Source organism: Tachypleus tridentatus, chromosome 4, assembly GCF_004210375.1.
Source record: "Tachypleus tridentatus isolate NWPU-2018 chromosome 4, ASM421037v1, whole genome shotgun sequence".
Classification (NCBI taxonomy): Eukaryota; Metazoa; Arthropoda; class Merostomata; order Xiphosura; family Limulidae; genus Tachypleus; species Tachypleus tridentatus.
In genome coordinates, this window is record NC_134828.1 from 96401475 (window position 1) to 96689832 (window position 288358).

General features: G+C 32.2%; 1 protein-coding gene across 2 annotated transcripts; it reads right to left on the reverse strand.

Annotated features, from left to right (window-relative positions):
* Positions 1 to 21395: 21395 nt before the first annotated feature.
* Positions 21396 to 152488, reverse strand: LOC143249726 (neuronal acetylcholine receptor subunit alpha-7-like). 2 transcript variants are annotated; one of them, XM_076500044.1, is made up of 9 exons: positions 152035 to 152488; positions 77133 to 77272; positions 67229 to 67273; positions 53868 to 53977; positions 50661 to 50914; positions 45843 to 46037; positions 32634 to 32720; positions 29263 to 29372; positions 21396 to 24736 (listed from the first exon to the last, which is right to left on the reverse strand). In XM_076500044.1, the coding sequence occupies exons 1-9, from the start codon at positions 152090 to 152092 to the stop codon at positions 24284 to 24286; spliced, it is 1452 nt and encodes a 483-aa protein (XP_076356159.1). In that variant the 5' UTR covers positions 152093 to 152488; the 3' UTR covers positions 21396 to 24283. The 2 variants fall into 2 exon arrangements, with proteins under 2 accessions (XP_076356159.1, XP_076356160.1); XM_076500045.1 differs by lacking the exon at positions 32634 to 32720 and adding an exon at positions 32844 to 32930.
* Between the last annotated feature and the right edge of the window lie 135870 nt (positions 152489 to 288358).

Here is a 288358-nt window from a genome sequence, read left to right on the forward strand (position 1 = left end):
CTTGATGAAGTGAGAATTTTCGACTCATATTTAGATTCATGGATGAATCAAGAAGGGTTTCCTTTATGATTCACCTGAACTTTACATCATCCATTTTCTCCTAAATCCTAATAAGCTTCCTAGTCTCTGCTTATTGGAAACATCTTTATTAACATGATGCTGCCACCATCATGCTTGATAATGGGGATGGTTTTGAATGGTAATGTGTTATGTTAGCTTGCGCCAGATGTATCGCTTTAAATTTAGACCAAAGAGTTCAATGTTTGTCTTTTTCTGAACAGAAAATCTTCTGACATATGTCTGTAGTATTATTTATATGCTTTGTTGCAAGCTGAATACGAGATATAAGATGATTCTTTTTCAATAATGGCTTTCTTCTTGCTATACATGCCAGCTTTGTGTAGGGACCAGGATATTGTCGTTGTGTGAACACGGACTTATGTCAGATATGGAACTTTGCAAATCTCTCAAATTCAATTTTGGCTCCACGATGGCATTCCTAACCAATTTTCTGCTACTTCGGCTGCTTTGTTTGTAAAAGTGGCTTGATCTGGATAGTGAGTGGGTGACATGAACAACATTCCACTTTCTAATGATGGACTTCACAGTACTCAAAAAATTAATCAGAGACTTTGGAATTTTTTGCAACTTTCTTCTGATCTGTACTTCTCTACCACTTTATCTCGGTCTTGTTTAGAAAGATCTTTGGTTTCCATGGTTGGTTTGTTGTATAATTATGTGAGTTGTGGCTTGAAGAGATGAGTTTAATCTAAAGTCAAGTTAAGCCACTTTGATTACACACAGGTGTAGCGACCAGTAAATTAAATTTGTGACATTTTAAACTTATTTTTTGGACCTGAATTAATTTAGGGTTGATTAATCAAATAGAGAATATTCTAATTTTCTTTGAAAATTTAACTTATTTACATAATATGAGCGTTTTTTAGCTTTCTCAATTTGGAGTAGATTCTTACATTCTAAATATAAATTACCCTTTGAAAGCTTCATGATTGCAACAGACGGTAATAAAATGTAGAAAACTTGCAGGAAGGTAAATGCTTTTGCAAAGCACTCTGTGTGACAGCACTAATTAATCAGATTTTAGCAAAACTAAAAACCGAAGAAGTGGAGTAAATTAAACAGTTATTAATTATTAATTACCGGTAACAAATAATATTTTGTTCAAATTACCCTGTTAATAATTGTTTATTATGTTCATTTATAATACTTACATGTATTAGGTTGTCCACAAATACATGCCGTTTTTGAACTGCGAACTTTGGAAAAGTATAAACCAGTATTGTAAAACATGCTTTAATCAAGGTAAGCACCATTTGTTTCAACGTATTTTTACCAATGTGTAACGATAGTGTTTAAATTTCTGCTGTGGGAGTCAGAGTTTCTATGGTCAATGAACTCCCTGAAAGCTTCTTTTGCAACTACGTGGTTTAGAAAGCGTTTGTTGTTGTAAACGTTGTCAAAGTGTTTGAAAAAAACGAAAATCTGTAAGGTAAAGGTTTGGGGAATAAGGTGGATGAGGCAGAACCTCGATTTCCAATTCTTGTCAGGTCTCATAACGCCGATTTTATTGATCTTCAGTCAGCTCATGCGGAACCCACTTACCCAACTTTTTCGTCTTCTAATCGCACTCAGGTGGTCGGCAATGCTTAATTTGCTTGTGCCTAGCTTTTCTTCAAGCTCACGTACTGTTGTGCGAGAGAGTGTCTCAACTGCTTCCCTTTATGTGTTTTCATCTAAGAAGGCTTACTTCCACGACCTTCGTGATTTTCAAGACTTTCATCTCCATGTCGAAACCTGTACGTTCAGTAACAGATCCATGGCCGAATACCGGGTTGATGTTCCATGTAATTTTGGTAGCTTTTCGTCCAAGTTTGAAGTCGTAGAGGAAAATCAGACGAAAGTCCTTCTCGTCCATGCTGCTTTGGGGGTTGCAAAACTTACTCTGAATAGTGTTGGATCAGCAGACAATTAAGACACCTTGTAGGCAACAAAGGTTGGATTAAATCAACCAACCAACAATACGTTACTCAATATTCAGCTCTAAATGTCATCGTGAGAACTTCGACAATTATTTCTGCATAACTTAATAATTTTAACAGTTATGCCACTTATGAATATTATTCCGTAGCATCTTAGCTGCTGTTTTGCCGTTAATATATTACTCATATTATTAATTACTGATGTTCCATGGCGTGTTGCTCTTAGCATGTTTTTTATATGTTTTTACAATGCGAATACCAAATGTCAGCATTGTTCCATTCATATCCGTAATGAGAGTCAATATTCTACTGATGTCAGATTTGAATTTCAAGCTAGAACTTCCGATTATATGTGGGAGAGAGAGAGTGAAAGAAGCCGTTTGGTGTCCTCACTAGCTGGTTCTGGTTCTATTATTATATTCATTCATCTTTATATTTATTGACGATTACAATTCACATTCCAGTCATTATGCTACATAAGACTTAAATATGCATATTTATTGGCATTCTGCTTCTACATAAAACATGTATCAACTCACTAAATTTGTATACGGATCAATGCGTATTTATATAAACGATCTGACTGCAATTGTGGCCCGGCATGACCAACCGTGTTAAGGCGTGCGACTCATAATCTGAGGGTCGCGGGTTCGCATCCCGGTCGCGCCAAACATGCTCGCCCTTTCAGCCGTGGGGGCGTTATAATGTGACGGTCAACCCCACTATTCGTTGGTAAAAGAGTAGCCCAAGAGTTGGCGGTGGGTGGTGATGACTAGCTGCCTTCCCTCTAGTCTTACACTACTAAATTAGGGACGGCTAGCACAGATAGCCCTCGAGTACCTTTGTGCGAAATTCCAAAACAAAACAAACCTGACTGCAATTGCAATGCAAACATGACTATTCTAATCACCAACGTCATAGAACGTGTTTGTCCTTTAAAGCGTGTAGGTGTTATAATATTACAGCCAATCCACCTTTCATTAACAAAATAGCAACGCAATAGTTGGCTTTTCTCTAGTCTATTCCTGCTAAATTAGAGATTATTAGCATAAATAGCCCTCGAGGAGATTTGCACGAAATTAGAACAAAACAAGCAAAGCATGTGAATATCCAGAATTACAAATATGTATCCGGTGTTTTATTGTAAAATACCACTGCACAGAAATATATTGACTAATTTTAATAACGGTGTTGTTGTCGAACTTTCATCATTACCTGACTGTTTGCGTATTTTTTGAAAAATTAAAATCGCAGAAATAGAGCATTTTAGTCAATTTCAGAAAATATCACAAATAAAGTTGTCACTTTATATTACGAATAAAAAACTTGTTATTGAAGATGTAACCCTAACTTTTATTCTTTCCTGCTTCAGGGTTCTTTTAGTTTCTTTACAGTAACTGATTTAAACAGTTATTCTTTCACTAAAGAAAAAATCGATTGGTTGTCTTGATTTTGAAGTTACGTTTTGTAAGACTAACACATAAAAAATGAAGAGTTATCATTGTTAATGAGGTGTGAAACATTGTGAAAATTGGCCATATGATCATGTGCTCGCTTAACGTAAGCATATATATATATTTTATCTTGTTTTGTTGAATAGTTTAAAATAAATGTTCAAATTAAAACTTACTTAAAAAGGCAATAGATGACGCTAGGGTAAGTTTTTCCTGTAATTTACTTTGATACACTTTAATTAAATACGCTGTGAATATGGTGAAGGTTAATTGAATGTGTGATAAATGTAGTAAAAGCTACCGTTTAAGTTTTTTTTTTAGAAATTCGACAGCCTAAACGAAGCTGATATCTCCTGTAGGCAAAATATGCTTTAATGCAGACAGCATCTTCTAAATTAAGTATTTTTAACAACTAAATTTGATTAGACGTTCATCAGAATTTTCAGTTGATTGCAATTTCATCTTATAAGTTTAGATACAAAATGTTAAGTTATATTTTGAAAATTCTAATTGCAATTAATTCTAGATTTTACCATTGTTTGAAGAAACTTCGTAGACGTTTGAAGATAATATAAATATAAATAGAACGCGCAAGCCAATCTTGATTCAATTGTGGTGATCGCGAACAAATGATTTCAGATCACATCCTACACATTTGAATCATGAAAAACAGTATAAGTTCAAACTAACTTGAAACATTTGTCACAAAATCAAATTATTGTTTCACAAGTTATCTTTAGAAAATAGTTCTGCAGTTTTCTTTGTTTTATAAAGTTCCGTCAGAAGAAGTCATGTTGAGTAAACTTAATAAAACGGTTCATTTATGTTAGATTAAGTTAAAGCTCAGAACTTTTTGTTTCAACCAAAGCTTTAACTTAATCTAGCATACGTTAGACAAAAAAAATTTCCAGTTAGGTTTTGCCATCATACAATCAAATAGTAGAATGATTGGATGATCTGAGCGTTATACAATTTTTTACTGTTTTCAGTAACCTAAGCAAGTCACTCACTGGTAAGTGTGATTTTACCACAAAAACTAAAGCAACAGAGTAGTTTGTATGAATTTATGCTTATAGTAAGCAGTCTGTAATGCGTGAAATACTTTGAGTACTGAAAGTTCATGTAACATATACATCATATGGAATTGTATTTTATCTATATTTATAATAGATATTTTGATCTGGGAAATGGCTTACTTTATTAGGGAAGGGTAGTGTAGTAAACTTGTGTTTTAATAACAGGTATGAAACAATTTCGAAGTTAAAGAAGGCAAGAGATGAGGTTTTGAACTGATGTTTACACTAGTTGCTACAGAGTTATCAGCAAACGTTTTTAATAATGTCACTGAATTTAACGTATGTAAATTATTTAAAAGTATTCGTACTCGCAAACTTGGCTAGGTCACTGAGGATCCTCCGCAGGGCAAGCTGTAAAGCTACGGACTTATAAGTTTAAAGTCCGATCTTCGATTCCACGCGAAGGAACATTTGAAATCCTAATGCGGCTAAATTAAAAAAAAAAAAATGTTAGAAATTAAATTCGGGATTGATTACTGATATCAACATCTTAAATTGTTTTAATGTTACGAAACATAGCGACAAACTTTAAATTAGAAAATTAACCCAGATAGTATTTTTAATATCGATATACCATTAATTACGCGCACTTTTAAATGTCTTGTTGTAAAACTATAAGGTTACTTTTGCAGGATCTACACGTGCTATGGGGTCAGTAAATCAGTATTTAACTTCAATTGTACTTACATACTCATTTATATTTCCGTGTAGTGGCAATATTGTTTGCCAATGTTTGGCAAAGGTGATTATTAGCGCTGTTCAAATGTTGGATAATTGAGACACAAAGATAAACGTGATAGCTTATTTTGAGATATCCAGGCACTTTCATGACTGTGGACATACTGTGAGACGTGAATGTTTAAGAATCAAACATTTTAGACAAAGGAAATTGAACTGCACAACGTAATCGCAATAAACTACGAAACACAGTCTGTTGGAATCAGTAATACTTTGTCCATGTATGTAATGTAAACTCCATGGCAAAAGTAGTGTGAATTTTCAGAAATCGGATGTTAAGGAATAAATTTTTATGTGTGCAACTTAATGTATAAATTACATATTCTAGCTTTGCATAGAACTAGCTGCGCTATCATTTGGACTTTTGTTTGTTTGTTTTGAATTTGGCGCAAAGCAACACGAGGGTTCTCTGCGCAAGCCGTTCCTAATACAGCAGTGAAAGACTAGATGGAAGACAGCTAGTCATCACCACCGACTCCAACTTTTTGGCTACTCCTTTACCAAAGACTAGTGGGATTGACTGTTACATAATAACACCCACATGGCTAAAATGTTGAGCATTTTTGGTTGGCGGGGATTTGAGCCCTGGATCCTCATATTGCGAGTTGAGCATTCTAATCAAGTGGAAATTCTTGGCCACACTAGATTTGATAACAAAGTTATTGGACGATTGTACTCTTCACAAATGAGTTAAAGTTTCATGCTTCTATCAGTGAAATAATGGTTCAAGAGAGGAAGTTCAAAAATTAGCGATGTACTCAGGAAAACGATAACAATAAATCAGTTTAAAAGTGCACAAAGTATTGACATAATTAACAAAACGTAAAAGAAAATTAGTTTCGACAAACCAAGCGTCGTTTTCAGTTAAACACCATTTATCATAAACTTTTCGTGGTGAATTAGTTGCGCTGTAGAAAAGCTTCAGTGTAAATCTTTTACTTTCGAGAGCGAATTGTTCGCCAACAATATATAAAGGCAGTTCTCTGAGTTTTTTGCTTGACGTAATTGAAGAAACTTTATTTTGATGCAGGATAGCTCCCGCTGTCAGGGGCACTCGTTGTAAAAAAAAACAAACTCCAAAGATGACAATTTAAAAAAGAGGAACACGTATGATTTAAAGATTTAATTCACAATTGCACTAAACTTTGGATTCCATGTTATGACAAAAACTTTCAATTTTCTATATTTATAAAATATTCAGGAAAAAATGTTTTTAACACTCGAGGTGTTAAAAGAACTGACGCTCTTTTCTGGAGTCATTCCGATAAAATCATTATAGTAATTTGAATATATCATTGTATTGCTATGAAGACGTTCTCTTATAACTTCCACAGAATACTACAAAAAAATTTGTTAGAAGGAATATGGCATATCAATCATTCAAACAACTTTATATCATGAAACTTGGTCCCCAGCTGGGAGAGCGGTAAGTATACAGATTTACAACGCTAAAATCAGGGGTTCACTTCCCCTTGATTAGCACAGCAGATAGATAGCTCGATGTGACTTTGCTATAAGAAAACTGATTGAGAACTGACATAGTTATCAACTTCATTTGATGAAGACGTAGCAACTTTATCAGTAAAATAGATTATTTTCCGTTCAAAGAACTGTGTGTATAAAAGGTGAGTTTGAGAGTATTTAGGTTCAAAGAGTGTAATTATGGATATACTAACAATGAAACGGATTTAATTAAGTTCATTGAATATAAATGCTCTTAAAATATTTTATTTCTAATTTTATGCATTCTTGGTTATCTGGTTTAAGAAAAACACTTTAATTCCGAAACCATGATCACTTAATTTTTCAGAATACTTCAATTGATTGTGTATCTTGCATGGCCTGGTGGTTAAAACTGGACTCGCACTCTAGGCGATGCGAAATCGAATAAACACACTCATCCTTCAGCAGTTAAAGTGTAATAAAAGAATGTACATGGCGCTGGTGGATAGTGTTGAATAGTTGCCTTCTATTAAAAATTAGGGATGACTAGCGCAGATAGCCCCTAAGTAGCTTTGCGCGAAATTCAAACAGTTTTAATACTAGAAATAAACGATCTTATAATACTAAATATTAATTTTTTTATTTAATTAAAATCTCAGCTTTTCTCTTTATAAGTTTTTTTCAGGAGCGTCCCACTTAAACACAAACTGTAACTTTAAAAAGTTTAAATAATAAATTCAAATTCTAATCGAATCTATATAACACTGTAGATTGTAGTAAAAGTTAAGAAAGCCAACACATTAAATTAAAACAGCTTTACTGCACTTTAACGTAGAACTGTAGGGAAGTTAATAGCAAAAGAAGTCGTTACAAAAAAGCTTCATTAAAATATAAATACGGCTTGGGTTTAATGGGACCCTCCTGAAGAAGCTGTTAATCGAAACGTTGAGTGTCAAGTTAAATAAAGACAACAATTTTGATTTGATGTCAAGTTAAATAAAGACAACAATTTTGATATCATAAGGTGGTTTACATTTAGTATTAAAATGTCTTCTATACATCAATATGCACTTCAGAAATTTATGAGATAATGTATTAAATTATTGTATGAAAACAATGAAAAATATTTTATATTATCAACATTGTTTGAAATAATGTGTAAGTCTTGGCTATTGTTTATATCTCTTTTGTGGCATAATGCGAGTTCCAATGTTGTAATATAACTACTTCCGGACGTAACTTACGAATAAACAACGTTTCTTTGGTTTTTATCATTTTTAGATATTAAAATAGTTAATTTAAATAAATCATTTAAAAAAAATGTTATGATAAATCAACATTCACTTGTTTATATTTTCGCTTTGGTAGTTTCATACCTTTAAAGTTAAAGAATAACTTAATTGACATTTTAATACATCAGGCTTATAAGATAGTTAATTCTGGGATTCATGAAGACCTGAATATTATATAAAGGAATTTGTTTTTACAAAAATAGTTTACTTCCTTGTTTGATTGGTAATACCTTTAATAAGTCTTTAATGGCGTTATATACCTCTAAAATTAACAAATGTTCTATAAGTAAATGGATAATCTACTGTACTTTGCAGTACACACAGAGAAACAAACTTTAAATTTAAGAAAGATTAAATTATCCTTAATTTTAAAGTTTATCCTTAAATACATCTTTGAATTGTTTTCAATCCGATTTGTTCTCTAATTAGTTATTTTAATTTGAGATGGTGTTCTGTAAACGAATTTCTCCTATGTCCTCCATAAAAGTACATGTCCATGGTCTAGTCATGACCATCTATACTGTACGATTCGTTGTTTGAATTCAAGGGTTAAAGAACGCATACAAAATATTACATATAATTAGTAAGCCATAGTTCAACATGATTTAGAAGACAGTGACTTTCTACTTACTGATGAACATTTCAGTGTTCTGGAAAGCGCTTCACTTACTGATGAGCTTCTCCATACTTTTAGGGGCGTTTCAGATGGAAACAAATAATTACTTATAAAAAATGTGGGGTAAAAATCATTACAGATTTGTGTACACCTGCATTTATATTATTAATTTAATCCTCTTAGAATAATTCAATGTTCAAAAGATTATCAACTTGGAGCAGGATTTAGTGTATTTGGATTAGCAAAATTTCCTCTTATTCTATGAAGTAAAGAGTTAATTATCCTGAAATTCAGAATGTTTATTAAAAACATTTTCAAATGGATTCTTAAACAACTTGGCGAAACGTTTTATTGTAGCTACTGAATATTCAAACATCGCCTTTTTTTTCTATGTTGCTCGTGTTTATGGCTAAGGGAATCATATCATGCACTTACTGGATTATGCGTATTAGTTTTGAAATCCATTGATATATTTTTAGAGATACAAAAGTCTGTCCCTCTGTCGAAAATTTACGGACTTGCAACGCTAAAATCTGGGGCTCAGTTCCCGAAGATAGACACAACATATAACTACGTGTGGTTTGGTTTGTTTCGAATATTGCGCAAAGCTATACGATGGCTATCTGCGCTAGCCGATCCTAATTTAGCAGTGTAAGACAAGAGGGAAGGCAACTAGTCATTACCACCTACCGTCAACTCTTGGGCTACTCTTTGGTTTGACGAAGATTCTTCCCCGCGACCCTTAACCACCTGGCCATGCCGGGTCAGCTAAATGTGATTTATTTATAAAATATAAACAAACAATACAATAGTCTAAGTAATCTTTCCTTTGAAAGTTATAAAAGTATACTGAATGTAGCAATAACGGAAGTTTGCATGAAATTCACAACCAGAATAGAAACGACACAATATATTTCAAGAATAATTTATTGTTATTTTATTAAGTACATCATTACAATTTACATCTTATAAATTGACTCACAAAGTAAATCCAGAGTATACGTTTTGTTATCGAATTATATACTTGTTCTAATTGAAAACAGTTCACATTAACATTGAACTAAACAATTTTTTTAAATAATTCCAAGCAGTAATAAATGATACTTTAAAACAATTTCGTTTTGTGTCTGCTTAGTTTGTAAACCAAATTATAATGAAAAAGAACATGTAAACTTTTAGTTAGTTTGATCTTCTTGTCAAATTCTATGTTTTATTAAGGCCCGTTACAAAGATTAGACTCCCAGTATAGCGACATGCCAACTATATGTACCCAGTAATAATGTTTTTCATTTAGTATGTTGACACATATACTTTTTCACCAACTGTTCAAATAACATAGATCACGTCATTGTCTCATAAGCTTTGTGCTAAATTAGACTTTATTAATATGCTTCCATAATCCCTTAATTAATCTACGTAAATCATCACTGTTCCTTATAAACCAGTGGCATGTCTTCAAGGTTTAGATTTAAGCTGTAAAGGTGGTCGTTGGTGAAGTTCAATAAATGTTCACTATAAGGAAGGTTAGTTTATCAAGGCTGCAGTCCTAAAGGAAGTTGCCAATATTAAATATAGTATGTGATTATTTTTCAATTAGAAGACACCTTTTTCTCTCTTTCTTTTACTTTCTATCTTTGGTAAAATTACGGACTCACAATACTAAACTTCGGGACTCGAATTTTCGCGTGAACACATATCCCATTGGATAGTTTTGCGCTAAGAGTAACTAGTCTACAAATCTACCATCGGCAACTTAGTACACAAAACTTAGTACCAAAAGAAAACGACAACAACTAAAACAGATGAATCTTTCGAGTAAATTTATTTTTATTAGAAGAGTGATACCGTTAAAGTATTTAATTTGTAAAAGTAATAAAATGTTTGAAATTGCATTTAAACAATGATTTGTACTCGCCTACAATCTGCTGTTCTCTATTTATTTATAACATTTCCTACCTATTTTTTTTTGCTATCTCTATAGAAAGGATTCTATCAAAGTTTTCCATACAACTAAAACTTTAGAACAGTTTGAGATTGTTTGTATATATATATATAAATGTCGTTCGTTTCAAAAAATTCATAATAAGCTCTTCTTGAGTTGCAAATCTCTCTTCTCCATTGTTTTAGGTCAGATTTGTTTTTAACTATTATTACACAGTCTATACTTTTTCAGGTAGCTGGCTCGTATAATATTTCACCGATATAGTAATATAATCAATTTACATACGTCAAGGAAGACGAGAAAAATAATAAATAATAATATGCTTTCAGCTTTCAGTGAAAATAATTAATTTCTTAAGAAAAATATATAAATATTAGGCGGAAATTAATTATCACTAAACTTTGTGAACTGATTTATTTGTTTCTACTTACGATGTTTGTCTAATCGGTTTAAATAAAAATACGTTGATTACAGATAATAATAAGATAGTGGTGTTCCTGCACAGAAAAAGTTATATGTGCAGTTTCTAGTTACGTATTAAAAAGTTAAAATACAACAAGGATAGTTATATTTAAACAAAGATACAAACACGCTAACACCAGAAACTAAATAAAAGTAAAGCACTTTAAGAAACCTCAAACTTTGAAATAAAACAAAAGATACAAATGATTTTGAGAAAGGGTTTAACGTTACCAATAAGAAAACAAAGAAACAATTTAGCTGAACAAAAGACTCCTATAGACTTTCAAGTTTTTACCAGAATTTTCCAAGAGCTTTCAAGCTGTGATAACAATATGTGCGTGAGTTTTGTTTCTTTTTCTGTCACACATTTTTCCATTTGTTAAAATAGTATGAGAATAAACTGTACATTAAAGTTTTAGTTAGTTCGCAGAAAATAAACAATAGCAAAAAATATACCCGATAGAATGAATGTACGTGGTTACCCTTTAGCAAAAATAAACAAATGTGTACAAAAAAAAGTAATTTTCTTTAACCAGAAATATCGAATATCACAGTGGTTAGATGATTTTATAATTTGCTTTTAGAAATTTGAAAAGATAAAAAATACGAGTTAGCATAAGAGTCAATACATAGATCCATCTCGTAAAAAGAAGGCCAGTCCCAATGCAGTAGTATAAAATAGACAAAAATTGAAACAAGTCCACAGTTTTATTTCTGTTGTTAATGTATTGGGAACTGTTTCCATACCTATTTATTTTTGTAGTAAAAGACCATTAAAAGTTAGTTTAAAGTATGATATTGTTTTTAAAACATCTTTAAGAAATGAAGGCATTTGTTTCTTTGAACAGGAAGTCAATATTTGAAAGCTATAAAAGAGATCATTAAATGATAACTATGAATCATTTCTTTTAGCAAATTTAAACTGTAATTCTGCAAGATAAGGTAGCGCATATTGTCATATTCGGAAGCATTAAAAAAATTTAAACGGATATGAAATGTGACAGTTCACTACAAATATCAACTATCTATCTATTTATGCCATTCTATATGAGCTTGTTATAACTTACAAAAACCAGAAACAAAAATAAGTTAAACAGAAAACGCTGCACTAATTGAAAAGATCCTAGGGAACAAGCTACAATGTGGGAGTGTAAAATGTGTCCTATGTTTTGGAGGTGACTCGGGAAGAAGGATCCACATTGCGGTAAAGATACACAGTCTATCAGTTTTAACCTCCATTCGCCAGTCTCATATAAGTCGTAGTAGACTTGGGGAATGGGTGGTGGCTGGGAACTATGCTAGTTTGTTTGGATAGCTGGATGGGACGATTCATGCTGGTATGGTTCGTTTGCTGTGCTGTCAATTAGTGCCTTTCTACCATATTGGGGCTGGAATGCTAACTTCAAGAGGAAAATTTTCAACTTACTTACCCCCAAATGGTAGTACCTTATTTTCTTCTTCTTTACTTGGGAGAGCAGTCATCTTCTCACAACTGTCTGCAGGCAGTGACAGGTAATATAAATGTGGAACGTTGTGGGCTTGAGCACCCACGTCTCGCTCTCCTAATTTCCATTTCTTTATCTGTTGCTGCTCTTTTATTTCTTATGTGAAACTGGCGAATGGCAGTTAAGACTGATAGATGGTGTATCCCCACCACAATGTGGATATTACTTCCCGAGTCACCTCCGAAACCTAGGATACATTTTATAATCCCACATTATAGCTTATACCCTGGGAACTATTCAAATAGTTTAGTGTTTTTGTTTAATTTATTTTTGTTTCGGCTTGTTTCTAAGTTATAACAAACTAACATAATTAGTCAAAGGTTTGGATTTGTTGCTTTTCAACGCAGTCCTTCCTTGTGATTTTGCTTATTAACTTCATTGAAATGTATTCATTTTCACTAAAGTCTATCTATCTGTATACATGTATGAAGCCAAATCGTCAGTAAAATTCATTTGTGGATAAGAAGGCAGTTACCACTTTAATAGACGAAGGAAGGAAAGTGTTTTCTTATGTATACATATATATGTATATATAAAGGAAATGATATATATATGTATATCAAATAAAAAAATACAAAAAAGTACTTTGTTTTTGAAGTAGAACAGCTCCTAATGTAACAGATGTAGTGATATTAAAAAGTATTTTAAATAGCGCATTTGGAAGAAATTAGATATCAGTAGTAAAAATATAGCATGATAATATTAGCTCTAGCGTGAGATTTCTTGTAGGAATAAAATCTAATGTTATATTTAAATATGAATGAACGTATTCGTACCAACTATGAACTTAGTAGAGGTAAGAGTCTAACGTTTTTACGGTTCTGTGGAAAAATAGAAGAAATTAATTAAAGTACGTAAGTTCACAAACTTTGTGTTTGATTTTAGTTAATTGCAATGCTACACAATGGGCTATTTGAACTGTACCCACCATAAGTATCGAAACTCGATTTTTAACGTTATACATTTGCAGATTTACTGCTGAGTTAGTGGGAGGCAATTTTGCCAGCAAGTCAGCGTAAAGCAGGTTTTAGATACGACATTGTATGTTAAACAGTAACTACTGTTTGTATTAACAATTAACATGAATGGAAACGTTTTATTGTTATATCATTGTTCATTCCACATATTACACCAAGCAACAAATATCTTTTATTCTCCTAGATACTATTCATTTTCTTCGTTATTTGACAATACTGATTCTGAAAATCATCTTGAAAATTACTGGTCATCTTTAGTTTTTAAGGTATGATAAATTTATTTAAAATATATTGCAAAAATAATAAATGTTATTTAATAATTTTATTTATTCATTGTAAATTTCACTTAAAATGTGCAAGAAACAATACTTAACAACAACATCATTTTAAAACATAATGAGTGCAATAAGGTTATACAATTAAAATAACTGAGGCTGTGTTTAAAATGTTCATCATAATATTACAATTTAAAAAAATATCTACTAGACTTGTTGCTCCTTTTGTATACGTTCTCAATTTTACGCTTAAGAACCACGATCGTAGGATTCCATCGTCTGTGGTATTTGCTGCTCCACTGTTAATATATCTTGGTGGAGGAGCTTACCATGCTCACTTCTCACTGCATCTAAATCATTTGGAAGAAAGTCTAAGTGGGTGTGTAGGAAATGCATCTTTCGTGACATTCAATACTCCATTTTCTTGTAGTTCGAATATATCATTGCAACATAGTTTCATTTCTGTAATCTCTTAAGAAAAGTTTGACAACCAGTTTAAATGGTTTTCAGGTGGCAATTCCTTTCTGACTGAATAATCATCATCCACCAGCAGTTCCAAAATTTATGGCCCAACAAAGAAAATTTTCATTCTTCCTTCACTGAATTTTGACAACTTCTCAGACAAATATCTGAAACTATTATTGGTTTTGTTCATTCCTTTTACAAAGGTTATTACTCTGTATTCTGGTTCTATGGTATGTACTTCTCTTTCACTAGAATTCTTTTAAAAAATATTTATATTGTCTTGGTTATCTCTGTAGCACTAACAACAAGAATATTTGGTATACCTATTCTACAGGCCTAGAAGGAGTACAATAGCTTTAATTTTATTACATATATCCTACCTATGGTGATCCTATTTGATGTCTTCAAGTATAATATGCATACTCTGATAAGTTTCTTTCATGCTTACACCACGAGCAACAGGAATCAACAGCTTAGTGTTCCCATTGTATGAAACTACAGCTTTTAGACTGCCTTTAGATTAATTGATAAAAAATCTCCATTCTTAAGAACGATATTCAGTGCCTAATTTTTTCGATAGTGCATCAACATTTTTAGAGAAGCACAAAGTATCATGCATGCTGTAGTAAAAAGCAATACTTTGATGACAACTTTGGTTAAACCAAAAAGTTTCCCATGATGCCTTAATAGAGAGAAGTAACAAATAAGATGAATTATATCTTCTTGTGTGATCAGGTGAGGCAGTTTACGTTGATGTGTCATAGGAATAGAATTACTGGATGAAAATGATTCACTGTCTTCTTTTTTTTACAGGATAATTCTTTTGTTTCCAAATTTTGAAGATTGAATTTTGTTTTGACTGTATGTGAATCAAGGCGAAGTGACCAACTGAGTGAGTGAGAGGCAAATGAAAGAAAGAGGCGTCTGACTCTACTTCTTTTATGCTCAGTTGAAGAAATACTCGAATAATTTCGCAAACTGAGCACGTGAGGGTTTCGTGTTTCTCAAGCGGACCAGGTAAGTGTTGAAATAAAGCAAAATGAGTGCACTTCACTACTACTCTATCGAGAACAAATACACATATGAAAGATACATTTGAAATTTTACACTAATATGATGTAGCTAATGTTTAAAGTTATAAAAAAATATATACCTTTTATTTAAACTGTTTGAGTAAACTTAAGTTCATAACATAAATCTATTGTGCTGAGTTGATTGCATGGTATTTCACATAGTCCTAATAAAATAATGAAATATTACTATAGTTCAAAATCTAGAAGTTATGGAAAAATTCTGACTAAATTTTTGAATTCAGTACTATGAAATTACGTCGAATATTTTGAATTTTTTAGTAACAAATTTTCTGCTGTGTAATGTTATGTGTCACGTTTTTTGTTACCTAACTGGGCAAAATACCATTCTACTATATATTCTTATTTTTAATATCCGCTTTTAGTTTTATATCGTTGTTTAACCTATCATGTCTTTCGTTACTGTTTTGACCGTAATACCATTATTTTACACATGTCTTTCTTATCCGTTTTTACTTTCATTGTATCATTGTTCATTCCACACATTATCTGTCATATCTTTTGTTAAAACATGGAGTAATATAATTTTATTAAATACAATCATTTCTATATAAATTTGAATTATCTTAAGAATATTATAATTTCATAATGAATATCTGTTTAAACAGGTGAACAGATCTGTTGCTGACAGCAATGAAATTAAAACTTAGTTTCTAAACAAGAATTTTAATCAGTTGTTTTAAACATTCTTCAATTACAATGAACAAGTTAAAAAAATCTGTTTTACAGTGTATCAAATAATACACATGAAAAATGTTTGCCATTTGAAGCTTGCTTGATAAATACGGAAAACAAAAAACATAGGTTTCCTGTTTAGTCTGTATAATTTTGTTTTTCACAGCATGCCTTTTGTAAAAATAATATCATTAATTATTCATACTTTTGGATGAAGATGGTAACAGGTCCACACACAGTGAAAAGTTAAATCGTGTCGGTTTTAAAGTGTATTTCTATACTTTTATATTTCTAAAACGAATAAAATAATTGTAAATCACTTTTAATCTTAGATGTTTTTGACATAAATGCATGTCAATACAACATTCTTTCTGGCAAATAAGTAAGATAATTTTTTTAACTTATGGATAGATATAATAGTTTTGAGCTATAACATTGAAAGTAATTCAAAAAGCAAATCTTTGGATGCTGCGTCCCGAGGTTAAATGATATTGGAACAAAATCCTTCTTTAACCATATGATACCTTTTCAAAAAAGTTGAAGTATTTTATTATATGCAAATTAAACAAATTCTTGATGTGAAGAGGGGAAGTTTTAATCATCTACAAGGATATATTTATAATGTTGGCTGGGTTACCAATAAATGGTTTGTTAAATACATCATTAATTCTGCTGAAACCATAGTAGTTGGAACTGAGACTGGCCTTTATTAAATTTCATGGTAAATGGGCATACCTTTTAATTGCTGTATTAAGCACCTTAATAGTTCTTGTAATAACAAGTTTTGGACGATTTGTCTCTGTAATTGTTCAGTATAAGATAACATTGAAATTACAACAATCGCTAGCTGAATTACTTCTACTGATAAGCATTTCTCTATTGGTGTAGTATTTTAAATCACTAATCCTTTAGATCATATCATGTTCTTTAACGTTTCGCAGCTGATATATAGAAAATGAGAAATATTGAAAGTTCTACGTAGAAGCAACATGTTGTTCTATAAGGACTTCTAAATGTAAACATCAACAACAACAATAAAAAAGTTAAACTTGAATATGTTTTTATATGTGTTTTGTTGCTCTCTTCGAAAGGATAACAAATATTATGTTACTAGGTGGAGACAGAATGATATAATATGTTTAGATATGTAGCTTAATAGTAAATTATTAAACATAGAGAAAATCCACATTTTGTCCAAGTAACTCTAGAAATTGTTACGCAACATTTATTAAATCATATTTGATTAAGATTTAATTAATAAATAGCGATTAACATTTGCAGCTAAGGTCTGGAATGTATGTTATTCCTTAGTATTCTCGGACTTCAATATTATAACTAAATAAAATCAGTGGAGTATTAGCTGATAAGAATCCATATTTCATTTCACCTATAATTAGTTTGAAATTCTCGTTGTTTCATAAAACAACTTCATTTCTATTATTGTATTTAATTCCGCGTATACAATTAAAAGCTTATAACTGTAAGAGAAATCTGTGGCAAAAACAGATAATTATTTGCATAAATGTATATATGAAGAAAATAAATAATTAATAAACGATAAAATTATACACACAGATCAAAGACAATAGGCTATTAATATTGAGTTCTAACTGACTTTTGATAGCAAATAACACTTGTATTTATATTATCGCTACTTTTTACTTTGAGAACAGCATTGAGTTTTTTTCAGAAATTTCTGCTGCTTCCTTCATAAAATATAAGATATTATTGATCACTATAAAATTAGTTTTCTTCTTGAAATAAAGCTCGACATCAGAGATGTAAATTTATAAATCCATTAGTACTTTCTTTGGCCAGCATGAAAGAAAAAACTTCAACATTACAAAACCAATGTTTTGGCAAGTTCAGAACACCATACAGTTTATTGGCTGAAATTTCAAATTATGTCACTTCAAACACTATTTATCTTAACCCCAAATATTAGTGATATTTGTCTTTTAATCTAAAGTATTTTTGGAAAATCTTATATTCACTTTTCAAATGATTTCATTATTTATTGTATTAATATTTTAACTTGTATGACTTAAACTATTTTTATCTATGCATTATAGTCTTTAAATTATATTATTTTTTTATTTATCATAATTATGGCATTACTTACAGTAGAAATGGGCAATGTGTGTAATAGAGATTGAAATATCAAACACCATGCAAACAGAATGTAAACTAAACTTTATAAGCACTTTACGTGCATTGTTTAGAACTAAACAGACCAGACAATACAGAGTAACAAGCCACCAAAATCTCAAATTTGACTATTTGACTGACTGATAGGTTAATGCTGTTGAAACATCATAGTTCTCTCCATCCTTCATCTTATTAAAGTCTAAAAGCACATTACTGAATTACGCTACTTTAGCTAAGAATTTTTATTGGTTTTTCTTAAAATAATCAGTAATAGCAATAACAATTTTCCAACACTACTAACGACTCATCAATATGCTAGTAGCTATATTCTATGATAACGAGCACACTCTGTAATTTGCCAAGTAATAAACCGTCCTCATATCACGTGCACATGCACTACGCGATCAGTCTACAGCTGTATCAGCTGGATCAAAAATGTGAACTATGTAGATTTACTAGACTTAGGTTTAATTATGATCAAACTTTTAAAAGTGAAGTTTTCCGTTCTACACATCTGACTCGATTGTTCTGTATAGGACAAAGGAACTCTATCACGGTGATTAGTGCCTAAAATGTGAATCTCCTGCTAAGAGCGAAAGCTACCACTGCCGAAATCTTACACGGATTTGCTCGACTGCTTTGGACTGAAAACCAGAACAGTGGGTTGTATAATGTACCTTTGCAGTGTTTTCAAACTATGTGTGGCCTATTAATATGTAAGGTTGTACTTTAAACAGTGCAATTTTAAAACATGCCTTTCAATGAAAGAAAATTAGAGAAAAGAAGAAAGAATTATGTTGGTAACCTTAAAAAGTCTTATTCTCAGCAAATAGAGCTTCACTGTAAGAATAAAAATATGTTTATAAAAGGTAATGGTCAAAAAAAAAGGTTGTCACTTGGCTAGATAGGAGAGAAACAATATCAAAGGTATTAGAAAAAGCCAAGATATTTCGAGAGATAGTTCTAAGGAAGGTACAAGAAGGAGAGGCCTAGAACTCAGTCACTTTTGTGACATAAATGCAAAAAAACAAAGTTACGATACAAATGTAAAAGTAAAATAACAAAAAAATAAGAAGAAATAAGAGTACCAAAAAGTAAGGAAACAAGGTCGGGTTGGGTGGGTTAACTTTACAACACTTGACGGTTTTTGACAAAGTGCAACCTTAAAGGGGGTATGGACATCCTTCCGCCCATTTTTATTTCATGTTTTACTTGAACACTGATCCAGTTAAGTTATAGACTTGAATTAGTTTTATCAGTAGCTAATTTTTTCTAAACACGTAACAAATTTTAAAATTTCAAAAAATCAGCGGTTTTAATACTATTCTTTTGGTTCACTCCATTAGCAGTCAGATAGATATAATGTCTCACATAACCAGAGTATGACTATTGGAGCTTCTTGTCTCGCTTCCGATATGAAACACCCCTCTTATGATACCATGCATTTGGTAACGGTTACGTAATATGATTACACACATACATGTATCTTTACTTAGTTGCTGAAACAAAGGTTAAGAGAGAAAAATTTATCTGTATACATAATTCATTTAGTTTGAACAATCAATCACCAAGTTACAAAAAAACATATTGAGGTTGCACTGTGTCAAAAACCAAGTGTTGTAATATTATACCGTCTGTTGTTTCTAACTTCATTCCTTATTTCTTAATTTTTATTTAAAACTATTTCAAAATAGTTGTTAAATCTTATTTTTTTAAATACTTTATTTTTATTTCGCTTTTACAGTTCACTTGTCATTAAGTGTTTTGGTTGATAAATCTCAAAATTGTTTTACATATTATTACTTGTCGCACAAAAAATATAATTTTCTAAACTATTATTTATTCTAATTATACTTTTTCTTCGTCTCCTATCAGTTACACATAAACACCTTATAGTATTTCGTAATTTTTGGGATATTTTCGAAGGTGATACAATAACAGTATAACTGATTAACATGCTATAATAGTCAATTTTCATTTACCCTTGACGAAGGAGTATCGTTTTATGAAAGCGCTCAGGTTATTGAATTTCTTTTCTCGTACGTGCTTCTGAATAGCATGAGTGTAATGTAATACTCATATCTTAAACTTTATTTGCAAAGAAATCAGAACATCATTCTCTTCACAAGTAAGAAATACGAACAAAATAAATTAACTTTCATTGTGCCTCGCAATTAGTGACACAAAGAAGTTTATGCTTGGAATTCATAATTCCCTTAGACTTTATATATTAACCAACTATACTGTTACTTTTTTACCTAAACTGTTATTGGAAAGAAATAAAAATACCTCAGAAAATTAGTGTGATTAGAAAACTTTCGCTTTTCACATTTCAGTCAACCATTTCTGATTTTATAAGTTGCAGCATATTTGTTCTACTCGGACTTATTTCTCTTTAAACAACACGTAATAAATTAGATCACCATAGCCTAATTCTTATTGTTATCCGTTTATGTTTATCATAATACTTTATTGCTTTCATTCTTTTGAATTTCACGCAAAGCTGTATGAGGCTATCTGTGCTATCCGTCTACAATTTAACAGTATAAGGGTAGAAGACAGGCAGCTAGTCATCACCATCCAACGCCCATTCGTGGGTTACTCTTTTACCAACAAATAATGGGATTGACCGTAATGTTATAATACCCCACAGCTGAAAAGGCGAGCATGTTTTGTATGATGTGGATTCAAACCTGCGACCCTGAGATTACGAGTTGAGCTCCCGATTGTTTTTGATTTTGTCACATACACAACTTACATGCCTCTTGTCACATACACAACTTACATGCCTCTTGAGTTCTTTTGTTCTTGATAAAATTTATTTCTTCAAATTGAAAGACTTCGTCTTTTCTCTTCCTTTTAAAATGCCCCCCGCTAGTACAGCGGTATGTCCACGGGTTTACAACGTTAAAATCAGCGGTTCGAGTCCCTTCGGTGGGCTCAGCAGATAGCCCACTGTGGCTTTGCAATAAGAAAAACACATACACTTCTTTTAAAATTTAGCCATAGGAAAATGGTATGTACAATCCTATGTCTTTCAATCTATCAATAGATTAATAAAAGTGGGATACTTTGTTGAAATATGCAAATAATATTTTATTCGATCTTCTTTTTTTAGATGGAATGTTCTGAAACAAATGAAAGATTATTATTTTTTTAAATATCATGTCCTAGGTTCAACACAACCTTAATTACGTACCACTGGAAAAGCATCATTTGATATTCGTATTGATCGTTTTATTTAAAATTCGTAAACATTAAAGAAGACAGAATTACATCAGCATTTACACCAAAATTGACATTTGTCACGATATCTTAAATTTCTGAACGCATATATGTTTTTGAAACAGCGGAATACAGACTCTTAGGATATACAAAAAAAAAAAAAGAAAAATTATGTAACCAACAAATCCTATAATAACTGCATCAGATTATCACCATCAAGAAATACGGTTTTTATGAATATTTTGTCCAATAAGAAACTATTTCATGAACTTATGTTTGAGGATATATATAACAATATTTAACAGAAAGAAAAACAACATTAACATTAATCAGCCCATATAAAATGCTTCTTCATTGATTAAATAAAGAGTATTTAATTTTTTTATAAGCGCAATGTTAAAATATCTTTAAATGTAGCAACAAACGTACAGCTACATGGTGTAAACGTGGCTTAAGTAATAAATAGACAAAGTTCAATAAGCAAAATAATATATCTAAATAAACGATATAAAAAATAAAACATTAAACACAATTTTGAAACCAATACAACTCAAAGATATAGAGAATGAAAGGTCTTAAGTCTTCGAATGAAATAATGTTTTATTAAAAATTCTACGTTAAAGGACAATATTTTCATTGAAAAACACCTCGTGGTGATATTATTTTTGTAAATTTTAAATACAAAATTTACATTTCTGGTACTTATATTACATATCTATTTCATATATGTAATTAGTTAAATACTAGGATTAATTCTCAGACTTATTATTATTATTATGTGAAGTATCTTGTTTTTAAAAGAAGTCTCGCTGTGTCTAACGAATTTATCATAAACTACACAGCTTGTTATATAGCATCGGTAAGCACGTTATCATAAGTAGTCATAATTTACACTTTGTTAGTGACCGAAACCTTAAACAGTTCATCAAAAACAAAAGATAAAAGTTTTGATTCTATGTCACCACTTAGGCCTAAGGTAGTAATCTCACCCAATTATTTCAGTGGCTGTGACGAGTGAGATTATAATGTAAGTATGTTTAGTTTGTTATACCTCTCTCACAGAATTGTTATTATTGAATTAATAAACGAACAACCTATCAAACACAGTATCCTTTTATAATATGTATATATTCGTAAATATGTGATACAAAAGTACCATTTGCGCAAAAATAAGTCTTTCAGTGTTTTTACAGAATTGAATTAGATTGACAGAACATACCTCAACATAAAATGTAATTCTTAATCAAAAAGGCAAGAAAATATTCAGATAAGCTACTCTTTCTAATGCAATGGGAAGTAAGTGTTCCTTACGTACATTCAAAACACCATTTATTATTTTATAGAACTGTAGTCTATCTCAGGATAAGCTTAACAGTGTTTGAGTAATATTATGCATTGAATTTTGCATAACATTATTGTTTGTGTCAATTTTTTTATACCCTGTACTGCTTAAGTTCTGTGATAAACCAATCTGTTAATAATATTGCTTCTTTATAACTAAAATTGTCCCAAAACTGTAGTAAACATCTCAGCAATATTGCTTAATTTATTCCCACTCCACAACTTCTCTATGGTATTGCGTCAGAAGTTGTCTGCAACAGGTAACATTTAGACAAAATTCTAATGTAAGTAATTTTTCACACAAAATTTTTACTGGGTACGTTACTACTAAAATGTTTCGGAATATTGTCAGTGTCAGACATTCATTAAAATACTTAGTAGATATAGAAATACATACATCTGGGTTCTACTATATCGAATTATACAAATTATTACAGGATATAGTGTGTAATAGTAAGTTAACATTTGCTTTAACTACTGACACAGACTTGAAAAAAAAAATCGGTTAGAAAATTAATATTTGTGCAAAACTGATAAACATGTTGACCAGCAAGCTTATGTGATCACAATCTTACGATTTGTTTGTTTGTTTTTGTTTTATAGCAATCAGGTTCTATATCGGTTTCTAACCTAAAATCGGTTAGTAGTTCTTTATCTGCTGAACGTATTAAAACAAAATAGAAACGGTTTAAATACTGTAAAGTAAAGACAGCGAAAATATATGGTTTCAATTTATTAGGTAACTGAAGATAATGAAAGGAGAATTAAACCCACTAGTTTTTTTTTTTATAATCCGCCAATTTTAACTCCTATTTTTAGTTCTGTAACTGAGGCGAGAAAAGTATTTAGCATCGTGTAAACATATACTGATTGTAATTAAATCAATAACAATAAATGGTTTATAATACAACAGCACATGTATATAAGAATACAGAACCTCTGTAAACATGCTCTACTTACATGAGAACTTGCTCAGCATAAAACATTTCCTTGTTTCACGTTAAGTACTCGGGATGCACCATGGAACATAACACCTTACTATGTGTACCACATACATAAATACCTATAACGTTAACAACTTACTTAAGTTACACTAATTTACTTATGGAGTTACCTCTATAAAGTTTTACTTTTTTTTCTTTTGGAAGGAGAGTAAGAAACAGTACGCAAGCTGAATAATATTAACGATATATATTTTTGTTTGCCTACGTACTGATACGCTAAATTTCTATACCAAAAGCTTTGACACTCACTTCTCTATCTATGAAGCAGAAAGAAGGTAAATGTTTCATGCAAGTAGTTTCGTTTTATGAAATGTTATATTTCTTTTCCTTGCAACTACGATAAAGTTAGTGAAGAAACTTGTTGCCTTAGGCCTGTCTGGTCACGTACTTAATATTATTATTGACGCCTGCCTGTAGTTGATGATTATCTTTAGATGTTTAATTCCTTTCATAGCATGATTTATTTTTTTAGTTTCTATGAAAGATTACGTCCAACACTAGTATAATAGTGAATACATTTTCATGTTGTTTCTTTCTAATTTATATTACTTGTTTCAAGCTGCGAGATGAGGCGCCGAAAAAAGGCACAGAAAAGTTGAAACCATTGTAAAAATGGTAAACATAATCAAGCACACGCGGTCGATCACCATGGCAGCAAATTTCCACTCTGCTATGATTTCGTTTGCGTCATCTTCGTCCCGTAAATGATTTGTGATGAAGCGGAGTTCACGCGTGATCGAACTAAGTTCTCTTTGCGTAGTAATACAAGAATGTATAGCTGAGCTATCGTCACTTGAAGGAACGTGTAAGTAGCCAGGTGTAGAGTAAGCTGTCCGAAAGTCGTCGTCGATTTCCAAGACGTTGGCTAACAAGCTTCTGGAAGAACGTTCTTTTAGTTCCATTTCTTTAATTTTTTTGTTAAACATTACTCTTTTCTCTTTCATTTTTCGACCTGGTCTGCTCATACGTAATATCCATGGAAGCCAAACAAGGAATAAAGATTTTATCTAAAGATGAAATAAAAGTAAAATTCTAATAAGTCACACCATTACCAACTGAAGAAACTAACAAAGTTGATAGACAATTATATCACGTATAATATGCAAAAGGACAACATTTTTTTCTTCAAGGAAATAATAATATGATATGGAAAAGGTTGAGTGTATTACACAAACCTTTTGTACTCAAATATATTTTTAAATTAACATAAAACGCACATTAAAAGTCTTTATTCAGATGCATAATATACCTGCTAATATTCACTCTTAGTCACCCCAAATAAGATCTGCTCAGAAATTGTCACCAGACAAAATTCCAGGGAAAAATTTATTACTTATGTTCGTGCTTTCATACCCTGTTCCATTAATGCCTGGTTGTTTAGGCAAAATGTACCCCTTGTACTGAAAACGAATGCCTCTTTTATTTCCTGAATTGTTAATTTAATAATTCGATTTTTCTGTAATCGTTTCCATTCTGCTTATTATTATTTTTTGAGAAACAGTGCTTCTTGCTGGTCTTTGATAGAAGAACAGACTATCAGATGTATTCGAATATGCAAACCGATAAAAGAAGGAAGTAGCAATAAGTTTGGTATATAGAGATCTATAGGCTGTACAGAACTATCAAACGTTCGATAGGGCTGTACAGAACTATCAAACGTTCTTCCTAATTTTCTTTATTAGACGGTGTAGAAAATGTCCTGGAGGTTCAGTTACGTCCATATACTCACCACTCTTAATAGACATACTATGGACTTTTCATTCGTAAATGGAACAAAAATGAGCGTTCAACCGGTAACAAGCAGACCAGTTATATAGCTTAATATCCTAAATAGTTATTCAAGCCACGCAAATGACGGTAAAGCACAGTGAAAGTCGTTTTGATTTTTGCGGAGATTTCGCAGCACTGACATACGGCTTTAATTTATTTTATTAATAATTAATTAATAAACAAGATTTTATGTTTTACTTTAGTCATTGAATGGTTCGTGCCTGGATAGTTGTGAAGTTAAGGATGCGCAAATCATTGAAAATGATCTATAATCAATGAGAATATTGTATAATGTAAGTGTAAGCATTTATGTGAATGGACGAACAGACATTATATAGTGTTTTTGTGGAACACATTACTCGAAGCTGTATTGGAGTAGCATTAGAACCAGATATACGATCATTTGGGGATGTTCTAGCGTCACACTGTCAAGATTTTAACTATTCATCTCGAATAAGAAACCGTTAAAGTTACACACTAGTCAGCAAAAAGTCCGAATCTCATTTACCATAAAAAAATATTTTGCTATCCTTTATGCATCCTGTATTAAACAAATTAGACAGGATATTCCGTTGTTGATCAAACTATCCTGAATGCCGAGAATAATTGTTACTGAATATATCGTTTTGTCAAATGAGTTTGTTTTTTTGAAACAACTTCAATGAGATCCCTCTCATTTTTTAACCATTTTGAATATTGCTAATGAGAATACTACGTTAACAGCTTTTGTGAATAAATCTTTCTTTTAAAAATAAACAACAGTTCCACATCTGTCTGTTTTTATCAGACTGGAGAAAAATTGATTTACAGTCCTTCCCCTTTAATTGTTGGAGCAGCATGCTAGACAAATATATATAACACTGATTTTAATAACGTGGGTGCTTGATAAATCAAGCATGAATATCTGTATAATTATTAATATTTCTATATATTCATATATATATATTTAAAACTGTAGAATAAATATTTAATTTTTCTGGTTCAAATGAGTCTTTTAAAGCATCGATATGAAACCGATAAGGCGAATATAACATTTCATGTAACGTACAATAAATACTTCTATACGTGTTTATGTCTAAAAACAAATAGTTTTGAAGGTCTGATTCGATAACAGTGAAAAGTTACATACATCTGTAGAGGCTTAAAACCCATGTATAAATAATGTTCATACATACATAAATAGCAATGGGCAGATATTTATGTACAGTGCGTACATAACTTTAGATTAAAAAAATTTCGAATATCTAAATAAAACAGTCGCATGAAAACCATAGCCGATGAACAGTCACGGTGAGCTAGTATATATCAAAACTACAGAATGTCTCTTGCTTTTGAAAAAGGTATGAAAGAGCCTTTTCCAAAACTAAATATTCATACATTCAAACTATAAAGATGTGTTAAAATCGAGAAATTATAATACATAATATTATCATTTTTATTTAATTATATTCGAAAATAAGGGAATATGGATTAACTTGCAATACCAGAACCATCCAGAAGGAGACATGCAACTAACTGTACCTTAGCAGTTGTAAACAAATTGCAGTGTTTTGTAACAGGTGATAATCTACAAGCTAAAAGGTCGGTAACAAGACAAAGATTTTGAACATAATCAAGAAGGACCTTCGTCTGGAAACTAGGAAAGCAGATTATGGGTTAACCATACTAACGCTTCTATCCATATTTACGATCCACCGTTGTTTATTATAAGGAGCTAAAGAATAAAATGGGTATTCATGTTGTTACATACAAAAGCATAGCGATTAAGTCGCCAGATGCGACGTCTATAGATTTACATGTAAATCATACTATTGGAACTCATGATGGGAAAACGGCGTCGACGTGCATCAGACGGATCGTGGAAAATACCGCATTCTTTATACACAGCCACCTTAAAAGAGAACCGTTTCTGTTGTTTTTTATAATAGAAACTAAGTTGTAGGGCTACTATTAACACGTACAGTAATCAAATAGTGCATTACTGCACACGGCAACATGAACAATAACGGAGTGACGAGTCTTTATATTGTTTCAATAAACCCACTCAGCTTCTGTTTTACTTTCAGAGAATAACTCACTATTTTCCAGAAAGAACTGTCTATTATATTTTGTGTATTCAGTTTCCAAGTAAAGCGAATGTCAACACAAGTTATACACATTTACAAGAAAAATTAATATATGTAGCAGTATTAATCTGATTTTTGATTTTTAATTATAGGATTTTCACACCAACGTATAAAATACATTTCATCTTCAAAAGTATAAGTACTTAAAACAAAAGAACGTTTAACTTAATTTGTTTGTTTTCGTTAAACACAAAGCTATAAAATAAACTATCTGTTATGCCCACTGCGAAACCCGATAATTAGCGAAATGAGTCTTATGAATTACTGTTGAGCCATGGGGAGGGGTGTTTAGCTCAAACAAAGAATGAATCAGAATATATTTAATTCGGTTATGTTAATTTTGTATAAGTATTTTAGCATTTAAGGTCTTTCTGAGAACTGAATTTTTTGTTAAATTTTCCTCACATTTTCTTGTGATAAATATAACAATTTTTTATACTAATATTTTTATTTCATAATTTAAGTTTATAAATTTGTAAACGTTTTCATTAAAAGGGATAACGTACTTTTTTGCTCCATAATTGTAAAATATTTGATGAATGACACAAAAAAATTCTCTGGTATTTTCTAATGAAAAACAAAATCTCTTGTAAAACCTAACATAAAACCTGACCCATAATAAACTATTTTATAAGTGTTCCGATCACTAAGCTTTGAAAAATTTTTTGTTGTTATCCTAGCAAAATTTTGACTAAAAAATAAATGTTTCGTGAATGTTTAATATCCAAAGATTAATGTTTGATTCGTGAAGCATTTAGGAGAAAGTGAGAAAAGACTACGGCCACCATAACCTTAAATGCGGTTTTTACCATTTTATATAACTGTAATGAAAATGCGAAATATTTTAGAATGAACCCGTATATAATGTAGATGTATTTCTAGTTAAAACGAGTATTTAATATAGACCTTATTGTGTTTGGGTTGTTCACCTGTAAAGATGCATACAGTGGATCCATAACATAGAGTACAAGCCCTTCATTTAAATGATAGCAATTGTAATTGAAAATAAGTGTTAAGTTTAGGAACTTAATTAAGTAAGCAGGGTTTAAGAAATTTGTGCTCCATGCTTAAGTTGCGCATTATCTATGACGATAGCACCAAAGAACATAGATACTACCAGACACTCATCGTACTCCTGTGGCAGAAGTATATAAAAGCAGTAAACGTAAACTGTGTCCTTTCTACGCATACTACGTTAACTATAATTCTCCATTGCTTGATATCACTGATGTGAAGTTCCCTGATATATCTATTTTGTAGCTATAAAAACTTTAAAGGGATTATCATAGATTAAAATTGCTCTATTATGGGACAGGTTTTATGTTAGGTTTTACAAGAGATTTTGTTTTTCATTAGAAAATACCAGTGGATTTTTTTTGTCATCCATCAAATATTTTACAATTATGGAGTGAAAATATTTCTTCTTGTCTTAAAGGTAATCAGACGGAACTATGGCAAAACTGTGTAGATTCCAAGCCGACACAGTATACAGAGAAATCGACGTTATTTCAAGATCCATCCACATTCGTAATTACAAGGAAAAACAACACAACACATTTACACCAAACAGACACATTTAGCACCAAGAATACAAAATACAGGTTACTATGTTTAGAATACGACTTATTGACACCTACACACTGTGGCATTTCATGGGTGTCCGAGTTACGGTGATGGTAGTTCAGAACAACAACTGTCATGACCACTGAAAATGCAACCATTACCATGGTACAAGCAAAATATGTGCCTGTAAAGAAATATAATAATTCAAATCATTATTAGCAATGAAGATCAAGTTTTGTAAGCTAAATGTGAAAACATATCCACGCGAATACGAATAACATTTATTGTATTCATATCCTTGTATATATAAGATATTTTCACTAAATATAACTGTGAGTACGTTCATGCTATCTTCATACATGTTACAATCTATTTTTCATTGTAACAAAAATTGCTTCAATAAATAATTAAAATATTATCTTAATGGGAAGCCTAAAATAGCTTTAAGTTTTTTTTCTAACTGAAATTGAGCTAAACAGATTGTTTCATCAATTATGCAGCTGTAAAATTAATTCTTGAAAAACGAAAACAAATAGCTTATATCAAGAAGAAAATGCTTCGTCAAAATTAGTTTGTATTTTTAGTTTTCCACACATTGTTGAAAAAATACACCTTTATAAAATTAAAGCAAAATATATTTAAAAAAATTAGAACTAAGCTAAATTATCTGTGTAAAAATATTTTTCAGACCGACCCTTTACCATTCAGAACTTTTTCATATTTTCTCAGTTAATACCCACTTTGATTGTCCTCTTATTGGTTTAGAAGAAACAAACCTTTATCAATAGAATTATTCTCAACTGATATGGACTAATAATGAAATTCAATAAAATTAAACTAATAAGCAATTCAATTATCCCTCGAAAGAAACAGAAACGAGTTAAAATTAGTCACTTTCAACTCTTTGATGTGTCTTTGAAAACCTTTTTTTCTTCCAAACAATATATGGCTCACAACTGATATTATTAAAGAATTCTATGTAATTAAGCAGTTAAATTTAATAAAAACACTCCGTAAAAAGTGTCATTTTCAAGCTTCTAACAGAAAAATATATTACGCAAAAACATGTACAATACATCTCTAAATTACATAATAAAATACCTTCAATATCAATAATACATAAACAATCATAACACATAATCACACATATAAAACTCATCACATTAGAATTATGTGATGGTGGACAAGCTAGGAACCTGTTTACATGTATCATGCAAAACATGCACCAAAGGAAAACAGGGATCTAAAACAAATTATACAGGTAATAACATATCTTACGCAAGAAGAATGCTAATGAAATGTAAGAAGTGCTTATCTTATTAAAAGTTTATATACAAGGTTTACTCTGTTAGAGTGGAAAATATATAGGCTCAGTAACAGTGAAGTGTAGCCACGTAAAAAGAAAAACAGTATATTGATTCAAAGGTTGAAAACAAGCTGTATAAATATTTATCGATACATTTACTAAATAAAGTTCAAGCTTGGACTTTAAAAGGTCACTACTAATTTGAAACATCAAAAATATTTGGCACCATCCAGTCCTGAGGTTAAACTCGTGTTTTAATATACATTTCCAGTGGGCTTATAAATCCATGCACTAAGCTTAATTACTGGTAGGCATTCAGAAGTTACACACACTACCTTTTAATATATCAAGCTTACGAGGCTACATAATGACATCCAACTGATTAATCATACCTCGTATTATAGATAAAGCGCCCTAGATTTCTTGCTACCTAATTTCAGCTTTAATATTATACTTCAACTCATGTCTCACGTAGCTGGTCCGATAAGATATAAAATGAACGTCGGTGATTAGTTGATTATAATTTGGGCTTCTTACCTTTAAAAGCTAAAGAGATCTATCTGTGATAATGGCAGCTTCACCACGTATGGAACAATTCTTGAATTTTCAAAGAAGTTGACAAACAAATTCAAATAAATTTTTTTTATTCTACCAGATGTTTTGGCTTACACTTTTTTCAAAGGTCTATGAATGTCACAAGTTAAAAATCTGGGTTTAAATTAAAATATCTGAAAAGAATATAAAACTCTAACAATATAATGGGAGGGCGCACGGTGAAGAGCACTAAAAGTATTGTTGAACGGATTAGAGTCACAAATCATAAAATAAATGTTAAAATTAGTAAATAAAATGCAAAATAAATAAATAGATAAAAATCAATAACATTATAGGGGCCAGACGACTTATCTGTTAACGTAAGGCGTTTGGACTGAATGAAAAGGGTTTTATTAAATTTTCTGTCAAGAAATTTGTCACAAATCTCTTAACTATAGTCCAATTTAATTATGCATGTGTTCATGTAATGTTCAGTGGTGGCTTGTTTGTTTTCAATACTTGTAATAGCACAAATGTGTTCTTTGATTTTCAAAAGGTCATTCCATTAATATATTCAATGTGTGACCCCTATAATATTATTATTCTTTATTCCTTAACTTTAACATTTACTTTTATGATCTGTGATTCTAACCCATTCAACAATGCTTTAAGTACAATACAAAGTGCGCTGTTCGATTATATTGTTGTAGTGTTATATTCGTTTCTGATGCTTCAATTTAAGCTCAGTTTTGAAAACTGAAACGTTCATAGTTGAAACGAGGGTTAGAATAAATAAAAATTTGTCTGAATTTTTTATCATCTTATTTGAAAATGGTTTCCATTCTTCAGTCAGCACTGAAAGATTTCAAAATGATAAACAACTGTTTAATTGCTTAGTAGTTATAGCGAGGAAACCGTTGAAGCATAGTTGATTTCAATTAAGAAACAAATGGATCAATAATTCTACACTTGGTAGTCATATTTGTTACAAATATAAGTATACAACATTGTCTGTTATATGCGATATAAATTATATCACATATTTATTAGAAAATTCCGTTCTTTTCAAACACACATCGCCTGTTCTACAATAAATATTTTTAACATCGTGCAAAATGTGCACTATTTTTAGTGCTGCCAAACATCTCATTGATTTTTCACTGATTTTTTTTCCTCATTGCAATAACTCTGTTTCTTATAATTTTTACTGTCCAGAAGAAGAGAGTTTTTACATTTCAATGAACAACAATTATAAAATATGTTGTGTAAACAGGAATTAAATATTAATGGTTTACGTTTGGTAAGGTCAAGGATTTATATGCTTGTTTGTTGGTAAGCACGAAGTTACAAAATGGATTATCTTTGTTGTGTTTGCCATGAGTATCGAAACCAAAGTTTTAGTGTTATAAGTTATCACTGATCCAATTATTCCTTGAAACATTGTTCATACATAAAATATGAAGTATTTGCTTCGATTAAAATGCTATAACTTAAGCAGGTGAATTTCACACGTGGTAAAAGTAACTTAATAAATACAACACCAAACTAAGGACGTCACTAGACAAACACACATGACACACAGGTCGACAGACACAAACATCGCACCTATCAGAGGAACTGCATCTGAGGTCGGTGGCATACTTTCCGCCACGAGAAGCAGAAAAACCGTCAGGGAAAGTAGGATGGTGACCCCTGAAAATAACAACAAGCGAGCATGGGTAATTCATTCTGGGAACACGTTTAGACCTACTACCACTAGGTGATCTAGGATTGATATCCACGTGCAAGAAGGGAGACAAGTGGTGGGGACATCACCTATGATGGACACAGCGTCAGATGTCGGAGGCATGTTTTGAGCTAGCTGTAGCATGAAAACCGTCAAGGATAGTAGGATTGTCACACCTAGAAGAAAAGTTTCACATTACATAAAGTTATTAACCACGCATTCCTCCCGCATCCTCACGTTACTCATGGGATGAAATATTTAAACTTTAGTATATTAGTACTTTCTAACTTATTTGGTATAACGGCATGCCAGAAACAAGTTATTGAATATTCTGAAATATCAATGTATTACATGTGTTTTTTCAAAATAATAAGTGTGTTGTACATTAAGTCAAAAAATGACATTTTTTATGTTCCTGAGCAAATAATACCTCAGAGAAAAGTTTCTTGCACCTTTAGTTTTTCATTTTTCGAATTAATGAACACAAAAATGCCATCAAAAAATTAAAAAAACTATTAAATCGGCTTTGGTAGAACATGCAGCAAACTATTCCCATAACACTGAATGGAGTAAGGTTCAAATACTTAAGGAAGTTTAGTAAAAATGGATTTCTTAAGAGGATTTCTTAAAATTATTGAACATAAAATTTACGCACTGGTGTCACAGAAGTAAATTTTTGAAAATCTATTGTGTAGATGACGCTATATAATATTATACACGTGCACGTGGTGGTATAAAAATAATTTTCTCGCGTTTCTTTTGTTCACCTGAAGAAGAAGAAAGTTGCTCCACCGAGACGTGTAGATATTTCACCTGTGTATTTTACTTTTATCTTATCAACTAAATTATTGTAAGCTTTTAAACGTTAAATGTGTTTACTTTTTTTGTGAAATCTACTCACAAGAAGAATGGTCATAAAATATACTGATACGGATATGCTTTGATTTTCGTAAAAGCATTTTTTGGAGTCTTCAGAACAAAAGGAAAACAGTTGTATGTGCGTAATTAAACATCTTTAGTAAAATGGATACACATCACGCGCCATTAACAAAACTAAAAATAAATATTTAAATAAAACGTAGCTTCGTAATCATGGTTTTGTTCTATCACCGTCGATATTTAAAATACTATAAAATGAAGTTGTTTTAATCTGATACTTGTCGGAATGTCAGATACTACATTAGAAAAACTTCTGAAAACCATCGTTACATTGTGTCTCCCACCAGGTTAAATACTGTATTGCCTTCACCACAAGACTGGAAGACAAATGCACTTTAAACACGTTGTACATAGTCTATTCCGTAGATTATGTAAACAAAATCATATCAGAGAAGCATATGCGCGAAAAGTTTGCGTGACATGACAGAGGTACAAATCAGTGATGTCGAGAAACCCACTTGTTGAGAAATTTATATGCAAAAACGGCTCGTTTGGGTTGAGAAAATATTTTACATCGAAGAGCGAACAACGTTTCGACCTTCTTCGGTCATCGTCAGGTTCACAAAGAAAGAGGTAACTGACCGGAAGCTGACCACAATACACATTACACTTCTTACTCTTTACTACTTATATAGCTTCCAAAGCTTTTACCTTCATTGAGAGTAAAATTACTGTTTATTTGTAGTTTAGCACAAAGCTCCACAATGGACTACGCCCATCACGAGTGTGGGAATCTGGTTTCTTGAGTTGTAAGTCCCGCAAAGATACAGCTGTGCCAATGGAAGGTAGTAAAATAGTTTGAAGTATATTAACCGTGAACGAAAAACTGACTGTAACTAATATATTCACACGATTTCTTTTACACTAAAATCAAATCTTTCCGTCAATTAATATATACGCGTGTGAGAGGCTGACAGAAGTTACTAGAGGTGTTTATATATATATATATATATATATATATTAAGTACGCCATCTACAACAAACCATGATATTTCGTAATCTTATCTTTCGCGTGAACACCAGTATTGTTTGCCAAATTTTGTATGTCATTAAACGTGTTTGGATTTTTTTTTTCAACATTGAAAAACAATTAACTGAAACCTGATTTAGGTTTAATGTTGTAACTAATCGTGTTTTTCAAAATGTTTTATTTTCATGATAAAGTTTATTTACCTTACATAAAATGTTGTTGAAAATGTCTTTAAGTACTACGCTGGTTTAAAAATAACTTTGTAACTACGGAAGCAATGGGAAGTTATTACGATTACTGAAATAGTAAGAAAGCCAGAGAAAAAGTTTCTTTCATCATTGTAAAACTCCAAAACAGTTATAAGTGAACTGCTGTGAATATTAAAACTACGATATGTTTTCTAAAGCAGCTTTCTCATTTACGACAACAGCATGACTGCACAGTTATTAGGTTCTATTAGCCCTCCAGCAGCTCTTTGTTAAGTGATCTCATAGTGTGAATTTTTAATTGGTGTTAGCGTTCCTTGTTTGTTGAGAAAACCTGTATTATTCTAGTTTGCACTAGATTCTTCCATCTACCTCATGTAAGCTGCTACTGGTCAGTATTAAAAACTGCATGTGCGATATGTGATGTTTTTCAAACGAACTATTTTGGATTTATCACAGAAATAACTAATTTATGCTTAGAAACACATATATCAATGCACATAGTTTTCAAGTATCATTAGACATTCTAAATACTTTACGAAACGATAACATTGTGGCCACCACTAGAAATGTTGATAGACGATGTATCTATGCGTCCACAGAAACAATCTTTTGGAGAATCATCGGTCTAATTTTACTAACACAGAAAGTTACTGGATCACTGAAACAATAATATAGAAAAACTAAGATATAAAAGAATTGAGATAAGTGAAAATGGCATATAAATGAATATATAATAGAAACTGATTTCACTTCTGAGAAAATAATAGAAAACTATATTGCTAAAAAAAATTAAAGGAATAAGTATATTTTTTGTCATAAATAAATTTATGTCTGAAAAACATATCCTTTCGTCTACAAGTGTATTTTTTAAGCTTGCGAGTGAAGTTTGAAGCAACTCAAACGAAACTCATCTCACTCAAGGAGAATGCAACTCAAGATACCCTGTATTAGGCTGTTACATGAAACTATGCACTCCTCATTACTTCTTGAAACAAAGACCAACAGAGATCTTTTGCGACTCATTTTGTCAGTGGGTACCTTCATCTTGTGCACCCAAGCAGTCAGGCGCCATCTGAGAGAGAACGAGGTGGCTAGGGTGGTCCAGATGTTGGAGGATGGCCAGACCCAAAGTAGGGTGGAACAGCGCGTCGGTGTGTCATCAAGCATCATTAATCAACTTTGGTGACGCTACCAGGAGACAAACGCTTATGGCAGGATATCAGTTCAAGGCCGTCATCACTGCACAATAGCCAAAGAGGACCGCTACATCTTGACTACTGCTTTGCGGGACATGGTTTTGTCACTATGAAATGACCTTTATCATTCCTCTGGAAACCGTGTGTCGACCCAAACAGTCTGCACGAAAGGCACCTCATAACCAGACGGCCTGTAAGAGGCGTTATTCTGACAGTGTGAGAGCGTGCAGCCAGGTTGGAGTTTGCTCATCAGCACATGAACTAGGAACTTGGTCAACAGGCCACCGTGTTGTGGGCAGACGAGAGCATGTTCATTGTGTTTCGTGATGATGGACGTGCGAGAGTGTGGAGACGCCGAGGAGAGCGATTTTTCGCCTGTAACATCGTACAAGTCGACGCTAATGGAGGAGGTTCTGTAATGGTCTGGACAGGCATGTGCTGTAATGGTCTGGGCAGGCATGTGCTTTGGTGGCCGCACGAACTTACTCATACTCGACAGGGGTGCTTTGAACGTACGACGATATAAGGACAAAATTCTGGAACCCATTGTGAGGCCTTTTGCTGGTGCTGTCGGCGATGGATTCATACTATTGCAGATTAACGCGCGAGCCCACGTTGCCAAACTATGTATGGACTACCTTGACGAGGAAGGAAAAGAGACTTTTGAGTAGCTCACCAGATCTCCAGATTTAAATCTGATTGAACATTGTTGGGATATGTTGTCGAGGCGTGTTAGTGAACGCCAGCACCCTCCTCAGAATGTACAGGAACTCCGACAAGCCCTGGTAGACGACTGGACTGCCGTATCCCAAGATAACATTGATAGACTGATTCGAAGTGTGCCAAATCGGTGTCAGGAGTGTGGCACAGCCCATGGAGGTCACACTAGATATTGAATGTTTCAAACATTTCTTGAATAAACGCATACAAACTGTTTAAAGTATTGTTTCATATGAGATATCAGTTTTGGTGATATTGGTCATTTTTAAAAAAAATATTTCTCCATGTTTTACAGTTCATCAAACAATAAAAAATGTATACAGATGGAACTGAAATGGTGAAAATTACCTAAAAAAATAAAATATTATCACATTTGAAACACTGAAATAAATTATGTAACAAAACGTACTTGTTCCTTTAATTTTTTTAGCAGTTTATAATATGCAGTTGGGCAAACACTGAAATATTAATCCTAAAATGATTAGAGTAAAATACTCCTAGAAAACATGAACGTAATCCTTTGTAACAATAATACAACATTGCTGTTACAATGAAACATAAATTGTTTAAGGTATAGACCTGTTGTGAGACCCTGAAGAATAGTCTAAAGTGACTATGGAAAAAGCTACTTACTGTAGTCACCAAGCAAACAGTATTAGATGGCTATCGTAGTGACTAAAACAGTTAAAGAGAATAACTAACTTCATGCGATAGTTAAAACTTTTTTTATAGTAGAAAATTACTGTAGACATTGGGATAATAATATCACGTAGCAAGACTGTTACGATTATTGAATCGACAATGTACAGTAATTATATAAAAGTTATTATATTCGTGTTACAACACAATTAAAGTGAAATGATCAAAAAGCGTTGTGTAACAGACACTTACTATTCTATCTCACCAGTTATTCTAAAATATCTTTATGTTGTCAAAGTATTGGTTTAGGTACATATTGCATAGTATTTTGAAAAAAAAAACACATTTTGCAAACATTAAAATTATCTAGGCTTGTGTACTTGCTTTAATAGTTACCATTACAGAACTATTATTTTATTATATCAAAATCATGTTCTGACTTATAAACTATAAGTAAGTTGCATTTTTAAATGCAACATTTTGAAATGTTACATACCAAAGTTTGAAGATGTATTTTTAATTATTTTATAAAAGTTATAAAGTTATCCTGTGTTTGAATTTTATACAGAGGGTTGAGTACATTATATCAAAGTGAATTTGAATATACAGTTTAAAAGGTGAAGTGACAACCAGTCGATATAAAGTCGTAACGGAACGAAATGTATCAGAACTACATTTTGGTAGTGTTTGTCATTATGTATAGGTAATATGCAGGCACCGTAAATTCATCACTTTCTGGAAGGGTAAGTAACAGCTTTTCATGACGTAGGAAATTCATATTTTCAGATTATAAAGATGTGTTAAAATCAGGAATATCGCTTGTAATTAATGAAACTGAAAAAAAAAAGAATGTCCCTCGACTTGAGGTACCAATAACCATTCAGAAAGAAACCCAAAACAAGTCTTACCACAAGTCAAAGTAAACATTGTAGGGAGTCTTGTAACAAATAAAAGTCCAAGTAAATAAATTTCGGTAACAAAAGCTGTTTGCGTACACCCAAAAAACTATGGAAAATATTCAATAAAGGATCTCTGTCTGGAAAAGCTGTAAAAGTCACGTACTTCCATGACATATCCATTCAATCTCCGTATACCTTAAGCAACTGAGAAATTAAAAGGATGTAATCGTATTTATACATAAATATAAGGATGAAATCACTTGTGGATTTCTGCGCCATCAGATTGTTGAAAAAGCGCTGAGAAACAGTTATTCTGGCACACTAGATAGATTACAGAAACTAGTACGAAAAATTGGTGTGATTTGGATTTGATCTCTTTACAACAGCCTTTTTGGAATGGAAACTACGTCGCAAAGATTACATCAAGATACATACTCGTCAGAAAGAAAATAAATCTGATATGGTGACGTGGATTGCAATTATAACTACGTGTTTAGGCTCCAAAATAATTTTAATATAGCTTATGTAACCTCCTCATTTAATCTCACAGCTGATAATAGTTTTATTTTTTACATCCATAGGGTTAGCTATTAGAGAAAAATAACATTATTTCATAACATGTAAAAACTTTTGTTAAACCAAAATTTTACTTTTCCTTATCGAAATGTTAGCATTTAATTTATAGCTATATAGTAATGATATGCTAAAGGTAAAACATTAAAATTTTAGGAAAACCAACTCTGTTATTTAAACAAGAATCAGATATTATGTAGCTAGAATATAGCATTTCGAGTTTTCGTGCCAAAAACCAAAAGGAACTGAGAAAAATGTCGCTGCAATTTGTTTCTATCTTTATAAACCCCTCGTGGCTAAAATCGTAAACAGAAAGAATACAGTAAAATTGAAGAGCAGAGATTATAAGAAGATTAATTTGACGGTTACATTTTCAATCAATAATGTTAGAGATAGACTGGTAACTTTCTATTGGAAAAAAAATGTTTCTGGTTAAGAAATTCATTAAAAACGTAGATGAAACATAATTTACTTGCTGACCTATAGCAAAAACAGTACGTTACTAAATGTTAACTTATATTTTATATTTGTTGTTTCGTAACTATAAAACTGAAACTTCTTGAGTTTAATTATCTAGTTTTAAATTAATTCTTTATTTTACTATGGTTAGATATTTATATGAGATATAGCATGCTGAAAATTGATACACGTAAGTACTTTCAGCTAAAACAAAATATTTAAACAAGAATGCTTCTATTATTTTAGGCTCATTTTTCTTATACTGACGTGGAAATAACATTAGTTTTAGTAATAACACAGTTAGACAACGTAATAGTTACACAATATTAGGAAACAAGGAAAACTAATTTTTACGAATTACTAAAGTATTACTTTTACATTTATTTGGAACAATCTTTCATTTGAAAAAAAATGCATTATCTCTTATTAAAAATACTTGTAAAGTAAAAATAAGTTTAACATATGTGAGATAAAAAATTAACAAATTGCAATAAGTAAATGGATATTGTGAATAATTCACTCCGTTCGTATTTTATCATGATTAAACCTCTTGCTCTATTCTTTGATAGATTGTTTAGGCAGGGTATTCATGATGAAACTTTGTAAAATGGATGGCAATTGTCTTTTGTGGAGACCGAAATGTAGATGACGACGTTTCGAAAGTCTTCCTTTTTTCGTCTTCAGGTCAGTGTGTGTGCAAACGCAAACGAACTTGGCAGGGGTTTAGTTAAAAGAGCGAGAAGCCTGAAGAATTCTCTCCCCAACAGGGGTGGTCAGGAACGTTATGGTTCCTCTTCGTTCCCTCACATGAAATATTATTTAACTTTGTGTGAAAATTTACTTGTATTTTGCTTTGACTTGTTTAAGGTGATAAAGTGAGGTGGAACAGTATGAAAATGACGCGTGAGAAAGGCGGCATAAGGGAAGTAGGCCACACCAGAGTCTATGGTCAGAATAGCCTGACGGCCGACTGGTTATATATATTGTATTATAATAATAAAACAAAAGTATATTTCGAATATTTTTTTGTGTTTTCCATAGAGATCCGTTTGGCAAAAGTTAAATCAGAATATATTTTGATAGTTTTTTCAGATAACTGTGAAATAATTTCAAGTTATTTTTGTGTAGCCGATATAAACTATGATCAATGATTATAACAATAAAAGAAAACATATAGCGTGACTATAATGGTTTCATGCTTTGAATATATAAATAAAGTATCTTATGGATGTACCCATGAATAATACTTAATATTCATAAAATGTATCATGTTTATCATACGCAAATTAATACTTACAAGTATATCACTGAAGGATTTAGATTAAGTGTCTTAAATATTAAAGTTTTTCTCAACTTAATTAGTCATCAGTGATGCAAAATTACGAGAGAATAATATGGTTATTGGTGAGTATCGTAAGGAAGGAGACACTGAATTTTCAAATGATGTAAGAACACACAAACGTATATGAACTTTTTTGTTAATTTTTGTTATGGTTAAAATATATGCCTACTTATTTGTGAATTGTAATAGCTCATAAGATAGAAATATGAACAACTGCATTTATTTCCTTGGTAAAATGTGTTGATTGTCAATTTAGTGGCCCAGCATGGCTACGCGGTTAAGGCGCTTGACTCGTAATCCGAGGATCACGGGTTTGAATCCCTATCACACCACACAGAGTCACTCTTTCAGCCGTGGTCATGTTATAATGTGGTAAAAGAGTAGCCTAAGAGTTGGCGGTGGTTGATGATGACTAGCTCTATGTCCTCTAGTCTTACACTGCTAAATTAGGATCGGCACAATTCAAAACAAATCCAAACCTTTTTCTCTCTTGAGTGCAGTATCATAACTAAAGGTTGAACATTCAATGAAGTTCATTGATGAATTGGTTAATTTTATGTATACTAAAACCTTTTTTTTTACCTTGAGTGTAGACTGCAGATAATTAGGCATTATTAACTTTAACTACAAGATAATAAAACGTTATGCATTTTTGAATGTTCTGTTGTATTGCTAGCTTAATATATGTATTAAAGACTAATATAGATCTTGTAAGAGGGCCAAGCCTCGTGAGATATAATTATGTTTACGACTGAATATGTCGTATATAGCGAGGATCTTTATGAACAGAAACACAGAATGAATGAGCAATACTAATGACCAAGTTAATTTTTAGTTTAACCCTACATAGATTGTTTGCTCTGATTGTAAATAGGTATTAAAAATTGCATGCTGTAAACATACATAAATCCTTAACCATTATAGTGCTTGAATAGACTATTTTTTTGCGCATTGGTATTAAAATATAATATCTGTTTTACTCATCGTGAGTTATGAAGTGTAATTCAGCTGCTTCCCTGTCAAAGTGAATTTATAAATTTATCAGTTTAATTGTTCAGAAAAAGAAATAACTATATATAACTGTAAATTGTCCCAGATGCTTGTGACAACAAATAAGATAAGTAATTGTTAAGTCGTTAGACATTAAGGATAATTCATGAAAATAACTAATAAATGATTTCATTTTATAATAATGCGAGTTACGTTATATCTATAATGAGAAAGAAGTTATTGAGGCTTTAAGAGAAGATTTTCCTTTGATTATAGTTGAAAGAACAATTTACGACTTTGTAAATTAAATAAAACTTTAGTGTCTGTAATAAATATCAATTATTGTTTACGTAAACAATAAATGACTTTTGAATTCAAATAGAATCAATAGCAATAAAACAAAAACCATAATAATTTGAATTTTATACAAGAAACAATTGTATTCTGGCACCTAACTATTTTATGAATTTCAGCAAAAACACTATTTTTTCGCCACTCTAACAAATTGCATTATCCTCTGTTAGTATGATTTTATTTATTTCACAGCAGTATTAAAATAACCTTACTTAAGTTTCTTTATATGACATTTATTGCGTGACTATCGGTTATCTTTATTTCATTCATGTCAGAAAAATATTCCTTGTTATAACATACAAGGTGTAAAAACATTTGCAAATACTTTCGAAAACTGTTTAATATAAAGACACATAGTTTGTTTGTTGCATGTGCAAGAATGCGTTTTAAAATATTATTAAAAATATTTTATTGTGGAGATTAAACAACATACTCTACCACTGAGCACCGCGAATAACACGTAAAATTTCCAGTCTGCATCAAATCTTCTTTCAAATATTTTGCAACATTCCAGAAGTAACCTTTGTGAAGGTTTATTGAATAAGTTGACGCAATTTATCTTTACTTGCAACCGTACTAGCCTAAACTACGTATTTTACGCATGATCATAAAAAGTAATGCCCGTCGAATGCACGTGCTAGTTGATCGAGCCTTCCTACCCAATGGGCCCGGCATGACCAGGTGGTTAAGACACTCAACTCGTAATCTGAGGGTCGTGGGTTCCAATCCTTGTCACCCAAAACATGCTGGCCCTTTCAACCGTGGGGGTGTTAAAATGTGATGGTCAATCGTACTATTCGTTGGTAAAAAAAGTAACTCAAAAGTTGGCAGTGAGTGATAATGACTAGCTGCATTCCTTCTAGTCTTACACTGCTAAATTAGGAACGGCTAGCGCATATCGCCATTGTGTAGCTTTGCGCGAAATTAAAAACAAACAAACAAAACAAATCAAACCTTACCCAATACAAGAACTGGGAAATGATTCATAAAATGTATTGAGAATGCTTACTCTCAAGTTTGAAGAGATATCATCCTGCTGAAATAACTTATTAACAGCATTGCTTGAGACCACATAAAGTTTAAACATTATTCTTACAAGCGAGTCAAACCGCGTGTTTCAAAGTTAAACCGTTTGTCAGGTATGACTTTGAAAAGTATTAACAAAATTATCGGACACACTTTAAATCGATACAAATAAAGTAGCGCAATGTCTTTGATATTTAATGTTGTACATATAAGCGATCAAAATAATCAGTACTAAGTACTGTTATTAGAAAAATTATTAAATTGTTTCTTAGTGTAATATACAGTCACAATTTTTGGAAATCTTACAGCAAAATCACTGAATCATTTTGAACGCTCAAAAATAAATAAATAAATTTCAACTTTAATTGTTATCAATTTGTATACATAACGCAGCTGTGTGTCTCTTAAAAGGCATTTAAGTTTATTTTACTTAATGTGACAGCTGTAACGAATTTACTATTACATATTTATTTTAATATCAATTTTTGTTTCAGTTAAATACATATTTAGAAATGTATGTAACTTATACTGTAATATGTGTATTGCGAAATTCCAGCCTCTTCACTAAATTTGTAGAAGATTTTTGGATGTAAGAATTAACAACATATTATAATTGCTGTCGTAGCTGAAATTTATAAAAACTCTTCTCTCTAGCTTATAAAAGGTGACCATTTTTGTTTGTTTGTTTGTTTGTTTGGAATTTCGCGCAAAGCTACACGAGAGCTATCTGCGCTAGCCGTCTCTAATTTAGCAGTGTAGGACTAGAGGGAAGGCAGCTAGTCATCACCATCCACCGCCAACTCTTGGGCTACTCTTTTACCAACGAATAGTTGGATTGACCGTAACATTATAACGCACCCGCTGCTGAAAGGGTGAGCACGTTTTTGTGAAAAGATAACCAACGCAACGAGAAGAGACAATATATATATAGGTATTGTTGGTTTGCTACAGTTGTTATACTTCAAACCACTGAAGCTATAACTGTGATTAATACTTATTGATCGAGAAACTACAGATATTTGACCAGGAACTTCATAGATTTCGAATATTGCAAACCATTTAATTTCAGCGGATTAACATTCGACGTTAGTATTTCTACGAGAACGTTATATAACTTCAGAGGTAAAAAACTCACATGTGATCAATGAAAAGCTAAGTGAAGTGTATCGATATGAACTCGAAATGTATCGTCAGCCATCGATAAAATATTTAGTTCCAGCCTAAATAAAAGTCTCAGTATTGTTTGTAAGTTTGTAAAACTTTTGTTTATAAATCATTATTTGTAATAACCGTTATTATAAATGGTATTGTTATTTGTATATTAAAATACATTAATGTTAAAAAAGAAAATTGTGTGTTGATCAGTCTTGTTGGCAAACATCAGAAAGTTGATAAACATGTACATTTAATTTACTTCTACATTCAAATTAAATTTTAACACAGCTTCAGGTTATCTCAAATAGTAATACGTAAGAGTCAGTAATGTGATTTTGGATTTTTTTTTTAAGTCAGTTAACTTGGAGGTGCTTTGATACCTGGATATAAACCGAATGTTAAATAAGCGCTAGTGAATACTAGTCAAGCATTGGTTTGTTTATCTGTGATTTGTTGTAGTGTTTCTATTATACATTATCATATATCAAAACAAAACTCGTGACTCTCTCTATATAGATGTATGTAAAACCTTTTAATCTGAGTTTTGTTCGTGTTACAACAAAAGTTCATAAGTTGTTATAAGAATATTTTTAATATTTCTTCTGGAGCACATTGGTTAAATATTTCTTTTTGATGAGGTCGTTTACAGAGAGCATGAAGAAGATAATAATTTTAACCTTTCACAAAACTTTGACAATATTGGATTTCTCTGTGAGTAAGTTTGATAATTCTTAATAATTTATATTAGGTATATATTAAACAATTAATAATTCTAATAGATTGTTATTGCAGGTTTTGTAAATTCAAGTGTCAATAGATATTAAATTAATATTTCTCTAAACATGTCATTAGGTGTGCATGTAATAGCAGTGTAACAAAGTGTGAAATGTCAACGGAACTAATTAATTAATTTTTGAAGGACAAATTTGTCAAAGAAAAATATAATTTGACGTTTTCCATGCCAATAAAATGGTAAGTGAACATGACATCTGATGCTGTGTTTCGATAAAAAATTAAACGTTTTAGTACAAACCTGAATGGCAATTTTTTAACAATGTTTACAACAACTGAAAGAAAATACAAATATCCCTTAAGTGTCTTAATATAAATCAAATTAAAAATATTTTTTGTAAATAAAAGAACTGTGTGGGCAAGGAGAGAGCAAAATATATCCAAAAAAGAACAAACAAGATAAAAAATTCACTAATTATAAACAAGTTTATACGCGAGTTAAAAAAACTATATATATTTATAATATTGTTATATACGGTTAATCTTTTTAAGGGGCTGATTGTCCTTTGATGTTGACATTAAACAGCTTAATTTTTCTCTCTGATTTTATTTGAAAATTATTTATATGCAATTTTAAAAGAAAACTCTCACCATTTTACGAACCTTACTAACTAGATAGAAATCACAGTAAAATTGTACAAAGTGTGTTTACCTGCAGATGTTTTGTAGTTAGTATTTTGTTAGGGCAAGACGCTTTTTCAAATATATTTTATTGTCCAAAATGCACATTCTAAGATGCTTGCAAAAACGTTATTAAATATTAAAGCGTTAACCGCATTTATTATAGAGTTACTTTTACAAAACATTATTATAAGAGAAGCTTACCCAAAGTTAATTTTTCTCCCGAATCTGGCGGTAGAGCAAAACCAAGCAAAGCCATCGAAGAAATAAGAACACAAGGAATGATGAGATTGAAACCGTAGTAGAGAGTTCGTCGTCTGATGTGTAATGTGAATGTTATATCGACGTAAGGTTCGGGGCAGCAAGTGTAATATATTAGATTTCGGACTCCTGGAAAACCTAAAAAGAAGTTAAATGTATATACATGTGTGTTGCAGTGGTCATTTTTCTACTTAACTAGGAGATCTGATTGCACTAATAAAATTACCTTTCTGAGCTCCTGGTCTTCACTTCATGGCTTCAAAGGCTATGTTATAGTTTAAAAACTGTATTTTCAGATTAAACTTAACATCACATGTAATGGTGCTTAAATGGAATATCATTTGTTTCATTAAGTCCTTGCCGCTATTTCAAGACCTTAACCGTAATAATAATGTTAATTTATTTTACAATTATCTGAATAAAAAATACAAAACCTCCATAGCCTCTGCTTCAAGAATTATTTGTTTGTTTTTGAATTTCACACAAAGCTATTCGAGGGCTATCTGTGCTAGCCGTTCCTAATTTAGCAGTGTAAGACTAGAAGGAAGGCAGCTAGTCATCACCACCCACCGCCAACTCTTGGGCTACTCTTTTACCAATGAATAGTGGGATTGACCGTCACATTATTACGTCCCCACGGCTGAAAGGGCGAGCATGGTTGGCGCGACGGGGATGCAAACCTGCGACCCTCAGAGTAAGAGTCACACGCCTTAACTCGCTTGGCCATGCCAGGCCATCAAGAATAATAAAATGTATTTGATTAGGCATTATGAATACACCAAGTATTTTGAATAATATTATAAGAATTTTAATATTTAAATTATTCTATTTTCACTGTCTAAAAAAAAAATTAACACTTTCTGTTTTAAATTACTACAATTCTTGAAGCTGGCATTGTAAACATTGTATTTTTAGCTGGTAATGATTTGGATTTTCTTATGCTATAAATCTACATTAAATGGCGTTCCAGCTCACTATTATTATTTATTTGTAAAACTGGATAATCTCAAATTTGATTTGGGAATGAAATAGTGTGTACTAAAACCCACAGAATATATATGAACAGTGGTCAAAAGTTACAAGAAAAAGAACAGAAAAGCTTTATATCTTATCAGAAAGGTACAATAATAATGATTAGTAAACTACAAGATATATCATTATTATTACTAAGAAGCAGCTTCACATCATAGGTTTGTTGTTACTTCCTTTATTAATCTGCAAGCTAGTTATTTGCACCAATATTGTTCTAGTTTTTAAAATTTCTTGAGCTCGCGATCTGAAGGTCCAGGGCTCGAATTTTCATCACACCACAGTTGTTCACCCTTTCAGCCGTCGGGACGTTATAATGTGCGGTCAATCCCACTATTCGTTGTTAACAGAGTAGCCCAAGAGTTGGCGGTGGGTGGTGATGAATAGCTGCCTTCTCTATAGTTTTGCACTACTAAATTAGGGACAGCTTGCGGAAATGGCCCTCGTATAGCTTTGCGCGAAATTCAAATAAACAAACAAGCAATATTTCTTGAGAACAACAGAAAACAGCTTTTTTATAAGTGAGAAAACGGAGCAAACGAATGCTTATACCTTTATATTTTTGTATAATTTCTTATAAAAAAATCATGAAATAAAAGGTCAAGTTCGTGAAAGCAATTCTTGATTGGAGTTATCTCTAGCTCTTCAATGATAAAGCGATATGTCTTTGGACATATAACGCTAAACCCCGGTTTCTATACCCGTGGTGGGAAGAGCACTGATTGCCCATTGGGTACCTTTATATTTAATTTTAAACAAACGAAAGTTATTCTCTATAATGAGAAATGAAAGCTTTTAGTGTCATTTAGCAGTCTTGACTTTATAAATGAATACAACAGTGATGTTGAATGAAACGTTTTCGAACTATTAATGACCTATTTATGCTCGCTTGAAAAAGAAACAGGTAGTAAAGTTGCCATAAAACACAGTATGTGTTTATTTATATAAAAAACCAAATTTAATTGAAACATATTATGATTTTTTTACATTTATCGAGTTTCTTGGGATTAAATTTATCATACCTGTTTTTACAATGAAAATTATATCTGAATTTGTAAACGTCCACGTAATTTGCGTTTGTGAAAAGTGTCATACGCTAGAAATGGTAAAATAAAATTAATAAATATTAAAAATTACGTCATAGCAAGAAAGAAGCTTGTATGCTGAAATCTAATAAAACTACTGTTCTGGACAAAGGGCTGAGTGAGGCTTAGTGGTTAACTTTCAGGGCTTTAAAGAAAAGAAATAGTGTTGGCGTCATTATGCCGTTCAGTATGCTGAAGGTGTGTTTTAAAAATGGCATTCTATTCAATTATTTGGTTTAAGACCAGAATACACAGCTGTCTGTTTCTGGCTGGCTACCTTCTCTCTGGTCTGTAGTACAGAATTGGTGACTGTTACACCTGAAATTTAGGAGTTTCTGACCTTGCCGTTTAGCTCATATATATGACGACATACAGGTTGAGGTATCAATATACTATACTCAAAAGTTGTTAGTTTATTTATTTTATAACAAAGTCAGATTGGACTATATGCTACGTCTACCACGGGAAAGAGGACCCTGGAAATTAACGTTGTGAATCCCTAAACTTACCAGTGTTATATCTGGGAACTCTTAAATAAAAATGAATAGTTATAAGAACCATATTATAAAGCTGTTTTTTATTTATATAATCGTGTTTATGTTGAACTGTTTCTAAATAATATCGCATTTTGTAACGCTTGAAAAATGCGATATGAATTATTTATTGTTAAATCATGAAAATGGCTCCAAAATACAGATTGTAGCCCGCAGTTTCTTTGACTCCGATTTGAAGTAATGAAAATAACCCTTTTCATGATAACTATAACGCAAAAATCTATGGCACACATAGCCCATTGATTAGTTTTGTTTTTATAAACAAACATACAAGTAAAACACCCACGTGAATCTATTTATACATATACACATGTGCGTGGTTATATGTCCATTTATAATAACGCTTAGTAATGCTAGACTACATTTTAATAAAACATTTATAAAACCTTTTAAAATATTTTACGCGTTAATTTGCAACCTCTAGGAATATTACTATTTACATCTACGTTAAACATTAAAGTTGAATATATTTTTCCCCAGACCGAGAAGGCCACAGTCTGATACACAGTATCCTTTTGGATATGTTCTGTATTTCCAAACGTACCATGTTATAAATATAACTGACACTCATGCTATTCGATTAATAGTACAAATGAAGAAGGCAAGTGTTGTTTTATCTTAGTTACTAGTTCTAAATTAGGGGTGAATATGCCTGAATTTTTATGTCTCTAGCTGTCACTATGAAAGTTTATAAATGGAAATATTTGTAGTATTTTCAAGCTATTATTTCTACGGTCTTTAAAGTACGACAAAGTTGAAGAAGTTAATAATATTTTATATCCTTTTAAGTACTAGCTATAAGAAAAATGTGTTGACGCAATAGTAAGTACCAAATATTGTATTCTTCAATTTTAAGAGGTTTTCGTCAACACCCATAACTTAGTTGTTATCGTAGTATTCAATACGACACATTTCTCCGAACCAGCCTGACGCTAGGATAATTTTATATGTTGTGCCTTATATCTAGCACTGTAGTAACTATTGCCTTATATCTAGCACTGTAGTAACTATTGTTCCTTATATCTAGCACTGTAGTAACTATTAAAATAAAAATAACTCATGTTATACTTCTTCACAGCCATTAACAAACTCCACCATTTTATAGACTTTAAATTATTTTTATGTCACCTGTAAAGCAAGTATAGGCTTATGTGATAATTTGTTAGAAGAGAAAGAACAAAATAATAGAAAAGAGGTTAATAAATTTTCGCTTGAGCAGTATACGAAACGTCTGTTCTGCAGAACGATTTGCCCTTCAGATTGTGTTGAATAAAATACATGTAAAATAAAAGTCTGAAAGTTTTGTGAAAACAGAAGATTCCTGTTGATCGAAAGCTGTGTTTCGGCTTTGAAAATTTTAAAATCCAATTATATAGCTTAAAATCAACTTTACTCATATTATAAGATGTACTTTGTTCATTTTTGAAACAAATCAATAGTTGTAAGTTTAGTGGTAAAAATTTCCCTTCTTTCAGAACAATTACTCTAACGGTATGATATATGGAAACATTGCCAGCTAAGGGATTTTATTATGATATTCATGTTTTATTAATTTTGCAAAACAAATAACAAAAACGAACATTTATAATTAGAACTTAATTGTAGGTTTGAAGCAGTAATATTACCATTTCCTAGGTGTAATGAGTTAACAAAACCTAAGATGAGTTTCGTTTTATTAGTTCCAGCAGCATAGCTTGTGTTAAATGAAGTTTATTCAGCTGCATAGAGTAGGATTTTATGTCTTTTTACGGAAAGAAGCTGTCTCTTGTCATTACGTAATTCTCAATATACTGTTATTATGTTATTGCAGGCCGCAAATAGTTCTTGTAGTCTCTTGCCTTTTCCTCAGAATTATGCTTTATGTAAGATTTTGTTTTTCAAACAATAGAATAGAAAACCCATTGTACGAACGAGGCTTATAGTGAATGTCAAACAATGCGCACACTAATAGCTTCTGCCTTTTGTTTGACGTCATATTGAAGTTTTGATTCCACTCTTATGTTTAGTTGTTTCTTGATTATGAAACAATAGGTTCATCTCCCCCTTTCTCTTGCTAACAGGGATCTTTCATTAGATCATACTAAGAGAAATACCTATTAAATCCCACTCTCCATTATCTATATACGTTGAAAGATCTGCTTCTTCGTTGGGTAGTAGGAGGTCCAAAGCATTTCCGTCGTAGGTCCATGATCCGAATTTCATCACACATTTCTGGTCGTCAAAAGGAAACCAAGTGATGTCTATCTTGCACGTGCTTTTGAATATCCCTGGTGGAATGTATGAGCAGCTGCCGTTATGTTGCACCACGACGTTTGTAGGGAAGGTGCTGTCAATTCTTTCGTCTGCACTGAAATAATAATATAAAAAAAATTATAACTTAACCATTTTCATCTTTTGTCTGATCAAGTTATCGACAACAGTATTTTCACTAAAGTTGTACAAACTATCTTCTGTTAAAAAATTCGCAAAACCAATCGAATGCGCGATAGGAAAAGATAAAATGAAAACTTTCTTTTAGTAATTTTTAATGTTTTAATATCTAAACCTCTACAAGTATTTTATGAAAGCAAATAGATTTTTCTCATTAATTTATTAGATCGAATAAATTTAAAACTAGACTTACACCATGGTTGGTTTGCGAGCCAAACAATTTACTTGTAGTTTCAGTAAAAATAATCTGTAATTCATATGGAAATTATACCCGTAGCACAGAGATTACATAATTCCCTAGCTTGAAAACACAACAACAATCCTATAAAATGTTTTAACTATGGTCTTATAAAAAATACTATTTGTCTTGCACAAATTAATACATTAAAAAACTGCTGTAACCAAACAATTTACTTGTGTTCTTTAACTTTCGTCAGGACAAGATGAATTCACTATTTTTATCTTATTTTATCTTATATTTTTCTTATTATTTTCAATTCCTGCAAATGTATTTTAAACTCATTTATATATATGTCTTTATAAGAAAATTATGACGTTGTTAAATATGATATCAATAGAAATAAAACTGTGTGGTTATATGTAAATTTGCTCTGTGTGTTCAAAAAAAAAAAAAACATTTTTGTTTGAAATATTCTATTTCAAGTACTGTTAAACTAGGCTTTGGTTATTTACATAAAACTCTGAATGATCATTTTTTTCTATTACAATGAATATAACCTGCTTAATAATATATATTGTAAAACGAAACGACGCAACTTCCATTGTAATTGAAACTTTAGACAAGACAATTGGAAAGAAAAAAACTGTAACCGTACACAGGTCGAATTTGGAATTTGATAATTAGTTAATTAGTTAATAATACCTGGTTTAAGTGCACATATAAGTCGAGGTTGAAATCAGTGTTCTTTAATAGTGAATACTTCTGTATTATTCAACTAAATACACTATACAGTTGAAGTTAAAAATAAGCTTCGTATAACATGTATTGACAGTTTATACTTAAAGGGCATTACTTTGTCTGAATGATGGTTATAATATTGAACGGAATATCAATTGTTTTGACTTTATCATATAATTTATTGTGGTGTGAAGAGCTTTAAATTCAGTATACATTTGACTGTAAAACGTTTCGTTATTGCGCTGCAATAGTTGAGCATATTTTAAAAAAATCACGATTGTTAATGCCAATTTTATAATTTGTTTACATACCCCATAGAAAATAAAACATTTGAATTTCACACAAATGGTGATTAAGAATATTAGCCTAAATATGCAACTACGATTTTAAATATTATGTGAAAACCTAGAAAAAATTAAATACCACAAACAATCATTTTTCATTGCACAGTTCTTGTTTCATGATCTATTGTAAGGAATGTCAAAGTGGACTATTTATTACAGAATTTTTAACGCAATGAATTTTATAGTTTATTATTTAAATACTGTTTTCTCATTAGTAAATATGTAGTAAACTGTTTCTATCTAAAGACCAGTTCACATCATGTTTCACATTATAATTTTTGTAGGTCTTTGTTTTTCGATGCTTCATTAAAATATTTGACAATATTTGTACTTTTCAATATTTCAATTGTTATAAATTTTATTTCAAAACATACTGAATGAAATATCAGTTGTTATCAACGCATTTTCACGCATGTTAAAGATTAAGACGTATTACAATCACGAATTAGAAAATAAATTTACAAACAAAAAAAAGTATCCGTAATACACTGATAACTAATTGGTATCGTTGTAGGAGATAATTTATTGATTTTACGCTTTTATTGTTTATTATTTAGACGGAAATTTGAGGCGACAGGCGTTGCTAAATGACCACAGACTTCAGGAGAGTTTAGGAAATGATTTCACGTAAATAAATTACGAATTAGATTAATGTATGTGATTATAAGGTTACGAGTCTGTTATTTTGGTGAATTAATTATCAAATTAGTTAGTTTGTATGTTATTTTATTTATGTGAATTTCAAGTTTGTGTTTCAATAAAATGTTAGTGATGGTGCCATAAATAGAGCGATAATCATAAAATAGCAGAAATTAATATATTTTTATCCATCGTGAATATACATTACGCTCGAAGGCCCAGCATGGCCATGTGGCTAAGGGACCCAACTCGTAATCCGAAGGTCGCGTGCTCGAATCCCCTCGCTCCAAACATGCTCACCTTTCCGGCCTTGGGATCTATATAATGTGACGGACAATCCCACTATTCGTTGGTAAAAGAGTAGCCTAAGAGTTGGCCGTGGGTGGTGATGACTAATTGCCTTCTCTCTCGTCTTACACTGCTAAATTAGGGACGGATAGCGCAGATATCTCTTATGTAGCTTTGCGCGAAATTTAAAACAAACCAATAAGATTGAACGATTGTGAACTAAAGTTGTAGAGCTTGAATGTCAAGAAGTAGAATAATTTCGTTATCATTAAACGGACTGGAATTTGTATAAATATACTTTTACCAAACAATTCTAAAGAAAAAAAGTAACAAAAACTTGCCCTCAATAGAAACAATTAGCTAATAAAGGAAAAGTATCTTACAAAAGCATATTATTTTGAAAGGAAAAGTAGTTTAATATTTCCTGGATATTTCAATCTAGTGTTAACATGAAAGTTTTCAGAATAAATGTTAATATGAATATTATTTAGAACTAGTGTTAATACGAAAAGTTTTTAGATCTAGTGTTGATATGGAGAGTTTTAGAACAAGTGTTAAGATTGAGAGTATTTAGAGATAAAATTTTAGATGGAGAGTACTAGAGTTTTTAGAACTAGCACTAATATGATGACTGGTCACATGCAACAACAAAAATACCCAATTGAATTTCTATTGGTTACCTGTTATACATGAGAACGTCTGGTTTCCAAATGTATTTTGGTGCTATCCGTATATCTCTGATGCCTCCGTACTGAGACACGTTCCATCTCAAATTGACGTCTACCCATTCCTGAAGTAAATATAAAGTATAAATAAAAAATTCTGAAATAAAACGAAAGTTTATTTTATCGCAGTAAAAGCTATCTTATAACAATAATTACTTTTGTGATGATAAGTAAACACTGAATGAGAACAAAGTAAATACAATATTTACTAGTTTAATTTAACATGGCTGTTTTTGCACGCTTAAAGAAAGTCTAGTTATATAGTAAGCTAAACTTCCCAGGTGCAATTCTAATGTATATGTTTATACTGAGAAAGTATAACAGATTACTTCATAAAATAATTGTTAATTTAGGTTAGTAAACCTTAAATATATTACGTTTTTATTGAATAATTTACAGTGCGATTTATATGATACTTATTACTGATCAAACTGTGTTTGACTTTATCCAAACATGTTTAAAAGAAATAATAGAGTCACTTAATATAAGCTATTTTTATGTAGTCTAACAGCAATATTTAGCAGCTAGTAGTGACTTCAACCTATCCTTGAGCATTTGTTTCAGGGAATATTCATGTTACTTTTTGTTATTACCAACATTTATGAAAATACAGTCAACATATGTTTAAATTTGATTTTTATGTTTCCTGTTCACATTTTATCACGAAGAGAATAGAAGTGCATAGCGACGAAAGTGTTTTTTTTAGTGATAAGCATTAATTGTAGAAAACAAATATATATAAATATATGTGTACGTTATTAGCAAATTACAAAGTTAGTTCATTAACTTTTATTAAAGGTTTTCAAAGCGGACACATTTGCCATTGAATATAAACATTTTATGTGACGTATTCGATTTGTAAAAGTTATGATGTGTTGTGAAACACATATTTATTGATACACACATCACTCTTCTGGGTTTAAATAAAACATTAAAACATCTAAAAAAGATTAAATATGATATTGTCCCATCATAAGCATTATCAACAATATAACTTGGGTTTTCACTGAAGAATAGAGCGTCAAAGATTTTCAAGATGAATTTGATACCATTAACAAGCAAGACCAGTCTCAACTTCCCTAAGGAATATCAGAGCATAGAAATATTATGATAATTTTATACACTAAGATACAATGATTGGGTAGCTTAAGGTGACTGGCTTAAGATTCCTTATGAGAGGTCAAACGATTTCGAATAATCCCAGTTTTGTAGACAGTTAATAGTAAATAAACACAATGACTAAAATGTTAAAAACCGAAAGTGAATTTAGCACTTTGATTAAACCAATCTATACGGAAAAGCTGTGATCTATCCACGATGGAATCCATTAAACTGTTTACAGCAATAACACTGTGCAACACTCAAAAAAGTACAAGAGATGTGTGGCCATTTTTATATGCAAAATAACATGGGAAATCCATTTCTTGCTTTTTTTTTTGTTGAATTAGGCATGGGTTTTGCAGAATTGTCACTGTATACCCTTTTTGTCATTATTATTAAATAAAATTCTCTACCGCATTGTAAAATGGTTTTCAACCCAGGGCTAGAGACCAATCTTAGTAAGACCTACAATGTGATATGATAAATAGCACAGTACAGTTTAAAATCATATTTTCTGGTTTATTATTGTGTGCTTATATTTAATTGAGTTTATCACTTAATACTTTATACTTCAAAGCTTGTGTTTAATGTTATTTATTTTTTTCTTTCAGATCTTATTTGTTTTCAACAATGAGTGCAAGACAGTGCAAAAATGATCCAAACAGATTCTGTTACATATGTGAGGAATTAACTTTTGCTAAAGAAAAGCGTAGTATTACACACCATATCAAGAAAATGTACAAGACGTACTTCGTTTGTGACTTAGGAGACCAGGACAAGTCATGGGCTCCTCATGTGTGTTGCCTTACATGTGTGAAGACATTGAGTGCCTGGTATGCAGGAAAAAATGTTCACATGAAGTTTGGTGTGCCAATGATTTGGCGTGAGCAGAAAGATCACTCTAATGATTGCTATTTCTGTCCGCAAGACTTTGCAGGCTGTACTACAGCAAAGAAAAAGAAACACATTGTTTACCCAAATTTGCAATCAGCAATGCGCCCAGTAGAGCACTCAGAAAATTTACCTGTGCCCAAACCTCCAGATCAAGAAATGCAGAGTTCAAGCAGTGCAGATGAACATTCCAGTGGTGAATATGTGGAGCCCAATCATCCAGAAAGCGAGAATAAACCAATACCATTTTCTCAAGAGGCTCTAAATGACTTGTGCAGGGATCTCTATTTAACCAAAGACAAAAGTGAGTTTCTGGCATCAAGGCTTCAAGAACGTAATCTTCTTGAGAAAGGAGTGAAGATAACACTGTACAGGAAACGTACAGAGGATCTGCTTGCATTACTTACCATGAAGGATGACTTATGCTTTTGTAATGACATCACTGAACTTTTTGAGCAACTGGAAATACCATATGATAACACCAACTGGCGACTTTGCATACATGCATCCAAGGACAGCATCAAAGCTGTTCTGCTACACAATGGTAACACTCTGCCTTCTGTTCTCATAGCTTATAGCACAACCATGAAAGAATCATATGAAAATCTGAAAGCAATTCTAACAAGCATACAGTATGATGACCATAACTGGCATATTTGTGCATATTTCAAGGTTGTGGCCATGCTTACTGGCTTTCATCTTGGCTATACTAAATTTTGCTGCTTCCTGTGCTTATGGAACTCCAGAGCAAGAACTGAACATTATGTACGCAAGGATTGGCCGATCCAAGATGAAATTGAGCAAGGAAAACACAACATCATGCACAAACCACTTGTAAAAAGTGATAGAATTCTTTTACCACCTTTGCATATTAAAGTTGGTTTGTTTAAGCAATTTGTGAAAGCCTTGGACAAGGAATCCTTCACATTTGTATATCTTGCAGAGAAGTTCCCTTCCCTGAGTCAAGCTAAAATTAAAGAAGGTATCTTCATAGGTCCCCAAATTCGAAAAATTGTACTTGATGAAAACTTCATCACACATCTCAAGAGAAAAGAGAAGCTTGCCTTTGAGTCATTCAAGAAAGTTTGTGATAACTTCTTGGGGAACCATCGTTCAGAAGACTATGTGCAAGTTGTGAATGATCTGCTGAGTCATTATCATGATATTGGATGTAACATGTCTCTAAAAGTTCATGTGCTCCACTCTCATTTGGATTTTTTTGCGGAAAATCTTGGTGATGTGAGTGATGAACATGGCGAGAAATTCCATCAGGATATTTCAGTGATGGAGCGACGATTTAAAGGAAAATGGAACCCTGGCATGTTGGCAGACTACTGCTGGGGTATAGAAAAAAAAGATCACACTCCACACAAAAGGCTTAGAAGAAAAAAAGTTGTTTAAACTGTCAGGTGTGTGTTGTTATTTCATAACCAATAAATGTTTTGTTATACCAACTAAATTTTTGTTTTGTTTTTTGTAACTTTCAGTATTTGCAATGTTGTGTTCAATACGCGATATTTTGCAGTATATTATAAAACATATGGTTCATGGTACAGGAAAACGGTGCCCAATTTGGAGAAATAAAGGTCAGATTCAGATCAGGACGATTTTTTGACCCAGAAACAAGTCTTACTTAACTTGTACTTTTTTTGAACCTGAAATTTGTTGCACAGTGTAATTGACCTCTGTGGATTCACTTTTTTTTTGTTGCTTTAACGTATAATCAAGTCTATCTGATGGGAAATAAAGTCATGTTAATTGGCTCCTGTGATCATATTAATTTTTCTACTATACGGAAAGCCACAGTTTCTTGTGATCATGTTGTTTATGTAAACGTTATTTTCACGTGATGCTGCGTGGGCCAGTATACCACTACGTCATACATTTTTCTAAAGGTAGCTTTTGTTGTTGATATTTGAATATATCTAAATTGCTATTAGATTCTTGTTTTTCTTCACAACACGGTTCAATGTGCAGTAGTAAAAATCAAGCATAATGGTTTTATTTTCTTTGTTACTTTTTGTGTTTGCGGTTTTAGCATCGTATTAAAATATGTTGTCGTCGACACATCAGCAGTTTCAGACACAATTGCGTTTGATGCATACGCAATTATTGCTATTCTATTTGCACAGTCTGTTAGACTCTTCACAAAAGAAACAGTATCTAGTGTTGATGGTTAGCATGAGAGAAAAGTCCTTATATGTTTATATATACATATATATATTGCACACTTGAGAAAAAGGTTTCATGGTGTACCCACATGCACTCTTCACCAGGGATTTAGACTATCTTGTGATTCAATTTTTTTTAATCTAGCATTTGTACATTTTTGTTCTGGTTCTTTTGAGAAATTAATGAATACATGCTATAAAAACTACAAAAACAAATAAATATCGACGATGGTGTATTAGAGAACTCTATACCCATACAATCGCTTTTGAAACAAAACTATAAAGCAGCACAAGGTATATACACATGCTTCGACGGACGCACTAACTTAATTTTTAAAGTTTGACCTTCGCAAATACGTTTAGAAGTCAAAACCTGATAAAACCGTTTTAAGGGATTATAAGCAGGTATTTAGCCTAGATGTTTTACCTGCTTACTGAGTGTCACAATAATTGTTATTGTGCTACAACTTAGACGTTCACAAAGAGATAAGGCTTAACTGAAAATAACGTGTTCATCCAAAATAATTTTTTAACAGAAGTTTGCTTTTAGAAAATGCACAAAAGTATACTAGACATTCTATTATTTGTAGTTTAAGATACTAGTTTTGAAGATATAATACCGTCACCTACCTACTAGTTACTAAGTCTTACCTTTTCCAGTGGGTCAGCGGAAAGTTTACGGATTTACAACACTAACATCTGTGATTCGATTGCAACTGTCGATACTTCGGTTTATTTCGAATTTCTCGCAAAGCAACGCGACTGCTCTCTGCTCTACCCAGCCTTAGTTTAGCAGTGAAAGGCTAGAGAGAAGTCATTACCACCCACCGCTAACTCTTGGGCTAATATTTTACTAACGAATAATGGGATTGTTCATCACGTTGTAATGCTTACACGGTCGAAAGGGTGGGCATGTGTGCGGTGAGCGGGATTTCTAACTAGCGATCCTCAGATGGTGAATCGAGTCCCCTTACCAGTTGGCCATGACTGTCGACAAACGAAGAGAAAAGTAGGCCTTACGGTCAAATAAATAAAGATGTGGTAAAAAACAGTGAGAGAAAAATAAAGCCAATAAGCATATTAAACGTAATAATATGAAATTGTATGCTTTTGTATATTAAAGAATAGAATTATTCCTCTAAAATTTAATCACGGACTTTAAAATAAACTTTATAGAGAGAAACAATAGCTCAAACTTACGTGGTTTGCTAAATTTCACTATTGATCGGTTTCGAAGAGTAGAGTATGGGTTAAAATGTTTAATTATTTTTGAAAATTTTCCTAATTATTTATCTTCGAAGAAAATTTTGTCTATAATTGGCTCAAGATTTTACCGAAATTAAAATATTGTGTTTTTTTTTTGTAATTGAAAATAGTTATTGAGTAGAAAACCCAAGCTGTTCTCATTTGTTTATTACGATCACGAAGATTTAGTGAATAACTATCTTCAAAAAAGAGAAATATATTAAAGAAATTGTGATTAAAAGACATGAATATAAGCTCTGTATCTTGAAGATGATGAGACTTTCGAGTTTTATGGGAAAAAAGAAGATTTTTTCTCTTAATTTAGGCTTGAAGGCTACTTTATCAGATTTACCAGGAATTTCCAACTTGTGTAATGTATTTTAATTTAAAAAATTAGCTTTGAATATTAATTGGAAAAAAATTCTTGGCGAAATGCTTTGTTTTCTTAAATTAAGATACAACTTGCAGTGTGGATAAGTAGATTATTTTTGTTCTATGCAGAAAAATAACTAATCCATCTCTAACTATTTCAAACCCTCTTTACATTGGATAAAAAATTATTAAACAGTATTTTGTAATTTTATATAAGATGGTATACAAGACAAAATTGCAAGAAAAACGATAAAAGACGATTAAATTAGACTCGTATGAATATAAGTAATACTCTTTTAACTCAAACTCAGCTTAGAGCATCAAAAAATTGTAAAAAAAGCGCAAACTGAGATATAATTGGACCTGTTGTGATGTTATAAGAGTTCTTACGATTTTATTTTTATTTTAGACCAAGTATTTTTGTTGAATTTATAATATAGACTGTATAATATACTCGAGACAAACTCATTCTTGGTAGAGATATATAGTGACATAATTGTTCTGAAAAAGAAAAACATAAGTATTTTAGCTTATTTTTATCTAGGATGGCTGAGTTTTGAAATTTGAATTTTATAAAAAACTGAGATTTGATTTGTCTGCTGCCTCATAACAAGTGAAAACGATATTAGAAAGTGATGAAAAATTGTAGAGTAATAAATATATCCTATCTTACAACAGAAAAGACACCAAAACAACAAACCGTTGACTAACCTCATAATTAACAGATCCGACCGACAATTAAACACAGACGAGATACATCTACTTAACAAAGGACTCAACTTCACAATAGCACCTAGGTACATTCCAACCATAGAAATCAAAACATGTTTAGAAGACCTAGCCAGGAGACTTGTGATACTTTCTACAGAGAAGAAAAACAAGGAAACAACCAAACACAACCAACAGAAAGAAGACAACTTAGATAATTTTATTGACGTCCAACAGCCAAACTTCCCAGGTAAAATTACAAATTTATATTTTCCAGAAACACCTAAAAACAACATCTTAAACGATTTTTTCAAATAATTTTCTCACAAAACCATCAACATAATTTCACAAAACAGAAAACTAAAAAACAACCTTACAAAAAGAGACATTAATTCTATTTAAAACCTAAAACAAGACAAAAACATAAAAATTCTAAAAGCAGATAAAGGTAACGCTATAGTCATAATGAACATGAATGAATACATCCAAAAAATGAATAACATCTTATCAGACACGAACAAATTTAAACCAATACACACAAATCCAACAAAGACACACGAGACGCAACTGAACAAATTACTACTACAAATGAAAAAAGCCAACACAATTTCACAAACACTTTATTCCTACCTACGTAAAACCGACTCACGCACACCGCAAATATACGGCATCCCCAAACCTCATAAACCAGATTGTCCATTACGACCAATAATGTCCACATATGAATCGTTTAATTACAATCTTGGTAAATACATAGCATGGGCATTCTCTAAATATGTAACATCAGCCAGCTCATTCATCAAAGACTCTTTTAATTTCAAGTCTAATCTAAATCGACTTAATCATAAAGCCTTAATGGCCAGTTTCGATGTTATATCCCTCTGTACAGAAGTTCCAACCACTGAAGCCTGCAAGATAGCCTTAGAACTCTATATCCGAGACCCTAACCCAACTATAGAAATTCCCAGTAACCAGTTAGCAACCCTCATAGAATTCACCACGATAAAGACAAACTTCATGTTCAACAACCAAAACTATATACAAACAAATGGCCTAAGTATGGGCAACCCAGTATCACCAGTTCTAGCCAATATTTTTATGACACAAGTTGAAACACAAGCAATTAACACAGCATTACATCCACCACTATACTGGTACAGATATGTAGATGACACGGTGCGGGATTCAAATCTACATACTTAATTTTTCAATCACATTAACTCTATACATCAACATTAACTTCACATGTGAACAGGAAGAAAGCAATCAAATATCATTTCTTAACCTCAAAATTACAAGAACCGACACACAATTCAAAACAGAAATCCACCGAAAAATCACCCATACTGGACTATACATTCCTTGGGACTCAGCACATGAAACAAAACAAAAACTCAACATACTAAGAAACCAAATAAACACAACCATAAAACTATGATCACCAGATAAAATTAACGATGAATTAGACAAAATAAAACAATACTTCATCAACATCAATAAGTTTCCTCCACAAACCGTAGAAAACATTATACGCAAACACCTAGACAAAAAGCAAAATCAACCACCAAATACAGCTCACGAATCAAAAAACCACGAAACCATATACTGCTGTATACCATATATTCCTGACATCAGCAAACAAATAACCAACATTTGGCAAAAATTAGTAACAAAATATGACATTCCAGTTAATACCAAATTTATTTAAAAACCAGGCACAAAACTGAGGTCTATACTATGTAAAAACTACACTGACAAACACCACACCAACATTATTTATAAAATACAATGTGATAACTGCCACGACTTCTATATTGGAGAAACAAGTAGAAAAATGGAAACCAGATTCAAAGAACATAAAAAGTCACCTTCACACGTTTTCGAACACTGCAAGTCAAATGAACACAACATAACCATAGAAAACACTCAAATACTAAATAAAGAAATAAACATAAACAAACGCAAAATTAAAGAAGTCTTACTTATACAACAACTTAAACCCAAAATTAACCAATATAAAGGAACGCCTTTATACCTATATTAATATAATAAAATAAATAAAATTATATATTCAAACATCTAATACCGCCCTTTACATTTCGACACAGTTACACAACCCCTTTCAAACATGTGGTCAGCTTCCGGTCAGTTACCTCTTTCTTTGTGAACCTGACGATGACCGAAGAAGGTCGAAACGTTGTTCGCTCTTCTATGTAAAATATATTCTCAACCCAAACGAGCCGTTTTTGCATATAAATATAAGTATTATGTTATGCAACAATATCTTAAAAGGGAGTACATAATTATGCATGAGATTATTCCATTTGTATAATGTTGATAAACAATTAGCTAAACGAAATCATGTTTGAAGATTTTTAAAAGATATAGTAAATGTTGGGGTATATTTTCAACAGTCTGCGAGAAATAAACAATTCAAGGGTTTTGATAGTTTTTGTTAATGAATATTATTAATATTGGTTATATAGATTGTATTATAATAATAAAACAAAAGTATATTTCGAATATTTTTTTGTGTTTTCCATAGAGATCCGTTTGGCAAAAGTTAAATCAGAATATATTTTGATAGTTTTTTCAGATAACTGTGAAATAATTTCAAGTTATTTTTGTGTAGCCGATATAAACTATGAACAATGATTATAACAATAAAAGAAAACATATAGCGTGACTATAATTGTTTCATGCTTTGAATATATAAATAAAGTATCTTATGGATGTACGTATGAATAATACTTAATATTCATAAAATCTATCGTGTTTATCATACGCAAATTAATACTTACAAGTATATCACTGAAGGATTTAGATTAAGTGTCTTAAATATTAAAGTTTTCTTCAACTTAATTAGTCATCAGTGATGAAAAAATTACGGGGGATAATATGGTTATTGGTGAGTATCGTAAGGAAGGAGACACAGAATTTTCAAATGATGAAAGAACACACAAACGTATATGAGATTTTTTGTTAATTTTTGTTATGGTTAAAATATATGCCTACTTATTTGTAAGTTGTAATAGCTCATAAGATAGAAATATGAACAACTGCATTTATTTCCTTGCTAAAATGTGTTGATTATCAATTTAGTGGAACATCATGGCTACGTGGTTAAGGCGCTTGACTCGTAATCCGAGGATAGCGGGTTTGAATCCCTATCACACCAAACAGAGTTGCTCTTTCAGCCGTGGTCACGTTATAATGTGGTAAAATAGTAGCCTAAGAGTTGGCGGTGGTGATGATGACTAGCTGTTTTCCTTCTAGTCTTACACTGTTAAATTAAGGACGGCTAGCGCAGATAGCTCTCATGTAGCTTTGCGCGAACTTCAAACACTTTCTGGTAATTTTAAATAGTTGTATTCTATGTATTCAGTGATTAAGTGGAATTCGAAATCAAAAGTGCAAATGAACTCTTTTATAATTTTGATATATAATCTCTCTGCATGGTAGTGTACCAAATGTTGTACAGGTAACAAATGAGATATAAAGAAGTTGTCTTAAATATTCTTTTTCTTTAAGCAGTATCTGCTCTTCTATTCCCAGAATAAGGCAGTAGAAAATGAAATGATTAAGTTTAGTTAGTGTTAATTTTGAGAAGCGTCCTAAATATAATTTTGAATGCTGGTTTCCAGTGCTAATGGACAACTTCAAATGATAGATGTTGAAACCATTTACAGTTTTTAGTTCAGCTATCTGAGCGGAACCTAGGATTTCTAGGCTGTGCTCCATAGTATTTTTATGCGTATTTACTGGGATAAAGAAACGGAGAAATTACCAGTACATAAAGATTCTTGAAATAATAACATGACGTATAATATTTCAACATGACACGGAGCTCTAAGAGTTCAATTATATGAGAGTTATATAAAGCATCAGTAAACAACACAAAGTCATGTAACTGATTTCTGTCGTTTGAATACTTGTGAGAATATTAGGGTGCTTGACACCACATAGTATTGTAACTGATGCCTGTCCTCTGAATACTTGTGAGAATATTAGGGTGCTTGACACCACATAGTAATGTAACTGATGCCTGTCCTCTGAATACTTGTGAGAATATTAGGGTGCTTGACACCACATAGTAATGTAACTGATGCCTGTCCTCTGAATACTTGTGAGAATATTAGGGTGATTGACACCACAAAGTAATGTAACTGATGCTTGTTCTTTGAATACTTGTGAGAATATTAGGGTGCTTTACACCACATAGTAATGTAACCGATGCTTGTCCTCTGAATATTTTTGACAACATTATGGTGCCTGAAAACGAGAAAACAAAGCTCTCTTATATGTTCCAAACCTAAATAACATTGTATTATTTTACGAAATATTTTCGTACATATACATATAGGTCACAGTTTTTTGATATTAATTTTAAAACGTCTTATTGGTACATAAAAGTATTACGTCTTGTTGTTTATAGGAAAGTATTATGAAAATAAATATCATTACACATAATAGAATATATATTATCAAGAATCTGCTACGCTCTTAATTCGTACCTATTACTACAATTACAATTACCTGGCTTTATATTTTAAATTTTAACTAATTTACGGTGATGGAAATATTTATTCCATCTCTCAGTTTTTTACACTTTTCTTCGCAATGATTGTCTGTTTTGAGGCCCTAATGTATGTAAGTGCAAATGTTTCTCTTTAATAATGTAATTCTGTTTAATTATTACATCAGTAGGTTTATGGGCTGTGTGGGTGTTACATCAATCACATTTTGTGCTATAAATGGGGTTCTAACTGAGAATTAAATTAGAAGTCTGTCTGCTACAACGTGCGTGTAATGCTACCAGGGCCAAAGGTTGCGAGTTAAGTTTACAGAAAATAAAACAGTTATTGTTTCTATGAGCAAAGAGGGTCCTTCCACGAGGCAGATTTCTAAAATAATTTAATTTAAAAACTCTACTGTAAGTCCTGGGTGCAGCGAATTAAATACACTAATTGTGTAAGGGAGAGGAATAGAGGGTATACAAAGAAAGATCCTATAGCAAGTGTTGATCGTGTTCTAAAATGCATGAGCCCACAACTTGTAGAATCTTCGACTTTCATGCATAGATTTCAAAAGAGGATGGCAGGAAACTTATTGGGCTATTGTCACCGCGCATATTGTCAATTTCATCAAAGGGCATGCTGGCTGGAGTGATGCCATGTTGAACAAAGTGATTTTAGAAGAATCAAAGTTTAACCTCCGGTAACCTGATGAAATGCATTTGTATGGCTCGACGTAGAGAAAAGTTTCATCTAACACATTTGAATGAAACAGTGAAGCATCCATAAGGTCAGGTGATAGATCGGGGATGCGTTTTTGAGAAGGAATATTGAGACGACTGAATTTTGTGAAAGACATTGTCAGTGCTGACAAGTTCATCGATGTCCTTGAGTCCCAGTTAAAGCCATTAATTCGAGATATTTCCATTGTCTGTTTTGACGCCGAAATGCATATATATATACAAATATTTCTCACTTCAGAGTAAGAGATGATCAGTGTACATTCCATGATGGCTACTCTGTGCCATAGGGCGAAAAACACTGAATATTATTAACTGCACTCTATGTAGTAGATGATATATTTCACTCTACGTGCCTTGAAAATAGATCATAGGTCTTTTCATTGCTTTAGATTGAGGACTATCTTTGATAAAGATGATCAAGACACTAGTGTGGCCAGGTAACAGCCCATATTTCAACCCTTTAGAAAACTACTGGAAAGTAATGGGTAACAAGGTACAACAGGAAAACTAGAGAAATACCTTGGAACTGCAGGAAGCCCTAATCCACGAGTGACATCAATAACTCATCTGCCTATATTCATCTCTCCTGTACTCTATGTTACAGAAATTGCAAGCAGTTATTAAGACCAGAGGAAATGCAATTAATATTAAAATAAATCAACAGACTCTGTGATAACTTTTGTCAATTTCATTAGTGACGTTACTTTAAAACCTAGGTTTTCTCACACATCGTACATTTTTATATTTCACGGGTACCTCTTAACAAATTAATATATGGATTTGAATAACAGAAATACAAGTCAGCTGACACCACACAATGTCCATAACCATTTTCAAACAATTTCTGACACTTTCACAATCCACAGTCTTGAAAAAAATGCCATGAACCAAGACAAAGTGTAAAGAAAATGGTTTATGCAATAATTTTTTTCCACTGTAATTGTCTTCTTTGTTCATGGCTTAATATACTAGCTGTCATATGAAACTAAAAGGTTAATTTTTCTTTTAGGTCATGATTTTAATGTGTTTTAAATGTCGCATGAAACTTAAAACTTGTTTATTTTCGGATATACAGAGTATAATATTTATGGTAACAAGATTTCACAAGGTTAACTTGCCATCATCAGGTACAACACCTGCATAACGTTACAGCGTTTCACCAGGCTGTTTTGGTATCATTACGTACCAGGCTAACCTAACGAAACGTTGTAACTATATGTAACTGTTCTAACAAAGGATGGAAGATTAGCCTTGTGAACGCTGTTATCTTATGTAATTGTTGTACCTATTAATGGTAGGTTAGCCTAGTGAAATGCTGTTACCGTATGTAGTTGTTGTATCTAATAACGGCAGGTTAATCTAATGAAACGTTGTAAATATATACACGTGCTGTACCTAATGACGACAGATTAACCCGAGGACACTTTGTAACCATAATATTGTACTCTGTATATCTGACAATAAATTAGATTTAAGTTTTATATAACAAGGTATATCCTTTGATTATTTAGTTTCGCGTTTATTTTTTTATTATCCTCAGTTTAAAATGTTTATGTTAGCTTGACACTTACCAAAGTTAACCAGAGATTTGTTACAAGTTGTTCATTCTTTTCATCCTAAAGAGAAAAGAAAACATTAAGATGACACCAAAAGTACTTTAAAGTAATTTCCATAACACAACTGTGTGTTTAATACAAAATAACTTACCAAATTTAACCACAAGTTTGAGGTAACTATCTGATTCTTTTCATCCTACAAAAAGAAACTCAAATTCACTCATTTAGTTTGATAATTAAAACGATGCTGGAAATTCAAAGTCATATTCTAAATACATGGTTTTGACTTCTAACATGACTGCAGCTTAAGAATTTAAAGGTCAAGCAAAATAAGTAAAGCTGTAACTGTAAGCGTACAAGATTTTTGAAACATATCTGAGTGAAGGAAGATAATAAAAATTAAAAACTGCATAACACTTATATACCTCTACAGATTAATTGTATTAAAACGCTAACTTGTTACGTTATTGTAGATAATCAGACCAATGGTGACTTATTACCTCTTCAAAAAAGTTTTATTGTTTTTTGCGCGCTTTTATTACTGTTTTGTTTAATAGTTATTAACATATTAGATATATATTTTGTTACATAGAGAATTTCAAAAAAAAAATTCGTTTCAATAATAGATTGCGACCCCTATAGTGTAAAAGTAAATTTTCTTTTGTTACGATCAAAAGCTAGGTGATTTTATGTTTCACAAAACTGATTAAATAATATCTTAAGAAAAATTTTATGACTCAATGAAAAGTAAAAATTTAATTAGCGGTTTTTTCAGTCTAATTTTTTTGATTTAATAAATTGAGTCATGTTAGATTTTTTCTATTGTTTCTCGTAATTCAAGGTCATTTGTTTATTTATTTGTAATTAAACACAAGGACACACAATGGACTATCCTTACTCCATTTATTTGTTTGTTTATTTGTTTTTTGAATTTTGCAAAAAGCTACCCGAGGGCTATCTGTACAAGCCGTCCCTACTTTAGCAGTGTAAGACTAGAGGGATGGCAGCTAGTCATCACCACCCACCGCCAACTCTTGGGCTACTCTTTTACCAACGAAATAGTGGGATTGACCGTAACTGTATAACGCCCCCACGGCTGAAAGGGCGAGCATGTTTGGCGCGACTGGGATGCGAACCCGCGACCCTCAGATTACGAGCCGCACGCCTTACCATGCTTGGCCATGTCAAGTCCTACTCCATTTATAAGGAATAAAATTCATTTTGTAAAAACGTATATAAACGTAACCTAACAATATATAGTAATATAGAAACGTTTAATGTCACAAAATGTATTTAAACAAGAAAGCCAAACTACGAAAAGTGAACTATTTAAAATGTAAACATGTTTATTCCTACTATAGTTATGGTAGCATTAGGAAAGGTATAAATTTTCCTTTTCGTTTTTTTTAATTTCAAGTGACTCAGTTTTGTAGTTTTGACGTTCTTTTCTCAATATGTTTTGTAGCATTACAACTTTCTATATTACTATAGCTAGACAGGTTACGTATATATTGTGTTTTGTGTTGTTTTCTTATTGCAAAGCCACATCGGGCTATCTGCTCAGCCCACCGAGGGGAATCGAACCCCTGATTTTAGGGTTGTAAAACTGGAGACATACCGCTGTACTAGCGGGGTGCTACGTATATATATATTGATCCATACTCGTTTTTATAAAATAAAAAAATATATTATGCTTGTTTGTTTCGTTTCTATTTGCTGTATTTTACCGATACCAAGCACGGCGCATGCGTATACCTGATTCGATTTTATTATTCATCCGGATATCTACCAACCTACCCTCAAATCTAATTGTATGTCCTAGGTAACACACACACCTATATATGCGTCAGTATTCTTTTCGCTTCAAGAAAGGATGTATTGGGACCATAAACGATATAGTTCTGTGAAAGAATTAGAACAATAACGTTCTCATTTTTGATTACGCTTGTCTGGAAAAGTTCTTACTTACAACGATGAAAATAAGTTGAAATTGTGAAATTTTGATTCACTCTATAAACACGTATATAGAGATTTAGGTGGTCTTTTAAATACAATAAGCTTTAGTTTTACGTAGCAAATACTGTAAATTAATCATTTTTAAGATTCAGAAACTTGAAAGGTGGTTTTAAACAGGCGAGTTTTATGGTTGCCATTTTGTGTCGTCACGATCCTAATTATTATGTTCCACAGTACTTTATGATAACAATAACATTAAGGGTAACGTTTGTTTGTTTTTTGAATTTTACGTAATGTCACACGAGGGCTATCTGCGCTAATCGTCCTTAACTTAGCTGTGTAAATCAAGCGGGAAGGTAGCTAGTCATCACTACCCGCCACCAACTCTTGGGCTACTCTTTTAGAAACGAATAAAGGTATGGATAGTAACATTATAATTACCGCACGGCTGAAAGAGCAAGCATGTTTGGTGTGACGGGGACTTGAACCTGCAACCTTCACATTACGAGTCAAGAGTCCTAACCACCTGGTTATGCTAGGCCTAAAGGCAACATACCCTTTTCCCAAGGAATATATTTTTAAATAGCGAACAAAGATTAATTTTTAATTTTTTATGCTTACACTATTGCTGTTTTTTTCTATGAAAATGTCTCATTTCTAGTTTTATGATTTACAAGATTTAAACAAACTACTAAAAACTGAGATAACTCAGCAACAATCATCAGATGATTAAGAATAATCTTCAAACAGTGTAATAATTTTTAAATAGCTTATTTATAGTAGATTAATGTAAGAATACTTTATTATGTCTTACACAATAAATCTCATAGGAAACTGTAAGACTTATTACGAAATACTGAGTGGTCTATAGAGCTTCATTAATATTTCTGTTACTGCACTACCTCACGTCTTGTTTTAATGCTCCCAGATAACTGGAGGTTACTGAATGCGGTAGAACTATTCAATATCGTATAATAATTGATATACAGTACAGCCTACAGCGACTAAGAATTTGAATAACACAATAGCTGGAAAAGGATAAGTGCTTTCAATTTTTTTTAATCTCACGTCCTACTTGATTAATTTAACAATATATATATATATGCACATATATTTAAAGAGTTATTAAATGGGAATCTAAATAAATGAACGTCAATATGTATGTGTCTCTGTTTCTTATAAATTTCTACATTTCTTGATCAATCAGCGCCCAACTTTGACACAGTGATATGGGAAGACTCGAGAAATGTCAGGGGGGTTTGAACATCCATCTAATATAATTTCTCTTTCTTTTGGGCATTGTTATCTTTATGTATATTTATTACACTTTTAATGTTTATTGTGTTAAGAAGAAAAAATAAAAGCATAATTTCTCATCCTTTGTCAAAAAACAAGTTTTGTTTATTGCAATATTCCATCGACGCCCGGCATAACCAGGTGATTAGGACGTTCGTCTCCTAATCTGAGAGTCGCGGTTTCAAATTCCCGTCACACCAAACATTCTTGCCCTTTCAGCCGTGGGGGCGTTATAAAATGACGGACAATTTCATTATTCGTCGGTAAAACAGTGGCCCATGAGTTGGCGGTGGGTGGTAATGATTAGTCTCCTATCTTTCAGTTTTACACTGCTAAATTAGAGAAGACTAGCGCACATAGCCCTTGTGTAGGTTTGCGCGAAAATAAAAAACGAACAAAACAAGCCAGCCCATCGAACGGACACTCCAGCTAGTATAATATAAATGATACAGGCTAAACACATCTTTTTTCAACACGGAGGTATTAGATTATCGAAACAAAAATCAAACTTTTTGACTTCATAACTTATACAATTTCCTATCAAGATGAAATATGAATATTCTAAATATATTGTAAAAATGTGTAAAAGCTTAAATTAGATTACAATCTCTTACTACAGTCAAGCTTCCAACAGCTCAGTTAGGTCGATTGTGCCAAGTGTTATTCAGTAGAGCTTTATATTTCCTAAGGCGTAGACGTCAAGTTCATAAAGATTATGTTTACACACGCATTTGTAACTTCTTCTGAAGTGAAAACATGTTTGAAGATCTAACTTTAGAAACAGATCTAGCACTCAGATTTTCGTCACCTTGCGGTTATATATAAATTTGTGAACTATTGTCTTGTACTTACTAGTTATATTGTATTCTTGCATTTAAATAAAAATACAATATGACGGTGTTTTCATTCCACTTTCCCAAGTAAACAAGTGCAAAATATAAAAAGGAAGTAATATACTAGCGATAGTAAATACAGTAAATTATAATATCTTCAGTTACCAACAACATATATTAGAGATGCAAAGTTGCTTAATAACATAACTGCAAATTGTATGAACTGTCAATACGCATCTAAAATAAAATATGGCACTCTTCAAAATTTCTGATAAAAAGCCATTTCACTAATTTGAGTGACTTTAAACTTGACATCTCTAAAATAAAATTTTTAACCAGAAGAAAGTATAATAATACAGTATTTTAACGGTCTAATCATGAAGGCCCAAAGCTTTCTGTGAGTGTTCGTATAATTTTACAATAGTAAACATTGTACATTTCTAGAAGTTGTTATTATTAAGCACAGAGCTACACAAAGATCTGTCTGTGTTCTGGCCACCATGGGTATCAAAACCCAGTTTATAGAAATATAATCCCGCAGACATACCACTATTCCACAAGGGGGCGTAGACTTGTAATCAATAAGCTACAAAAATAGAAAATAAATAAATGTACATATTTATGCAGCATATGTTTGGCTTTATCGAAAATATTCACAATGACTTTAAAATAGCACGACCGAAGTGCAAATCTACCAAATTTATTGCCCTGAAGCTTATAGAAAATTTATTTTCGTCAAATACATTTGAACAGCAGTGACACATTAAAGTCTAAAGGAAAAATAAGGAAGGCAACTTTGAATTTCAATATTACAACGTTATTCTTTGAAGCAATTACAAAGCAAAGGTACAAGCGAAAGAAAAAGCGAAAATTTCGTGACAAGAATTTAGTTTAAGGTGGAGTGCTCAGAGATATTAGTACATCCTTTGATCCTGGGCCTGGCATGGCCAAGCGCGTAAGACGTGTGACTCGTAATCCGAGGATCGCGGGTTCGCACCCGCGACGCGCTAAACATGCTCGCCCTCCCAGCCGTGGGGGTGTATAATGTGACGGTCAATCCCACTATTCGTTGGTAAAAGAGTAGCCCAAGAGTTGGCGGTGGGTGGTGATGACTAGCTGCCTTCCCTCTAGTCTTACACTGCTAAATTAGGGACGGCTAGCACAGATAGCCCTCGAGTAGCTTTGTGCGAAATTCCAAAACAAACAAACCTTTTGATCCGCTTGCGATAATTTATTTCTTACATTCGTGAGTTCTTTTATTGTAACTAGAGAGGGTGGTCGTATAATGTATTCTGGTGATTTTGATCTTGAGGTTGGAGAATGGAAAGTTGAGAGAGATATTTGCACATTTTTAACCGTTTTTAAAATATTTATTTAACTTTGTTTAAAATTTGCGAGCTCCACAAACCTCTAATTAAACAATAATTATGAAAACTCAAGTGCAAAAGTTAATTTCATCAATTGCTCAAAGGAGCTTTACTGTTATAACAAACGAGCTAAACTGTTATTTAAGTAATTAGCTAAAGTCAATACTTTTATTTTACTTGACATCTGATTACCTTTACCGTTGCTTAATTTGTCATTATTTTTATATTAAAATAAAATATAGAGTAAAATACAAACTAAAATTATATTTTATCTCATCAGAAGACATGTGGTGTAATTTGTTCGTTGATGCACTTTTCAATGTTGCGAGATATTAAAAAAAACTTTTCTAAAAGCGGAATAAAGTTGGTAGTTAGTCATTGCCTGTGAAATGAGTGATATATATGCAGCCAAATCTGATATTGTATTTAGATATACAGCTCAGAATCAGACAGCTTTTTCAGGATTAACAAGTTGTATGGATTTCACACATACTTTTCTAAACAAATAACTTCTCTTGAGCGAAAAATGAGAGTTGCAAAATTAGCTTATGAAATGTTTTGTAGAGCCGTGTGTGAAATAAACAGCTGAAATAGCCATCCTTTTCAGGGCGTGTATTTTGACTACTCTAAGGATTATATAAGATTGATGGAATGAGGAAATGAGACGTTGGTTAAGAAAACTGTTTCGTCAATCGTAAAATATATGCGCTTAAGTGCTATAAACCTCCAAAGGATATGATTTCCTCCTTTGTTGTGTATGTACAGATAAAATGAATTCACTGCCGGTGGCTGAGATAATTTCTCCACGGATTGAAACACCTGGTCACTCTCGTGTAACCCACTATTTTCGAGAAGCCATCGATTGAGTGTTAGAAAATTCATTATTAGTGTGCAAAAGAAACAACTACAAACAAACGACAATGCTAACAATAAAACTTCCTGCTATGCTCCGTATGCGAAGTATAATGTTATACAAAATATTCAGGCTAAACTTTTAATCAAAAGCCTTTCTCATCAATCCAAGTTCATAAAGATGGTTAAGGTCTTCACTTTCTTTTTAATTACCTATGATTACTTTATTACGTTTTGAATAATCTATATATTTTACTTTTTAAAGAAAGTTAAAGTGATAAATGCATTTTGTTCAAAGGTGTCTCTTTTCCCATAAAATCATTTATGTAACGACCTCATCTGTCAATTTTCATATTATTTTTGACGTATGATCAATATTGCGAGTTTTTAATTTTTTCAACTCAAAGTTGCTCAGAATTACCAACGGTATGTACACCAACAATTTCCCCATTTTTCTAGAAACATTTTTAGTCTAGGCAATTGTATCGGTAGATACAAATAGGACGATCATGTACGTGTTATAAAATGATTAAATGAAGTTGGTATACACTTATTTTTAATAAAATATGTTAATTATTTAATAGTCATCACGATGATCTTTACTTTTATAATATTGGTAATTACACTTCTAATATTTGAATTTTAGTACAAGTGATATATGTATAATCAGTGACCGAAACAGAATAAATCGCTACTAATCTGTGATAAAGTAGAGCTTACATAAATAATGTGACATTTATTTCAATGAGTATAACAATGTTTAAATAATGGAGAAGCAAAATCACCATGAAATTGCTTTTTTACATAAAATTTTAATTTGTTTCTCTATGCCTAGAGAAATTTGGATGTGAATGTTAAAGGTAATTTATGTTTATTCTTTGTGTCTTTATGGCGACGTTCATGAAGAGTTATTGTACGGTATGTTCCCACAATCCCAAAGGGATGAAAATGGGTAAGCTGTAATCCGCTGCGCTCAACTTTTTGTTTAAATATTATATGTGAGCTGTATCACTTTAATAAAAAATATTTCCTTGCAGTATATTGAAGTACTAAAATTACCATAATATTCTCATATGAACGTTCAAATTATATTACTATCTTTATTAACAGCGAGAAAAACGTTCACGGTAAACTTGGTAATCGAACTGGATAGAAACTTGGTATAGTTTCTCTTAAAGAAAAAATATTATATTTTAAAATTGTGAATGCTTTGTTTGCGAAACATATTCCAATAAGCTTGAAATTTTATCATTGTAAGTTACATAAGCACAATGAAACATTTTAAAGTTTTGAATGATGCATTTCATCAAAAAACATTCAACTGTATACTGTTAGTAAACTTACAAGTGTTTTAACAACATTGTATTTCATAGGAGTTTGTTTTTCAGGAAGTAAAATTGTTTTATACATTACTATATATTTGTGTTTGTTTGTTGTCAACTAAAAAGCTGCATAATGGGTTATCTGTGTCCTGCCCAACACGGATATCGAAGCTGATTTTAACGTTATAAGCCTTCAGACTTACTGCTGATCTGCCAGAGGGCTTTACTATATATCTAATTTTAACACCACAACAGATACTATTGATATAACTCGCAAAATTATTGTTTCGAAATATTTTGATTAGTAACAAATATCCTGTTTCTATTTTCGAAACGTCATACTAACAAAAACATGCTTTTATGACGTATAGATATTATGGGATATCAAATATCGGTATAGCTATTATAGAATGACAAATATCGGCATGGATATTATAGAATGACAAATATCGGTATGGATATTATGGCATGTCATATATCAATAATTATGTCGACTTTCTTTGTTAGTAGATTTGCTAACTCAACAATCAACAAGATGTGTGTTATTTATGTTGAAATATTAAACATTTATTTTTAAATAAAAGAAACGTAGGTATTTATGTTTCAGTTTGTTTGATTGTTAGCAATAAACAGTTTCTTTGCTATTTTCTGAAGACAAGTTCATAGCTTTTTCTGTCTAAGCTTCAAAAAATGCAATGCATTTATATTTTGAAGTGTGTTTGTTATTAAACACAAAACTACACTGTGGGCTAACCATTTTATACCCACCACAGGTATGAAAGTCTGAATATTTAGTGTTGTTTGCTCTCACCTACATTCTTTTTATCGAAGGTGTCGACTTTATGGTTAAGAGTAAATCAAATTTATTATTTGTTTACTTAGAACCATCAGAAACTATGAGAACGTTTAATAATTTCAAAATGATCATCAAACAGTTTCATCAATATTTTTGAAGAAAAATAATTCGAAATATTAAAGTTATCTAGAGATAAAAAAATTGAACAACAGTAAATGTTTCATAGCTATGGTAAGTATAGTTTTGTAATTGAACTAAATAGTTTTAGATCATAGCAGATTAAGCTTAATAAGCATGTTAAAAACTGTACTAAATTATCAGCTTACTTGTTTCAGTCATTTTACAAATTTAAATAGCAGTCGCATTAAAGGTTTATAGCTGTCTTAAGTGTAATTTGGTAACTGTAGTGAATAGTTTTAAATCATAGCACGTTAAGCTTTAGGAGCATACGTGTTTCAGTCACTTAGAATTTAACCTATTAAACTTAAGCTTTTACCTGACAAAACACTAGATAAAAACTAAGAAACCGCTACAGTTACATTTAAATGACCAGAAAAGAACTCATAGATTAATCTTTCCATTCAATGTTGCAGCGTCAAACTCAGAATATACCAAATGCAGTTCTTTAGCCTAAAAATTTACATTTAGTTTCATAAGTCATTTTTCTAGCCATATTCGTTTTCGAATTTTGACCCTTTTTCAAACTCCAATTTTGCTTAATTATAGATAAAGTGTTTGACCTCCAGTATGACTTTGAATTTTCAGCTACACTAATTAATTAAAAGATAATCATTCAGTTCTGGGGGACACTCAAACGTTATACCATATTTGATCAAATATAGATAAAAATTGTTAAAGTTACACAAACACACAATAACCGGTCGTTGTCCGGAGGTAATAATTATATAAGATAGATTTAAGGCCTAATAATGTTCAACGTAATCATAATGATCAGTAAAACCAACATCTTCAAAAATACTTCCCAGTAAAAATCTCAAAAGCGTAGAAAACTAAAAATAAATAAACAAAAAAACATTATTTTTTATTGTAATTAGATTTAATAAGAGAAAGTTGTAGCAAATTAATTATATTGTTGCTTTCGTCATTTCCAGTTCGTGAAATCATTAACTGAAAATTAATCAGTTAATGAAAATATCCGCCAAAATAGGATTTAGTTTCCTGTTTATAAAGACTTATTTTAAGTCTTAAGTTTGTGTTTATAAATATATATATATATATATGTTTAATCATGATGCATTTTAACACTAAAAAGCATTAAAGCTTTTACTCAGTCCGCGAGCAAATCAATAGAGAATATGTATTGATCAAAGTTGTTTAATTCTAATCTTATTATTTACTTTGTGCAATTTTATTTATTTCAAAGTCAAATAATTTTGAAATTAACTCTTCACAGATTTGACATATTTGTATTTTATAAACAAAGTTATGTACTATTTGTAATTTATGTATCGTATAATTGATATAACATCATCATACCACATCAATTAGCTGCTGCAGAGTTAAACCGAAACTGAGCAAAAGTGGTTCTGATTCGTTAGCTACTGGCCTTTCCATAACGTTGTAGTCACGTAAAAGGTCATTGATTAGTTTTCGTTCATGAGGGCCTTGTTCTGAACCTGGAAATATATAATAAAGAAAAATAATTAAAATTAACTGAAATGATAACAATATACCTTTGTTAGCAGTGCATAACGTTATTGAAATTAATGTTCATTTATCACATGTGCCTTAAACTACAGAAAATACCACTGAAAGTATATACAACTAGTTATTGTTTGTTATACTGTGATGTTACCAAGATCTTATCATTTTTGGAAAGGATGTCTAACAGTTCTTTATTGATGAAATATTTCTTGTGTTTGAAACATTGGAAAACAAACGAATGTGAAGCACAACACCATCTAGAAAGTGACCTACAATAAATCATATCTCAGCAATTGCAAGCGAAGTGTGGAATCTTATAAATTATTACAAAGATCACTGAAAACGTCATACATGAACCCAGTACACATCATAATCTGGCTAGGTGTTTAAAGCGCTTGACTTGCAACCTGCTAGTCAAGGGTTTGAATCTCCGTTCCGTCACACATGCTCGCCTTTTCAGCCGTGGGTCCTTTATAATATGACAGTCAATCCGGCTTTTCGTTAGTAAAAAAGCAGATCAAGAGTTGGCAGTGGGTGGTGATGACTAACTGCCTTTCCTTTCGTCTTTCACTTCTAAATTAAGGACGGCTAACGCAGATAACCTTTGTGTAGCTTTACAACAAATTTAAATAAGAACCTTTTTTTTTGTTATAAACCACGTTCGTGCAACTACAAACAGAAAAGTGTTGCAGTAGGTATAGGAATTTACAGTTTCAACAAACAAAACCATACAAAAACAACTGTATAGATAAGGTAAAGTTTAAAGAAAAGTTAAAACAGTAGGAAAATATTTATTGTAGCACTCCAGCTTTTACGATTTAATTTAGGTGCTAGAGATATTTAAAAGTTTTCAATATCACTTAACATTTGAAATATTTACCCTTTGAAAATATCAGTGATTCTTTAAAACAAAAAGTAGCTGCGATTTAGTATTTAACCACAGGAAAACGCATCAAAATAGTATAATGAAAAAAAGGATTTGCAATAGCGTAAGTAATTTAAGATACAGCATCCAAAGAATTTGTTATTCACATAAAGGAAGCATTCACTGCAGATTACAAGAGTAAGAGGTTAATAAAACACATGTATTATTTGCTAATAATAACTTTCAATCTGAGCAAAATAATTAATTAGACCAAAAATTAAAAATCAACTTGAAAACAAGTATAGCATACTAACTATGCTTTTTTTTACATTCTGAAACTTTTAACAATATAGTCAGCGGTTAATCTGATGATATCATTTATTGTGTTTTGTTTTCGTATAGCAAAGCCACATTAGGCTATCTGCTGAGTCCATTGAGTGGATTTGAACCCCTAGTTTTAGCATTGTAAATCCGTAGACTTGTCGCTGTAACAGCGGGGAACTTGAGGTTTGGACAGCTTCGGAAATTTAGGCCATTCCGATATCCTCATACTGAACTGAAAATGCTGCAAAATTACTATAAAAATTATTATAACAAAATAGTAATAAAACCGTACATTTTAAACATTGTAACAAATATTGTCAAAGAAAGTAACATTAAAGAAAAAAACACTTTAATCACTTCCTAGTAATACAGTGCTATTGTTTTCGGACTTATAACGCTAGAAACCGGTTTTCGATACCCTTTGTGAGAAGAGCGCACATCTCAATGTGTGGTTTCGTGCATAATTACAAAAAAAAATCGATCAAACTGAAATAGCTGCATATAAATATATAATATATATACACGTATAAGCGTAAAAATTGCTTTCGTATATAAGCTTGAAATAAACTCATTTCTGTTTAGATACAAATGTTAAGACATCATCAATTCTTATCTTTGAATTCTTCTGAAAAGTGCATTTTTCGTCGGTTAAATCCAACACCGAAATTTTCAGCCTATCGTATATGCAAGCTACAGTCAGGTATCCTACAGTTGACCAAATAGAATAGGACATTATTACCAAATATCTGATTAAGCCTAATTATTTCTAGGAGATACATGGAAAAGAAGTTTCTCCTCCATGACGATTATTTTATGATTATTGTAGACTGGAGCAGCAGGAATGAGTTAGCACGTATAAGGACTTCTTGAGCTATTGTAGCAGAAGTAACACTGCTCGTTAGCAGATTTCAGGTAAACTAAATCATTTACTTGCTATCCATTTATTCACCTGACAGTTTTTGACTTTTATGTTGAAAAACTTGTTGTCATACTTATAATTATATACCTCATGGACTAACAGAATATTTATTGCTTTAAATATATCTTTTTGTGGCTTGATTTTGAGATTGTATCAAATATGTAAAACTCGAAATTAAACACAATAGTGTCAAAATTGCTATAAAAGAAGAATTTGTATTTTTGTTTTTAAAATACTGAGAAGTTTGTATAAGATATGAAGTTAATGAGATAATTTTAATAGTTGTGTATGAGTATTGTTGGTGAGCGGAAGTATTTACAAAATTTATTTATCATGTTTATAAAATCTCTAATATAATATTAAAACCTTCGTAATAGCAAATTACTTTCCAATATTTTCTCATTTATCAGTATGCACAAATATAGAAATAAATTAAAATTATAAATGAAAGTTGGGATAGTTGGTTATTCGTAGAATTGTTGTAAGAAGTATCCAAAATAAAATAAATGTTGCAATAAAAATTACACAAATCAGTAAAGTGATACCAGTTGGACAGATTTTAAAACGACTTTAAATCCTTATTTAGGTTGGCCTTGTGATTCGTATAGTTAAATGAAACAGTTTAGTTTTAATTTTTGTAAATTTTTGTATGCCCATGGAATGGGCAGAAAGTCTACAAACTTTTGGTACAACTATCTCTATAGTTATAACTTTTACACGGATTTAAACCACAATCACGAGTTTATAAAATTTAATCCTTACATTAGCAGCTTTATACACTTGTCTTTAGGCCAAAGTAAATTTATAAAATTTAAGATTTTGGTTTTAATTCTTATTTCACTACTTTCATGAGCACCACTTCATTTTAAACTTTATAATTGTTAATGTTTTTGTTTGTTTATTTTTTATTTTATACCTGCATGTAATATATGTTCTTTACCTTTACAAACTGTCGCGTGTTTATTCATCGATATGTAGCGTCATTTGAGGGGTTGAAAAGATATTTAGGTATGTGCATGATATGTTTACCATTTATATTATACCTGTATATATATATATATTTATCGGAATATCAAAAGAGATAGTTGCAGACAAGGCAGATAAGCTGGAGAAGTCTTGTTGCAATAGCCTAAACCGTCCAGGCGCTACCTCCAGTGACGTGGTCAGGTAGGTTGGTAGACGAAAGCAGTTGCTGTTTTAGAAATGTTTTAATGTTATATTGGAAAGTTAGTGAACTTTCGAGCGTATTAACAGCATATAATGGTCGGTGTTTCGATTAGGAATTCAACAGGGTAGTTTTTTGGTGCATAAATTATTTTGAATATTTGTCGATTTCTAGTATTAAGTACTACAGCACTTAAAATACATACGTCAAATTACATATAGACGTTTGCTTTTATTTTGGTAGACATTTTTTAAAATAGTACAAAATATTTACTAACTTAAAAAACAATAAAGTACATTTAAGCCTAACTGTATATGTTAAAGCAACTATTTAGATTTCTGAATTTTGACTGAAAGTTAACACGCCTCATTCAACAAAAAGACGACTAGTTTATCCGAACACTTTAATATCAATAGTTACCAAGGCCGTGAACTACATAAACATCTCCATTTAATTGACTCAGAAAGCGTTATAGAAAAAACATTTAAAATTGAGGGTCCATATTTCGTGTCACATTTTCACCAGAACGTGCGCTTCACTTTGTGGCAATGAGTACTTTATAAGTGTCGCGACTAAATTTTGTCAACCACGTAACTGGTATAATACAATGGTTTAAATCTAAATGGGGCATTAGAAAGCTGTTTCTCATGAAAGCATAAGAATTACTTATCCAGGTTAGGGCTTGAATTAAAATCACAATAACATTAATCTGTTTAAATATATCGTTATTAAAAATGAAAGTGAATCATATCTACTAACGGTCTTCTTGACAAAATGTTAAAATCCTTATCTATCCAGAGTCAAGATTTGTAGCCAAATAAATAGTTTCAGTGGAATATTAAATGATCAATTCCCAACCGTCTTCACACTGAAACTATTAAGCATAGAATGCTGAACACATTTTTAAGCAGAAAAAAAACAACAAACTCCAGTAATATTCTTATGGTTTGAAATGCATATTCTAATTTAGAATTTTCCATGCGTTGGTGATGAGTCAGTTGTTATAAGAGAAATATTGTTTTAAAAATTAGTTATGATTAAAGTATACTTATTGAGTACTTGTAGTCAAGTCTGTAAAATTCCCTTCAAACTGTTTAACATTTTGATTACATAAAAAGATTCACTATTTTTTAATAAACATACACTTTCTCATTGTACAGAATACTTTAATATTCTAATATAATAAGCAGAACAGTAAATATCAAGAATTCACATCCTGAGTTGGTTAAATATTGGGCGAAGAAAAAGATTTTTCTGGACGTTCCCGGTGATATTTGCCCTAAGTCTCGGTTTGGGTCATTTATAATTCGAAATACCTACCAAGATTTTTGCTTTGCCTTAGCTATTTGATCAAACCATTTCTTGAGATGTCAGTAGGTGCTGTTGTCTGGTTACTTTCCCTCTTTTCCTTCCAAGAAAAGTGAAACATTATCACACAAACTACGTTCCTTTTCTAATTCGAAAGTTGCATTCATTTTGTGCGTGAGAAGAGTCTCGTAGGCCGTTACAAGATGAGAATGCTACATCTATACTAATTCTTTTTCAATCATGTATATCTATAGGGCCTTCTGAATATTAGGTACATGTACATGTATTACAAATATAGTGGAACTTTTGTAGGAAAAAACATGTTAAGAAGTTTATAAGAAATTATATTAGTGAAAATACTTTTCTCATAATTAATTTTTAAAACAATGTTCCTCTTATAACAATTGGCTCATGACCAACGCATGGAAGATCTAAACTAGAATATGTATTTCAAAACATGAGAACATTAATAGGGTTTATCCGTTTAGAAATGTGTTCACCATTCTATGATTAATAGTTTTAATGTGAAGTCTGTTGGGAATTGAGGATTTAATATTTCACTGAAACTATTTATTTGGCTACAAATCTTGACTGTGGATAGATAAGGATTTTAACATTTTATTAAGAAGACCGTTAGTAGATATGATTCACTTTCATTTTTAATAAGGATATCTCTAAACAGGTTAATGTTGTTGTTATTACTCTCCTTCAAGCCCTTACCTGAATAAGTAATTATTATGCTTCCTTGAAAACAAACGGCTTTCTAATGCTCCATTTAAATTTAAACCATTGTTTTATACCAGCGACAAAGATAACAATTCTTCGCTCTTAAAAATCAAAATTAAATTACTTTGTAAAGTTACCCAGTATAGATATTAACTCATGTTATAATGTAGAAATTTAAAATTATCTCATAGTTCCTATTTTGGACAGATTCGCACAACACAATAAGCCTGGATGTATTTTTCATAAGAAGAACTATACTAGACAGCATGGTAGATTTGCAAGCTTTATTTTTAAATTATTCGAGCGCAATCTAATTCAAACGCTAACTTCCAGAATCTTTCATCTTACCATCTCATCATTTTCTCAACAGGAACATTTCGACATCAAACAAGCACTCCAAAAATGAATACCCATTGGCTGTAGGCAACAAGAACGTTCAGAGGACTCTTAACAAACTTTTCAACAAGGAAAACATTGACAATATTTTTACGGTTTATAAACACGGTGTAAACTATAAATAGTAGACACTGTGATTTCGTTTCCATCATACGTCCTGGATATCCATCTCTCAGAAGAAAAAAAAAAAAGACATTAGTTCTACTTCTATAAAAGTTTTTCCACAGGCTGAATTCAGAAGAATTTTCCAAAGAAATTCAAATTTCATATTACATTTCTCTATACAGACAAAGTTCCTACACTATTGATGTCATTAATTGCTCATAAAAGTACCGTTCCTTCTGTTCCAAAAGTTACACAGGTTATATCACCACGTGTGTTCAACAAATAATTTATAATCTTATGGCAACTCACGAGTTTTTGTACATGAATAAAACGAACGTGACTGATTCTTAAATGACGGTATTTTGGCTTTCATTAGGCTACGTATTGAAACTATACTCTTCAAAACAAGAAACGCAAAATGTATATTTTTTTATTTTAAAGAGAAATATATGTAATAACGTTACAAGCTCAGAGTATGTGATGTTACACGTGTTAAGGCACTGATTGTCAGACCAAAATGACAATAAAAGTTGTGCACTTTGAAAACGGAGGAAAACATCGGATTTTTCGCCAAAACGGATTTGTGTCCAATAAATATGTTTGAGAGATTTTCTGCAAGTGCAACATGTGCGAAATCCCTATAAAAGTGACGGATTCTCGGTTTCCATAGCTCAGTGTTAAGCCACCGACACGCAACACAGTTACGCCAAGACTGACTGAAGCACAACGCAACAACGCCATTGGTTGCTTAGAAGCAGGCGAATCTTGATCAGATGTTGCCAGAGCTGTGAATGTCTACCCAAGCACCATCACAAGACTATGGAATCGTCACCAACAACATGGATCAACTCGTGACCATCCACGATCTGGAAGACCTCGTGTGACTACGCCAGCACAAGATCGCTACATCCGGTTACGCCACCTTCGGGATAGAACCACCACTGCAACGTATACTGCCTCAACCATACCAGGCCTGCGTAGGATTTCCGATCAGACCGTACACAACCGTCTACGAGATGCAGGAATCCGACCTCGACGTCCAGTCAGAGGCGTCATCCTCACCCAGCAACATCGTCAAGCACGGCTGCAGTGGACTCGGGCACATCGGGTGTGGCCTCATCGACGATAGAGGCATGTTTGGTTCAGCGATGAATCACGTTTTATGCTTCGTAGGCAGGATGGAAGGACCCGTGTTTACCGTCGCCGAGGTGAACGTTTTGCAGCAAACTGTGTGCGGGAAGTTGACAGATTTGGTGGTGGCAGCGTCATGATGTGGACTGCCATCGCCTATAATGCCAGAACAGACCTTTTGCACATTCGAGGGAATCTTACGGCTCAACGATACGTCGACGAGATTCTTAGGCCCCATGTGCAACCCATCATGGTGAACGTCAACGACGTTTTTCAACATGACAACGCCCGTCCTCACACAGCTCGACTCACCACTGTCTTCTTAACACACCACAACATCAACGTTCTTCCCTGGCCCTCCAGATCACCAGATTAAAACCCCATCGAACATCTTTGGGACAAGTTGGACCGACGTCTGCGACGGCGACAACCTCAACCGCAGACTCTACCTCAGCTTGCAGCAGCTTTACAGGCTGAGTGGACAGCCATTCCACAGGATGTGATTCGTCATCTCATCGCTTCCATGGGCAGGAGATGCCAAGCAGTTAATGATGCTCACTGGGGACATACTCGTTGTTGACGTTGAATGACGTTAAACTTCAACTAGTGAGCGTAGACTTCGCCTTTGCAGACTTTGGATGTTCAGCAGTGAATGTGCATATAAAAGTTTTATAAAAGTGTTCTAGATAAGAATGTTAAAGATAGAGTGTCAGATAAACATTATGGAACAAAGATTAGCGTTATCACAAATGCCGAGGGAGATTCCGTAGCAACGTTATATTCCACTAATAATTCCAGAACACATGACCAGTTAATGCAGTGCGCAGTGACACTAATAGAATGATATACTAATTTTATATTCTTAATTAGATACAATCACAAGTTTTATTTGAATCAATTAGTTAGAAATTATTTCTTGAATAAAATATAAATTGTTCTTATAAAACATTTAAATTGAGAAGTTGGTCATTTAAACTATATGTACAGTCAATGACAGGAAATGAATGTCAGTAAAAAGTTCCGATTTGAATAGTTTTGTTTTTCAGTTTTTGCTAAATGACCTTTAGATCATAAGGAATTATAAAAGTAAAATCTGTGGTTCTATTCCGTCTTGGTGGATAGAGCGTGTAAAATCTATCGTACAGTTTAACCCTCAACTAAGCAAACAAAGTTCATAGGAAACTTTTCCCGTATGTTTATCTACATTTTTACTTAGTTTATAGAACAATGTACAATAAATAAACCTAAGATATAGCACTAAGAAAGATATAAAACGATAAAAAAGCTGGAGTTAAAAATGACTAAACGGAAAGCAAAAGGAAGTGAAAACATAACCCAAAACATATGCAAGTGATAAACAACTCTTCTAGACACTTCGTGCCAAAAGTTTTGTAAAATAAAATAAAAAAACATAAAATAAAATTTCTTGGATTTCTTGGCTTTCCTTGTGATTCAAACTGTGGTTCAGATGTTTGTCTAACGCTCATATTAGTTCAGAAAGCTGTATTTTTCTAACTGTGAAGAAATAAATTAAATTCTTAGTAACCCGACAAATTATTTGGCATCACATATAACATGAGGATAAACTTACAAGTATTGGCGACCAATAATGTAATTGATTTCCTGGTCTCAGGGGATCTGCACTTACCATTACCTGATGCAAAATATTGAAAACTGTTAATCGAACTTTAACGTGTTTTGATTGCGTAAAAGTCAGTTTTATAGATGTCTTTTCAACCACCCAAATATAAACAGATTGAAATATTTCCATCTCTTAAATAACTTGTAAATTTGAACGTAAATCGCATTTTTGAAAGATAAATGCATTTCAGATTTCTTGATGTTGTGGCGGTTTATTAAATAAAAAAGTGTTCGTTAAGGATCAATAGCATATTTTCAGAACAGAATATTCGACAATAGATTATATACAAGTAATACGACAAATAATAGAAAGGACAAGTGTACATAATATCTCCCTTTGCAATGGCTTTGGCAATTACAATAAAGTGTTTGACACTATAGAATATTCAGCAATGTTAAGTGCACTACGAAACATTGGAACAAATTAATCATGCATTAGTATATTGGAAAACACGTATACTCACGCAATGGCACGAATATACCTTAATAATGACGCATCATCAGAAATTAAGGTAAGGTGATGTAATGGAGACTAAGTATCACTCAAGCTATTCATTGTTATATACGAAGAAATATTAAAAAAAATACAGAATTGTAAGTTGACAGAACATTAACGGAAACATGTTATCCAGCCTAAGGTTTACTGATGAAATTCCTATTTTTTAATGGCCTGGCATGGCCAGGTGGTTAAGGCACTCAAATCGTAATCTGAAGATCGCGGGTTCAAATTCCCGTCGCACCAAATATGCTCACCCTTTCAGCCGTTGGGGCGTTATAACGTCACGATCATTCACACTATTACTTGGTAAAAGAGTAGCCCAGGAGTTGGCGGTAGGTGGTGTGGACTAGTTGTCTTCCCTCTTGTCTTACACTACTAAATGAGGAATGGCTAGCGCAGAGAGTCTTCGTGTAGCTTTGCGTAAAATTAAAAAAAAAACAATCAAACAATGCAACAAACTACACAACCTTACATTGTTGCATACTATATATTCCCATCAGCAGAAAAAATAACCATTTGAAAAAAGTATAACAAAACTCAACATTTCAGTAAACACCAAATTTATTCAAAAACCAGGTGCAAAACGGAAGTCCATACTATGTAAAAACTACACTATCAAACCCAACACCAACATTATTTGTACAATGCAACAACTGCCACAACTTTTATATTGGAAAAAAAGCTGTAAAATGGAAACCAGATTCAAAGAACATTAAAACAAACACCTTCACACGTTTTTGAACACTCCAAATCAAATAAACACAACATAACCATAGAAAGCACTCATACACTAAATAGGGAAACAAACATAAACAAAAGCAAAAGCAAAGAAGCCCTACTACAACAGCTAAAACCGAGATTAAACCAATATTAAGGAACACCTTTATACCTATACTAATTAACAACCCAATATTTAACTGCGACGCCCCCTACAATTCAGTACTCGTTTACACTCTGGTCTCTAAGACATGTGCTCGGCAACGTTCAGTTGCAAACTCTCTCTTTGTTAATCTGAAGTTCTAATACCCATACCAGTAGTCTTGAGAATACATTTTTTGAAGTGGGTTTTTCGTCATCACGAAATCAACCATAAATTCAAAATTCAGGTTTAATGATACAGATGAACACTTCCAAAAAAGAAAATGTAATAAAATTAATGTACCAAAAACACAGTTTTTTATGTACCAAAAACACAGTTCTTTATGTACCAAAAACACAGTTCTTTATGTACCAAAAACACAGTTTTTTATGTACCAAAAACACAGTTCTTTATGTACCAAAAACACAGTTTTTTATGTTCTCAAAGTTCAATAAAGGTAGTAAAAATAATTCCGTGATTTATCGAGAGAGAACACTTCACCATATTTCTGAAAAAATAAAACTTGTTGTTCAGCCTTTCAATGGATAACTTAAGAGTTTAGCAGTAATTATTAGATTATGGCTTAAGAATTTAAATTATTTTTTAAATGAATATGATCCAAAACTTACTTCAGTTGAAATTTTCGAATAAATTGATAAAGTTTTAAAATTGTTAAGTGAATTAGGAATCACTGATGCTGAATATACTTCATGAAATAATGTTAAGATTAATGTACGTGGATGTTACTTCTCTGTACTGGAGATATTGGCCTCAAGTGACTTAGCATGCAAGAGGTTTATTGGTGTATGCTCAATTCTGTTGTTTTTTCAGATTCAGAGCACTGATGTATTATAAGTACAGTACAGGAAAATCCTTCACCAAAGAGACTAATTAATTTAAAAAAATCATTACAACGGTCCAACTATTTCTGTAATGTCAGTATTTAACTTTCAGGGTTGAATTGGACTACATAACTTTTCGCGATCTTGTTTAGTTTAATTTTATAAAAAGGTAAATTACAGTATCTTAATGTGCAGGTATATAAAATTTGTAATTATCAAGCTGTGATATAGAAAATATTTAATGTTTAGTTGCTGTTTTTTTCATTGTAAAATTACACAGTTGTGATAGACCGATCATTGCTAAGTTTTAGCAGCAGTTGTCAATAAAGACAAATCAGTAGGATGATGGAATAGAAGATAGTGTAATTTACCTGAGGCCACGAAGTTAAAATATTTTGCTGAATGTACTAAAACGTAAACTTGTTAATATAGGTAGATTTAGCCTTAGAATGTTTATTTGTTAGAAGTTAAGCACAAAGCAACAGAATGGACTACTGTGCTTTGCCCATCCCGTGTATCTATACCCGAATTTTAGCGTTGTAAGACGGCAGACATACCGCTATGCCACTAGGGACTTATAATGCTTAATATAACGCATTAACTCTCTCTCTGTCTCTCTCTGGTGTTTGAGTATACATATTTGTACACCCAGGAGAGTCAGGTACACTAGACCTCTTCCTCCTGCATCAACTATCTTTACAAAACAATATTAGTTTTAAAGAGGTATTTCTTTTTGATGCACTGATAGCGAATCGACAAAGTTTGCTTTATTATTTGAAAGAGCTAAACATTATGTGTGCTGATATTCAACTAAAAAGAAAAAATTTAAGTCTCCAGTCTAAACGCGTGTTTATTATCTGAGTGCCTTAATCTTTTGCATTGGAATTAGCAGTTAAATGTCCTTCTTTAAAGTAATCGATTTTCTGTAGCATAACACTACCATCGTAACGCCAAACTTATAGTTCTGATACAGTTCATACTTTTACGTCTTTACTTCGGTTGTCGTTGTCATCACGACTTGCTAAGTTCCATATTCAAAACTATTTTGACATTATGTGCTGACCTTACATAACAATACTGTTTCAACTATGTACGTTATTTAGAATGTCTATTCAAGTAAATCCAGACTATACACCGAAATTCAGATAATTGGAAAGAAATAATCTTAGTTATAATTTTAAATGAAATTAGTCTTGAAAAAAACAAACATATATTTCATGTGTTGAAAAATGCTTTAAGTGCAAGTTACATATGAATAAGGTTTTATGAAAACAAAACTACGGAAGGTAGAAAATTGTAAACTTAAACAAATTAAAATCTAATCATCACTTTTTTCTCAAGTTTTCTCAAGGCAGGCTTTTAGAAGAAAATCTAACTAGATCTCTATTAAAAAGTCAAAAACTTCATTAATATTTTAATTTGGAGCTACGACTGTATTTGAGAAATGCATAATTATGTGACAAAAGAATATCCTTCAAACAAACCCTTTTTACAATAACATTCTACAAAACGTTACAACAGATTAAACTAAAATTGTAGTCAAATCAGTAACTGTAATTATATTTCAAGAAACTGTTTTAAAAACAGTTTATATTCAACATTACCAGCCATGATTAATTATTTTAAAAACAGTTTATATTCAACATTACCAGCCATGATTAATTATTTTAAAACACGTTTTACTTCACATATTATAACTAACTCATCGATGGATATGAGCTTTGGGTAATTCTTAATAGTCAAGACAGCAGTTAATGATTCTACCAAGGCTTTTAAATGGTAATAAAAAGCAAGTTATTAATTAGAAAAAATAGTGTAATTTTGTGACAGTTTATACTAAGAGACCGAAAGTGAAAGACAGCTAATACTTATTTGAAAGGGCAAATATTTAATGTATCTTAAACGAGGAAAATAAGAATATGAGAATCTTTTTGAATTAGATAATTTATTTTAATTACCATTTTTATTGTGATTTAAGTTATTTTGTTATGAAATTGTATGAAAAATGAAAATTATTTTCAAACATTGATTTTAAGTTTTATATTGTGTGTCTGTGAGTTTATGGTGCTATAGATTACTTTATATTTATTAGTTATTGCTTGTATGTGTAAATGTAATAATTCCTAAGGGTTTTTGTTGTCATTATTTTTATTAGTGGTTACAAGTCACAGTTTTTACTTACGTTATGACATCCGATGTTTGGCCAAGCTGTCACTATTTTAGAGGTCAAGTGCTAACAACTGTAATAGATCAAGAATGTATTGCTGAACTGTGCCTATAACTAACAATAGGAAGAAAAATTAGTGCATGTATCAAAAAAAGAAAAAAATGAAACGTTCGGTAAAGTTTCGAGAGAAAAATGTAACAGTGAAATCGCTTTAGAATAAATCTGCACAAGAAGAAAAACTGGTCAAGAGATTACAAAGGCATCGCAGGTATATTCAACTACTCAGTGAACACCCGATGTGCCTGAACACCGGTGGAACGACAGTCTTTCCAATCGCTAGTGTCACACACTCATTCCAGGTGTAGATGGGTAAAAAAACCAAAAAAACCATCTAACTTCCAACGAGGCCCGGCATGACAAGGTGGTTAAGGCACTCGACTCGTAATCCGAGGGTTGTGGGTTCGAAGCCCTGTCCCACAAAACATGCTCGCCCTTTCAGCCGTGGGTGTGTTATAATGTAACGGTCAATCCCGTTATTTGTTGGTAAAAAAATAGCTCAAGAGCTGGCGGTGGGTGGTAATGACTAGTTGCCTTCGCTCTAGTGTTACACTGCTATATTAGAAACGATTAGCGCAAATAGCCCTCGTGTAGCTTAGCGCGAAATTCAAAACAAACCATATCAGATTTCCAATAATCGAATTGTTCTGTCCATTTATGTAAGTTTTTATGATTTACCTACATCTACAAGTTGTTTTTCTGTAATTTGTTTATACGTTTTTAAATTTAAACGTACATAAACGTAGAACAATTTTTGGTAAAGTTAGGCATTTTAAATTTAAAGATATCGTTTCATTTACTGGGTAATCGGGGTTGTTAAGGATATTTTATTTATTAAAGATGAAGAATAAGGAATAGGTAATGTAACGTGTAGGATAAATTTATAATTGACCTGACAGTGAAGTGAAATACACCATTAAAAATACTGGGTTTTATACAGAGTTTAATAGGTGTGTGGTCCTATAAGCAACTTTTATCTTAAAATATTTATTTGCAAATCTTAAGCTCAAGCTAGACACTAGCAAAGAATCAATGACATACCACCATAGAAGGTTTGAAATATTTTCCTGTCGAAGCTTTACATCTGCCGCAGATGAGATATTTAGTTTGCTTTCCTTCATATAATCCAACAATGGGAACTCTATAAGAACGTACCTTGGGAACGGCATCTGTCTTGTTATGACAGCCACAAACCACACAAGTGTGAACAATGATTTATCTAATGGGATTATTTTACTGAGTGACCGCTTACCAAACAATCTTTGACCCACAAGATGTTTGAAGTAGAAGGTTAAATAATAATTTGGGTTTGTTGTTTGACTCACAAGATGGTGTATAAACGGCATGATACAAATATGTAACGTCATATGAAAGCTATTAATAACAACTTAATATATTTCTTGCTGTTCTTATTTTCATAGAGATATTTTTCAAGCTATTTAATTTCAGTTTTGTTTTTAATGTAGTCTAAAGTAATTCTGCAAACATAGGTTTTATCTATAAAATAATAATAAAATCCAATCAGCAACACATATATTCAAAGGTAGCTTCATCAAATCAAAGTACGTTTTCAAATATATTACGACTAGCTTGACAGTCCTACTGAAATAGCATATGCAACAATATCTACTAAACCTAAAGTAAGCTTGAATCACTATTAAAATTCTCCTATGCTCCTAGAAAAATTATAATTAATTCCTACCTATTTACCCTATAAAAATGATAATATTAAATAGGTATACTAACGTATAAAGATTTTGAGTGAAAACGTAAAAGGAACAAACCGTAAAATGAAAACAATAAAGTCAGTCAGCTAAGTCTCATGAATCTCTTTCTGTGAAACTATGTTGTATTAGTATTATGATAAAATGTAATAATTATGTCAAATGCACTTCATCTATTCAGTGTTTAAATAAAAAATACCAGGTCCATAAAATTTGATATCGTATTTGCATGCTTTATATTTCCCCACAAAAGCTTTTGAAAGTGCTTGCTGTATATTTGCATACACAAATAATATGGTCAGTTTTGTTTTCTAAACTGATATTAAGCCTAACGACAAAGAAGAAACATGTATTTTGTTCGATAATATTGCACAAACTAAACAGGTCACATCAAAAATTCATTAACTTTCAGATTTAGCCGTAAAATCTTTATACATTACGCGATTTAATGACGCGAGAAGTATACGAAAGACCACTTTTAGTGAAACAACGTAACTCGAGACTGATTCTCTGCTGCTAATGCCTAAACATGACCCATAATATCGTAGTTTGCTTGCGGATTAGCCAAGTCCATAAATCGAAAATTTCGCTAGATGTGCTCTCGCAAACCTTTCTTGATCGTCTCAAATCTCATGTGTTCTCATAAAATGATTTATTTTTAACAACATGAATTATTTTTTAGTAACAGTAAAGCAAAAGAAAAACATTGTAATATTATTCTCGTGATATTTTAATCTTAAAAATGTAAAAAAAAAAACAGTTATATGTACACTTTCTAGGTTCGTTTTAATAGTTTGCTTTGGGACCGAATATGTTGCGGTTTGTATAAAAAGGGGTGTAGCTATCAAAGTACCTGGAAATACGAGGTCTGTTCAAAAAATACTCGGACTGACGTCATAAAACAAAATGTACTTTATTTAGAAGTTACAGGTCTGGGACCCCTTCAAAGTACTCTCCTCCCCAACGCACACACTTATCCCAACGGTGTTTCCACTTGTTGAAACAGTCCTGGTACGCTTCTTTTGTAATGTCCTCCAGCTCCTTCGTCGCATTTGCCTTAATCTCTGGAATCGTCTCAAATCTTTTTCCTTTCAAGGGTCTTTTGATCCTTGACAAGTTTTGATCTTCTTCTGAACGATCAAGCAGTTCCTGACAAACCTGGACGCGATGGGCTTTTTGTTCGTCCGTCATCAAGCGTGGCACAAATTTCGCAGCAACGCGGTGCATCTTCAATTTTTCGGTCAAAAAAAATAACAAGATCCAACTGATATCCCACACTCTTCAGCAAGCTCCCTGACAGTCAGACGTCGATTTGCTCGCACCAGGGTGTTGATTTTGTCGACGTGTGGGTCGTCAGTTGACGTGGAAGGACGTCTAGGACGCTCATCATCTTCAATGGACTGTCGACCATCCTTAAAACGTTCATGCCACTTGAAACATGTCGTACGCTTCATAGCAACATCACCGCAAGCCGTGTTAAGCATAGCAAAAGTTTCAGTCGCAGATTTTCCAAGTTTAACACAAAATTTCACAGCAAGTCTTTGCTCCTTCAGGTCATTCATTCTGAAATCCGCCAAACGAAAAAATCGCACTTCACTTACAACCGCGTAGCTAATACACAAATGAATATATCTGCAATCGGGAAATGACGTCGTAATCAGCTGATCTGTGCAAACCTAGCGACACTAAGCGGATTCCCCTGGAACCAACTGGAGCCGCGCAATTCAAACAGTCCGCGTATTTTTTGAACAGACCTCGTATGGCTTTGAGTAGAACAAAGGATAACGATATAAGCCTTCATCCTAAGCGATAGGCTAACCTGTACGGCTAAATGAAATTATTTCCCTTACAGTGATGTAAAATGTAAAAACAGAGATATGTCGTTTTGGTTTCAAAAAGATATATTGTCCGAATAATTAGGACAATAAAATTGGTCCAGACTCTCACATATGAGTTTATTATATTACTTTTTTTAGTTAGAAGCAAATTTAGAGTGAATACAGCATAACATATATTTTTTAAAAAACTCAAGTTTCTTCCTCGTCTAAGAACAAACCTCAGAGTCCAGTAATTGTTGAGGTTCATTGTAGTTCAGTGTCTCATCATTGTCATCTAGTAAAATGATTGTCATTTTTGTCAAGAAAAGATAACGTAAAAACCTAATCCATATTTTGATCCGATAGAAAATACTAGTGTTACTAAATCTACAGCTAATCAGTGCTGCTTGGATGAGCTAAGCAACAAAATGTGGAAAGACTCATACAGTGGCATAAAGTACCCAGTTTACTTGGTTTTTATGTATAATTCTTTCTCAGCACTCTTAACTTTTGTAACGAATCAGAGGATACTTTAAGCGCCTATATCATCCTTTCTTCATGAAATTTACGTTTTGGCGAGGAAAAGAAATTATCAGCTAAATAAACATCCACTGAATAATAATAGTAAATGAATTTTGTCAAAATGTCTAAAGCATAAGGTTATTAGTGGTGAATAAAATACTATATAGGAAAAAAAAATTATTTAGACCAAGTTGCTGTTCCATAGGATTTTACACACACAGACATGCACAAAATAAAACTTACGGAATACGTATAAGGAAAACTTATTTTTTTTATTGGTATTTTAGGAGTCCACGACAGCTGAAGTCCCTGGTATCGAAAATGATGACTAAAAATGACTTATAAGGTTGTTGAGCACCATGTTGACATTACACTAAATTGTAAACTCGGCTATGATTAATAATATCGAGTTTGTAATTTCTAACCATATGTCAGCTTTTAACGTATATTTCAATTATGTATCGTTACACACGCAATCAGATATTAAAGGTAATCAGAAATCCTCATGGAAAGAAACAAACAATTTAAATCAAAATAACACATCATTGGGAGAAGGCTTTAACATATATATATGTTCTTTATCTTACAACTCATACTCCACACTTTATAGGATGATCGTTTGAAACAAAAGACATATTAATGGAGGTTCGCAACCCCTTCAACCAACTATCGAACATTTATTATCTTTGACGTGGTAATTAAGCACAAAACTACACAAAGGGTTATCTGTGCTTTGCTCACCACAAGTATCGAAACCCAGTTCATAGAGTCATAAAAACACAGACATGATACTTGCTACTGGGATGGGGGTAAAATATTATTAAACATTCTACAAAAAAGGCACACACACAGGGGCTGTCAGTATTGGAATATTACATAAACTGTCAATATTGGAATATTACATAAAATGTCAGTATTGGAATATTACATAAACTGTCAGTATTGGAATATTACATAAACTGTCAGTATTGGAATATTACATAAACTCAGCGAAAGTTTTTATTCTAACAGCCACTATAACGTTGACCATGACCTTTAAACTTCAGCCCGTAACAAAGGTCTGAGGTCAATTAACTAATCATCTGAAACACTGTGGAAGGAAATTGAGAACTTGGTGTTTAAAGCACGCCTATGCCTCTACTTTTGTCACTACCTTTTTTTACAAAGTCATCCTGACCATCACAGAGTGTATACTATGCTCCAAATATATACATATTGAGTTATTTAAACTTACACACAACTTTTGGTAAGGTAATTATGAATAATGTAATAATATGTTATGCTATAAATAAATTATGTAAGAATTTAGATTTTGTTGGTGGTGGGGGTAATTATCATAGCATCCACCCTCACTTTGTATAGGTTCATAATCCGAACAAAGGATGGGAACCTCATCTTGTATATGATGAACATAAATCAATGACATATATCTTATATAAGTAGTTTTGTGAATATTATTTGTATATACTACCATGCTTACACAATCAAACAAAAATATATATACTATTCTGTAAATTATGAAATGGCTGTGGAAAAAACATTAAAGAGGACATAATTCAAAGTACCCTGCAAAAGACGAGATGTTAACAAAAAACAAAATAATAATCCTAGTCAAAAGGGTCAAAATTATTATATTTATTTTTGTAACATAATTACTTCTTTAGTTTGCAATTTATTTGGGATAGTTAAATTATATATGTGTCTTGACAAACAATAATTACAGTCTCCTTACCTAATCTGGGAATAATTTCCTGATTGAGTGATCATTTATATGTTGATTGTTACCCACAAATCTCTCATTTTGTGCCGCTAAACACTGTTTAACTTATTTTTGTCTTTTAAATAAAATGTTAACATTTATTTTTCTCAAACTATAAACATTATACACAAATTGATTCTCAGTAGAAACTTAACAAATTAACTGAAGTCGTAGTAGGTACTTACTTTAATAAAATAAAGATGTAATTACGAGTTATTTTTATCATTTTGAAAACAAGCTGCAATATAAACTTATTTGCATTATTTAGATATATGTACTTCAACTTAAAATATTAGTAGTTTTGGGGCTACTTTGCTAAAGGTGACAAACAATAGATAACTAGAGTGTAACTGTTAACACAATTTTGATTTGTTCAAATTGAATACAATAAAATGTTAATATCCCAACTTCATGACAATCAGTTGAGAAATCTTGGATAGCTTTATCATTATTAAATATTTGCTAAATAATCAACTTGTCAAATTTGGACCAATTGTGTCAAGAAAAATCGGCAAAAATTACATCATTTCATTTTTGTAAAGTTGGGAGAAACCTATACAAAAAGACTCACAGCAGTAATTGCTACCAAAGTTGCTTCCACCAATGACTGAATTCAGGGGCTGAATACTTGAACTGTCATCAAATTTTAGTTGATATATTTTCTTTGTAAGTATTGATGACATACTAAATTCCTCACACATAACAGTGTTAAGTTTGATCATTAGAGTTTTAAATAATAAGTTCTTTAAAAAAAAATGTTTAGATTGTTTGTATGTCATCAACCTGTGACGGCCAGGTCGTTAGGGAGTTCCATTCGTAATCTGAGGGTTGTGGGATCGAATCTCCATCACACCAAACATGCTTGCCCTTTCAGCTGTTGGGGCATTTTATAATGACAGTCACTTTATAGTGACAGTCAACACATTATTCGTTGGTAAAAGAGTAGCACAAGAGTTGGCGGTGGGTGGTGATGACTAGCTGACTTCCCTTTAGTCCTACACTGCTAAATTATGGACAGCTAACACAGATGGTCTGCATGTAGCTTTGCGAGAAAATTAAAAAAAAAGAAACAAAATGTGACATTATTTGTAGGAGGGTGAATCATTTTGCACGGCACTGTATTCTTATTCATCTGTTCTCGTTTTTGTTTTTTTTTACTTTTGCTTCAGATTCTCAAATACTAAATAGACCTAAATAAATGCAAAGCTAATCCTTATAAGCTATTTTAACTTATACACCAGAACCACAGGTCGGTTTTGTATGTTTTGTTTCTGAATTTCGCGCAAAGCTACACGAGGAATATCTGCGCTAGCTGTCACTAATTTAGCAATGTAAGACTAGAGGGAAGGCAGCTAGTTATCACTACCTACCGTTAACTCGTGCGCTACTCTTTTACCAACGATTAATGGGATTCATCGTAACATCATAACGCCACCACGGCTGATAAGCCGAGTATATTAAGTGTGACGGGGATTTGAACTCGCAACCCTCAGATTACGAGTCGAGTGTCTTAATCACCTGGCCTCAGGTTTGATACTACATAGTATCAAAGTACCACGTTTCTATAACTTGTTAAAACAATAACTTACGTGAATCAACCTAAATCCTAAATTATAACACCAACTGTTAGAAGTCATGACACTTTTTTTACTATACTATCCGAGGCTATATTTTACCATTTCTTTAAAACTACTAGTGATGTTTTGTTAAGTATCATAAATCTTTTATTCAACGTTGTTGAAATTGTGATAAAATAACCATTCGCTAAGTGTTATTGTATTCCTATCATTTATGAGGATTGCTAAAGATCTATTATATTAACTGGCTTTTGGTCGATGCTAAAGCAAAGTCACATCAAAGATAAATCTAAAGATAGGAAGGAGAGTTGTATGATTGTATATTAAGAAAGTTGCTAAGGGCTAAGACACGTAACTATTCTTATTATAGCTTAGGCGTGGGTGAGAAAGGAAACCTTTCCCTTTTGCCCAATGTTTATTTTACTCCACGTGAAACAGGTAGGTCTGAAAAGAAACCAATTTCACGGCGTTCTGGTTTTCTTTGAAATAATCCTTAAACGTTAGTTGTAAGAGAAATAGTCACACATCTGATTGATTACTGTTCCTGAGAATATTTCATTGTCAGAAATAGTTACCACGCTGAGCTGATGAGTATTCAAGCAAAAGTGAAATGCAATTTCAGTTTTATATACAGGAGCTTTTCAAATAACTTTCGAACGTTTATTTCGAAAGACGTTTTCAAAATATTATACTTATATATATAACATTTCTAAATTTCAATTGTTTCGTTAGGTTATTATTTGTATTTGGAAAAAAAAAGAAAATTTGAAATTATAAACATATGAATTTAATAACAACTGAAATGTTGTTCCTCAGTTAATAATTCAAGGAATTATGTAAAAGAAATTTCAGGTTATCTGCAAACTGTGTGTTAGTTATTTGTGTCACTTAGAGTCGAGTTTAGTTATCTGTGTCATTTATAGTCGAGTAACTTACATTAATTAAAGATTTAAAAGTTTTAATTTTTTAATGTTTATTACGAAACCTTGACGCGTATATAATATCTGCATAAGGGTATTTTTAATGCTGTATCCAATTGTTTTATACTAATTTGTAATTAATTAACATACTAGAATTGCTCATTTAGAAATTCTATCTAGGAACATATGATTTAATTTTGAAAAAAAATGTTGTATCTTACAAACGTTAAAGTGTCCAGCAAACCTTCATAATAAGCATCAACTTCATAAGTGCATCATTTACTAGAGATATGTATTATTATTGATCAGTAGCTAAGTAATTATAATTACCAATGGGGAAAAATGCATTTTACATACTTTGCTTTTTTAATACCCCTGTTCTATTTGAAATAAAATTAGGTGCTGACTTGTGGGCCCTAGAAACCATGTTCAGAGTAATAAAATCTCACACTACACTTATACTCATCATATTTATCTCATACTCATGTCCATAAACTTTCCAATCCACAAAATTATACTGTTGAAAACCGTGTGTCGATATCTGTGGTGGGCACATTACAGATAGCCCTTGTGTAGCTCTGTTTTTAATAACAAACAAACAACAAAATATCCGTAAATTATCGACAGTAAGCGAAATAGTAATATTACAGTTGGGTCTCATAAGCTGTAATATAATAAATACTTAACTATGATAAAGGTATATTTTTATTGTAATCTTCCAACTGACTAAATTATATTTAAAATTTAAAATAATTTTGCAAACTACACACTAGATAAATGTCATAAGTCCATATGTTAAAAATAACATTTTATTTTAAAACGTTTCTCGTTCGACTCGTAATCTGAGGGTCGCGGGTTTGAATCCCTGTCATACCAAATATGCTCGCCCTTTTAGCCGTTAGGGTGTTATAATATGACGGTCAATCCTACTATTCGTTGGTAAAAGAATAATCCACGAGTTGGCGGTGGGTGGTGATGACTAGCTGCCTTCCCTCTTGTCTTACACTGCTAAATTAGGAACGGCTAGCGCAAATAGCCCTCGAGTAGTTTTGCGAGGAATTCAAAAACAAACTCAAAATTGTGAAAAATAACATAATAAGGTTTAAAATTTAATGTATATATACATATATATATCAGTCAGATAAATTATATTTTTAATTCTCCAAAATAAATTCAAATTTTCAACTATGAACGAACCACAATTGTCAGACCCTTCAATAAGGTTTAGGTAACATCTTACCAATTTATTACCTATTTTTGAGCTTTTCAGCAGAAAATAAGCAGTCAGCTAGTAGCAACAGCCACGACAAGGGCTTTACAGCCTCCTTAAACCGAATGCTAGGATTATGTCAGTGTTCTACAGTAGAAAATGCGAATCGCGTTTAGCTGCATCATTTATCGAACTACGGATACTCCTTTCTGCAGCCCGACATGCTAACTTACTAGGCTGATCTCGCTAATAGACATTTGTAATTTTCTTTGGTTTGTTTTACATTTTGCGCAAAGTTACACAAGGGCTATCTACGCAAACCGTCCTTAATTTAGGAGTGTAAGACTAGAAGGAAGGCACCTGGTCATCACCACCCACTGCCAATTCTTGAGCTACTTTTTACTAAAGAATGGTTGGATTGACCATAACGTCCCCACGGCTAAAAGGGCGAACATGTTTGGTGTGACGGGGATTCGAACCCGCTCCCTTCGGAATACGAGTCGAGTGCCTCAGCCACCTTGCCAAGCCGGGCCAAGTTCCTTGGGTTACGCCGTTACAATCATATGAAATACCATATATTGATTTACAGTAATATACATTACAGTTGTAAATATTACTCCACTATTTGTTGTAAATATTAATAAACTATTTATTTAAATGTTTTTCCTTTATTCTTTGTTTTAATTGACACTATCTTCTGGTTAGAGCAAGCTACCTAGTATCTGTGTTATTTGAAACTTTATCAAAATATTGTGTTAGAGCTAACTTAAATGTAATTTATAATTATCTACAATTTGATATTCCTTTAGAAATTAATGCTTGTACTCGGAAATAAAAGTACCTAATAACAAGAAACTACAATACAGAAAGTTAACGATGGTAGAGACTGAAGAGTTAAAAAACGTTGTTTTTAGCCCTCTTACAATTTTAAATTGTACTTTATGGATCTCGAGTTCTTTAGATCGATGAGTTACAACTGGATTTTTTTACAAAGTCGAATAAATAAAAGAAAAATCGTTCAATCAAAAAAACTTTGGAACTACGATACGTTACCTGCTGCAATCGTTTTGGTCGAAAACGCTTCTCAAATGAAAAATATAAAGGAAAACTCTTGAAAATGCTTCCAAATCTCAGAATGTTGTATCTTGAAAACGTTTTATTGCATTTATTTCTCTATACATGCGTGACCTATAGACGAAAATATTTTTTAAATATATCCAGAATAACATTAACATATGTTATTCAGTTTGTAGTACTTATTGATGTTTTATATAATAATCTGACACTGCTCCACAATAGAGACCCTTAAGTGAATGAGAGATTTATGAGTGAAAACGTCAACATTTTTCTGATTATACTTACACATACACACTTATGTATACGACTTCGAGTAACAGTTGTAATTATCATTAATTATATAAGCATTAACCGTCTTCTAGCAATTAATTTTGTAGATACGGATGTTCAAAGGAGTTTAATTTATATCATCAAGCTTGGCTTTTATTGTGTTCTTTTAAGCGCTAGGATTTAGAGACAGGCTTTTAGAAGAAATAAAATTGTGCGGTTAATCATAATTAATTGTTATAGGTATACTATATGCAGTTTCGTGCACTATACTCTTTAGCTATTACATTTAATTTGTGTTAAACCGTCACATTATATTAAATAATGTTGAATGACGACGACTATACGTCAAAATCAATAATCGTAATTACAAACAAATTCTTTCAATATTTCATTATCTTTTGTGTAAGATACTGAATGCAGTTCACATCATAAAACACACATTATAATTGGTATAAGATGCTGAATGAAAGAATGAAATAAAATAAAATACCTCGATTAATAATTTGAAATTCTTAAAACTTGGGTTCAACTTTGTTTGAGGACTTCCAGGGGTGGATTAAAGGGTTCAAAAGAAAACTATGATGGATTTGTAACAAACCATTTGAAATAAGTATCCACGTGTATATTTTCAAAATATCCATAATGGATAGCAGAAGAGTTTTAGAGCTTGAAAATCTCTAAAACATGTATGGTTGTTCCAAATAAAGAGTTCTCCACTTTATCTAATTTGGCTATTTCAAAACTTCCTGAACTTCTGTTAGTTCAGGAGCTAAGTGAATTATTATAATATAAAGATGAAATAACAAATTTGTCCATCACTTTTTGTCTCTTATTCTTAGCTATATATCTGGGCTGTGAGCGTGCTATGAGAGTAGGGGTCATGTCTCATTATTTGGTCAGACAAGAGTATTACAAGACATCTCAGTGAATACTTTTAATTAACTAACTTTTCTCCAGTCTATCAGCTGGAAAATTGTTGATGCTATAGGGATATACTTGTGTAACTTTGCGCGAAAATTCTAAATAAACAATTAAATAAACTATTTTTTCAGCGACTGAAAGAAACAAGATGTGATAAATAAATTATGAAGTGTCATAAAAATGACTAAAAACAACTAAATCAAGTGAAACGTATTGCCAAAAAAAACATCTTAATCCATTATGATACTTTAGAAAAAAAAAGACTTAAGTCTTAACAATTTGTGTATATGTTTTATACCTGTTTCATCCTAGTAGCTGAGAGCTAATAACACTAAGAATCGACTACGATATCCCCGACTGACGGGACACAGATAGTCAATTTTGTGGTTTTGGACTTAACTACAATCATTCATTTTATACCTTAAAGGTTCAGGGTGAAGAAATAAAAGGTATTATATAGAAAAAATATAAAAAATAAATAAATACCTTCATGGATCATCTTCACTGGTCAAGCGGTAACTATGATGACTCACATCACTAAAAACCAAGTTTCGATAGTACTGGTGGGCACGGCACAGGCCTATAGTGCAGCCTTGTGCTTAACTTTAAACAACCAAATAAAAAAATGTTTAAGCAGTACTCTAATATTAGCATATATTGGACGATTTAAAATTCCCTTTTGGGACAAAACGAACTAAAAAAGTAATTTTTCTATGAATTGTGTTATTGGTATATCGGTTAATGGAGTTTGTAACTGCTTAAACCCCTCAATATTATTATAATTAAAAAATAATTATTTAAATATTTATACACATCATTATAGTTTATAAATAATTTTTATACTTGTAAACTCATTATATATTTTTAAACAGATTTATAAATATTTGTATTTGTTATGATTTTTCCCACTGATTTATTATATATTGTAGCTCGATCTACCTGTTTAACAACACAGTTTCTATTTTGTCATTTAACCATGCTCGGCATGATCAGGTGGTTAGGGCACTCGACTCATAATCTGAGGGTCGCGGGTTCGAAACCCCGTCACATCAAACATGCTCTCCCTTTCAGTCGTGGGAGTGTTATAATGTCGCGGTCAATCCAACTATTCTTCAGTAAAAAGTAGCTCAAGAGTTGGCGGTGGGTGGTGATGACTAGCTGCATTTTCTTTAGTATAGCACTACTAAATTAGGGACAGCTAACGCAGATAGCCTTCATATAGCTTTGCGCGAAATTCGAAAACAAATAATCAAACATTTAACTTTAAAATATAAGAGACATATGAATTTTAAAATATCGTTTATTTTTAGTTTTTGTCTAAATATTCTTTAAATGGAAAATACCAACAACACTAGGAAGTAAAGGTTTTGTTACAATGTTTCGTAATAAAGAAGATAGATAAAGATTGGTAGTTTATTATGACGATGTTGACATGGGTAGGCGTCACCATCTTATTCTTATGTGTACTTAGTAGGAACACAATAGAAAGGTTGTTCCAAGAACGATAACTCTAAACATGTATGGAAAACTAACATGATCATAATCCTTCAAATTTAGGTGACTTTCAAAACAGATATTTACACAACCAACATTCTTGAAACAATTGATTAAGGAATGAACGTATCTTCCATGAGAACAACCTCAACACATGAAATATTATTTTTAATGTGATTGTAAAATATCTTTAAAATGTGTTATATACAACCTAGATATTTTAATCTGTTAAAAAATAAATTGAGTAAAATTCTTTACTGCTACTTTCTTAAAGGATAATACAAAATAAGCCTGATTCATTTTGCTGGTTTTTTTTCTAATCCTTTAGATTTTTTAGGAAAAATTATGTGTGTCTACACACACACTTGTATATATACCTGTGAGGACGCTTTAGGGAAATACTTATATACATTTTTATACAGCAATGAAGCAATAACAGCGTCTCATACGGGATATTTAGTAATGTATTTTTCAGAAAAAATAAAATATTACTGTTAGATCGGTGAACGAAGAGATTTATTGTTATCTTCCGACAGAAAATTCTAATTAAAAATTGCCAGAAAAACAATAACAAACTTAAATATAGATTGTCTTAACAGTTATATTGTTAAATGGAAAATATATATTAAATTACCAAAGTTCATTATTTATCCTCTAAAATAAAAAGTGACTTGAAACCACTCTTAAGCAAACATAAACCATAAAGTTGTGGATAATAAGCGGATAAGAAAAAATACCGGACAGAAAATTCAATCAACTAAATGAAAAATTATAGTCCAAACTACCTGCAGGTAAAAGGCAAGCATCAGATCTACTACGACATTATCTCAGAATACAATACCTGATAATTTTCAGAATATTGTGGTTTTTGTATAGATTTAGTTGAAGTGAAATTACAGTGATAATTTTAATATTCAGTATTTATATAATAATTAAAAAGTTATGCTGTAATATTAATTTCTTTATGAATATGTTAACACTGTAAATATCTCGGAATATATATATATATATATGTACATATTTCAAATTTCCAAATCAGTTTTTATTCATATGAGATATTGAAGATAGAGTAACTGCGAATATTTTTTATCTGCCTTAATACTACATAGCATTTAAAGAAAACAGTTATATAAGTACATTGTTGAAATATCGAGGAAAAACAGAAATGTCACAGAATTAGTATGTGAAAATGAACTGCTCCAGATTATAGTTATGTGTTGATAGTTTGAATTCTTATTGGTTGTCATCCAACCAACCATAAAGTGACTTGGTAGCGTAAAGTTGGAAATCGAGTTTTGGCTGATAAAGAATATTCCATACTGAAAATAACAAGAAGGTTGTGTGTATCAATAGGAATTGTATAGAAGACCCTTAAGAGGGTATGTGAAACTTAGTGTAATAGGATTTGTTGAGGTAAAAAGTCCAGATTCTTCAAACTTTTAAAAATTTTTTCAGGGTATGTTCCATACAAGATATATTACAGTCGAATACAGATCTTGACAACACCCATGATCTGAATATAAGTGTGGATATTATAACGAAAACAGTATAATAGATATGAGGACGAAGTGTTATGAGCGAAAGTGTTGCAGCTAGAAAACCAATGTTGCAAAGAGGCATCTAAAGATAAAAGATGAAATGAATATCGGATCGCAAACAATGAGATCAGCAAAACTGGAGATTTGTGCTCTTCAAACTTGAAATCTAGTTTGAAATGTTGAGAAAAATTGACGACAGTTTGTCTGATGGTAGACAGAAGAATTGTATCATATTTGCATATAGCAAGCACAGTGAAGCATGGTAGGGAATCAGTGCATTCTAGCCAATAGTTTGAGTGATCTGCACAAAATCGATGCCATCTTGACTGCTGACAAGTACATGCAGATTGAGATCCATTAAGCTACTCTCTCACAAATATTGTTTATCAGACAGGTATTTGTCATCCAGCAAGATAATTGTTTAAAAAATACAGCAATTGTAGCGAAACATCTTACGGGAAATGAGTTGATGGAACATTTGTAACCATTGCTTGTCACGCACGAAGTTTACAAGTGAAACATTTTGACGATATACAGGTTATCTAAAAACAGAAGTTCAAAAAGCAACCAAACAACGTGACTGACTTCTGAGAAGTAATACATGAAATCGAATATATTGATAACCTGTATACGACAGAAGAGATCGTTGTTTGCAATGTCTTGCTGTTTATCGCTTGTGGGTTTCCATAATTCTTTTCATTATTGTATTTCACATTAATATGTTTTCAGAAATGTGTACTCCTTACTTATGATAAAGAAATAATACATTTATGTTAGCAAGATAACGTATAATATACACCTTTAAATGGAGTGAAGTATGTTGTGATCTATAGATGTAAGTTATTATATTTGCTTTTTATTCAAAGTAAGAATTTAATAAAACAATATTAGATGGTTAGACCTTAAATCTGACAATATAATAATTATAGCAAATAATGGAAGGCATGCAGAAGTTTGTTAATTATCGTTTATTTGTTTTGTATTTATTCATAAAGCTATGCAATGGGCTACCTGTGCTCTGCCCGCCACAGATATCGAAGTTCGGTTTCTAGCAGAATAAGTCCGAAGATATACCGCTGTGTCACTTGGGGACTCATTAATTATTAAAACTAGATCTAACAAGTTCAGTACTTCATTTTTTATGCATTCAGTTTTTGTTGTTATCTCAAATAACAATAAAAATATTAAACTTTATTTTTGATATATCCATTTTCGGGCATCCTGTACACAATTTAACATGGACATATTTTCGGGAATGAAAAGAATATCTAAGAACACCCCCCCCCCCACAAAACATTAACCTCTGTGGTTTATTTTTGTGTCTTAAAATTTACCATTGGGTTCATTTGGAAGTTCCTCGCTGAAACAGCAGTAAGTCTGCGGATAGTTATAAGAGGTTAACAAAGCACTGTGCACTATTTATTTTAATAACTATACCTCTCTGGGTGTCTTAGAAAGTTTACAGATTTACAACGCTAAAATAAGTAGTCGCATTCCCAAAATTATATTGGGGTAAATATTTTATACTCTGATCTGTTAAATCGCATCAATGTAGCTGTTTTTAAAGCTGTGCTTCATTAGTAGTTGTTCTTATGACATGTTGTGATATCGTAACAGAATGAAAACAAAATAAATTAATACTGTATAAAAAAAGACACAGGTACATTTGTACGGGATTCTAATTTCTTTGAAAATATAAATCTATTATTTCAGATGATTGAAAAAAAACAACTAAGAAATAATTTTTTTTTTTAAACTGCAGAGAAGCAGAAGTTTCACTTAAACTAAATTATTGGCACATGATTACAAAATATTAAATGTTATATGTTTCAAGTTAAAAACTGTAGAAATAGTGTTACAATTACGATATTATTTTTACTTATATTTTCAAGCTTCACATGCGCGTGTGCACTCATCAACTTAAAAGTGCTCTCCTGATTAGGGTATGTTCAGAGAGTGTGCTGTAATTAACTTTCGGTTCTTTTAACATTCAAGAAACTCTTCAGTCAGGCATGATGAATCTTTCCCCGAGGACGAAAATGCCATATTGTGTTAAACAAACTAAAGAAAGTAAACCTATAGTCGTTATTCCTATCATTAAAAAAGTTTAGAGTTGAAAATTAGTAAATTGAAAAGTTTTTATTTATTTATTCGTATGCGTTAAACATAAAAACAAGAATAATAAATTATGATGCTGGGTTTATTTCAGTACATTATGAAAGGTAATATCAGTGTTTGTAAATTTCCTGATATTTTCTCTAAGCACAATACACCACTCATAATCCTCTAGAAGAGAAGAAATATATTTTATCAAATTAGTGCTCGTTTAGTAAACATAACTTTAGAACAACTGTAGTATTATCGATAACTACTAATATCTGTTTTTCAATGTTGGTTGTTATAATGTGGTTTTATTGTTCATACGGCAGCTTTGAGAAACCATAGGCTAGTGATCTGAACTCTAATTAACTCTCCTTATTGGTTATTTTCAACAATATAAAGCAATATGGCTTTCTCTGATACGGATATTCGCATAGAGAAAGAAACTACTTGATAAAACCCTAGATTGATGTTTTGTTGCTAGTTGAAAATATGTTAATGAAAACATTCCTTTATAACTGCAGTTTTGTTGTTTTTTAAACCTTTATCAGTTTGTACTTCACTTGAAGTATAATCTTGCAATGTGATAGGAAAAATAAGAATAGGTTTAATTAGAAAATTACCACAAATCTACATTAATGAGTTTGAAACTCATTACATATACTGAATGGCATGTGTGATATTCTTAAGTAGAGAGGCACACACACAAACCACAACTGCACTGACCAGAGAAATGCTGAGATCCGGTTGGAAGGAAGTTAATGATACTTAAATAAGGAAGGGTGGATTGTGTTTTAACTTATGAGTGTTGGAGATGAATGGTACCACACAAAAACAAAATGTTATATGGTACAATACAAGGAAGAAAATCTAAACACTTTACACAGTTAAGCTTGAAATAATGCTGCTTATTTGGTTAAGTACTAAGTGTCACAGGTACAACGAGACTGTTTCAACTACGTATAACCAAAAGACATACATATCCAATCAGAGAACAAAAAAGAAACGCTCATTTATAGCTTTAACCACTCCATGTTTATGAGCAACTTGGGTTATCAACAAGTTAAGGTCACTTTTCACTAATGTTTATTTCAACAATATCTCAGAACAAAGAGACAAATTAAGTCCCGTGTCTTTTGGAGAAATGTTGCAATCTCAAGACATCTATTTACAGTGGTCAAAGATGAACACATACAGCAAAAACCAGTTTTCTAAAATATAAAGTAAAATTTAAATACTATAGAAATAGATCTATAGAATGATTAGCAGTGATAATAACCATGGATACCAGTAATCTTTGTGTACAATTATAGCACTGAAATTCCAAATAGTTCGACATGTTGATTTTTGCCATTGATTTAACTAATTTAACCAACAAAGCTAAACAATTCGAAACAAAATACTCTTCGGTTATGAATTATATACTTTTGTAAGTATGGTTTTTAATACTATAGCTGTAGAAGTGTGTTTTTTCCGATACCAAATGGTTATTTTAATAATATAACTTAAACTTGATAAACCAATATGCATTAATAAATTGCAAGAAAGCTGTTTTAATAAAAAGTTTCAAGGGATTGTATTTAAAACGACTAAGGTTAAATATAGAACATGTGTTGCACCAACCACCTATAAAACTAAGATTTGAATTTCCTAAAGACGTCTGGTTATATATTTACATCTGATAATTTTAGATCGGTTATGAATGCATATTATATATTATGTATATATGTTTAACACCTTGTACACACTACAGTTTGTAGACAGACATATTCTGTTAAAAATAATTTGGTTCTGCCGTCGTAAGTCTATGTATGTGTTTTCCTTATAACAAAGCCACATCGGGCTATCTGTTGAGTTCACCGAGGGGAATCGAATCCCTGATATGAGCGTTGTAAATCCATAGATTTACCGCTGTACCAGCGGGGGATCGTCAATATTCATTTCTTTTATCAACAGTTTGAAAACACATTACCTGAGAACTGCAGCAATAACCTTTTAAAATATTAATTAGTTTACTTTTTTTTAAAAAAAAGTTCTATAAAATGAGTTAATGTTTAATGGGATAAACTGAACAAACGATGGAATTCCTTAAACGTAATTTCCCTCTTTGGACTCAGGAGATTGCCACATGTGGACTTGTTATAAGAAAACACACCTTTAAAGCGTAGGTAAAACAAACTATTTCGTACCATTATCAAAAGCAACATCGGTGTTGTTTGCTTGTATTTTCTTTTGAGATACAAATTATCTGTTAATTTAACGTATGAGCCCTTCTCACATTTTAGGACTTACGAAATTTACTGATATTAATTGATTATAGGAATCGGCGGTCAGAATCATACGTTGACAAAAAGCCTCAGAAACTAATATTATTACAATATATTTAAACAAAAAAATATCACTGTGATTCTAAACATTGTTACTGTAAATTTCTATCAAGCTTACCATCAATTAAACTGAAGCATGTTACAGTTGTTCTAAATTGACAAAAAAAAACAACATTTACTTCTAGGAATATTTAAAATAAAAACTACCTCATGTTATTAGTTGATACAAATCTGATAATTATCATTTTCTATAATTAGTAACTTGATTAATTTTACAGAAACTGCTTCAAATAGCATTTGTTATCAGAATCAATGTCTATAGTCTTTGCTATTGCTAGTCGTTTCCTGTTAACTAAATAGACTATATCTCAACCTAATCCTATTTTGAGCTTTAGTTCTTAGTGTATTTGAAATAAAGTTTGATAAAGATCGTATCGCAAGATGGAGTATAGATGATGAGAATGTCCAGACAGCCATAATACATGATTAAAGAATTAAACTCTTATACCTTTAGTGACACGGAAAAACGAACATAAAAAAAGATTATGTTATGGATCTGCAGAAAAGCAATACCAAACCAACGCCCCACAATTTCGCAATATTTGCTACCAAAAGATCGATTAGCCCACCAATATATTCATTTTGATATTAATCATCAGTTACTTGAATTATTTGTTGGAGTTCATTTCTTGTGTTGTTAGCTCCACCACACTTCAGATTGAAATGCATGCCGCATTTTACTGACAAGCTAGTGGTCTGTTTTATTGTAATTGTTCATGATTTGTTTTATCTTTTCCCTTGGTTACATTTTTGATCAGACTCTTGTATACTTAAGCTGTAACATCATCAACTAGTTTCAGGACAAATATAATAAGCATCAGAACACTAAATGTTATCACCATGCAAGAATTTTCTTTTATGTTAGCACATCAATCATAAAAGAAAATATGAAGATAGTAGCGCCAATAAGATTCATGTGAAAGTCTGCTGACTTATTCTGCACCAACAGCAGTGAGAAGCTTAATGTCCTATAATGTCACCAACTTACTTTTGTGTAAGTAACTCAGCTTCAACTTGTTACTCTCTGACCATCTCAGGTAACTCTAATAAGTTTATTTTATACTTCCAGAAAACACAAGTTTATCAAATTTATCTGTGGGGAAGATTTTTTTAAATCAGCTCCCTGTAAGAAATATTTGTTTGTTTTTGGAATTTCGAGCAAAACTACACGAGGGCTATCTGCATTAGCCATCCCTTATTTTGCAGTGTAAGACTAGAGGGAACACAGCTAGTCATCACCAACCACCGCCATCTCTTGCACTACTCTTTTACCACCGAACAGTGGATTGACCGTCACATTATAACGCCCCCACGTCTGAAATGACGAGCATGTTTATTGTGACGGGGATTCGAACCCGTGACTCTCAGATTACGAGTCAAGTGCCTTAACCACCTGGCCTTGCCTGGTGTATAAGAAAATGGAAAAATTGTCTAGTACACAGAAAAAATATAACTATTAACTCTTTTGTTATTTTTTGAAAATGCTGCACAATCGTAGAAAATTCCAGTGATTATAGATTGTTGACATTGATAAAATTGTGAATTTTAAAATAAAAGTACATTTCAAACTAATTAAAATATTTATTAAAAAAGAGTCCTTGTTTCATGTAGATTACTCAATAAACTTAAACAATTTATATATTGTTCCACGTAAAAATATAATTAATATCAAATGAATTCTCTTTCGCCGCGAGTTTAGTTTAACGAATTGAGCACAACTCGTTTAAAGAAAGAAACTGTCTTAAATTCTTATTTATTATAATATTGTTGTTACTGTTATTTTTGTGTGTGGGGAAGTAAAGGGATGGCTTGGCCGTAACGTTTCGGAATAATCATATCTAATGTTAAATCTTCCAAAAACTTTTATTTATAAACCTAACTTCGTTCTTTACTGGTCTCTAGTTAGACAACTTCCTTTAAAGCAGAGATGAATGTCATAGAGTGAATTAACGTAACGGCCGATAGATAATTCAAGTTTAGTCAGAAAAAAAAAACTGACTACCTAAGTTACAAAAAACACATGCATTCGTTGACTGTAAATATTCTGAAAGAGCATCTTATCAAATCATCCGAACTGAATGTGCAGTCGATTTAGTTGGACGCGGTACGTATTTGAATACCTTCAGTATTTTATGAACGTTTCGACAAATAACCCAGAAGGTAAAAATGAGGAGGCTCCAAATTCTACAGGATATATTTTGATAAAGTACGAATTTTCTCATGTGACTGTGTTATTAACCAGTACCATATATTGAACCAAAACAGCTGATACGTATTGCAAAAGTTGGTCTTAATAGTATAGAAGTGAAATGCAGTCTCTGTACATAGAAAATTATTTGTATAGGCCCTGAAAAATGTTCTAACTTGTTGCCTATGTGTGTGTAGCTAGTCTAAATGTTACTCACTTAACTATCATAGTATCAGTATCTAGTCAATATTAACTTTCAAAGAGAGTAAACTACTTGTTTAGATCAGAATTCTACCATAGCACATGTAATGTGTACAGTTAAGTAAATATATTCTTATTGATGTATTATTTATAAAGAATGAAAGCCGTCCTTTCATCAATTCAGACTTCGATTTTAACGATATTTTCGTCCATAATCCCAATAATATATCACGACGTTCGGCCAGTTTAGGCGATTTAGATCAAACCTAAATACTTAACGGACTAAATTAAAAATGTAGTGCTTAGAAGTGTGATAGGCCTAATGCTAATATCTGATTAGTGACGAAATTTAGTCTTTCTTCTCCGGCTTGTAAAAAAAATGTAAACACCGTAAATATAATTTTTAGTTGTCTGTTGGGTTTCATACAAAGTCAGTGAAGGGCTATCTGCGGAAGCCGTTCCTAATTAAGAAGTGAAATAACAGTTTATTTGTTTGTTTTGAATATCGCGAAAAGCTACACCAGAGCTATCTGTCCCTAATCTAGAAGGGTAAGAGTCGAGGAAAAAGCCACTCTTTTACCAGCGAATAGTTGAATTGACCTTCACATTATAACGCCACCACGGCTGAAAGGGTGAACAATGTCTGGTGTGACTTGGATTCGAACCTGCGACTCTTGGATTACGAGTCGAGTACCTTAACCACCTAGATACGCCGAGCCATGCGAAATAACAGAAGGAAGGCAGGTAGTGAACATCACCAATCGGCAATTTTTAGGATACCTTTTACCAACGAAAGGTAGAACTGACTATAACATAATAGCGCTAAAAGAACGAGTATGTTTTAAACAAACGTTGCACAATAGTCTGTTGTAGCAAAGAAGGATATGGTTAAAATTTAACTGAAATTACTGACTTCTTTCAGGAATAATTATTTGGGGGTGGAGTGAGAAAAACAAGTGACAGACTTAAAACAATGGAATTCAAGGCTCGGTTTCATTTGATGGTCATAATGATAATACCTCTTTTTGCATCTGTGAAATAAAAAATAACAACAAACTTTTATAAGTAATATTTTTCACTGCCCTGGTTGGAGCTATAATATCCATATGTATTTTCTTGTCAAATTGAAACGTTGAAACAGCTACAGCAAGATATGAAGTTCTTTCTTGTTTTTCAGTTACTTTACATTTCGAATATTAAGATTTACAAAGCGAGTTTTCGTCATGCTTTGCATACAAAACTTGGTTAAATCTAATTTATCCCATGTTATATTTGCTGAAAGTAATATAAAGTCTACTACTGAAAAAAACAACTTTATATTGATTTCTTTATTTTTCTCACAAGAAAGAAGTTGACTTGTACTTTAGAGATTGTAACTGTCATTGTCAATGAATACAGTGAGCCATAGCAGTTGGAAGTTAAACATTTGACTTTATATTTATGATGATGTTCTGAAATACCCTTTGAGAAACTAATGTTTGAAAGTTTTATTGCTATCTTAGAAAGGATTCTGAAAACAAGATGATCTAATAATCCTGCTAACTGCTCTTGTCGATCAGTTATTAAAGCCTTCTTTGAAAATATAATAAGATAGCATTCACATACCACAATAAAAGTTGATTTTCAAATTATACTTTTCAGCTGGAAGTTAATAAATGCATGAGAAACCGTTTCATACAATAAAAATGACAAAAAAACAAAAAAATGTATATAGTTATTGCCTTTCCGTTTATGAGAATGATTATTTTATATTTTAAATGAATCTTGTAGTAAGTTGTGTGGGTTTTGCAGTTTTTATATTACGAAATGATCTTACTACTGCTATTTTCTGTTGTTTATGAGTGTTTTGTGGTTTTTATATTGAGAAGTAATCTTACTACTGCTATTTTCTGTTGTTTATGAGTGTTTTGTGGTTTTTATATTGAGAAGTAATTTTACTACTATTATTTTCTGTTGTAATGATGGCATCATTTATTTTGACATACTAGACAAATGAACAGAAGTTATCAAAAATTTAATTATAACTTATTTAGGTTTCCTACTAACTTATTTAATAGCCACACTAAATCTTTAAATGTCTTACAAAATATATTATACATAAGCAGTATAAAAATTCCCGCATATAATCTAATATTATATAACGTCAATTTGGAATTTCAACTATTTTTAATGACCCACAAAAGTATAAAGAACATTTACTGTGTTTATACTTTAGAACAAAAATCAACAAATGTATACTAGCTAGCTACTTTCTATAGTGAATTGTTCATTAATTAAAGTTTGTCCTGATGTATTGTGGAAATTGCTTTGATTCATTATAAATGGTTTATCACGTCAATGTTCTTTCATTTCTTCAGGACCGTTTGTTTGTCTGTTTTTTGAATTTCGCGCGAAACTTCTCGAGGTCTATCTGCGGTAACCGTCCCTAATTTAGCAGTGTAAGACTAGAGGGAAGGCAGCTAGTCTCAACCACCCTCCGCCAACTTTTGGGCTACTCTTTTACAAACTAATAGTGGGATGAACCGTCACATTATAACGCCCCACGGCTGAAAAGGCGAGTATGTTTGTTGCGACCAAGTTGCGAACCCGTGACCCTCAGATTACGAGTAGTGGGATGAACCGTCACATCATAACGCCCCACGGCTGAAAGGGCGAGTATGTTTGTTGCGACCAAGTTGCGAACCCGTGACCCTCAGATTACGGGTCGCACGCCTTAACACGCTTGGCCATGCCGGGCTCTCCTCAGAACCGAAGTGATTGTAATAAGTACAATTTATTGTGTACTAAGTTTTCTTTTAATTAATACTGTTATCTTTTTATGTTATGTACTATGTGTGTCTATATGAATAATTTCGAAAAAAAAAGTGAACTTTAAAAATAATTGAATCAAAACTGTGTTAAAACCCATCTTCACGCCCAATACAGATGTAACAGTAATCATCATTTTTGGACAAATATAGGATAACTGAGTATTTTCAGTACATAAACTGAACAGACCTTTGGAGGTTCAATGTGACAGGAGTAAGTTTGGCCTATGACCTTGTGACTAAATGGCTTTGTATCTTATCGTTTCATAGATTGTAAACTAGCTAATTTTCATCTCATTTTTGCTTCAAGAGTGATAAACACTTACCTGTGGATATTTCTAGAAAGTAGTAAAATACTCGATTTATTTATTATGAATAACCGTTTTATAAAGATGTGATATCCATGTGCAATAATTTTAAAAAAGGGAAATCAAAATGTTATATAAAATTAACAGTGAAAATTAGTACGTGAAAAGCTCAACAGTATTTAATTTTCTAATATCAATGTCAATGTACAGAAAAATGAAATAATCAGTTTACTAATAAATACGTAATAAGAATTACAGTTTTTCGCCTATTTTAATAAATCATAAAGGGTAAGTAATTACTCCGAATAAAGGTCATATTTTTGATAAAAAAAATATTAGTATTAATTAAAAGAACAATAGCAACTAGTGTAACGTCGTGAGGGGAAACTTACAGTAAAAATATATATGTTGGTTTTAAATTTAAATGTGTGATTAATAAAACAAGAAATTATATTTACAAAAAGGTCAATTACACCTTAAACGTAAATTATAAGACAAATATGTAATATTTTTAAAATAAAATCTTTCTTGACCTCAAGATTTTTATTCCATAATTAGCTCTAATTTACCCCGAAATACGTTGAAAAGTAAAGATTGAAAATTGGATACCTTGAAGTATTGATTTTTGTATTAAAAGGTTGTACATATAAGCCTTGAAAAATCTGTTTTTATTTTTCAGACTTATTTCTTGGGAGAATTTTTTTTTTTAAATCTGGGAATATAAAACGTGTTGACAGAGCGGTAAAACAGAATACAAAATTATAGCTATAATGGACTACTTTCTTATATTTTCTGGAAAAAGAATCCTGGAGCTTGCATAACATGAAAAAACAACAAAAAGTGAGAACAATAGAATGAAAATCTGTTTTTCATTAGATAACAGTATTATAGAAGTAAAACTAGAAAGTTACTTAAAGAGCTGTGCGATAAAATAAAAATTACACGGTAATTAGATTGTGCTATTTACTGAAAGGTAATATTATGTTCTGACTAATATTACGCAGTTTAATAAACACCTTCTAAATGTCATTATTTCACAATACACGAGACAATCTCTACTACTCTAGGAAGAACATCATCATAAAATCTCAGATAGTTCTTGATGTTTCACAAAAATGATCGTAAAGTAGTTCATTTGAGAATATCATTTTTGTTTGTTTATAGTTAAACACAAAGCTACACAATGGACTATCTACGCACTTCTCAATACAGGTATCAAAACGAAATTTCTGATGATATAAGTCTGCGGACATACCGTTGTGCCACTGAACAAGGCAGTTTGTAAATTAAGTTACGAAATAATGTTAAGTGCTTAAGTTCTAAAAGTATTAACACATTCTCTTAAAGGTCTATTTATAATTGAAATTTATATCTTGGTTTGTGCACACAAACACTTTCCTCATCAACTAAATTCTTATAGCTCTCCAAATTGTTGTAGTCTGTATTACTAGATTAAATGGTCCATTGTCACCATTCTATGATGTTGTCATCTGATGGCATCTAGGTTGGTTCACTTTTATCTGTAGTTTATGATATGCAGGAAGTTTTTCTCCCTAGTGAATATATCTGAATACGAATTGCTTCCTACGGATAACTTCTGAACTTATTATTTCTTTTTTCCGCATTGGAATTGCTAATTCGATCATCACAGGTCAATGATTCGTTTTTATATGTATATGAAGCACAGCTTTCCGTCTGTTTGGTGTCTTGATGTCATATGCTCTTATGAGGAACTGGCTGAGCAAAATGCGATAAAATATTGCTTAGAAATCGAAGTGGACTAAAAAGGATAACGTTTAATTGTAAAACCAAGTGGTTCGAGTTTGGAAGACATTTCAGTTTTGACTACGTGAAGTCGACACCAAAGTAAAGTGACTTTTAATCCTACTTATATCACCAGTGATTTGGACTAACATTCGTGTAATACACCGCAAATAGTGAAAGCTGATGTCTTTCGCCCCCGTTTATAACGTTGTTTATCAAGATCACCTGTGCTACTTGTCTATACCGATTATTATACAATACTGTGTAAAGCACCTGATATTGGTAGTTACAGCCTTTAATTCAAATTATACCATTTTTTATAGTTTCTAAATGTCTTTAATTTTTCATTACCACACAATGATATTTGACATTCTCAAGTTTGCTAAAGGTGGTTTAAAAATGGATAATGAGAGCAATATGAAATTCGAATGAAAGAAAAACTTATATCGATAAAAATATGGACATTCGAGTTTGCAAGCTGTGTTTGATCCATTCAATATACCAAACTTTTTCCGCACTTTAGCCATAGACGCTTTATAAGAGTGGTGGTCAGTTTGTTGGTGTGGATAATGTCCACTAGTTCAATATTAGGGATGGCAATCATAGCCTTAGAAGCTTTGATTTAAATTTAAATACAATAGACAAAACGAAAGTTTTATTTTGTTTCCTTATAACAAATAATACCTCAGTGAGCTATCTGGTGTGTTCACTGAGGGAAATTGTTCCTCTGATTTTAGCAATGTAAATCCAATGAATTATCGTCTTGCCACTATAGGACTACTATTTGTTTTTGTTGGTTCATTTTACTTAAGCATAAAACTACACGAGATATGCCATCTATGATGCTCCCACCACGGGTATCGAAACCTGGTCTTTAGAGTTATAAGCCTTCAGACTTGCTACTGAGACACTGGAGGCAACACTTTTTACATTATAACAGTTATTAATATGTAAACTTCCAAACAAGGAACTGTTTCTGAAATTTAACTTTTACATATTATGCTTGAAATGTTTTATGAAATATTCATGTTTTAAAATTATCTATCTTTTCAACCTTAAAGTGTAAAACATATTAATAGCATGAATTTTTTTATTCAACATAATGCATTTCTATAAACCTTTTTAACGTTTCGATTTGTTTTGAATTTCGTGCAAAGATACACGAAGGCTTTTTAATTTAGCAATGTAAGATTACAGGGAAGGCAGCTAGTCATTACCACCCACTGCCAACTCTTGGGCTACTCTTTGACCAACGAACAGTGAAATTGACTGTCACATTATAACATTCCCACGACTTTTTTTTAATGACTAGAATGGTTATGTTACCAGATTTTACTATTGATTAAAAGTAATATCATCTAATTATAGTTTATGAATTACGACATTTATTTTAGAAGCTCTCAGTGGTTGAGAAATTCGACTGAAAGTTTATAACATTAAAAGTTGAGATTCGATTCTCGCTGGCGGCACCTCATACATAGCCCTTTATGTATCTCTTGTTTAATAACAAACAAAATATGTTTATGAATAACTCGAATTATAACACCTCCACAGCTGAAAGTGCGAGAATGTTTGGTGCGACCACGATTCAAACCCGTGACTATCAGATTACCGGTAAAGTGCCTCAGCCACCTGGCCATTGTAAATACGTTATGAAATGCATGAAAGAAAGTAGTTTCGGTTTAAGTTCCCCAAAACATCGTATCAAACTACTTCGTAATAAAATAATAAACAACATAAATTTAGCTTAAATATTGATTTTAGCGAATTGGGAAAAAAAAAAAAAGACAATCACAAAGTTATACAGTGAACGCGACTGATTTTTCGACAACTTTAAATTAGATTGTGTGAAGATTTAATGTTGTTAAAAGGTTATAAATCCAAACGTACGTAAAGGCTATGAAAGGTAATCTAATAATTTGGAAGAAATATGAAATTAAAATCTAGGAAATTCAGAAAATTCTCGACCTTCATTCAGTTTGATAACATACTAGTAAATATATTTATAGCAGCAAAAATAACCAAGTAAACGCATTTTGTTGTAAAAGAAAGTCTATTTTAAAAGACCTTTGTTTCAACAGTGATTAGGGTTATGGTGTTTTGTTGATGAGCAGTGATTGGCTTATAAATGTTAAATCTGCGTAGGCAGTGATTTGGTTTATAACTTCAGATTTTTTTTCTCATCAATGATACCAGCAAACATTGAATCTCTCATCGCTTGACAAAAAAGTTTTAAAGAAGCAAACCTGGGAAAAGCTATTTGATTATGACATTCAGATTAATAATCACATTTTGTTTCTGTAAAATCAATACACTGTTTATGAAGCTTTAAGATAAAGGCAATAATTACCTGCGTGTTAAATTTTTCAGTATCCCTAACTGATTGACATAATTATGTTTAACGCTGAATTTTCAATTCTCCACTTGAGCTAATTCTTCATACTTTAAAATTAATTCAGAAATATTATTTCATCTCTACTTCGTTTAATGAAAAAAATCACGCAGCTTCATAAGAGATAATTTATTTTTCATTTGTTTCAAAAACGAAAATAATTAGAGCTAAATCACTGATTATGGTGTATTAAAATAGTGAAAGGTATACAAATAAACGAATAATGAATGTCATATTAAAGTGGTGAATGGAAACATTTCATATATAAGCTCATCAGCTTAGTAGTTTTGTGTTTAAATTCAACCTATTATAAGATGTATCATTTTTCTATTTTTCTCTGCGTCCAATTTTATGTATGAATAAGTAAATTATCATAAATTTATCGTGAAAGCTATATTATAAAATGCACATAAATCAATTGTAATTGTATTACTGGGTTATCATACTTCCAAAACTTATGTCTAATAGCTGCTTGTGAAATCAGTGAATGTATTTGCTTAATGTGCTTACGAAAGCTAGTTTATTTTGAGAGGTGTAATAACTTAACTGAAGTACAAGAAATAATAATAGTCAGATGATGCAGACTTTGTTTTGTAAATAAGTAATTAAGTTAGTAGATTCTCTGAATAAATTAGAATGTTACATTTCACAAACTTAAAGTTATATATATATATGTATACTATTTAAAATGCATGAGAATGAGAAATTTGTACCCCAAAAATTATTATCGGATAATTTAAGATTAAGGATAATTATACATAGATCCCGCGTTAGATTTCCCTAATAAAGCCAACTATGTGCCAAGAAATATTTTAATGAATGTATTTTGAGAAATCTTAAGATTCCAAAAGAAATGTATTTCCATGTGTTCCCTTTATGGGCGTGTAATGTAAAACACAAAAAAATTATATTTTGAAAATATTTTATAAATGTTTGAAGTCACTTTAAACAGGTAGAGGTAAGAATAGTGAAGTAGCAGTTGCTATGTAAAAATAGTTTAATTTGTTTGTTTATTTTTGAATTTCGCGCAAAGCTACACGAGGGCTATCTGCATAGCCGTCCCAAATTTAGCTGTGCAAAACTAGAGGGAAGGCAGCTAGTCATCACAACCCACTCTTGGCTACTCTTTTACCAACAAATGGTTGGCTTGACCGTCGCTTATAACGCACTCATGGCTGAAAGGGCGAGTGTATTTGGTGTGAGAGAGATTTGAACCCGTGACCTTGGATTACGAGTCGAATGCCTTAACCACCTGGCCATGCCGAGCCAACTGGTTGGAATGGTGAAACTTTTATTAAATCATTAATGATTAGGGATATAAACTTAAACTACTTTTATATATTGACAAGAGAAAATATAATTTATATAATTTTTAATCAAAATTAAAATATAAAATGATATAAAAATATGTAATTGATAAGTTTTAACCAATTCAATATATTTTTTTACTTTTATCTGGTATTTTTACTTTATAAAATGATTGTATTTTATGTTTGGATAATTTGAAAAATACCTATTTAACTTATACTATTTGAGTTGAAAAATGGTATTTGAACGATTCCATTATAGATTATGTGTAAAATCTAAACTGGTAAAAGAAATTAATAAGAAAAAGAGAAAAACAGAAGTGTATGAAGTATTGTAGTTTCATCATTTTTATCCACAAGTGGGAAATTATATATGCGTTGATTATATATATTTGGGGGGTGATTGTGATGCCTTAACGCAATTCACGAATTTTGCTTAGTCACAAAATACCATTATTTTGACCCAAAATAACGAATGAATCACAGCACAAACGAAGCTTATAAAATTTTATGTCTTGATTGATTATTGCATTCTGCATTGGTTTTCACACAAAAAATAACATGTCACGTGCATAATTGTTTCTTAATATAAGATATTTTCATATACATCATTATATGTTAAATTTTACTCGAAATTCACTGATTATGGGAATATAAATAAAATATGAAATTGACGAATGTTTTAGTACCACTCAACTTCTTTTATAAAATATTTTTTTTTTAAGTTCGGTGCCATAACGAGATGAATATTCTTTGTATCCAAAGTAAAGAAGTAATTTTTTATTCCATCAGGTATTTAGGCATAATGTAGTATTAGTCTTTTCATGAAGTTACTTTTTAAGTTTATTTGAGCATCGTAATATGTAAATTATTCAAACATTGCATTACTATTGAGAAGAAAGTTTTACGTAAAAATATTAAATTATAGATTTGAGGCTTAGTAACAATCTCAGATGAAAGGTTCATTATTATTTTCACCTTAAAGACGTGTTTCGATTACAGATTCTTTTCAGCAGTTTAGATGAATTTATTTATTTTTAACTTCAAACTGTACTTTGCTAACTGCTATTAGGACGGGAAAAGACAAACGTTTGCAGTGTAAAAATAAACTTTCACCTTAGCATGAAAATGAAGGACATTTTAAATTTTAATTTTTTGTGTGTGTTTGCATACTATAATGACCCAACGTGGCTAGGTGGTTAAGGCACTCAGCTCGTAATCCGAGGGTCGAGGGGAGGTTCGAATCCCCCGTCACACCAAATATGCTCGCAATTTCAGCCGTGAAGGCGTCATAATGTGATTCTCAATCTAATTATTCGTTGTTAAAATAGTCCAAAATTGGCGGTGGATGGTGATGACTAGCTGCCTTTCTTCTAGTTCTACACTGCTAAATTAGGGACAGCTAGCGCAGATAACTCTCGTATAGCATTGCGCGAAATTATAAAACAAACATACTGTAATATATTTGAAAATATTGAATCCCAAAACAACAAAGTAGGACATCATTTATTTTCTTTAATCTGTTTTTCACACCTATGGAAAGATACTTGTGCTATTTACAGTCAAGTTAATTTACCGTGGTATTATCTAACACCCCTCTTCCAGTGGCATAGAGGTATATCTGCTGACTTATACCGCTGGGACCCATGTTTTGATACCCGTGATGAGCAGTGCACAGATAACAATTAACAACGACATTAGTACTTATCAAACACAGTATGTCTCCTTCAAGCAGACAAGTAGACACGTCTCGATGGTAGATACCGAACGTAAAAAAAATCCAGGATGTTGGCGAAACTTATAAAAGATGTAACATACGATGGAACATGATGATTGCAGTTTAGAATTTTCAACTTGGGCAAAAGTTGGCCGAGTTATGAATGGTCATATTATCAGCAGATACTCTACGATTAATGACAGTATTTCTTGTTATGTGATCGACGGGTGCGTTGCACGAGCCTATTCCTTTTTCACGAGTCGTTGAATCTGTTTTTCAGACCAGAGTCCAATAGATCTTCAGAAAACAGCTTCAGGCTTCGCTGACCGTAACTGGAACTTTGCTACTCTTCACAATGTCATAATATATCACCATTATTTTCTCGATTATCTAGATGTGCAAGGCTCCGAGATATTTGCTGTGCATGCGATCACTATGTATTTCTGTCAGCCCTTGTTGAGGCAAATTCATCTGTCACGCCAAAAGATGATGTGGTTACACTCAAAAATACGTTTGATGCTGACGAGAACAATAATGGTGGAAGTAATAGCTTTCCGCCAGATCATAAGATTAAGTACAGAGTCTTTAACCTCAAACAGATAATGAAAGAAAGCCAAAAATCAAATAAGAGATAATCGTGTATGTGACCGTTGCTGACAAAGTGGTGTGGCCACTTCAAATTATTTTGTCTGTTTGACTACTTTTATCTCTCAACTGAAATAGGTAACCATCATACAAGCTGCATAGTTGCCGGAGCTTCCTGTTCTTTGTTGTGACGGATTTACTATTGCATATTTATTTTAATATTGGTGTTGTTTTAGTTAAATATATATTTAGAAATGCATGTAATTGTTAATCTGTATGACGAAATTCCCTCCTAGTCAATAAAGTTGTAGGGCATTTTAGAGTGTAGGAATCAACAATGTACTATGTGTATGTAAATACTGGTGGTCATCGGCATTGTTGTCAACTGAAATTTCAAGAAACGTGCCTAACGTTTATATACCGACGTGCCAAAGGACAGTATATGTTGTTGGTTTGTTACAGCTGGTATGCTACAAGCCTCGAGGCTATAACAGTGAGTAACGCTTATTAATCGGGAAACTGCAGATATAAATCAGAAACGTTTATAGATTTTGAACATTAAAAATTGTTTAACTTTAGTGAATTAACATCAGACGTCAATATTTTTACGAATACACTATATAACTTCACCGTGAAAAACTCATGTGCAAAGTTATAGCACCCCGCTAAGTAAATTATACCAATATTAACTTGAAATTAATTCGCTCATTGTGAAACCTCGATAGGATATTAAAAGAAGTTTCGGATGAGATATAAGACACAATATTGTTCGTAATTTTTTTAAAACTTCTATATATAAATCATTTTTGTAATAACCGTTTTTATAAATTGTATTAATGTTTGTATTTAAAAATACATTTGTATTAAAAAAGAAACTGTATATATCAATTCTATAAATTCAAGTTAAATGTTAACTCAGTTTCAGGATATTTCAAACCATAATACGTAACATAATATGTGGGAAACTCTTCCTAAATAGAGTATAATACGTAACACGCGTTCTGCTAATGCAAAACATTATTTCACCTCTGATTGAGTGAGAAGTTCTGTCTTAGTCTAAATAAATACTATATCGTCCATAGTCGAACGAAACTAAACGAACTGAAAAACAATCTGAAGGAAGTTGCAATCTAAAGTCTCTTTGAGCATATATAATTAGTTTTAATATCAAACTTTAATTACCACTTTCGCTTTGTTCTAATTGAATGTAATCAGGGGAATGAAAATTCTGCAAAAAATTAAGTTTTGACTCATATAAAAGAAAATTAATTTTCATTCTTACAAAACAGAAAACAAAGAAAAATAAAATCGTTGATCAGAAATTCTAAGAAACAACTTAAATCGTATATATACACGTGTGTACTTATGTATTTTTAAATAAATAAATGAAAACTATCCGATGTTAACTTTTATAAACACTATAATATACGCTATAAGTTTAATACACTCGACTTACTTAACAAGACCAGCGCTGGGAACTTTGATGATGTTGATGATATGTGATAACCGTCTAATAAATGGTTGGTATGAAATATGCTTAATTTGACAGAGCTATTTCATCACGATGGTAGAAAGCAGATTTTTCGCATTACGAGCCGGAAGTAGCGTTTATTAGAACCAGGAATGATCAAAATTTGGCAAAGTTATATCATAGGTTATTAAAATTATAAACATAAAAAGTGCGAAAAAGTTCTATGGTCAGTAGCAGAGTATACGTCAATATAATACATAGTATGAACAGTATTTGCCTAGGTATCGTGCTGGGTTCGAATTCAGTTTATAAAAAAAAGATTTCTAGCAAATACGAAATCAGAAGTAGAATTATTTTCTACGGCATTGAAATACTCTAAGATACTGTAGATATTTGAAAAGATGTTTAATTTCAAAATGTTATTCTAATAATATTTATGATTGATTTATATATATATATATGATAATTAAAATTATTTTCTTCCTTTGAAATTAGTTTTCGCTGTAAAAATGGACAAATCATTAATAAAACAGGCTGAGATACCTATCCTTTATCCGGATTATGAACTTCCAAACTTTCACATAATTTAATTATAACATATCAGTACAGTATTCATTATAACCTTACCAAAAGTTTTTATAAGTTTTAATAACTCAATATGATTTGTTTTGAATTTCGCGCAAAACTACACGAGTGCTATCTGTGCTACCCCTTTCAAACTTAGCAGTGTAAGACTTGAGAGAAAGCAGCTAGTCATCACCACCAACCGCCAACTCTTTTACCAGCGAACAGTGAGATTGACCATCATATTATAACTTCCCCACCGCTGAAAGGGCTAGCATGTTTGGTATGACGAGGATTCGAACCCGCCACCTTAAGATTCCGAGTCCAGTGCCTTAACCACATGTCCATGGCGGGCCGTTTCGTATAGGAATCGTTACTGATAAAAGAGTTTTTGATATTTTTTAAACCTATAGACTCCCAATTAAAGGTAATTAAATTTTATAAATAATAGTAGCTTGTAATTCGTTCATTTTACGAGTATAATGTGAACAATACGTGCTTATTAAAAAATAATAATTTTATAGCCTTAGCCTGAATTAGGTCAAAATACTAAAATATTAGTTGCTTTGAATTATAAAATAAAATGCATTTTCAACATAAATCATGTGTTTTAAAATTTTAATAAGGTTGGTTGAAACTATTTTTTCATAAATATAATAGAAAGCAAATTAAAGTATACGCACCATGTTCATTAACATGCATTTCAAATATTGTATTTCTGTGTGCACGTGCAAAAAATATATACTCTCTAGTAGTTTCGGTTATTATATATGGATTTAGCGTTAATGTAGTTCTCTAATACTGGATAAACGTTGTGCAATCAAATACTGAATAAAAACTTCGGTGAGACTAATTTCAAATTTGGATTAGTAATACGAGAACAAAAATTGGATGTTTAAAACAATTTTATACGATCATGAAATTTACATAAAAGGAACACATATAAGCACAGATAAAGTTGAAACGCAATATCTGAAAACCAATTTAACTGTTCATTTTCTCTTATGTATAAATATAAAGATTAAATCACTCTTGAGAAAGATAAAACAAAAATTTTGTGAGTGACATATCGCCATCATAATAAATCCTCTATCTTTCTATCTGTTTATCAATCTATTTAACTGTTTATGAGAGCGCATAAGAGCTGTTAAGTTGACCAAGAATAGTCAAACTTTATGCTTCTAGTAAGGTTAGAGTGTATTTTGCCCCCCAGTGGCTCATCGATATCTCTGTGGACAACGCTAAAAACCGGGTTTCTATACCCGTGGTGGGCAAAGCACAAATGGTCCATTGTGTAGCTTTGTGCTTAATTCAAAACAACAAAACGACAACTGCAGTGTATTTCTATGTTAAGAACTTTTAGGAAAATATTATTCTGAGATCAGGCATGGGCAAGCACATAGAGCGCTCGATTCACAACATGTGGATCACACGTTCGAATCCTCGTCCCACCAAACGTGATCGCTCTTTTATCGGTGGTAGCATTATGAAGTAACGTTTAAACATGCTATGCGTTGGTAAGAGAAGTAATCAAGAGTTGGCGGTGGGTAGTGATGGCAAGGTCCCTTCTCTCCAATCACGCCAAAAATACTCGCTCTTTCAACCGTGGGGCGTTATTATGTGACGGTTAATCCCCCTCTTCGTTGGAAAAAAAGTAGCCAAAGAGTTGGCGGTGGGTGGTGCTGACTAGCTGCCTTTCCTCTCGTCTTACATTGCTAAATTATGGACTGCTAGCGCAGATAGCCCTTTGTAGCTTTGCGCGAAATTAAAAATAAAACAATCAAAGTCTCTGGCCTTTCATTGCTAAGTTAGAAATAACTAGCGCAGATAACCCTCAGATAGAATTTGCTGAATTTCTTACGTTTTTCTATGATTTAATTTAATTGAAATTAGTCAACAATGTTTTTGTTTCATATGTTTAGTAACTGATGAAGAGAAAGAAAGAAAAATGAAATACCGCAAAATATGCATGTGTGTCTTAATTGCATTTCTAACCATTATAAAGAAACTGTGCGCGTTTAAATGAAGCATTATTAATTTTTGAAACCCACATTATATTCCAGATATGTTAAAAAATTTGCTTATCTGTATTTGTAGTCCCACAGTATGCTTGCAGACATACACAGAAAAATACATAGTGAGAGATCATCGCTAACCCTTTCTGAGCTTTTTGTTTGATAACAATTACAGAGTATTTGTATTTCAAATATCGCGCTGTACTTGTAGTGATTAATCAAGATGAAATAAACGCATGGTATGCTTTTTTGTATTCTCTAACGAGAGGCGTAATGTAAAATAACAACAACATATATAATGTCATATCAATGACACAAGACTGAACAACAAAAAGTTTAATTATCACAATAAAAATATCAGGTAGTTTATTTTTACTCCGTGTGATGACATGTCATACGTCTGAAGCTTTTTCAAAAGGTTACGTCAATAAAACTGTACTACTACTTCTCTATAAATAATCGTTAAGAAAGCAAATTATTATTTCTCCCAAAGGGTCAGAAGGCCTCCTGAAAGAATCACCTATTTTACGATAGTGTGTTGTTTGTTAGTCAGTATACACTAAAAATACGTCACTTAAGGGAGGCGTAATGTTGCAGTTTGTACTATCGTAACATGAGCAAAACCTGTGCATGCCATGAATCACAAGAAGAATTATACACTCTGTAGGCTACAACACTATATGACATATTAACTTCAAAAACAATAAATAAAAAATGTTACTTTTAATTTTGTTTTTTATTTACTGTTGAAACAGAACACTCTCGGGGACCCTGCATAAGTAGATCTGACATATGTTTTATATATTTTCAATTAATCATATCTATGCACATTTTCAAGGTAAACTGCAATTCATATAAAATAATCCTATCTTAAGGTCATATGATATTGTACCCTTTTATATCGGCAGCATTTGTATCTGGGATGAGCTTAAACGTTTTGATTCTGTTGGGATTTTATTGATCACAGATTTGGAATATGAGCAAAATTTAATTTTGACAGCTTTCTCAGAGGTTGAGTTAGCATAACAAATATCTGTGAAATTCATAGGATGTTACAGATGTCATTTTACTTTTACATTTGAACCGGCTGAAAGACAATAGCCTATTGAACTATTTGGATTGTTCTTAATCAATTAAAATATATCCTCGTATCAGGTCAAGTAAAACAGAGTATTTAATGTAATATTAATTAAAGTATTTACTTTTGTTCTACCGCAATTGTAAAAAATAAAACTGGTTTACATTTTTGTTGTCTTCTTAATGAAAATATCCATAGCATGCTATCTACACTCTGTCGAGCAAGGAGAACCGAACCTCAAATTTTAAAATTGTAAGTCCGAAAACTTTTCGCTGACTCACTTAAAATACAAGTTTGTAAGAAAATAAGTATAAGATACTTTTATGTTTCTCCAGATTTTAATAATATGCTTGAATAAAGTTAAACTTTAACACTGGACTAGAGTCATTATAACTACAGTATCAATTATCGTTAGTACTCATGTACAGTTACGTCTTACATACGTCTGAAGTTTCACGTCTACAAAGTTCTTATTCACTGTGTGACTATAAACAATATATTTTCTAGTTTGTACTTGGCAGCAGTTTTGTTCGTGACAGTTGCGCTCTTATTTCTTCACTACCAGCTTGGATCTCATCAGACCACATGGTGTAGTTTGTTAGCAGGCTGAGAACTAAATAACCTTTGCAATTAAAATAAATGAGAGCTGGAAAATGAATAAAAACACTACTAATTCAATTCTTAATATAGTATACTCATGTTTTCAGTTAGTTACATATTTTTATATTAACGTAACTGAAATAAAAAATATTTAATTCTGTCGAAACTCAAATATAACTTTATGGGAACACTTACTGCTCACGTTTAGCAAATTTGATTTGAGCGAAAATTCAATTCTCATACGATCACGATACAAAATGTCTTTTCTTATAAGCTGAAAAGATTTGGCATTCTTCAAAAATTAGTACCAAGATGAAGTTGTTTTATTAACACAGCAGTTCTCAGATCATGGTATATAAGATCCTGATTTGATATCATCAGATATTTTGATCAAAAGTAGCCAGGACATCGATTGATTTTCAAACATTTAAAATATCGTTCTAGGATGCGTACAATATGACATCTTGTTAGCTGATCTCAGAAAGATTCATTCACTCAATACATCGTTACTCAGATGGTTATAAAACGATTTCTTCTTAACTAGGTAAAGACAAACTGAGCAGCTTAAAACATCAGTACTGACGTGAATAAAGTATCGGGTTACTTACTAGCTTTGTAATGGATTCTTTGTTTCGAAATTGTAATTCTGAGGTGATCATAGTGTTTAATTTAAAATATTTGAAACTTTAATAAAGTAATTGTTGTTGTTAACTTAGTTGCAAATATATGTTTGGAATTAGAGGAAAAGAGGTTTATAATTGTTTATATAGCAATCCGCAGGTTGAAACAGTATCAGAAGTTTCGCTAAGGAGCTAAAGAGGTTTATAATTGTTTATATAGCAATCCGCAGGTTGAAACAGTATCAGAAGTTTTGCTAAGGAGCTAAAGAGGTTTATAATTGTTTACATAGCAATCCGCAGGTTGAAACAGTATCAGAAGTTTCGCTAAGGAGCTTTAATATACATCGCGCTAATCATGTTTTACATGAAATATTTAATGTATTTGTTTATACAGCGACGAGTGGCTGCATACTGTATTTGTGGTAACGGGGATAAAAAGTTTTAGCATTATATGTTTATTTTTGTTTAGTGAATTCAAAATGTTAGATAGAGAAATGCCGCAATGCTTAAGGTACGGCTGAAGTATAGCTCAGTCTGGAAAGGATATTCTTACAACGAGACATAGCGTCAATGGGTACAACATGTCGACAAAGGAAGCCTTCTATGTCCTACATGAAATGGAAGAACACGCACTGCACAGAGCGTCTGACAACATTCTATTCTACAACGGAACCACAAGCCAACGTGGAGCTCTCTATGCCTTTAACCTGTAAAGGAAGCTACGGTTATACAAAAGAGAATTTTCTGACTGAGAAAGCCGTTCGAATAAAATTGGGTGTATTTCCTCGAACTGCCAACTAGATAATAAACAAGTATTTAAAGCTGGTGAGGACTCACAAGTTACAAAGCAATGCAAGAAATCAGTTGCTGTTGAAAAAAATAGTCAGAGGAACGGAATTAGAATCATAACATTTTATCCGATTTATCATTTTTCCATTGTAGTTATAATGGAATTCCGTGTATCTGTATTGCTTAAACTTGTATCAGAAGCCGAGTTCCACATAGATTGAAGGACCTATAGAAAATATGTGGACATTCATTGTCTAAGAGTGACCTCAAGAGTGTTATTATTGAAACAACAAGGCATAATTATAGTCATCACGTTGATCACTATCAAAGATGGAGAAATTAGTTACAGTTATCAGGCCTCAAACACCATTCTTATAAAGTGCAACAAACCTCAACATAATATTCTATTTTAGTTTTAAAACTAATTTATATAATTATCATTTGTGTATTGTTTGGCAAAAAAGAGCATTGCTTGTCTGAAATAACTGAAAAGTTGAATATCAAATATTGTTAAACATTCATAATACTATGTTTCTCTGAATAATTTACTCATACATTAACATATATTAATGTTAAATTATCATATATCAATTTATAACTGATTCAATGTATTTCAAATAACAACTTGTTTTTTTCTTACTGTAGTCTTTGTACGCTTCAACAGTTGTTAACATTCTTATTAAGATAACCCATAAAGGATCCTCTTGTGTATTTCTATATAAAAAAGCAGCTTAATATTAAAATTATTAATATCTTTCATTATTAAATATTTCCATTGCTAAAACAGTTACACGTACAAGAAAATCCATACAATTTAAAATAATTTCTAAAGTCTGGATAATTACTAAATCAGAGGCATGCATAAAATATTTACATCAAGCTATTAAATCCTCTAGTTGAACTGGGTGGTTCGTTAATAATAATAGTTTTTGACTTCGAATGACTCTGAAGTCAAAAATCATTTACATTTTATGCTCACAGACCACTATTCTTATCGTGTTTCGCAATTATTTGGAGAGAAACGACGGAACATGCCATTGGCAATTCTATACAACGACTTCTAGAAAACGAGTTTTCGTGGTAGTTGGCCTGGCATGGCCTGATCATTATAGCACTCAGATCGTAATCTGCTGGACAAGAGCTCAAATTTCATCAACGAAGACTATCGCCCCTTCATCCGTGTGAGCGTAATAATGTAACGGTTAATCTCATTATTCAATTAGAATTGTATAAGAGTTGGTGATCGATGGTGTTGAACAGTTACTTTCCCTCTAAACTATCACTTATAAATTACAGCTTCAAAGCAAAGATGTCTCTTTAGCATCTCTGCGTGAAATTCAACAAGCAAGCAAATCAATGAAGGAACTCACTGAAGCTCCTAGTTTTCCGTATGTAGCTATGTGTTGTAATGGCTAGGATAGTTTCGAAAACTCTCACCAGCTTCCAATCGTTGCTAATACCTGTTAACACATACAGTATTTCTCAAAAAAATTGGTAAAAACAAACCAAATACTTTATTTTGTGGATTAACCTTAGAGTATTTGTTTTAGATGTATTTTTGTAAATTATCTGCATGTGAAAATTCTAAAACTTACAGTTTACCTTTCTCTTTAAACAAAATAACATTTATTTTTCAACTAACAAAAATATATAAATTAGTTACATGAAAGTAAATATTACATTATTAACCATGCTTTCGGAAACATTAATTTGTTGTATGAATAAAGTATCGTCATTAAATCTTCATTCCTGAATGTTCCCACAAATCTATAAACAGTAATGTTTCTTTCCGTTGTAATTGGTGCTATATTCCGAAAGTTCCCACATTCTGGTGCTCATATGAATTGTGTCTTCATATTATATAAAGTTAAAACGTTACACTTATATATTATTATTATTTTTAAATAAATGTAAACATAGTTTTGCAACAAACAAGTGTGTATATTGTGGACACTGCTTGTATACTCACATATAACAACACACACATTTTGGTAGATTCAATATATTGGAACTCTAATTAATCACAATTGCGGTGTCAACTTTCATCTTTCTCATAGTTTTAGAATATAGCTGATAAGGAGCAAATTTACAAAAAAATATTAAAAAATGGAGACCATTTAGAAGAATAAAAGAAATCGCATGCTTTTATTTCGAATAGTTTGTTTGTTTTGAACTTCGCGCAAAGCTGTATGTGTGCCATCTGCTCTAGTCGTGACTAATTTAGTAGTGTAAGACTCGAGGGAAGACAGCTAGCCATCACCACCATCCGCCAACTATTGGGCTACTCTTTTACCAACGAATAGTGGGATTGACTAACACGAATGAAGAAAATGTGTGGTGAATGACCATTGAACATTATTTAAGCATCCAGATATTTCCTGATACATGTTATCAACACATCACTTGATCTCTTTCAAAGAAGGTAATAATGTTAAACATCTTAAGTACGCCTGTTTTCTAATGAATAATGGCCAACTGGTTGGGTAAAATAAAGATAAATTTTAGCTAGAAATTCCTTCAAATTCATTTGTTTTAATTCAGTATTTTAGAAGAAAACGGAGTTAATAGTAATCCATCCAGAAACAAATATGTATGTGTAAAGTTTATAAAACAAATATCTGTTTATACGTATATAATACGCATGTAAAACCTAACATTTCATATAATACAGAAATGAAACGAATGCGTTTCTGTTCTATGTAATGCAAACAAGCAAAAAGAAGTCCTAGAAAAATGAATTTAATGATAAATAAAACTTATCAGTAATTTAAAGATTGTTTTAAAAGAATAGCATAAAGAAACAGGAATAGCTAATTTGATTTGATATAATGATAAAATTGAAGAGAAGAAATAGGAAGATGTACGTCATAATTATGACATGTCATACATTTGTGACTTTTAGAATAAATCTACTCTTGTTCTGACAGTAGAATTTTCTTAATCAAATGAAATGCAAAACTATCTAATACACATAGATTAACCTTGTAATTAAGGATATCAACTGTCTAATTAAAACAATGTCAAGCCTTTGAATACTTCTTGTGTATTGTGTATTGATTGCCCTTTGTGTCTTGTCGGATTGACTAGAAATTACTTTTCCTTTAGTTATTTTACTTTCTTATAGATACACTATGTTCTCAATAGATTAAAACATAAAATATATGTAAGAAGATATCTACAAGATTAACTTAATGTTTCAAACATATTACTTTAATAGCTTGTTGGTAAAATTACATAATGTTTTCATATTAAGTGGAATATTCATATATACCATAATATTTCTTAAGAGTGCTGAAATATAAATTATCTATATATTTGTCTTTAAATTTTTTATAGTTTAGGGTAACCATTGTCACACAATAACACTTTTGTTGTATAGATCTGAAGTTACTGCATATACATAATCTAGGAACTTTTAAAACTTGGGTTTTAAAACTAATATTATGGAATGTGGTGTTATTTAAGTGTATGAAATATCATTGGTCTACTGAGATAGTTGCGTACCTAAGTTTACGTAAAGGAATATCTTGTGTTTTTAATATGGGTGAAATGTATAAAATGCTTTGGTTATGGCATCTGCTAAGATTGTTACTTACATAAGTTTAGGTGAACGAATTTCTTTGGTGTTATGTAGATCAAAACTATGAAAGGTTTTGGTTAGTGAATCTATTGAGGTTGTTGCTTGTATAAATTTAGGTGAAAGAGTTTTTGCATTTTATAGAGTCTTAAAATTTTACGGTTTATTATATCAATTTGATAAAATTGGAATTTAACAAAAAACAATCCTGAACACATAGAAACATGTGCATCTTTCTTGCATTTCGACGCTTGTGTCAAATTCGTCAAAAGATAAAATTCGTCAAATTTCGTCTTTTTTTCTCCAGAATGTGCGTACGTAATAATAAGTTATCTAAGATTACAATAAAAGTAAATAAAACTGTAGAATCAACCCCAATAATAAGTCTAAAAAGCATTATTTAGGCAAATGATTTGAAGAGTGAAAAAAAAAGAAAAAGAAAATTGAACTACATTGTTAATCGTAGAAATCTGTCTGAGAAAACAAGTGAGCATTTGATCCAATAGTGAAATTTTGGTCTTTGAATTCTAAAAGTACAATAGTTCAAAGTTGAGAAACGTTTTTGTTAATCAGATCCATAGTCATATTTGGAGATATTCTAACAACATTTGACATTTTTTGTATAAATTGAAAATAATGTTACGTAATATTCAAAATATTCTCGTTTAGTGATAATTCACCAGTAATATTTCAGTGTCGTTGTTTTGTCTTTGCGCGTACAGTACGAATTACTTAAATTCACATATTTTGGGTACGTTTTTTCACATTGTCTCGTTTTATAGTTCATATATTATACAACAAAGGTAACGTATGAAATTTTAAAATCAGATAAAAAAATGGAATTTCTGATTTGGTCACGGAAATTATCCTAAAGACATTGAATTAAGCTTTTAAATTCAAATTGAGTGAACAATTCAAAGCAATTAAGAAATACCGAAACATGGCAATAAATTGATATAATTATATTTATAAGAGAAGACAAACTAGAGAGCACTGTTTGCCACAGCAATTTTCGGGAACCTTATTTTTAAAATCTGAAAAAAGCTCGTCAAAAATCTATTTCTTTAGTAATTTTCTGAATAATAAGAAATGTTGTATTTAAAGAAATTAATAGGGCCGATAAATAAACATTCTTAATACATATTCTGACTCTTATTGAGTTTACGTATAATTAATAACTCTTTTCTAAATCTAGCCACACAAAATTAACGTAATCCTCTACGTCTTCTAGCAAATTAGTTTTTCCTAAGCATAATTACTAGTGCAAAGATATTTTAAAATTATATTCCCTGATCATCAAAAAATTTGTTGTTATTAATGATGTTATTATGATTTATCATATTTCATTAATGTTACCTATATAAACAACATTCGCTTGGCAAAATTAGTAAGACATACGAAACACGTTTTTATAATTAACTTAAAAAGTAGCACTATTTAGAATTATTACACAAACGAGCTGTTCGATGTGGAGCATCAAATTTGACGAACGACTAGTTAGTTATTCACTAAAAAAAAAAAGGTTTTATTACGTTTATAATCTTGGTGACTTATTCATGACAAAAACATACTTGTAAACTCACTCTATATAATAAATACACATGACCTGTAGGTTGTGTTTAAAATAACTAGTTAACTATAACATCTTCAGTTCATTTTTCTAAAAATGGTTGCCTGCTTATTAAAAAGTTAATTACAAATACAAATAATTTTAAACAGTTTTGTATCAATTAGTAATTACATTCAATTTATCGCAGTAGGTTACGGATGTGCTTTTTCCAAACCTACTATTATATCTAAACTAATTAATCAATTGCCTATCAAGACTTAAGTGCAGTATTGCATCTGATAAGTCTATCATAGAGAGAAGTGCTAGTGAAAGACACTCTCAGGCATAGGTTGGTCCTGTCCTTCGGAGTTATTAAGCCTAGTTTGATTCTATATGATATTTCTAAATATTCTCCACATCTCGAGATGTAAGATATCTTAAAAAAGAAACAAATAATTCCTGAGCACGAATGGATGGTGGTACGATCTAATTTACTGTGTACCTTCCCTTTGGTCAATAGTTGAAAATTATTTACAACAACAGGGTGCCTTGTAGCTTTACCATAATTATAAATTAATCTCACATTTACATTTACATAAATATGTGGAATTTCTTCTCAACTGTCGTAATAACATTCAAGATTAACTACTTTATATCAAAACGATTTTGGAGTGTCCCCACGTCATGACAGTCCATAATGCTACATAAGATCATAATTGGTCTGATGGCTATACATTTTCTTAGTTTTTGATATGTCAATTTGTACAAGTGTCTTTGAATGCAAGAGACTAATGTTTTCTTTTTGAATGTAACACTTTTCAATGTTATATATATATACACACAATACTTATTTCATATATTGTAACGATGGCGTTTGCATAAAAAAAAATTTTCGCACAATCCCTTTAGGATGGTCCAGCATGGCCAGATGGGTTAAGGCGTTCGACTCGTAATCTGAAGGTTGCGGGGTTCAAATCCTCGTCGCACAAAACGTGCTCTCCCTTTCAGCGGTGGGAGCATTAAAACATGTCGGTCAATCCCACTATTCGTTGGTTACCAACGAATTGTGTGTGGAATAGCACAAGTGTTGGCGGTGGGTGGTGACGACTAGCTGTCTTCCCTCTAGTCTTACACTGCTAAATTAGGGACGGCTAGCGCAGATTGCCCTCGAGTAGCTATGCTCGAAATTCAAAAACAAAAACTTTCGGATAAAGTAGTAAGACTTTTATAGTTACTCTTGATTACATTGAAACCAAATAAATGGGAGTAAAACTATTTTAAAATGAATGTCTTCCGACAAAAGTGTAGAAAATTAATAGCTCATTTAAAAAGAAGGATGTAGTTTTACTAGTCACACTTTTTATTTTACCTTAATGGGCTTCAATTCGTATGAATACTTTTTTCAACTCAGATTCAAGGGCCTTAACAGGTATTAAATAATTTAAAACAGGTCAAATAGCATGGTCTTATAGTCTGAGATACGTTTTAGCGCTGAGAATATAAATTCTGAACATCTGGCTACGTCATCACATTTGATACCGTACTTGTTATTGTTGTACAGATGAAAAACTTATCTCAGAAGAAAAGGTTAGTTTTGTAAATCTAACTAATAGTAAATTAAGCCAAAATTGGTATTAAACTATTTTGAACAATTTTAATGTAATAAATCATAACCTCTTTTTCACCCAGTTTTATAAAAGTTTAGAAAGCTAAATTACTACTTGACTTGTTGTTGTATGCGGCTTAAATAGATAATAAATAATAAATCACTTTGATAACTATTAAAGTGCAAAACTTTACTTATATATATATAATGCTTTAGTGTATCATTTACACGAGTCAAACCCTGAATTCACTGATGCACATTAAACAGTCAAAAGCTTTTCACTTTATACATCTTTTCCATATGGAACCGAATAAAATAATTAAACTAGTATACACCAATGGCTGCACAATGTGTCGAAATTATCATTGCTCTGTTCTAATCTAGTTGAAGACTCTGAAGATTTTCTCATACTGATTAATTATTTCTTTAAGACTTTTTTCAACAACAATACCTCTTGTTATTATATTCGGTAATTCCAGAAACTTAATTCCACTTACGATTGGTCTAAGACTGGAGATAAATATCAATACATATGTCATGAAAGCGCTATTTGAAATTCTCATAAAGCCACATAATGTGTGTTCCATATTTATGAATACCTTCTTGCTTCAAAGTTTCGGCCTGCATGTTTGTACTTTAACAGTCTTTGAAGTGCAGCCAATGGCTTACCTATTCAACGATTTTAAGAGTTGTATATATATTCATATATGTTCATTATACATTAATAACCAATCGTTCTTGGCTCTCTCTTATATATAGCTCTCTAAACCACTGGTGTTCTACAAGATACAAAAAAAAAAAGTTATGGAACCAGGATGCACATGGTTCTACAATAAGTAGTACTCAACGAATTCCTATATTAAATATAAGTTTACAGACGACCATGGATAACACATGAGTTATTTTCAACTTTAAGTATTTCGCATGGAATATAGATGAGGCTAGCAAACATTCTGTTTCTCATTACTTCACTCCTGAACTAAAAAAATCACAAATCCGAAAGAGAACAGATGAATTTTTTACATAATGATAATTAAAAGACAACTTAAAGTGGAGATAAAAACACTGAAGGGTTTGGGTTTGTTGGAGTCTCATAGAGTTAATAAGTAAAATGTTTTTTACATAAATTTATTGATATTAAAATAAAAGTAAAATTATTTGCAGTTGAAAAGAATTTCACATTAAAAATATTTATCAAACACATTTTAAAATAACTCTTATTTTATGACATTAAAACAACACAATTAGAAAAGCAGATGGCATTTAATAGGTTGGTGAACAAACTTTTTTTTTAAGTTTTACCAATACTTGTTGAAGAATTAATAACTTTCATTATTAATAAGAAATATTGATCTCTGTTTTAATTTGCTTTCTTATCACATGAAGACAGCGACTATTTCTTTGAACCAAATATTTTCTTAAAATCATAACTGAAATAGCTCGTCACAACTGTTTCAAACACAATAATACTTTCCTAGAAAATCTAATGGTTAGTTTTCTTGCAAAACCAACGGTTTAGGAATGCGGGCCAAATGAAGCCCTACCTTTGACTAAACAAGAACGTGGACTAAGGAATGCCCTTTATGAAAGTAAGCAACAATGTAGGTCACGTATGGCCCTAACTATAACTAAGTAACAAGGTAGACCTAGTACAGCTTACCCTCTGACTAAGTAATAAAGTAGGTCAAGTAAAGTTCTATTTGTGACTAAACTGCAACGTAGAACGGAAAGGCCTTACCTGTGACTTAGCTATAAGGTACAGGTATTAAGGCCCTACCTGTGACTAAGCAACATTATGAAATCAATATTCTGGAATATTAACGCAACCTAAACGGTAACTGAAGCTATTTTTGTAATATGGTGGTATAAATTATCATAGGTCACCCATTTATTTTATTAAATTAAAGCGTCTTCGGCTGGATAGACTAAACGTTATTGAATCTCGATAGGTTAAGAACGTCCAGTCGTTGTTTTGCATCTAAATGGGACGAGAAAAGGAGTAAAGAAGATGTTAAGTTTGTTGTAGGGATTCTTCCTGGTAAAAATCAGCTGAGTGCTCTAACTACATTTGACAAAATAAATAAACATATATATACAGGGGGTGAGAAAATGTGTTTCCTCTAGAAAGTGTTGTTAATGTGTCATGTCTTTCATTAGATAATAAAAGCCCCCCAGTGGCTCAGCGGTATGTCTGCGGACTTACAACGCTAAAATCCGTGTTCCGATACCCGTGGTAGGCAGAGCACAGATTGCTCATTGTGTAGCTTTGTGCTTAACCCAACTTAAAAAAACAAGATAATAAAAAAAATATCTAAAACTTTATGCTCTTAGAACGCATTCGACAAGACCCGCTCAAATATGATTTCAAATCCTAATTTTAACACTGGCTTTTGAAAATGCTTCGACTTCTCTTGATTTTAGTTAAATATTCTCATAAAAAGTGTTGTACACCTGCTGTAGTTTCTGAGATCTGTTTTATTCCAGTTAGCCTATAAAATGAGCAAACAACGATTAAATATTCAATGTAAACATGTTTCTCATAGAAAGAAAAGGATGGCTGCAAGTGAAAATCAAGGCTGACTCACAAAGGGTACGAGAGGTAAAACAAAAGAAAAGCATAATAAAGTTAAATTGGGTGACATAACAGGTGCCTGGCATGAGAAAGGTGTCATATGCGGAGAGATTAAGATTTTTGGAATTTGTTTCGACTTGAAGAAATAAGAGTTATATGGTTTGTGTTTCTTTATACCAAAGCCACATCTGGCTATTTGCTGAGTCCACCGAAGAGAACCGAAACCCTGACTATAGGGTTGTAAATCTGCAGACTTACCGCTGTACCAACGAGGCGCGAGCTAGAGGGTATTTGACTGAGTTGTCTTGGATTGTAAAAGGAATTGACAATGTGTTCTTAAGACGAATGGTATGGATGTTAGAACTTTAATTAAAATAAAGAAGGAACGTTTCGATCTCCTTGCGTCATCTTCAGGTTAACAAGGAGAGTATGCAAATGACCGTTGCCAAGAACATGTTTTAGGGATGAGAGTGGAAACGGGTACTGAATTGTAGGCGGCGTCGCAGTTAAATGTTAGGTTGTTAGTTAGTATGGGTATAAAGGTTTCCTTTATATTGGTTTAATTTCGGTTTTAGTTGTTGTATAAGTAGGGTTTTTTTATTTTGCGTTTATTTTACTTGTTTCCCTGGGTGGTTTTTTTTATGGTTATGTTGTGTTCAGTTGACTTGCAGTGTTCGAAAACGTGTGAAGGTGACTTTTTATGTTCTTTGATACTGATTTCCATTTTTCTGTTTGTTTCTCTAATATAAAAGTCGTGGCATTTGTTGCATTATATTTTATAAATAATGTTGGTTTTATGTTTGTCAGTGTAGTTTTTAAATAATTCTGTGCTTGGTTTTTGAATAAATTTGGTGTTTACTGACAAGTTGTGTTTTGTTATAAGTATTATTTTTCCAAATGTTAATTACACTACGTAACACAAATTTTGTTCCTGGATAGTATGTGTTATTTCTTATTTGCTTATGTTGTAAAAGTACAAAAAATGGCCATTATTCCTTTCAAACTTTGCTTTTGTGACCTGAGTAATAAAATTTAGAAATTAACCTATTTTTTATGTTAAAACGGGCAAATTTGCACATTTTCATTCACATAAGGTCTGAATAAAACAACATATGAATCAAGATTTGCATGTTTTTATACTAAAGTTATACAAAAATGTTTAGAAGTGAGTAGTTTTTCGAGATTTGCGACTGCAATGTAAATCATGTTTATGTATCAGCCCCCAAATATAGTCTCTCATCATGTTTTCGTTATACTTTCCTTGGTAGCAGCATTCAAAGTCCAGGATATTTTGATGGAAGTACTCGCCTTGCTTTTCTGACTATGATCCCATGCTCTCGAGATGAGCGTCAAGGATATGGACTTTCAGGGACATCCTGCAGCCCATTCTGCCGTAGTTCTTCCCCAGAGCCTCAACCACTTCTACATAATTTTCAATTTTCGGCCTTGTGATTGCCCAAGAAGCCCCGAACCACTGCATCAAAGCTACTCCAAGCTATTTTTTTCCTTCCTACTGAGCTTCTTGGGGAATTCTGTGCATTCCAGGAACTTCTTTATTTGTGGTCCCACAAAAACATCAGCTTTGACCTTTGCCTCAGACAACTTAGGGAAGAAGTCTCGAAGGTACTTGAAGGCTGCAGACTCCTCATCAAGACCTGTGACAAATTGTTTCATAATGCCTAATTTTATATAAAAAAGGCGGGAACAACACCTTCTGTGGGTCTTATAATGCCTAATTTTATATAACAAAGGGGGGAACAACACCTTCTGTAGGTTTCATAATGCATAATTTTATATAACAAAGGGGGGCACAACACCTTCTGTGGGTCTTAAGCGGCTCACTCTTAAGCTTATGCCTCTCCACAGAGAACTCGGTCCGTGGGGCCAGTGCTCCTTTTGTAGTGCGTTGCGGTGTCCCTGCTGTCCCAAAAGGAAACTTGGTAAAGCCTCCTTAGAGACCCATCAGGAATGCCACCATTTTGAAGTCTCCGATAACCTCCCAGCCATACTTATCACACTTCGAGGCTTCTAGCAAAGTCTTGATGCTGTTGTATTCCTCTTTCAGGTGCACCGAATTTCAAAAAGTCTAAAATTTGTATAATATAAAATCTTAATATTCAAGTAAGGAAAAATTGTCCATCTTACCTTCTAGAAGTTTTTTGCAGTGCTCGCAGGTAAAATGAAGTGTTCAGGGTTTGTCTTGAACCCCGACAGACATGCCTGAAATATGTCTTGTAGGCTTCACACATTTTAACAGATGCTGTCACAGAGTTCTTTTTTCGCTCTTGTCTTGATAAACTTGCCACATACATAGCAGAATGCGTCTGGAGGATGCTTGTAGCTTCTTGATGCCATCTTTTATAAAATCAGCTAGGTCTATGTGTTCACTTAGGCAGCTAGAACTAAACTAAAGCGGTGAGCTCCCGTAAATATAATACTTCGGAAGGTTCTAGAAAATTCTCGTAAGTTCTACAACATTCTAGAAAGTTCTTGAAAATTCTTGTCAGTTCGAGAAACTTCTCTTTCAGCTACTCAACACTGAATCTACGTGGAATGTTATGGAAAATGTGAAATTTGAAAATTTCATTACCAAGGTCACAAAATCAAAGTTTGAAGAAAAAAACAGTTATTTTTCATTTACTTTAGACATAAGCAATTGAGAAATAACAATTTTTGCCCAGGAACAAGAAAAAGTAAAAATTTTGTTACATTGTGTTATTTTTTCTCTGGAATCAGAAATATATGGAGTGCAGCAGTGTAAGAACAAACCACTAGAAGTCTTGGTAATGATAACGACTGTAATATAATGTGAGTTAAGAGAGCATGTGAATGTGTAGAAACGAGATTCTTTACTATCATGACTTTTGTCAGTTTTTTATTTTCTTTTACTGTGTCTTTTCTTGTTCTCTAAGTGCTACACATGATACTGTGGTATTTGATCATAGTAAGTGATAGCTCGAAGTGACACTTTGAGTTTCGACGTCCAACCAAGATCACTATTTTAATTGTGAGATCAGACTCATTTTGAAATATTATTTTGTTAAGGAAACAGTACATGTAATTAAACCCTACCTGGATAAAACAGTGATCATTTCAATCATATGTGTTATTGTTTTGTTCATTATTGTAGTTTTTAGTTAAACACTTGTGAATGATTTATTGGTGTTTAATAATTCTATTTTGTCTATAATATAAATTATAATCATATCTGTTTTGTTTTCTGGATGCGGAGCTACACCTTGAGTTCTTTCTGTTGTGCGTGCCCCAAAGAATTTCAGCTTGTAAACTATCAAACCTACCGTTGAGCCACAGCAGAGCAGAGTGACAATAATTTAATAATAAGAACCTTAGAAAGTAGACCGAAGTATATAATAACAATCAGCCACGTTAAATCTGCTGTATGAAGTGCCGACATACATTTCGCCCTATGCCAGAGCTCTCCAAGTAGACTGAATACAGACTTAGGGGTTATTCAATGTGTGTGTGTGTTGCTGTAGCAAAGCTACATCGGGCAATCTACTGAGTCCGCCGAGGGGGATCGAACCCCTGATAAATCCTTAGATTTAGCGCTGTACCAGCGGGGGACGGGGGTTTAGACGCTATTTTTTTAGCAAATTGTTTGACGACATTTTTACGATATGTAATGTATTAATTGTTCAAATGTATTTTATATTTTATTTTATTCATGACAGAGCAAATCTAAATCAATACAATAATTATTGGTAACTTTAGTAGCTATTCATTGTAATACCCTACACTATTAATTATTATTTTCTTAAATTAATTGTTCGTTATTTAGAGGAACTGACGAATTAACAAGCTTGTTTTCTTGATAGACATTTCAGATGATCTGGGAAAATATGCAGTATTATAATCATTATTATTTGAATAGCAGATGATAGTGGTCGAGCACACAAGTGTGAAAAATCAGTGAGGTATACAATTAAATTTCAATATAAATATAACGTCATTGTTTACATAGTATAAATACATAAAGTATTAGAAATTCATAAACAAATATTCTTCATCTTCCACCTTATAGAAGCACGCATAGTAAAACTAAGTGGAGGGCATAAAGAAATATTTTCGGGGAACATTATTGTACCTTCATTTTCTATGTAGATCTCCTGGTGTTTGTGTGGGAAGAAAAACATGTGTCCAAAATGTTTCAGTACATGGTGCAGTACTAATTCGTTCTCATTCGAGGAACATTGAAGGGATACGATTAATGCAGGAGATGGAAATATATAGATTTATGTATCTCGATGTCATTCGTATGACGTGATTTTCAAAAAATCACACATAAGCTTACATGTAGTAATATTTCTTGTAAATGATGGAAGCAGTGACAACTGTGTGGAACTCTCAAATAGTCACTCTAGGATCTCCGTTCTTCGGATGATGGCTTACGTTTGTACAAGATGTGCATATTAAAGAAGACACGCTTGAAAGCTCGTTATGTTATAAGATTTGATATCTTTCAGTAATGATTCTAAAGAAACCTTGGCAAAAAGAAAAATTATACAGAAGTAACACATGATTATCAATTACGGTTTTTTTTAGACTTGCGAGAGTTACGCAAGTTGACAAACATAATCATATTCTCTACAAGTAGATTGTATTTCAAAACATTTTTTGCAGGTTCAAAATTTAATGCTACAAATATAAACCGTTTTCTTACACATCTGTATATAAATGTATATGACTAGCAAAACTGAGCAGAGTGGAAATCATCCTAAACATTATAAAGTATTAATATACTCTCGGGCTCAGATGTATCCATAGTATTTTTGAACTTTAAATAATATCTTAAAGTAAATACGCTCTGGAAGAGAGGAGGGTGATAATCGCCATTCTAAGCAAAGTATATATGCTCAATATAAAATATTTAATTTCTGAAACTCATAGTAATTACAGTGTTAGTGTTTTTAAGGTGCAAGGAATTAATTATATGTCTAATGTTTTGGGTTTTAATAACGATTTTGTTTTTGCTGTCACCAAGGACATATGTTACAACTTAATAGTTTAACCTCAGGATATACAGCTACATGTTTAAATTGTTCCAAGCTAATTGAAGATCCAGATCAATTTTCAGCATTTGTATCCCGACCAACTTATTAGAACGGGATTGTATTCAGAAGAAGAGTTCAAAACCAAACAAGAGCACGTAAAATTAATCAATAAATTATTAAAATGGGAAATTCAAACCAGATTTCCCATTTTATGACTGTTTCCTTGAAAAGCATGGTTAAGCGAGAAATATCAAATTATATTACGTTTTCACAGACAACTAGAAGTGCAGTGAACCCCTAATGAATCCTTTTTCGTCCTGGTTATAATAGAAATCAATATAATACTAGAGTAATATCACATACACATGAAAGAAAATGAAATAATACTCACAAGAAAAACTGGTATACACGAAAATGTGTATTAAAGATAAATTCGAAAATAACTCTGTAAACTTTCAAACTAAGAAAATAATTTATAACGTTATATGGAAAAAAAGATTGGCAAGAATGCGTTAAAATTAATATTAATCTTATAAACACTTCTTAGCTGCAAAGTTTTCTCTACGATAGTAACCACTTAGCCAGAATGTTGACCAGTATTTTACAGTGTCTGTAACAACGTTGCATGTTATAATTATAAGTTTACATAAGGCAGAAATCTCAGGTTTTCTCATGGTGAAGATTTAGTTATTGTTACATTTGTAGCAAAAAAAGAAACAATCACGCATACCATCTCTTTCCCTTTGTTCTAATTTTACTTATAAGAATAAGAGCATAATAGTTTCGAATGCAATAAAAATAGTATATCTTTATTAAGAAAATGACGTAGGTTACCGTTATACAACTATGATACAGTAACATTAAGGTTTAGCTTGCTATAAATTATGTAAAACATTCTTACATTCCTTTGAAATGATGAAGTAAAGTGCATTTACGAGGATCATGTTGATTAATTGCGATATCTGTAATTGTCAATGAAATTATATATCTTTTAATTATGAACAATTTTCAAATAAAGATTTCTGCTGAGTCAACGGTAATATGTACAAGAACTGATCCTTTTTTATGAATTTTGTTTGCTAAATACTTTGTGATCAAATTAATTACCTTTAAACTGTACGATATCGTAACTTATTTTTATCATGATAGTGGCACCAAAATATGTCAAACCTCCTTTTTACAATGACTTTTTAAGGCAAATGGTTCTCTTTTGTAATCAGAGCCTACACTTTGAAAATAAGAGCGTTCTTTCGCTTTCGCAGACTGCTTCTGCCCTAAACATTCTGCTACGAGTGTGTTTTTTTTTCCTTTTCATGGCGAACACCGAATTTTCCCTCCTTTAAAATGTTGTGTTTTTTTTCACATCATACAGTTATAGCTCTAACTATAATTCTACCTGAAATCCTCCCAGTGGCTCAGCGAAAAGTCTGCAGTCTAACAATGCTAAAAATCGCGTTTCAATAGCTGTGGTGTGCAAAGCACAGACAGACCATTATATAGCTTTGAGCTTATTGGTGAACTAAATATGAAGCGCAATGCCATTTTGGATCTTTGAAAATCCTGCTCTATTTAATCCTACTCTATACATTTACTATTAGGTATAATTCAGTATTGTTTTACGATTTATGTTTTTCTGTAAGGTACGTCTCTCAGTGGATCAGCGATGATTTTATGAATTAAAACGCTAAAAATCCGAGGTTCGATTCTACGTGATAGACAAAACACAAATAGGCCACTGTGTAGCTTTGCGCAGAATCAAAACACAAAAAATGTACATTCTTACGTATAAAAGCGCGTTAATCAAATATTATACATTTTTCTGAAGTCAGTTATATCTTCCACGGTGACATTGTTAGTTTTTGAATAAGCTACAAGAGGGCTATCTGCGCTAGTCGTCCCTAATTTAGAAGCGAAAGACTAGAGGGAAGGCAACTAGTCATCACCGTTTTTTGTCAACTCTTAGGCTACTCTTTTACCAACGAACAATGGGATTGACCGTAACTTTATAACGCTCCCAAGTTTGAAAGGCCGAGCATGTTTGGTGTGACGGGATTTGAACTCGTGACCTTTATACTACAAACCAAGCGCCTTAATCATTTGGCCATGCTGGGCCTTCAGAATAACATTAGCCTAATGACTTTACAATTGATTTATTTCAAGAACTGTTGTATAAAATGCGAATCTTTTTTTCTTGCGTCCCTAATGATGATAGAATATTATTTAATCTTGTCTTCCATGAACGTATATGCCTATCTTAATGAACCTGAGTAAACTTCCTTTATTACCTGTTATCAACAATGTTGGGATTCTTTTTAGTAACTCTTAATGACAACCAAAAATACATTACTTTTAATGTTACTTGGGAAATTATTGTTTCCATTATTGAATATGCTAAACAAATTCCATTTTTAACTTGTAACTGATGTTCCATGTGTTGGTATTAAGGATGTAACCATTGTTCCTGCTATTTGTCATTTCAGATGATGTAACTAGAAATCATATTTCTTTTGTAACCTTATGTTCGTGATCCTTGAGATTAGTTGTACAAAGGTAAATATCCGCTGACAATTTAATTTAGCTATAGTCACAAATTGAGTTTATGTAAGCAATCGAAAAATATAGCATAGAAAGGTAATCAATACTGAACATTAAATGTAACATGTCCATATAAATCAGTTATGGTTAAACAAATGCAAATAAACTGGCTTTACTCTGATTGCACCTTAAAATTCTCAGCTTTTGATGTCAGAATATTGCGACAATATTGCCATTTTAGTTAAACTCTAACGTGAAAGCTCCTCGGTGATTCAGTGGAACGTCTGTCTGATCGGTTATAATATCCGATCATATATTTCAGTACCCATGATGGGCAGAGCACAGATAACCTATTGCACAGCTTTAAGTTCAATAACAACAAAAGAACTAAAATGATAACTTACAATATTAGTTGTTTATGTACAGCTTTGTCCTAAATGTTTGTAAATTTCTCTACATTGCTGTTGCTGTCTACATATAGGGAATAGTTGTTTTGTAAATGCCCGAGTAGCAACAGAAAAGGTAACGTGTGATTGGACAAGCATACATAAGTTGTTATTCTGCTCAGTATAAGTTGTTGTGAGCATTTGTTCGTCAAAGCACACATCCAAACCCGTTTTATATAAAAGGATGTGTTTTGGTATAATCCTTTATGAAATAAATTAATGCTTTGTTCAGACAGATTTTCTGTACTTGGTATAAATTCATGCCTTGTCATGTACAAGAATTTATAAAGCATAAAATTGTTCGACTGTCCAGAAATGGTATGACATTGTCAGAAAGGCAGAGTACCCCAGCGTACTGCATCCAGAATATTAAAACGTTAAAGGGTTATAGAAAACGTCGTTCCGAAAAAGTCAACTGGTAGACACCTAAAAATTACTTCATAGATAACTGTGTTTTGATCAAGGTAACACCTCAATGTCGAAAAGTCTTATAACACCTTACAGCACAAATGGTGTGAACTCATGCTTTCCACGGTATCCAGAAGAATAGTGAATGAGAGATTGACTAAATAAGATTATTTTATAAGGGCTATCTGCAAAACATGATATTAACCATAATTCATTTCCATCACCATGTTACTTGCACAAGACAGCATGCTAATTTACAGTTGAGGAGTCTTGTTTTTGAAGATAACAATAGGATTCGTGCTCGTCGTTTACTTGGAGAACATACAAGAAAAGACCGTCTTTCTCACAGGAAACATACAGCAGGTGGTACAGTACATGTTTGGGCAGCTATTCATTATGGTGTAAAAACTGCTTTTCATATATTCCAGAGAAATCTCAATGGTGCTTCCTACAGACATCACAGGAAGTCAGTATTTCTCTCATATGATAGGACAAGGTTTACCAGTAAATTTGTGTTCCAGGATAACGATATCACTGTTCACAGTGCACGTATTGTGCAGGATTATTTCCTACAGGAGGACGTTGCAAGATTACAATAGCCAGCTAACTCCACAGATTGTAATCCCATTGAGAACTGTTGGACAGGACTAAGCCGGAAAATTGCTAATCATATAATCCTAAACCAGCTAATGTAAAAGAGTTGTAGCGTATTCTAGTGATAAGTTAGAATGAAATTACAGTGGATCACATTAATAACTTCATCAACAGCATGCCACGTTGCCTTGCTGAGGTTATTAGATTACAAGAAAGACCATCCAAGTATTGAATGTTTAATATGAATTTATATAAGATTATAGACACTATTTATAACAACTTATTATATTTTTAACATTATATATGTTTTGATAAGAATGTGTTGTGATAGGTGAAATGCTTAATTACACATGAACATCATGAACACTATTTTCAGAACATCTAACATTATACAGCTTACATATGTAGATGTTTAACATGATATTCATTTCTCTGTTTGATAGCGCTAAGTATATTTGTATTCCGTCTTAATAATACTGAATTTATTTGTTCCAAAACATGCAAACATTTTGGTTAAGCCCGTGCTTACTGAAATTTCATTAACAAAAAAATGTTAAATCTAATACCATTCTGTAAACAGAAAAAGACCAGTAGACTATTCTAATTAATCCTACGTTAAATTCATGTTAACATTTTTGTAAATATCTTATGGCAATCTTTTTCTTATAGAGGATGTTATCGAATACTTACATGAGGATTAAAAGACGTATACGCTTACTTTGTTTTCCAGGATGTACATATGATTTTCTTACGGCGTGTTTGAATTAGAATACCAAGTATTCATATTCACTAATTCTGGCAAACTTTATACGATAATAAAATTATTTATTCAAACTACAATCAGCCAGTTATTACTTCTGCCTGTTCCAATTATATTGTTTTAAATAAAATAAATATTATTTACGAAATTTAAAGTATAGAAACGTGGTTTAGAAGTCTATCAATAAATATATATTACCGAATATTTTAGTTTAATCTGATAGATCGAAAATTGACTTTATTTCAATACATTCATGTTGATATTCTGTATCCACAATTTTCAAGAATAATTTATATCCATGATTAACATACTTGGAAAATAAACAAAATATAACAGCATATTTCTTGGAGTCATTTTTTAGTTATTGAAGGCGTTATTGTTGTTCAAAACAGACTGTAGACAAGATGTGTGATTTAACAAAAGAATGAACTCACACCTCAGTTATACATCAAATTCGGTGTCGTTGCAAGTAACAAGAATACTTTGGATTTCCACTTTAAACACGATTTACTTGATATCAATACTTTAGGCAACTCTCAAGAAACGAGCAAGTGCCTCCAAACAGGTCTGTGAATATCTAGTCATACGTCAAACCTGTTACTACTTCTCACTTGTAAGATGTCCTAAAGGCATGACGACATTATATGGATGTGTAGAGACTATGAACATAAACGTTATTATTGAAGAAAATAAGAACATGACAATACTTGCTGTACATAATATTGAGCTTAAATTAAACCTTTTAACCAGTACCATTCAATAACAAGTTCATTTTGTTTACTTGATATATCACGGAAAAGGTATTTTTAGTGGTGATATGTGATTTACCTTTGATAAGTGAAAAATTCTTTGCTAAAATATTAAATCATTCACATGACAATTAAAAACATATGTAATCATCTAGTTTACATAAATATACGTACTCTTTGTAATTTAATATATATTAAATAACTACAATAAATGTTATTTTAGCGTAGTAATAACAATATGTATTATGTTATTAACACTAGCATTAACATAATGTTAATAAATTAATAAATTTTGGTTACGAAGAAATTTTAAAATTTCAGACTCAAAAACATCAATATTAAAGTCATTGGTAACCGAAATAAGAGATAAAGCAGAAAGATCAGTGTACAGTTCTAACTAAGAAAACGACAACAGTAACAAGTGCAAGTTACCAATATGTTATTTGGTGTGATAAAATAATCGCTAATTTAATTCATTTATCAAGTATTCCGTGATATCAAAACAAAATGCTTAAGTTACTCTGACGCCACCTATTATGTATTAGTAGCATTGCTTTAACAATCAGACACTTCTATTTCATGATTTAATAAATAAATAAAATGTTACCCTTCTATTTTATGTATTTAATAAATAAATAAATAACATCTTAATCCGTATTTGTTAAACCTTGAAGAATGTTTCTACATTTTAAACCAGAAACAATATATTTTTGTCACACTTTACTAAACTAACAATTTCAGCACTTTTCTGCGTCTCTACATTACATACAAAAACAATAAGGAGATATATTCAGATAGGCACCTCGAAACATCGATATAAATAATAGAAAAATGAAGAGAAAGATAGCTACACTGATGATAATGTGGAAAATTCAGTGGTATTCTTCCAGTTGAAACGAGAATTCGCAGCTAACAAAGTTTTCCTATGCCTGGAAGTGCATGAACATCAATCATATTAAGCGAAACGAAAAGTATATATACCTATACACGATACACCATACAAAAGAATCATGGAAAGTTACTGCATATTTATGAATTTATTGTAATGAAAGATTTGGGTTTAACGTGTTGTCTCCAGAGTGGCAGGATTTCTTTAACAGCCTTCATTTCTTAAAGAATAAAAAACATTCACTTTCTTAGTTTCAGATTGTTTCATTACAAACTTCCTCCTACTCTCGTCTCTACAAGCCAGGCCCTTCGTCAGATCATGTTTTATTGCAATGTTTCATGTAATATATTCATATAATGCAATTACTAGAAGGAATCAATGTTTACATAATTACGGATATCTAGCTAAACACTGAAATCTTAACTGAGATGACACGGCAACATTGCATCGTTGGGCCTAGATATTGGTATGTATTAGCATTTTACTGGGAGTTTATGTTGTTTTCTTTTGTAATTTAAATAGTCATAGCATGATATTTATAGACATATTACAAAATTTTAAATCTTGTTCGTTCTAAGACTTCTTCTTATTAATGTGTATTACTACAACTTTCACTTTCTCTCTTTGATAAGTTATGTTGAATATAAATGTATCATATCAAATATTTTGTCATTAAAGTTATTATGCTTCTGTGAACTGTTATATAAATTATATTTTTGCGTTTAGTTTTGGTGCATTTGTGTTTTAAACCAAATCTGTTTACTCAGTATAGAATTCTTAAACAACACATACTTAAAATTCTTATTAAATAATGTTATTTCGAAAATGTGGGATAACTTCTCAAATCTTAGATAAATGATAATAAAGAATAAATTGGCACGTCTATTGTTTTTGAGCATAATTATATTGTGACACGGTCTTTACTGCTTGAAAAAAATCATCCGCTAAAAACGTTACAGAAAACAAACAAGAAAATGTTTCCATTTAGACGTGTCAAATTATTATTATTTTTATCTTTTACCAAATATTTTATTCTTGCATCTTGTGGATTAACATTCTTTTGAGAAACGACTTCCCAAAAGTCCATTCCTTGTCAATAAATTTAGTTAAACAACGTAGACATAAAACGCACACTTACGCTTACGTAGGAAGTTCTTGCATAAGTATATTTACTACGTGTAATGATTGTCTAAAATACATTGATTTCTTTTTTCTAAATGCATAAAATAATTATATAAGTATATCTTAAAATAACTTCTTAAAATCAGAAAAGTAATTGGAAAGTGTAATACAAAATATTAATATAATTACCTTTCAGAACATTGAAGAACAACAGCGTCATTAAAACTCCTGAAATCCCACACACCATCTTAGCCTTGGTTTTTAATCACCTTCTTGAAAATAAAATTACGATAAAAATTTCCTGATTGATTACGTTGAGTGAAAGGTTAACCAGTTTCAATCTTTGTTTTCACCTGTAAAATTCATCAACATTCTAGACAGGTATTCTAAAACTTAGAAGTTGAACCTGTTTGTTAGTAATGTATCTCTATAAAATGGAAGACATCTTATTTTCTATTTGACTTCTTTCATTAATCCATTCGCAATATTACTAACGTATTAAAAATGTTTTCATTTGGTTGATTCTCTCTGCACTGTAACTCTGTGCCAATCTCAGTTTTCTTCCCATCTCACTAAGAAACACGGATGAAACTTTATGGTCTAACTACAGTGTAAGAGCTTCTATCTTTTAGCCACCGATAATGTTCGGCGCCGAGTCTGCACAGTGCGAGACTCATTTCCAATTGAAAGCTGTGATGTGTCAGGCGCATGCGCGTAGAGTCAACCTATCCTGATCTAAAGGAACTGAACGTTCGTTGCAGAAAAATAGCATAGTATCTTAATTAACAAAAGCAGGTAAGTAACGGTAAAAGGACGCTATGATATAGAATTATAAAATCATCAACGGGTTTATAGTATCAATGAGTATTTTCTAACTTATTTGAAACATTTAATACAAATCGTATTTCAGTTCACTTGTAATTCATGTGATGTTTACCGAAATGGGAGTTCATACAGAATTTTGTTTCGCAAAATGTACTTGTTGTGCTTAACACCATAAAAGATTCCATGATATAAACTTCAAGAAAAACGGAAAACTCTTATTTACAAGAAAATGGAACACTAATAGATCAAATAATACTGGGGACCGAACAAAATACGTTCACTATAATTAAACTCGAACATAAGAAAACAGAAACACAGTTTTCAATTCATCGAGCACGGGAGATACGCAACTACTTCGTCTCACGCATGTCCTGTCAATGTTTAATGTGAAAACATCAACTGATAATAACTATGAGTAACAATGTTTTGCTATATAGTGGAACATTTAAAATCAGTTTCACTCTGTTGATGAGAAAATTAATCATGGTTAGCAGAAAATATTTTTTTTGTAAATAATGCATGTATATGAATTTCATTAAAGTATTCGCGTCTCCAGAAAATACATTTATGGTCTCTTTGCTTCCTTTTACATTTTGATGTTAAAGAGAGAAAATAAATCAGTAATATTCAATTATTTTACTAATTAAACATCACATGTTATGCACGGCTTCGGAACTAAGGAACATAGAGTTTTAAGCATACTCTGAATATGTATGCTGGTTATATTTAACGTCGGTTATATTTAAAATAATACGTTACTTGATTTTAATATAACTTTTGCAATTTTTTCTTGATCATTAATAAATCATTTTTGTACTCTTCAGAATGTATCATAATTAGTGACCTTTTATAAAATTAAATAATTGAGAAACATGCGATCTACGTAAGTTTAAAATAATTTGAAGAATGTGTTTTTAGTTGGTTTATCACATTAAGTAGGGCCCGGCATGGCCAGGTGGGTTAAGGCGTTCAGCTCGTAATCTGAATGTCGCGAGTTCGAATCCCCGTCGCACCAAACATGCTCGTCCTTTCAGCCGTGGGGACATTATAACGTAACGACCAATCCCACTATTCGTTGGTGAAGGAGTAGCCCAAGATTTGGCGGTGAGTGGTGATGACTAGCTGCCTTCCCTCTAGACTTACACTGCAAAATTAGGGACGTTTAGCGCAGATAGATTTAATGTAGCTTTGCGCGAAATTCAAAAACAAAACAAACTCATTAAGTATACTTTTATAAAGTATACAAACACTTTATATACTTTTACACGTTAGATTATATAAGAATCCATAAATTCTGGTAAAATGGACGATATGTTAAGCCTATGTCTTATCTTAAAATATTAAACTTTTCTATAGATTACTCTACAAATTATATTTTTGTCACACCCTTTTTTTTTTCTTGTTATATGGGGCTACTAACAACACTTACAAATGCAAACTATTTAATTAATAAAACGGTTGTTTCATTTTAATTAGTTAAATGTTGTGTTTCGGTTACACAAAATACTTAAATGAAAAGAAGTGAATAAAGGGCATAATGTTCGAGACATCCATTATTTGTTACAAAAAATATTCCTCATATCGTTTCGATACTCGTGGTGGGCAGAGTACAGATAACCCTTTTTGTAGCTTTCTGCTTAATGCCAAACAACATCAGCAACAAAGTTTCGCCACAATGAAACATAGCAGCTATATGAAGCACTTAATATCAAAGAAAGCCGAAGACGTTATATGATAAAAACATTAACTAACACATTTTCTGTAGTGTAAACAATCTGAATAATTGAAGAAACCGCTTTGTTAGTAAAATATTACTTTGTTTAGATTATTACTCTTTGACGAAAGCAATGCATAAACGGCTCATAAACAAAATTCAGAATCTAATACTATTTCTGAATTGCAAAGTACAAAGAAATTATTAACTTTATTGGTTTTATTGGAACGACTTGATGTCTCAATGGCATTCACATTTTAAATTCCAATTCCAAGAATATAACTAGATACTATTCACTTTAATTTAAATACTGTGATTGTAATTCTGAAAAAGAAAAATTCAATAGCACAAGTTTAAGTCACATAGAAAATTACTCATTCTTTACTAGAAAACGTAATATATATATATCAATGTCTTGTGTTTTGTATAGTTAGGAATTTAGATGTAATTTAAACGCCATACCTACTAATTGAACCTATAAAATGATTTTGAGTACAACTGTATAAAATCGAAAGTATTATGTACTTGTCAAAATCTTACAAACAAAGCACTATGAAAAATTTTAGATATATTGCAAAACTTATTGCTTTACCCATCTTATCGGTTTCCATTATTATATGATTCTCAAACTTCCGAATAACTTAACAAACGTATATTTCGTTACATAGCAATACTCTAGATAATTTATATTATTCAGGATGAGTTTTTTTTTATTTTAAGTGTAAATTATGAGAACATATATATGTGACTTGTTGTCAGCTTCATCTATTAGCGAATCAATTATGTTTAATGACGATGCCACAGGAAACGCCTGTTCTGCTTTTATGTAAAATAGTTATAATTAATCAACGGACGTGCATTTGTTAAATAATTAAGCATCTGCTAGTAGTAATATACATTACTTTATATTAGTATGTTGTCTTCGTGTGTTTGTTATATAGGTACCAATTCAAACATTTAGTGTTTCGATGTATAAGTTAATGTTTGTAAACTACATGGTTGTAACGTCTTCGATTGTAAATTAATCATATTTCACGAAATATGTGACAATACTTGCTATCAGCAAATATAAACAATTCGAAAATTGTAGGAAAAATGAAAATGTGTAATTCTTTATGAATTTTCTGTTCCTCAAGCAGTTGTTAATGTATGTTTTATTAAGGATCTTAATACTTCCTTTCTTATATTTTACGTCGCGTGTCTGAAAGATTTGCCTCAGGTTTTTGCTCTGGATATTCTAGGAGATACAAGGTAGTTAAAAGCCTTAATAAAACTCTAATTTAAATTACATACGCTTTATAACCGAGTAATTAAACATAAGTTTAAAACATATTCGATAATTAATTAGTTTGTGGTCATGTCAATTTTATTATTTATTAATATATTACATAGATACACACGTTGGGATTTTAAAGAATCTACGATACTTACATTATTGTATTTATCTTATTCGAATATTAACTGAATAAAAATTGTATATAACTTATTTTCTTTTTAGTGTGTGAGTATACATGTGTTCTCCTATAGCAAAGCCACATCGGCATATCTGCTGGGTCAAACGAGGGGAATCGAACCCCTGATTTTAGCGTTGTAAATCCATAGAATTACTACTGTGCCAGCGGAGGACTTTATTTTTAGTAATGACCTCGGCTCGTCAGCAGTTTTAGGCACATTTCTAGTAAGCTTTCAAATTATTACCTGAAAGAAAAGTGTTGGTGCATTATATAACTAATCATGTTTCTCACACATCATGATGGTCAATGAAAATTAGCGTGTTATTTGCTTATTTTACAATCTTATGAACCATTGAATGTGTACGAATACTAAGCTTTGATAATTTTCTTCTTATTCTAGAAATATAGCTTTGAAATAAAAATATCTCTATTTTAGTTAATATTTTTAAGAAATATTGATAAGGCTGTGAAATATTCGTGAATAAGTGAAGAAACATAAGAACTTTAGAATGCATAGTTTTGGCTATTCGTGCTTTTCAAAAACATTTTAAGAAATGCTGTTTTATATTTTATTGTTGTTACACTCGTAAGTAAAATTTATAATAATTCTAATGAATCAATCAAAAGTCACAGATATATTATTATCTTAAAGCATATTTTAGTTGGGCATGGCATGGCCAAGTGCGTAAGGCGTGCGACTCGTAATCCGAGGGTCGCGGGTTCCAAGACAAACAAACAAACAATCTTTTAGCTAATTAGGACATTGGAGAAAATTAGTTTCCAACTGCATTTATTTATGTATTTGATGAATTTGACATTTTCTCAACACCGTATATGTTCTGGCTTGATAATTCATTCAATATATAACTTTGGCTTCGGTTATCAAATAAACATTGTAACAAATTTATTGTTTTAACTATTTTTTAAATGGCACTTATAAAAAAATCAAAATGAAACAAAGTTTTGATAAAAAAGTATTTGCTGGTACGTTATTCTAAAGTGACTTAAATCTACTAATCTATTACAGAATTTTTTGCCTCAATAAATACAAACTTGGACTCGGCAAACCACAAGTGCCGTTAAATGGTGGAAACTGTTCAGATCAATTAATGTATATTCTTCGAGAAATATGGACTATATTTTATTCACATATATCAACAGGAGATTACAAGTGGCAAAAGAGGTATTCAACTTTTATATATATATATATATATACCTTCTTCTAACGATTTGTTTGTTTGTTTGTTTTTTGGAATTTCGCACAAAGCTACTCGAGGGCTATCTGTGCTAGCCGTCCCTAATTTAGCAGTGTAAGACTAGAGAGAAGGCAACTAGTCATCACCACCCACCGCCAACTCTTGGGCTACTCTTTTACCAACGAATAGTGGGATTGACCGTCACATTATACGCTCCCACGGCTGGGAGGGCGAGCATGTTTGGTGGAATGGTGATTCGAACCCGCGACCCTCGGATTACGGGTCGAATACCTTAACTACCTGGCCAATATTCTTGGTTTAAGAAGATAAACATAAATATTTACCATAACTTCCGCCACACATTTTGTAATATTTATATATTACATATATAGTTTTTCATTTTTATGAACTATGCATTCTTTCAGACTTAGGTTTAATGCAAATTAGGTTGTTCACATGATGTGTCGGATGATCTCTGTATATGTATAAATGGCTGGGACAGACACTTTTGAAGTCAGACGTACAATTATATCATTCAAAAGAAGCAATGATAGGATGTATATACCTAATATTCCACAGTGGCTAGCCGAGACAGTTCATTGGTAGGGTGCTTCAAGACATTTGTTATTCAAATTTACTGACAAAGGGAAAAGTTGAATATAACATCTATGTTGGGGAATTGTAGCCCTAAATATGCAATGATGGAAAGAGGAAAAACGCGATTACATATTACGGTAAAGTCCAATTATCACCAAACAATACATCAGCTAAAAGAGATTCTTTCTTGGGCAATCCACACCTATCCCCAGCCGTATCTTTAGAAGAACATGACAATAAATGAACCTAAAGGATGTTACACCATTGCATTAACCAAAAGAAACATTTTTTTAGTGTTGTAAAGACCATAAACAGATTAAAAAATAATGACCCATCAAAGGTGGTGTGGTACCATGAATTACGCAATATCTCTTTATACACATTTGGGATAGAAAGTAGATTTTTGAAGAAAACACAAAAAAAGGATAACATTCTCACTTCTACGATTCTAGCTGTTTGGGTAAAGCCATTGACGATTGACTCCCATCAATAGACTAACTGAATGACACAGTTTACCTTAGCATAATTTCTAACCAAATGATTCAAAGATGCTTAATTTGTACAATAAGATTTCTGTTCACTAACCCCAAATTCTGCGTTTATGTATTAACGGAAACTTTAAACATCACTACAATCTCTGGATCTCTTTCCAACTGAACTTATGTGATGAAATGTCATCACTATCATACGCCTACTACTTGTCTGCGATGTACAATTATCATTAACTATATAGGTTAGCAATAGGTATACATTTACAATAAAGATTTTTCATTACCCATTCAACCCGTCTTCAAACTTTAAGTAGCACCGAAAATTTGGCAGTTACATCGTTATAAACGTATGTTTTTATGGCTTGCATATACAATAGTGACTACATTTATATTCGTAGAAGATAAATCTGAAACACTTCTGTGAATAAAATTAGTGTAGAATGTAGAACTGGGAGTCAAACATTTTCGTTTCTGAAAAAAACGTTAATTTTTTTATTATGTATTGACTTGACGTAGGTGTTTTCTTATAGCGAAGTCACATCAGGCTATCTGCTGAGTCCACCGTGGAGAATCGAACCCCCGATTTTAGCGTTGTAAATCTATAGACTTATCGCTGTACCGGGAGGGGACTTGACGTACTAAAATACAACTTTATTAAATTATTTCACTGTTCATTTAAAGATATGAATAAATAACATTAATAAATTAGGAACAAATATAAATGTTCTTGCTTATGAATTAAGTTTTAATATAACTCATAAAAGTATGTGTTTTAATCCAAATTAAATTAGTAACAATAAACTTTTTATAACGGTGATTCAACTCTGAGAAAAGCATCGACTTGGCAACATTAATCAGTTTGATATAATCTTATTTTCAGTTTCAATTAAGATATGAAATTAGTTTTCCTCAGAAATTTTGATTTAACAATAAAATTATCACTAGCCAAGATAATTCAAATAAGTTATATCAATTTTTAAAGTTCATCACATCAGGGACAACTAAGCTATACTTTAACATATTTGCTACCTATTGATCTAGATATCTCACTTTTTTATATAGAAATGCAGAGATGAAATTCTACGAGATACTTTAATGGAAATTGCACGCAGAGACATCCCTGTGAGGTTTCAAGTAGAAACTTTTCCTTTATAATTAACCTAAATTATATCTGTATCTTTAAAAAACAACTATCTTTAGTCACGAATATAACGTTCCTTGTCTGACATGTACGAAATTAAAAACATAATCTTTCCTATATGTGTTTAATAGGAAGAACTTAATATTTTTACAAATCTTCTAGCTATATAATTCATGAATCACCTGATAACGAAATTACGACAGACACTTTTATCACTAAACTATATATTTATTTTTTTTGTATTGTATGTTTTCATTTGTTGTAGAAGTAATATTTTATAAAGGATTTGAAAAGAAACTTGCGCCTTGCTCAGAAAACAGATTTCCAAAATTAGTTACATGAAGTTCATAGATAATAAATTATAGATAGTCATGCACGTTCCACGCTGGGTTAGCGGCAAGTTTACGAATGTTAAAATCCGAAGCTCGATTCACGTGCTGGACATATTTTAGATAGCACATTGTGTAGTTTACACTAAGAAAACGAAGACAACCCCATACGGAAGAATATAAAATCATTTCAAGATAAATGAGTTCAATTTGTTTAGTTTCAAAAACCAAAACTTGCTTTCGTTATAAATTGTTACGATTTGTGCTAAATAAATAAACTGAGTTTCTACCAGTCAGATTTTTAAGTGTGTAGAGATTAGACGTTCCATACTATTCGCACATGAAATTGATCGAGTTTCTTTTGAAGTTGTATCAGATATGTCTCCCGTTTGTGTTATTCAAAGGCTGAAAACTTCAGATGAATCAAGAAAATAATTAGAATCTTTCATGGTTGCGTTAGGTGTACTAATATAAAACAAAAAATGAGACAAAGTGTAAGGACACGTGAATTCTAATAGAAACAAACGTTAAACCTTGTTTGAAGATAATTATGTTTACCTAGTAAGACAGAGTCATTGAAAATTTGTCAAATGTTAAATTATATGTTGTGCTTTTATCGATGTTTGAAGAACAATAATTGAATTGCTAATTTTTTCATAAGTATCAAATATTTAAGAACTGTTGCTAGTAACACTAACTTGAGACCTGGCATAGCCAGATGGTTAGGACTCGCAACCACGGGATCGAATCCCCGTCACACTAAACATATTCGTTCTTTTAGCTAGCCATATGAGCGTTATAAAAGAACGGTCAATCTCACTATTTAATGGCAAAATAGTAGCCCAAGAGTTGACGTTAGGTCGTAATGACCATCCTTCTTCCCTATAGTCTAACATTGCTAAATTAGGGACGACTAGTGCAGATAGGCCGCGTGTAATTTTGTGCGAAATTAAAAAGAAGACTTATTTTGCCATAAAATTAGTCCTTAGTAATTATAACAAAATTAATAACTTATTGAAAATGTATATATTTGCGAACAACAGTAACAAGGTTTCTCCTCAATGTTATTGTATTTTAACTTTCGCTAACATTGGGAACTACGAAAAGAAAAACATAAAAAGTTATTTAGAAACCACCAAGTGAAACTTACTCAAAGTCCGGTTAACACTAGTGTGGTAAGTTGAGAATAATATAACAAAAAGAAAATCTCTTTGAAACAAGTGATTATTTTCAAGTCTGTAGCAGAAGGAAAAAGAAGATGAGAATTGTTAAAGGTGAATTTAATCCCTGAACTGTGTTAAAGAAAACAAAACTTTATAACTATTCTAGAAGGAGATTCTCAAAAGAACCGATTTTTCAAGGTTTGTGCAATACTCTTTATGAGAAAGATCTTGCATGGTTTTCTGTTTGCAGAGTCCTTACTAAACATTTTCGTACATTTTATGAAGTCAAATGTTGTTTCAGATATTTCTGCGACCAATTGTTTCAGGATCGTTATACTCCAAGTAGAGGCGTGTTGATGCGAAGTAAGAATTATCACACGTTTTTATATTATCTATAAAATCATATCTAAAGAATAATATATTTCATACTTCTAGCAGAGTATTGTTAATAATATTTCTCAATCGTGAAGGGCAAGTAATTCATATTATCAACCTTGCAGAAGTTGTAAATAAAAATGATGAGTGATAAATCCAGTCTCACCTCAAACTTCATTTATGTATATGTATTTTTTAATGTAGACAGCTTGTAAATAATTTTATCAGAATTTACACTCGTTTCGTAATCTGAGGGTCGCTGGTTTGAATCCTCATCACACCAAACATGCTTGTCCTTGTAGCCGTGGGGGCGTTATAATGTGACGGTCAATCTTACTATTCGTGGGCTAAAGAGTAACCCAAGAGTTGGTGGTGGGTGGTGATAACTAACTGCCTTCCCTCTAGTCTCACATTGCTAAATTGCGGACGGCTAGCGCAGATAGTCCTTGTGTAGCTTTGCACGAACTTCAAACCAAAACCAAACCAAATCAGAATTTAGCTAACTTCTCCAACAGTGTTTGTACTACAGAAACGACTTTAGCTTGTTTTAACTTCCGTCATGGCATGTCGTTTTCATATGAAGAGCTGAAGGAAATAAATATTTTAAATTAAAATTTAAGAAATAGAAACTGTAATTGCAGTTTGATAAGGGTTAAGAGCCTGCCTCATAATTCTAACTATTAATATAAACCAAATAATTCATCATAATATATCTAAAACAAAAGTAATCAGAAATTAATTAATAATTTAAAAGAATCAATTATTTTAATATTTCCATCAATCAAATATGTTTTTCTAAATGTTACAAAATTCAAGATATTCAAAATGTACGTGTCAAATATTTCTGTAATTAAGATATTAGTAAATAGTTTCTTATTGGAATAATTAGTCAACTAATTTGTTTGTTTTATGACGAGAAACCAACTTGAAGTAAAAATGCATCTCAAGACAGCTGGTATGGGTTTTAAAACTATTATTGAAATAGAGAACAACGTTTCAACCTTCTTTGTTAACCTGAATATGACATAAGAAGGTTATAATGTTGTTCTATATTTTATTTTAATAAAAGTTTTGATACCCATACCAGCCCTCTTGTGATACATTGTTTGTTTTTTGTTTTTCTTCTTTCGTTGTTGCTGCTTATCACCAAGGGTCATCTGCGTTGTTCCCATCACCCGATAGTTATTACTTAGCTTATCCCATAATAATTTCTCATATGAAAACTAGGCCACATTACAGTATGATCTACTGTATGATTTGTACCCTGGTGTTGGGTGTTTGTATTGCGATTGAGACTTTATTTTGCTATACATTTACCGTTAATTACATTGTGTCTATGGATTGAACACGTTGCATAAGACTTGTGCTATACTAACTTTCGATGTATTATTTTTTTACTTTTACTTTTCCTAAATATATGCACTACATACACGGAAACTCCCACTTCAAATCATTTTTAAGGAAAGTTACTTGATTCTTTTGTGAAACCTCTTAAAAGCAACCAATTTTGCTCTTTTAGTTATATCGTTAAAAACTTAGACGTACATATACAATTAGGTTTAACGAGACTTCAATAGAAAACAATATTAAAAATGGTCATCAAAACTTTAATATCGTGGGCAGATTTTATTAAAGTGCTGCAGCGGTCATCTGTCAAACTTATTTTCCATTGAGTCCTTTGACATTCCTGACGAACTCTTTGTGAATTATTTGATAGGGAACTTCAGATGTAAAAATAGAAAAAAAAAATCTTCTGAGTGGATAAAAAAAATTTCGTTATGCATGATATTTGTATCAAAAACCTTTGACGAATTATAAAAACGAATAATTAATGACATTTAATTTCATAAATAATATATTTTTTCTTCTTCGTAAAGTACTTTTTGCTTCAGTGATCCTTATTAAATTAACTGAGGAAACGAGAAATGAATGATATATATACAATATTTGCAGCCGGAAAATGTTAATTGAGAGGAAAATTACTTTTTTCTCGAAGTTACTTTTTACAATGCACTTCGCTAATACCAATGACTATTTTCAAAGTTATTTATAAGTGCATGAAGCAAAATTTATTAACACTTTGCTTTCTGTTTACCTTGAAAAGATATACATGAAATAGAAATTTATGATGTAAGGTAATGAAAAAATCATGTGTCCGTTTTAAATAATCACCAGATTTATGCATTGTTAGTTAATATTCAACAAAGTTTATTTCCACACAACTTAACAAAATACAAAATACCAGTTTGTACTTCAAGCATTCTGGTCTTCATTCTTCTTAAACCAAAACAAAGTCATGTTTACATATTCGTCTCTCTTTACAAAACAAAATAACTTAATGTATATTATCAAGTTTAAGTGCAAATCACTTTATATTTGTTTGTAGTAAAGTACAAACTACATAAAGGGTTATCTGTGTTTCTCCCGCCACTTGTACTGAAACCCGGTTTCTGGTATTGGAAGTCAGTGGACATACCACTGTGCCACTAGGGAGGATTTATTTGTTTGTTTGAAATTTCGCACAAAGCTACGCGAGGGCTATCTGCGCTAGCCGTCCCTAATTCAGCAGTGCAATACTTGAAGGAAGGCGGTTAGTCATCACCACCCAACGGCAACTCTTGTGCTTTTCTTTTACCAGCGAGTAGTAGAATTGACTGTAACATATTAACGCCCCCACATGTGAAGGACACGTGACAGGAATTCTAACCCACATACCTTAGATTGCGAGACGAGTGCTATAACCACCTGGCCATCTCGGATCCCACTAAAGGAAGTCAGATTTTGTGCTTATTACTTTGTCATAGAAAATCTTACGAACCCCCTTGAGAAAATCTTGGAAAATTTTGCAAAACAATAAAGATTGTAATAATCTTGTAAACAACACTTCAACAACTGTTTCGAGCTAAGAATTACGATTACCGCAAATTAGTAATTTATAATTAGTTGCTATTGATAAAATATAATTATTTCCTGATATGTTTACGAAAAGTGCTTCAATTATTGAATTTTGTACAATATATGAAAAGTGATATTAGTAAAACGAATGTCATTTCTACCAAATGAAATATCTTAAACTTATAATATGTACTTACCTGTCCTTAATCAATTAATCAGATTTAGACAAAATGAGCACCGCCTTACGTTAAAAACATCGCTTCTGTATTCTTAACCAACATTTAATATTAATTTTTTCTACATACTTATGAAAGCCACGAGAAGCAGAAGGCTTTAGTTTCCAGTAGCAAGAGAATAGTTTTCACTTCTGATTATTCTGCACTTATATATCATTCACGTGATTTACAGTCTATCGCAGTACAAATATATTTAGTAATTGGATTTCCCCATGCCATGTATTCTTTTAATTCCGCTTTGTTTTTGCCGAAGTACGTCTCAAAATGCAATTATGTTTGAAGGAACTGTAACTTAACCTCTGTATACTGCAAGCTAAAATGTGTCTCACTGATGCGTTCTTACCTCTTTATGTGTAACACAAATTTGTTCTTTTTCATGCTTGTATTAGAAACAGAATCTATGGAAATGCTAAAATAAGGCTTAAAGGCAGCCTCAAAGAGTAAAAACCTCGAAATATGACAATACAGTCTCACCGATATCAATTTCTAGTAGCACAAAAGCTCAGTTGTTGCCTTTTAACGTATTTGTAATTTCTGAATAGACGCAAACATTCCGTAAGGAAACTGGTTTCTGGTCGTAGGAATTCAATAGAAATCTGATTTCAGATCTAGCGACCCAGTTTCAAATCTATGCAATATCAAAATATTCTTCGCATTTTAATCTGTGTATGAGTTATGAGAGTGACAGTATATCGCTTAACATGGATGGTGAGATTTAGGATGATTTAAACTAACTAATTCCTCTGTCCAGCAGTTCAAAAACAGACCGCAGCAGACAACATTATTAGCTTTGCACAAATAACAAAGTAATTTTTATTTTCGTGTATACACTTTAGCAACTTAATTTTATAATTCAAAATTCAAATTTTAAAGTCAAGCCATAAATCTCAGACCGCTGAAAACCCGGTTCAATGCTCGTATTGGGCACAGCACAAATATCCAGTTGTGTAGCTTGATTCTAAATAAGTAACTTAAAAATTATACAATCCTAGTAAATAATTGTGATTAAATAAATAAATATGACTTATATAAAGAGATGTCATTAAAATAATAACAAACTTACTAATTAAATTTACGCTGTGTCTGCAGTTTAATTTTAAGATTAATGTGTTACTGGATAATTAAAAAAAAACACCCATTTTGTTTCCTCACTGATTTCGTACAGAACAGCAAACAGCATACATTTCAAACAGTCATCAAGATTATTATGAATCGTATTTTGTAAAATAATAAATTGATTAACGTATGTAGTAACCTTGTAACATATTTGAATATATTTCGAATTGTTAAAATAGCAGTAAGGTCACGAAATCATCAAGAACACACTTTCTTCTGCAATGGTTGCTTCACAGCCTGGTTGATAAATGCGACGAAAAAAACAGCGTTACATTTCTTCTAAAAACACTGTAAACTTGTTACCTAATTTAAGACAATGTTTTGTATAATATCAAGGATTTGGTCAATGTTGTGAAAATTCCGACTTGACATGGTCTGGTGGTTAAGGCGCTCGATTCGGAATTGGTTTGTTTGTTTGTTTTGAATTTCGCGTTAGCCGTCCCTAATTTAGTAGTGTAAGACTAGAAGGAGGGCAGCTAGTCACCACCACCCACCGCCAACTCTTGAGCTACTCTTTTATCAACAAATAGTGGGATTGATCGTAATAATATAACGCTCCACGGCTGAAAGGGCCAGCATATTTGGTGTAACGGGGATTCCAACCCGCAACCCTCGGATTACGAGTCGAACGCCTTAACCCACCTGGCCATGTCGGGCCGATCCGGAATTGGAGGGTCACGAGTTCGGAACTTCGTAATCTAACATACTCGCCTTTTCAGCTTTGTAAGCATTATAAAGTTACGGTCAATCCTACTATTCATTGGTAGAAAGATACCCCATGAGTAAGCGATGGGTGATGTTGAGTAGCTTCATTCATTCTAGTCTATCACGGTCATATTAGGGACGATTGGCACAGATATCTTTAGAGTTGCTTTGGGCAAAATTCCAAACAAACCACTAAGTTTCATGGTATTAAATTTAATATCTGATCATTTCTTATTTTTTTAAGTTGTCGTGTAAGATGTCCTGAACCTCTAACCTTAAGATTTCAAGAAATATGCGATACTTATTTCTGTTAATAAAATAAAATTATTTTTAATCTACGTATCTGTTAAAATGTCTACATAATTCACATGTCGTTTTCAAATGGTTAGATATAATTTATTTTATTCAGTTAAGAAAACATAATATTAGTGCTTGTTAAAGAGTCCAAAGTGAAATAAAGGAAAACAACATGATTTTCTCAATAGTGTTCAATTATCGTGTACTTCAGAGAAATTTTAGGATGTCTCTGATTAGTATTAATTTGTACCTTAAATAATTATTCGTTCGTACTCCATCATAATCCTGGTGAAATACTGATGAAGACCTAAGAATATAATTAATGCTCATTATTTAGGTGATGGTATGCATGTCTAAGAAAGAAAAAGGTAGCTACGTGTTCAGCCAAACAGACAGGGACCACAGCACATAGTGCCTATTATAAACGGATATGCTTTTCAATGTCAGTCACAGAAATAAGAATGTTCAGGCAAACACACGTAAATTTCATGCAAATATTTATTTTTAACAATATTTCAGTGATCTAAACACAATATGAAAAAATCAAGAACAGTCGTTACTTAGCTTTAAGACAACTCCAGTTTAATTACAGTAGAAAACGGAAATAGATAAAGTAACGTGTGGTAAGAATAAAAAACAACATTTGTTGACTACGAGGAGATTATAAAAAAAAACTTTAACTAAACTCATGATTACATCAATTTTGGATATCATTGAGGCAATAGCAACGTATCTAAGAAGAAATTAATATATATACAATCAAGAAAATATATCTTTTATTGTAGTTGATATGAAGATGTAAAGTTTGTTATATTATAAATATTTTATTAGTCCAAAGAAAAGGGACTAAAATAACGAAACATGTTTTATTAACATGAATGTTTTTGTATATTTTGACTAGGTAGTCACCAATTTTACTCTTTCGGGTTAAACATCAAAAAACAAATAGAGTTAGACAGACTTACAAAATATACCTCTCTAAACCAGACGAGCCAGTATATTGGTTCTGTCCCCTTTCGATTAAAACCTCTATAGACTAGGGCACCAAAAATATGAATTACCAAACATGAAGTTAAGCCTAACTTGCACTTGTTAATCACGTGAAGTATAGCTTTATAATTTTCCTTAATTTTTGGCAATAAAATTTCATTTATTATTTCTGTAAGTGTTATAATTTTTAGCTAAACAGGTCTTAAATTGGTAGTCCAGAGGTCCTATTATTTACTTCAATCTGTTATGCCTCAGCAATAAGCTGAATTCATAAAATTGTCAACCAAACTCTTGTGCGAGTAATATTCTACAGTTAAAACATGACATCGTGTGTTCTTTGTACTTTAACTGTCTACATATTTTATAAAATAAGTTAATTTCCTTTTAGATTCTCCCCAGCTAACTGTTCTATATTTGATAATTTCATTATGATAGTATTTTTCATTTAGTTTTGAATTTAGGTGGATGTTCTTTGTTATTATTTTTCAAACAAAAATGTGTAAATTCGTTTGTCATTTTGATCAAACCCTACATCGCAGTGATTGAAAAATCCTAGGGATTAAAATTATTGTGAAGTTTGTCTAATATATATGGGTTTGTTTATTGTTAAGCACAAATCTATATAATGAGGTGGCTATACTCGATGTTGTAGTATTTAAGCCCTCAAACCTACTACTGAACCTCTATGAAACTGACTATATCTATCTCATTAACAGTGGAAAATTTTTAGGATACAGGCATTCAAAGTATCATTTTGGTTTATGTCCTTTCAATTCTTTTTGTTATACCATTTTCTCTTATATTTTATAAAATGAATGTTTTATCTTAAAATAAATTGTTTGACATGAAAATGCTTATTCAACCAAAAGTTTATGCTAAGGCTACGTTTAGAACATATGCATTCTAATTACTATATATCAGGTCATCCCACAAGTAATGTCCGAATATTTAATACAGAAAGTGCTTCATCAGTACAAGTAGTGCGTGTATAAAAATGTTCAGAAAAATAAAAGAAACTAACTCAACTCTACTTCTTCGGACCATTAACCAAATAAACCCTTATGGAGATGGATGTGTCTGAGGAGCACATTAGGTATATAATGCTTTATGCATTTAAAAAAAGGCAATAGTGCAGAAGAAACTACACGAAACATTCAAGGTGTTTATGGTGCGGAGTCTCTCAATGAAAGAAAATGTCGAAGGCAGTTTCAGAAGTTCAGCTCAGGTGACTACAGCTTAAGTGATGCGCCACGTTCAGGTCGTCCTGTTGAGTTTAATGATGAATTGCTACTGGCTGCACTTCATAAAGACTGTGCCGTAACAGTTGAAGAACTAATACATAAGCTAAATTCAACCCATTAAACAGTTTACTGTCATCTGCAACAGCTTGTAAAGGTGTCAAAACTTGGAAAATGATTTCCCATGATTTGACAGAAGCCAACTTTAGAGCAAGAGAGGACACTTGTACTTCTCTGCACTCTCGTGAACGTAACCTTTTTTGGACAGGCTAGTGAGTGGAGATGAAAAATGGATATATTATACAAATATTAAGCGCCGCAGACAATGGCTCAGTGCAGGTAAACTGGCTAAAGTACAGCCCAAAATGGATCTCCACCTTGGAAAGTTTTGTTAAGCGTTTAGTGGGATATTGTTGGTGTGATTTAGTTTGAGTTAATGCCACTCAATGTAACGATTACATCAGACTTTTATTGTCAGTAGTTAGAACGCTTGAATGTTTCACTGAAAGAAAAGAGACATGCTTTGATCAATTGTAAAGGTGTTGTGTTACACCAGGATAATGCACTGCCCCATACAGCAAGTATTACATCTGCAAAGACTGAAGAGCTAAACTGGGAAAAAACTTCCAAATTGTCCTTATTTTTCAGACCTTGCTCTATCTGATTATCATATATTCCAAAGTTTATAGAATTTTCTTGATGGAAAAGAGCTTCGAACACATGAAGATGTCAAAACTACCCTCTCTACGTTATTTTCCTCCAAACATCAAGAAATTTATAGAAGTAACATTCAGAAGTTTGTGAATTGTTGGCAGAAAGTAATTAATAATAATGGAACTTATATTATTTATTAAATAACATTAAAAACTTTTAAAATATTTTATCTTTTTCTAACCTAAAATCGGACATTCCTTCAGAGATGACGTGATATATATATATATTAAAGAATATTTATGCTGAACAGTCAAGTAAAATAAAATCAAAAGGAAGGACTGCGTTAAAAACAGCAAACCCACACCAGGTAGCGAAGGGTGATATAGATGTGAGACGTAGTGGGATTGAGAACCCACGTCTCGCTCTTCTAATTTCTCTTTCTTTGATTGTCTTATTATTCTCCATGTCAGACTAACGAACAAAGGTTAAGACTAATAGACGTTGTATACTCACCGCAATGTTGGTCCTACTTCTACAGTCACCTCCAAAACCTAGTTACATTTTATATCTCACATTATATCCTGTACTCTAGGGATCATTACGATTGGTGCACCGTTTTTTATTTTTATGTTAGCTTGTTTTTGCTTATAACAAATTATATATACATATTAGTGAAATTAGATAATAACATTTAAATGAAGTTGAATAAGTAAACAAAATCAAGAGGAAGGACTGCGTTAAAATAAAAAAAAACACAGCCTCTATTTAATTATATATTAACCATAAATTTTAAGCCAAAACAAAACACATTAAAATTAAACAAAATATGCTGCATTTAAAACAAAAACATCCTAAGGTACAAGCTACAACGTGATATTATAAAATGTATCGTAGGTTTTTGAAGTGACTGCGAAAAATAGGATACAAATTGCGGTGGGTATACACTGTCTATCAGTCTTAACTTCCTATTCGCTAGTCTCCTTATAAGAATATTAGAAATTAGGAGAGCGAGATGTGGGTGCTCAAGCCCACAATGTCCCACATTTATATCACCCTTCACTTTCTGCAAACAGTTGTGAGAAAATGACTGTTCTCCCGAATTAAAATAATGCTAAGAAAAATAACGATAAAAAGATGAAAAAATGTACTACAATTTGGGGGTAAGTAAGATGAAACTTACCTCTTGAAGTTAGCATTTCTGTTCCCTGTATGGTAGTGGCACTAATTAACATGACATCAGTACACTAAGTTTACTGTGATTGTCGTGCTTTCATATACAGCATAAGGTGTACATCAGCATGAAGCCAAGTTCTTAAATTAACTTATTTTTAACTTAAAATAATTATTAGTACTTTCCAGTAAAATTTCTCTGATTTTTATTTCTATGTATTTTTTAGTACATTTTGAATTTATCACGAAATAATTTAATAATTTTATTTAAAGTTTCGTTATTAATTCCATCAGTTATTAGTTTTTGTATCAGTATTTCAACATTCCTGATAAAGTATTGTAATTTATTACAAATGTTATAATATCTGAATGACTGCAAAGTTATAATGTTTATAACAGAAGGGAATGACATATTAAAATTTAAGAAGGGTAAACAATAAATTGCAAAGTCAAAATATTTTCTTTTGTCAACAAATATTTATTTTGATGTCATTTTTATCAATTACTTTAATTTCCTACAACGCTAAAGTCAGGGGTTCGATTCCTCTCGGTGGGCTGAGCAGATAGCCCTTCGTGGCTTTGCTATAAGAAAACAAACACACACACACACACACTTTAATTTCCGAATCTAAATAATGTGTGTCTGTATTAGAAATTGAAGTATATTCAATTTCTAATTCTGCTGGATAAATGGTGTGAATAACATTATATATTTCAGAATTATTTATGTTAATTAAATCATCTATATACAAGTAATACTTTATTTTCCTTATTTCTTATTTTATCTTATTTTTTATTTTTGTTATATATTTTTATTTTTATCTTTTTCTTAGTATTAATTTAACTTGGGAGAGCGTTTACCTTCCAATAACTGTCATCAGGCAGTGAAGAGTAATATAGATGTGGGACGTTGTGGGCTTGAGGACCCACATCTCGCTCTCATAATTTCTAATCTTATAATGAGACTAGCGAATTGGATGTTAAGACTGATAGACAGTGTATACCCACCGCAATGTGGATCTTACTTCCGAAATCACCTTCAAAACCTACGATATATTTTATAATCCCACGTTGAAGCTTGTACTCTAGGAATTTTTTATTAAAAGTGGAGCGTATTTTGTTTAATTTTAATGTGTTTTGTTTTGGTTAAAAATTTATGGTTCTATATATACATATATATTGTCTGTAATATATATTTCTTTGACAAAACAATTAATAAGTTTAATCACTTTTGCAAATTGTTATATTTCATTTATAATTAAAATGTTTTCCCTTTGTATATTAACTTAGAATGTATAATAGCTCTCTAAATATTTGATTTTCACTGAAAAATGTATAAAACAAAAAAATCAGAATGCGTATGCTGAGCTGTTTAACGAATTTTAAAGAAGTTAACAAAAGTAAATGCTTCCTAGATATTGTCTTTACTGCTCATTAAATTTAGAAAATCTAAAGTAATTACGTTTAATCTGATAATTTATGAAACAATGGTCTGTTATACAAAAACATCTTCAACCTATTGTTTTGATGAACGGCCCAGCATGGCCAGATGGTTAAGGCACTGTACACGTAATATGAGGGTCGCAAGTTCCAATCCTCATCGCAAAAACATGCTTGCCCTTTCAGCCGTTGGGAGCGTTATAATGGTACGGTTAATTCCACTATTTGTTGGTAAAAGAGTAGCCCAAGAGTTGGCGGTTGATGGTGATGACTAGCTGTCTTCCTCTAGTCTTACACTGCTAAATTAGGAACGGATAGCGCAGGTAGCCCTCGTGTAGCTTTGTACGCAATTTAAACAAAACCAAATCAGAATTTAACTTCTCCAACAGTGTTTCTACCACAGAAACGACTTTAGCCTGTTTTAACTTTCGTCATGGTGTTTCGTTTTCATATGAAGAGCTGAAGAAAAATAAATATTTTAAAATAAAATTTAAGAAATACAAACTGTAGCTGCAGGTTGAGAAGGGTTAGGAGCCTGCCTCATAATTCTGAGTATTAATATAAACCAAATAATTTATCATAATATATTTAAACAAAAGTGATTAGAAATTCATTAATCATTTAAAAGATTCAATTATTTGAATTAATCAAATGTGTTTTCCTAAATGTTACAAAATTCAAGATATTCGCAAGAAATAATTGACATACGATTTTATTGTTTGTTTGTTTGTTTGTTTGGGAATTTCGCACAAAGCTACACGAGGGCTATCTGTGCTAGCCGTCCCTAATTTAGCAGTGTAAGACTAGAGGGAAGGCAGCTAGTCATCACCACCCACCGCCAACTCTTGGGCTACTCTTTTACCAACGAATAGTGGGATTGACCGTCACATTATACACCCCCACGGCTGGGAGGGCGAGCATGTTTAGCGCGACGCGGGCGCGAACCCGCGACCCTCGGATTACGAGTCGCACGCCTTACGCGCTAGGCCATGCCGGGCCCATACGATTTTAATATGTCACAGTTTTCTCAAAGATTTGTGTGTTTGTTTTTATTTCGCGCAAAGCTACTCGAGGGCTATCTGCGCTAGCCGTCCCTAATTTAGCAGTGTAAGACTAGAGGGAAGGCAGCTAGTCATCACCACCCATTGCCAACTCTTGGGCTACTCTTTTACCAACGAATATTGGGATTGAACATTATAACGCCTCCATGGCTGAAAAGGCTAGCATGTTTGATGCGACCGGGATTCGAACCCGCAACTTTCAGATTACGAGTCGAACGCCTTAACCCATCTGGCCATGCCAGGCCGTTTCCTCAATGAACATTATATATATGCGTTCGAATTAAATTAAACAATATGAATACGTTGTTAATGAGTCCAAGTAAAGAAATCACATTAAGTTTTTAAACCCATATTGCTAATAAATTTTACTTAATTTAGATGTGTTAATAACATACGATATATAAAAGTAAACTGTTTTTAGTTTCATTTATAGAAGAAAGTATTTCTATATATACTTATTATAAGCTGCGTCATTTTCATTTATTTCGAAACGCGAGAGAGTAGATTTATTGTTTGGTATCTATATTATTTTAATTTAAGGAAGACCTACGTAGTTGTTTAGTAATTATAACGTAGGTAAACTAATATGTGTTAACCCTTACGTTAAAATACTTTAAAACTATTTCTCGATGAAGGTTCCGTTAAGAAATGTATTTTAATGTAGAAGCGAAATATGTACCCTGTCTGTGAAAATACTTATTGAATCGATGAAGAACATATTAAGTTTATAACCTACATTCTAATGAACCACTGTAAAAACAGAAGAAAGATGAATACTATATCCCCTATAGAATGAAATTAAAGTGTGAATTACACCTGGTTTATTTCTTATTCAACTGTACTATGATCAGTCGCTAGAACATCTGAGACTCTGGTGTTTTGATGATTACAGATATAAGTATATTTTTCTCTGTATTAACAGAGTGAGACAATACCCAATATCGAAAATCTAAAGACAACGATTTAAGTGCACAAAATAACACATACATAAAGGGTAAGTAAAATTTTATTAACAGAAATCGTGAATATATTTATATATAAATAAACTGGGAGTTTATATAAATGAGAAGGTTATTAAACAATCGTTTCTCAAATTTTGTATAAAACTACTCAAACAGTCCCTAGCTTAGAAGTGGTACACGATAGTTAATCAACTCATTGGTTACTCAAATGATGTTTGAACGTCACTCTTGTAATGTGCTCACAGCCCCAAAATGAGAGCACGACTTTTATTTTTTTGGTAGAAACATAGCGAGAACTACGTATCTACAGTCCGACACGACAAGCAGTGGGCCATTATTAAACGAAAAATAAACCTTGGGAAAATACTTAACCCAATGAAAAGAGCAATGTACGTATCTAATTAAAACAAACATTTTGCTAAATGAATTATTTCTATTCAATTAACCTCTTTTAGCAAAATCAAATATCAAAATCAAGCTTACAAATAACTAAGGCTTATCGTATTAAACGCTTGTTTAAGAGAGAAGGAATTTCGAAACTATGTAGTTTATATATATATATATATATATAAACAAGGTGGAAAAGAAAGGTTGCATGAGAACAGGATTTCATTGATAGGTGTCTCTGTATGCCTGATAGATTTCAAAAATAAAGGTATTGTTAAATTAACATAAAGGTTGAATACCTTATATTTAAACGATTTTGGAGTCTCACTATGTGGTGACAGTCTGTGTTGCTACGCTCTATCCAACGATTATACATTTTGATAATATTTCTGTGTTATAGTTTTTGTATCACAAAGTTTCATTATTCAGACACCATGCTCATTATGTTAGTCTTCAGTGTTTGATTTCCATAGCTTATCTGGTGTTGGAGGACGTTTCCCAAACTCAATATTTGTAACACAATTTCACTATCACATCCAAGGAGAGTGTAAAATGTAAACACATAGTCATCGTAATTACCCATATAACTAAATATTTTTCTTATTTCACTGGATTTTATCTGATACGTAAAGCATCTACCAAAAATAAGAACAGAATGTTAAAATTACGTTTGTCTGTGATGGTTTTATTGTCATGAATTGTTTACATGTTTTACAGTAATTCCTATATGCTGAATCTGAAACTGATATTACTTTTTCTCCACCACTTACAGATTTTGCACAAAACTCTATAAATGAATCATTTTCATTGAAATCGAGTCACATTTTGTTAAGCTCAAAATGTTGACAACCACTGGCTATATATTTCTCTAGACCAGTCGCGACGTGAGAGTCATACCGATTGTTCTATAACACAAATATAACAATAAGAATTTTTTATTGTAATAAAAATAATAGTAATTTGACCTGGATAAGAGTTTTCTTCCCGATTTATGAAAACAAAACATTGCTTGATAAAAACATAAATATTATTTTGGAAATCTGCGTAGATGAATCACTGAAAATCCGTTACTATAACCAAAACAACTTTTATGAAGTTTAAGTTCGTAGGCCTGTGTTATCTATTGGCATAGAGAATACATTAATATCAAATGTTGCCAAATAATCAAATAATATTTTTGTATGTAAGTCTTCATTTAAATACTTGTTGAGAAATTTATTTGGGTTGTATACGAGGTTTCGACCTTCTTTCAAGTTCTTCATTTAAAGGTTTTCATTTAATCAGTAAATCCTCGTACGATCACATTGCAAATCGAGTAAAACCCAAATTATTCTGGAGGAAATATATTTATTTTATGAATGAAAACTTGTACAGCGTAGTTTGTTTGAAGGTAAGCACAAAGCTACACAATGGGCTATGCGCGCTATGCCCATCACGGTTATCAAAACCCAGTTTCTAGCGTTGTAAGTCTGCAGACTTACCACTGAGTAGCAATTTGTATAGACGATTTCTTGAAAAGTAATAATGGTTTCCTCTCTTTAACCTTTAAAATACTGACTATTCTATATTTTTCACTACATGTGGGGCCCAACCGATCCAAATTCACTAATACATAATGAATATGACATGCTTAATTTAATACATAATGTTATTTAGAATCACTAAACTTTAAAATTTGATTTAGAAGAAAAATTGAAAATGAAAACAGTATGATAACATAAAATGCAATATATATACCTACATATACCTTATAGTGTTCTGTAGATAGAAAGTTTTAGTAATTTTTACAACCATCCTGTAATTTTTGTCCATTTCTAGAAGGAAAAATTTTTAACTAGCGCGATTTTTTTTGTGATACCCTTTCCCGACTTTTGCAATTAATGTTGTATTTCATTACGCTTTATGTGTAAATAATCCTTTTCATAGCATCTGCAGAAACAAGTGTCTATTACATAAACTTACTCTATTTCAACCGAGTCGATAAATCTATAAAACAAAAGCATTTAGGCAATATACATTAAAAAGGTGTAGAAAGCGTGTGAAAATAAACATCTGTTTTCTTCGTAAGTATCCCATAAAGCAATGATCGGTAGTACCTATTCTCCTTTTGGTGGTGTTGTAATATCAAAGTATCATTTTTATTTTTCTTAGACAACATGATATCGAGATATTGAATACACTGAAATGAAATATACTTTAGAACCTGGCACAGTATTTTAACGAAAACAATTTCATATTGCATTTCAACAATATTTCTACATTTTGTAATATATATTGTTAGTTGAATGCACTGCTTTATTCGGAGACTTCGAACTTTAAAAAAAAAATTATTACAAGTATGTTCTGTGCAACCGTCTTTTTTCTTGGTTTCATTCACTTGGTCGTCCTTTTTCCTCTTCCCTTAAACGCTTATGTATTATAAACAGAATAAGTTATCAACAAAACAAGCCAAAGGTTTAATACAATTATCTTCACATACGTTGCTTGGTATAGAAAGTAATTAACTTCTCAAATATAGTAGACATAGGATATTTGTGTTTAAATGCATTTTAATCCAGCTTGGAGTGTATTTGTACTTCTATTCAAATATTTTGGTAGGTGTGGTTGGTTTAAATTTCGCGCAAAGCTACACGAGGGCTACCTGCGCTTGTCTTACCTAATTTATCAGTGTAAGACTAGAGGGAAGACAGCTAGTTATCACCACCCACCGCCAACTCTTCGGCTACTCTTCGGCCAACGAATAATGAGATTGGTTGTCACAATTTCCCAGGGCTGAAAGGGCGAGCATGTTTGGTGTGACGGAGATACGAACTCGCAACCCTCAGATTACGTGTCGAGCGCCTTTACCAACTGGCGATGCTGGGCGACTTTGGAAGAAACAATTAAGGTATCCATATTCGCATACAATATCATAGTATTCGTATTCGCTGACAGATTTAGTGAATACTTTATAATTTAAAACTAAATGTGAACTATTTTAATCATCTAACTTCTCAACTGTCATTATTACATCCTCAGCACCTTAAATCAGGTTAATACTCTCCAATCACGTTGATGTTGTTGTATTACGTGGTTATTAATCCACTCAGTTCACTTGAGAGAATTTGTAATACTACTAAACTGTCTTTAGTGGAACATGAACACTTCATAATTCCTGATGATATATGTAGCTACATGAAGAAAAATTATAGACATTGTGAGCGAACTATTTATACTTTAGGATAAAATACTTTTAACTTGTTGACACATCTCAAGGTAGCCTTTTTTATTATTTTTGTTAATATGAACTATGTTCTATGTAAATTATACAACAAAATATAGGTAAGCTAAACTGATGATGCGTATTAAAGTACATTTTCTGTTAATATTTATTAATGTGACATTATATGTTTCTGTTATTATAAACTATATTCTACAGTATGTAACTCATATATATATTTATTATGATATTCTTTACTATTTTTTGTTATTATAAACTGTATCCTATAATAAATGACTCGTATACGCTTTTGTATCATGAGGCAAAAAACAAAAGTCTACAGCTGGCTTGGATACTTCCTCTCAGGTGTAGCAATCTACTGTAGAGAATCAACTAAGTATAAGTCTACACATCCTTGTAAGAACCACATCATTGGCAGACTCATCAACTATATTGCTAGTACACTGCGCCTCTTCTCAATGGTGGATTCAAAAGATTTTCAAGATCTAAGGACAGCTATTGATTCTCGTTGTAGTATCCCAGTCACAAGCATTTGCCGCAAACTTCGATTGAAAGAAATTCTGATGAAATCCAAAAAGAAATCATCTCTCTACTACAACATGTATGCAACATCAATGTTACTGTGGATATCTGCAATAGTAGTCAAACTCACAACTTTCTTGCAGTCAGTGATAATTTTATACTTCACTGGAAAATGCAAGCAGTCATACTGGTATGGTGGCGTTCCAAAAACTGGAAAATGCAAGCAGTCATACTGGTATGGTGGCGTTCCAAAAACTGGAAAATGCAAGCAGTCATACTGGTATGGTGGCGTTCCAAAAACTGGAAAATGCAAGCAGTCATACTGGTATGGTGGCGTTCTGGTAAAAACTGGAAAATGCAAGCAGTCATACTGGTATGGTGGCGTTCCAAAAACTGGAAAATGCAAGCAGTCATACTGGTATGGTGGGGTTCCAAAAACTGGAAAATGCAAGCAGTCATACTGGTATGGTGGCGTTCCAAAAACTGGAAAATGCAAGCAGTCATACTGGTATGGTGGCGTTCCAAAAACTGGAAAATGCAAGCAGTCATACTGGTATGGTGGCGTTCCAAAACTGGAAAATGCAAGCAGTTATACATTTTATTCGACATTTTCCTGCTCTTCCCGCACGTTGCAGCCTGTGACCAGGGATGGCATGAAATAAACTGTATCACTGCTAAGAAAGAAAGTGATGAAGTAATTCAAATGTATCAATGATTACTTCAGAGTCGAGATCTCAACCGAATTCAGCAGATCTGGACTTGATAGATTAAAAACTTAACAAATCAAAAATTACTTCCAAAGAAACTCTATGAAAATGCATTGGAAACATTAAACGTAAAAATCTAAAGAACACTTTGATTAAATGTATTGCAACAATGTTGAAGAAATATCTTCAGTTATTAAAGCAAATGGGAGACGCACAAAAGATTAACTGTTTACTGAACTCGAGTACCTTCACTGAGTTTTTGTTGTACTCAACATGAAGAATAATAACATTTTAATGTCTCTCCTGTGGTTTACCTTCCATTGTTCTTTAAAAGTAGCCTGATTTTTACTTTGTTCTAACACTTTTGAACAGTACTGTAACATTTCGTCATTATTTAAAAATTTTAATGACTGTGGAATTTCAATTGCAAAAACATGATAAATAAACAAGATGTTTAAAGTAAATATATATACAATTTTTGTAATCATAATTCGGTTTTAGCTACTTAAATTGTGTATCTCCAATGTCTGTTATTGTAAATTCTTGTATATAATGTTGAATTTTGTTCTTATCTTGATTTTTATAAATAAAATGTTTAATCCTACTTTTATTTTATAACATTGCCAAATTGAAAGTCACGAATGTGAAAAACGTCTTAATTATATTAATGTAAAATATTTCGTTATCTGTTTGTTTAGAATGAAGCACAAAGCTACACAATGAGCTATCTGTGCTCTGTCCATCACTGGTATTGAAACCCCGTGTTTTGTGTATAAGTCCGCAGACATACCACTGTGCCACATTTCGTTATCTCACATAACACTAAATTCGATAAAATTACATTTTACTAGATAAATTTAAATGACCAGATGAGCATTATTTAACTGTTTAATTATTAATTTTAGATTGTTTCTACAACACTTATATAATGACAATTTTATAATAGATTTTGAAAACATTATTGACTCGAAATATTATCTTAGTGTGAATTAAGTTCACAAAACATTCTATAATATGTTTTATACGGTTCATTTTGATTTTTCAAATTTATGCTGTGTATTCGTAGCTTTTTATTATATCGTTATATTTCAGGTTACATTCTAAAAATGATTAATTTTACCAGAGAACAGCAATAATTAAAATAAGTACTAATAAAAAAAGACTCAAATTTAGCACTATTTCAGCAGCTCGCCAAAATTTTAATATCTTATATCACAGCTTACAGCTAGATACCAGTAGTTTAAGGACTATTTCCTGCCCATTTTATGTACTATGCTTAAGATTACTGACGTGTCTCCTAATTTCATAGGCTTATCTAGAGCAAACATAAATTTTGCTGTAGAATTATTTGCAATCATTATTTAAGAGAAAGGAGGCCTAGCATGGCCAGGTGATTAAGGCGTGCGAGTCATAATCCGAGGGTCGCAGGTTCGCATCTCCGTCGCACCAAACATGCTCGCCTTTTCAGTCGTCGGGGCGTTATAATGTCAATCCCACTATTCGTTGGTAAACGAGTACCCTAAGAGTTGGCGGTGGGTGATGATGACTAGTTGCCTTCCCTCTAATCTTACACAGCTAAATTAGGGACGGCTAGCGCAGATAGCCCTCGAGTAGCTTTGCGCAAAGTTAAAAAACAAACGAACAAACAAACAGTAATATGTATCAAATAGAATATTATTTTGTTTGATACTCATGACTGTAACATCTTCCTGATAATTAACCATTTTAAAATTGTTCAATGTTCTTATTCAATTATTTCGTTAAGGGTTTACAGAATAGTTATTTTACAATATCTTCCATGTGGCTAGTGAGAAACAAAGAATAGTCTTGCCTTTATTATTGTGTTACCTGAGTATTTGAGTTTCAATTTGTTTCAGTCCTGTTTGCCTTTCGTCGAATTCCATAAATTTAATATCAATAACGTGATGTCGTATTGTGTAGTGCCAGTAGCATTTTTTTTAGTTATAGTGGATAATTTGAATAGTAAATGTGTTTTGTTGAGTTAACTTTCTAAGTACGATCTGAAAATGTTGGTTTATTATACATATTTTAGACTGAAAATGTTTTGTTGCACATAATTATTTTGATTTCTGTTTTCAATCTACTTTCCAACAAAGACTGGTATTGCCTACTGATTGAGAGGCTGGGGTGAGGATCAGAAGTTCTGAAGGCACTGTCTAGTTAAATAAGAATTAAATATGTTACATGATACGCATGTGCTATATAAATGAATATTGTGAAGATATTAATAGAACACTTCTAAGCAGACCATTATGATAGATTTTCGAAGTTTTTATCTATTATCCTGTCATCCAGTAAAATAGTAAATATAAAAAGTGGTTGAGAGGTCCACAGTTGAAACTTTTGATACAGGGACAAAAGTTATAACGCTTTCATTTATTGAATAAGTACTCTTCTATACATATAACCGTCCCCCGCTGGTACAACGGTATGTTTACGGATTTACAACGCTAAAATTAGTGGTTCGATTCTGCTCCGTGGGCTCAGCAGATAGCCCGATGTGACTTTGCTATAAGAAAACACATACACATGTATATAACGGACGCATCATATATAATTAAAAATAAAAAAACGTAAACATTAAAACCACACGAAGTGTAATACAGCTACGTGACGAAACGTTGTTTTATTGCAGTGTAGTTGCTTCGTTCCCGTTCTAACTACTTACATTTTAAACACTTTCCAACTTAAGAAAGCTAGCATTACTGGATTACGTTTAATTAAAATTAAGCTAAAATAATCATTAAGTAATTAACGTTAATGTATAAAATATTCTTTGGTGTAAAGAATAATTCCTGTAATGTAATACCTGCCTTAAATAAGATTATTATATTCCCTCTATATTTGTTTGTTTGTTTGTTTTAATTTCGCACAAAGATACTCGAGGGCTATCTGTGCTAACCGTCCCTAATTTAGCAGTGTAAGACTAGAGGGAAGGCAGCTAGTCATCACCACCCACCGCCAACTCGTGAGCTACTCTTTTGCCAACGAATAGTGGGATTGACCGTCACTTATAACACCCCCACGGCTGAAAGGGCGAGCATGTTTAGCGCGACAGGGATGCAAACCCGCGACCCTCATATTACGAGTCGCACGCTTTAACACGCTTGGCCATGCCAGGTTTCCTCTACATTTAGATGACTGAGCAAAGAATCAATCAAGTACTTCGAATTAAGACATATTGCATTGTTCTAAAATGCAAAATAAGCTAGTTGCTCGTTAAATACGTACCTAAGAGACAGAACATTGCAATTAGCGTCATTTAACTAAATAGTTATTTTTGATTAATTTAAAATTTAATTATATTTATGCCTATCCATTGACCTCAAGATATAAAGATTGCATCAGTATCAGTCAAAAGAGGTTGACATTCATGTTTATAAGAAAATAATAACCTCATCTGATTTTTATTGTAACTTTCTTTGATATCCTGTTTCATATATATATATATATCTTAACATTATTCATCATAATTTTACTAATGAGAAATGAGAGACAGAGCTTTTGTTAGACTAGTATCTACGAAATAAATACCTTGCCATAATATTATTTAATTTTCAAAAGCTAACAATACAAAATTAATCTTGTTTCCATGATGTGACTTAAAAGAAAAATAAAAAGATCACGAGAAAATATTTGTAGTTAATTTTACTTGCTTCTCTCCGGAGTGAAATACTTGCGTAAATGGGAAAACCAGACAGGGAAAGGATTGTTGAAAGAAGGAACCAGTCACTACACCTACGTGTGTTCATGACGTGGATTTAATGAATACAGCGTCCCTTTGAGATTACTGAATTGACAAATTGCGAATGTAAGCTTTCGCTTTCCGTACGTCAACAAAGTACGTTGACGTAATAAGTGGTTCTTTACTCCAGGTTCTCCTTCGTGTCACAACTCCTTCTGAATAACAAAAACACAAATTCCACGTTATACTAATTTACTTTTACGTAAAAACTATTTTTGTATAAACCTTCCTATTTCAATGAGTTACACCCAGTTAAGCCTAATAACATCTAAAAGGGCCTCATGCCTTTGTACAAACCACAGGTTTCGGCACTAAATAATTTTCATCTTAATTTGTCAATTATGACTGTATTTCTTGTTTGGTAAGTCTAATAGAAAACAAGAAGTTCTCTTGATCGGTCGGGCATAAATGTATTTCAAGTGTAGTTGGTCTGATTGAAAAATTCCATCATCTTGATCAACCACTCATGATTGTATTCTATCTTCAGTATGACTGGTTTGAAAAGTAAATCCTTTTGTCTGTCTTTCATGACAGTAGGTCTGATTGAAAACTTCAAATCTCTTGAGCAGTCACTCGGAATTGTGCTTCGTGTCGAATATGTTTGATTGAAAATTATTAACGGTATAAGTTCATCAATAAATCACAATCCTATTGACCTATCATTTATGACTAAACTTTATGTTCGTAAGTATAATTCAATAAAACACAATCCTATTGACCTGTCATACATGACAATACTTCATGTTTGTAAGTATAATTCAATGAAACACAATCCTATTCACCTGTTATATATGGCAGTACTTCATGTTTGTAAGTATAATTCAATGAAACACAATCCTATTCACCTGTCATACATGACAATACTTCATGTTTGTAAGTATAATTCAATGAAACACAATCCTATTCACCTGTTATATATGGCAGTACTTCATGTTTGTAAGTATAATTCAATGAAACACAATCCTATTCACCTGTCATACATGACAATACTTCATGTTTGTAAGTATAATTCAATGAAACACAATCCTATTCACCTGTCATACATGACAATACTTCATGTTTGTAAGTATAATTCAATGAAACACAATCCTATTCACCTGTTATATATGGCAGTACTTCATGTTTGTAAGTATAATTCAATAAAACACAATCCTCTTCATATTTCACTCTTGACTGTATGTTAGTTTAGTAGGCTTAATTCAATCAAAACTCGTTCTCTTAATATGTCACCCGTAAATAATTGTTTCAGGAACTCTGCTTTGGTGAAATACATGTTATGTTGGATGTTTAAGTTTCATATTTTAAATCGTTTTTACGAAGTGGTTCCTTGACAGGAAGACTAGATATAGCCCTATTCTTCTGAAATATAGAAAGGTTAATCCAGATAGTAATAAAGAGATTTTACAAATCAATAATATTGTGTTCCTAATCCGATCCTCAAACATCTGATTTCTAAATCATTTAATAAGTCCGATAATACTTATAATTGTTTTATTTATTCTAGTTTACATCATATATCAGTTGTGGTTCATGAAGATCACGGCATTATTAACGAGGTCCAAATCATTACTACAGTTTTCATAAAAGCTGGTCGGTATGATGAGCCCTGGTACTGGACCAAAGAATTCCTTGGCGTCAAAGAAACACACGTTATAATATGCCAAACACAATACTTTTGCTGTGAATTGAAATCCTATAATGATATAGCAAATAATTAAAATACTAATTACTTCAGTACTAGCTAATACATGCGTCAGCTCAGATCTCAACATGTTGAATTCCAGCGTTATATATATTTTTTATGTTTGGCTGTAAGTGACACCAAATATCAATTTGAAATTTAAGAGAATCACTTTCTCGTTTCAACAATCTTGATTTAAACCTAAATGTTGGGTTTCATCTTTATTATCTATATTCAAATTGTCCCACTGGTGAAGCAACGAGAAATTTTTGAATTTGAAACTCTCCATCCAGGTGTTCAATTCTCTTCGATGGACACAGCAGATACCATGATGTGTCTTTGTTATAGGCCCGGCATGGCCAAGTGTTGAAGTCACTCGAATCGTAACCTGAGGGTCGCGGGTTTGAATCCCTGTCACACCAAACATGCCCACCCTTTCAGCCGTGGGAGCGTTATAATGTTACGATCAATCCCACTATTCGTTGATAAAAAGTAGCCCAAGAGTTGGCGGTGGGTGGTGATGACTAGCTGCTTTCCCTCTAGTCTTACACTCCTAAATTAATGACGGCTAGCGCCGATAGCCTCCGTGTAGCTTTGCGTGAAATTCAAACCATCAGAGTATTTATTATAACAAAATAGACACACCACTGAAATTAATATTTACTTCGCTTAAGAATATAAAGAATAAATGTTCTTATAAAATAATTTAGGTGCTTTACTTTTTAAGTTTTTTTCTTCTACTTTATGCCCGGCATGGCCAGACTAGTTAGGTGCTCGATCGTAAGCTGAGGATCGCGGATTTGAATCCCGTCACACCAAACATGCTTACTTTTTTAGCCGTGGGTATGTTATAATGTGCATATAGTTCTTGTGTTGCTTTGCGTGAAATTCAAAACAAACCAACAAAACCAAACCAATAGTTGAAACGCTGAGAATATTCAAATAGTCACTCACAATATATTACCAAAAACAACGACCTTCATGTTTTAGCTTGTTAAGCAAACTTTTATCTTGCTTTCATGTAATCACAAATGTACTGAATACGTATAGTAAAAATATGTTTCAAAAATACAAAAAATAAAATGTCTCTCATACTGGACATTTCACGTAACTTGCAGTTGCACTTGAATTTAATATAATTTTCTCTCAATGATAGTAACACATCATTGTAAAAAAATATTTTACGACATTCCCGTGGATGTTTTTAAAGAATATGGTAGAATAAAAAAAAAAAATATGGGTACAAGAATATGGTTTCATACTCACGTTTTCCTCAGCACGTCTTTTATCCTAAATACTTTGCTGTATTATAATCCCCATTTGTAGTTCATCTTCAAATAGTTAAATCTCATGAATAGATTGGTCGCGCCACCATCCGTATAGCATTTTAACTTTCAAACGGCGTCTGTTATCGATTGATGCTGCTACCTACAACATTCCCGCTGTTTAAAAGTTAAAGACTTAAGCATTTTTCTCTAAAAGAAACTATGTTAGACAGTTTCATAAGTGGACATTCAAGACGTATGCCTGGAAAACCAACACATCCCCAGTTTATTCTTAAAAGTTGTTTGCATATTACCTTATTAAACAGGTTAAACTACAATAACAGTATCATTTAAAAACTCAAACATTCCACTTGAAACTAAAGAGTGTTACAAACTGATGACCAAGAACAATACAATAAAACCAACCCCATGAACTTGATCTTTCCACTTTAAAATAAAGCAGCACACACGCATGTTAGGGTTATTTCATGAAAACCAACCTTTCTCTTCTCTATATGACTTTTACTTTTGGGCATTCTCAAGTAAAGAGATAAACATAGACAATCTTAAGTGGGAAGCTAATATCAAGCTGGCAGTGAGTTAATGATGTTTGAGAAACTGGGACTGAGTCGTTTCAATGTGGGAAGTGACGAGTATCTGAAATTAATTATAAATATCTAAGAAAACAAAACAAAGCCAGATGAATTGGTTCATTACGAGGAAGAAAATAATAACAATGTGCTTACTAACACAGTAGAATCATGTTTATTTGACTGACTACAAATAGTCTGACAACTAGAACAAGGCTATTTCAACTACTAAGAATCAAGCAGCATAAACACACACCCAATGAAAGAGTAAAAAAATCGGTGTTTCTATAACTCTAACCACTCAAACAGAAAACTGCAAAATGACCTTTCCGTTCTCATGAGAAAGTTGAGCTAGCAACATGTGAAGACCACCTTTCATTGATTTTCAGTCCATCAATGACATAAGAGCATAAAAGTAATTTAAGGGCAATGTCTTATGGAGGAATGCTGCAATATGAAGGTACAGGTTTACAGTGGTAAAAAACACAAATATTTCAAGCAATAAAAATTTATTATAGAAATAATGTTATAGGACATTTAGTCGTCATGATAGTCACGGTTACCATGCTTTTGTCTTTTTTTCCTCTTCAGCTTATAATATGTGTGTGCGTATTTTCGTATTGCAAAGCCACATCGGACTATCTGCTGATTCAAAAACAACGTGTATGAAGTATTTTAGTTTTAAAATTAACGATATAACTAATTTCTAAAGGACTTTTACATTAAATAAATGAATTACGAACTTACTTGAAGTGACACAGAGAAACAACCAGATAATAAAATAATTCTCTTGGAAATTGCTGGTACGTACATCTATTAACATCATGTCGTGGTTAATCATTCTAAGTCAAATACAATAACAATGTTTTTGCATAATGGTACAGAATAAACACAGTTTAAAATAATTAAAGTTATTAAAGTAACCTTGGTACTTAAAGTTACTAAAGTACTAAAGAGTGAGCAAAATTAAAACACTGTATTTAAATCAAATAATTGTTTATAAAACACAAAATGATCAAAATTCGTATAAAATTTATTTTCATTAATTGCGAAAAGTATAAAATTCTCATCAAATTTAAATTGAAATATATGATAATAGAAGACAATATATTGATACAAAAGCGTAAATAAAATAAATACATAAAAAGAATAAAACTATAAGAAAACACAAACTGCATAACAAACCACAACAAAAAATTATAACTTAAAATCGTTACATACAGTTCACTTTCAAGCAGATTGGAACAAAATGTGCAATGAGTTTTAATGTCATTTTCCTGAAACAGGACTGAAAAAGGCTAATGATGTACGTTGTTAAATTAGGGCTGGCAGAGACAACGATTGATAAACTCTTTTTTTTTCCCTGAGTGAGTGTATAATCTCATTCTTATTTTACACCATCATTAATTCACCAGCAGAGATAGATGTGTAAGATGAAAGACCAACGTTGTTGGAAAGTGTTATTATAATAATAGCAAAAGGAATAAAACTTTCCAACAACGTAGATCTCTCTCTTAAGTGAGTAATAGTATTCTGTAGGAAGAGGGTATCCTGAGAACTTCAAAGGACGCCGCGGCTATTAAGATGTATACTGTCTTACTGCATGTTGCAACAGTTGAGCTGTTCCATCAAGCTATTGATCTCAGCAGACAAGACATAATGATAATCTACAAAGTGAATGACATCGGGCAGGGCGTTCATCTATAGGTTTCTAAATCATAGAACACGGTAAGGCTTTGGACACAGGAAACAGTTCGCTATAGCAAAATGTATAACAGAAATTTCAAAGTCAAATTCAATAATTGCAGACCATCGCAGTGACACGTTCGTTACATTTCAGTCACGTAACATTTCAGATAACTTAATCTGGGTGAATATTTTAACATGCTGTTTAACCCATACGAGTTTATGTTGTGAAGCAGAAAAAAAAAAATTGAAAATCACAACATGAAATAATGGTTGCATATTGTACTCTAATCTCACCTTGATCTTTGCTTGGTATATGATGTAACACCAGGCCAGTTTCAAATAATACTTAATATGGTTGACGTGGCATGCGTTTTGTTGCAGTAATTGTATTATCTGTTTGAGTTTTTATATTCTGGTCTGTCTAGCTACTTTTCCACCAAATTAAACCCAATTTGGAATAGCAAAATAATACTGACCTGCACTTTTTTAGTCATTTGAAATATTGGATTATTTTAGATATGGTCATTTAAATATGCTTATACATACAATTTTAGCTTAAATTTCATTCAATTAAATTGCATTAATTTTCTTTTATTGTTCAGACATGTTGACGCAAAAAGTTTTGATAACTATATTCCAGCAACTTTGATAAGCTTCATAATTAAACTATTTATGTTTATGCTCAATAATAAAGTGTGGTTTTTAACGATAAATAAAATTAAGATAAAGAAAGATTCACATGCAAGTTGTCCTCGATATGTAATTAATGATTATATTAATTTAATGTGGAATGATAGAAATGATTGATGGATTAAAGAAACAGTTTTAAAAAATGACATATTTTACAGATATATTTCCACACAAATCTGCTTATTGTGTGGTTAGAAAAGGTTGTGAGATGTGGATATGTATTGCATATATCTGTTAGAAAAACTATATCTTCCTTTGGTCGATTTCAGATATTCCTTATGACACTGACTAATCTAAGGATTTACTAGAGACTATAGGCGCTTATTGTGGTCATAGTTGCGAACATCACTGAAACTATAATGAAATTATGTTTGGGATAATATATAGTGGGTTTAACTTAAAAAATAACAGATTTTGACTTACGATTACGAAAGAAGAAGTTCAATTTCCTAATGATAATAATATTGTGGCTTTGAAATGGTGTATTGTTTACACACAGTAGTCAAATAAAGTGATCAAACTCTGTTTCAAAATATTCTGTGTAATTTTGACGTTAACTGATTTTTTGCTTGGAATAACAGTTATCCACTGGGTTTTGTACTCTCTTCAGTTTCTCTCCCAGGCCTTCTTTACAGTTTTTACTAAGATAAGTAGATATGGAGAAACTGTGATTTTGATTACCGTCAAATTGTTTTCATTCTCTTTTTAAATTATTGAAAACATGGTGTGTTGTTAATTGTTCAATTGTTTAATAATTTAATATATTCTTCTTGTATTTTTTCTCTTTGCTATAAAATGTTCTAGTAACATCAGAAACTGTTGATGTTTTGAACTTTAAAGTTGGTCTTTACATGACATGAAGATTTATTTTTTTGGATGTGATGACATTTCTCAACTTTATTCTTTAGAATTATTCAACCACATTCAAACAACCTAAGTCGTAGGTCTTCCATCATTAAAAGAATAAATCATTCTATTTTGTTTGCATTTCATTCTGGTAATTCTTTGATAACACACCAGACACGATGCATACATTTCAATTAAACGTGTCCCTTTTAATCATTTAAATCTGCTTCCTACAATGCATTATTTTTCCTGGAAACTATTTTCTCTTGTGCTTCACTTTGTTTATTTACTCCTACACCTGAGGTCATAACCGAGGTCCATAAAGGTACGAGTGCAAGGTACCTTTCTTTGAAAAGCAACACTTTTTGACAGACTTTCCTGTCTTAGTTCTCCCATTTACAGGTATTCAGTTGTCATGGTACGTTACGAAACAATAAAGTAAATGGATTGCATATTATTAAACATTTAGGGTTTCAAATGCACTGAAAACTAAAAATAATGTTTATTTGTGTTTCTCTTGGATATTAGAACTAGAGGTATTTTGTCTCTAAGAACAAATGGGAGTGTTGGTTTTTCTAAATGTAACTCTCGATTGGCTTCTTCTGTCCTAATTTGTTACAAAGAATAACGCTTAAGCTTAATATGATGTATTTTTGAGTGTAGTAAATCCACTTTATTTACGTGATTTAACCATTTAAATTGGAATACAAAGACAAATAAGTAATTAACTTCAACTCTGAATTGAAAAAAGTAACTACTCCACCCTAGTATCTTTACCTTGTGATTTCTTGAACTACAGCAGTGGTTCTTAACCTTGTTCGAGATACTGAACCCCGGAAGTTTTGTACTTGCATTCACTGAACCCTTCGTAATTGGTAAAATAAAATATGATTTTTTTTTTCAAATTCAAAACATAAGTAGATATTTCATTAGTGCACAAAATGAACCATGCACCAGTTGCACACAATATCATTGTATTAAAAGAACAAAACCAACAAAAACATAACTCAATGAATATTTACTGCAAATCAATGTGACTTTGCTGTTGCCTTTCAGAGACAAGTTCAGAAATGCGCGGCTTCACCTTGGCAAGTGCCACTCTCATATCATTTTCGCAACAAAGTATGTTCCTTTTCTTCGATTTTATGTCTACCATCCTTTAAAAGGATTGCTCGCAAAGATACGTTGTAACAAGCGGTATGAGTATCTCAAGGGCTTTCTTAGCAATAAGAGGGTACGCTACGATTTGGTGACACCGAAACGTTGAGAGCGTTGTTGATTTGAAAAGTTGCTGATGAACCTGACTCTACTGAAGTTTAATGATTTCTTTGAGGTATTCATCATTGATATCTCCTGTCGCAACCCAAAACGTGAACGGCTGTCTCATCCATACTGGATATGACTCTCTGGTGGGGAAGTATCCGTCGAAAGACTTTGCAAGCTCATCTAAGTGCATGGCAATTGCTTGCTTCAGTTCCCCAGCTACAGAAATGTCTCCGATTTCAGACACATCTTCGATCTTACTTACACAGTCGTCCAGCAGGGGAAAGTTAGCAAAGTTATCATTCTCTGTTCGTCGTTTCCATAACGGTAGCTTTTTTGAAAAGTCTTCGGGTTTTCTTTCGCTTCGATGATGTTGACTCCACCGCCCTACATCTGTTGATTAAGATGATTGAGAGCATTGAAGATATCGGCCATATACGCCAAAATGAGAATGAACTCAGATTTTTCGAAGCAATCTGCATGACAATGTTGGTGCTCTTGCAAAAACAGGGCTAATTCCACACGCATGGCAAAAATATGATTCAGCATCTTTCCTTGGGATAACCACCGAACGTTGGAATGGTACAGAAGTATCTCTAATTCAGAGCCCATTTCATTACACAGCTCTTTCAAGATGCGGTGCTTCAGGGCACTATTTCGCACAAAGTTCACACATTTCACTACAATTTTTAATACTTCTGCTAGTTTTGAAGGCAAGGTTTTTGTTGCCAACGCATGCCAGTGCAAAACACAGTGCGTTACAATAATGTGTGATTCATCGGCTTTCACCAGCGCACCAAAACCAGAGTTTTGTCCCAGCATGACTGGAGCTCCATCCGAACAAACTAAAGAAATTATATACTACGAAAGATTGTTGTCTCTGAAAAAGTCATCCACACGTTTCTGACGTCAGCTGCCTTAGTTGTTGTTGTTGTAAGAGACTTACAAAATAAAAAAATCTTCTTTTATCTGGAAACGTCGTTCGTTCACGGGCTTGAAATCAGATTTGCAACTCCTTGAACCAAGATGTCATCGCTCATGTCATCTATTCTGCTGCTTATGGTGTCATTTGAAAGAGGAATTTGGGATAACTTATTTTCAGCAGCTTTACCCAGCATGATATTCGAAATCTTCAACGCAACTGGTTTTACGAGTGATTCACCAATGGTGTGTGGTTTGCCCTGCTTTGCCATGAAGTACGCAACTTCGTACGATGCTGTGAGGATCGGTTTGTCGATGGGTACAAAGCCGAGAACAGACAAAGTAGCCTTTTATCGAACCTGGCTCTCTTTACCTTGAATTCAGCAAGCGTTGTGTTCTTGTATTTTCCATCTCCATGCAGCTTTAGGGAGTGTTCTCTTAGTTTTGCCGGTGCAAGACTAGAATTGCTCAACTTGGCATTGCAAATAATGCATTGAGGACGCTGACTCCCGTGAATCCACATTGTACATATTCGTCCGACCACTTTCTGTTTTTGCTCGACATAGTTAGTATGAAAAGATTAAAAGATTAGAAATGAAATCATTAATGACGCACGATTACTACAGTCACAAGTCGACTGCTAAGCGCACGAAGATCCCTTCAGCATAGTTACTAAGTCCAAATGATGTGACGTGATTAGCTGCAGCAAATGATGGCCAAGTAGAGTATGACGTCACGAATCATACGAGTGGGGTGAACGAACTCCTGAGACTGACTCACCGAACCCCTGGAGTTCAATTGAACCCAGGCTAGAACTACTGAACTACAGTTTGTAGCATACATGCTGTAATGAAAAGTAGCAAGCAATAAGGTTTACGTAGTTTACATAGAAATAATTTTGGCATGGAACATATTGTTCGAATAAAAGGCATTTGCTATCTTATGAATATTTATTTTTATATTTAATAAGTTATTTGAATTGCGGAATTGCACATACAACATTGAAGATATTTAAATTGTTCAGAAATAAATTGCGATATAACTAAGCTTACTTTACAGTCAAGTATACTTTAAAAGAGCAAACAATATCCGAAATTTTAAATTTATGTATTATTAAGAGCATTTATAAGACCACAATTTTATTAACGCTCAATATCTTTTGTGAGTAGCAAACATATTTATTCCATTCTTATGTTCACAACCAAAAATATTAACGTTGTCACCATTTATTAAACTTTATTGATCTTAAAGTAAGAAATAAATCTGTTAATTTTACGAAACGTTTGAATAAATCTTCATTATATATATAAATATTCATGGTCAGATTAACGACATGCTATTGAATAACAGATATATCGAATATATTTGAAATTATAATAGGTTGTAGTCCAGCTATATTCGGTATAAACTGCCTCTCGCTAGTGCAACGGTATGTCTCCGGATTTGCAACGCTAAAATGGCTTTGCTTTTAGTCCGATGTGGCTTTGTTGGAAGAAAACACACACATACACTCGTTACAAAATTTAAACAAAAAAGCCAATTCGTTTTATTCGTCAAATGTAAAATTCCATTATTTGTTTTGCGTGCCACTTACTGTCAAATGTCATTAGAACAAATATAAGTGACATTTTCTAAGCAATACTGTGTATATGGAGTTTCAGTGGCGATTTGTAGCATTAAATAAGTTCTGAACCAATAATATACCTAATTACGAAATATTATCGTGCGGAATAAGGAAGGTGGAACATGAAATTCTGAAAAGTTGTAGCTGTATCAATGTTATAAAGAAATCAGTTTTATATTTTGCTCAAGAAGATAACAAACGCCATACTCTTAAATAAACTAATGTGTAAACATAACATTTACACCACTTTTGTATATAAAACATTATACATAAACTGCTTACAAATTCCGCACTCCAACTTCTTATAAAAAACTGGGCGATTATTGATTTAAATTAATAGAAAGATATATATATATATATATATGATTCGTTTATATTAGGTATAACATAGCTGTATAATATCATAATTTCAGGTTATGTGGCAAAAAAACAACACAAGAACACCAATCATATCGATAGAACTTTCTCCCACAAAGACTGAACTTAGAAATACCTTGTAGAAAATGAAGACATATTTCTCAATGTCGATAGATGTATTGTATGGACGAATCCTTTCCCTTCAAACTGTTATTATCCGAGCGTTCGATTCGCTACATAAACAAACCACCTTTTGATCTCGAAACGCCAGGAGCTATAACTCTGAGACATATCTACAATGTAAGTACAGAGTAACGTGAATAACCCATACACTTCCTCAAACTGGTTATTTTTGTTTTTTGTTTTTATTGTTAATTGGTTTGAAATACATTATTTTTTAATTGAGTTATTGAGTTCTACCATACATATTTAGAAAAGCAACAACCTATTTTTATGAAATTTTTCTTTCTTGATTAAGCAATTACAAAAGATTTTTTTTTTCATTTTTCTACTCGGTGAAATAAAACCTTCACTGATGATGGTTATATTAAGGATATTGATTAGATGTTTTTAACTTATACCCCTTCAGTGGCACAGCAATATGTCTGGGGGCTTACAATTCTAGAAACCAGATTTCGATAACCGTGATGGGCAGATCACAGATAAACCATTGTGTAGGTATGTGCTTAACTTGTAAAACACAATATTAATTTATAGAGTTGTATGAAATAGTTATAGAAAAATAGGAAGTTATATGTAGAACTTACAACGATTTGCCATAAAAACAAACTGTTAGTTTGAATTTTGAAACAAGAAATAAAAATGTAATTCTTTTTACATGAATATTATTAACTGCATTTCAATTTTAATGATAGTGATTTCAGTTTTTTCAGGAAAAACAAAACATTGTTTCCTATTAAGCTACATCTTTGGAAATGCAGACAACTCGGTTAGGTACAAAGATGAAATATATAACCATGCTACCATGACATTTAATATCTCATACATAAACAATATATCCTACAGGCTGAAAAGAATTTGAAGTTTTTCGAAGGTATACATGCAGCTTAGTACAGCCTTCAAGATTCATACAGAATCTGTTTTCTTTTTAGTTTACAGAAAAGAGAGATTGTCAGCGAGAAAATTTCTACTTTGCTTGTTACAGAACACTGACCACCCGAGGCTCAGTGTGGGATGTTTGATATCTATGTTTAAGGACATTTTTTTTTCCTTTTTAATCCCATGCGTTACTGTTATTAAAATCCTACGAAAAGAAGCTTTTAGCCTAAGATTAATACAATGGTATAGCACATAATAAACTAAATAAATTCCAAATTTAAATAGCAAATTTTCCATGGGATAGAATTGATGAGAAATGCGTTTTACTAGATGTCAAATCAGTTACGCGATGAAATGTATATCAATTCACACTAAACAGTGGAAAAAAGGTAGAACATAAGAAAATATAAACCGTTGTTGTGAATTTTAGTATTACATAAATAACCACTTTTCTCTTCAATAATTCTAAAAGTTCACAAACAGTTTAGCTAACTGCTAAACCAATGTTAAATTTCTACTCGTTTTTTTCGAATATACCAAAATAATTTATATGTTCATAAATTACAATTCTCAGTAAGTCTTTTTTCCTTCCAAATTCATATACCCAAAATTATTGATTTAATTAATCGAAAATATACATCAGAGTGAAAAATAGTTGAAATTGACAGTTGTTGATTTTTTTACATTTAAACACGATCTCTTTTGAGTAATAAAAAACATTATAATTGTATTTCTGGGGGTTTCCATACCCTAATAATAAAATAAGTTGATAACGTGATAAACATTAATTTTTGTTCAACAGATGCCATAAAGATCCATTTGGTTTGTAATTTTAAATTGACTTAATAGATTACGACTGTAACTTTCTTCTGTGTGGAAACCTATCTCTTATGTTGCTGCTTTATGATTTAAGTAACAGCAGAAACACCACTCTACGGGTGATTGTTTGGGCTAATAACTACCAATCGCAGTATTGATACTTCATTGAAGGAAATTTAGAAATAAGTGAACATTTTCTTACAAAAGAATTTTTTTTTTTGGTAAGTACTGCACGTGAAAAGTATTCGGATTATACTGACATAAATTATAATGTTCTTATGTATTAAAAGTGGAATCTTCTATTTCAAAAAATTATAGCATGCAATCAAACCCTCACGTGCGATCCTGTGGAACATTTGGTTCTTCTTGTTAGGACAGAACATTTATTTAAAATTGTATTATGTGATAAAGAAATGATTGTTCGATATGCCGCAATTATTTTTTTATAATTATCTGAATCTTGAATACCTGAAGAGTGAAATTTTATTATTATTTCTTTTGTTTGCGGGATCATTCGATAAATGGTACTACATTGTGTTTAGCGTTTCGGTCACATACATATACAGATACATAAATATACATATACGCTATGCCTATTGTAGTAAGCTATACTAGAAGGATGCGTCGCTGTTCAACAAAATATATAGAATTGTGGTATTTCACTCAGTCCCAATTAATTTCAAAGTATAGAAAATCCATTAAGATTTGTACTATAAATACTCATCTTACCCTTAATTTGTCATCTCTGTTTATACTCTTATTAATAGAACAATAACTTTATTACATCTCTTCTTCAAATTTGTATTAACCATCTGTGTTTATGTACTTTTTAGAACTCAATAAATCATTATATTTGTGAATGAGATTTTAGAAAATTGTACAGCAAACCGATTTTTAATTCAAACAAAAATATGGTTATAACACATATGTTTTGTTTAAAATACAAACATGTAACGTATTATATTAGAATAAAATGCCATAAAAAATACTCGCAAGATTTATATTTGAAAAATTATTTTGATGCTGCAACATTACAAGAAAACTATAATTTAACATTTCACAAGTAGAAAAAATATTTTTTCTCGTTTTTAACAGGATATGTACACAAAAATTAGCAAAATTTATAGAAGTTGGTCTTTACATTTATACATATAATTGTTTTTGTGTACCTTTTCTCTCTCTTTCTTCATATTTATAAACAAAAAAGGACAGACATCCATTTTTCAAGTGATACTCTTTTTACTTTCAGAACATTTTTGAAATTCGACAAAATACGTAAAATATTTAATCTACACTCTGAAATAAAGACTATCGACATCGTATGGGAAATGTTTTTAACGCATATTTATTGTAAACGTTTTCAATATTTGAATTTTCAGGGATTTAAATTTTTAACCGATCGAATACTGCACCCTGAGCAGCGCTACGGAGATCTTACAGTGAGAAAAACAACTGAGTCAGTTATGTGCAACCCAAACATACAGGTATCCGTTTCTATAAATAAAATTGTTGCAAACTATCTGTATGCATACAGCGTACATGAACTTTACTTCATTTTACTAACTTACATTTGTTTTGTTCTTGTTTTGAATTCATTACTCAGTGTTTTAATATTTATGTAATTAAAACTATAATTAACTCCTATTTTGTAAAAGATGCTCTTATAATTATTGTTTTAAGATATATTTCTCACATCATGCCGTAATAATTATAAACGGAGGACAAAGCAAAAATGAGGTAAATCAATGATATCATATGATGAAAATAAAATAAGTTCAATTTGTTCGAAGGTAGCTCAGCTACTTATCCGGTTCTGGTTAAATGTTTAAATATAATTTTCGTTTATATGTTTTTTGTTAACCTCAAACGATACAATGGATTACCTGTTCTGTCAACTGCAGGTATCAAATACCTGCTTTTTAACTTTAGGAGTCTTTGGATTTTTTGCTGAGCTACAAGAGGGGTTAGTTATAAAAACAACAGGTTTGTGAGGCATACAGGATCATGGACTACAAATAAAACAACTCAATAAAACCCTTGTTTTCAGCAAATAAGTCCTGCATTTCATTCTTTCTCAGCCATAACTACAGCTAGTAAATATATGTGATTGGTACAACTGCGAAATTACGTTATCTAACAGAAGATTAAAATCTATCACCAAATGACGTCTAGATTTGAAGTATAAAGAAGAACGTTTAATATCATGATGATATACTAAAGTTTAATATTCTTTAAGAACTCTGTTATAGAATTATTAGTAGAAATAGTGAAACGTTTTTAGTGTGTCGGAAATACTTTAATCAAATAAACTTAATCTTAAAATACACCTTGATATTTTTTCAAAATATATCTCGAAATAATATTTGTTACTTCTCCGTAGCCCTTCATGGCCAGGTTGTTCAGGCACTCGACTCGTAATCTGAGGGTCTCGGGTTCGACTCCCAGTTCCACCACACATGTTCGCACTTTTAGCCGTGGGGACGTTATAATGTGACGTCCAATCCCACTATTCGTTGGTAAAAGAGTAGCCCCAGAGTTAGCGGTGGTTGGTGATTACTAGCTGCTTTCCTTCTAGTCTTACATTGCTAAATTAGGGACGGCTAGCGCAGATAGCCCTCGAGTAACTTTGCGCGAAATTCAAAACAAACCAACTTCTCCGTAAAACTGACTTTTACAGTATGGAGTAAACACACAAGTTTTAGAAACGATAGATTTGAAGAACTAATGATACTACAATCAAGCTACTTGATCATTTTGAAATACGTTGCTGTTCCTTTTATTGTTGCAAAGCTATACTCTGTGATATCTACATTCTGGCTACCGTAGTGAGTCGAACCTCTGATTTTAAGGTTTAAGTCAGTAATGTTAACCACTAACTTAATTGAAGTAGAATGTTTGGTGGATTTAGGATTTTTTAGAAAAGGGTACGATTATTATAGTTTTATATTGTATTGTAGTTCCCGTATTAATAGATATATTATAATATGATAACTTTCTATTTCCATTTTTCTTTCCAAAGAAATATTTCCTCGCGCAGTTGTTTAACTAAGCAATTAATGTACAATAACTTGAAGGTGAAAGAAAATAAATTTATGATAAAAATTAACAATAATTCTAATTGTTCACCTTTTACGAAGAGAATGACATATCTTTGTTTTATATATGGCAACACAGTATTAAAGACTACTGAATTACACGGGAAATATTCATGGTATAATTAAATTCATATTTTTCTTTCAAATCATTATTTTAATGTTTGGTTAAAAACAAAACACAAGAAGCACATAAAAACGCACCTACCCCTCAGACTGTTATTTTGTCAGTGGTTTGTAACAGATTTAAGGCTACACGTCTGTTATAATATCTACGCTTGATTCAATATAGTTTTCTTTTTTGCCTCTGACGTATATTGTTCGCTGTGTAATGCGCAAGCCCCACCTGTCTATCGAAAGAGGCCCAGCAGAGACACGTGTGTTAAGCCGTTCAACTCCTAATCAGAAGTTCGCAGGTTCGAATCCCGGTAGTACCAAACACGCTCGCTCTTTCACCCGTGGGGGCATTATAATGTGACAGTCAATAACATAAATTTGATACATATTAATGTTTCAGTAACTTATAGATTCAAATTTCCAGTTATAAATCGGAGACTCGTCCGAAATAAAATATAATACGTAACAGTTTTATAATTTAATCTTCGATTTTAAAAGGCTGTTGTTTTATTGCATAAAAAATATTACGATATATGTACTGCCCTATGTGTGTGTGTGTGTGCGAGACAGTGAGTATAGAGAATAAGACAGGTTTATTTAAATTTGTTGGATTATCACTTTAGTAAAACAACTGAACAATTATTATACGTTTGTTTTTAAAATTTGAGAACTTTATTAAGTATTTCGTTTCGAAATGAATTGTTTCATGTCAATATGCGTGATGACACTACAATGAAACATTGTTTTCGTGAAAAATGTTACAATAACGTATAACTGCATTAAACAAAGGTAGAAAAACTAGAAATATGAAAAAAATTGGCTAATGAAATAGTGTTCGACGAATCAAGTGTTTTACTGATTGAAGAGCACAAAGTTCAAACGCAGAAAGGGTGAATTCAGTATTTCTGATTGCAAACAAACATTGAATCGTTATATATCTTTCTTTTTCGTAACTAGACACGAACTTTAAAGTATCTAGACATGAAATCAATCGAAGGACAAACCTACAAAAGTGAAATAATCAAATTATGTATATTTTGTAATCTCGTTGAAACAACACAGAGGAAAACGGCCACGTAGTTTTAAAAAATTCATTAAATTTTAAATGCAAAAATAATCGCAAAAAGATTATGTATAGTGTTATAATATGTATTATAAATGGAAGAAAATAACTGTATTTTTCCTTTGAAGCAAAGAAGGTAATTTTTATAATGTTCAATTTAATTCTTATACACCAAACATGTACGTACATAACAAACTATTTATGATTTTATGTATCAAACTCTTTCTGTTCATAGTTCTTATGTTACATGCTCAACAAAGTCAAATTAAATGAAAGTACAGAGAAGAAAAAGTATGCTATTACGGACGGCATCTCCGTCGAGCCAAACATGCTCGCCCTTTCAGCCGTTGGGGCGTTATAATGTGACGGTCAATCCCACTATTCGTTGGTAAAAGAGTAGCCCAACAGTTGGCAGTGAGTGGTGATGACTAGCTGCCTTCCCTCTAGTCTTACACTGCTAAATTAGGGACGACTAGCACAGATAGCCCTCGAGTAGCTATGTGCGAAATTCAAAAACAAACAAACAAACAGACGTATGGGATTAGACTGTACTTTGCACCATCCATCTTACCCTCAATTCTCACCAGCTTCCCAGTCACCATGATAAGAAGCATCTCTCATAGCATGGTGCTACCACCACCATACTTTATAGTTGAGATTGTTGTTCACTGGTGATGTGTTATCTTGGGTTTGCAACAGAAGTAACGCTTTTAATACAGACCAAAAAGCTCGTATGACCACAAACTATTCTGAAAAATTTCTGTTGTATCATTTTACTGTAACCTTCTCCTGATCTGTGCTTCTCTCCTACTATATCTCTGACTTGTTTGGAAAGCTTCATGTGAGTTGTGGCTTGAAATTCATTTACTTTGAAGTAAAGTAAAACCGTTTGATTACACACAGACAGAGGCAATTGCACTAATTTTATGACCTTTTAAACACATCTTTTGCACATCAACTGATTTATGGCTGTTGTAGCAAATGGGTTCAAAACTTAAGTAACTGAGAATACTTTAGTTTTCATAGAAATTGGAAAATATCAGCGTTTTCTAGTTTGTTTTTTTTTTTCAGTTTGGAGTAGATTATGTAAATTATAAATATAAAGTCCTACATGAAAGTTTTATGATTGTATTCTCAAATGTAGAAACTTCGCATAGGGATGATACTTTAACAAGGGACTGTAAAATGAAATCAACTGGTTTTCTAAGTTTCACTAAAAATATACAAAGTAAAGCGTGTATGTTTATCTCTTACAGCAATGCTACATCGGGCTATCTGTTGTGTCCACCAAGGGAAATTGTACCTCTGATTTTAGCGTTGTAAACCCGAGTACTTCTCGCTCTTCCAGCGGGAGACAATATAAAGTAATCAGCAGTCATTCTTCATAATTTTAATACACCAATAAATATTAACACATTGAATAATGTAATTTAATATTTCAAACATAAATCATTCAACTTCTTAAAAATTAAAAATAAAACTTTTCAAATACCATAGAAACATTATGAGCAAGTAATCGACGAGAAGAGAGGCAAACGACTGATAAAGAATATTGTAACACTCTAAGTATTTTTTTTTTTGTTTTTCTGTACCGCTCTGTAAGAGAGAGTGTGTTATTTGGAAATTGAAAATTGATGTCTACTTTTATCAGACATGCATGCTGTGGAGACACGTTACAATATTCAGTTTTGTAAGGTGAGGCAGTAAACATCGTAATATCAACGTCCTTTGTAGTTTTCAGGATACCCTCTTTCTAGAAAATAACATTAGTCATTTAAAAGAATAAATCGACGTTGTTGCAAAGTGTTATTAATAGCAAAAAAAACCACCATTTATCAGCAAAATGGACGAATGTTAAACGTTTTATAATTTTAAATAATCGAGTTCTGGGGGTTAAGGCTGGTAGAGACAACGGTTTGTAAACTTTTTCTTCCTAAGTAAATGAATATATAATCTCATTCTTCGCTCACGCCTTTATTATTCCACTACAATGTTGTGACTATTATCTTTTCTTACATATTTGTGTTTTTTGTTTAAATATTTTAGTTCTCAGTTCTGTTTCAGGAAAATGACATTAAAATTCATTGCACGTTTTGTTCCAATCTGCTTGAAAATGAACTTTATGTGATGATCTCAAGTTATCGGTTTATTTGTGGTTTGCTGTGCAATTTGTATTTTCTGATAGTTTTATTCTTTCTCTGTATTTTTTAAAATTACGATTTCATGTCAATATATTGTCACCTATTATCATATATTTCAACTTACATTTGACGAAAATTTTGTATTTTTTGCAATTTATGAAGATACATTTAATACAAATATTGATCATTTTGTGGTTTATAACAATTATTTGATTCAAGTAGAGCATTTTAATTTTGCTCACTTTGTTGCTTTAGTAACTGCCCTGTTTTAATTATTTTAAACTGTGTTTATTCTGTACCATTATGCAAAAACATTGTTATTGTATTTGACTTAGAATGATTAACCACGACATGATGTTAATAGATGTACGTACCAGCAAATTCCAAGATAATTATTTTATTATCTGGTTGTTTCTCTGTGTCACTTCAAGTAAGTTCGTAATTCATTTATTTAATGTAAAGGTCCTTTAGATATTAGTTATACCATTAATTTTAAAACTAAAATCCCTCATTACGTGCTGCTCTTGACTCAGCAGATAGTCCGATGTGGCTTTGCTATACGAAAATACGCACACACATATTATAAGCTGAAGAGGAAAAAAAGACAAAAGCGTGGTAACCGTGACTATCATGACGACTAAATGTCCTATAACTTTATTTCTATAATAAATTTTTATTGGTTGAAATATTTGTGTTTTTTACCACTGTAAACCTGTACCTTCATATTGCAGCATTCCTCCATAAGACATTGCCCTTAAATTACTTTTATGCTCTTATGTCATTGATGGACTGAAAATCAATGAAAGGTGGTCTTCACATGTTGCTAGCTCAACTTTCTCATGAGAACGGAAAGGTCATTTTACAGTTTTCTGTTTGAGTGGTTAGAGTTATAGAAACACCGATTTTTTCACTCTTTCATTGGGTGTGTGTTTATGCTGCTTGATTCTTAGTAGTTGAAATAGCCTTGTTCTAGTTGTCAGACTATTTATAGTTAGTCAAATGAACATGATTCTCCTGTGTTAGTAAGCACATTGTTATTATTTTCTTTCTCGTAATGAACCAATTAATCTGGCTTTGTTTTGTTTTCTTAGATATTTATAATTAATTTCAGATACTCGTCACTTCCCACATTGAAACGACTCAGCCCCAGTTTCTCAAACATCATTAACTCACTGCCAGCTTGATATTAGCTTCCCACCTAAGATTTGTCTATGTTTATCTCTTTACTTGAGAATGCCCAAAAGTAAAAGTCATATAGAAAAGCAAAAGGTTGGTTTTCATGAAATAACCCTAACATGCGTGTGTGTTGCTTTATTTTAAAGAAAAAAAACAGATTTTATATTGATATTCTATTTCATGAGGCACAACCAGACTATCGATGCAGACTAAAGAAGTTGTTTATGTAGAAAAGTGGAATGGGTTGGTTTCTATGGTATTGTTCTCGGTCACTACTTTGTACCACTCTGTAACCTACTTTAAATAATACTGTACTTGAGGTGACACAATAAGACTGTTCATATTGTTTAACCCGTTTAATAAGATAATATGTAAACAATTTTTAAGAATAAACTGTGTATGTGTTGGTTTTCAAGATATACATCTTGAATGCTTGCTTATATGAGTGTGTAACGTAGCAATCTTAAAAGTACAAAACAAAGTCTCGTACGCAGATAATTATGTTGAAATAGCTAATACCTAAAGGTGGAATAAATTATGTGGAATTACTTTTGACCAGAGTCTTTTGTTTTGTTATATTGTAATTTTTCAACATTTCAGTGAATGAAACATGCTTATTCAGCTACTCTTGCATATAATGTAAGAATGTATCTCATTGTCAGTTGCTATACGAAGTTATTATTAAAATGTCACGTCATTAAATCTCGTGAATGTTGTACTGCATTGTCTCCAGTTTTTTGTAACTTCCTATTGTTCATTATCTAATGTGTTTTTTGTATGAAAACATGACATACTGTATATATTCAAGCACTCATAATACAATTATTTGTCTTTGTTGTAAAGCATAAAGATATACAATGGGCTATCTGTGCTCAACTCTCCACGTGTATTAAAACCCGAATTTTAGCGTAAAAAACGCTCTGATCCATCAAAGGTCTCCAAAAGACAAACATAGCGTCATCATTTAGGTACAAAATTACCAAAATCAAAAACCATTCTATTTTCATTATAATTTTGTTCGTAGTAGATACATAAAGAAATATTTTACAAATTATCAGTTTTGAACATGCAGTGCATAAACATTGCATTTTCGTTTCAGCTAATTTTCTATTAGTTGTTGTAAACTCCAATTGTTTATTGTTAATATCATTTGAATGAACAGTAGCACGATGAATAAAATACATTATTCTTATTTCTTGAAGTTTAATTTCGATACTTAAGATGTGTAACATCGAACGATTCTTTTGCAATGAAATAAAAATGTTTAATAAACCAGTCTTTCTAGAATAATCTTATCCTTTTCCAGTTTGAAATAACTATGTAGGTAGTAGATTGATTGGATGTCACACTGTCAGCAGCCTTTCATACATCCGTGTTGAAATATCTCATACACTGCACTTATAAAAGCAGAATTAAGAGAATTAGTTATAAATACACGCATATAAACGTGTACAGTATGTTTGCATGGGTGAAAACCGTACAATACACAGTATTATGCGAAGTAAATATTGTCTGTTTGTTTGTTTTTGAGTTTCGCGCAAAGCTACTCGAGGGCTATCTGTGCTAGCCGTCCCTAATTGCTCAAATACATGTCAAAAATAATTATTGTGTGATTTGTTTCATTTTGAATTTCACGCAAAGCTACACGAGAGCTATCTGTGCTAGCCGTCCTTAATTTAGCAGTGTAAGACTAGAGGGAAGGAAGCTAGTCATCACCACCCACCGCCAACTCTTGGGCTACTCTTTTACGAAAACACAGTGAGATTGACCGTTACATTATAACGCGCCCACGGCTGAAAAGGCGAGTATCTTTAGCGTGAGAAGGATGCAAGCTGTGAACCTCACATTATGAGTCGAGTGCCTTAACCACTTGGCCATGCCGGACCAAATATTGTCTGAATAAATCTAATGAAATTCCATTGCCTTTAAAATACGTAATAATATAAACGGTTGTTCTCTATAGTAATTTTTTTTTCTGTACTTGTGAACTTTCGGCCATCTTATTGGCGTTTTATTGAGTAACAGTATACTAGGCAAATAAATGTTTCAGTGAAATGCATTTTTAAAAACAGTATTTACTGTGTTTAAGAGAACAGTCCGTGTACATATTTTATATATTAATTTACTTACGACATGAATTAGAAAAAACCAAAAAACGACACAAAAGTTGGTTACAGCACGAGTTTTCAACAGTTCGGAGTATCTGCGCTTAGAGAACCCTCAGGCGTCATACACGCACATATATACGAGTATGTTTAGTTTATTGAATATTTGTATTACTTCAAATAAATACGAATTTTAGGCTTACATATAAGGCATCTGTTGAATGTATATTTTATTCCAAAAGCCTTTTTCTTATCATTATCTTTAGGAACTTTTCTCCTGAACAAATATATCTGTATATTTCATGCACTCGTGCGTGACTTTATCCACTAACTGGCCATTACAATGTGAACTAAAGCTTTTCCAAACAACATTTGGGAGGTAAACTAATAAGGAAATAAGAATGAGGTGAGAGAAGGCCTTGAACGGTTGATTTACTACCTATCACGATGGGTTTGGAGATTTCCAACATGTAACATATGATAAAAGGTTTTCATGATGCATTATCTTTACAACACCTCTCTCATGTAATGAGAAACCTAAGTTTCTTAAAGTGTTTAATAATCAAATATTAATTCTAGTTTCTATTAGGAGAAACTTACATCTAATCTAAAAGAGGACATTTCTACATTATACAGACGCCATTAAGGTATATCAATTTCAGAATGTAACAATAGCAATGTTTTTACCAACTATGGGGACGTAACTATTGTTCGTGTTTTCTCTGACACAGCTATGGAAGTTGCAGACTGTTCAGTTATATGTATTAATAATTTTGTGATCTGGTTTGCATAAACAAAGTTCACCCACAGTAAAGGATCTTAGGCAAATATCTGAAGTTATATGTATAATCATGTTCATCAGAACGAACACGGCTGACGATGTTAGAAATTATTTAGGACTTGGAACATAATTTCTATAAAGTACAAATAACCTTCTGTATTTTAAAATTATTAAATTTACCGAAAATTTACATTATTATTGTTCAAGTCTGCAAAATGTTGACTCCAAGAATGGAAATATTTAAACAGAAAGTTGTTTGTTATGAAGCACAAGACTATATAAAGACTTATCTGTACTCTTCCCATTGCGAGTATTGAAACAGAATTTCTAGCATTTTTTTATTCCGAAGATATACCACTATACCACCGGAGAACCGTAAGAAAGACTGTGTTTTTGTTAGTTTTGAATATTCCTGTCATTGTGCGAATACTCCTGAAACAGTAGATAAGTTATGGTACCTTAGATGTTCATAGGTCTAAAAATATAGATTTGTAACTATTCTGCCTCTGTAGTTTGAGGTAATAAAAGGTAAGTTATTGTATACCTAATAAAGTGTCATGGTCAACTGGTTATGGCACTTAACTCACAATGAGAGTGTTGTGTGTTCAAATCCCAATTCACCAAACATATTTGCCCTTTAAAATCTAGGAACGTTATAATGTGACGATCAATTCCACTAATCGTTGGTAAAAGAGTAGTCCAGGAGTGGACAGTTGGTGGTGATGACTATCCACCTTCCATCTAACACTTCAATGCTAAATTATGGACGGCTATTTCAGATATACCTCGTGTAGCTTTCCACAAAATTCAAAAGAAAACAAACTATTTAATTATTAATCCCTTAGAAAGTATTGAAACTGATTTTGGTATTTTTATTTTATTTATGTTTTGATCATTCTGAAGAAAAACATATTATACTTAATTCAAAAATAAATTTCTATTTATTAGTTTAGATTCAGTGTATTAGAAACTTTAAAAAGTCCTGTTTAGAAAGCGACATTATAATTTTTTATTTTTTCGATTCTTTGTATTTCTTCTTAAACCCACCGGATGTGGTGGAGACAATAGTTATTGCCCAAGAAATCATACTGTTGGTACGGTACCTTTTCAGTATTCCGGTGGAGTCAGCGATAAAGTTTATGGAATAATAATGCTAAACTCCGAGTGAACAAAAAATATATACTAAGAAAACATACAGGCGTTAATGTAACAAAATTATATTTTATTGTTAGTTTTTCGTAACTTTAATGCTATTAAGAATGCAATATGTTTTATTTATGCTCGTATTACTTTTATTATTTAGCATTAATGTGTTTGTTTGTTTTGGAATTTCGCACAAAGCTACTCGAGGGCTATCTGTGCTAGCCGTCCCTAATTTAGCAGTGTAAGACTAGAGAGAAGGCAGCTAGTCATCACCACCCACCGCCAACTCTTGGGCTACTCTTTTATCAACGAATAGTGGGATTGACCGTCACATTATACACCCCCACGGCTGGGAGGGCAAGCATGTTTAGCGCGACGCGGGCGCGAACCCGCGACCCTCGGATTACGAGTCGCACGCCTTACGCGCTTGGCCATGCCAGGCCAGCATTAATGTGAGAATCATATCTTTTCTTGCATATTTTCAAGCATTTTGTTTAATTAATTATACATCATAATCTCTCTTTCTCTTTTCACAATTTTCATAAATTATACAGAAGAGAAATGAACTATCGTAAATGGAACTAGTATGTACTCTTTTAACAAATTGAGCCTACTGAACAAACATAGTAACGAAAACATACGATTGAAATATACAAGCATTTGATATTTGTGTTGATTTTTATTTTAATACAATTTATTATCTTACTCACTACTCGTAGAAACGATAATGTGAAACTTATACTTTAAAACAATTAGTATTCATGCAATTATATTAAGTAATGTCGGCATTCTCATTTGTCCGATAATCAACAACGAAAAACTGTCATAAAAGATAAATAATATGTTAAATAGAAAAACCGTTTCTCCTTCGAAAGTGTTATGCGTTTACTGACTTTGAAAACAGTAAGTAATTTAATTAATCTGTTCTGTTTATCTTTCCAATATTTTAATATGAGACCGCTAGAGTAACATTAACACTGTCGTGTTGAGAGAATGTTTCCAATCTTTTTCTGTGTGTTTCTTTTGGGTAATATTTATAGTTAGGTTTGGATTAGATCAGTAGTAGGTAGAAGAAAAAAAAAATAGGTCTATGCTATAAATGCAGTTAATAAAGTGATTGTGAACTAGCGATTTCAAACAGCTTTTTAGCTGTTATACACTATTGATAATAAATATCAAAACGATACAGACATAGGAGTTACGAACAATAAGTTATTGTAACTAAATCGTCATGATGTTTCAATGGAACTTTAGGTAGATATAATAGGTTTAAGAACTGATTGGTCATTTTGTCTCTGGTAGATACATGCAATACATTATTACAGAAAAAATATATAAAATATGTTGCTTTAAACTGAGCAGTACCTTTTCTCTTAATACTACAAGATTATCAATGTATAATTGGGAAATATTACTGCATAATTTTTGTATTAATACCCACTATTCTCAATCAAGTTGTTTGGTTGTGAATTTGCTCTCTCAGTTTCTATATATGCCCATACAGCCTTTATGATATTTATATCTAGGCTATCTTTGTGAAGGCAAGCTACGATTATAAACATTCCCTCAGCATGTATAAAGCTGCATGATGGACCAGTGTTGTTTTCTAATAATCTATAAAATGTGCTAGATCTTGACAGGTAGCTTTGAGGTGTTTGGATATAAGTTTCACGTATTTTTTTCCCCACACGTATCCTTTTGTAATATACTTTTCCCAACTAGTATAATATCCGACCACAAATAATCCAGTGTTTTAGTTTGTTCAAGATCCTGTTTTCCTATCCTTCTCTAAAACTTTACCCAACACCGAACGTGATATTTCCATCAACAGAATGTGCCAATCTCACTCTCATAGTAACATTTTTTTGTGCCAACTTTATTATTTTTAAGATGAACTGAGTTTCGGAACAATCTGTTTATATGTTTGACTAAACATACACAGACATCAAATGAATGTTGAACTGCACTTCACTGGCTTTTGGCTCGTTGCTTTACATTCTTCAGGGTTTTATTTAAATGCTTTCACAAAGATGGTGCTCTCGGCCGTTGTAGCTTGCTTTCATCCATGAATTTGTAGTAGCAAGTCTTATGGCATTTGATAAGACCCAGTGCTACAGTTGACTTTCAAAATATCTAGCTATTCCATTAGTAATATGAGCTTAATCTGTATCTTTAATATTTTGTCTTTTTTACCCAAGGTTCATTAGTCTAACCTTTTTAGCTTTTGATGGGAAAAGGCGTAGAAGTTCCTTACCGTTTTCTAAAGAAACACTGGGAAATTTAATCTTATTTTCTTCTGCATTTAGATGAAGTAGGTTGATCCTTTTCCATGGTCTATATTCACATCATATCCTGAAATAGAGGAAAAAAAGATTTGTCACATGCTCTACAACAGATACAATGATGGAATGATACAATGCAAATACAGTACACGTACAATGCCAACAATAACATCATCTAACAAAATTTTTACATTTTCTTGTTCCTAGGCAGAAAATGTTATTTCCCTATTGCTTATGCCAAAAGTGAATAGAAAAGTGTTATTTTTCTTTTTATGACCTGGGTAATGAAAGTTTCAAATTTACTCATTTTTCAGAACATTCCAGGTGGATTCAGTGCTGAGTAGCTTATGCCGAGCTTTTGACATCTTGGTTCAAGGAGTGGGATTTGTTAGATGAAAGTGTGCAAGTGGAAAGCCAGAGGAAGCGTCACCGACATATTTCAAGCTTTTTCACTCGTCAAGATGGGCTCTGCTTCTGCCAAAATGTATCCAGTCTGTACGAGGCAATTGAAATTGTCAGTAACCCGAACGAGTGGCACCTCTTCATTGATAACTCATCCAGAAGCCTCAAAGCTGTGATGCTCCATAACGTGAATAAGTATCCATCTCTTTCCCTAGCTCATTCTGTGCACCTCAAAGAGAAATACAACAGCGTCAAACCTTGCTAGAAGCCTTAAAATATGATAAGTATGGCTGGGAGGTTATCGAAGACTGCAAAATGGCGAATTCCTCATGGGTCTCCAAGGAGGGGTTACCAAGTTTCCCTGTTATCTTTGTCAATGGAACAGCAGGGACAACGCAGCGCACTACATGAGGAAGCACTGCTCACAACAGACCGAATTCTCTGTAGGGAGGCACAATGTCAAGTGTGAGCCACTAGTGACCTCCAGAAGATGTTGTTCCAACCATTGCATGTAAAATTGGGTCTTATGAAACAATTAGTCACAACTCTTGGTAAGGGGTCTACACCTTTCAAATACCTTCGAGACTTCTTCTCTAAGCTGTCTGAGGCAAAGGTGAAAGCTGATGTCTTCGTTGGACCACAAATAAAGAAGATCCTGGAGTGCACATAATTCTCCAAGAAGCCCAGTAGGAAGGAAAAAAAGCTTGGGGCAGCTTCGTCCCAGTGGTTCGGGGTTTCTTGGGCAATCACAAGGTCAAAAATTATGTACAATTGGTTGAGGCTCTGGTGAAGAACTAGGCAAAATTGGCTGCATGATGTCCCTGAAAGTCTATATCCTTGACGCTCATCTTGATAAATTCAAGGAAAACATGGAAATATACTCATAGGAGTAAGACGAGCGCTTCCACCAAGATATACTGGACTTTGAACGCCGTTACCAAGGAGCGTAAAACAAAAACATAATGGGAGACTATATTTGGGAGTTGATATCTGAAAGTGATTTACATTACAGTCGCAAATCTCGAAACACTACTCACTTCTAAACATTTTTGTATAACTTTAGTATAAATATATGTAAATCTTGATCCATATGCTGTTTTATTCAGACCTTTTTTAAATGAAAATGTGCAAATTTGCTCGTTTTTACGTAGAAAATAGATTAATTTCTAAATTTCATTATCCAGGTCACAAAAGCAACGTTTAAAAAGAATAATGGCCATTTTATGTACTTTTACAACATAAGCAATTAAGAAATAACACATAGTATGCAGGAACAAAATTTGTGTTACATAGTGTAATGGAAACGTGACGCAAGTATGTTATGATATAAACATAAAAACATTAAAAAATGGTTTATTTTGTTATTATATTGACCATTGTATCCATGTCAATGACCACAAGATCAAATACTAAACTAATATCTACATTAGCGGATTATTTTGAATCAATTACAACACTTTTGATAAAATACAATATTTTGATTTTTTTTGTGTCTGACAATTATTAAGGAGTTAGGTATATCAAAAAATCTAAAATTGGTTAATACTTCATCGAAATGACTTTGAAGGTGAAATGTGAGGATTGCATTTCCAATACCTTGGCCCATATAGAAGACATCTGTGAGGTGTAACAACTTGTTACAAAAAATGCCATTATGAGTGTACTTCAGGAGTTTGTCCAGCCGACAGATCAACAAAAATCACTCAGTATGTTAAAGAAATCTAACTTTCATCAGCCGAAACGCTGATTTCTACAAATTTGTATTAGATTAGTGCATTCATTCATACCCTGCTACAAAAAATAGTAGGACTATCTGTACTTTTATATTCATGATGTCAGAAAAACACGTGGGTTTAAGAAGTCTTAATATAAAATGATAACCTTATAGGCTTAGAGTTTTGGAAAGATGGACCTTTCTTATTCAAAGGCAAATTGGGAATGGTGGTGTAACTAAATAAATGATATATAAAGGAGGTTGAATGACGCCATGAAGGTCAATGGGCTACAAAAAGTGTTTTCGAGTATTTTTCAAAGTACTTTTGTGAATCTTCTTTCTGGTGCAACATGACCGGAAATGTTACGTAAGAAGATGTTGGAAATGTTTAGTTTTAAAATTGTTCAAGAAAAGCTATACTGATGTGTTGTTAAAGAAAAATACATGGCAACAGACTGAAAAAGAGATGTCGTAAATAAATTATAAGTATTACAAATATTAAGGGTTCTCTAAGATTCGTTTGATCTGTCCTACATACTAGTGTATTCATTTTTTACAATATATAACGTAAATGGTATTAGTTGTTCCCTTAGTTATTTCTTTACAAATTGTAAAATTTCTCTGCTTTCCTTGTCATGAAAATAGTAACAATTTTTATGAAATTTTATAGTTATTATATGGAGCTGTATTCACCTGTTATTGTTTGTTTGATAACAAAATCACAGTGTAAACTATTAAAAGGTAATTTTACTGTGGTGAAATTTCTTTTCACGCAATATAAGAGAGCAATCCAATAATATTTGGATTTATAATGATTTTATTTTGGATTGTAAGACTGGTTTTAATGGCGTAAAATAACAACCGACTTTACTGTTATTATGTCTCTGAAAATGTAACCATCATGCGTCTCTAAACAAAAAATCATTAACTGTCAATGTATTTCGACTGAGCCTGGCATAGTCAGGTGGATAGGTCACTCGACTCGTAATCCGCAAGTGGCGGGTTCGAATTCCCGTCATACCAAATATGCTCGCCCTCTCAGCCGTGGTGGCGTTATAATATTACGGTCAATCCCACTATTCATTGGTAAAAGAGTAGCCAAACAATTTGCAGTGGGTCGTGGTGACTAACTGCCGTCCCTTCAAATTATTTTATAATTTACACTGTTGCACATAAATATTAAATTCCATATGTTTCATGGTAATTTTAGTACTTATTGATAAATGATTTACGTGGCAGCGGCTAAAAATCTTGAGGTTTCTTTTTTTCTGTTAATGTTGCAATCATTAATATAAAAAAGATTAAGTACTTTACTTCTAAAATAGAACTTTGTTAATACTTTAATAATCATTATATTCGATTTTAAAACTTATTTATATCCAAAAGTCTTAGTCATGTTTCATCACACTAATAAAAGTTACTTTCTAACTGATCCAGTTGGTCAAATGTAAGAATTCTGCTTTAGTTGTTTAATTTATCTTCTCTTGGTCTAGTAAAATCGTGTTGAGACTAAAAGGAACAACACATTAAGAAGTCGGTGCGTAACAATACACATAATTTTAGTTTTAGTTTAATTACTCAGAGAATAATTGAAAATCCTAAAGTTAACTATAAACTGCTTTTATAATATTTAACAGTTTTATTAATTTAAACGCAAGTAAACTAGAGACATCTTATTTTTATTAGTATTATTATATATAATTTAATCCAACAAATGTATTTTCTTTAAGACAAAACTTTCCTAATTTAATCTTTTCCCAATTTCTTTCATTACCTTCATACGTTTATTATTATGTTCAAGTGGCAACGATGTTAGATAAACTTTTCTACTTGAAATGTTTTCATAAAGAAATGTTACTACTTAGTTAGTGGTTCGTTCATTAGGACTCAGAACAAACTGCTAACAAACCTACCACTGTGGATAGAGTGGTCCTTATTTCTCTGTTCTTCTCTCGTGTATAACAATAACTGGAAAAATACAGTGACCACTTCGTAGAGTAGAAATTCAACTACTGACAACCTTCCTTGGCGAGATTGCTAAACATAAGTTTAGGATATATAATTATATATACATGTGGTCCAAATATATTCAGTATCGAAAGAAAACTTGTAAATGTCCATCCTAAACAACAGTTAATGATTATCCAAAAACTGAAAAATATCCAGGAGTAACTCTAGAGTGAAAATTCAGCGCTATAATACTGTCTCCCGCTTGTATAATATAGCAGTAAGTCTGTGGATTTACAACGCTAAAATTAGGGGTTCGATTCCCCTCGATGGGCATTGCAGGTAGCTCCATATTGGTTGGCTATAAGAAAAACATACCCGCTACAATATTAATATTTTACAATCCGACAAATTTACTAATACCAAAGTTCTGGTGCTAATTAGAGTTTAATTAATTAATTTAATTTAATAATTAAATGATTTATATCATTTAGTATCGTTAAATTATTTTAATCTTTCTGTAAATCAGCAACATCAACTTCACAGCAAGTAACACCCAAGACCGTAATATTATCATAAAATGTAACTACATTTTTCACTATTTCTTCATCTTTACCACTGATGTAAATCAAAAAGGACAAAGGTAATAAGACTGAGCCTTGACGTACCTCACTTGTGACATTATTCTACTTTGAATTTTTTGTTTGTATCGAATATCTGCTTCATTCAATCCAGTCATTTTTCTATCCAATAAACTTACTTGTCTTTCACATCTAAAGATGTGTTTTTGTTACAGACGTTTTATTTGTCACGTTCTTTGTTTCTTTGTTTTTGAATTTCTTGCCGCTTCCGTTAAAAAAGTTGATTTTTGGTAATATGCAACTAAAATATCATTATTCCTTATCTTCATATGCAGCAAAACAGCAAACATAATAAAGCAATGATCACTTGCACACAGATGTTTCCCAGTTTTAATCCGTTCAATCATTTTTATTTTAGAAGTTAACAATGTATCTAAAATAGCATTATTTCTAGTACGACGGGGAAAAATATATTAAATAGTTTCCAAAATCCTTTCTTTCTCGTGGTTTGACCCTAGCACCTCCCAGTTAATGTTCCCAAAATTAAAATCACGCATAATTATGACTTCATTAACAACTAAACTCTTAACCACAGCAAAGTTTCTCAATAATTTCACCGGTATTGTCTGGTGATCTATAACAAATATTCACTGAAAACCTTTTTCATTTATATCCGGAAATATAAACACAAATGAATTCAATCTTTACTACACTTAACTTTAACAAGATGTAACCCACATTTTACATATGAAGCCATTCCTTCCTGTATCCTAAGTGCTCTATCCCTAGTCATTAAACTATAACCCTGCATTACAAAAAAAGAGTTCTGTCGTCTAAATCATATTTAACCATATTTCAGTAATTCTCATTATATTGAAATCTTCTAGTCCTTCCATTAGCCTCACGTCATCCATTTTTTTATACATCTTCAATTATAATAGTAACAAATAAGCCTATCCTTAGAAATACTTCTATACTCATGCTAAACATTTCTCTGCATCATATTTTTATAATTCAGTTTATTTTGTCCCACTGTCTACTTTAAAAATTCCCTTATAACTGATTTAATAACATTTGCAAACAAGCTAATTCTACTCTATTTAAATGTAGAGCAACTATTCCAAAAAGCTCCCTTCTCCTATTGGACTGATCTCACAAGTCCTAACAACCAACATGCTCATCATGACACATTAACCTAAGCCCCTTGCATTTGCCTCTAGTAGTGTAATCATAATTTCATCCCCACAATTATTTCTCGGCCGTATTTCTGACACAATTAAGTTATGGTCTTTTCCTTTAAATGCCTTCATCAAACCCTTGTACTTATTGATTAGCTTTTCTGACGTACTTCTTCCAATAGCATTAGCCCTTACGTGTAAAACAAAATATCCATTATTGCAATCCCCTTTATTATATCTCTTGCTTTGTCACTTTTATCCTCTATCCATGCACTTAGGTAGCATAATCTAATTCTTTTCTTCCTATTTACTCCACAGACTATCCTATCCATATGCTCTATCAAGAAAAGACCTATAACCTTCTTATGTTTATCATGCATATCCTTGTATTGACCCGTTTCTTTCAATAGTTCCTCATTTACACAAGACAAAGGTGGAAATCTGTTCCTCAATAGAATAAATCCACTTCTATTAGTACTAATAATACTCTTCTAACTTTCTAAAACTCATTGTTACCAGTTGTATCCTTTGCATGTAAAAGTTGAAGTTCTTCTTTCTGCTTCCAGTTTCCACAACATACACTGCTCTTTATCTATTGCCTCTACTTTAATGAGGATATCGTCCAACTTCTCCTGCAATCAATAAATTATACATACAAATTGCACATCTTTATTACTCATACTAGTTTCCTTAAGGTACATACTATTCCCAACATCTCAAATAAAACCTACTTACTGCTCCTATCACATCTAACAAACTGTAAATTTATAACTCCTATAATAATCTTAGTTATTATATTTGTAGCCCAAACTGTAAATGCTTAACTCCTATACTAGTCTTAATTATTCTATTTGTAGTCTGGAGATAAATACTCAGTATTAAATTCCAGTTCTCTAATAATGTTACATTTGTTCTGTTTCTGGTAAGCTGTTACTATTTTTTCATTATTATTATAGCTCTCTGGTATCTTCTAAGAAAACTTTGTGTCAGTAGAAATCTTGATTTCTTAAGCTCAAGTATTGAACAAAATGAAGTATGAAAGAAATGATTGTTTAACTGAAAGATGCAAATTACGTTGATTTTAAAATACTTTTATCAGTTAAACCACAACTCTGTTGACTATAAAGAAGGATTTGTATGGTTTTTTCAAATCTGGCGATTTCTCACTTTTCATCTTAGAAAACATGTTTTTAATCTTTCCTATAGTTATTTAACAGCAGTTGCTATTTACCTTTTTGAAATAAATAACTGTTCCTCGATTTTGTTTTGTTTCTAATTTCATACAAAGCTACATCAGGGCTATCTGCGCTAGCCGTCCATAATTAAGTAATGTAAGACTATAGAGAAGGCAGCTAGGCATATTATAACACCCCCACAGCTGAAACAGTGAGCATGTGTGATGGGACAACGACTTGAACCCGCGGACATCAGAATGCTAGTCAAATTCCCTAACCACGTGGCCATGTCAGACCTTTTATCTTTTTATTCAACATGTGAAATTGTATGTTGCCATTTGATCTTTTATTCACATCTGTTTCAAATCTGCTGCTGCATTGTCTCTGTTAGTCTAAGACTGAACTTTAAAAGAGTAAAATTTCTACTATGTTACGAATATTATATTTATCGTGACTTGGTACATTATACTAAAACAGTATAAGAGCATCGTCAAATATTTTCAGTTCAAGCGTATTGAAATTAACACAACAGCTTGGTTTCCAATGCAAAAATCATCTACTGTACGATTGTCATGTCAGAAGCACAGCCTTCCTCTTTTGTGGCTTACAATAAGCCATGTCCTCCAGTGTCACAGCGGTATGTCTGCGGACTCATACCGCTAAAAACCGAGTTTCGATATCTATGGTGAGCTGAGCACAGATGGACCATTGTATAGCTTTGTGCTTAATTAAAAAAAAAAAAAGCCATCTGGTGTACACTAGAAAAACTATCTCCCATCACCAATTTCAAAAATCCCTCAGTACAGAAATCCCCTTCCTCTAAAGTAAACCTAAACTATCCAATAAATAAAGTAAAATATCTCAAAAACAAACCTTATAATTTATATAGTTATCAACTTTTTTTAAAACCAAATTAAATTTAATGCTTGATACCATAAATTATGTTAATTGATAGCTAATTGACCAAGTGATTAATGTATTAATTGAAGCCAATATAATAACTCATCTTAGCCAAAGTTAAAATATGGTAATGTGATTTCTGTATAATAAAATACAATCAGTCAGTAAATAGATAAGTTAGTGAAAGTGTGAAACAAAAAAAAAAAAAGATTTAATGTGGAATAGAAGGAATACTGGTACGTGTCGGCTGAACTGATACGTCTTGTTGAAAAAGTTGTTTACACGTAACTTGTGTTGCTTTTCCAGGCAAAATTCTTTCTTGACTATGTTGTATATCATTTTCTGAAACACATGTACGGCTTTCGCTATTGAACTTAGTGTTTTGGAGATTAGCTGTTGTAGATTTATTTCTGTAAGGCCCTAGTGTCCCTTTTGTCGCTTTTAAGACAAAGATTTACTATGATTACGTTATTTACGGTTCCAAAAACGGGAATAACTTTTGACATTAACCTTTGTTTATGCGGATTCTCAGCTGTTACAAGACGACACACTTCATTTTTTCCAGGGCTCGCCATGGCCAAGCGTGTTAAGGCGTGCCGCTTGTAATCTGAGGGTCCCGGGTTCGCATCCCGATCGCACCAAACGTGCTCACCCTATCAACCGTTATTGTTAACATTTCTGTAAGAAACACTTAAAACAAGGTTATATTTTCTTTAAAATGTGGATTTGTTCCTTGTGGTTACAAATATGTCTTGTTTGATTGCTTAAATCCTGATTTGTTTTCAACAAACAAGACTATTTTGCGACCACAGTTTTAGTGAATTATATTTACAAAGTCTACAAAGCAGGATGTAACATTTTTATCTTGAATATATTGAAGTTATTTTGGAAATGAGTTTTTTGTTTTTACTTAATTGCTATGCAATTTCAACTCTTGTGGTGTTAACAGAACTTTCGGATTCTATTAAGGCCATGAAACTCAAACAGACGCGTTTTTCTTATACCAATATCATTTATTCCAATTCAGATACTAAATATTTGCTTTTATACAGTCTATAAATTGAAGCTGTACAATAAGTGTCACAACATGAAGTCTTATTCAAAACGTTTGCGCTTATGTGATTTGTACATTTGAGTGATATATTTCAGAATATTAATATATATTAGTATTAAAAGTGTAAAATAATGCTGTAAAAAGTTGTAAGGTGTCAAATGTTAATACATTCATACATATATATATATTCAAACTGAAAACAATAATATTCATTTAAAATAGTTAGACTGACAATAATGATGGCATTAACCTTTATCAATGTATCATCGCGAAACTTTCTGGGATAATTAAACATAGTACACTTTCTATTTACCTATCTATAAATTTCTTCATTTTCTCACTGTACTTACCTCAATAGTACTATATGGATTTGAGGAGTGGACCCTTATAAACGGTTTGCAAAAAAGAAATTATATGAGATTCTTCTAAAGAATTGCGTATTCTATATACCATGAGAAAAACAAATAAATCGATTAAAGAGGAAATCATACAGAAAATCGACACCTATGAACCGTTAACAGAAAGTGTGAGAAGAAAGGAACTCTAAAGTTTGGTCATGTGGCGAGAAACCCAGGCACCTTTGTTATCATTGTGCTACATGCGAGTGTAGCAACATCAGAAATAAACTGAATGACCAACATAAAGAATTGGACTAAGACTTCAGTGATAGAAACTATGAGAAACTGAAAACGTTGGGAGCTCTAATAGCCGTATTAAAGATCTCCCAAAATATAGGAATGGTTATGAAATCAATTACTCGATACGTATCTATCTATATACTAACAAAACCGGGCCCGGCAAGGCCAAGCGTGTTAAGGCGTTCGACTCGTAATCCGAGTCCGGGTGGCACCAAACATGCTCGCCCTTTCAGCCGTGGGGGCGTTATAATGTGGCAGTCAATCCCACTATTCGTTGGTAAGAAGGTAGCCGAAGAGTTGGTGGTGGGTGGTGATGACTAGCTGCCTTCCCTCTAGTTTTACACTGCTAAATTAGGGACGGCTAGCGCAGATAGCCCTTAAGTAGCTTTGCGCAAAATTCAAAACAAACTAACAAACTGCAAGAAATTAATCAAAATGTTTTGAAATAAACTTTATACATGGAAGTGTTAAACGTATATACAATATTTCGTAGGTGAAGCTGCACATTTGTAAGAAGAGTGTTATTTTGATATATTTACAATTGTTTTAAATTGCTTCCAAAATTTAAGTTATTTTCTGTTTTTGTTATTGTTGTTGTTTAGTTTCGAATACAAAAAAATTATAATAGAAAAATGAAAATTAAAACCAGCTTTACATTTTTTTCATGTATAGTAAACACGTGGATAAATGTCCGTTTAAAACTATGAAATTGTCATATTTTTGTAACATTTTAATTATCGTGTTATCTCTCTATATCTTCTGGATTTAACCCTAAACATTTAGATCAAAACTGTTTTCGAAACTGAACACCATTTTAAGCAGTTTATACAACTAACTAGATGTTCTTAAAATTTCATCAAAAGAAACGTTTAAATTTGAAGTCATTCCTCTTATTTGTAATCTTGAACTATTACATCTGAATGTTAGAAATAACATTTGGAAATTAGAAATACCGAGTGTTTATAGAGTGCCATGCTACCATTAATTATGACTAGCAGAGTAGTACATTTCTTACAAAAGCATATTTTTAAATACGTGATTTGTAGAATAATGCCAAGAATTCTAATCACAAACACTGAAATCTCTAAGTCCACTTGTTTTAAGCCTAACATTGGTGAATCCTATACTGAATACAATATATATTCAATAAAAATTTAAATTAACAATGTAACTTGTGTACTATTTTGCTTTAGTTTAGGTAAGGTTTATCTTGATTACGTAATGTTATCAATAGATGAACTTATAATTTTATCATACGACATAGTATTAAAAACTTTGATAAGCTATGAATAAGTTGTTGTACAAAACATATACTAAAATATATTTACATCTGCCTTTTGTTTATATCCGTTGCAAATAAAAGCGCTCGCATACATATTTATGAAACATAGTAAGGTGCGCGCGCATTTTCAGGACAGACAAAATAAATATCTAACCAATATAAAAGCCAATGTGTGTGTGTGTGTGTCACTTCACACTTGATTTTTTATATACAGGAAATCATAAAAGGAAAAATGCATTTATCAAGATTTAATAGTTTGTTTAATGTTTCCTCATTACGATTATGGTGTGTGGGTGACAGCACTTTCCCCGCCATTTTTGACTGACGATACTTTAGTTATTATAATGTGTGTGTTTTTCTTATAGCAAAACCATATCGGGCTATCTACAGTGTTCACCACAAAGAATCTAGCCCCACGATTTTAGCTTTGTAAATCTGTACACTTTCCAAGACACACAGCAGAGTACAGTTATTAAAATAAATAATACACGGTGCTTTTTTAACCTCTTATAATTATACCTACGTTGATGATTATAAAAAATATTGCAATAAAAATCTTTCAGTAAATGTTTTTGGATTACTTTTAGAGTTAGTATAACAATAGGTTTACTAGGGTTGTAAGAGTAACAAAATTACGAATTTATTTGAACACTTTATGTTTTAATATTTCATTACACACTTTATGACTCTCTAATCAATTGAATAAATGTGATCTAATAAGTTAGATTTTTACAGCAGTGTTTTACTGGTTTTTGTTTATATACTCTTTTTTTCCTTGTTATATAAGGTTATTTTATATCGACTTATTTGCATTACTCTGTTAATTTATGTTTTGATGCCTTCAACGTTATGTAGTCATTACAGAAAATCCCACGTTTCTTGTCAAAACTTTTTTGTATTTTTTATACACTAATGATCATAGGCACGTGCTTCTGCTAAGCAGTTGTAACAAAATTATGTCAAAGTTAACGATATATTGATTTTATTTAAAATATTTAATATCATAAATAATCAAATAGTATATTTCCAACGAAGTTGAACGAATAAAGTTGAACGTTGAAAGAATAACTATGCTTTGATAAAGAGTACAATACAACGTATGCACTTCAAATTATTATTATATTCAAACTAATGTAAAGATATGTAGATGTGGTTTCATAGAATAAACTGAAAGTATATTTTAGAATACTGAAGTCATTATGACGTAAGTAATAATAACTTCGACCAGAATAAATTATGTACGTAAAGTAAAACTGCAAACCAGCCTGATCATTAGTGTATATTTTTCCTGCGTTTCAACTTATACAGATTAGAATGTATGTTTATCAATTTGATACCTTCGCTTTAATCCCTGGGTAGATATAAAAAAATATCATAAATAAGGAAGCAAAATAAAAAGGATAACAATTATAATTACTGTTACAGTAGCTGTTATGCATTTAATAGTTCAGTAAATTAACTGGAATTATTAATTAGTTTTATATAACTTGACACTGTGTCCATCTACACTTCTGGTAGTAGTAATTAATAGAGGGATTTTTGTGCTATATTCATGTATAATATTAGTTGTAAACTGTGAAATATAGTTAAAGTTACAAGTATTGGGTATCTGCTTTGGTAATGGGGACAGAAGACTCGCACAGCTTCAGTACAGTTTAAGATACCACACGGGTAGTGTGACGTAGTTGATCGGGCACGATACTTGTTATAAACTAGTAATGTCTCAGAACTATAGGCTTGACAATGATATTTATGAGGCTTGGTAGCTCCGCATATAGAACTTGTGTATTTAAGCATAATTTATAGAGAAGTTTGGGGAGAATTAGGGTAAAAAAAAAAGAGAGTGTATAAGAATTTTAGTTTTCAAAGATATAAAATCTTTTGAGCTATAGGAGCAGTTCCAGTGGACATTTGGGTATCAATATTTAATATATTTGAAAGTTTGGTTGCTTGCATTGAAAAGAAGGATATGGTCGAGATGTTTTCTTAGAAGAGGTTATCTCTTAAGTATACTGATGAGGTTATTTGGGGACCGTCGGAAGTCTGAGATTAGAGCTTGATTATCGTGCACTGAAATAGAAAACATTATAAAGGAAGTTGACGGTTCAGTTGCTTGTACGAAATAAAATATTTCTTTGGTGACGTATTGTAAGTAGAGAATGATGTCGATTTTGAGTTGGGATAGAAATGGACGCTTTAGAGAGTGTTCTCTGGACTGTGTTCGAGAATAACTGCTTGGCGAAGTCTACGTCGTGGATGAAAGACTATAAGGGACACGCTTAAAATAATATATAACATGACTAGATCTCAAAAAAATAGTTTTTTTGGGTAAGAGTACACTGTATGTTAAATATGTGTTTTACGCAGGCTAGATAGCAGGATGCTTATAGAAGTTTTACGGTTTCAGTGAGAAAGTTCTCGAAACTGGGAATAAACAGATTTATTGGTTAATTAAGATAAAGAGTAAAGTACGAAAAATATATAAAATAGCAGGTTAAATATCAGATTAAATCAGGTTAAATATTAGATTTGAAGATAAACTTAATAGACTAAACAATAAGTTTAGTTGTTAATATTCTAAGACTATGAGTATTATGAGTAAAATGCATAAATTCAGGGATAAATTTCAAATAAAAGATTATGGTATAATATAGCAAGGCTTGGAAATAGTTAAAATTGTAAAATATTTTGAATTCGCGCAAATAAGATATTTAATAGTGAGTTCATCGGTTAAGCATTGTGTTATGTCGTATTTAACAGAGAACCATGACCAACCAACACAGATAATCGACACATGTGGACAGAGCAACCACCATCTTTGTTTGACGAAGGCTATGAAAGACCATGAAATAGTAAAAGGGCAGAGTTTGACCTTACGTTGGTGGAGTTACTGAAGACGACTGGAGAAGAGGACATTCTTTCTATGTGGCAATTCTACGATTTGAACAGCAGGAGAAATACTTGTATCTCAGAACGGCTGATATGGGTATTAACAATTTTTACTGTTAAACAGAGAATGACATTTCGACCTTCCTAGTTCATCTTTGTTAACCATACCAGCCTTTCTGAGATACATTTATATTTCAAGCGGGTTTCTCGTCATCAAGAAGGAGAAAGATTTGAAGACTGGAAACTAGCATGTTTGTGCCTCTTCCAATGAAGAACCTCATACGTCCATCTATACTTATTAGAAGGATGCTGGAAAATTAAGAGAAGAAACTACAGTCGACTATGAGAGGATGAACAAGAGATTAGATCAGTAACCTGCAGTTAAGAAATGTAGAAACCATCACATACTAATGTGTTTTATCGATTAATCCAGAGCGTTTCGTCACGTGGAAAGAGTTTTCAGAGCTGTTAGCGTAGTTAGTGATATATCTGTATTGTAACAAATAAGAAATAAGAAGTGTTGACAACACCAAGTGGTTGTTCAATATTGGCTTAGATCTAACGTATCCTTCAAGAATGTTTGACGTCACCGCAGCTTTTCAACTTATTTGACGAGGACATAATCCGGAAACTTTCCGACAGTTTTTAAGATAAGGTGAAAAATGGAAAAAAAGAAGGATTACGCACATCAGGTGTGCTAAAGACAAAGCGCTCAATGCTGAAGGAAGAATTTCAAAAATTATTAGAATGAGTAAAGACAGTGAATAAGGAGAATGGCCTGAAGTTAAACACTATAAATATACTGAATGAGGAGAATGGTCTGAAGTTAAACACTCTAAATATACTGAATGAGGAGAATGGCCTGAAGTTAAACACTCTAAATATACTGAATGAGGAGAATGGCCTGAAGTTAAACACTATAAAGAATACGAATGAAAAGAATGGCCTGAAGTTAAACACTATAAAGAATACGAATAAGAAGAATGGCCTGAAAGTAAATACTATAAAGACGGTGAATGAGGAGAATGGCCTCTAGTTAAACACTCAGAAAATGGAGATCGTGATTATTGACTAAAACATTGAAGTATATAGAGGGAGCATTGAAAATATTCGTGATAATTTTGTGTGCTTTAGTTCGATAGTAAAACTGAAAGACACTATTGGACGAGAGATTTAATGGCAACTTTCAGTTACACATAGAAATCTTCTGAGTATGGTCAACAATAGGAGAAATAAATATATATGCCAATAACCCTAAATCTCTGCGATACAGCCACAGACAATAAGAGAGAGTTACAAGAATCTCTTTAAATGCCTTTAAGGATGCTCAGTTTCAAGAAAGGAGCAGATGAATTGTAAGTTGGTATAGAGAGGTAGTGTTATGAAAGTTGAAACATACTCACTATTATGTATTTATTTTAATATCAATGCTTGATTTGGTTAAATATACATTTAGAAATTATGTAACTTATGCTGTCACATGTGTATTACAAAATTCCCGCCTGTTCCCAAAATTTGGAAAAGATACTCGAGCGTAAGAATTAACGATGAAAATACCGATATTGTTGGGCCAACTGAAATTTCTAGAACCTCGCCTTAAAGTTTATGGTTTGCTTTGTTTTGAAATTCGTGCAAAGCTACACGAGGGTTATCTGCGATAGTCGTCTCTAATTTTGCATTGTAATACCAGAGAGAAGACAGCTAATCATCACCACTCACTGTCAAGTCTTTGGCTACTCTTTTACCAATGAATAGTGAGATTGACCGTCACATTATAACGTTCCTACTACTGAAAAGACGAGCATGTTTGGTGTGATGGAGATTCGAATCCACAAGCCTCGGATTACGAGTCGAGTGCTTTTTGCACCTGGCCATGTCAAACTCTAACGTTTATGAATCAACACGCCACACCAAGAGACAGTTTTTATATATAGGTAGTTTGTTACAATTTGTAGATTGTAAACCTATGGAGCTTTAACTGTGATAAACGCTTGTTAATCAAGAAACTATAAATATTTGGCCAGGAACATTTCGAGATTTCGAACGTTACAAAATATCCAGCTTCAGTAAATTCACATCGGACATCAATATTTTCAGGAAGCATTACATATCTTCAGCAGTGAAAAGTCACCTTGTAAACTGGCAAAGAATACAGAACTAGCTAGTTCCTGTTAAGTTAATTGTATCAAAGTTAACTCGGAATTAATTCGGTCATCGTGAATCCTCGATAAGATATAAAGAATGTTTTTGACCAGAAAGAAGACTTAATACTATTTATAAGTTTGTATACTCTGTGTATGTAAATCATTATTTCTTATATCTACATGTAATATCGTTACTATATATGATATTACAGAGTGTATAATAAAATACATTTATATTAAGAAAGACAAATGTGTATCAACCTTTTTGGAAAGCATCACACATTTGTTACGTTTAATACATTTAATTAACTTCTAAATTTAATATAAAATTTGATTCAGCAATCGCAAGCGTAACAAAATAAATCGGTGGCTCGTTTGGGAGAAATTATAATAACAAATTAAGTGTTCTGTTCCTTGAGACATGTAATGAGACCTTTATGTCTCTATCTAGAGAAAATGATCATGCAGGGTAACATTGAGGGATAGGAAAAATGGAAAAAAATCAACATGTTTTTGATACACGTATGATTTAAAACAATGGTAGAGTGAGAGATGGGTAATGTAATGAAGATATTATCGATAATTCTATTGGTGAACAAAACTGAAAACATATTTGCCCATTAGGGATATTTATCTTAAATAACACTATGTAACACAAATTTTGTTCCTGGGCAGTATGTGTTATATTTTAATTGCTTATGTTGTAAAAGTACAGAAAATGACTTTGCTTTTGTGATCTGGATAATGAAATTTAGAAATTAACCTATTTTTTATGTAAAAACGGGCAAATTTGGCACATTTTCATTTATATAAGATTTGAATACAACAACATATGAATCGAAATTCACATGTACTTATACTAAAGTTATACAAAACTGTATATAGGTGAATAGTGTTTCGAGATTTGCGACTGTAATGTAAATCACTTTCACGTAGCAGCCCCCAGATATATTCATTATAATGAATACCAGGCCTTTTTCAGGACAGGAGATATAAGAAATAAGATTCAACTTGTTAGAGGTGAATGTATACAACTAACGGTGAAGAAGTTGTGCCTGTTTATAAGATTCAACTTGTTAGGACTGAATGTATACAACTAACAGTCAAGAGGTTGTGCTTGTTTAAGTTATAGCGAAAGACTTTGAGGGAAACTGCTTTTAATTAACGAATTTTATTGCTTTCTTATTTAAACAGATAAGTTGAATAAGAAATGTTTTGTTTGTTTGTTTTTTAATTTCGTGCAAAGCTACTCGAGGCTATCTGCACGAGCCGTCCTTAATTTAGGAGTGTAAGATTAGAGGGTAGGCTGCTAGTCATCACCACTCACAGCCAACTCTTGAGCTATTCTTTTACCAACGAATAGTGGGATTGGCATTATAACGCCCCACGGTTGAAAGGGTGAGCATGTTTGGTACGACGGGATTCGAACCCGCGCCCTCAGATTACGAATCAAACGCCTTAACCCAATTGATCATGCCGGCTCTTGAATAATAAATGGTACTTTGAAATTAAAATTGTTTGAATTTCCGTTACGTCAAACATGATCATCCTTTCACTCGCGGTGGCGTTATTATGTGACGATCAATTCTACTGTACGTTGCTAAAATACTAGACCAAGATGGTAAAGACTAGCTGCTTTTCCTCTAGTCTTATACTTCTAAATTAGAGATGGCCAGTCTTCCTGTAGTTTTGCATGAAGTTCAAAACAAACAAACAAACCAATCCCGACTTAAGAGAGAATAATTGTCACATCTAGTTATTGGAACTGTATAATTTCAAGTAGTGTGAGAGAGAAGCAAACGCATCATGTTAACAGTATTCATAACCCTGAAAAAATATTGAAATTGACATGAGCCGATGGTAAATAAAAATGGAGTGAGATTGAAAATAAATTTCGCACGAGATTCATACGTTTTTTCATACGGTTTTAAATGAAGTAAAAAATAAGATATGCAAGGTTTTCTCTTTCCTTTCTGTTGGCTCAGTAAACGGTCGATGGGTGTCTGAGGCTGGAGAGTTGGAAATCCTACTTCTGTTTTAAAGTGGTTGTAAGAGATACCTCTTAAATTATTAGCCCATTTGTCGACTTCTATGCTGGAAAGAAAACTTAGAGAGTTTCATAAAGGTCAATATTTTCATATTAATCTGATTAGTTTTTGGGGATGTTATCGAAATGGTGGTAAGAGGTCTTCTAATTACTAAACAAATGCTTTAGATTGTTTTTTGTTAAGCACAAAGCTACAATGAACTGTCAAAACTCAGTTTTAGCGTTATAAGTCCGTAGACATGTCACTGAGCCACTGAGAGGGAGGGGAGAGTAATCTTTTGATAAGATGTCACACAGAGGACAATCTTCTATGAAAAACCACCCCATTGTAAGTTTGTGTGAGGGAATATGGGGAAAGATAGTTTAATTGGATTATAGAAGTGCTTGGTAAAATAAATATAAAAGTTTATATTACAGAAACCTAGTCAAAATTAACCTACGTAATTGGTGTGGTACAGAATGATCCTGGGTCTGTTTTGCCACATACATAATTTTATTTCGGATTTGTTTGCGTGTAAATATAATATAAAAATTCGTTTATGTTTAGCTTCCCATGAGACGTTTCTTCAGTGAAACGGCAGTATCTTCGGATTTACAACGCTAAAATCAAAGGTTGAGGCACAGTAGATAGTCCGATGTACCGCTGGTACAAAAAGCAACACCCACACACCCATGACAATAGATTTCTTAATTGGTTATTAAACATGTCTTCTTGCAGGAAAGATAATCGTGACATCATTCACAATGTCCCAAAAGACACATCTGTCTTTTCTATAATTTAATCCTGTAATGGCCAGAGATTTCCCCACCCTACATTAGAGTATGAGTTGATGAAGGTTGCGTGTTTGAGATTCCGCTATAGGAAGACTATATTTGTCTATGTTATTCAATTTTAGTAATTTTAAGGCCAAATTCTCTTCTGTTAAGTAGTATTGCTGTTACAATTTTTATTGCAGAATGGATTAAACATTCTGTAATTTTAAGAAAAATATAATTTCAGATACAGAGATTTTGTAAAGCTTACAAGAAGTATTAAGACATATTAAATTTTCATATAACTTTAACTTTTGTTAAATTTCTTTCTTTTGAATTTCGCGCAAAGCTACACGAGGGCTATCTGAGCTAACCGTCCCTAATTTAGCAGTGTAAGGCTAGAGGGAAGGTAGCTAGTGCTCACCACCCACCGCCAACTCTTGGGCTACTCTTTTACCAATGAATAGTGGGATTGACCGTAACTTTATAACGCCACTGCTACTGAAAGGGCAAACATGTTTGGTGTGATGGGGATTTGAAATCGCGACGCCTCGAATTGCGAGTCGAATGCCTTAACCACCTGAGCATGCTAGGCCTTGTTAGATTTCCTGAACTTCACTTGTTTTGTTTAACCTTTACAGTTTTAACCTAACTGATTTTGTAAGACCAGTGACAGTTAGATTTAATTTGTTTTAATTTAATTATAGTTTTGTTTTGTTTTTCTCTTGCTTGTGAGGGTAGACGATGGAGGTTCCTTTTAACATTATGTTTCTTGCTGGTTTAAGCCCCTGGAAAAACTTGCCTTCGGCATGTATTGTATCTGTTTTGTAGTAAAGATTGTATTGTTTACACTTTTTTATATTGTCTTCTTCTTTGAGACGAATTTAATCGCAATACGAAAAGCAACGAAGCCATTGTCTGAAACATCATGTTATTTATAACTACTATTAAGCACACAATGGTGTACAGGAAGATAACATTCTAGTATTGTGCCGCGTCTGTAGTGCTTGGGCCTATGATATTTCTTATTTTGTGGTTAGAGAATCGGTGATTCGAATATCCGTAACACTGAACATGCTCGTTATGGAAGTACTATAGTGTTATAACAAAAAACACACACCACTGAAATTAATATTTACGTCGCTTAAATATATATAGAATAAATGGTCTTACAAAATAATTTAGGTGCTTTAATTTTTAAATGTTTGTTCTATTTTAGGTCGGGCATGGCCAGGTTAGTTAGGGTGCTTGATTGTAAGCCGAGGGTCGCGAGTTTGAGCCCCTGTCACAGCAAACATGCTCACCTTTTCAGTCGTGGGAGGTGTAATAATGTGATGTTCAATGCCATTATTCTTTGGTAGAAATGTAGCCCAAGAGTTGTCGGTGGGTAGTGCTGACTAGTTTCTTTGTCTCTAGTATATCACTGTTAAATTAGGGACAGCTAGCGCAGATAACCCTCGTGTTACTTTGCGCAATTTAAAACAACAAACAAACAAACAAGCTCTTATTTGTATTACCAATATTAACAGAAATGTAGGTATTAATGTTTTGGATTAAATTCCATTCTTGGCAGCGGTAAGTCTTCGGATTTACAACGCTAAAATCAGGGGTTCGATTCCCTTCGGTGGACTCAGCAGATAGCCCGATGTGGCTTTGCTTTATGAAAACACATACACACACCCATTCTTGGATAATGAAAATTGTCCTAAAAACGCTAAGGTACTACATGATGACTTGAATAATTGTGTAAATTTCATAAATATTTGATAAATCGTTTATAATTATTTGAAAAGGCAGTGTAACAGACTAAATTAGAATCACATGTTCAATGAATGTGAGAATTTATTCAATAGCATGACAGAAAGAAATGCTTTTTGGCATAGTGATAAATAAGTCACTCAAACCATCGAAGCAATACTCTGTTGCTCCTAATACGATGTATTTATAAACATATTGATCACTGATTAAAAGAAGAAATTATCTCTTTATGCAACTCACTAGTTAGACTTAACCTCGAATTTAACGCTTTTGACTTTCTTACTTTAAAAAAACATCGATTTACTGGAAATTGATCCATAGTAGGGTTAATGAGATGATCCTAGAGATGACAGAGTTATCTCATTGGAATAACTTAAGAGCATCTAACAATTTCAACGGAAAGTGTCCAGGATATCGATTGCTTCTTTGTTCTGTATTCTAAGCACAATGAGACGAAAATGCACGAGTTTAAGATCTGGGAAAGATCGGCTACACGCCAGTTATAACAGTTCTTATTTTTCTATAAGAGTGATTAGCTTATAGAATGAGTCGTCACTGGCATCAGTAAAAGATGGGCCTTAATTCGGTTTGTTTTGAATCTCGCAAAAAGCTACATAATGCCTATCTGCGCTAGCCGTTCTTAATTTGGCAGTGAAAGACTAGAGGGAAGTTAGCTAGTCATTATCACCCACTGTCAAATCTTGGCTTATCTTTTACTGACAAATATTGGGATTGAGCGCAATTATAACTCCCCTACACTGCAAAGAGCGAGCATGTTTGATGTGACAGGGATTCAAACCCGTAACCCTTAGGAACTGCTTTAGATGAGTAAATGTTCCTTTATTGTCTGTACGTTTATATTTGCCTGGAGTTGAACTGGTTTAATTTTACTAGGTTTAATTATTTTGACTTTTAATTTTTTTAAGAATTTGCATGATAAGAACTCATTAATGTGTTTGTTTGCTTAATAAACAATTTAAAATATTAATATTAAACCAGGCAATAACGATATACTTATAACATTAGAAAAATAGAAGTTGTGATCACTGAATTATTGTTTATGTTCTATTCAAACTAAGTTTAGTGAATTTTATTATAAATCTACTTACCATACTGGTGCCCTGGTAAGCCACCAGTAAGTCTACGGATTTGCAACGTTAAAATCCTGGGTCTGTTTTCCTGCCATGGACAATATGGCTTTGCTGTAAAACAGAGATAAATGACTGAACAAGATACCAGTCGACTCTTCGCACATGAGATTTGGAGAAAGTACATCAAGACTGGTTACATTTGCTGACAACCCATAATAGATGTTATCAAGTTTTGCTCGTCCATTACCTCTACAAAGAGGAAAAAGAAATCGTATGCAGGTATCTCTGCACATGCTACGAAGCTAGCTCGGTTTGCACTGCACCATATTTCTGAACCGGAAATTGCCACGAGATTTAATGTTTCGAAAAATCCATCATGACTGAGATAGACACTAAACTGTCTTTTTTAAATTGGTGTAGATCATACAATGAAGTCATTTTCAGAAACCTTTCATATCAAAGACTTGAAAAAAGCAGGATTATATTTCAGTGTTTTGGATAAGTTTTTAAAATATTTGACAAAGTTTAACAACTTTCTAGGTAATTTTTTTCTTAAATTGCGCTTGTAACAAACCTTTTACTCTATAACTCCTTCTTCTGAGCACATTTTTATATAAATAAGATGAAAAAATGTTGCTTTCATCGAACGATTGGAAACGTTTAATCTGCAGAACACGTTTGTGACAACTGGAAATGACAAAATTTCATATTTCATTTTTATAAGCCTATAAACTTTCTAAATATCATTTAGAGATTGTGAAAAGTCCCATCAAAATGTTTTTTTTATCAATTTTGATGTCTTAAGTGAAATAAATGAACAAACCCATGTTCTTAAGCACTAGTATACAAATTTTCTTTTTCAATAAAGAAAATGGGCAAATATCATTTTTCATTTCAGTTTATTTTTTCGTCCAAAGGCAACTAATTGCATTGTTCTAGAATACAACCCGAGTAACACAATAACATACGATATTTTTGGTACTATAGTATTACCATAATTATACTGAATATCAATAACAGTTTAAGGAGAAATTATACGTTTTGCACACAACGCCTTTGTCTTTTATTTGAATTACATCTGTCCCTAAACGAATGCTGGAAAGAATCATTAGGAGCTTGAAATGGAAGACAGCATCCTTAGGTGCCAACTCATTACGTAATGACTTCATTCTCAAGTTACAATAAATATGATGATTCATTACCTCTGCCAGTTCTTGTGGTACACTTAACAACCGATAGTTGATGTGTGAAAGAAACTAAATAGCTTCATACAGGACCTAAAGAAAAATAATATCCACTGATAAGATGGGTGCGCATATGTATTTTGATGTAACTAATATAATGTCAGTAGAAAAAATAAAACCATACAAATTACAAAATATTACTAACATGTATAATTCATACGGTTTTAGTCACATTTCATGATAAAAATGCATTACTATAACACACAGGTGGACAACCCGTGTCCACTAAATTCTAAAATATGTTTTATAGTATCCAAGTGTGTTATTTTTCGATTATGAGTGGAAAAGGAACCTTGAGGATCTCCAGCGTGTTTGAAAGACGCAAGTGCGACTCTCAGACTATGTGAGGTTGGAAACCAGTGGTTTTATAGTTCTGAATTAAAATAGAATCATGAGTCTAATAAAGAGAACCCATAATTCATGTATTCTTTGTCAGAAGCTCAAACAAAGTTTATTTTCTCCAAACTTCCAAGTGTTTTGAAATAAACACAAAAATAAAACCCGGATTTGCTCTCTTTTTAAATACTGAAAACTATGGCGTAAAATAAAAAGTAAAGTAATTTATTTGAACAAAGCATGAAAATATGAACAATAAAAAAGGAAATCGTTTGAATATTTAAACAACATCAATATTAAGTACGCCAAATTAATTTATGTTATTATGATTAAGATCATATTTTGATGAAGTTATAATATGAATCAAACATATGCTTGGTAAAATGTATATAAATCATATATTTGGGGCCCGACACGGCCAGGTAGGTTTGGCTCGTAATCTGTGGGTCGCAGGTTCGAATCTCGGTCGCTCCAAACATGCTTGCCCTTTTAGCCGTGAAGGCGTTATAATGTGACTGCCAATTTCACTATTCGTTGGTAAAAGAGTAGCCCAAGGGTTGGCGGTGGGTGGTAATGATTAGCTGCCTTCCCTCTAGTCTTACACTGCTAAATTAGGGACGGCTAGCACAGATAGTCCTCGAGTAGCTTTGTGCGAAATTCAGAAAACAAGCAAACAAACTCATATTTGGATATATCATAAGATCATGTGTGTTCAGGTTTATGTTCTAAAACAGATTTTAAAAATGCCTCTGTAAAAGTCTTAACAAAACATTTCAAATACGGACATTTTCAGATCTTCGCTATTTTAGCTTTACTATTATATGTCTTCACTTCATTATTACTCACGACGATACGATAAATTTCAGGTTCCTTGGTTCTTTCCTCCTGGAGCTATGGCGGTCACCATTCTTTTCTCTGCGGGTTTTCACACAAAAAGATGCGCATTCGCATGCGCGCACTCACGTAGACAATGACAGCTAGAATGTATTTGTTATCATTCCTCCCTCTGAAGTAGGATCTAGTATAACCATTTAGCACCTGTTAGTAAAGATTTCATGATTATAATAGTTTGAAAGAACTTTCATTTGTATTTTGATTGACATGCAAGATATGTTACAGATACTGAAGTTATTACATACGATTAGTAATTCATCAGAATTGTAAAGTTAATAATTGTTTTACCGAATTAAATAATAATGTGATATCTTAAACAGTACTACGTTAGTTGTAATTTTTCACTCGTTATTTTTTCAAGTGTTTGGCCTAAATTTATGATAAGTGAATTAATTAAGTATGATTAATATATTCATAATGTTTATTGATAATTTGCAATATTTATAATTTCAAATTGTGTAAATAAGGCACTATTTATATTGTTTCGTTTGCAAATAAGCTTTCTTTATGTGATATGAATTGATTGATTGTTCGAAGTTAAGCCCAAAGCTACATAATGGGCTATCTGTGTGCTGCTCACCACGGGTATCAAAACCCGATTTCTTGCGGTGTGAGTCCGGAGACATACCGTTTTGCTACTAGGGAAAGAAGGAGGTGATATGGAACGATGTTGTTGTTGTTTTTTAATTAAGCACAAAGCTACACAATGGACTATCTGTCCTCTGCCCACAACGGGTATCGAAACCCGGATTTTAGCGTTGTAAGTCCGCAGATATACCGCTTTGTCACTTGGGAAGAAGGAGGTGATGTGGAATCATCGAAAAATACAGCCCATTTATGCGCTATTCATTAAATCTTTCTAATAGCAAAAATAAAAAAAATGTACTTTTACAAGTTTCTCAGTAATTAAAGGCCTGGCATGGCCAAGCGCGTAAGGCGTGCCACTCGTAATCCGAGGGTCGCGGGTTCGCGCCCGCGTCGCGCTAAACATGCTCGCCCTCCCAGCCGTGGGGGCGTTATAATGTGACGGTTAATCCCACTATTCGTTAATTAAAGAGTAGTCCAAGAGTTGGCGGTGGGTGGTGATGACTAGCTGCCTTCCCTCTAGTCTTACACTGCTAAATTAGGGACGGCTAGCACAGATAGCTCTCGAGTAGCTTTGTGCGAAATTCCAAAACAAACAAACAAACAAAACTCAGTAGTTAAAATTAAAATTATTATGTACATTGGAAGAATATTACAACAAATGAAAATGTATTTCAAGAAGCTGAATAAAAACAAAGTGATGCGTATTTATAAATTCGTACTAGCTGTTACAGAACAGATTCCAAAGCACTTAGAAGCCTGGACTTTTGAAACAAAGACTATTCAATCAACACCACTCAAAAGTTGTTAAGCATTTAAAACTGTTCTTCTACAGAAGGAAGGAGTAGTTTTTCTGTGAGAGACATCAAGTGTCAGTGTTCGTAACTAATGCCATTTTATTTCTATACAACCTTCAACTTTAGTAGTAGTAGCACATAATTTTATGAGCATGTTACAAATACAATTTCAAAATATTCGAAAAAGAACAAATGCAACAGAAAAATCAGAATATGATTAACAGTCTTATTTCAAAGGTAGGATTATATTTAACCTTTTCAAATCATGCAGATGAAAACCAACATTAGGAACTCTTATTTGAGAAAATAAGAACTAAAAATAAAGTTTAAGATCTTTTCCGAATTACGTGTTAATAGCTTTATTGTTTTATAATGGATTAGAGTCAGATTTTTTTATACTAGTAAGTAAACTAAATCACGTAGTACAGAGGTAAGTCTACGGATTTAGAACGCTAAAATCAGGGGCTCAATTCCCCTCGATGGACTCGGCAGGTAGCCCGATGTGGCTTTGCTATAAAAAAACAGACACATACTAAATCATTTTACTGCGTGTGTTATTTGTAAGTTATATTTACATTATAAGGAGTTATTTCTTCAAATTTCAATAGAAGTAGAGAAAAACGTACAACGTGTCAAAATATTTTCACACAATAATTTGATTGTGTATTTCACTCTGAGATCTTATTATAAACTAAAATTTATAGTATCTGATAACTCACTTTATTAATTTTATGTAATACAGAAATATCTATAAAAATATGTCATATTTTTGCGTTATTTAAAATGAGAAAACATTAGCTGTATGCAAAGGCAAATTGTGCTTTGACGTAGATATCTTCATTATCCAGATTCATTAAGTAGTAACATTCATTAACTACGATCTTACAAAAAACAACAGTGTATATTTCTCACTCATGTTTTGTTAGTAAAGTAAGTTACCAGTCATCACGTACGTGCAGAGGATTTAATCAAGATAACTATCGCTACATGCGAACAACGAGAACATCTTTTATTGTCAATTTTTCATTAGTGAGAAAGAGCTCTTTTATTTTAACTCAAATATGTATGTATATATATAGGTCATCTAAAAATACCCTAACAACAGTTATTTTATCAAGAAATAACAGTCGTAGACTACATTTTATTCATGAGCGATTGTTTTTTTAGTGTAGTTTTTTCTCCTGTGCCTGAGTGTTTATAAAAACCAATAACGTGTACTCGCCAGACTCTTGCAAAATCTCACCAGATCGTTAAAACCGAAATTTCAATGATCAGCAATGCTTTATTCACGACAATATACTGTTACAATAACCTTGCAGCAAATTTTCATTGCAAAAGGCTTCACTGTAAGGTTATCCTGTCCAAAGCACACCGTTCTTGACTGTTGGCTTTCCATAATCAATCTAAAGTTAATACGTTGGATTCCTAAAGCGTGCTCTTGTTAACATTCTTTCCGTTCAATAATCCATACTCGTTTTCTTCTCTTGCTGTTTCAGGTGTGTGACGGTTCAATGGATATTAGATGGTGGAACAAGCTGTGTGCAAGACTCTTTTATCACGTTTTCGAGCGAAGATCTTTCTTGCTTGTGCTAGATGCTGTAGTCTGGAACACGTTTACGGTTTTTGCCACTAATCTTAATGTTTATTCATAAAGACCCATGTATTACAAAACTTCGCTTTTTTATTTTGACTCGTTAAGAAATTAATTACTGTAGGTTTCCTTGTGTTTGGCCTTAGAGCCCCAGGTTGATAGCATTAAGGAAAAAGAATATCGCTTTCTTGGAAATTATGGGTTTCCGGTCTGGGCATATCTTTATTGTATAAGTGAATCAACATTTCAAACCAGAAAGAACTGTTACATACCTACTTAACACCAAACAATATCATAATATACTTATGAGACATATTTAAGTCTATTTATGTAAGACTAAGGTTTTTTCCTGTTTAATCAGAATTGTTGGTTTGTTTGAGGTTAAGCACAATGTTACACAATAGAAACCCTGTTTCTAGTGGAAGTCCTCACACATACCGCTGTTCCACTGAGGTCGCTACTCAGATACCGAAAAAATTAATTCAGAGTTATCAACCACTGTGTAAAACATTGGTTCTTTTCTAACCTCAGTGAGGTTATACTGACCAAATATGCTTTATGCGTTACTCACTATAGCGACCGAAACACAGATGTATATAACTCCTACAGTGAATGGCCCGACAAGGACAGGTGGGTTAGGCGTCCAACTCGTAATCCAAGGGTCGCGGGTTCGAATCCCCGTCGCACCAAACAATGTCGCCCTTTCAGCCGTGGAGATATTATAATGTGACGGTAAATCTCACTATTCGTTAGTAAAAGAGTAGCCCAAGAGTTGGCGGTAGGTGGTGACGACTAGCTGCCTTCCCTCTAGTCCTACCCTGCTAAATTAGAAAAAGCTATCCCAGATAGCTCTCGTGTAGCTATGAGCGAAACTAAAAACAACAACAACAACAAAATCTCAAAACTAATTCACACAAACTATTCTGCCGATTAGCTATTAATTACGATAGAATAGAAATCTAGAAGTAGAAATTAAGCTAAAATTAATTATGAATATAATGTGATATGCATTATAGTACGACATGAGATTGTAAAATAAAATGTATAATCATTATTTTACACGGTTTCATCAATGATTGGAACCTAAGTAACAATTAACAGCAAATAAACATCTTATGGAAAAACATTAGTTCCAACCAATGAAAATTACCATACAATACAAATTACACCTCTGTAAGTTTCCAAAGTGGTTATCAAAGAAGTTAAACACCGCTATAATTTTAACAAGTTTAAAATTTAACTAAATTCATAGTATTGTTATTGCTTAAAATCGTGGAAGTCAATTGCCTACATAATAAAAAGGTATTAAAAACTAGTGTATGACGTAGCCCGCATATACCTGTGATCAGCTTTAAATCCTTACTGATATCATTGTTTAATTGGCAGTTGAGTTAGTAACAATTAGTACGTTTAACATACACTAGATGACACTACTTTATAGAAATTATCTAAAATATTGTTGATGATATATGTTGGCTCAAAAAACTAACAATTAATTCTTCATCAGTGATCATTCAGCGCTTATCAGGACTGAATATGTTGCGCCATTTTACAGTGTTTTATATTATTTTAATGAAAATCTTGATTTAGATTGCCCAGCATTACTAAAAAGTTACTTTATGTTAGAGCAATATCACTATCCGACAGTAAAATCGAATGTCATTGTATTTCACTTATGCTGATAAATTATTTTGAATAAAGTATGAAAATAACAGCATTTGTGGTTTTCTTATGTCAGATTGTATTAATGGTAGTCAGGGAAATGTCATCTAGTTTAAATAATTCGTATATCAGTAGCTCTTAAAAATTAGGCTTAAAGCTTGAGTTACAGCATTTTACGAAAGGTACGCATATTGCGTAATAACCCAGTGGAGGTAACTCTTTAAAGAATGCTTTATTTTTAAAGCGGACTACAATACCTACATAAAAGTTTATTTTATTATTACATTTTTACATGACATTTCACACACATTATTAATTAACTTTTATTTATAGCATAACAAAACGATTTGTGCTTTCCTATATATATTTCTGGAGTCATATGGTATCATTAAAACAAATGACATATTTATTAAAACAATACTTTGACATATAATTGTCAGGTATTGAATTCATATGCTCAATAAATGATTTACATTGTCTAGTAAATTATCATTCGGGTTCAATAACTTACACATTTTATTCGTACTAATAGAACAAAAATATAAATATTATTAACTGTCAGCTTAAAATATGACGTTTAATAAGAAGTTGATTTAAAGTAGGTAGAAGTTCTTTGTCATGTCAACACATAATAAAGGTTTGATTGATACTAATTTTACTAAATCACTGAAAATAAATAATTTTATCAGCTGCACAGAATGACACTTTCAACTGGCCTGTCATCATACGTGTACTTTCATCATATTTTGTCGCATTTTCATACTGAATAAATAAATTTATAGATATAAATGAATAAAGAAGATACACAAACAAATCAAAAATAGGTTTACAATATATAGATATATTATTATTACCCCGTTGCTCAAATGTAAACTAAAGCTTTATCAAAATAAATTAAGTGCTCGATCCCTGCAGCAGCCCCCCTCCCCTAAAAACACTAGAAAATCGAACATCTTTCTCCCTAATAACAAAAGAAAACGCCTGGCATGGCCAAGCGCGTAAGGCGTGCGACTCGTAATCCGAAGGTCGCGGGTTCGTATTCCCGTCGCGCCAAACATGCTCGACTAGCTGCCTTCCCTCTAGTCTTACACTGCTAAATTAGGGACGGCTTGCACAGATAGACCTCGAGTAGCTTTGTGCGAAATTCCAAAACAAACAAACAAACAAAAGAAAAATCTTTCAGCCATGCGGATGTTATAATGTTACGTTCAATCCCACTATTCGTTGGTAAAAGAGTAGCCAAAGAGTTGGCGGTGGGTGGTTAGCTGCCTTCTCTCTGGTCTTACACTGCTAAATCAAGGACGACGAGCGCAGATAGCCCTCGAGTAACTTTACGCGAAATTAAACGAAAGACTGCTTAATACGTAAAAGGCTGATAGGAGTATGTAGAACCTTTTTAAACTATTGTAAATAGTGGAAATTAGTATAAATGGAGATATCTTCTTATTTCAGTGTTATTAACAACAGAATATTAATGGAGTGTGACAGACTAACCCCGATAAGAAATAAAACATAATTTTAAATGTTTCCCTGGAAACAAATATCATTATAGAAATATTTTACACGTTAATCTATTGTTACTAAAAGAATATTCAACACAAAATATTTAGTTATTTTATTCTGAGGCAGTATCCATACATGAAGTCATTAAGACCCCTCCTGACAGAAGAACTGACGTTTCAGCCCGGCATGGTCAAGCGTGTTAAGGTGTTCGACTCGTAATCTGAGGGTCGCGGGTTCGAATCCCGTTTGCACAAAACATGCCCGCCCTTTCAGACGTTTGTCAATTCCACTATTCGTTGGTAAAAAAGTAGCCCAAGTGTTGCCCTGCCTTCCCCTAGTCTTACACTGCTAAATTAGACGGCTAAGCCCGGCATGGACTGTTGCGACTTGTAAGGGTCGCGGGTTCGTGCCCGCGTGCTAAACGGCCCTCCCAGCCGTAAGGGTGTATAATGTGATTCCACTATTCGTTGGTAAAAGAGTAGCCCAAGAGTTGGCGGTGGGTGGTGATGACTAGCTGCCTTCCCTCTAGTCTTACACTGCTAAATTAGGGACGGATAGCACAGATAGCCCTCGAGTAGCTTTGTGCGAAATTCCTAAACAAACAAACCAAACAAAAAAGAAACGGCTAGCACAGATAGCTCTTGAGTAGCTTTGTGCGAAATTCAAAACAAACAAGCTTTTAACATTTGTAAGACGCCCCCCAGTGGCTCCGCGGTATGTCTGCGGACTTACAGTGCTAAAAACCGGGTTTCGATACTCGTGGTAGGCAGAGCACAGATAGCCCATTGAGTAGATTTGCGCTTAATTCAAAATAACAACTAACATTTGTAATTAGTTGACGCCATCTGTTAGTGAAAATACTAAATTGATGTATGTTCAGGGCAAATATTCTCCAGATCTTTTAAGTTTAATAATGCTTCTCTGTTATCATTATTTTTAATACGTAATTAATAATGTTAGTAAAGAAAGATAGGCGTTAATTATTTTATGTTAAATAAATATATTATATTAGCGAAATATAATTTTTATAGTATATTCGCATACTTATTTTATGTCAAGTATCTACATATGGCTATGAAAGCAAATTAATTCATTGTCACAAATATTGCATATACATAATACTATATTTAAGGTAGAATTTCAGTACGTGAAAAATAAGTTTCTTGTTTGCCTTATGTATTTGTGCAATATAATACGTATTATAATACGTATTATAATATTTGAGTGCTTGCTTTAATCCGTAAAGTATAATAAAACTGAATTATTTAACATTAAGGTTACCGTTAAAGGACAAGTTACAAAAAAGAATTTTCTTAATGACCTTCACGAAAATTACGGCTATCTTTTATCGTGTAACGCTCAAGAATACGACACTTATTTGAACCCTCAATCTGTTATAAGACTTCTTGCTCAAGGATGTGATGTACCTGTGTCTGTTCCGCCGGAGACTCTTGATACAGTTTTATCTGATTCTTAATCTGTTATCAACACAAATAATGAATGACAGGAACTATTTTTAACCTGAAACGTCTGGAGAATCACAACGTTTCACACAAGGTGAATTCAATGATTTGATGAGAGGTTTGGGCCTTCCAAAGGATTCTTCAAATATTTTTGGGTCCACACATTGGGCTAAAAACTAACTTTCTCTGGGAATATCGTTTTACTGGAACAGAAATAGTAAGAAATAATTTATATCATACTTTTCGTAAGAGGGTTCATTGTGTATTGCTGAACTAATATCAATGCTGTGAAGTGCATGCAGTATATGAATCAAGTGAGCGACTATTGTTCATTGTTTCCTCAAAACAAGTTTAAAGGGTGTTCCCTTTCACAATTGTAAAATATATGCATCTGTTTCTAATGCTGATTCAGTTCATTTGAAGAAAACTTACGAAAATCTCGAATTTCTTCTAAAAGGTCAAATATAAAGAACATGGTTGACTACACTGGGCAGCCTTAAAAGTCTTTTGTATGTTGTTAGGTCAACAATCCGATTATATAAAGTTTCCATTATTTTGTTTTAATAGGAAAGAAGAGCACAAAATCAGCACTGATAAAAGAAGCAATGGCCACGCAGAGTCAGCCTGATACCAGGATTGAAAAACATTGAACGTGAATGTTTGGTTGACACAAAGAAAGTCCTATCACCTCCACTTCACATAAAACTGGGCATGACGAAGCATTTTAAACTTAGATATAGCGACCAGTGTTTCAAGTATATATGTGGATAACTTCCAGCTCTTTAAGAAGTGAAACTTAAAGAAGGAATTTTTGTTGAGCCATAGAGGAAACTGACTTCGGATAAACAGTCTAAAAAAACTGTGAAGAAATTTAAATAAGAAGCGTGCTATAAATACGTTATTGAGAAATGTTTAGTAAACAACAACTACCCAAATTACGAAAATATTCTCAGTAACTGATAAATTCAATGAGTTAAGTTTTATTATGAATTAGTAATATTAACTGTATCCCTGAAAATATAGATGCTGTCAAAAGAAGGGTAGTGATCTCGTTATAATGCTAGGGAACTAGAGAGGAAGTATGAATAAATGTGAAACATCAGCTGATTGTCCCTGGTTATTGAAACGAGATGCTACAGATGCAATGCATGAAAAATGACCACAACACGTTGTTTTTGGACTAAAATATTTCACAAAAAAAGACTAAATAATTTCATCTGAATAAAGGTGTTTTTTTTCCTTCTTGATTTGTAAATTTTTTACGTAATGCAAAAAAAAAGAATATTGATTTCGAAATCTGGGTATCCGAGTTATAGAAAATCTGTTGTTAAACCAAAATAACTTTTATGAGTTTTAAATTAATAGTTCTGTGCTATTAGCACAAAGGTATCCAATAGGCTATCTGTGCCAACCACTAGTAGTGAAACTTCACTTTCAGTGTTATAAGGCCTCAAACTTATTACCCTGAGAGATCTTCTCCAGTGTCTCAACAGTAAGTAACAAAGCTCACGTTGCTAAAAACTGAGTTTCAATACTCGTGGTAGGTTCAACATCTATAGCCCTTTGAGTAAACTTGTGCTTATCAGCTAACACAAAACCAATATTATTGCTGAACCACAGAGAGACTTTGATTTAACGGAATAGATGTAATGTGTTCCAATAATTATAATTATGACTATATATTCTATTAAATTTAAAGTGGAAATAAATATCAATAGTCTATAGGAATTAAACAAATTGACAATATTTTGGATAAAACAAACTATTTATGAAAGCCTGACAATGTTTTCTTTTGTTCAACAGCATTTATAAAGCTACATAATTATCTTATTGAACCTTGAAAAACTAAATAACGAAGGAATTTATTGAAACTAAAAAAAAAAGATAATCTCTTAACTGGGACCAGATATAAAACAAGTAGATTTTTGTCCACTTGTATTTCAGTCTAATTTTTGGAAACTTTCATTATTTGTGAATGCGCTCTAAAAGACAGTTTGAAGTTTTGGAAGAAGTTCAAAAAATTATATTTAAGATTGATGTTTATTATACTAATTTGTTTGTTTATTTAATTATTTTAGTCCATAGCTACTTGAGAACTATCTACAGATAGTGTCTATAATTTAGAAGTTGTAGACTAGAGGGAAGGTAAATAGCAACATTACCCACCGCCAAACTGTTGGGCTACTGATTGTAGACGAATAATGAGATTGATTATCGCATTATAATGTCCCCATGGCTGAAATGGCGAGCATGTTCAGTGGCAATTTTTGATTTCGCATTCAAGGAAATGCAAATAAAGTGGTCTAATAATCAAATAATACCAAGCCTGAGCGAGTGTTAATAACGGGTTTTCATTTTTATAAATATTCTTCTGAAACAAACTATAGAGTTAAGTGTTGATTTGATTTTAAAAATTATTCAGATTATTTGGTTATTTCTAAAGCTGTATTTTAAAATTGATTAATTCTGCAACTGATAAATCTCACTCTTTGTTTACTAGTAATCTCTATGATCAAGATAATAGCATGATTGTGGGGTTTCTATTGCTTCATTCTTTGCACAATACCTTTGCATGATTTACGAAAATCAATGACTGAAACACTGTCAGTAGTGTTTTAAATAGTTATATTGCAGAAATTGTACATATATTTAAAATTTTTATCATCTTAACAGTTTATGTTAATGTTTTTTTCAATTAATTTTGAAATATTTCAAAAAGAAAATTTAATAATATAAAATTTACCTGTTGGACATCGACAAAATCATAAGTTCTTATATTTGAATAAACTGATTCATAACTGTTGTGAGTAATAGCAGAGAAATATTTACCGGCTTGTATTTTAGTACTATCCAGTTTTTATAACTTTGCAAAATCTTGTTTAGTATTTAAGAAATATTTACTTCCTATTTAAATAAGTTACGAACCATAATTTGTAGGATATATTATCAAATACAGTTGAGATGTGATTTTAAACCAAACTGTTCTTTCCATTGTTTTTGTTATTTAAAGACCGCTTTCCTTCACTGAAATCAACAAATGTTGTTTTTAAATCAATCTGTCATTGTTATAAATATGGTTATCCTGTTTCTACTGCAGGAAAAATAAGTGTTGCCTCTTGTGAAAAAAACATAAATTAAAAGACTTTAAATTGATAAAAGTGTACTGGTACATGACCTTAGTGAGTGTGAAGTAGTCACATACTCAAGTTACTTTAACATGTTAACAAGAGTTAATGGTGAATAGAACCTCCATATGAAAGAAAGATTAGTTATAGTAAGCTAAGACCAGAAATCAAAAATGTTCTGATTGATGACTAGTTTTGGTTTTATAACCGAATTTTCCGTTTTGCATAACTGAATATAAATACTGGTTATTACAAAGTACAGAATGTATAGAATAGAATAGAAACACATTTTTTCATTTTACGTTTCACACACACAGGGGCGCAGCGATCCCTATAATACTTTAATGATTCATATGAATACTTCAAACGATAGCATGAATATTAGTGGTTGCAGCATTTGTTTGTATGCAGGAATAAAAGTAAATATCTATGTATAATTATTGTCATCAACAGTCATATTCTAACAGTTATAAATACCCATTTGTTTAATGATGCTTAACTCACAACTTTAAGCGTTTGTTAATTCAAACTAAAAAGAAAATACATGATATTTATTTTTGTCGTAACTACGTAAAAGAAATAGAATACGACTTTAAAGAGAAATTCTAAATTGTCAACGTTGGTAAATAACCATATAATTACCATATACATCCTTACTAGGCATAATAATGTTCCTTCTAAAAGCCAGCAAATGGTTTTGATTTTTAGTGTGAAAAATAACAGTTATAGAAGATAAAATCATAAAATTACGTTTAAGATGTATAATATAAATCGTATTTGCACAGCTGTTTCTACTCTTACATTTCTAGAAAGTGGCGGCATCTAGTAGTAAGTTCCTAATTATATAGACAGAGAGATATGTAAAAATGAATTAATAGTAGTTATCATTTACTTCAGTGTATTGAAAGATATAGTCAGTCGTACTAAGACAGTAAAAAATCAAATTGTAAAACTTCGACATTCATACAAAAATGAAAACAGAAGTGAAGTACATATTTAACAATATACATGGTCTGCCAAAAGAAATTTAGAGATTTAGAACTGCAGTAATCGACAACAACATTTATTTGTCGAACTTGTGTTCCTTATTTATGAAATTGTACAATATTTCCTGTAATCAAGACTATTACGCTCTAAGGATGATACCTTCCATTGGAAAAGTCAAGACTTTACAAGAAAAGCCATTAATTTCTATCTTTATGTTATATTTCAAATCCCGCAGTATTCGTGGAAAGTTGATATACACTCTGTCTTTTGAGTAATCCAACAAAAGGAGGTCTGCTGCTCAAAAATCTGGGGTTTGTTGAGAATAATTTGTGTCTCTGTTACGAGAAATTAGCCTGTTTAAAAACAGTTCACAAAACTATGCCATTATAACGTTTCTTGTAGAACAAGTTGATCAATCTAATCGAAACTACAATTGCCATGCTTGATGACATTTTAAAAACGGACAGTTTTAGTTCTTTACAGTGGACGGTGGCTACTGTTGTCTATATGATTTATTTCAGTGCTTTACAGTGGACGGTGGCTACTCTTGTCTATATGATTTATTTCAGTGCTTTACAGTGGACGGTGGCTACTGTTGTCTATCTGATATATTTTTTCAGTATATTACCTTAAATTTAGAAACGAGTAGTAAAGATAGAGAGCTTCGGTGTAACTTTGAAATAAAGTTCTAAAACAAGCAAGTTCAATAACTCAGACCTCTAACATACATTATCTTTAATATCAACCAAGAATACTTACATATCTGTCACTACGTAATTTCTTGCATTAACGTATATATATATGAAAATTATCGTTCGCGGAATTTTTTTAATGTGTAAGATCAGTCTATGATACAGAATAATCTGTACAACAGGTTTGATGGTTTTTTTCTCTTGGGATCTTTAGTATCGTATATTAACCTTTGTAAACAACAATAACAAAACTGTCGTGAGGTGTGCGACAATGGACAGGAAAAGTTGTTAACTTTTCTAGAAATGTCTTAAATTATGAGCAAGTCTGAGACGTTTTGCTTTGATCGACATTAAATTAAAATGTCTGAACTGCGTGTTAGCCTTTGCACATAAACTACTTATTTGATCTGACACGGCGTTAAGAGAAATGGTAACAATCTATTTATCCGTGGTTTACAACCCAACAACCCATGTAGACCAATTTCGGAAATCACAGGTCATGAAAACCGTATGTAAAGATGAGCATGTCCTTTTCTTAAATGTTTACACAGTGCACAGGATTTTTCCTTGTAACATGTTTAATGCAGCTCAAGGCTGACCAAATCGGCTCAAGTACAATGTTTATTATGTACATATATATCAGTACTAAATTACTGAAACATAACCTAAATAAAGTTATATTCATATTATACCCTAAGGTACGAGTTTTTTCATAATAACTAGCTATCACACTAGTGTGAACTCTTTCAGTAAAGAAAGACATGTCTCCTAAGTGAAATGTTCGGATTTTGTGAACATTTAATTCAACATGCAGAAAAACACACTACCAATACCAGTGCATTCTGGGATCGAACTATTTCTCTATATGTGTTAATTGGTTCATACTTTACTACTGTTATAGAAAACTTCTTTGAAGAAAGATGAAATCAGTCTTAGACTAGATATCTTGAAAAAAATGCACAGACTCACTTCTGTACATAAATGCACAGAATGTAATACAACATTACACAAGACTACAAAACGGAAGTCCATTGGTGCTACTTTAGCGGACTTGCAAAGAATACGGTTGCTATTAATCCACTTTCCTTGCCTTCTTTTCTCATGAAATAGTTGTATATATTTCTATATGTGGAATTTTGTGAACTTTGAGTTATGAGCTTTCATCACTTGCAGTTTTTGGTAGTTTAAGTTTTAAAAATAATTTATATTAATAGCGAATTGATTAAACTGTGTGGTTGGAGGGTGTTTTTTTTTTCTTATTTAATCTTGCTTGTGCGACACGTGAAATCGGATTACAACTTTTCCTTTCAGGAGTGAAGGACAGTTGTAGGAGTCTCATTTGTGCTATTAGAATTCTCTTTGCACATGAGGGTGTCGTTTCAACTCATATTAGAGTGACTTTAGCTCCATTTTGCTCAAAATGTTTTTTCACTTCCATCGATAACAAATTTTGTGTCCTTTTGCTCAAAATGTTTTTTCACTTCCATGGATAACAAATTTTGTGTCCTTTTGCTCTACATTGTTTAACTATCTAGTTATAAGAGTATGCTTACGAAAACAACAGTGACATACATACATATATATATATATAGAGAGAGAGAGAAAAGAGTGACATTTATACATATATATATAGAGAGAGAGCCATAAATATAACCTAGAAGCATTATTGAAAAGTTAAGGATTCATTGTAAGTCACATATAGGTGTTAAACATGCCGCCCATTGTATTTTGTATCTTTGATGACTAGCCTGTGCAATAGTGTTTAAAAATTTCTTTTACAGTGCGACTAACCTTCTGTAAATATTTAGCTGTATTCGCATAAAACTTTAGTGGTTAACTGTTATTGGCAATTACCTCTAATTTTCAGGTATAGAGGAATAATGACCTCCGCGTAAGAAGAGTTTTGAATATTTAGCTAGATAGAATATTAATGTAAGAACAAGAGCGTAAGAGAAGAAACAAAGAAGATTAATAAACACGAGTAAGTATTGCTTATTGTTTATTTTACATTTAACTTTTGTATCGCGTGTCTTCCAGGTTAAAAGTAATGGAAATAAACTAAATTAATCTTTGTTAACCTGAAGATGAGCTGAGAAGGTCGAAACGTTGTTCTCTGCTTTATTAGTAAAGGTTAACACCCATACACCAGCCATCCTGAAATACATAAATTAAGTTAGTTTGAAATTAAACTTTGGCAGTGCACGTCGGAATGCATCATACGTAAACTTCAGAAAACACACCAAATCTTGGACCATTAAAAGTTGAAGTTAATCTCTCTGAGATAATCAAAAACTGCTTTCAAAATCCACGTTATCCCTGTAGCTGACAAACCATAAATAGATTGCAAGAATCCATAAATATTTCTGCTCCATGCGACTATCATAAAGTTGCCCTTAACACACAAAGTAACTATTCCATGAAACAGTTGAAATATCCAGTGATCAAAGTGAGTCCAAAAGATAACAATTCAGCTGAAAACTAGGCCTAACCTCAATCAAATTTCGGGTGTTTCAAAATGGGATTTAAAAAAAAAAGAGTTTTGTAGATACAAGATATGTATTATCAAACATTTTCATACCATGAAGCCTTATTACATATCTTATGTTTGTCCTCAAGCTGGTCTTAACTTTATTTGATTTTACATTTTAAAGCTCAATATAACAACATTTTAGAGAAAAGTGCAACTTTGTTCCGCCGGACACGAACAGAAATGAAAAGCATAAGAACATACGAAACCAAACAAGTACATGCGAGACTCACATATATTACACACACACACACACACACACACACATATATATATATACAACACACAAACCAAAAATTAAATAAGAAATAATAATATAAAAAATTAACATACAAAATTGAAAATGGTCCCTTTACATGAATAACAAATTGATTTGTTTGTTTTTGAATTTCACGCAAAGCTACACAGGTTTATCTGCGCTAGCAGTCTCACATTTAGCAGTGTAAGACAAGAGGGAAGGCAACTAGTCATCACCGCCTACCACCAACTCTTGGACTACTATTTTACCAACGAATAGTGGGATTAACCGCCACATTACAATGCCTCCATAACTGAAAGAGAAAGCATGTTTGGTGTGACGAGGACTCAAACCCTCGACCCTCAGATTAGGAGTGGAGTGCCCTACCCACCTGGCCATGCCAGGCCTGATAGCCTTTAAGAACAAACTTAAAATAAGCCATTTTATTACAAAGTTATATAATACCGACTATATGAAGGGAAATTATTATCTTTAACAAAGTTTAGAATCGCAATGAAAATAAATACACACACATATATATATATATATACATACAAACTAAAACGCTTTAAAATACTAATAAAACATTCAATATACATAAGATCAATAATTTAAAACTAGCTCAGTTTTAAATTGAATAAACTACCAATTAAATAAAAACTAAATACAAAAACGTACCAGCAACAATAAACGAGATTATAGCAAACTAGATAAAACAATATTAAGAAAAGCGAAAACGTACTAAACAACGAGGGCACTATCATCACGTGATCTCAACAAACATAACAAACTTCAATACAACAAATGATGTTCTAACGCATGATTCAATGTGTAATTAACAGAACAATATTTATACAACCAAAATATTTTAAACATGAATGATAAAAAGACAATTTATTTCACTGATCATGAAAAATATTCAAATATTTCGTAATTACATAAGTACAAAATCACAGGTTATATAAAAAGAGAGATTATAAAATAATACCTTTTTAATACAATAAGTAATAAACAATGCAAGTAACCATGTAAAATAAACTCTTTGTTAATCTTTTTCTACGTACTAAATAAATCACCGTCATTTTAACAGAGATGGTTTAAAAAAAAATGGACAGAGAGTCTGCTAACCCCGAAGTAATAAACAACGATATGTATTTCAACAAAAGTATGTAAAAGTTGAACCAAAATGCATAATTACAAACAACTAAAAAAAATTCAGTGTCTGTCATGACAAATAAGCTCGGATTTTATCATTGTAAGTCCATAAAATTACCACTGACCTGCTAAGGTACTTTAAAGCAAAACAAAATTAGCCATTTAATATAACAAACCACGAAATGCAGAAAACAAAACCAGGTTTAGAACAAATTTAAATATATTAAAATATATTTTAAATGTCTCATGAAAAAAATGCTTTTAATCAAAATTAACTACAGATTACTCCATTAAAAATAAGGACTACAAATTAATCAGAACACTGAAATGCATAAAAACGTAATATAGATATATGTATATCATAAACAGGGAAGTCAGCAATGGCCTATCTTTCTTCAAATGGTGAGGAGTCCAGGTTTCATCATAAGATGATTGTAGACAAAAAAAAACTAGTGGACCATTTTCCCTGATTCGCCACAGTTGTGGACATTCTTAGTGCTCTGAAATTCAAATACTCTTGCCAAATTTATGCTTGTGCCAATAGGGACAATAGCTAAAGTACTGCTCTTCCTACGGGTTAAGAGCTAAATACATGGTTCTTACGTGTACAGCTAGAAAATCAGTTACCACTAGACAACTTACTCCATTCTAGATAACCCTAGTAATGACTAATCTTTGGGCATGTTTTTTTGCATTTTACTGATATGCTAATACCACTGAAATCCATAATGTGTATGACATACAGAATTGCCGATTATGATTCTTGGCAAGTCATCGACTTCACAAATTACAGATCACTATTCTTGTCTCTGTAAGTATTGCAATGGTCAGGGGCTAACCTTTGTTAGTATTCTCATACCTGCATAATACAACAAAGGTGGAAGTCAGAGTACAAAGTATTTCATATTCGTAATCTCTCTGTCTCCGTTCACTTGAGATAATTGTTACGTTTATTTATGAAATTTCAAAAATACCTCTTACATTGGTCTTTATGGCCGCTGAAGTCGATTTTTGCTGCTGCTTTATGTACTGAATGTTGACCAGTTTAACCAGCATAACGAATGTTTCGCTACATATGTGGCACTTTCTTTTCATTCTCTCAATCTGGTAACCTGGTGTATTTTACATAATTGAATTTTAAGAATGCTTAACATGTATGTATGCGTAAAACAAACACATGGATTCTGATCAGTATAAGATTTAAGCATGACAGATAACACTTGCAATATTGTATAATTCATTGCCAGACTTGAAAACATTCTGACTATTCAACAAATACTATCGTCATTAATAGGCATGTACGCTTAACTTTTCTAACACAAAAGATGTACCAGGGTTTTGAAATATAAATACAAGCACTCCATATTTCTTTGTAATATAACGTATCACAGATTTTTATCATATAAATTCAGACCAGAAAGCTCTTTGTGATATAACATCTCTCTCTAGTATCCTAAATAACATTAGCACCAACAGAGCTATGAAACTTTCAGGACCTTTAACTATCATCTCGTGCTGTTACAATCGAATGCCTGATAGGCATTTCCTAGTATTTCACAATGAAAATTCACTTGATAAGTCGGAAAGTTAAGGTTGGAAACAATTTTCTTTCAGCTGATTATCCTGTGATACATAAACGCATTATGTGTTTGTATCTTATTAAAGTAAATATTATTTATTCTGTACATGTGTAGGTTTCACATAACATATGGTCGATAAAGTTTTTAAAAATAATTTAGTTATAAACTACTTGCGTTTTGTTCTTTTCTTGAAATGGGTAGAACCCGATGCACTGAGAAATGATACTGCTCGATAATACAGGTTGTATAAAAAGTGTGACTACTATTCTTGAACATTTCTTCAGGCGATACGTAGAAGTTAAAGCCTCAAATATGTTGTATACTGAGAATCAGCAAGTACATTGAAAGCACTAGTTTCCGTAATTAAATTACAGATTGATTGTGTTTCAAGGAGTGTTCTGTTTTATCACTATAGTTTGGAACATAATTTGATTTGGTTAATTTTTACCAAAGACTTGTCGGATCTGTGAGAAGCCCATTCTTTGACGTAGAGCTTTATCCAATACTGAGAAAGTATACAACGTATCTCACTACAACTACCAATTCAGGATGAATAGTTAGAAGAAGTTGTCCTTATCTTCGGTATTCAGATCGGCTGTCCATGTTGATTTAGACATAATCCATGTAAGAACTTGGAGTAAAGCAGGTCTGATAAACGAGATGCCTAGAGCACCTTCTTATTATTTTGTTGATTCAGAGGACTACCGTTTATTAGAGCATGAAATCACTAGGAGATCCTATCATGATGTGACCATTATGTTCAGCACATATTCGTGAGGTGATAGCCAGGAATCTGAAAGGAAGATTATTTGAGTTCTATTACACTATGTAACAAAATTTTTACTTTTTCTTGTTCCTGGGCAGAAAGTGTTATTTCTCAATTGCTTATGCCTAAAGTAAATGGAACAGCCCTATTTTTCTCTTCAAACTTTGCTTTTATGACATGGGAGCGTAAAATGAAGACATGATAGGAGACTATATTTGGGAGCTGATATGTGAAAGTGGTTTACATTACAGTCGCAAATTTAAAAAAAAAACTACTCACTTTTAAACATTTACAAAAGTAAATGCATGTAAATATTGATTCATATGTTGTTTTATTCAGATTTTATGTGAATGAAAATGTGCAAATTTTCTGTTTTTCTAAATTTCATTATCCAGGTCACAAAAGCAAAGTGTGAAGGGAATAATGGCCATTTTCTGTACTTTTACAGCATAAGCAATTACGAAATAACACATACTATCCAGGAACAAAATTTGTGTTACATAATGTAATCGATACTTGTGAGTACAATCTGTACAACTTGTAGTTTTGCGCCCAGTCAGTCTGATACTAAGCCAGATATTACCATGTTGGCCCGGAGATTTGCTCAAAAAAAATCTATAAGGCCAAATTCAAAGTTTAACACATTACTTCCTTCCATTGCCTTTTTAATTTATTTACTTGCTCTTACATCTTTTGATATTTGCCTGTATTTTTATATTCATTTCACTAACGCACGTTGAACTGGTCTCCATCTTTCTGGCCTTGCATTTGTTTTTCATATATTAAATCATGACATTTTATAATCTTACGGGGCCCTTAAATTTCCACAGCAGTTGAACAAGAAAGGTGGCTGCCCATTCCAATAATCTTCTAATGACATAGATTGCTTTAATATCCTAGCTTCATAACACATATTCCCCATTTTTCGAAATACATTCGAGAGTGTTCGTTGTTGTCAAGTATTCGTGTTATTCCAGGCTCCTAAATTTATATTATCACATTATTTTCGAAACGTTCCTCAGCTTGCAGGCTTTTTATGAAAGACTAATAATTTCACTGCTTTACATATATCACATTGCGATTCACAGTCTTTGACTAGATATTTTATAATCCTCACATACGTATATAATATATATATATACACATATATGTATATCTGTATATTTGTATTATACATGTAAATATATAGTCTTACATATATACATATAATTAAACGGGTCGTAACAACGTTTCATGTGTGTTTAGCACTACTGTATCATGGTTTAATCATATGTACTTGATACGTTCGTTTCGCTACGTTTTCTTCTCCTACATATATTTCATGTGCCACTTTACCGAGATGCTTAATTATAGTTTGTTTCTTTTCGAGATCACCCGACACATCATGTGGACAACCTGACTTGCATTAAACCTAAGTCTAAAAGAGTGCATAGTTCTTATATATTACAAAATGTGTGGCGGAAGTTATGGTAAATATTTATGTTTATGATACCAATGTGCTTTTGTTTTGTTTTTGAATTTTGTGTAAAGCTACTCGAGTGCTATCTGCGCTACCCATCCCTAATTTAGCAGTGAAAAGCTAGAGGAAACACAGCTATTCATCACCACCCATCACCAACTCTTGGGCTACTCTTTTACCAACGAATAGTGGGATTGATCGTACATTATATCGTATCTATGGCTGAAAGGGCGATCATGTTTGGGGTGACGAAGATTCGAACCCGCGACCCTCAGACTACGAGTCGAGTGCCTTAACCACCTGGCCATGCCAGGCCCCTTAATTTTAAGGAAAACAAACTATCTACATTACTATTAAACTAGTTTCGGGTTCTTGGTTCTTGGTCTAGTATCACAACTATCTGATTACACTTAGGTTCTCATTCTGTTATATTCTTATCATAGTAAAGCTATTCTTATCCTTACTCTTACAAATAGCTTTAGCTGCTATCTTCTGCAGCTTTACTGACCATTGTGTCTAGTTGGTCCTGTTTCTGGACCAACATACTTTTCACACGTCTAATGGACAATTAACATTTCTAGCATCTAGTAACTAAAAGGGTAAAATCCTTTTGGTAGCTTGTGAGCTTCTCTGTATCTAAATATCACAAAATTCAATATAATATCTTAATTAACAGGACTATCTTACATCATTACTCTCAGAGTGACCTAACTTGTCTGACTTGTTTTCTTGCACACATTGTTTTGGAGGTCTGTAAGGTTCATGTAGTTTATTTTTACTTCTTTTGTCTTCCATAATTCTTGAATTATCTTTAATTGAAAATTACTACCTAAATGTGATAAGAATTCTTCAAGCAACTTGATCCATGAAAATATTATTGCCAACTATCTGATTTCTACTACATATTTATTGGGAGAATCAACCACTATGAACATACGTTTATTCTCCATCATGCACTGTTACTGTACTTGATCGAATAATATTTTCTCTAATAGCACTGACGGGCTCACTAATAATTGGTAAAATAAACTTGTTTTTTGTTACTTTCATGCCCTTCTAACCAGATAGCTGACTTACTAGACGACTCTTTGTATAATTTCTGATATCTCTGAGCGTGCACAGCTGTAATAGTTTTTATTATCTCAATTTTTCATTTTAACTATGCTTAAATATACAGCCATCAATGCACTATGCTCTAACTTTAATACTGTCTGCCTGCATTCCTTTGGAAGCATTGTTCGATTCCTAAGATACATTGGATCATTCACATTAAATTAATATCTCAGCTTCACTCTAGTCAGTAATAATGATTTATTTGAGTTTAGTTACTTTCAGTTCTTCTAAAACTGATTGAGGTTAGTTACTTTCAGTTCCTCTAGCACTGATTGAGTTTAGTTACTTTCAGTTCCTCTAGCACTGATTGAAATTAGTTACTTTCATGTCTCTAGCACTGATTGAGGTTAGTTACTTTCAGTTCCTTTAGCACTGATTGAGGTTAGTTACTTTCAGTTTCTCTAGCACTGATTGAGGTTAGTTACTTTCAGTTCCTCTAGCACTGATTGAGGTTAGTTACTTTCAGTTTCTCTAGCACTGATTGAGGTTAGTTACTTTCAGTTCCTTTAGCACTGATTGAGGTTAGTTACTTTCAGTTCCTCTAGCACTGATTCACTACAACGTTTATTCAAACTCTTACCTTACAGCTGCTTTATAATTATTAATGCTTAATCAAGATTCCCTATTCTAACAGTAGACACATTTTTTTAATTATTTACTGAATGTTTTATTTCTTCATCAACTTCTACCTATATTTTAGAGTATTTTCTCATTTCAAGTGTTATCTTGCTATTTTGGATACGTGTTACCACTACTACAAGTGTTTTGCAACCCATAAGCATCTATCACATTACAAAGCAAGACTGGATGTGGGATACCTTAAGCCGCCACCACGACTATTTGGTATTCTAAAACTAAACATTTCAATGTGACGACTTTAATTAATGGTGTAGCATACCAAACTCTTCCTGCTGTCGTGCTAAACTCAGTTAACTGTAATGTATCACTTGTAAGCTGATTCTCATTGATTGACTCTATTATCAACAGCGTTTTCCACCTACCAATAAATCTTAATGCTTTTATGGCTTGCCTAATTACCACGATTTCTTCAAAATATTTATTTGAAACCTTCTTTTTGTTTTATTCTAAACGCAGAAACGTTCCATATGGTGACTTATAAAAGTGTTGATGGAAATGTGTAATTTTCTCCTCACTTCTCAGAAGATCACTCTTCTGAATGTTTGTCCTTACAATTCTCTGGGAGAGCTAAGTTACCCTACTTTTAACCACTATATTTCCTCATCACTAAGTATTTATCTTCTAACATTAATCTATCACATGAATTGAATTTGCTGACATCCAATCTTGTAACCATATTGATAACCGTGTCTGTAATTTTGTCAACATTTGAATTTACAACATCAAATCTCCAGTTCTGCCAGTATCTTAAGTACTGTTAGACACTCCAATCCATTTAACTAGCACCTCATGCAGTTTTGTTGCATGCTCTTTTCTTGTTTATTTTAACCCTCTAAACTTCATTTAATAAACCTACAAACTTAACGTATACGTAATACATCACAAGAGTTTTACTATCTTACTATGGATAGGTCAAATTACACAAATCACGACCTTTTACATAGTTTCCTTGAATGTATAAAAATAATTTTAATACCAAATGAATTTAATAAAACAAATTTATTATTCTTTAAATATTAATTTCTTAATTTTATAAGAAAATATTTAAATAAATTTTCCTTCTTTAATTTAGTAAGTGTATTATTTTCTATAAGTCTTCTGCCTTCTCTAATTATTTACCATCTTTTCGAAAATATGAAATTTAAGATAAATTAGTGATTATAATAAATAAAGTATGAATGTAAAGTATAATTTTTATAGCCTTCAATCTTATTTATTTACAAAATCATAAACTAGAAAGTCAGACTCACCTGTCATGTTCACCAGCTACATCCTGTCTTTTACAAATTGCCAATAATTCTCTTTGATGTTTTATATCATTTATAACAAATAGAAAGGCAGAGTATTAATATAACAACTGACGTTTAAAGTTATTTTGTTTTCAGTATAGAGTACTGTCAATTTCAGTACCAGTGTAATAGTTTATCTTGTCGTGCTCAGGTCTAGAAGCTAATGGAAAATTTTTAGCCTCTCCTGTCATAGAAAACTAATTAAATTATAATAATTGTAAGGCATTCTTTACAGTTATTTACAGAAAGGTATGCTGAAAATTTATCCGCAACCAACAGCAAAAAAAAAACTAAGCGGTTAAAGGTAATTACTCTTTTTATTTTTGTTCTTGTACATGTTTTATTCATTGTTCTAATAGTAACTAAAACGTAAAACTTAGAAACTTATATGGATAAATGAGGTTAAATAAGGCAAGACAATAAAAATCAAATTACTGATAATTCTTCAAGAAGTATGTTCATTCAGATGGTAATTTCTATACATTCTGCCCCCCAGTGGCTCAGCGGTATGTCTGTGGACTTACACGCAAAAATCCGGGTTTCGATACACGTGGTGGGCAGAGCACAGATAGCCCATTGTGTAGCTTTGTGCTTAATTCAAAACAACAACATCAACACAGCAACAACTATACATTCTATGTACGGTTTAGAACGTATTTGATAGAATTATTAGTTAGATTTTTACATGTTTTCTCCATGGTTCACAACATGTTTGACAAGATTATTAGTTAGACTCGGTTCAAAAAATAATCAAAGTAAGTATAAATAGATGTTTACTTTTATGAGCCATAAGCTATTTAGCATAAATAATTGTAGTTTACTATTACAACAATCGTAAGTCATTCTAGAGAGAAAAACGGGTAATTTAGAATTATTTCAAATATTTTGGTTGTTACTGGGTCGGTCAAATCTACCTACATCGTATAGAAAATAAGAGTTAAAATATGATGTTTCACTGAGCAAAATTTTTGGTAATTATTTAAGTGGTTATGAAATTGAAATTTGAACTTTTTTGAGAAAAAGTATTTTTACTGTTAACATGAACATTATTTTGGACTCAGAGCAGACCCAACACTTAGACTGCATAAATTCATCTTTAGTAAAAAACACATAATTAAACATCTCATTTTTTGTGTCTAAAAGGATTTTAGTTATTGATATATTGCCAAATATAAAAATATACATAAAATGTTACAAGTTATAGTATGGAAACTTTAATGATAGCTTTGCAGTTACAAAGTCGATCGCTTCTATTGATTCCATATGAAAAGGATTAATCCATTTGGATTGCAAATTTTATGTTACTAATGCCTTCAGTGTAATGCAGGAAGTACTTTCCTTACCACATTCTACGGCTGCAAGTTTCCGTTTTCGCTATATTTTCAAAACACGGAATAATAAAACTATTTCATATTCGGAAAATTTAGCAACTGTACTTGTATGCTTTTTTATTCAAGCTAGCTCTATCAACAGAATTAATATGCCTTTCGCTGTCTCTGCTTATTTTTTAAATGAACATCTAAACATTTTCAGCTTCCATATCCATTCTCAGCTTCTACATCCAAGAGTTTATTCTTATTTTCTAAGCTTCTTATTTCTAGCTATTTCATACCAAATGTAAATCATTTTCATGATAACCTACGTGAACATGACCAACAATACCTGTAACTATACTTATCTTAAGGACAGAAAAGCGTATATTATGACTCTCGCCTCAGATACAAGTCAAATATCTCGTATTTTTTTCCAAATGTTATTATTTGGGAGTGTAATCTAATTTTACATCAAACAGCATGTTTGTTAGTCCAAATATATTAAAACTGGGTGTATCTTGCTTACTTTGTTAGAAGAAGAGAAAGATAAGAGTTCGTGGTTTTTATACGTAAGTTGCTAAAACTCTGGTAGATATTGTGGTATATTAATCATACCAAGTGAAACCAAGACTCTGGACCATTGACGTAAAATTTATTTTGGATATTTTAAATAAAATAGATATGAATAGAGATGTCATGCACTGACTATACCTAAGAGGTACTTCTTACATATCAAACGTAGATGTCATGTACCTCACTTCTGGAATCAGCATATTTGAAGACGGTGAAATGTATTGCTTACGGTTTGCTTTGTTCGTACAATGACGAACTCATGTTCTGCATTATAAGAGTGATCCAGTGCAAAACTAAGGTGTTCTGTGGTTTACCACCACAATCTCCATTGTGTTGATGCCATGTAATACAGTTATTGAATTAACGCATAAAATAGAATGTTACGTGTCCAGTGAACAATAAACGTTAGTACAAGTAGTTATCTGTCCAAGAAGAAATAATGTTCTTGAGTTGCTCTGAATTAAGGATTATTGGTTATTCAGATCCATGTTGGAATAGTCACTGGAAGAAACAAATACTAGTAATAATACTAGAACTATATCCATTTTAGTTTGTCCAATAATAAATACACAGATATTAGCAGATCTCAGATCACTAGTTGAGAATTATGCAGCTTAGACTGAACACAGTAGCAGCAACTAATAAATTACTGGCAAGATATATCAATGTATTTTGGGACCGTGCATTACTAGGTTGAACCATAGTCCCACTACATTCCACAAAGACGGGCAATACATACCTGGTGAAACACCTGCTGCAATAATATGGATCTAACAATCACTGATGTACAGCAAACGTTAGAAAATGGAATCCTGCAGCCTTCAGAGAGTGCTTATTCTTTTTAAGGAGTGAGCTATAAGAAAAAGAAAAGTACACCCATGTTTGCATTGATTTTAGATGGGCAAGATTGATAAGTCAAATTAATTTTTTTTCATCGCATTGAACAAATGACTGCGTGGATGCATTGGAAGGGCTAACTAGTTAATTATGTTAGATCTGGTACCTGGATATTAGAAAGTCAAACTGGATTATTGGAACAGAAATAAGATTGTTTGTAATATGAGAAATGACTTGTGCAAGTTCAGTGTCATGCTGTTTAGCTTGTGTAACGTGCCTGTCACTTTCTAGATTCTAATGTATGACTAAACGAGAAGTCCACAGTTAACTGTTGATTCTTTTCTGCAGAGAATAGTCATTAATATCAATATTTCACCCATTGAGATGAAATTAGGTCATTTTTACACACATGTATACACACATGGTTACTGACTAATTTATAAACTGGTCTGAATTTTATTCAGTAGTCAATACATATGAACAGTCTGTGACAGATATGCTGGTGGATTACTGGGCAGCCAAGTTTGGAGCACCCGGAAAGATTCATAGTGTTGGATAAAGAAAGAATGTACTCTTGACCCCATCGCCCCAACCTTATGATATGGTTGAAAAGAGGTCTACAGGCTTTCACGCAATTGCTTGCTTAAATTATTAACTTTATCAAACTAACTGGGATGAACAGTCTCCAAATTTCATAATAGTATGTCATTGTTTGCCATACATGCTAATGCTTAGCCAAGAAGTCAATGTGTACATGTTTGCATATCATCAGCGAGGAGAGGTCACCAAATGACAAAAGAAATACTATGATAAAACAGTGGTGGAACGCAGTACCAAAGTGGAGACTGAATGTGGCTTTCATATGTACTAACAGCATGAAAGCTTCTTAGCTCCAACTGAACAGGATTTCATATTATGATACAAGTCAATTAAAGCACTGGCTACAGCAGTTAAGGAGTGCATGAAATGGACATGTTTATCGGTTGTATTCATATGAACTTGCTTGATTAGTAGTCAAAAGATAGTTGAGTCAGATAAACATGAAATAAATGTTTTATTTCACTCCAATCCTGAAGCTGAGAGTGATAGAACTGAAAGTAATTATGTGGCTGTTCTTGTTGAGTTAGAACTGAATATAGAGAGGAAGCTAACTCTGATGGTCCAAGGAACCACTGCTGAGCCCTGCCAATTAATATGTCTGAAATTAAACCCAATCAATGGCAGCTAGGACAAGCAGTATGTCAGATATCTGATGACTGAAAAGAAGTATTGATCTTTGCATTTGAAGTTTTCACATGATGTTCACCACACTAAATTGTGTGATTTGCATTTGATAAACAAGAAGCTAGAATAACATCTAATAATAGATGAAATGCTTAATGCATAATCAGTTTGCTCAATTGATCATGATAATTAAGATTTCCAATTAATTCAATTTAACTTGGAGATACAACAGTCTCGTAGATACACCGGCTCCATATTATATAGCTATTCTAACAACCGAATAATGAAATTGGCATTTTAAGTTATTTAGTGACATAAAGAATCATTCTCTAACTACAAAGTAAAGGTGGCAATGCCTTTGCAGTTTTCAAATGCTCTCCGATTCTTAGCAATTATTCTCAGTTGTGGAAATTTTGAACGTTTTATATTACAGAGTGGAAAATCTTTGAAATACCTTAATTTTGAAGTTTAACTACCCTATTATATAACATGGTTCTAAATTCAAGACTAACAATGTGCATATTTTCCCCTATTTCTTTTACTTATTAACGTGATAAAAGCATGAAAATTATAAATTAGCATACCAGTCTTGAAACCTTAATGGTTTTGTATAATCTGTTGGAAAAAACTATTTGTTAGTTAGAATAAGTATTTTATAAGTAATAGGATTAGAGCAATTTTAAAAGAAACTTGCGCAAGTAATTTGTAATAATCAGAACTTACATCATTTTACCTGTTTTGTTGTGTAAGAGAGAACCAGCATCCCATTATTCTTAAATGCGTAGAAAAATATGTAATTATTATAATTCTTGTTTTGGCTAATGTGCATAGTTATATATTGGCTAATGTGCATAGTTATATACATTACTTAAACTGTCATAAATGATAAATCAATTTAATTAGTAAGTAACAAAGAACAAGCATATATACCTCCACTTCCACCTATTAGTCATGATCTTGTCGTAAACTACATAAAACTAATAAAGACAGCTCCGAAATTTAAACATTTGTCACAAAAACGTGATATAGACAGAACAAATAATCTTAATATGTAAAGCTAGTATATTTGACCAATAAATCATAAACGTAAGAGATCTCCCTGATTGCGTAAAGACAGTTTTAACACCACTCATAAAATGTTTCATTCTTCACTTACTTTTGAAGTAAAGAATAATATGAATTTCGCACTCTCTGCACCTTTGCACAGACACTTCCCTTATATTACATATACTTGTTATCAGAGGTACATAGGATTATTTTATCAGACAATCTAAGAACTCGGTTTTCATTCATTATTTTTCCTCGTATGCAATCCGTGATCTTCTGTCGATTCAATGTCTAGTTTGACTTTGTGTGAAGAGATCTAAATTTTGGTTTGATAGTATGCGAGCTTCGAATGTTAACAGAAGACTGATTCTGAAGGAAGTATTTTGTGGAAGGGTGTATCTTCATCTGTCGCTTTTATCCATACCTTATAAAAACCTGTTTGTACTTCTTTGTACACGTAGTTAAGATCATAAAATGATACAATCACTTTACTGATGATTTCACTGTATCTGCAGTAACTTAAGTTACTAGGATATCAAGTGCTGGAAAAGGATATTCATTTTGCCATGTCTCTAATGCTTTCTACTCCATTATTTTCCCCCATGACATACAGAATGCAGACACTACATCTCAAACAGTTAACACATCAGCAGTTAGTTGAATGGCAATATAATGGACAGGAAAGGAAATATCTCTTTAGATCTTATTTAAAGATTCGAGTTTTCCTTTTCTCATTTGTATTCTATACTTTGTTAGTGTATTCCAATGTAGGAAGAGAGGATGTGGTTAATATAAGTACATTTTAATCTTATGACTTAATTTTCACTGGTTGCCTAATGTTTTGTGTTTGAAACTATATTTGCCTGAACAGCATATGCTTATGTATTATTCCTCTCATGACAGAACAGCTCTTGGATGGGTTCTGTACCCATAACCATTTGCAAGAGGTATCTTGTAATCTGAATGTTCCACAAAATCATGTGCAATTCATAGATATTCATATATATATATATTTGCATAGGAAGACAGTGAGTGTTATACTATTGCCTGAGAGTGCTATGACTTTTGCTCAGGTGGAAGTGGATGGAACTTAGTGGCTCCTCTCTTTATGTTTTAGCATCCGAGGAAAATGCATTCTATCAGATCAAACAAAAGCAATGCATATTGGAGTGAAAAAGTTCTTTGGCTTCAAAATAATGATAGTATTACCCAAAATGCTAGAAAAATGACTCAAAATTATTTCAAAGCACCACATTAAAGATTTTTACAAGAAACGAGTTTAATTCAACTAGTAGAAAAGGAGAAATGTGTTTAAAATGAAACTAAGGCAAAACACATTATTTTTGTTTTACATGTTTATAGTGTATGTTTTTAAGTCATAAAACATAAATAATACTCTTCACGCCAAGTTTTAAGAGCAATGTAGGATAACTTTATTATTTAGCCTGAGGTAATAATAAAGACAATTTATTTAAATGACTTTCAATAAGGAAATAAAAAACACCTGAAAATAGAAATTTTAGGTTCCTGTTTCAACGGAAATTACACACAAGTAAGTGAGGAAAATGGAAGAAAAATGTTATGATTAAAAACATTGGTATTGGTCTTGCCTTTTGGAACAAATTAAATCTAAAATTGTGAGCTATATCACTCAACTAATAGTTATCAGATCTATTAATAACAGCCGTCATAACTGTTGAAACACAGTGAATTCTAATATTGGTTTATAAGTGTACATACATGTTACAGAAAGCTTGTGTCTCTTTTGATAAATATCTTGAGTGCAGAAGCTCATAAGATATTTTAAAGTATCAAATGGTTTGACTGCTGTGTGACAGGTACATATTGCCTTTTCGATTGCAAAGAAAAGATCTCTACAAAAGTAAATTCTAACAGTGGATTGGAAATACTCAGCTGTTGATGTTCTTTGAATGTTGGACTAAAATATGTCTGCTTACATACAGTGATTTCAAAATACAAAAGTAATAAATAACAATTTTATGTAATAACTAATAATACGTGAGCGTACTAATAAATATAAACAATTACATGTTACATTTAGCACAATGGTTAATATGATGAGGTCATTGAACGAGCTTCCAAAGTAATAACTTGAGATACGTTATTTTGTTCTTGCTGTCTTACCTGACGGGTTTCTGATGTTACAGATATAATAACTGTGGTGAACAATACTCCCTGGGTACTATGATCTTGTTTGAAGCTGTCAACTAAATACTGGGAGAAAATATATTTTTATTTCAGAATTTCTAAGTTGTTTGATACCTGGTTTCGATACCACTGGACACACCATAGATAGCCTATTGTATAGTTCTATACTCAACAACAAACAACGGAGTTCAAATAATTAACAATACTGGTGACGGTTTCTCCTTTGAATTTATAAATATATGGTGATATATTTTCATATAGAATATCTACCGGTTATCATTTTTTAATTAACTAAATAATATGTTTCGTTGTACATAACGATATAAGCCATTAATCATTGCATTTCATCCGTTATCATTATCTATAGAATATATCAATAATCCTACTTAATATACACAAGTAAGACGCATTACTTAAAATGAATTATGATATTTCTGCTTTAAAAACTCTACATAACTTAACTACTATCATTTTATATCTATATTTCTGCAGACTTTCTTGTATGCTTTCAACTGACAAGACATTAATGTTATACGGTAAATATGTTGTTTAAAAAAAGTATTCGCTGTAATGATTTTGATGCATCACATTGCAACAGTGACGCCTACAAAACTCAGCAGAAAATAGATAATGATTGAATATATTTTTAAAATATAAGGATTATTTCCGAGCGAAACGCATGGAATAGTGTAGTAATAACATATTATACTAATTACGTATGTACTAATTAAATCACTAATGTGATTACAGTTTCATATATAAATCTTGTACTTATACAGTAACTTTAACTTTAAAGTATTACGTTGTCTTTAAAGTGTGTTACTTTAACAAATTTAACAGCATTACGTTGTCTTCAATCCGCAGCACAATAAAGTGTATTATTCCAATAAAAGTGTATTATTCCGTATCCGCAGCACAATACGATAGTATACAAATTTTCTCCTCAAATGTTTGTTTCTTTTCGAACTTCACGCAACGCTACCTGCAAGAGCTGTATCCTAATTTAGCAGTGTAAGACCAGAGAGAGGGTAGCTAGTCATTACAACCCACCGCCAACTCTTGGGCTACTCTTTTACCAACGAATAGTGGGATTGGTCGTGACGTTATAAAGCCCTCATGGCTGAAATAGCGAGCATGATTGGTGTTGTGGGGATTCGAACCCGTGAGCTTCGGATTACAAGTCGAGTGCCATTGCCACCTGGCCTCCTGGGCCGTCGCGTTAACTCAAACAAATAATTAAAGAAGCCGTTGCCACAAGAAAACAGAAGTTATTTTCCTTGTGAAATCAATAAAAGGAATGAAACAAATTCCACTGAATACAGTGGTCTTATGTTGGAAAAAGTGAAGTTGATGAGAAAATGCATTACATCATTTTTTCCGGGAAAGGCTTAATAGAATATTAATATTTCATCAGGTTAGTGATTTAATTCTTATATAACTGATATAGACAATTTGCTGTTAATATTACATGATATGTTTTGGTTGGAGTGCTTCTTACATGTTTTATATATTTTTCAGAAATTATCTATTTCTCCATTATCTAACCATTATTGCAGGTGTCAGTGTTGGTAGATGATACTATGAACCTACTCCAACAAATATTTTTAGTTAATTATACTGATCATATGACATTATGTTAAGCCTATTATATTTTTAGTTAATTACACTGATCATATGACAGTGTGTTAAGCTTATTATATTTTTAGTTAATTATACTGATCATATGACATTATGTTAAGCCTATTATATTTTTAGCACCAGTCTTAAACTCGCCCCATATGGATTTTCAAGAAGTAGAAAAGTGATTTGTGAAAGCATTCAAACCAACTATATTTATCATATCAATTGAGGACGATACGTTTCGGTCAATCCATAGCTCTTCAGGCCGGCTGAAATATAACGAATAGTATTTGAATACTATACTTTTCATGTAACCACTGAATACTAAAAAGCTAAACGCTTGAAGAAATAACATAAAATTTTGTTCGTGGAGAAATATCCAAGAGTGTATGAAGATAAAACAGTCTCATAAAATATCTAAAATCACATTTAGAATACTTGTTATATTTACAAATACCATATTGATTAAAATTTAAAAGATTTTATCTCTACTTTGTCAAATCACTTTAACGTCTGAGTCAAAGTAAGGATAATATTTATTTTTATTATTCTAAGTAACTCAGTTTTTCAGTTTGACAAAAGTTATAACTGAAACACCATTTACAACGAGATGTAGAATATGAGAACTTATTTATTCTAAAAAGATTACCAATACTGTTGTACCACCTGTCACTTAAGAACCAAATCCAGTTTTAGAATTTAGCCAAACAGTTCGTAGATGGAAAGTCACACTATATTCAGTTCGAAAATAATTTTAAAGTAAACAGATAGAATAGTGAAAATAAACTACTATTGTACATTTGAAAGAACTAACATTGACAACATTAAGTAATCTTTCATTTGCTAGCCGTAACAACTATCAAGAACTATTAGCCACTTCATCCAATAGACTCAGATTGTCACCACAGAAATACGTATCCAGAACAAAGTTTCAGAATAACGTACTGATGCTGGAAGAGATAATAGCTGAAATAACAGAATATTTGAAAATGCTTGCCTAGCTATCTTACCCAGATGCTCTTCGTGAAAAGATGGGTTCGTTGTCACGTGACGAATTTACAGATATCATTACTGATGTAAATTCTAGGTTTATATTTTTAAAGGAAGCTCTATGATTGTAGATAGATTCAGATTAATTTCACATTGCAGAGAAACAGCTAAAACCACCAACTCGAAGCCACGTAATTTACCAAAGAAGTAGTTTTCAGATACTATCTTCCATTGGGGACAGTTTAAAAGAACTAAAAAATAATTTAACAAACAGTTGAAACAAATGGAGGAAATAAACAAAAAGATAATAGTCTTCATGTTTAACATGATGTAACCTTTGTTGTAAACAGAAAGCAGAGGCCTGCCTAAAGTAAAAACTCTCAAAGGATTCCAGAGAGAGTAACTATTGTAACTGTTATAAACCTGGCCTTTGGTGCCAAGCAAGTCAGGAATAAACAAAGTCCAAGCCAGATCAAAGAAACAGCACAAGAAATAATGAAACACCAAGAAAGCATAATCAGCTTAATTTATAAAGCGAATTACGGTTGCTAATAATAATTTATAACAAATGAAGAAAAAAGTTCACTATTTGAAGAAAATCGTCCACAAGTCCATAAGCTTATTGGTGAACTATCTTGCAGTATGTTGATTAACAGAATTTTGTAACTATAGTTGTGCGACTCTATTTATTTTTTAAAGGTCGAAATTGCCTCAATAGAAAAAGAAAAAGAGGGAGTAAATGTGCATAAGATTCAAGCAAGAAAAACATTAAGAATACCCTCACTGCAGGGAGTTATCTATACCTCATGATGTGTTTGGGCAGTTGACATCGAAGAAGAATGCATAGTGGGGACTCACTTCATACATAGAATTGGATGTGAGGTTATGGTAAATTCAGATAGCTTCATTGCTTATTCTAGGAAATCTCTGTGCGCTGAATGGCTACAACTACACCAGAAGTTTAACGTCCAGTGAAAATAGGGACAGTAGTTATTGCATCACCATGAAGTCATATATTTATATCAGAAGTCAATAGCTGTTTGTTCTTCACATAATGAATTGGTGTAGAAGAACCAGATGAAGAACTGTCAGTTAGAAACTCTCTCCTAGGTGTGAATAATAAGGATATAATACACAGTCCTTTACGGTGGGCCCCGCATGGCCAAGTGGATTAAGGGGATCGACTCGTAATCTGAAGGTTGCGGGTTCTAATTCCTGTTCCACCACACATGTTTGCACTTTCAGCTGTGGGAGCGTTATAATGTGACGGTCAACCCCACTATTCGTAGGTAAAATAGTAGCCCAAGAGTCGGTGGTGGATGGTGATGACTAACTGCCTACCCTCTAGTCTTACACTGCTAAATAAGGGACGGCTAGTGCAGATAACCCACGTGTAGCTTTGCGCGAAATTCAAAACAAAACAAACGTGTTTACACTTTTAGGAATTAACTTATGTATTACAAAAACATTTCAAAAATATATTATTGATACCGTAAGGTGCTTCAAGATCAGTGAAGGAGTTATTTTAATCATATAAGGAGTTCCTTTTTTATAAAACACATTGTTGGTATTACTTACCTAACTTCATCGAATGCAATTGATTCACTTGTAACTTTTTGTGGCTCTATCAGTGGGAAGTCTGAGGGCTTATAACCATAAAAATCAGCTTTCGATATTCGTGATGAAAAAAGAAAAAACATCCAATTGTGTAGCTTTGTGCTTAATTACAAACATAAAAACATATCTTTTGGTAAACATTAAAGAAATATATTTCTATAGTGTGTGTGTTACATTGAAGCCATGTTCAATTTATTATAAATGTGCTCGTGAGTGTGCGCGCGCTTACGAAGTAAGTATGTAGTTCAATTGAGGCATGTTCCCTTGATAATAGAGCCGTTACTATGAAACATAAAGATAAAAAAACTGTGAAAAATAAATATTTCTCTGTTGTATGATTTCTAATTGAAATATATCTTTTAAAGAAAGTTTTCTGCATGTTATCAGAGAATGAAATAGAAACAGATTTCTGCATTATTTTCACAACGTTAAAATATTATTCTTGGACATATTTTAACTGAGGATCGATAAATTATTATTGTTACATTTCAAGTATCATGAGGACACTAAGTAATAATATATATACTTCGAAAACTAACAGGCTCAAGATTTGTGAGAAAGGTCGCCAAGTGAACAATGGATGTTGATTTTCTTTCTACACTCCTCTTAATTTGTTTCTACTGAATTTCGAATAAGATGCAATGGAAATACAAGCATAGTGTGGTCGGTATATCATTATTAAACTCTCTTTCATTTCTTAAATTTTCAAAAACACTAAATAAAAATACAGTGTTATTAGGTACATCTAAAAAGTTCTGGGTAGATTCCTCTTTTGCCGAGGTATGAAGTCAACATTCCTTAGGTCCATGCTGACTCGATAGCATCACGCAATTCCTGCAGATTTTTCGGCCACATATTCATGCTGCGAACCTCCAGTTCTTCCTCATCCTAAAATTGTTTATTGGATTGATTTCTGGGGAATGTGCAGGCCATTGGAGTATACTAAGTCACTGTCATGTTCGTGGAACCAGCTTGAGATGATGCGCCATTTGTGACATGGAGCATTATCCTACTGGAAGTAGCCATTGTAAAACGGGTAGACTGTGACCATAAAGGGATACACGCGGTCAGCAACAATGCTCAGGTACGCTGTGGTATTCAAATGATGCTCAACTGTTATTAAGGAGCGAGATGTGTGCGAAGAAAACATTCCTCACACCATTACGCCACCACGAGCAGCATACACCATTGACACAAGGCAGGATGGATCCATGGATTCATGCTGTTTATTCCAAATTCTGATCATACCGTCTGCATGTTGCAGCAGAAATCGAAATTTATTAGACGAGGCAAAGTTTCTTTTACTTCGATCATCCAGTTTTTGTGATACTGTGTTCACTGTAGCCTCATTTTCCTGACAGAAGTGGAATCCGGTGTGGTCTTCTGTTGCTGTCGCCCATTCACTTCAAGGTTCGACGTGTTGTGTGTTTAGAGTTGTCCTTATGTACACCACTGTTGTAAAGAGTGGTTATTTGAGTACTTGTGGCCTTCTTGTTAACTTGAACGGATCTGGCCATTCTCCTCTGACCTCTCTCATTATCAAAGAGTTTTCGAACACAGAACTGTCCTTCACTGTTTTTCGTACCATTCTATGTAAAATCTAAAGACTGTAATGCATAAAACTCCTAGGAGGTCAGCAGTTTCTGACATGTTGGAACCACCACGTCTGACACCAACAATCATTCCACGGTCAAAGTCACTTAGACCACGCATCTTCCCCATTCTAATGTTCGGCCTAACAACAACTGAATCTCTTGAGCATGTCTGCATGGCTTATATATTGAGTTGAGGCCACATGATTCATTGTTTGGCCATTCATGTTAAAGTGGCCCTTGACTGTATAGCCAAATATCATCCCAAGTTCATAGTAATCACAGATAGGCTTGTTTTCATTTTGTTTTTTATTGGATTAATGAAAACAAACTATTTTACTGTAAGACAAATTCTTAAAAATTATTTTAATAATGAAATTATAACTGGCTGAACAATTCATTTGCATTTAATAATGGACAAACTCTAAGACGGCTTTCTTTAAATTTAATTTAGTTAGCTGTCATTTGAACTCCTTTAATAAAACTGCTGTTTCCAAGACACTGTTATTTAACATTTTATAAATATTCGCAACAGTAATAAAATAATTATTATAAGACAAAGACTGCGTTATGTATTGTAGCGACATTATAAAAACTACACAATCGAAGTGTTTTTTGCACCACTAACAGACGCTGAAAATTCAGCTTGGTACATTTTCATATTATACATTATATTTTATATACTTAGCCAAACTTTTCCCTGATAATTAAATATATTAATTTCAGGCCTCAACTTACCAATCAAATGACTCTCCGTTATATGGAGATTTCTTTCATAATTGGTCTATGAAAGAATCTTTTATGAATTAGAAAGAAATAAACCTCCACAATTTTCAAGGGCATGTTCTAATATACTTAGCGTAGTGGATGTTCTCAAGTCGGCGCGTTCCTTTATACGTTTTCTTTGTGATTTTAATTTCGCGCAAAGCTACACCAGGGCTATCTGCCCTAGCCGTCCCTAATTTAGTAGAGGGATGGTAGATAGTAATCATCGCCCACCATCAAATCTTAGGCTACTCTTTTACCAACGAATAATGGGATTGACTTTCACTTTATAATGCTCCCACGGCTGAAGGAGTGATCATGACTGGCCTTCTTTTGTACGTGTTAATAGTTTTATTTTTAAAGAGTCAACTGAGACCCTGTGATTAATTTTGAGTTGATAGATTACACTAAAGATAGATACTTAACAGCACAGACCGCCAACTACTGAGCTACTTTCGTCTGGCTAGAAAGGAAAACCTGACCAGTACACTTATACCACACCAACTGTCCTAAATGCAGAATGCGTTTTTCCGAGTGTCTGGACGCGAACAAGGAATTTTTGGATACAGAGTTTTATTTTTGATATAAATAAACTTTTAAAACTAGAAATAAGTATAGTAAACATTTTTATAACTATTCTTTCGTTTTTACTTTCAAATTTGTCAACTTTATTTTCATACAATTCAGTTCCTTATTGCCAATAGATTAAATCCAAGCTAGAAAAACTAAGCTAAAACCCAACGCCTCTTTATGATTTATATAACAGTCATATCAACAGTTTTCTACAGATTGTTGTGAAATCCAGAGATGTCAATTTGAAGCATGTTCTATGGTGCGTGAGTCATTTCTCTTCAAAGACTTTTCATTGTTGTTCACTCTATGAAGTTTCACTCTAGTAATTTCCAATAATTGAAACGGAATTATTTTATAAATCATTGTAATGCTCCTTATAGTAGTTTAGATAATGCATTTCAACCTCTAAAGTTCATACCGTCTTTCATTTATGAATTACTTTGTTAGATTTTAGTATTTCCTAACTAACTTTCATAATGAAAAACATTTTACAACAAAGACCTGTTGTATTGCGTCATCAAAATAATTGACTTAACATATTAAATTTGCATTCCATAAGTCGTAGAGTTTCTTAAAATGTTTTCAGGAGCCAAAAGGAACGTAAATGACATGAGTAAATGAATCACTCTGTTAGTTCTTAAAGATTGTAACTTTAAAAATATATCAATACTTTCTTTGACAACGCTAACTGAAATAAATTATTAATTAACAACGGAAAGTTTGTGAATTGAAGATTTTAAAATATTGTAAAAGGTGTACCACGAACAACCTATGTTGTATTTGATTAACTTCCTTCTGATGGAGGTTGTCAGCATAAATATTGTATATGCATTGGCCATAATATATTCAATCAAAATTTGTTTCTTTGGTTTTTGGTAAGCACAAAGCCTCGCGATGGCTATCTCTACTCTGCCTCCCACTTATATCGAAACTCACATTTTAACAAAGTGAGTCTGTAGAATTACAACTGTGCTACTGGAGTTCTCAGTCAAAGTATTTCAAATTTCATTCATTAATACTTCATTATATGTACCATGCTAAGTAATTTCCTCGAATTTATTAAGTCAATGTTTCGTATTATTTAAAAATAATGGGTTGTTCCGAAAATGTGATATATGTATATAATAGATTTGATTAGGTAAGTTCTTGATGACGAAAAAAACCACTTGTAGAGAAAAACATATACGTAAAAACGGCTGGTATGGGTAGAGAAAGCACTATGGAGACGAGCTCTTTTACATTGCCCTTTCTCTATTCATACCAGTCATTTTTACATATATAATTAGGTAAGTGTATTTGAATAGAATAGTTAATAACTAAAGGGCGTAAAAATACTTCATAAACTTCCGAGAGATATATCTAGTTCACATTCTGAAAGAAAACGGTTTTGGCAAACAAACGTCGCCCCTTGCTGAATTTCTGATTTTTGTATTTGTCATACTTAGCACAAATTTTGCAATATGTAATTTATTTTCAGAAATTTCTAGACCTGGACGTGGCTAAACGGTTAATGTGGTGTACTGAGAATCAAAAGTTTTGAAGATCAAACTGTGATATGAAACTGAACCTACTCTGATTTATAGGGTCGTTATAATTGTGATAATCGACGCTGCTATTCGGTTTAAGAGTAACCGCCTATTCGGTCTGGCTGTCATGATTAGCACTAGCGCCAAACCATAATTTTCACTGTAACAAGCTCTTGAGAAGGATTTTGAAAACTATCTTACGTCATTGTTGTATTGATAAACTTTCAACCAATCCTATCTCATCGATTTCTGCTAACACCAAGAATTTGTTTCATAAACATCAATTTCAAAGGTACCTTTTAATCAGATAAGAACTAGTTACATTTATTAGAACTACATCAAAAAACGTATAGTATTATGTCGTTTATATTCTTTTGAGAGTGGACATCATTCTAATGAAAACATACAGGAATTCGATGTACTTCACACTTGTAAACTTTTAGCTTGTGAGTATCTATCAACTTCAAATCTTTAACAGGTATCTTATGAACAGTATTAACAATGTCCATCTTCAATGCAATGGCTATGAAGGACAGAAGATTGTTTCTTTATAATAGCCTTTACTCTGCATTGCTATATTGAAGCTGTTACGTTATGAAAATCCATGCCTTTGAAGTCTGCTTATTTTCTAAAGGTCGGACTGTGTAAAATTCTCTGTTTCAGTGCAAGACGTTGGAGACTTCCTTACTCGAATAGCCTTTTCCCTTGTGGCGCTGGTCCTGCATGGCTAAATGGTTCAGGCGATTGATTCGTTATCTGAGGGTTGCGGTTTCGAATCACCGTCACACCAAACATGATCACCCTTTCAGCCGTGGGATCGTTATAATATTACGGTCAGTCCCAATATTCTTTGTTACAAGAGTAGCCCAATAGTTGGCTGTGGTTGGTGATGACTATCTTCCTTCCCTCTAATCTTACACTGCTAAATTACTCACAGATAGCGCAAATATCTCTCGCGTAGCTCTGCGCAAAATTCAAATCAAACCAAACTTTTGGCTCTGCATGATTTATCACCCTCGTAAACACATCTTCCTTGGAAATAACTACGCCATAATCTTCCATAATACACATAATGGAATTGTACGACAAATTTTGTTCACCGAATACGTAATTTATAAACATGTCGCCCATAACACCGAGCCTCTATAATGATTACATACTGATGCATTAGCATCCGATATTCGTACTTCCATTTGTAGGCAACTCTTTAGATTTTGCATTGTGTTTGAAATAATGCCAATAAATCATAACTTTCCAGGAATCTAAGTCAAGTCATAGGTCATTTAAGCTTCAGACTTTTCTTGCACAGCCTTGCTTACAAACCCGTTTGTCCTTTCGAGAATTGTCTCTTTCTGACATATAGGCCTTGGAAAAATTAAAAAGGAAGAAGTGACAATGATCTTGATAAATAAGGTTTTTAATCACTGAGGTCAACTAGTTTATCAAGGCCAAACTTAATTAGAAGTTTTTGTTTCCCAGTTTTGTGGAAAGTTTTAATTTAATACAATAAAAGTATCATGACATATTCATTAATTATTCCTGTATTAAGGTACCGCAACCCGTGTTGTTATTTATGATTATTTACTTGGATTTTTTCTTACAACATTTACTACACTTTAAACACATTTCAGTTAAGTGCAATTTTGTTCTAGTGGGATATACTTAAGAATCTGTTTTACTCTAAGTATTCACCCATGTTTTTGAAAACACTATAATGTTTTCCTTAACCAATGAGGTTCTCTTTCTATCTAAACAGTAACGAATTAAATTAACATCTTCACACTCTCAGATTTTCACTTGCAGTTCTTTCCAGCTTTCAAGTCAATTAACAAGAAGACATACATGTACGTTCAGCAAAGTAAAGTTTTTTGTAATCATTTTACACCTAACGAAAACGGAATTCTAAATGCAGCACTAAACATGCCTATTATAACTCAGAAATATAACAATAAAGAAACAAAATAAAATGTCTAATAAAACAAACTAAAATAATAAATAATCGTAAAATAGCGTCATAGAGAGGAAAAGTTTGTGAAGTCAGGACCAACACAATTGAACAAATGACGTAATTTTGGTGCATATAACTTTCTTTTAACGCTTTTCTTAATAGAAGATGACCACCCACGGTAAGTTTATTCAAACTTATAGAACTATTATTTCGAGAAGATATAAAAACACTATACCTAATATAATGTACCGTCAAAAAATATTCATTTTATTCAATAACAAACAAGAATTTTACACTTATACCTTTCGGTGCCTGGAAATATTTATAGCGTATTTCAAATATAATATCTATTTATATATTGTCTTACATTAAGAAAAAAATAGCATTGTTACACATCAAACAATAGCCGTATTCTTCTAAGGCCATAGGCACTATTCGTGTGTCTGATGGTCATTCTCACTGCAAAATAAGGAAGATTTTACATCTAAAGTACCACCAGACATGCCAGTGAAAACGATCACTGTGTTTTTGATATTGCATGTTTAACTTTAGAAGATCCTTTTTCATGAGGAACTGCAAGTAACACTCCAGTTGAGTGATCCGGTTCAGTAATAACTAGAGTGAGAAAATTTTAGTAACTCCCTTGGTAAACATGATATATTAAAATTGAATACACATAATATACAGAAATCGTAAAAACCTTTATATTGAATGGGGAGTTAGGAAACGTGTAGTATATGTGCGTAACAAAGTGCTACGTAAACTTTCATTTAAAATATATTTTACCTCTTTGTCTAAGCCATACCAAAGGCAGAAATCGACATTGATTTAACTTGGCGGATTTCTTATAAATAGTTACATAGTCTTGGCAGCAAAAATCTATGCAATTATCATTACTTATATATGATATAGTTAGCATTCTTTAAAAAAAAAAAAACATCATTTAATTCGAAAATACCTGAACCTAATTAAACTTGAAAAAATATAAGCATAATTTGAATTATCTATCTTATTATTATTTCTAAAAAACAAATAATAAATACCTATCTATATTTTTACCATTTGCCTCAAAATCTAAAAAAAAAAACTCTCCTATGGTTTTAATATACCTCTCAGTGATTACCTCAAGATTATCCGATATATACATTTTAAAAACATAACATAAAGATACATATTTCTATTAATATAATAAGCTAACAAGTGCTGTTCAAGTAACTCCATGACTGTTGAACCTTAATGTCATTCTGTCAATGCCAAATTATTATATTTTTATTGATAGAATTTTAATTTTCACAACCACATATTAAAATAATGTACAATGCCATTATATGCAGAAATCGGCATAAAAGCGTTTAAAAATGGCTTCGAAATCTGGTTAATTTCTAATATTTTTAAATTTATTTCTCCAAATAAATATTTCCAACTTTCTCATCTAAGATACACTTTCAACCCTAAGGAATAAGTCATGTGAAGTGTACGTGTTACAAAGATATACCTTAAGAATGTGAATACTTCGTTTGTCATCTACAATCGATGAGTCACACGCACCACCGTATCACAGAAACAGTTCACAAAGATAGAAAAGGGGTGGAGGGTTTTAATCAATATGATAAACCTGATGATAAAAGATTTGTGAAACACAATAAACAACACAAGGTAATTACTTTTTCTTCGATGTATTGAAACAAAAAACAAAGTAAATGAGAGCAGAAAGACTGTCGTTATGAAGTTAAGCATTTGTTATACCAAACATTTATTGGTTTATGTAATTAACATCAAGCTTGTAATAACTGAAAAATCATGTGTACTTTAAATATCGCAAATATAAACAGTCTAGTTTCCTGAGTTACTTGTTTTATTGGAATTTCACCCAAAGCTACACAAGGGGTACGTGCGCTAGCCATTCTTAATTTAGCAGCATAAGACTAAAGCGAAGGCAGCTAGTCATCACCACTAACTGTTGAATAGTGAGATTGACTGTGACATTATGACGCGTCAATGCCTGAAAGGGCGAGCACGTTTAGTGTGACTGAGATTCGAACCCGCGACTCTAATAACGTGTCCACGCCAGCCTAACCAAAATGAAATAAAACCTAGAAGTATGTTTAACTTGTACAGTTGAACAGTTTGCGAGCTTTTGCAAATATTACTGAATGTTTTATCTCGGTGTTATGATGCTCATAATCCATGGACATTGTGTTAACTGACTTTAGTTTAAATTTATAAAATATACTTTGTGTAAACTAAAATTCTGGATTCATTCGTGAAATTTATAAATACGAGTTTACTTACTCAATCATTAAATATTTTATTATGTTATCAGAAGAAATATCGGAGACGAGAACAGAGAAATAGTCCAAGATTGGATGATTTTATTACTTCAGATATATTATTAGTATGAACATACTTATTACTATTACTAGTTGGCTTAATTTCTGTTACCAGAGTAAGTTTTTTATTTCCTTTTTCCACACTGGACGTGGTCTTTATCTCATGTCAACTAGTAAATGGTTTAAAAACTATCTTTGTTTGATTGTTTGTAACTAAGCACAAAGCTATACAATTAACTATCTGTGCTTTTCCCACCATGGTAACGAAATCCGATTTCCAGAGTCCACAGACATATACAAAAAATATTTGTGGTCGCACTTCACCTCTCTAGTAACACCTACCAGTACATTCAAAGTGTTAATCACTACCATCACTAAACAAGTAACTTGGAACCAACACTTTAAGAACATCATTCATAAAATCGGTCATCAAATTACCAATCTGTCAGAGGTAATTACTGTCTCATCAACAAAATGTATTCCTGAAATATGACACTTCGCACCACATTCATAACAAACCTCAAGCTCAACAAAATCATTCAACCAGAATCGCTGTACGTCTTCTGGATTTTCTCTCCCATCTCAAAAAAATATCTGTAACTCATAAAGACAAAGACGATATTTTTCACGTAGTTTCTTCCTTCTATAAAAAAGTAAAACCACCTGGCCAAGCCGGGCCTTTCTGAGTTGTAATAAAGAGAACATTTAATTACGTTTAATATCTTACGCTGTCAAGAAATGTTAAGATAATCCAGACATTCCTGAAAGTACATACGCTGCTTTTTGATTATTTGTTTTCCAAATTTAAGGCTTGAATCAAAAGTCAACCAGAAAAAAACATTTAATAGAATTAAAATTGTTATTAATTATTATGAGTAGCTATATCATTAGTGATTTACTGAGACATCTGAAAACATACGCATGCCCCTTTTGTATTGCAGTTTTTGTTAATATTTATTTATTTTTCCTTAGAAATCAAAATCATCAATTCAGTGGAACCCCTATAAGCGGCTACACCTCTGATTTGGTCACTCATTGAAAGCGGTCATTCATTCACAGTCCCTTTTTTTGTTTACATAATCCTTAATTATGTACAGTGTAACCCCTCTAAAGCAGCCACCTTCGAGACTGAGACAAAATGGCCTGAATGGCATGAACACTTTACCGAAACTCATTGGTTGTAAGTTATATTAAATCACTTTACTTATTACTCTGTCAAAAATAACACTATTTTCTTGTAATTATTACCATTCATGTAACAGCATAATGTCCCTTAAAATTATACTACTCCAGAGGTTATACTTTTACACATGTTACAAAACCAAATACGTAAAGAAAATATCCTTTCTTAGCATTACAGTGACAACATTTGTTGATTTACAAATTCGCTACTATATTATTATTTTTTTACCACTGTACACTTCTTTAGCGTATTTTGATTCTAGTAATATAGAAAAATAAGTTTACCTTGTCAACATTTTGAAGTCATACATGAGGCATAAGCTTTTTTTATCCATAAAATTACATTTAAAATAATGGTTTCTAAAGAAAAATGTTCGCAAAAATAATAGCACATTCTCTCTTTAGAATAACCAAAAATGCATAAATATGTTTAAATTCACATCATTCTGGGATATTACAAAAGAAATAGTAATGGATGTATCCACGAAATTTAGTTGTTTTTTTCCTGAAAAAAAAAAGACCAGTATAAACAATGTGAATGCTGTTATAGGCGATCATCGAATCGTCTTTTTCAATGAGATCTTTTAGTTTTCCAAGTTATTTTCTAAAATTTAAAGTTTAAGGCAAAATTGATTATAAAGAATTGAAAAATCATGAAGATTTAAAAGGTTTAGAATGAACAAAATATATTTTAGATAAATGTTATATTAAAATATATTTTATTATTTTTAAGGAATATAAGAAGTGCAAAAATAATTATTGAAAATCCAATATTGTTCCGAAATAAAGTACCTGATACTTGCCTACTTACATCTGTAAAATCGAAAAAGTTTATAAAAGAAAATTTTATATTATTATTTTGCAGAAAATAGTAAATGCTTACACAGTTTCGTTAATTATGCTCGAAAATTATTACTGAATTACAGCTTTCCAGTGTTCTATTTGTTGCAAAAAAAGGAAAGAATTATATCTTAGTTATATCTTTAGTCATATCTTATTATTACATTGAAAGTTGTTTATACGTGAAATACTAAATAATTACTAGAAAATAAAGAATTTTTCCCACTTAAATAGTATTACGAAAAAGTCATATGTTCAATAAAAAACATTGTTACGTTTGATTTTAATTGGTTTGTAATTTTCTGTCGATAAAATAGGTATGCATCAAATAAGTATTAATATTAAAAAAGTATTTAAAATTAATATTTCATTCTTAGCCATAAAGATGTTTCTATACTGTTAAAAATGGTTCTCGTATATAAATAATTTTTTTACTAATTGTATTTGTTGGAGTCAGTACACTATTACCAGAAAGAATCTTAGATACTAAATTTAGTTATCAAAATGTAAGCCAGTATATATTCTAAACAATTCTATTGAAATAACTCTATAGTATGTTCAAATAAAAACTAGTGATTATTAATAAATAAAAGCTGATTACTGTATTTACCTAAATATAAAGATTCCAAACTTATAGGTGACTCAAAGGAATATAGAAATTTACAAAGGCAGTATTATCGGATAGTCTAAAGTTGTACATTAATTCACAGGGCTGTAATTATAGGATAAACAAAGTAGACAACAGTCTACGACGGCAAAATAGAGGCCGCAAAATGTTAGTAATTTTTTACGATAAATCCAGTTCCAAATATTACCATTCTGATTATGTCTCCTCGAGATAAAAACAATTGCTGTAGATAACCAATAGAAAAACTAATTTTTCTTCTCAGTATTTCAAAATTATTTGAAGGAACGTACAAAATACATTTTGAAAACTAGGCCGTTGAGATCGAGAGATTGTAGTTTTGGTGTTTTTTTTCAGGAAGTGTGTAGAATAAGAAAAAACTCTTACAAAATTTAAAGCATAATTTTTAAGCTTGTTCAATAAGAGTAAGATAATTAAAAAACTGACAATTAAACCTGTGATTATTCAAACGTGTATAAACAACAAGTTAATGGTAAACATCACGTCTTGGTTTCCGAAATCAGAAAAGAAATAAACGAGAGAAATTTCAAAAACAAATGACCGGTCTTATCACGTCTTTTACCACTGAAAGGAAATGAAGAGTCTGTTATCAGATAGAGACAAAACACTTTGCTGTTAACACTAGTAAATAAATCAGTGCAACAAGTTTCTGCCATCTTTTCTTAGAAACCGAAACTTCTCTTCCAAAGGAAAAAAAAGTATAAAGAGAAAAGGCAGACAATTTTAAATGAATAGTTGATTTGGATGATCAAAATATATTGGCAAAAATTAACACAAAGGTAACACAGATTTTAATCAAAATGATTCCACTACAGCTTCAAAAATTCAATTTTCCTAAAAATGAGAAAGAGCAGAAATTCTCAATAAATTATTTTACACGACGACTTGTCAGCTGAAAAGAAATATTAGGATAAATGTCCAAATATTCTGTCATACGTGATTCGGACTTTATTTTAGATTTTCAACACAACAAACCTTTTACTATCATCAAACGAAACAAATGTGTAGTAGAATTGTTAGAACAACTAAGCTAAAAACAAAATTTAAAGCAGATGGCCTTTTAACAGCGAACTGAGCAGCAATCTCAACTGGTAATGAACTAACAATCCATATGGAAAACCTGTACGTGATTAAACAAGAAACGGAAACTGGACAAGCTGTACTTGGAAATCTAATTGCTTTAATAAGATCTCATGTGTATCAATATATTACGAGTGTAATAGTTCATGAGAAACCCTTAACATTCATAAGTTGAAATTTCTTGACACTTGTGGACATGTGGTCAGGTTTGATCAAATTATGTAATGAAAAGGACCTTTAAAAAGAGCTGATTCAGTTGCCGCTTGACAAGAACCAGGTTTGTATGCTTGCTACTGCCAGAAATGTTAAGTATTGCTCCAGTATATTCAACTTTACTTCAAACACAAGCCGTAAAGAAAAGATAAGATCTAAATGACTTTACAGTTGTTAAGACCAGAAATAGATTGATGATCACTTCTTTGGAGTTTAGCCTTTGAAAATTGTAGAAAGTGGCAATGTGACCAAAGTTAACTTTGACAAACTTGAAGAAATGGGTGGAACTGACCCTAGAAGATTAATATAGAATACACATAAAAGGCATGAAAATAGTCTGAAAAAAAATCATATACTTAAATTCAAATAATTTTTGTATTATGCAAACCACATTCTCTGAATCTGTTGTTGAACGATGGATTTAACTGTTGTACCAGAAGCAGTAATATTTTTAGACTTGATTTTTTTTGTTCAGCTCGTTATTTGGATGCAATGTTACGATATATCTTCTCGTTAACCGCGGAATTATTAAATGAATCACGATGTATATTTAGATTCTTGATGTACTGGATACCATCTAAGAAATGTGTACGATGCTCTGTTTCCCATTACAGAAGATAATTCTTTCCCAGCTGCTAGTCGTATAAAATCACATTTCGATGGAGATAAATTAATAATCTCAAAATATTTTAGCTGTTTTGTGAACCAGGCGTAACGAATCGATTAGCGTTCTTGAGCTGTGAGATTAGAAAAAAAAAGTATCGCGTTGCCGTAGAAATGCGCTCGACACTTTGAGTGTTTTCTAAATGTAATTGGGTAAATATCACTTTTCAGTCATACAGGAGTAGCCAAAGAGTTGAAGGTAGGCGCTGTTAATTAGTTGATTTCACTATGGTCTTTCAATTTACAATTAAGGAAGGCTATAAGCTAAGAGCACTTTGGGTATATTTACTCGAAAATGCTTTAAACAAAGAAACGAAGTATTTCACAACGACAACAAAATCAGATGAATAAATCTAATGAATTTCTTTTAAGTGCATTCGTGAGTGTAAGAAATCTTCCAGAAGTAAAATATAACACTTCGGAAATTAGCACACGAATTGCTCCCCAAAATGAAGACAGTTTTCGTATAAAGGTTATAAATGAACCTGTTGTTGATTCACATAAAAACTTCAAGACTAATCTGTTTAAGAAAGGAGTTAGCATAGCATTTGCTAGTTGGAATAAAGATTTCAGCAACTTAATGAATGTGGATTATTGTTAAAGTTCGTGAAATATTATTGTTAACTTGTTATAAGTTAATTCAAGTGACCTGATGAATCAGTGACATATTCCAAATTGGTTTATTGGGTATCTCAACCGCTCTTCAAAAAGTAGTCAAAATGACTCCGAAAAGTTTATGTAATGTGTGTGTACAAAAGCAGAATTTCATCTTCATTTCTAAACATATTTGTGTCACACGTTGAAACTTTTGCTGTATATCAATGTTTTGTTTTTATGGAAAGAGAAGATTTCTGAAAATTAAGTAATTAAAACCTAATCAAACAATTCTGTTTGGATTCGTAACAGTTTCAAACAAACATGAAATTAGAGAAGTACCTGACCTAAACCAAATGAGGTGGTTTGTCTCAATGAATATATGGAAAATAAAATTTCTATGATTGTTAGCTTTTTAAGAATCAAGTTAGTCGCAAGTTAAATGTTTGTGCATATTTTCCTCTGAATTTAATAAAACGAATTAATTAGATTTAAGCTCTAGTCCCAAAATTTGTTGTCCACTTGAAAGTGAAATTAGTGGAACGAGAGCTGTCTGAATCTTACCTAAGGCGACAAAGTAGCTTCCTTTTGACCAGCTGATTCTTTTTAAATTTCATCTGTTTCAGAGTAATGTGTAGGTATAAATGTCTAACCGTAGCATGGTGACTGGTATAGAATGAATTATTTTAGCCATATAAATGAAATATTATTCTCAAATATATTTAAAGCTGCTGGAGTAAGCCAATGAAAAGAAATAAGCAATTAAAAAAATAATAACTCCATTTCTCCAGTACATAATTCTTACCAATATAATGGGCTTTAATCCTTCAAAACACTTCAAATAGCAATGAACCATTTCAAAAGATATTCCCTAATGACTCACATTAGGGAATACATTTTTCAGCCTTTCCCCCATGGTTTTAAGTAGGAGGATTGTTTATGTTTGAATTTCGCACAAAGCTACACGAGGGCTATCTGCGATAGTCGTCTCTAATTTTGTAGTGTAAAGCTAGAGGGAAGACAGCTAGTTATCACCACCCACCGCCAAATCTTGGACTACCCTTTTACCAATGAAAAGTGGGATTAATCCTTACATTATAACGCCCCCACGGCTGAAAGAGCGAGCATGTTTGGTGGAGCGGGTATTTGAACCTGCGACCCTCAGATTACGAGTCGAGTACCTTTACCATCTGGACATGCCGGGCCCTTTTAAGTAGATGGAACACATTTTTTTAGCAATATCTGTAAGTCCACGATGACAAGACTTTAATCTAAAGTTAAAGAAATGTATTCTCAGAACGGCTGGTGTGGGTATTAAAACCTTTATTAAAATAAATTACAGAACAACGTTTCGATCTTCTCAGGTTAACTTTATGTAAACAAAGAAGGTTTGCAAGTGGCCGTTGCTGGGCACGTGTCTTAAAGACAACAGTGAGAACGAGTACAAGATTATAGGGGGCATTATAGTTAAGTGTCAGGTTATTAATTAATATGGGTATAAAGGTGTTCCTTTATATTGGTTTAACTTTGATTTGAGTTTTTGTATAACTGGATCTTTGATTTTGTGTTTATTTATATTTGTTTTAATCTGGTTTCCATTTTTCTGCTTTTTTCTCCAATGTAGAATTCGTGGCAGTTGTTTCATTATATTGTATAAATAATGTTAGTGTAGTTTTCACACAGTATGGATTTTGAATGAATTTATTGTTTACTGGAATGTTATGTTTTGCTGAAAGTGTTTCCAAATGTTGGTTATTTTATCGCTAATATCGGGATTATATGGTATCCAACAATGTAAGGTCTTACAGTTTACTGTTTCTTTGACATTATTGTTTGTTTGTTGTTGACTGTATTTTTGGTCTAATTGTGTGTGTAAAATTTTTCAATAGTTTTTGGAGGACATTTGTTGATGAAGTGTTGTTTTATTTTGTTGATTTCATCACTAATTTTATCGGTTGAGCATAGTTTTGTGGCTGTGTTTATTTGGTTTCTTAATATTCTGAGTTTTTGTTTTGTTCCATATGCTGAGTCTCATTAAATGTATAATCCAGTATGGGTGATTTTTTTGTGGATTTCTCTTTTGAATTGTGTATCGGTTCTTGTAATCTTGAGGTTAAGCAATGCTATTTGGTTAGTTTTCTCGTGTTTACAGGTGAGTTTAATGTTGGGGTGTATGTAGTTAACGTGGTTGTAACAAAATAAGTGTATGTTCTGCAGATGTGAATTCAGCAATTGTATGATCAACATATTTGCACCAGTTGAGTGCTGGGTGTGAGGCTGACATCTAACCGTAACGCCCTCTACAATCTCATACACGTTTACACTCTCGTCCCTAAGACATGTGTCCTACAACGGTCAATTGCATACTCTTTTTGTTAATCTTAAGGTGACTTAAGAAGGTCGAAACGTTATTCTGTACTTTATTTTAACTGAAGTTTTAATACCCATACCATTTGTCTTTAGAAAAAAATATCGATAAGTATTAAATATCACACATAAAACTGTAATGACAAAATTACATCAAGTAATATCTTTGATGCCCTGAACATTTGTCTAAGGAACGCATGGATAGTATATGTTAATATTGCTTCTTTGTCTATGATATAGAAACGTGCGAAAAAGTAACTCTTTTCGTTTGTGTATAAAATTCCGTATTTCCTAAAGACTCGCACACACTGATTATCTCAGTGCGAAAGGGTTAGTACTTCCTTCCTGGGTACAATGAGTTTTAACATGAGCATTGTCTGGAGCCTTAAATACCATAACAAGTGAAAATTATTAAGAATTCCATATTCAACCACATTAGTTTTTATTTTAACTCAGTATGTAAAAGCAATGGATAGAACTTGAACATCTTAACACCAGAATATAAAGGCAGAATATAACCCAACGAATTAATTACTTTTTAGGATATTTCTTTGTGGATTATTTATAAGCGATTCCATTTTTTCGTTTTTCTATTAATCATATTGATGTAAATGTAAATCCCAGTATATTTATTAGTACTTGTGGCAACAGTTTTGTAACGAAGAAGATGCTTTTGTTTGCCACATAATTTTGTATTTTTTTCCTTGATTGTTTTAAGGTTAAGTGTCCCTAAAGCATGTGACCTGTCCTTGAGTACTGAAACTTGACAATTTGCTAACAATTAAAATAAGATCTGAAATGTGTAACAGATGTTGTGTTACTTAAGTAACAAATTTGTTACCAAAAGAAGACCTCTTAAAACTAAAATTCGATAACATGCCTAATGCATGCTGGACTTAAAAACGTATTTGACATCATAAATAAGTAGAAGAAACTTAGGAATAGTTATGTATATGAAAAAAGTAAAATGAATGATTAATATCTCATGATTTTCATCCATTTTACATATTACCTATTTTTGGATTAAAAATATGCAACTTTATTGTTTTAATTGCCAAGTCACTCTTCGTTGAATTCTACATGTTTGTTCTATAAATAATAATGAATAAAAGAAAAGGTAATATCAGACAAAAGACGCCATATTTATTTATAATTAAAGGTTAAATGTAATACTACTATATTATCTAGTACTGCTTGCTTGTTGATAAGCTCCAAGCTAAACAATGGGTTATCTGTGCTGTGCTAACAACGGGCATCAAAACCCTGTTTTTAGTGTTTAAGCTTTCAACATTTCACTGAGTCGCTGAATGATATTATCTATGAATGTTTTACTTTTTGTTTATTTATGTTTCAATTTCACAACACGATTTTGACGTTAAGCACAAAGTACACAATGACTTCTCTGTGCATTATCCAACCTTAAATATTAAAATCAGATTTTTAGAATTTTAAAACCTTAAAGATACATTTATACCACTTTGTACGAAAGATTTAGATATATTTGAGCTATGCATCTGGTATCCTACTTATGAATGTATATCTATGTTTATTTAAAATATTGTTTATGAGCTGTTGTTTTTTGATAAATAAATAGTTATAAAACAATCGTGAATTATATACATTAGAACATGTTTCTCATATGTGGTAGACTTAGAAATATCTGTAACTTAGCTGACATATGCTAGAATACGTTGTTTGTGACTGCAAAATGATAAGATACGTTTGTCATGAACGGTTGAATTTGTAACACATTTCATATAAATGTTTCATGATACTTCTAAGCTTCTGAGTCATGGGCAGCTAATACTGATGTATATGTGTGTGAAATTTCTGTCAGCAATTCGTATTTACCCAGGTACCTTTTTATACGATTAGTCACTATACGACTGTTTTTATAGAATAAATGTAACCTAAACTCTGCTTTTGTATACTATAAAAACTAGGTAAATTTTTTTCCTTTGATGTGAATTATTGGTTTGTTTAGTTTGTTATGGATTTCGCACAAAGCTACACAAGAGCTATCTGCGCTAGCCGCCTCTAATTTATCAGTGTAAGAACTAAGGGAAGGTAGCAAGCTAGTCATCATCACCAACAGTCAACACATGGGTTACCCTTCTACCAAAGAATAGTGTGGTTGACCATCACTTTACAGCGCCCTACTGTTGAAAGGACAAGCATATTTGGCGGAACAGGGATTCGAATCTGCAACCCTCATACTGCGAGTCAAACATCCTAACCACCTGATAAACAGTTGTAAAAATATAACATTTCTCATTGTATTTATAATACAAGAATCATAACATTCTGCTCTTTTCCTCTTATTATTTGTTTTTTAATAAACACTGCAATGTATCCATTCTAACAGTTCTAAATATATTAAAAATAATATTCTCTTTATGATTTTACAATAAGAACTATTTAAATAGTTAAGCGTTTCCAGCTCTTTATTATCTATTGTACCTTTTCCATGCCATCAAATAATGACCTACTAAAGCAATTGTTTTCAGGAAAAGCATTATCCAGCAAGCGCCTTCGCTGATACAATTCACTTTATGTAACCACTAGTGTTTTATAACTAAACAAGTTGTACATATTTGGTAACATTATTTGCTCTCATTAGATTACCTTGGCCAAGAGTGGCCCACTGGATAGCAAAATTCCTCAGTAATTCACTTATTAAAACCTTAAAATGATGGTCAAATTCTTCTAATCGATTAAGGTATCTAAAGACTCAACAATGGGCGGTGCTGACTAACCACCTTCCCCTTGTCTATCATTTTGAATTAAGAGCCACTATAACACATAACCTTCAAATAGCTTTGCGCCAAATTCTACAAAGGTGAGATCACCTACTGTTCTGTTTATGATGCCGTTACGTTTGTTGAAAAAAAATTGTAGGCATTTGTGTCCTTCCTGTTATTTCGAATTTATTAAAGTTTAAATTTATCTGTTATACTTTTATAAATAATTATGGTATAAATAAAACACGATATTAAAAACAAATCAAACATTTAAACAAAACAGAGCGCAATAATATACTAACTCCATCTTCTGAGATCAGATATTTTAAATTTTAATTAGCCAAGGCAAGCCATTGAAATATGTAGACACATATCAAAATTGGAGTAATATATATAATAAAAATAATAGTGAACGAACACATCATATTAAACACATCTCAAGTTAAATAAGGTTCAACCATATTAAGTTTATTAAATTATCTTATCATATTTAATTGACATTACGAAATGTGGACACTCTTCTATCGCGCTTAAATTTTAAGTTATGGTATGTCATTGCACAATATGATCCTTCAGTTGTTACTTTCTAATCTCAAGTTATAAAATATCATCATACAATACACATATATTCTTGTCTGATATTAAGTGAAGAAATGACATTGTATGGTGCAGCTCTCTACATAACTTAGTCTTGGACACCATTACCCATTATGTGTATCTTTTATTATTTTCTGATGCCAAGTAATGAAATTCCAATACACATTATAAAATAAATTCTATCGATTTCTGGACTTAAATCAGGATGATATTTCCTTTTCCATGGACCAGTGATGTATTGCACCCTTCACGAGGCCTATGCATGGTGCTTTCCATTTCTGCTTCGTTTGGTTTGTTTTGAAATTCGCGCAAAGCTACACAAGGGCTATATGTCTGCGCTAGCCGTTTCTAATTTAGCAGTGTAAAACTAGAGGGAGAGCAGCCAGTCATCACCACCTACTGCCAACTCTTGGGCTACTCTTTTACTAACGAATAGTGAAACTGATTGTAACATTATAACGTCCACACAGCTGAAAAAGCGAGCACGTTTGGTATGACGGGGATCCAAACCCGCAACCCTCGGATTACGAATCGAGTGCCTTAAACATCTGACCATGCCGAGGCTTTTTGCTTGGAATTTGATGTTATTAATAATGTTTCACATTTGAATATATACTTACTAAGCATTCGTGTTGATGACCTTAATATAACTTTCCACTCTTTGAAAGACTTAGTGATTTTAAGTTAGGGAAAGCAATTCCATGATGTTGGCAAGTTTAGAACCAGATTATTTACTGAATACTACAATGTTTTTAACTTACAGTTTTATATTTTTTTCATTTTTAGCTCTTCTTATCCTCTGTAATGTTTTAGAGTCATTAATTTTTAATTAGGTACCTATTACACGACAGCTATTGAATAAACAGGTGCTGAAGTTTGTCTGTTCGCTTGTTTTTATACTCTTAATTAATTT

Coding starts and splice junctions, on each gene's coding strand:
- LOC143249726 (XM_076500044.1), bottom strand. CDS start 152,092: ATGGTGTGTGGGATTTCAGGAGTTTTAATGACGCTGTTGTTCTTCAAT. Junction 50,915..53,867: donor GACGTTCTCATGTATAACAG/GTAACCAATAGA, acceptor TTATTATTTCAG/TGCAGACGAAAGAATTGACA. Junction 46,038..50,660: donor TGGAGAGTGGGATTTAATAG/GTATTTCTCTTA, acceptor ACTTCTTTTTAG/GTTTTCCAGGAGTCCGAAAT.